This window comes from Mobula hypostoma, chromosome 24 (assembly GCF_963921235.1).
Source record: "Mobula hypostoma chromosome 24, sMobHyp1.1, whole genome shotgun sequence".
NCBI classification, from domain to species: Eukaryota; Metazoa; Chordata; class Chondrichthyes; order Myliobatiformes; family Myliobatidae; genus Mobula; species Mobula hypostoma.
In genome coordinates, this window is record NC_086120.1 from 29,152,888 (window position 1) to 29,441,245 (window position 288,358).

Consider the following 288,358-nt stretch of genomic DNA (forward strand, 5'->3'; position numbering starts at 1 on the left):
GCATTTTAAAAAAACGCAGCCTTCTCGCGCCCCCTGATTGGCTAGTAATGTCACTGAGATACTCCCGCAATGATCTGTACGGCTCTCTCATGTTTTGGCTTCACCTTTGAAGCTTTGATAATGCAGTTACTACACCCCCACACTCTTGGATTCTCCTCTGTGAGAAATCGCAGAATGCCAACCCCTATCCACCCCCACACCCCCCAACCACCTCCTCTACAAATGGACTTGAGTTTTGTGTTTGATCCCATGGAGAGACACCTCTTGTACAACACTTCATCTTCCATTGCAAGGGGGTGGGGAGGTGCTGGCAAATGATGATTTGCCATTGTTCATAATTTTTGTTCATTAGACAATAACCCAAATTTATCTGCAACTAGCTTTCAAACTTGTGTGCTATACACACTTAGTGGCCACTTTTCCACCTTCTCGTCATCTTTTCCAGATTTGACATATTGGGAGTTCACAGCTCTTCTGCACACCACAGTTGTAACATGTGGTTATTTGAGTTACTGTCGCTTTCCTGTCAGCTTCAACCAATCTGACCATTCCCCACTGAACTCACTCATTCTGTTTTCACCCACAGAACTGCTGCTCACTGGATGTGATTTTTTTTTTGTCTTTTGTACCATTCTCTGTAAATGCCAGAGACTGCCATGCGTGAAAATCCCAGGAGATCAGCAGTTCTTGAGATACTCAGTCCACCCCATCTGGCACCAATAATCATTCCAATAGTCAAAGTCACCTAGATCACATTTCTTCCCCATTCTAGTGTTTGGTCTGAACCTCTTCACCATGTCTGCATACTTTTATGCATAGAGATCCCGCCACATGATTGGCTGTTTAGATAATTGAATAAACGTAGAGGTGTACAGGTGTTCCTAAAAATGTGGCAACTGAGTGTATGTTCACATATGTGTTTAAAATTATCCAGCATTTACCTGACTACATTGGGATGTATATGGTGAAGTCAACATCAGCCTCGGCTATAGAATAAAAGACTTGCTTATTCACAGACACGGGACAGGAAGAGGTTTGCTATGACACTCTCTGCTACAATCAGCCAGATCATAACATCAAACTTCTTCAATAACTAGTGGCACTTGAGCAAGTGACAAGTTCTGAGGGATGGGTGGTGAGGTGTGTGGTTGGGAAGGGATGGTGTTGGGGAGTTGGACAGGGGTTATAAGGAGTTGTACTTTCAAAGAAGGCTTTCAGAGAGGATCCTAGAGAGAGCAGAGTGTTACACAGAGAGCTACTGTTCATACACTAGGGAGCTGGGTGGGTGAATGCTGTGATCTACTTGGGAGCACGTATTTAAAACCTATCCCTGCCAGAGATTGTGCCTTCTTAAACTGCACCAGGTCTGTAAGTACTTGTAAGTTGAGTTAACGTGTTAAATATGGAAGTAAAAGTTTACCAAGAACACATTATTTGATTCAGAGATGTATTTTCTTGGAAGTTTAGCTAAATGTACCCGTGCTTATGAAGTTTTGAGTCCCAATTTACACCAAATTACATTTTTAAAGTGATTCATACAGTAGGGGGCCACTTTGTTAGGCGACTCTGCACTGAAAAAGGTTGCCCCTGAGTGTGTACCAATTGACATTTTCAAAGCAATTCATAAATTCAGAAAAACACACCAAATAGACTTAGAGCTTATGGGAAGGTCTGCGCACCATCGCAGACTGCAAGGCTAAACGCAGTGGAGTTTCCAACATCAATACCTCTCTCCCAGACGAGCTAAATCTTTTTTACGCTCGATTCGACGTTGCCAATACTGAGCCCCTGAGGAGACCTGCGGATGACGCGACCAGCAGCCTGGTCATCTCTGAGGCCGAAGTACGCAGGTGTTTCCAACGGGTGGACAGTCGCAAGGCTGCGGGACCAGACGGCATCCCAGGGCAAGTACTCAGAGTGTGCGCGGAACAACTGAGAGGTGTGTTTACAGACATTTTTAATCTCTCCCTCTCCCAGTGTAGAGTGCCCTCCTGCTTCAAATCATCTACCATTGACCCTGTACCTAAAGGGTCTGAATGACTGGTGTCCTGTCACACTCACCTCAATAATAATCAAGTGCTTTGAGACACTGGTCAAGGACTACATCTGCAGCATGCTGCCACCCACACTAGACCCCCTACAATTCACCTACTGACACAACCAATTGACAGATGACGCAATAACCACCACTCTACACACCGTCCTTACACATCTGGAGAAGAGGGATGCTTATGTGAGAATGTTGTTCTTGGACTGCTGTTCAGCATTCAACACCATAATTCCCTCCGGGCTCGACAAGAAGCTCAGAGAACTAGGCCTTCACTCTGACTTCCTGTCAGATCGCCGGCAGGTGGTAAGAGTGGGCTCCCTCACCTCTGCCCCTCTGACCCTCAACACAGGTGCTCCTCGGGGCTGTGTACTAAACCCCCTCCTTTACTCTCTGTATACCCATGACTGTGTTGCCACCCACAGTTCCAATCTGCTAATTAAATTTGCTGATGACACTACACTGATTGGCATAATTTCAAATAATAATGAGGCAGCCTACGGAGAAGAAGTCATCACCCTGACACAGTGGTGTCAAGATAACAACCTCTCCCTCAATATTGCAAAAACAAAGGAGCTGGTTATGGACTACAGGAGGAATGGAGACAGGCTAACCTCTATAGACATCAATGGATCTGGGGTTGAGAGGGTGCACAGCTTTAAGTTCCTCGGCATAAACGTCACCGAGGATCTCACTTGGTCTGTACGTACCGGCTGTGTCGTAAAAAAGGCACAACAGCACCTCTTTCACTTCAGTTGGTTGAAGAAGTTTGGTATGGGCCCCCAAATTCTAAGAACTTTCTATAGAGGCACAACTGAGAGCATTCTGACTGGCTGCGTCACTGCTTGGTATGGGAACTGTACTCCCCTCAATTGCAGGACTCTGCAGAGAGTGGTGCAGACAGCCCAGCGCATCTGTAGATGTGAACTTCCCACTATTCAGAACATTTACTTTATTTATTTTACTTTATTGTCGCCAAACAATTGATACTAGAGTGTACAATCATCACAGTGATATTTGATTATGCGCTTCGTGCTCCCTGGAGTACAAATCGACAGTAAATATTAAAAATTTAAATTATAAATCATAAATAGAAAATAGAAAATGGAAAGTAAGGTACTGCAAAAAAACTGAGAGGCAGGTCCGGATATTTGGAGGGTACGGCCCAGATCCGGGTCAGGATCCGTTCAGCAGTCTTATCACAGTTGGAAAGAAGCTGTTCCCAAATCTGGCCGTATGAGTCTTTAAGCTCCTGAGCCTTCTCCCGGAGGGAAGAGGGACGAAAAGTGTGTTGGCTGGGTGGGTCGTGTCCTTGATTATCGTGGCAGCACTGCTCCGACAGCATGCGGTGTAAGGAGGTGTAAAAAGGGCCTGAAGAATCACTGGGGACCCGAGTCACCCCAACCACAAACTGTTCCAGCTGCTACCATCCAGGAAACGGTACCACAGCATAAAAGCCAGGACCAACAGGCTCCAGGACAGTTTCTTCCACCAGGCCATCAGACTGATTAATTCATGCTGACACAACTATTCTATGTTATATTGACTATCGTGTTGTACATAATATTTATTATACATTACTATAATTGCACATTGCACATTTGAACCGAGACGTAACGTAAAGATTTTTACTCCTCGTGTATTTGAAGGAGGTAAGTAATAAATTCAATTCAATTCAATTCATAATAAAACATACTTCCCCTTACACAGTTGACCTGAGAGGTACTATCAATGTAGAGGGCATACAGGATCCTAACCTGTGCAAATGGCAGGGTGTGGGCACAGACCAATCACGTGAACAGTATCTGATGTTTCAATGTCTTACATTTCATTTCTGTTGGGAAAGATGTGCTCGGAACCTCTTTTAAGTTCAATATTGCCACCAGCTCCTTGGAATTTCTGATCCAAAGGCAGTCCACGTGGGCAAGAGTACTGGGGATGGTACTGAGGCCATGTATCCATCTATACCTTGCTCAATCAAATATCCAACCAGCTGCTTCTTAAATATTATTACTGTTTCTGCCTCTGTCACCCTCTCTTTGAGCTCATTGCAGATACCATTTAGACCTCCTCTCTCTCAACTTAAAACTATGTGCTCTAGCTTAGACGCTCCTGCCATAGGAAATACACTCTGGCTATCTTGCCTATGTATACCTGTCATAATTTAACATATCTCTATTGCGTCAGCTTCCATCACTCCAGGGCAGGGGTTCCCAACCTTTTTTATGCCATAGACCCCATTAGCCAAGGGATCCATGAACACCAGGTTGGGAACCCCCGCTCTAGGGAAAAAGGCTGAGCCTATCCAATGTCTCCAAATAATTCAAGTGCTTCAATCCAGGCAACATCCTTGGCAACCTCTTCTGCCCCCTCTCTTAATAACTCACTCCTTCCCATAATGGTGACCACCTTCCCATAACACGGTGACCAGAACAGTATGCAATGCTCCAAGTGTGGCCTAACCAATATTTTGTACAACTTTAACATCATCTATATCTAATCGTATTCTCGCATATGTTTTTCCTTGGTATAAAGTATTTAAGCAAACCTTGGAATCATGAAAAGTGCTACATTCTCTCAGCGGCAACTTTATTAGGTACCCCTGCTCATTAATGAAAATATTTAATCAGCCAATCATGTGGCAGCAACTCAATGCATAGAAGCATGCAAACATGGTCAAGAGATTCAGTTGTTGTTCAGACTAAATAACAGAATGAGGAAGATATGTGGTCTAAGTGACTATGACTGTGGAATGATTGTTGGTGCCAGACACCCCGTTGAGTATCTCAGAAACTGCTGACATCCTGAGATTTTCGTGCACAACAATCTATGGAATTTAGAGAATTGTGAAGAAAACAGAAAAGCATCCAGTGAGTAGCAGTTCTGTGGGTGAAAACGCCTTGTTAATGAGAGAGGTCAGAGGAGAATGGGCAGACTGGTTCAAGGCGACAGCAACTCTAATAAGCACGCATTACAACAGTGGTGTATAGAAGTGCATCTCTGAACACACAACATGTCAAACCTTGAAGTTGATGGGCTACAGCAGCGGAAGACCATGAACATACACTCAGTAGTCACTTTATTTGGTACAAGAGGTATCTAATAAAGTAGCTGCTAAGTGTGTTTCCTTGGTATAAAGCCTACTCTTGACATGAAAAGAGCAAGTCATTCTTTTCTTGTGCTTAGTGCCAACTAATTATCTCTACAATTTAGCTACTGTTATCTAAATAAACATAACAGTTAATAATATGCATTCAGTTAGACCTCAAACAACAAAGTTCAATGATAGACTAATCTGCTTTCATTTTGTGCTTTTCCTAACAGGGTGACACAGAGGATGTTGGCAGAACATCCTGTTTCTCGCTGAATGGTACAGGGAGATCTCTCACTATGGACTTTGGTTTCCCATCTATCTAATAGTGCAGTGTTCTGCCATTACATACAGAGAACATGCACATCTCTTGGAGCAAGGCTTGAAAGAAAAATTGTTGGCCTGAGAAGCTGAAATGCAAGAACACAGCCACTTGCCTCCCATAATCTTTTGCAAAGGCATGAAAACATTGTGAGAATTGAGCACTTTAAGTTCCTTTTAGCTCAGAGGAAAACGCAACAAGCCATGCATTTGGCTCATTTCTAATCTATGTTGCTTTCAGATAGGGACACCCGCAGATTTCTACAGATGTACTGTGGAGAGCATCCTAACTGGCTGCATCACCATCTGGTGTGGGTGTGTGTGGGTGTGGGTGTGTCAGGGGGGGTGGTGGTGGGGTGGTATCGTACAGTAAGCTGCAGAGAGTTGCAGACCGGGCTCCATCATGGACACCCTCAAGGAATAGTGCCTCAGAAAAGTGTAGTCTACCCTCAAGGACCACCCCCCCCGCCCCCACCGCCCAGGACATGCCCTCTTTTCATTGTTACCATTGGGAAGGAAGTACAGAAGCCTGAAGGTGCTCAATCAATTCAGAAACAGCTTCTTCCCCTCTGCCATCCAATTTCTGAATGGACATTGAACCCTACAAGAACTACCTCACTACTTTCTTATTTCCCATTTTCTACACTACTTATTTCACTATTTTTTATATATATATATATATATATATATATATAGAGAGAGAGAGAGAGAGAGAGAGAGAGAGAGAGTAAAATAAAGAATATATATATATACCGTAATTCAGTATTTTTTTCTATATTACCATGTATTGCATTGTACTGCTGCTGAAAAGTTTACGAATTTCACGACATGTGCCGGTGATATTAAACCTGATTCCTTTCAAGCCTCATAAAGGTGAATGTTAAAATGGGACATTGGACAATCACAGCAAAATGCTATGTTGAATCTTGCAACACTTTTAACAGATTTGTCGCAAAAGGATGGGTGTGAGTAAACCCGTCGATGATACCCCAACCTTTTGAAACTGAGGGAAGTTCAAAAGAGGACACTGCACATATCTAAAGCATTACACCAAATCTTAGGGGAAGAAATGCATTTCTGGTTGCTGCTGCAAAGTATCAGTTGTCTCTGGTTCATCACGTCCCATTTCAATGGACACGAACGTACTGAGCTGGTCTTGGCCTGCTGCTGGAGAATGATACCCTACTGACCCAACAACATATTTCTCTTTCCAGGATCGCGAGACCTGAATCAAAAACAATTTCTTAACAAGTTCAAGCCTGTAAAAGAATATACTCCTCATTCCTGGATCCCAGACCCATAAAAAGGGATGTTTTAGTCTCACGATCACTCTGGTTGTAGGGGAAAGGGTTGTAAGTGATTTCAGATTGGAGCGGAAACGATTGTAATGTAGTGGATTATTCCTGTAATGGGAGAGTCTAGGACCAGAAGGCGCAGCCTAGGAATACAAGGCTGTCCCTTTAGAAAAGATATAGGTAGGAATTTCTTTAGCCTGAGGGTGGTAATCTGTAGAATTCATTGCTATGCTTGGCTGTGCAGGCCAAATCACTGGGTATATTGGGTTAGTGTAGCGGTTAGCGCGAAGTTATTACAGCTTGGGGTGTTTCAGAGTTCAGAGTTCAATTCTGGCATCGTTTTGTAAGGAGTCTCTGAATGTCCTCCCCATGGAACGCATGGGTTTTCCCCGGGTGCTTCAGGTAGGTTAGCTGGTCGTTGTAAAATTGTCCCGTGATTAGGTTGGGTTTCATCGGGATTGTGGGGTTGGTGGGATGGCATGGCTCGAAAAGCTGGGAAGGGCCAACCCTACACTGTATCGCTAAATAAAATTAAACGAGATATATTTAAAGCAAAGATTAATAGCGTCTTGATTAGTAAGAGTGTCAAAGGTTATTGGGAGAAGGCAGGAAAATGGGGTTGAAAGAGATAATATAACAGCCATGATGTATTGGCAGATCAGGCTTGCTAGTCTGAACAGCCTAAATCTGATCCTATGTCTTGTGGTCTTATTTAGGCCAGTCAGAATAGACCCTTTTCCAATATTCCAGGCTTTGCAAATTGAAATAGTTGAAACAGTCAAGCCTGCAATTAGTTGAACGCACAAGTGCTCATATATGAGAGTAATTTTCCAGGTCTTCACAGAGCAGATAGTCATAGTTTTCGTGGTTAATTTCGCTTGTTGGCTGATCTTAGATACCATTCTCTATACTATATTATCAGCAGCTGGTAAAAGGTCTCTGAATTAAACCCTGATGACTCATTAAAAAAAACTAATGAAACCACAGCTACTTAAATCAACTTGGATAAAATGCAATGAGATCTTAGAAAAAACTGTACAACCACAAAATACATAAACCCTTATTTGCACAGTATTCACAAAATCGTTGCACAGGAGACTATTCCATCCATGGTAACAATCTAATTAGTCCCGCTCTTTTGATCCTTGTTCCTTTCCTGCAACTGATCATTTAATTTCTATAAAAGTCAAAATTGAATGTGCTGCCCCTGCACCCAGAGCTGCACATTTCAGATACAACTTGTTACTAAAATGTTTTACCCTCATGCCAGCTCTGGTTTGAACTTCTAGCTGCAACGAATCTGACTCCTTCTGCTAATGATTCTGTCATTCACAATTCATTCTTCCTCTAGACTTCACTTTACTTGTCTTTAAGCCACCATCCTCTCTGTCCCATTCCTTGGTGCTCCCTCTCCCTCCTCTAGATCTGAATTTTCTCCCAGAACACATTCCCTACACTCAAGAAAGCTCACCAATGCTTTTGCTTTCTGAGGAGCTGGGGAGCTGGTCTACGGAATCGGTGCTCATAACCTCCTACAGGAACACAGAGGTGAGCATTACCATGTGTTACGGAAACTGCACTGCGGCAGACAGGAGGGTCTACAGCAGGTAGGTAGAACTGCCCAACGCACCGCCGACACCAGCCTACCTGCCATCAAGGATAAAGTGCAGTGTACAGAAAGGTGATGGGAAAAGGCCATAAAATGAGGGATCCCACCCACTCCGCTTATGGATTGCATGTCCCACTCCCATCAAGAAAGAGGCTACGCAGCATCCAAACCAGGACCAAACTCAGAAATAGTTACTTCCCCCAAGCTGTCAGGCTGATGAACCCCTTCAGCCATTTACCCATCCTACCACACCCCCACCCCACCACTGCGTACACATCACCGAGCATCACTTCATGTACGTATAATCAGTATATATATAACACAGTTACTTTACATTGTGTTTTAAGGGATTTTGTTAATATTTATATTTATTTCATTTTTTTATTGTGTTCTTTACACTTTGTGTTTTTTTAAATATCATTGGATCTGGAGTTACAATCATTTACACTCGCACTGAAAAATGTCAATAAACAACCTTGAATCTTGAATTTTAAAACTTCTCGAATCTCCAGATTTGTTGAGTTTGGATGAAACGCCAACACCTCGAAACATTGATTCTGTCCGCCTTTGCTGATCTTGCCTGACCGGTTGATATATTATGGATACGTTACTTCATATTTCAGATATCCACCGACTGCACCATTTGGTTTTTGTGGCAAAGGAATCGAACAAGGAGCTTACTGTAATCGCAAAGCAACATTTGTGGGGAGAGAAACCAAGTTAATACCTCGGGTCCCTGACCTTCTCATTGGAAATAATCCAGAAAAATCACCATTGAAATTTCATCCCAAGTTTGTCCATTTCTAGCTCCTCTGATGACCTGACAAGGTCAGCATGGTCAGCCCGACCCTAAATACTTTTGAGGAAGTTACAATGCTTTGATGAATGGTCAAAGTCTTGCTGTTCTCCCACAGGACTGTTGAGGAGGGAGTACCAGCATTTATACCAATGATGACGAAGGGGCAGTGATATATTTACATGTCAGGCTGGTGTGCAACTTGGAGGGGCCCTGTTCAAGCTGTATTCATGCACCCGCTGTCCTTGGCCTTTCTTGATGGGAGGGGTCATGAATTTGGGCAGTAGATCTGGAATAGCCTGGGTAATTAATGCAGTCACTGTGTACTGGAGGGAATTAATGTTTTTGGTGGCTGAATAGGCACTAGTTAATTGGGCTAATTAATCCTGGGCAGTCTATTGGTTAAAGTGATTTGAATCCAATGAAGCTAGAAAGTTCAGCAGCTAAATTACAGAACTGTGTAAAGGAACTTTACCTCCAACAGTGTGTGTGTGGGATCATATTCACCTTTCAGCTCCTATCAAGCAGAACACTTTGCTGGGTTAAAGTTCTCAAACTTCTTTCCATTTGAATTATTCGGTAGCATCCACTTCATTCTGTCTGCCTAAATTTTTCTCTGGGATAAAAGTAGAGTTATGCATTCCCCTCTGTGTGTCAGTCTGCTTGGAAGCTATCGTTGGTTTTGAGCCTTGTTCCAGAAATTAGGCCAAAACTCCTCGACAGAGCTCAGAATGTCCTGCATGGGTGGATGTCCGTCAAGTGGGCTGAGATGGTCACATGATGCTGTTGTTGGATCCTGTTGCATTTGCAATCTAAAGGTTGTTCAGAAGTCAAGAATGAGGCATAAAACTTGTTGCTTATGATTATTTTATTAAATGTTACCAGAGAAAAGAGAACAAGACAAATGAAAAATGTAGTTGTGGTCTGCTCATTCTCAGACTAAAGATAAACAAAATTTCAGTGGTAATATTTAACCTATAAAATAGCCAGATTCAAGTGGCGATACACATACTACAGAAAACTGAGAAGCTTCTAGAAAAAATACAGAAAATTCACTGAACAACTACAGGACTGTGCAAAAGTCTTAGGCACCCTAGATTTTTTATTTCATTTCAGATGGTATGGCATCCACAGAGACCCAATCTCAACATCATCGAGGTTGTCTGGGATTACCTTGAGAGACAGAAGCCAGTGAGACAGCCAAAGCCTGCCAAAGAACTGTGGCAAATTGTTCAGGATGTTTGGCACAACCCTCCAGCAGACTTTTGTAAAAAAACTGCACGACAGTGTACCTAAGAGAATTGATGCAGTTTTAAAAGCAAAGGGTGGTCACACCAAATATTGATTTGATTTAGTTTTTTTTTTACTGTTTACTGCTCTTTAAAGTAATTTTTTGATATTTAGAAACGTTTCATTATTTTTGTAAGCACCTTTGCTTTACAGATTTTTTTTTACAAGTACCTAAGACTTTTGCATAGTACTGTACACATATGTAGGTAATTATATGGAAATACAATCAAGTGTAGGGAAGTTAAATGACAAGAAACATAACAATTCTACATCCCAATCCAACAGTGTGCAAAGAGGCTTTGCTCACTCATGCAGGTTAGTCAGTCACCTGTTTGTTACACTGCCAGGGCGTCTCCATGCAGAAATCTGATGTCAGAAAATAATTAATTACCTGTATGGATCTTCTGGATATTGTAAGACTTTTAAAAAAGACAAATCCACCAATTTCTTGGTGCAAACAGACCTTGGCAAAGTTCAAAATCTGTACAGTCCAAAACAGTAAAAAATATTTGTCTTTGTCCTTACTTGTAGCATTTGCCACTAGCCACATTCAAAGCATTCAAAATAAAACTCAGAGGCCTCGATTGACTCTTTGTATTGTGGCACATACCCATCTATTGTCCTGCAGAATTGTGGAGGTTTAGTTGCCATAACAAGATGTTGCTGGCTACTCACATGGACTATAGTGGTATCTGATTCCAGTTAATCTTACCTCATAGTTACCGTAATACACTTTGCCACATCAGTATAGCTGTTCACTTCAGTGGCACCATCTTCCTCTTCCCCTACCACCTGCCCCTCTTTACTCCCCCTGCTGGTAGAGATGAACCATGGCAATCCAAGGTAGACAAGCTTTGGGTTCACGTCCGAAAAAGAGTAGGCCCTTCAGATCCTTAAGCCATTCATTACAAATCATGGGAGACCTGGTCCTCACATCCTTTTCCTACATTTCTTATGCCATTATCTAGTATAAATCTACTAACGTTGGTGTTAAAATTGTCCTTTTTCAGCATTCACATTTTTTTGAGGGGAGGAGCAAGTTCCAGAATTCCATTCCATTATGCACACAATTCCTTGCTAATTTTATTCTATCTTATCACCCACAGATTCACTATAAGATGACATTTCCCAGGAAATTTCCTTCACTGCAGTATACCCTTCTTACCTCTTCTCTACAAAGCATCTTCCAAAATCCCTTCAGTGCCATAATTCCCCTCTTAACCCAATCACATTTCAAAGGCCTATCCAACAAACCATAACTAGCACCTCTGTCATGGGACTAAATGTTTTTCTCTTACATTCCCAGTTCTGATGAAGGATCATGAATCTGAAACAGATTTAAATGGGGCATTAGAGAATAGCTTCGTCATGCAAATGGTGGAGCATACCTGGAATGAACTGCCAGTAGCAGTGGTTGAGGCAGGCACATTACCAACATTTAAACGCATCTAGGTAAATGCACAGACTGGAGAGGTTTTAAGGGCTTGGGCCACCGTGAGCAAATGGGACCAGCTTGCTGGACGACTCAGCTGGCTTAGACAAGTTGGGCTAGAGAGCCTGCCTCCATTCTATGAAATGCTCAATGTTCAGAGTAAATTTTGTTATCAGAGTACATATATGTCACCATATAGAACCTTGTGACTCCCTTTCTCAGAGGCATACTCAGCAAATCTATAGAATAGTAACTATAAACAGGATCAATGAAAGATCAACCCAAGTGCAGAAGACAACAAACTGTGCAAATGCAAATGTAAATAAATGGCAATAAGTAACGAGAACATGAGATAAAGGGTCCTTAAAGTGAGATCATTTGTTGTGGGAACACTTCAGTGGATGGGCAAGCGTATATAGTTATCCCCTTTTGTTCAAGAGCCCGATGGTTGAGGGGTAGCAACTGTTCTTGAATCTGGTGGTGCGAGTCCTGAAGCTCTTGTACCTTCTACCTGATGGCAGGAGCGAGAAGAGAGCATGGCCTTTGTGGTGGGGATCTCTAATGAGGGATGCTGCTTTCCTACGGCAGTGTTTCATGTAGATGTGCTCAATGATTGGGAGGGTTTTACCCCTGATGGACTGGGCCGAACCCACTACCATTTGTAGGATTTTCCATTCAAAGGCATTGGTATTTCCATAGTAGGCTGTGACACAGCCAGTCTGAAAGCTGAATGTTTCCAGTATTCTCAGTTTTATAAATTCAGATTTCCAGCGTCTGCAGTTTTGTTGATTTGCAGTCTCTTTGCTTCCATTGGCATTCGCTCTCTTAGCCTAAAGCAGGAGTTCCTAACCTGGGCTTTGTGGGTCCACTGCTTAATGGTGTTGGTCCATGGCATAAAAAAGTTTGGGAACCTCTGGCCTAAAGGATGACTCAGGTATTTACTCTAACCTTCCTGCATCCTGTCCACTCATTGTTGACTTAATCTATGATCAGAAGAACTTTTTTTGTAGCCAATGTATCATTTAAACAAATAGATTTAAGATCTATTAGTACATGTGCCCTGGTTCTAATTACAGAATGTGAAAGAACACTGACAGGCTTTGAATAGTGAAGAACAAATATTTATCATATTGCATGTTTGTAGACTGGACAGAAGTCCTGCTGGCAAAAAGGAATGGAATGACGTCACATCCAGGCGGGAGATCAGAACATTGTGACAGCGGGTGTGGCTGTCGGAGACCTTTGAACTCAGGCGATTGCGCTCTCTCTCTCTCTCTTTCTCGCGGTCGTGGGGGAGAGTTTGCTGCCGATTCTAGAGTTGGAGAAACTCAGACTGGAAACAACGCTGCAGACTGTAACATCATAACAGCGAGCCGTCTGTTACTGAGAGAGAGAGCCTGTGGCATGTCAAATTGTCGGGTGACAAGTTGTTTTTGTTGGACTGCAGATCATGGTCTCTCTTTGGGGGCTTGCTATTGCTTGCTTGGCGAGTGGTGAACACTGATGCTTCCTGCTGGAACAAGTGGAGGGAGGCGTGATGCTTTGCTACTGCTTGGGCATTGGAGGGTGGAGGGGGGGCTTTGAGGTTCTGACAGTTTGCTGTCATTAATTCTTTAGGGTTCTCCTGTTTGGTGGATGTCTGTGAAGAGTAAGAATTTCAGGTTGTATACTGTATACATTCTCTGATATTGAATGGAACCACTGAATCAGGTTTAATATCACCAGCACATGTCATTAAATTTGTTGTCTTTGTGGCAGCAGTGCAATGCAATATTAGGAGCAGACCACTGGAAGTTGGAATGCATGCATATCAAACAACAACTGTCACCACATCTCTCCCCACCCTCAACCTTCTCAAAAGGTTTCAGAGTGCTAAATGCGTTAGAGTTGATCAGAGAATTCCCGTGGCTTTGAGGGAAACGGATGTTTCTTGGCCAAGACTGAGGATCCCATGCTGGTGCTTACTCCTGTCGAATCCTCTGGTGCCATTTCCATTTTGTTACAGACAGACTTAATCAGCAGCCTGTTCATTCACAATCAAGTCAACCATGCCCTGTCTTCACGTTGGCTTTTGTTGGGTATCACGAGATTAAGTTTAGGGGCCCTGAAATCACATGTGGCATCTGTAACTCAAATGGAATTTCAATCAGCTCACCTAGCACTAAAGCAAGATTAAACCAAGATCTTACCATTCCAAATTCTTCCATTTCCTCATCAGATTCAATACCTGAGCAAGGTGCGCACACTTTGGAATCCATTAAGTGGACAAAGCAGCTGAGCTGAAGACATTAAGTTCCTGAGGTGTTGATCTGTTGGGACTTCATATTTATCAATACGGAGTGCGGTAATATCAGAGTGGAGGTGGACAATCGCTAACCTGTGCGCCAGGGACAGCTCCACAGTGCCAGGCTCTCCTACAGTCACCGCATCCGAGTTTCACCGGGGAAACCGGGAAGATTCACAATCTAGACAAAAGCAGGGGGTGGAAATGTTGATTTAATTAGGGGGGAAATGAGAATCAGAATCAAAATCACATGTATTATCACTGATAGATGTGGTGAAATTTGTTGGTTTGCAAAAGCGGTGTGCAATACATGAAATACTATAAATTGCAGTTAGAAAAATATATAAAATACTGTAAATAAATGCTGCAAAAAGAAAGCAAAATGTGAGGTAGTGTTCATGGATTCATGGACTGTTCAGAAATGTGATGAAAGAGTGAAGAAGCTGTTCCTAAAACGTCTAGGGTGTCTTCATGCTCCTGTACCTCCCCCCTGATGGCAGGAATGAGACGAGGGCATGTTCTAAATGGTGACAGCCCCCAGTGATGGATGCAGCCATCTTGAGTCACTGCCTTTTGAAGATGTCAACAAATATCCCTCGATATTTGAACATTAATGTTGGTGCATTTTTGGCAAAAGTAAATGGATTCTCTGTGACAAGAGGAAACATGCTTGTGTTTCCATCTTGCATTTTTAAGATTTCCACATATCCATACTTGAAATTCAAAGAATTCTCAAAGAGTTATTTAGCCCTGCGGGAGCACAGCCAAAAGCACAGGCAATCCTTATGGAATTTCCCAGCTAAAGGGTCATTCTACTAATAAAATTAGCAAGTTAATAATGATTATGAAAGAAAACTCTGGAATACCCTTCCCATCTCAAACTGTTAGACCCCCATTAATGAGTCTCTCTTTTGGCTGCCCTTTATCACTTGTACCAGCCTATAGGATTTTTTTCATACCTCACTAGCACAAGTTGTACTTAACAATTTGCATGAAGTGCTTCACAAAGCTCAGAAAATCACCGATGGTGAAACTCTTCTTCGCCTTTACAGTGTCAGCATCGACTTTAGCTGTTTGAGGAAAAGGCTGTTTGCAAATCAGGACCTGAGACTTGTCAGCAATTCATAAACACAAGAAATGTTGCAGATGCTGGAAATCCAGGGCAACACACACAAAATGCTGGAGGAACTCAGGAGGCCAGGCATGCTCTATGGAAATGAATGAACAATCAATGTTTTGGGCCGAGACCCTTCGTCAGGACGGGAAAGGAAGGATGAAGTTGTCAGAATACAAAATGTGGGGGTAGAGGGGAAGGAGGACAGCCAGAAAGTGATATGTGAAGCCAGATGGGTGGGAAAGGTAAAGTGTTGGAGAAAAGGGGAATCTGATAGGAGAGGAGAGTGGACCATAGGGAAAAGGGAAGGAGGAGAGGACACAGGGGAAAGTGATAGGCAGGTGAGAAGAAGTAAAAGGCCAGAGTGGTGAACCAAAGTGCGTCAGGGAGGGAATTTTTTTTTACCAGAAGAAGAAATCGATATTCATGCCATCAGGTAGGAGGCTACCCAGACAGAATATAAGGTTTTGCTCCTGCAGTATGCTAATGGTCTTCCGGGCAGCAGTGATCTCAGCCCTCCATGTAATGGTGAAATCTGGGCTGCCCACTGTACTGGAAAAATACTGCCAATGCTGCCTTTGCAATATTCTCCAAAGCCCCTGGAAGGATATGTGACCAGAGTCAGCGTCCTTTCTCTCAGACCACTGAGGCCTGAGTTTCACTAAATCAGCTATGATGCGTAAGCCACATCCTCTACAAGCCTGGCACCAGAGTCTCAAATAAGACAGTCTGTTCCGAGCCGAATGAGCAGGAGGAAAGATGAAATGATTCAAGTATGAACTCAAAGCCTCCTTGGAGAAGTGCAACACCCTCAGTGACTCCTGAAACATGTCCTCTCAAAATGGAGGTCATGTTCCAGGAGTCTGTGAGGATCTTGATACAATCTAAAGTGGGTGATACCAAAAAGGCTCAACACCAATCACTATGAGCTCATAGAGACCCTCCATGTGCAGGAACTTAAGACGTCCCAGCCTTTCCTGATTGAAACCACTTTGAGTCTAAATCCTGGAACTCCTTCGCCAGTAGAGAGTATCTGGAATAGAGGCACTGCAGTGGCTCAGTGTGATGACTCAGCACCACATTCTCAGGGCAGGAGTGACGGTCAGCCTGTCTGCTTCCAGAAACAAAATCATTACTGTAAATGAAAATACTGGCAGCACAAACCACAGTGTCAGAAGAGCGGGACACAAGAAAGCCGAACGTATTAAAAGATTCAGAAGTTCGCAAATTATTCCTCAATGAGCGGTATTAGTTTCCTCCTAAATTATACAGCACAGAGTCAGGCTTTAATACCGTGCAACCCATGCTTTCTGCACTCCTAGCAACAACTGTGGCATATGCTTTATTCTGCCGACAGCTAAATATAGGGATGAAAGTGAGATCTACAAAGAGAGAAGGAATTTGTAAATCAGTCGCTCAGATATCCAGTAAATTATTCATGCGTGCCATCGGCTACTTGTGGCATTCCAACACAAGTGCTGGAGGAACTGACTCCGCACAGCTTATCTTAGATGTGTTGTGTTGACGGGCATTTGAATAACTGAGGATGTCTTCTGGTCGATGGAAATTTTGGATATTGAATTGAATTGACCTTTTTACTTACATCCTCCACATACATGAGGAGTAAAAATCCTTACCTTACGTCTCTGTCTAAATGTGCAATGTGCAATTTATAGTAATTTGTAATAAAAAGTATGTACAACAGGACAGTCAATATAACATAGAAGTACAATTGTATCAGCGTGAGTTAATCAGTTTGATGGCCTGGTGGAAGAAGCTGTCCCGGAGCCTGTTGGTCCTGGCTTTTATGCTGCGGTACCGTTTCCCAGATGGTAGCAGCTGAAACAGTTTGTGGTTGGGGTGACTCAGGTCCCCAATGATCCTTCAGGCCCTTTTTACACACCTGTCTTTGTAAATGTCCTGAATAGTGGGAAGTTCACATCCACAGACGCGCTGGGCTGTTCACACCACTCTCTGTAGAGTCCTGTGATTGAGGGAAGTACAGTTCCCATACCAGGCAGTGATGCAGCCAGTCAGGATGCTCTCAATCGTGCCCCTGGCATTGTGTGGAAATGCAAACTTCATGCTGCTCAAAAACATGCTTTTTTCAAATGGTGGGTGTGCACAGACTACAACCATTCCATTCGGCCCATCTTGCTGCTTACGGCCCATGTGAGCCTCTTCCCATCCAACTTGTTTTGTGTCAGTGCATTCCCGCATAGATTTCTCCCACCAGGATTTATCCAGTGCTCCCTTAAACCTGCCGACTGCGATCATGGTTTCCTGTCTGCGAATCTTTGCGAGGCCACTGGGGAAGTCTGTGAATCCGAGTCTGAGTCCGCTGGAGGCGGGAAGCCAAAGACGCCCTGTCCTCTCCTGGGATTGGAGGACTGTGATTGTGTGTAGGGGGGTGGGAGGGAGGGACGGGGCTTGTTTGGCTGTTCTTGTTGTGCCAAGCATGGTGGGCAACTGTTTTTCTGCCGGAATGTGTGGTGACACTTGTAGGCTGCCCTCAGCTGTGATGGTTGTTAGCGGAAATGAAGCATTTTAGTGTATGTTTTGATGTACACACAACAAATAAACTTAAATCTTGAATCTTGATTTCCATGTTGTAATAAGATGGTAAGATGTAGGAGCAGAATTAGGCCATTTGACCCATCGAGTCTGTTCTGCCATTCCCTCATGGCTGATCTGTTTCCCACTCTCAGCCCCAATCTTCTTCATTCTCCACGTACCCCTTCATGCCCTGACTAATTGAGAACCTATCAACTTCTACCTTAAAAATACCCATAACTTGGCCTCCACAGTCGCCTTTGGAAACGGATTCACCACTCTCTGGCTAAAGAAATTCCTCTTCATCTTCGTTCTAAAAGGACATCACTCTATTCTGAGACCTCTGGTGTTAGACTCTCCCATCACAGGAAGCATCCTTTGCACATCCACCATTCAATAGGTTTCAGTGAGGTCATCCCTTCATTCACTGTCTAGGCAGAGAAATTTCTCAAAGGTTCCTCGTCCAGCTGATTGATGTATCCTGCTTTCGGTCTTTTTCCACCCTTTCACCAGGAATTCTACTGGATGGCTCCGAAAATGCCAGTATCAGAAATCTCCATTCAACCATCTGTTGGGAGATCTACCATCAGCATAGGGCAGTCCACTGGTACTTTGCCTTGTGGACAGGATGCATTCCCGGGAACCAGGAGAAATTCATGGAGATTATGAAATCAGCTTTATTTGTCGCATGACGTTGAAACATAGTGAAATGCATCTTGTTCCGTCAACGACCAACACAATCAGAATATGTGCTGGGGGCAGCTCGCAAGGACTGCCGTGCTTCTGGCACCAACAGTGCATGCCCACAGCTTACTAACCCTAACCTGTACATCTCTGGATGTGGGAGGAAACCCACGTGGTCATGGGGAGAACATACAAACTCCTTACAGACAGCAGAGGGAATTGAGCCCCGACCGCAGATGGCTGGCACTGTAATAGAGCAGAGATACATTACTGCTACGAGCAGCAGCCCTTCCTGCTGCTGCACACTAGCGTAGGGGAACCGGTACCATTCTCCGCCTTGGTGTGGAAAGAACCATTCTGTGAAGTCACGCTAAGCAAGATACCAGTGTTAGAATACTGTTGGCACTGGGGTTTGTCTGCCCAGATTGTTGATCACAAAAATATTGAAATGCACACGTGCAGCTGCTGTTTTTAACCCCGTTTTCTTCCCTCCCTTCCTTCCTGTCTTGAATGGGTTGGCTCCAAGCTTGGATATTTTCCACGCACCTGAGGTCAGTCAATAGGCTTTTATTCAAGTTAAAAACATAACAGCGTCCATGCACAACTTTCAGAAGATTACACAGGCCCACCCTGACTAGCTAGGGCCTGGCTGATCTCACTGGTTAGCTAACCACCCGGTGAAATAGCTAATGAGAAAATACTTGAAGTGTGTAAATGACACAGACTTGGTACCTGGAAGTGTTTTCCTCGTTTTAATGGTCAGGAAGTGTCGGCCAAGCCTCAATTCAACCATCCCAACTTTGAAATTTGAACTTTAAATTCTGGTCAGAGATTGAAGGGGCATGTCCCAGTCTAGCAACTTGAGCATATAAACTGGGCTGAGACATCATAGAAGGTGAGTCAAAATCACTTTCCGACAGATATTTAGCTCACAAGATTATGCAAAGCCCTGATAGCGTGTACCAACAGGATCAAGGACAGCTCCTATGCTACTGTTATAAGACTACTGAACGGATCTCCTGCACGATAAAATGGATCCATGACTTTACAGTCTACTTCATCACGGCCTTGCACCTTATCATCTGCCCGTGCTGCATGTTCTGTGTAACTGTAATGATACATTTTCATGTTCTGTTATTGCTTTTTCCCTGTATGACCACAATGTACTGTTGTGATGAAGTGATGACACGCAAAACAAGGTTTTTCTCTGTATATTGGTAGATTGTTTTTAGATTATGAGGACACGCAGCCCTCTTTTATTATCATTTAGTAATGCATGCATTAAGAAATGATATAATATTTCCTCTGGTGTGATATCACAGAAAAACAGGACAGACCAAGACTGAAAAAACTGACAAAACCACATAATTATAACATATAGTTAGAACTGTGCAACAATACCATAACTTGATGAAGAAGTCCATGAGCACAGTAAAGTTCAAAGTCTCTCAAATGTCCCACATCTCACGCAAATGGGAGAAGGAAGAAAAACTCTCCCTGCCATGCCGACCACAATCTGACACTGAGTCATCCGAAAACTTCGAGCTCTGATCAGCTCTCCGACACCGAGTACTGAGCGCCATCTCTGTCCAAACGATTCGACCTCAATCTCGGTCACCAACAGCAGGCAAAGCCAGGGATTTTGAGGCCTTCCCTCCAGAAGATTCCAGACTGCGCAGTAACAACAGCAGCGAACTTGCGTTTCAGAAATTTCTCCAGATGTTCCTCTGTGTTTTCACGTCTGTCTCCATCAAATCAGAATTGTCCAGGGCCCCTATTTAATGGATACGATATCATTTTTCACCGGAGGGCTGTGCACGCGTGGTGCGCTGCTCTCTCTCCTCCCTGTATTAATGCTAATACAGTAAACTAAATATCAATTACTAAGATGTTAATCTGCAGCTCTGCTGCAAAAGATCCCATGGCCCTCATTACAGCCCCATGGAGTGCACCCCTTCTCTTACATCACAGCTTCTCTGCTCATTACTGCATGTGTGACCCAAGGGTACACAAAGTGGATGTTGTGTTTCCTGTATCACAAAGCCCAATGCACTTGAAAAGGGTTTAATTATCAGTAAGGCATGTCTGGGGCATCCTATGATTGTGAAAGGTGATATTAAAGTGCAGGTTCTGATGGAAATCATTAACCTGAAACATTAATTCCTTTTCTTCCCCCCTCTACAGATGCATTTGGATCCATCAGAAAGTTTCAAAGCATGCACATCTGCAGTATTTTAGTTTAGGACAGAAATTCAAGAACTTCTGACATTATCATCAAAGTTCCCTGAGGCAAAGAAAAAGCTCTCTCCTGCAGCTCCTAAATCATAGTCATAGTCCTACTTTATTAATCCCGGGGAAATTGATTTTCATTACAGTTGTCCCAACCAAGAATAGAGTACAATTATAGCCATATAAAACCATAGTTAATTAAATAGTAATATGTAAATTATGCCAGGAAATAAGTCCAGGACCAGCCTATTGGCTCAGAGTGTCTGACCCTCCAAGGGAGGAGTTGTAAAGTTTGATGGCCACAGGCAGGAATGACTTCCTATGACGCTCTGTGTTGCGTCTCAGTGGAATGAGTCTCTGGCTGAATGTACTCCTGTGCCCACCCAGTACATTATGTAGTGGATGGGAGACATTGACCAAGATGGCATGCAACTTGGACAGCAACCTCTTTTCAGACACCACCGTGAGAGAGTCCAGTTCCATCCCCACAACATCACTGGCCTTACGAATGAGTTTGTTGATTCTGTTGGTGTCTGCTACCCTCAGCCTGCTGCCCCAACACACAACAGCAAACATGATAGCACTGGCCACCACAGACTTGTAGAACATTCTCAGCATCGTCCGGCAGATGTTAAAGGACCTCAGTCTCCTCAGGAAATAGAGACGGCTCTGACCCTTCTTGTAGACAGCCTCAGTGTTCTTTGGCCAGTCCAGTTTATTGTCAATTCGTATCCCCAGGTATTTGTAATCCTCCACCATGTCCACACTGACCCCCGGATGGAAACAGGGGTCACCTTTGAAATCCATCAAAGGAGATGACCCTTTTCCAGGATCTTTAGTGGCGCTGCCATTCCCACTGAAGTGATTGCTATCTTCATCACTTGCTGAACAGCTCACACAGTCAGTCTCGGAAGGGAAAGCGATTTTTAGAAAGATTCCAGTTGTTTTCCCCCTCCGCCCACACGGGAAGCAAGGAATTGCAGGAATAAGCTGACATGCACACACTTGTGTGAGCGCTGTTTTCTTAGCTCCTTTGAATCGTTCACAATACAGTACACACACAAAGACACAAGACTCATTCTGGCACTCCAGCCCCTGAGGCGCTATTGCTGAAACTATTTTAATTGGCTCGGGTGCAATGAGATCTTTCTCATTAATTAGTGAGTCTTCACTTGTCTCACCTCTGAATTTTGTTTTTGAGGTGTGTGCGTGAGGAAATTCAAAGTAAAATATGCCTCAAACAGCCTTAAACACTAAACAAGTTGCGAGTTAGGCTGGGACACAGTCACGCAGATTCTAGGCATACAAGGTCAGTTCCCTGATAAATAATAATAAGTACTCTTTCTGCATAAATAAGCAACTGTTGAAGACAGGTACCCTCCAAATATCCGGACCTGCCTCTCGGTTTTTTTGCACTGCCTTACTTCCCATTTTTCTATTTTCTATTTATGATTTATAATTTAAAATTTTATTATTTACTAATTTTAACTATTTTTAATATTTAATATTTGTAATCCAGGGAGTGTGAAGCGCAGAATCAAATATCGCTGTGATAATTGTACGTTCTAGTACCAATTGTTTGGCGACAATAAAGTATATCGTTTATACACACTCAGTAGTCATCTTATTAGTTACTTCCTGTACCTAATACAGTGGCCACCGAGTGCAAGTTTGTTGTCCTCACATGATTGTAACCTGTGGTTATTTGAGTTACTGTCACCTTCCCGTCAGCTTGATCCAGTCTTCCCCTCTGACCACTCTCATTAACAGGGCATTTTTGCTCACAGAACTACCACTCACTGTATGTTTTGTGTTTTCCACACAATTCTCTGTAAACTTTAAAGACTGCTGTGCATGGAAATTCCAGGAAATCGGCGGTTTCTGAGATACTCAAACCGCCCTGTCTGGCACCAACAATCACTCCACAGTCAAGGTCACTCAGATCACATTTCTTCCCCATTCTAATATTTGGTCTAAACAACAACTGAACCTCTTGACCATGTCTGCATGCTTTTAGAATTTAATTAAACCTTACATTCATCACACAACATGAGGGAGTAAAAATCTTTGTGTTATGGCTCCGTTGCAATGTACAGACGTGAATTTAAAAGTCTAATGGCTTGTAGAAAGAAGAATGCATTGAGTTGTTACCACATGATTGGCTGATTAGATATTTGTATTAATGAGCGGGAGTACAGGCGTACCTAATAAAGTGGCCACTGAGTGCCTATGAGAATAAAGGCAAACATGCTTCCCAACTGAGGCTGAATCTCACAGATTAGAAGGGCTCTGTTCTCTGAATGCTGACCTTAACTTGGACACAGTGAACATAGAACATAGAATAGTACAGCACAGTACAGTCCTTTCGGCCCAGAATGTTGTGCTGACCCTTAAACCCTGCCTCCCATATAAGACCCCACTTTAAATTCCTCCACGTACCTGTCTAGTAGTCTCTTAAACTTCACTAGTGTATCTGCCTCCACCACTGACTCAGGCAGTGCATTCCATGCACCAACTACTCTCTGAGTAAAAAACCTTCCTCTAATATCCCCCTTGAACTTCTCACCCCTTACCTTAAGGCCATGTCCTCTTGTATTGAGCAGTGGTGCCCTGGGGAAGAGGCACTGGCTGTCCACTCTATCTATTCCTCTTATTATCTTGTACACCTCTATCATGTCCCCTCTCATCCTCCTCCTCTCCAAAGAGTAAAGCCCTAGTTCCTAGTGATAAAAATAGCTAATAAAAAGCCCTCGTGAAAACAGTAAATTGAACTGTTTATCTACTTACTTTGAGGACAAATTTCTCGGGGATTCTGAAGAAATACACAGGGATGGACAACATATCACTACAATCTGTCCACTATAGGAAGATGAGGAATGCGGTAGTCACAGGGGATTCCGTAGTGAGGGGAACAGACAGGAAGTTCTGTCAGCCTGATAGAGATACCCGCATGGTGTGATACCTCCCAGGTGCCAGAGTACGGGATGTCTCGGATCGGATGCAGAGTATTCTGAAGGGAGAGGGTGAACAGCTAGGAGTCGTGGTACACCTTGGTACCAATGACATAGGTAGAAAAAGGGAGGAGGTCCTGAAGAGAGAATTTAGGGAGTTACGTAGGAAGCTGAGAAGCAGGACCTCCAGGGTAGTAATCTCAGGATTGCTGCCTGTGCCGCATGCTAGCGAGTGCAGGAATAGCATAATCAGGCATATTAATGTGTGGTTGTGTCATAAGGGGGCACTGGGAGTGGACCCAAATGCAAGACACAGACACTGAAGTACTAGGAACAGGACTCAGAGTGTAAAGAAAGCAAGGGAGGTGGGGAAGAAAGGACACTGGACATTGACACAGGCCCTGGACGAGACTAGGATGCAGGGCCTGGGCTAGGACATGGACAAGAAATGCAAAACCCAGACAAGGAACTAGGGACAAGGAGCCTGGACTAGTGACATGGAACTCCGGAACCAGAGGCCGGACAAGGACTCGGAACCTGGGTCTTGGTTGGGACTCAGAACCGGAACCCGGGTCTAGGCTAGGACCCGGGACTAGGATCTTGGCAAGGACAGGGTGTGGCTACAGAACAGCACGTGGCTACAGAACAGGACATGGAACTCCTGCACAGGACGAGGCACATGGACAGGATGAGAATGCAAAGCCTTGACTTGGACAGGATGAGGTTCTTGGATGCAGCTTGGACAGGACGAGGTTCTTGGACGCGGCTTGGACAGGATGAGGGAACCCCAGCACAGGACGAGGGAACCCCAGCATCGGGCTGGGCGAGGTACTCCTGGGCTGGGTGAGGCACATGGACAGGACGAGAACACGAAGTCTTGACTTGGTCGGGGGAGAACAGGAACACAGAGCCTTGGTCGAGGGAGAACGGGAACGCAGAGCCTTGGTCGAGGGAGAATGGGAACATGGAACACAGAGCCGGGACCCCTCCTTGGGAACAGGACGTAGGGCCGGGACTCATACACAGAATGCTGAACACGACGAGACAGTTCCAAACACTAGGTAGCGGCAAACGGCCGGACCTACCTAGCAGAGGTGTGGACACAAGCAAGGTAGCAGGCGAGGCTTCAGGGGAAGGTAGCAGGTGAGGGCTTCAGAAGGAAGGGGAAGGGAAGGGAACAGTCCAGCAACTGAAGCTGAACCCAGGAGCTTTTTATGTAACCAGCCCAAGATGAGAATCATGTGCCTCAATTAAGGCACACACAGGACAAGGGAAAACCGGAAAACCTGGAATAAGGATCGACGGACCGGACGTTAACCAAAATGCGGATTTCACGGACCGGTCCATGACAGGCTGAGAGACTGATGTAGGCTAGGGGCAGAGCTTCAGATTCCTGGATCACTGGGGCTTCTTCTGGGGGAGGTACAACCTGTACAAAAGGGATGGGTTACACCTGAACCCAAAGGGGTCCAATATCCTAGTGGGAACATTTAATCGAGATGTTAGGGAGGGTTTAAACTAATTTAGCAGGGGATGGGAACTGGAATGATAGGGTTGAGGAAGGGAAAAGCAAAAAAGATAGTGTGCAACAGAGATTATAGAAAGAACAGGCAGGAGAAGAGGCTTAAGCACAGCTAGTGGCATGAGTTACAGGGCAATAGAAGTGTGGTGCAGTTAAAACAGAAAGCAACAAATACTGGACTGAGAGTGTTGTATTTGAATGCACGCAACATAAAGAATAAAATGGACGATCTTGAAATTCAGCTACAGATTGGCAAAATGACATTGTGGCCACCTCTGAAACTTGGCTGAAGGATGGCTGCCTTGGGAGCTGAACGTCCAAGGATATACGGTGTATCGGAAAGATAGGTTAGTAGGCAGAGGGGGTGATGTGGCTTTGTGTATAAGAAATAATATTAAATCATTAGAAAGAGATGACATAGGATTGGAAGGTGTAGCGTCTCTATGGGTGAGTTAAGAAATGGCAAGGGTAAAAGGACCCTAATGGCAGTTGTATACAGGTCTGCAAACAGCAGCCGAAATGTGCATTACAAATTACAGCAGGAGATAGGAAAGGTGTGTCAGAAAGGCGATATCATGATAATTGTTGGGGATTTTAACATGAAGGTGGATTGGGAAAACCAGGTCAGTGGTGGACCTCAAGAGAGAGAACATGTAGAATGTTTAAATGTCATAAGGGGGATGCTGGGAGCAGACCCAAATGCAAGACACCGACATTGAAGAACAAGGAACAGGACTAGGACTAGAGTTAAGTAAGAGAAGTGGGGAAAAAAGGACGTTGGACATGACACAGGCCCTGGACGAGACAAGGATACAGGGCCTGGGCTAGGCTTTGACTAGGATAGCGGAACTTGGACATGGAACTTGGAACTAGGAGCCTGGGCTTGGACTCCAAGCCAGAGACTGGACAAGGACCCAGAACCTGGGCCTTGACTCGGGTTCGGACCCTGTAAGTAGGCGAGGGCATGACGTGGCTACAGGACTGGACATGGCTTGGGTTTCTTTGAGGCTTGGGTATGGGCTCTGAGCCAGAGACTGGGGAAGGACCCAGAACCTGGGACTTGACTCGGGCTCGGACTCCAGAACTAGGCGAGGACAAGACGTGACTACAGGACAAGGAGAGGCAACAGGACTGGACGTGAGACTCCTGGACAGGACAAGGGAACCCCAACATAGGACGAGGGAGCCCCAGCACCAGGCTGGGCAAGGTACTCTTGGGCTGGGCGAGACATATGGACAAGATGAGAACACAAAGCCATGGCTTGGACAGGACAAGGTTCTTGGATCGTGGCTAGGACTGGACGAGACCCCGAAGCCTTGACCTACCTAGCGAAGGCGAGGACAGAGACGGTTCCCAACACTAGGTAGCGGCATATGACCGGACCTACCTAGTGAAGGCATGGATACAGACGGTTCCCAACACTAGGTAGTGGTAAACGGCCGGACCTACCCAGCGAAGGCATGGATACAGACAGTTCTCAACACTAGGTAGCAGCAAACGGCGGGACCTACCTAGTGAAGGCGTGGACACAGAGACAGTTCAAAACAACGATAGACAGTTCCTTATCTTGCTCCACTGATTGAACTTGACAGCAGTGCAGGCGAGGCAAGGCAAGACAAGGCAAGGTGAGGCTTCAGACGAGGCAACAGAAGGCAGGGGAAGGGAAGGGATTCAGATAGCGGGTATGGATAGGAACAATCCAGCAGCCAGAGGCTGAATCCTGAAGCTATTTATGAAGGCAGCCCAAATGAGAATCAGCTGCCTCAACAGAAACTGGGGAAAACCAGAAAACCTGGAATAAGGCACATGGACCGGACCGTGAACCGGAATGCGGATATCATGGACCGGACCATGACACTAATGGATGGCTTTTTAGAACAGCTTGTTGTTGAGCCCAATAGAGGATCAGCTGTGCCGGACTGGGTGTTGTGCAATGATCTGGAGGTGATAAGAGAACTTAAGGTTAAGGAACCCTTAGGGAACAATGATCACAATATGATCGAATTCACATTGAAATTTGAGAGGGAAAAAATTAAATCCAATGTGTCGGTATCTCAGTGGAATAAAGGAAATTACAATGGCATGAGAAGGGAACTGGCCAAAGTTGACTGGAAAGGGATATTTGCAGGAAGGATAGCAGAGCAGCAATGGCTGGAGTTTCTGCGAACAATGAGGGAAGTGCAAGATAGATATACTGTATTCCAAATAAGAAAAAATTTTCAAAGGGAAGAAGGACACAACCGAAACTGACAAATGAAGTCAGAGCCAAAGTAAGAGCAAAAGAGAGGGCATACAAGGAAGCCAGAGCTAGTGGGAAGATAGAGGATTGGGAAGCTTTTAAAAACTTGCAGAAGGAAACTAAGAAGGTCATTAGGAAGGAAAAGATGAATTATGAAAGGAAGCTGGCAACTAATATCAAAGAAGATACTAAAAACTTTTTTAAGTATATAAAGGACAAAAGAGAGTCAAGAGTAGATAAACGACCAATAGAAAATGATGCTGAAGATATTGTAATGAGAGACGCAGAGATGGCAGAGGAACTGAATGTGTATTTTGCATCAGTCCTCACAGTGGAAGACATCTGCAGTACACTGGACATTCAAGAGTGTCAGTGAAGTGAAGTTTGTGCAGTGAAAATTAGGACTGAGAAGATGCTCAGGAAACTTAATGGTCTGAGGGTGGATAAATCTCCTGGACCTGATGGAATGCACCTCAGGTTCTGAAGGAAGTAGCTGGAGAGATTGCAGAGGCGTTAACAATGATCTTTCAAGAATCAATAGATTCTGGCATTGTATCAGATGACTGGAAAATTGCATTTGTTACTCTGCCATTTAGTAAGGGTGGGAGGCAGCAGAAAGGAAACTATAGACCTGTTAGCCTGACATCAGTGGTCGGGAAGTTGTTGGAATCGATTGTTAGGTATGAGATTACAGACTACCTGGAGGCACATAACAAGATAGGCCAAAGCCAGCATGGTTTCCCGAAAGGAAAATCCTGCCTGACAAACCTACTGCAATTCTTTGAGGAAATTACAAGCAGGGTAGACAAAGGAGATGCAGTAGATGTGGTGTACTTGGACTTTCAGAAGGCCTTTGACAAGGTGCCACACATGAAGCTGCTTAGCAAGATAAGAGCCCATGGGAATTACAGGGGAGTTACTAGCATGGGTGGAGAATTGGCTGATCAGCAGAAAACAGAGAGCGGGAATAAAAGGATTCTATTCTGGCCGGCTGCCGGTTACCAGTGGAATTCCACAGGGGTCGGTGTTTGGACGACTGCTTTTTACGATGTATGTCAATGATTTGGACTATGAGATTAATGGATTTGTGGCTAAATCTGCCGATGATACAAAGACAGGTGGAGGAGCAGGTTGTGTTGAGGAAACAGAGAGCCTGCAGAGAGACTTAGATAGTTTAGGGGAATGGGCAAAGAAGTGGCAAATGAAATACAATGTTGGAAAGTGTATGGTCATGCACTTTGGTGGAAGAAATAAACGGACAGATTATTATTTAGATAGGGAGGGAATTCAAAATGCAGAGATGCAAAGGGACTTGGGAGTCCTTGTGCAAGATACCCTAAAGGGTAGCCTCTACGTTGAGTTGGTTGTGAAGAAGGTGAATGCAATGTTGGCATTCATTTCTAGGGGTATAGAATATAAAAGCAAGGATGTGATGTTGAGGCTCTATAAGGCACTCGTGAGACCACACGTGATGTATTGTGTGCAGTTTTGGGCTCCTTATCTTAGAAAGAATATACTGACTTGGAGAGGGTTCAGAGAAGATTCACAAGAATGATTCCAGGAATGAAAGGGTTACTGTATGAGGAACGTCTGGCAGCTCTTGGGCTGTATTCCCTGGAGTTCAGGAGAATGAGGGGGGATCTCATAGAAACATTCCGAATGTTAAAAGGCCTGAACAGATTAGATATGGCAAAGTTATTTCCCATAGTAGGGGATTCTGGGACAAGAGGGCATGACTTCAGGATTGAAGGACGTCCATTTAGAACTGAGATGCGGAGAAATTACTTTAGTCAGAGGGTGGTAAATCTGTGGAATTTGTTTCCATGAGCGGCTGTGAAGGCCAAGTCATTGGGTGTATTTAAGGCAGAGATAGATAGGTTCTTGATTAGCCAGGACATCAAAGGGTATGAGGTGAAGGCAGGGGAGTGGGAATGACTGGAAGAATTGGATCAGTCCATGATTGAATGGTGGAGCAGCCTCGATGGGCCAAATGGCCTACTTCTGCTCCTATATCTACGGTTTTATGGTCTTATATATGCATGACTGAATACCATTTGACTCAATGTAAAAATGGGTGCTTGGTCAAGCACTGGAGGCTGCCAGGATCTAAGGAACATCATTACTAGGTTACTGTCTTCAAGAGATGGGAATAGAGCATTATATTTAAGAAACCCAAGTATCTTCTTTTGCACTATTTTTGTAACGCTGTGTCACATTATAATGTAAGGTTACCATAATTCACATCAGTAATAAGGCTGTACAAAGTATATGCTCTGGTTGGTAGTTTCAGAAAAAGGACACAAAACAAACAAAGGAATTATGTATGCATTTTGTTTCTCTTCAATGATAATGCTAAAAAAATCATGCTTATTCAACATAAATTCAGTTCGGCTGCATAGAAACAGAGGAGAAGTCTTGTTCTGAGATACAGCACAATAACAGGCCCTTCTAGTCTATGAGCCTGTGCCGTCTAATTACACCAATGTGACCAATGAACCTACCAACATCTCTTAAGGCAAAGTGTTAGCGCGGAACTATTGCAGCTCAGGGCGTACCGGAGTTCAGGGTTCAGTTCTGGCGCCGTTCTGTAAGGAGTCTCTGTGGAATACTTTGGTTTTCTCCGGGTGACCCCCGTTTCTTCCCACAGTCTAAACAAGTACTGGGCAGGCTGATCGGGCATTGTAAATTGTCCCGTGGTTAGGATAGGGTTAATCAGGGTTGCGGGGGCTGCTGGGCAATGCGGCTCGAAGTGTTGGAAGGAGCTACTCCCCGCTGTATCGCTAACTAAATAAAATAAATAACCTGCATGCCTTTGGATTGCGGGAGGAAACCAGGGCGCCCAGAGGAAACCTACATGGTCAGTGGGAGAACATACAAACTCCTTACAAACAGTGGCAGGAATTGAACCCAGTCTGGTGCTGCTGCGTTAACATTACGTTAACCACTATGTTACCGTGCCGGCCCATATAAAAGCAAGAGTGCGCCACTCGGCCCTTCAAGCCTAGTCTGCTGTTCAAAACAATCATGGCTAACCACCTATCTAAACCCATAGTCCCACTCTCTACTCATATCTCTTGATTCATTTCGACTCTAAGAATTTATCCACTTCCTTAAAAATATTCAGCAGCTCTGCCGCCACTGTTCATTGCAGTAAGGAATTCCGCAGGTTCTCTGCCTTCTGAATGAAGAGTTTCACTTTATCTATGTCCTAACTTTATTGCCCTGCAGCCTGACACTGTAATGACCCATTCTGGATTGAGGGATAAATATTGGAGATAACTTTCCGGCCCTATCTTCCATGGATCTTTAAAGCCATCTGAAAGAATCAGCTTAACATCTCATCCCTAAATAACACATTTCTTTTTCACAGTGCACAGTTCACAAAGGTCACAGGGTTTTGCTTTACTCTATTATGTATTACAATGTACAGCTGCTGCAAAGACAACAAATTTCACAACATTTGCTGGTGGTATTAAACATGATTTTGATTCTGAAGTATAGATTTGCTTCTTCGTTGAGGTTTGCTGTGGGCAAATTGGCTACTATGCTTCCAGAACCAAAAAAGCATCTGCTGTTTATTGGTTATAAAACTTTCAATGTCATTTACAGGTGATATTTGCCATACAAATGTAAGTCATTTTTTAATCATGTATATTCATAATAGTCTTTTACAGACATTCTGCTAACACACAACGATTTCAGATGACACTAGAATGGCCAATTGGAGCACACATCGGGTTGAGTTTTGAGACAAGTTAGATGAGCAGAGAAACATTTTTGAGAAATTGTTTAAAAATAAGTATCAGTTTGAGCCAGAAATGAACCACAGTACAACATGGCAGTGTAGATGGTTAGCTTGTGAGTAATGTCTAAACTAATGCACATGTTATGAGTTGAACGATGCAAACACCTGTTTAATGTTTTTTTTCTCTGATTTACTTCTGACCCACTCTGTTCTGTGAGGAGATTTTAGACCAATACACCAGTAAAAATACTTGTGACTTATTAAAAGAGGTTTTCAAATTTATGTTTTTGCTGTGAACCTCTTTTGCTTTTCTTTTTTTTTGGCATGTGCCTGCGTGCGTGTGAGTCTGTGCGTGTGCGTCTGGGTCTGCGTCTGCGTCTGCGTGTCTGTGCATGCGTCCATGTGTGCATCTGTCATGGTGTCTTTTTCATGGCTTTTACAAGGTGCGGAGGGAGACAGAGACTGTGTGGCGCACCACTCCTCACACGGACATTTCACAGTATTTTCCCTTTGTTTTACGAGGTCAAGTTGCGTTCTCGACACTCAACCCGGCACGGATGGAAAGCGTACTTGGGAGCGGACCCGACTAGTTTTCAACCCGGGAACCTCCGCTCCTGGGTCCGGCGCCGATGTCGTTGCGTCACCAGCCGGCCCCTCTTCTGCTTTTCTCCTCTCCTGAACTGACTTATGATGTCTGCTCGCGAGCCCTATGAGAATGTGCACTCATTGTTAACAAGGGAATTTGCCCCCCTGCGAAGCAATTAACAGTGCCGATTAATTGGTCAACATAGCCCGAAACAATCAAAAGTCTTTCGGGGACAGGAAGCTTATGTGCTCAAAGGCACTGAAGCTCTCTGGGAAACAACAATAAGGCTTTTTTCCCTGTTGCCCTGGGCAATAATTAATGGGTGGATGGGAGGGGTGTGGAGGACTATGGTCCAGGTGCAGGTTGATGGGACGAGGCAGAATAATAGTTCATCATGGACTAGGTAGGCCTAAAGGCCTGTTTCAGCCTGTATTGCTCTATGACTCTATGACTGCAACAGACGTCTGTGTTCCCTCCACTCTTCTCAAGTTATATTAGCTCAACTTGTTTCTTGTTTTAGTAAACTGGCGCCAAATTATAAAATTAAGGCTTGATCAGATTCCAAGGCTTTGCTGAATGCCATGTACAGCTTCCCTACCTGTCCAGAAATGTCAAGAATGTTAACAGGCTTGGTGAGAAAGTCATAAAACTGCTTTGTTATCATGCTTTATGTTGAAATCATTAATTTGTGGTTTGGAATATTGTCAATAGTCTTATGTGGTCCTACAGCAGGAGTGATAAGCTGAGAACAACATTTTAATAATGCTGGAATGTTCATCTGCATTCAGTGACAAAATAACACCAGAAAAGGACTGTCACAAAAGGAAGCTCAATACTATGATACAGCGTTCACACAAAGAATTAGCCCCATGTTATAAACTGAAGTCTGGCATTTTGAAAGGGTGAAATCATTTAAATGGTAAGAATAAACACTTCTGGAGTTTTCTTAAGGTTCAAACTTCAGGGCTAAGGGAATGAATCTGAGTTGGTTGTGTTGGAACTCACTCTCTGTACTCAGATTTAGATTAGATTAGATCATGAGGACACGCAGTCCTCTTTTATTGTCATTTAGTAATGCATGCATTAAGAAATGATACAATATTCCTCTGGCGTGATATCACAGAAACACAGGACAGCCCAAGACTGAAAAACTGATAAAAACCACATAATTATAACATATAGTTACAACAGTGCAAGCAATACCGTAACTAGATGAAGAACAGGCCATGGGCGCGGTAAAAAAAGTTCAAAGTCTCTCGAAAGTCCCACATCTCACGCAGACGGGAGAAGGAAGAAAACTCTCCCTGCCATGCCCGACCACAGTCCGACTCTGAGTCGTCTGAAAACTTCGAGCTCCGACCAGCCCTTCGACACCGAGCACCGAGCACCATCTCTGCCGAGTGCTTCGACCCCAGCCTCAGCTGCCAGCAGCAGGCAAAGTCAAGGATTTGGGTCCTTCCCTCCGGAGGTTCTCGATCGCACAGTAGTAGCGGCAGCGAACCGGGCATTTCAGAAGTTTCTCCAGATGTTCCCCCGTGCTCCTCACGGCTGTCTCCATCAAATCAGAATTGTGCAAGGTACCCTATTTAACAAATATGATATCATTTCACCGGAGAGGCTGCACGCGCTGCGTCGCGCCGCCATCTTCCCCTCCCACCATTACTTTCTCTACTTAGTGCAACTTTCTAAAGGTCAAATTCCATGCTAAGCACAGGCAGAACTGAGATGACCTGATGGTTGAGCAGGCTGATACGAGGCTGATCTGGAAAGGCTGGGTATGGGTCGAAATGTGGCGGCAGGGTCCAGGGCCCAGAGCGTATCGAAGTGACAGGGCCCGGGTCCTAGACGGGGGGACCACTCGATTTAAGCGGCAGGTCGGATTGAAAAGACAGGGTGTCGGGACCAGAGGTGAAGTTCGGGCCGGTTCTCCTCACTGATCCGCGCTGAAATGGGGCTGTGGCCTACTCCATCTGCACTGGGCTTCCGGTCCATGGGCTCACTTACATTCTTAGTTCTATTCACTGACGTCTACTGTTTGCACCATTTGTTTCTTCTCCCTCCTCTCTGCACATTGGGTGTTTGACGGTCTTTTTTTTAATGGGTCCTCTTGGGTTTCTTTGTTTTGTGCCTGTCTGTAAGGAGGCACCTCTCGGGTTTGTAGAATGTATACATACTTTGATAATAAATGTACTTCGAAAGTCACACCTGAAGCAAAACCACTGCACTCCTGTACCTCCGACACTACACACCAGCATCACTTAGCAATCTGAAGCACCACAAAGAAAGGCACGAGTTTCCGTAGATTTCAAAGGAGAGAGTCAGAGAGCTCCACAGCATAGAAACAGACCCTTCCAATTGTGCCGAACTATTACGCTGCCTATAGTCCGTGAGCCAGGACCCCAAATTTGGGCCACCGGTACCATCTGGGGGGAATAATTCTTATAATGATTTTTGGCAAGGTATACACCCCTAGTGCTAGAAAATATATGATAGCTTTGCAGCGGTGGTAGCTTTCTGTGAGGGGGACTGGGAGTTGCACCTCCATGCTATAAACCATGATTCCATGATGCTTTGCCTATGATAAGATGAATTATGCCAGGTACCTGTCCCCTTACTTTGCTCAGATGATGAACCTCCTAGAGAAGAACCCTTCTGTGTATGAGGACTTCAAGACAGGCCAATTCTCAGTGCAGCTGTCAAGTAACAACCCCTTTGGGCAGATCCCTGTGGACCAGGCTATTGAAGCCACAGTGAACAAAGACATACAGACTCCTGGAGGCACATCACGGTTCAGCCTGAATGCTGGAGCTATCGAGTGTTACTACAGAACAGCTGGGCACCGCAGTGCGTTCCTGGGACAGTTAAAGGAGATGGTTTCGCTTTCTCTTCACCATTTACACCTTGGACTTCAACTACTGCACAGAGTCTTGTCATCTTCAGAAGTTTTCTGATGAATCTGCCATAGTTGGATGCATCAGCAAGGGAGATGAGGCTGAGTACAGGGCTACGGTAGGAAACTTTGTCACATGGTGTGAGCAGAATCATCTGCAGCTTAATGTGAAAAAGACTAAGGAGCTGGTGGTAGACCTGAGGAGAGCTAAGGTACCGGTGACCCCTGTTTCCATCCAGGGGGTCAGTGTGGACATGGTGGAGGATTACAAATACCTGGGGATACGAATTGACAATAAACTGGACTGGTCAAAGAACATTGAGGCTGTCTACAAGAAGGGTCAGAGCTGTCTCTATTTCCTGAAGAGACTGAGGTCCTTTAACATCTACCGGACGATGCTGAGGATATTCTACGAGTCTGTGGTGGCCAGTGCAATCATATTTGCTGTTGTGTGCTGGGGCAGCAGGCTGAGGGTAGCAGACACCAACAGAATCAACAAACTCATTTGTAAGGCCAGTGATGTTGTGGGGATGGAACTGGACTCTCTGACGGTGGTGTCTGAAAAGAGGATGCTGTCTAAGTTGTATGCCATCTTGGACAATGTCTCCCATCCACTACATAATGGACTGGCTGGGCACAGGAGTACATCCAGCCAGAGACTCATTCCACCGAGATGCAACACAGAGCATCATAGGAAGTCATTCCTGCCTGTGGCCATCAAACTTTACAACTCCTCCCTTGGAGGGTCAGACACGCTGAGCCAATAGGCTGGTCCTGGACTTATTTCCCGGCATAATTTACATATTACTATTTAACTATTTACGGTTTTATTACTATTTAATTATTTATGGTGCAACTGTAATGAAAAGCAATTTCTCCCGGGATCAATAAAGTATGACTATGACTATGACTATGACTATGGTGCAAGGCAACAAATCAGAGCTTCGTCATGCGGAGCTACAGCGGCCAAGAATCCAGAAAGATGAGGAAGCAGTTTCAGCAGTGGTTAGCCTCATACATGAATGGGTCAACCCACTTGCAGAGAAGCAGGACCTTATTAGCATATCTAAGGCTAAGGCAGCCCCCAAGGACATTGCCTCCGACCTGATGAAGGCATATGAGATTGGTGAGCAATGCTCTGCAACTTTCAAGGATGAGACACTAGAGGAAGACCCACCAGTAAAGAAATTCCGTGACTCAGTGAAAACCAACAAGCTGAAAACATTCAGTGATACGTGTAAGAAGAGAGAAGTGAAATCAAATGGGAGGGCGATCATCTTGAAAGCAGACTGGTCTTTGTCTAGATGTTTCATAGTGTTGGCACAAGGGTGCAGTCTACATGTGAAGGATATCCTTTCTCATTCCCCTTGGACCATTGCCCTGGGCCGTGTCCACACCAGAAGGATCGCTGAAAAAGACAAATAAAGCTATTTTAGTCACAACCTTGCAGAAAAATGTAGCAGTAGAAGAGCAACTCCCAGGAAACTCTGCAACCGTGGTTGATGGAATGAACTTAGTCCAAAGAGTGAAAGGTGATCAATTTACTTTCAGTGATGTTGCCACAACAATTCTGGGTATGGCTCTGAGGGAAGGCAGTCAGAGTAGCAGAATAGATGTTGTGTTCGACACATACAAGGAGAACTCTATCAGGAATAGTGAAAGATCTCTACGGGGTGAAGAGACTGGTCATGAGTTGCAAGGTATCACAGGCACACAGATGGTGAGGCAGTGGAGGAGCTTCCTGACCAAAGTCAGTAACAAAAATAGTCTCATTAGCTTCATAGTCCATGAATGGAGGAAGGCGGAGTACAGAGCAAAGCTACAGGAGAAGATTCTGTATTCAACTGTGAATGACAAATGTTTCAGAATCACATCTCAAGACAGTGAGGAGGTGTCAGCTCTTCAGTGTCAACAAGAAGAAGCAGATGGCCGCCTACTTCTCCACGCTGCCCATGCCACAAGAGAGGGATACCAGTCTGTAGTGATCTGCTCAGAAGATACAGATGTCTTTATCATGTCTTTAGCATTTTGTGATGAGATTGAGGCCCCATTGTTCCAGAAGTGTGGCACTAGAACCCGTACAAGACTTGTAGACATCAGGAAGGTTGCTGCCACTGTTGGCATAGAGGTTTGTAGGGCTCTCATCGGGTTGCACGCATATACAGGACGTGACACTGTAAGCGCTTTTGCAGGCAAAGGGAAGACAAGTGCCCTAAAACTTCTGACCAGCAACAGGGAAACTCAGGACACATTCTTAGAGTTGGGTCAGGAGTGGGACCTCTCCCCAGAACTGATGGACAAATTGGAGGCATTTACATGTCTCCTGTATGCCCCAAAAGCATCGACCACCAAGGTCAATGAGCTCAGGTATCACCTTTTCTGTGCCAAAAAAGGTGAAATCGAAAGTCATCAACTCCCACCATGCAAGGACTGCTTAACAAAACATGCACTGTGAGCCAACTGCCAGGCTGGTATATGGAGAAGATGTTTGGAGAAGGATCCAGAGGTGCCAAGCTCTGTTGGCAGAGGATGGAAGGTGGAGAGAGAAGAGGAAGCTGAACACTTGGTGGTGCACTGGATGGAAGACCAGCCAGCACCCGATGCCATCCCGGATCTACTGGCCTGTAACTGTCCAAAAAATGTTCACTCCCAAGGTGTATGTGTGTTGCAAATGGCCTCAGGTGTACTGACATGTGTAGACTGGCAGACTGTGAGAACCAGGCATCCACCTCAGAGAGTGTGGAAAGTTCAGATGAAGATGTGGAAGACATGAAAGACTTGGAAAATTATTATGATTACTAATAGGTTATGAAAGTATGGAAAACAAATTATGGAAAGCAGTCTTTGATTAAATATATTCATTTTACAAGCAAATGGGGCCTAGGTTATGGCCGTGTGGAAGCCCACATTTGAATTATTGTTCTGTAATTCTATATGCTATAACAAAAGCTTAAGATTGCTTTGATTTGATGCAACAATATGGAAAATATCATGACATTGATAAAACTCCAGAAATCTCTCCAAATGAATTTTTTTTTAACCTTTTGGGTGGTGGGGTAACATTTTCTGCTGTACTCATGTTAATATGGAATATATACAAAAAGTGATTACTTATTTGAACTCCTGAATAAATTCTCTACAAATCCATGCGATTATATGTGTCCTAGGGTTTTTACTGACTTTTCCAAAATAAACAACAGACAAATATTTTTCTAAAAATGAAATGATTCACTCTATTGAAATTGAGCACTGTACTGCGAGTGCCACCAATGGCATAGTTTTCAATGTAGAATTTTATAACAACATTTGATGAAAAGGGCTTGAACTCAGCTATCATTGTGACAAATTTCAATGTTGGGAGATCACTGATGACAAAATACCACTAGGTTGAATATATATGTTGCACCTTGTATTGGCCACTTTTCAGAAATGCTTATTTTAGAGTAGTGTTATAAAATGCATGATAGCACACATAAAGCTACCACTGGTGCAATGCTATCACATGTTTTCTAACTCTAGAGATGTATACCTTACCAAAAATCACTATGAGCATTATTCCCCTCAGATGGTACCGACAAACCCTACTGGCTCACCCAATCCCCCTCCCATCCATGTACCTCTGGAATCTTCTCCTAAATGTTGAAATCGGAACCATATCCACCACTGTAACTCGTTCCATATTCTCACTGAGTGAAGAAGTTACCCCTCAGATTCCCCTTAAATATTTCACCTTTCACCCTTAACCTCTGACCTCTAGTTCCACTTTCACTCAAACTCAATGGGAAAAGCCTGCTTGCATTTACCCTATCTATACCCCGCATAATTTTGTATGCCTCTATCCGGTCTCACTCCAGGGAATAAAATCCAAACCTATTCAATATAACTCGAGTCCTCAAGTCCCGGCAACATCCTTATAAATTGTCTGTGTACTCTTTCAATCTTATTGATATCTTTCCTGTAGGTAAGCACACAACACTCCAAATTAGGGCTCAACACCATGAGATGGGATATTAGATACATTTTCAAAATAGTATTCTTTCAATAAGAAATTGTAAAATGATAAAGGCTCTATTGCTTTGTCTACAAAACAAGGGTATTCAGTATGAAAATATGTAACACATCCAAAGCAATAGCTCGAGACCAGACAGCGCAGATTCCTATAGTCTTGTCAAACTCCCATTTGGATAAAACAACTAAACATCCCCATTACTCAGTCTTTTCTCCTTCCCCCCATGACTATCCCCACCCCTCCTTCCAGTCTAGTGCACTGAATCAATACACATTGAGTCTCTGCTGTACAATAAAATGCTCCTTTAGTCTATTACTGGTCAAAAATATCTCCTGTCTAGTCAGCTGCAATACAAAATTTCCTCAGTCTGAAAAGTGCCTGCATGGTTTGGCCTTCTTCCCTGGAATAAATTCCCTGTCTGAGCAGCCAGAGCAGCAGACTCGACAGCCTCCCACTTTAACATGAAATAACTTCATTTCTGAGCAAGGGGATCATTACTAAGATAAAGACAGGAATTCCCAGACTGAAGAGAATAACAAATAATCTTGTCTTGTGCTGTCACTTTCAGTGCTGGTGCACAAGATGGGTTTCGTGATTGGTCTAGTCAGACCCCGAGCGTAAGTCGGCTGCCTATCGAGTCATGTTTGCAATTGCAGCAGTGTGTGAAAACAAAACAGCAGGCCCTTTCCTCATTGGCCCAGATTCCTCAGCAGAGTGAACATTCCTTGCATTTCATTCATTGCTAGTCTCTTGCTCACTCTGACTTCACCTGGCTTGAACATCTCTTGAAATTTTGTTTTCATTAACAGTTCCAGGAAATTATCTTTCCTTCCTACATTTGTGAACTCATCTGCCAAAGTCCAGATTTCCAGTCAGTGCAGATACAGATTCTAGACTTACTGGAACAGATATAAAAAACACGTTTTTTTTTTGGGAAGCAGTTTGGAAATTATTTTGTTACATTCCTGAACAAAGATTTGCATGGCTTTATTTGGACAGAAGGAGGTGGGGGGGAGGGGATCATGGCAGGACTTCCTGCAATTTTGTAAGAACCCACATTTAAAAGCAGTGCAAGCTGTAAGGATACAGAAACTCCCATTTAGTTAGACCACCTACAAGGAATAACTAATTTGCTGCAGAATTCAGTGAATGCTCCTCCTCATCATATCTCAGTGCAATAATTGGTTGCAAGTCCCTGCCTGTGACGGCAGTTCTCATGTAGTTTCTCCTTCTGACAACCCCTCCTCATTTCCTCCTACTGTCTACGTTCTTACAGTAATGCTCTCCGTGGGTGCCATCTGCTCTCCAAATTCTTTTGCACAGTCATTTTTGACAAAGCCCACAAAAAAGCACGCAATTACCCAAAACAATGTATCTGCCTTTAAATTATTATTAGAATATAGAACAGGACAGATGCGTTGGTCCACGATGTCTGCGCTGAACACGATGGTTGAATTAAACTAAACCTCTTCATGAACCATATCCTCTATTCCTTTTATTTTCATATGCTTATCTAACATCCTCTTAAAAGTGACTATCATATCATCTGCTTTCAGCACTACCCTGACAGCCTGTCGCAGGCACCCACTGTTCTCTGTGTAAAAGATTTTCTCCACACATCTTATTTAAGCTTCCCCTACCACCACCTTAAATGCACACATCTTAATTGTCCTCTACAACTCATGTTCTCAGTATTATTTATTTTTATTGCGGTACATCGTGGACTAGACACTTCCGACCCTTCCAGCTGTGTTGCCCAGCAATCTCCTCCCCCAACAGATTTAATCTGACCCCAGTGACGGGACCGTTTACAAAGATCAATGAACCTACTAACTGGTACGTCTTTGGACTGTGGGAGGAAACTGGAGCACCTGGAGGAAACCCACGTGGTCATGGGGAGAACGTACAAATTTCTTACAGGCCGCAGCGGGAATTGAACCCGGGTCACCTGTACTGTAAAGCATTGTACTAACCACTGTGCTACTTATGTATTTATCATTATTATTATTTGCTTGTTTTTGTATTTGCACTGTTTGTTTTCTTTGGTACATTGGTTGCTGTCAGTCTTTGTTCGTATGTGGTTTTTCATTGATTTTATTGTTCTACCGTGAATGCCTGAAGAAAATGAATCTCAGGGTTGTAGATGGTGACATATACGTACTTCGACTATAAATTTACTTTGAGTTCTATTTGATGTTTCTATCCTGGGAAAAGATTCAGATTGTTCACCTTTTCTATACCTCTCATAATTTTATAAACTTCTATCAATTCTCCCCTCAGACATTCCAGAGAAAAGAACCCAAATTTATCCAGCCTCTCTTATAGCTCACACCCTCTAATCCAAGCAGCCTTCAGGTAATCCTCTTCTACACACTCTCCAAATACTCTACATTCTTCCTGTAATGGAGTGTGGCCAAACCGAAGCTTTATATAGCTGCATTGCTAGTACACTCAGATCAGAATCAGGTTTATTATCACTGGCATGTGTCGTGAAATTTGTTAACCTAGCAGCAGCAGTTCAATGCAATACATAATATAGCAGGGAGAAAAAAATAAAAATAATAAATAAACAAGTAAATCAATTACGTATATTGAATAGACTTTGAAAAACAGAAATACTGTATATTAAAAAGTGAGGTAGTGTCTAAGGATTCAATGTCCATTTAGAAATTGGATGGCAGACGGGAAGAAGCTGTTCCTGAATCACTGAGTGTGTGCCTTCAGGCTTCTGTACCTCCTACCTGATGGTAACAGTGAGAAAAGGGCATGCCCTGGGTGCTGGAGGTCCTTAATAATGGACGCTGCCTTTCTGAGACACCGCTCCCTAAAGATCTCCTGGGTACTTTGTAGGCTAGTACCCAAGATTGAGCTGACTAGATTTACAAACTTCTGCAGCTTCTTTCGGTCCTATGCAGTAGCCCCTCCATACCAGACAGTGATGCAGCCTGTCAGAATGCTCTTCACAGTACAACTATGGAAGTTTTTGAGTGTATTTGTTGACATGCCAAATGCCTTTAAGCTCCTGATAAAGTATAGCCACTGCCTTGCCTTCTTTATAACTACATCGATACGTTGGGACCAGGTTAGATCCTCAGAGATCTTGACACCCAGGAACTAGAAACTGCTCACTCTCTCCACTTCTGATCCCTCTATGAGGATTGGTCTGTGTTCCTTCATCTTACCCATCCTGAAGTCCACAATCAGCTCTTTATGTTGAGTGCCAGGTTGTTACTGTGGCACCACTCTATTAGTTGGCATATCTCACTCCCGTACACCCTCTCGTCGCCACCTGAGATTCTACCAACAATGGCTGTATTGTCAGCAAATTTATAGATGGTATTTGAGCTATGCCTCGCCACACAGTCTTGTGTATATAGAGAGCAGAGCAGTGGGCTAAGCACACACCCCTGAGGTGCACTAGTGTTGATCATCAGCGAGGAGGATGTGTTATCATCAATCCGCATAGATTGAGGTCTTCTGGTTAGGAAGTCGAGGATCCAATTGCAGAGGGAGGTACAGAGGCCCAGGTTCTGCAAGTTCTCAATCAGGATTGTGGGAATGGTGGTATTAAATGCTGAGCTATAGTCAATGAACAGCATCCTGACATAGGTGCTTGTGTTGTCTAGGTGGTCTAAAGCCGTGTGGAAAGCCACTGAGATTGCGCCTGACCAATGGAGGCAAACATGCCATACCCTTCTTTACCACCCTATCTTTGCAGGGCTACTTTTGTGAGCTATGGATTTGGATGCCAAGATCCCTCTGTAAATCAAATGTTGTTGAGAGTCCTGTCATTAACCGTACACTTTCCCCTTATATTTGACCTCCCAAAATGCAACACTCTTAAAGGACCCTATTGTATCTGTTTCCATCACCACCCTGCCACTGTGTTCCATGCACATATCATTTTCTCAGTAAGTTAAAAATAAAAGTTTCCTTCTATGTCTTCTTTCAACTTTTTACCCCTCACCTTAAAGTTCTGCCCTGGGAAAGAGACTCTGACTATCTGTGAGAGGAGACATGGGAGAAGTATATAAAAATTTTGCTTCTCATGATTTTATAAACTTCTACCAAGTCTCCACTCAGCCTATGATATTCCATAAAGAAAAAGAACTGGAGTCTGTCCCACCTCACAACTCACATCCTCTAATCTTGGCAGCATCCTGGTAAACCTCCAATACAACCTCTCCAATGTCTCCACTTTCCTTCCTGTAATGGGGTGACCAGAACTGAACACTATTCAAATGCAGCCTGACTACGTTTCATATAGTTGCAATATACTGTAACATCTGATTTTTTGTTCTCAGTGCTCGGACCAATGAAACCAAGCATGCCGTGCTCAGTCTTTACCATCCTATCACTCAGAGTCCGCTGCGGTCGGGTGCTTCCAAAGGTGCAGCATCGGCAAGTTTGCGGTGCTTGGAGGTTCACGGCAGGGAGAGTTTCTCCCTTCTACCGTATGCGTGAGATGATGAGGCTATCGGAACTTTGAGACTTTTTTTTACCGTGCCCATGGTCTGTTCTTTATCAAATTACGGTATTGCTTTGCACTGTTGTAACTATATGTTATAATTATGTGGTTTTGTTAGTTTTAGTCTTGGTTTGCCTTGTGTTTCTTGTGATATCATTCTGGAGGAACATTGTATCATTTTCTAATACATGCATTTCTAAATAACAATAAACGAGGACTGAGTGTCCTCATAATCTAATCTAATCTAATCTTGTTTAGCCACTTTCTCCCTGCACATTGGTGCTCTTAAAGGCCCTATCATTTGCTGTGTTCTTTCCCCTTACATTTGACTTCCCAAAGTGCCATACATTACACTTGTTTGGATTAAATTCCATCTGCTATTACTCCACCCATAAATACAATTGATCGATATTCTGCTGTATCCTTTGGTAGTCCTCTATACTGTCCACAACTCCAGAAATGTTTGTGTCATCTGCAAACTTACTAACCACCATCTACATTTTCATCCAAATTTTATTTATTACTTATTTATCTGGAGATACAGCACAGAACAGGCCCTTCCAGCCCAGCCTAGCTGTACCGCACAGCAACCTAGCCTAATCACAGAATAATTTATAATGACCAGGTATCCTACTAACCGGTATTTCTGGGGACTGTGGGAGTTAACCCATGTACTCACAGAAAGGAGTCACAAACATATATAACTATATCTATATCTGCCTGTGCACTGCTCCCACTTCAATACCCAGCCCTTTTGTCCGTTGACGTTGAGGGAAAGGTTGTTGTCGTAACAATACGTCACTAGGTTCTCAGTCTCCTTTCTGTACTCCGCCTCATGGTTATTTGAGATTCAGCCCACTACAGCGGTATCACCTTTGAACTTGTTAGTGCAGAATCTGGCCATGAAGTCACGAATGGAGAGAGAACAGAAGAGGAGGCTGAGGACTCAGCCTTGTGGGGCACCCATGTTGAGAATAATCACGATGGCGGTGTGGCCGTCTGTCATTATGGAGTGCAGTCTGTTGGTCAGTTACAAGGGGAGAAATTGAGTCCCAGTTTTAGGAGTTTGGAGATGAGTTTACCTCGAATTATGGGATTGAAGGCAGAACCTCAATCAATCAAAAATACTCTTAACATCGGTGCTTTTACTGTCCAAAAGCTCCAGAGATGAGTGTAGAACTAGAGATGGGATCCACCTGTGGGGTATATTGCAGATACCAGGGAGGCTGGAGTTTATACATGCCAAGACCAGCCTCTTGAAGTGTTGCATGATGGTGGATGTCAAAACAACTGGACGGTAGTCATTAAAGCAAGTGACCTTATTTTTCTTAGGTACTGGGTAGATAGTGCTCTTCTTAAAGGCACTCAGAAGGAAGCATGGAGAGGTTAAAAATGTCTGCTAATACCTGTGGCAGCTAATCAGTGCAGGATCTAAGGATAAGGCAGGGACACCGTCCGGGTCAGATGCTTTCTCGCTCCAGGAGACTGATCTTACTTGCACAGCAGTGACTGTGGGTTCAGGTGTATTGGGCGCTGTCGGGGGAATGGTGACAAACGTTTCAAACGTGCGTGGAGTTAATAAAGAGTGCTCCCTTTGAACGAGGACTGTTGGCTTCTGTGAACTACCAGGATGACATTCAAAGTTCAATTTAAATTCAATGTCACCATATACAACTCTAAAATTTATTTTCTTACGGGCCTTCACATTAGAACAAAGAAGTGCAATAGAATCAATGAAAAACTACAGACAAGCAAAGCCTGACAAACAACCAATGTGCAAAAGAAGACAAACTGCGCAAATCCAAAAAAAAAATGAACAAACAATACCGAGAACATGAATTGTAGAGTCCTTGAAAGTGAGTCCACAGGTTGTGGAATCAGTTCAGGGTTGAGGTGAGTGAAGTTATCCACGCTGGTTCAGGAGCCTGATGGATGAGGGGCATTAACTGCTCGTGAAGCTGTCGGTGTGGGATCTAAGGCGCCTGTACCTCCTTCCTGGTGGCAGGAGCAAGAAGAGGGCACGGCCTTGATGGTGGGGGGAGGGGTCCTTAATGATGGATGCTGCTTTCTTGTAGCATATATGGTCTAAAGCATGGAAATAGGACTGTCAGTTCAACTAATACACTCCATCATTTGTACACCACACACGGTATTCCCAGCCCTTCCCTTCTCACCCAATCGGCAAGCCCTCCTTTTACCCTTTTGCTATCAATGCATCAGTGCAGTTACACCACATTCACTGTCGTAGGGTGTTCCAAATTCTTCAAGCGTCTCAACAAGAAACGGAGGAGGGAAGCAAAAGAACAACAAAAAACATTACACGTGTCAAAGGCCCAAACCTCTAAAGATCATTCTGAAGCAGTCTTTAGCTGTAGAATCAAAGGTTTTAAGAGGTCAAGTGGTGTCTCTGCTTTAAAGATGTCATTTGAAGAATATCTCTGCTGTTTGGTACCCTAATACCAAATGGATGAGGAAGGTTCTGTCACAAACAAGAGAAAGTCCGCAGATACTGGAAATCCAAGCAACACACACAAAATGCTGGAGGAACTCAGGAAGCATCAGTGGAAAAAAGTACAGTTGACGTTTCCGGCCAAAACCCTTCGGCAGGGCTGGAGAGAAAAAGCTGAGGAGTAGATTTGAAAGGTGGGGGGAAGGGGAGGGAGAAACACTAGGCGATAGGTGAAGCTTGGAGGGGGAGGGATGAAGCAAAGAGCTAGGAAGTTGATTGGTGAAAGAGACAGAAGGACATAGCAGAAAGAGGTGGGAGGGAGGAGAGAAGAAGCACCAGTGGAAGGCGGTGAACGGGCAATGAGATAACATGAGAGAGGGACAAGGGGATGAGAAATGGTGAAGGCAGGGGGAGATGGTGGAGGCATTACTGGAAGTTTGAGAAATTGATGTCACGTCATCAGGTTGGAGGCTCCCCAAACGGAATATAAGGTGTTGTTCCTCCAACCTCAGTGTGGCCTTATCCCGGCAGTGGAGGGGGCCGTGGATGGACATATCGGAATGGGAATGGGAAGTGGAATTAAAGTAGGTGGCCAGTGGGTGATCCCATTTGTTTTGGCAGACGCAGCGTGAATGCTCGGCAAAGGTTCTGTGTACAGTCCGAAATGGAGTGTTTGGTCAGTGATTACATTCCCTTGTCTTTCTCCAAAAGTATTTAAAAGGGTATGAAATAGAGCAGACACCCAATTTTTTAAAATATAAAGCTGAAAACAAATTAAAAACAATGTTTTTTTTCCCCAAATTGTTTATCGCAGCAATAATTTCAATATTTTACTTTGGCACACACATCTATTTTTTTCCCCTATCTGAATCATTCCATTTAGTCAGTGGAAACCCAAGGTCAAGTCCACACCCATTTCATAACAATGACTAGGGCTTCCCCATCAATTTTTTTGCATGTGGTATGCAAAGTGTTTGTTATACAAAGTCTGGATTCTTTTAAACACAGTTTCCACTCCGCCTCTCCCGACCACCATAGGCTTTCCTGGAATTTTTGGTGGAACATTTTTCTATGATGCTCGGAGGGAAGTCTAGCAACTCTAGTCATTGATTTTCTGTCTAGTAATCTTAATAGATGGAAAACTAAGCTGGTAGAATGTTCTTTTTTTTCTCCAATCCTGATGAAGGGTCTCAGCCTGAAACATCAACTATACTCTTTTCCATAGATGCTGCCTGACCTGCTGAGCTCCTCCAATATTTTGTGTGTGTTGCTGGTAGAATGTTTTCATTCAAATGGACGGCCTCAACCCTTCAGCACCTTGCTCAAGTGGCTGTTTATGTTTAAGCATGTACAATGCAGCATGAAGTTAAGTTTTACCTACAGTATATCACCTGGGATTCGATTGTTTATCTACCTTACCCCGCCTAATGTTGCTTCCCTTCCATTTTAATTCAGGAAGTGAAAAAGGCAAATTACAAGAGGAGCAGTACTTGTATCTTGTTCCCATCTGCTCAGTTTAAAATTTCCAACACAAGCTCTGCCGGCAGCTGAAAATATTTGTTATGATAAGGCCCAAATTGGAAAATTCATCCCTACAGGTTCATAAAGTCATACATATTTTGATCCCAAAGGTAGTCGTTAGGAGTAAGTTGTTCTAAACTTTTTTTTCAATAACTGTCACTTTTGCTCTTCTGAAAATTGGGTTAAAGTCTCATCAAAGAAGTATTTGGATTTATTGGCTCTGTTTATTTTTTATTGATTTAAGCCCTTCCAGCTGAATGATCGTTTGCTGCCCAGTTATGCCCATGAACCTACCGACCCCTATGTCTTTGGAACGTGGGAAGAAACCAGAACATGCAGAGGAAAACCATGTGACAGCATGGGGAGAATGTAGAAACCCCTTCCAGACAGGTCATCGGTGAACTAACCCCAACACTACCATGGCCTTAAGTTAAATCCTGTTAAACTATGAGTACAGTTCTTGATCTTAATGTGAGATACGAGCACAAGAAAATCTGCAATAACACTGCATTGCTCTAACAGTTTAAATTATTAGAAATTGGTGGATATCAGTTAGGTTCCCCAAATACTTATTTCATGCAGATATTTTCCAGTATGATGCTAATGCTTTCTAGACCAGAAAGGCGCCAGATTTGACCTTCAATCTGTTCAAGTAAAAAAATCACTCACTGCATTCAAAGGCAGAAAACGGAAGTACTCAGCAGGTTAGGCAGCATCAATGTGGAGAGAAACAAAGTTGACTCTTCAGGACAAGGACCCTACATCAGAAGTGGAAAAACGAGGAAACAAATGTGTGAATTTGCAGGAAGGGGGAAGTGAATGTCTATGACAAATTGCAGGACAAATTTGTGAAGATAAATTAAAAATATCATTTTTGGAGATTGAAAAATAATAAATTGAAACAGAGAGATACAGACACATATGTAAAGAGAAAGAAGGGTGACTATCAACTGCTGAATTAAGTCCCATGGAGTTCATGGAGAACGATATACGTTTCTCAAATTTACGTTGGGCAATTGAGGAGGTCAAAGCAAAGATGTCAGGGCAGGATAAGGTGTGGAGAATCAAAGTGATGGGAGACTGGAAACTCAGGGCTGCCCCTACAGAATGAATGAGGATATTCCTGGAAGTGGTTGCCCACTCTGCATTCTGTTTCTCCAACGTAGAGTCCAAGTCAGATTAAATTTGAAGAAGTGCATATGAATCTCTGCCTGAGTGGGGCAGCTGGATTTTGGGGAGGGAAGAAGTGAAACGGCTGCATGTTTCAGCTCCTGCAGCTGCAGGAGGAACCATCAGCAGGAGAGTGGTCGGTAGAGTAGTGGCTGACAGAGGGAACACCAATGCCCATGAATGAAGAAGCCAACAAAGAGTGGAGGATGAAGACCAGCTTATCCCCACCATTGGGCATATCTACAGGCAGCGTCCATCATCAAGGGCCCTGCCATCCAGACATGCTCTCTTCATGCTGTTGCCATCAGACAGGAATTACAGGTGCATTAGATTTCACACCACCAGGTTCAGGAACAGTATTTACCCTTCAACTATCAACCAGCATGGATATCTTCACTCACCTCAACTCTGAACTGATTCCACAACCTATGGACTCACTTTCGAGGACTCTACAACTCATTCTCAGTATTTATTTCGCAAACAACCTGTGAGTCGGCTGGGGTGATATACTGCGTCCGGTGCTCCCAATGTGGCCTTTTATATATTGGCGAGACCCAGCGCAGACTGGGAGACCGCTTTGCTGAACATCTACGCTCTGTCCGCCAGAGAAAGCAGGATCTCCCAGTGGCCACACATTTTAATTCCACATCCCATTCCCATTCTGACATGTCTATCCACGGCCTCCTCTACTGTAAAGATGAAGCCACACTCAGGTTGGAGGAATAACACCTTATATTCCGTCTGGGTAGCCTCCAACCTGATGGCATGAACATCGACTTTTCTAACTTCCGCTAATGCTCCACTTCCCCCTCGTACCCCATCCGTTATTTATTTTTATACACACATTCTTTCTCTCACTCTCCTTTTTCTCCCTCTGTCCCTCTGAATATACCTCTTGCCCATCCTCTGGGTTCCCCCCACCCCTTTGTCTTTCTTTCCGGACCTCCTGTCCCATGATCCTCTCATATCCCTTTTGCCAATCACCTGTCCAGCTCTTGGCTCTATCCCTCCCCCTCCTGTCTTCTCCTATCGTTTTGGATCCCCCCCTTCCCCTCCCACTTTCAAATCTCTTACTAACTCTTCCTTCAGTTAGTCCTGACGAAGGGTCTTGGCCTGAAACTTCGACTGTACCTCTTCCTAGAGATGCTGCCTGGCCTGCTGCATTCACCAGCAACTTTGATGTGTGTTGCTCAGTATTTATTTATTTGTTTGTTAGTTTATCTATTTATTTGCAGAGATTGTCTTCTTTTGCACATTGGTTGGTTATCACTGTTTGTTTGTGTGTAGTTTTACATAGATTCTATTGTATTTCTCTGTTCTACAGTGAATTCCTGCAAGAAAAGGAATCGCAGTGTGGTATATGGTGACCTGTACAAACATTTTGAACTTGAACTTTGTAACAATGTTAAGGAAGAGATAATAGATGTGTCCGGTGATGGAATTTTGTTGGAGGAAGTGGGGATTATAAATTATAGGTAAAGAGATTATTGGTTTGCTGAATCAAAAATCCTGGTCAACCACTTTGTAGGACACCTTTGTGCACTAGTAAGGGAAACCTTTACTAATCCTTATGTGTAGCCAACTGGAAGCCTGAGAAGAGTTTAAGCTCAACTTCTCACAAAATGCTGGAGGAACTCAGCTGGCTAGGCAGCATCTATGGAAAAGAATAAACAGTCCATGTTTTGGGCCAAGACCCTTCTTATGGAAAAGAGTAAACAGTCAACGTTTTGACCTGAGACCTTCCATGAGTCCTGATAAAGGGTCCTGGCCTGAAACATTGACTGTTTACTCTTTTCCACAGATGCTGCCTGACCTGCTGAGTTCCTCCAGCATTTTGTCTGTGTTGCTTGGATTTCCAGCATCTACAGATTTTCCCTTGATTGTGATTGCACTCAATTTCTGTTTAGACACATTTAAACCCTTAGGATTTAAAATTGAAAGTAAAAATTTCAGGAACCAATTCTAATTATTTTCCTTCCCCTACACAACATTAAGCTGGCTGGTGGTGTAGTGGCATCAGCGCCGGACTTTGGAGCAACGGCTCCCGAGTTTGAATCCAGCCGGCTCCCTTGCACGATTTCCATCCGTGCTGGGTTGAGCGTCGAGCTAGCAAATCGGCCTCATAAAAATAAGAAAGCCTGCTAAAAAAATGCCGTCATGATGGCATTCCGATGACTCCACTCGGAGCTAAGGGCTTTCTTCTTCTTCTTCACAACATTATCTGTATTGTTCTGGTTCTGTCATTTCCTTTTTTTTCCCCCCTTAATTGCTGCTTTGTAAATTGTTACCTAGATAACTTTCAAAAAACAAGACCATAAGATACAGCATTGGAGCAGAATTAGGCCATGTGGCCCATAGAGTCTGTTCTGCATAAAAACACCAAAACAACAACAAAAGATGCTGGAAGACACTCAGCAAGTCAGGCAGCATCTGTGGAAAGAGAAGCGGAGTTCATTTTCATTTCAAAGACTGTCGGTGTTAATAAAGGATCTTTGACCTGAGTGAGATTTTCCGGCATTTTTTGTTCTTGATTCTGATTTCCAGTACCTACAGGTAGCCAGCATCTGCAGATATAGAGCATAGAACAGTACAGTAGAGCGTGAACCCTTCGGCCTACATTGTTATGCTGACCCAAGTAAGCCTACTCCACAATCAATCTAACTCCTCCCTCTTACACAGCCCATAACATTCCATTTTTTTTTACATCAGTATGCCAAACTAAGATAACTTTAAATGTCCCTGTTGTATCAATCTCTACTACCACCCCCAGCAGTGCGTTCCAGGCATCCACGACTCTGTGCAAAAGTCCTGCCTCTGACACCTCCCCTAAACTTTACTCCATTTACTCTAAATGGCTGTCCCCGGCACTGGCTATTACCACCCTGGGAAAAAGGTGTTGGTTGTCCACTCTATCTATACCTCTCGTAATCTTACACACCTCAAACTTGTCACCTTTCATTCTCCATTTCTCCAAAGAGAAAAGCACTGGCTTGCACACACTTTCCTCAAAAGAGATATTCTCTAATGGGCAGCATTCTGGAAAATCTCCTCTGCATCTTCACTACAGCTTCGTATGATGAGGTACTGTAACCAGAACCAAACACAATACTTCATCAGTACTGATGAAGGGTCTCAGACCAAAATGTCAACTGTTTACTCTTTTCCATAGATGCTGTCTGGCCTGAATTCCTCCAAATGTGGTCTAACCAGATTTCAAGAGCTGCAAGCAGCTCTTGAACTCACCCTTATAACTGATGAAGGCCAGCACACCATATGCCTTCCTAATCACCCTATCAACTCATGCAGTGACTTGGAGGGATCTATGGGCTTGGACCCCAACTTCCCTCTATTCTTCTACACTGCTAGGAAGCCTGCCATTCACCCTATACTCTACCTTCAAGTATGATCTTCCGAAGTATGTCACTTCACACTTTTCCAAATTGAACTCCATCCGGCACTTCGCTGCCCAACGTTGCATCCGGTCTATATTCATGCTGTAACCTGAGACAACCTTCTACACCAGTGGTTCCCAAAGTAGATGATATCAGCCCCTCCCTCCCCCAGGGCAGTGGGAATTTCTAAGGGGGTATTGGGGGGGTTCTTGGTGGCAATGGGGCAGCTGAGGAATTACAGACATAATTATTTTATTATAAGCAGTTGATCCTCAATACCTCGCAATTGATTACAATGATCACATCTCTTGCTAACCCACCATTTTCTTAGACTTTGCTCAAAGTGCGTTATAGTTGTTGAAGGCAATGACACTTCTACATTTGGCTTATTGTGAGAAATCCGGACTGAAGAAATTATATTATTTCCAGGCATGGCCGGCGGATTATTGCTGTTCACTACCGTAGTATAGTGTTGGCTAGTATGATTCCCATACACTGATCACTCAGTGATGCAATTCCTGTATGGTGTTCAATGGGTTAAAGTTCAGAATTTGCCTTTTTGAATGGTCTTGATCTCATTCTCTAGCTCATGACCCGACTGAGATATCACTGCCCCACTTTATGTACCTTCAGGCAGAGTGTCAGGTTTTACCTAAATACAAAATGACGAAGGGTTCCGGCCCGAAACGTTGATTGATCGTTTCCATGGATGCTGCCCGTCCTGCTGAGTTCCTCCAGTGTGTTGTGAGTGTCAGGTTTTACCTGAAGTCATAACTTTCCCCTTTACTAATTGCAACACTTGAAGTTGGATTTAAACACCAGCCAATTGACCGCGGTCATTAATCCATAATGAAAATGGCAGAAACAGACCAAATGAAAAGAAAGTGTAGATATTATAGTGTGGAGTATCTGAAATACAGATATATACCCGCACCAAGCAACCAACAGCCAAGGTGTCTGTTGTTTGGAAACGTTTTTTTCAAATGAGGCAATGAAACCATCCAGGCGCCTTGAAAATTTGAAGAGAATACACTCTGATAAAACATGACTTATTTTCAGGAAAGCTTTCTGAAACTGAAAACACTTCGCTGAAGAGAAGTAATACTCTGCAGTCATCTTGGTTGCCCAGAAAACTATAAGATAACAAAAACTGAATAACATCTCTTGAATTAAATGCCAATCCTATTTGTACAATCCCAAACACGAGGAAATCTGCAGATGCTGGAATTTCAAGCAACACACATAAAAGTTGCTGGTGAATGCAGCAGGCCAGGCAGCATCTCTAGGAAGAGGTACAGTCGACGTTTCAGGCCGAGACCCTTCGTCAGGACTAACGAAGGTCTAGTCCTGATGAAGGGTCTCGGCCTGAAACGTCAACTGTACCTCTTCCTAGAGATGCTGCCTAGCCTGCTGCGCTCACCAGCAACTTTTATGCGTGTTGCTATTTGTACAATGTTGTAACTCACAAGGAAGACCATTTGGCCTATAACGTCTGTTCTGTTCATTTTATTTCACGGCCAATCAAATTAATCCCTGCTCTTTCAAGTTAACTAAATCTTTAACTATTTTTCCAGTTCTGAAGTGAATGCCCCCACTAAATCTGCTGTTGGTGTTCTTTCAGGCAGTGCATTCTAGATCATAACATGACCTCAAACTATTGCTGAGAATTTGCGGTCATCAGCTAAGCAACAGGCCTGAGCCGCTGACCTCAAAGATAACTCACCACAAAGACCTAGTGACCTTTGTGGTGGGAATACCCCCTTTGGCATCAGAGGTTGTTGAGCATCCGTGGATGGGGAATCCCTGGTGATCAGTCGCTGTGACGTCATCAAGCTGGCTGAGCAACCAATCGCACACACAAATTCTCAGTTTACTGGAAGCAAGTACATTAACTTTAATTACTATTTCAAACATCACGGATGATTTATAGATGAAGTTAGAATCTGAAGCTTCATGAGTATAGAAAAAATACATTTCTTGCATATAAGAAAGAGAATGACTTGAACATTGTGCAAAAGTTTGTAACATTTTACACTACATATTAATAACTCTAATAACTACATGTAACTATCAGTGTTTTTATAGTGGGGCAAATTTAGCAAAAATGGTCATTCACATTAGCCGTAATGGTTTCCCTTGGGGTGAAGGAGGTTGCAAATAGTACAGCTTATGGCAGAGACAATAGTTTCAGAACTTCCACATTCAAGTATACATCAATGATCCTAAAGTAGTGAATAAGCTTCTGGTCTTGACTCAAGCAATGTCAAGGAGGTTCAGTACTCAGAGCAAATTATCCCCAGCTAGCGTTAGTTTCACTTTGTCAAAAGACGGTGTGAGTGCTGAGTAATATCATGCTGTTGAATCTGGCACAAGCCTTTCCGCTTAACTGACCCCAGATGACTAGTACCGTTTTCATACTTCTTAAAGTGTGGTTCCCAGAAATGGATAAAAAAAACCATCAGTTGAAACCAAACACACCAGTTAACATGGACTTAGTTCTTTTGCATCTGGCAGATTTAACATGCTGGTTAATTGAATAAGATGGTTACTTAAGAGCTAAATTACCCAATATGTAATCAAATAATACAGGTAATGAAAATGTAGCTTCCACTTTTTCATGTCTTATTTAATTATTGTAGCACTTCCTTAAGGTCTTGCTGAATTTACTAGAGGCTGTATTCTTAACCCCAATGACAAATACCAGAAACTTAAGGATTCAGAGACTTAATTCTTGCCTTTTTTGTACAAGAATAGACCACAAATTTATATCGGCCTGACTTCCTATGCTGAATAACAAACTTTGTTTCTGAGAATTCTATTACACTAGCCTATTTTATCTTTATGAAAGTTATCTGCTTCAGAGGCCTTATCACATTCTTTCAGCTTCTTGACTTTCATTACAATTTATAATTTCTGTGGGACTTTAAAAATGCTTTCTCCATTTCAACTAACTCTTCTATATCATAAAGAGTTCTGCTAACAATTTCTGTTCTAGTTGACTTTCAGCTTTGGGAACAAAACTTTATGATGTCTTCCATGAGAAGATTGTTTTAGTGAACATTACAGTGGTGCTGTAAAGTGGCCTGAAATCTTATACGCTGTCATTATGATTTACCATTTTTCTTATACTTTTATTCCCTGCAAATGCTGTAGCTTCCTGTAGAATCAAAGGTGGAGTCCATGTATATGTGAGATAGAATAAATGGTAGGGTTACAGAGAAATAATAGGGAAAATGAGGCTATTGGAATTGCTCTATTGGTAACATTACATTGGCTCAGAGACTGGGATAGCTGCAGTGTATGAGGGCAACTTGTTTACGTAAAACACTGAAATGAGAACCAGAAATGCTGGAAATACTCTGATCAGGCAATCCCCATGGAGAGAGAGAAAAAGAGAGCTAACCCTTCAGGTAAAAGTGTTCAAAGTCCTATTTAACTTATTTATTTTAGTAGAATATGCTGGACATCTAAAAATTTACTTGCTTCTGAACTTGTATTAAAATTAGGTTTATTTTAGCTTTGATGTCACAGGAGTGTATGCTTATTTTTTTAGTCAAAATTAGATATTCTCTCTTGTCTAATTTCATGCAGAAGTTAGTCTTCTTACCATCATCTCCTCTGAAGTTTCTCACCTTTGATTTAAAATGATTTATTCATGCTTTTTTTTCGTCTGGTTTGCATAAACATTTCTTTATGAATACAATGTAAACGTGCAACTTAAGCAAGGACTACTATAAATAACTTTGTGAGTACAATACCAACCAGCAGCATTTGAAAACACTTTTGATAAGTTCACCATGAGGGTAGTATTATGTACTAGAGTGTTTGCAACATTATTGGAAAATTGTGAGATCTGATAAAAGGTTTTCAAAAGTCATTTATCAGAGTGGGATTTTACTGTATAAAAATTCAGTGTTAATTTCGGGCTTTTGTATCCTAGCAACTTCTCAACTTGTCCTGACATCTTCAAAAATTCAGACCCATAAAATCCCAGATCAATGAAAATATATTTCTCAACCCACACTTTCTGACTTTCTGCCATAAATACAAACCATCCATGACCATGTCGCCAGCCATCACATCATCTAAGTGCATTTATTTATTCCGGGTGTTGATGTTGGGATCTCTGGCAAGATAAAGCCGCACTAGCTGGACATTTAGTTACCTTACGAAGACGATGGTCGAGGGATTTTTTTTAAAAAGATTGCTTCTTTTCAAGTCATTTCCGAGAAGGCTGAGAGTTAAGTACACACTGTTAATCACTTACTGTATGCAGAGGACTAGAAAACTAGTTGAAGTGTTAATAGCAGAATAACATCTCCCATGGTTTTTCAGAGCTGCTATCAGGCATAGATTAGTTAATTTATTGCAAGTCTTTGTTGCTGCCCTCTGATAAAATTACATAATTTAATTCCTACCATCTACTAATTCTTAGGAGAATTTTTCTAATACTTCCTACAACTCCACTTTCTGAGGAGGCCGAAGAGAGCTGAACTATGCACATCTATACTCACGTCATTCTACAGATACACAGCAGAGAGCATCCCAACAAGCTGCATCACTGCATAGTATGGAAACTGCATTGCAGTGGACAGGAAGGCTCTCGATAGATGCTTTATTGGTCCCAGAGGAAATTACAGTGCCATAGTACCATTATCAGTGCACAGACATACATATATTAGAAGTACAAAAAAAAGTAATAAAAAATAAGTTACCTCAAATGGAAGGGGTCATCACTTCCCCCGCTATAGGTTGAATCATTATATAGCTTAATGGCTGAGGATAAGAATGACCTCATATAGTGCTCGTTGGAACAGTGCAGTTGTCTTAGTCTATTACTAAAAGTGTTCCTCTGTTCAGCTAAATTGGCATGCAGAGGGTGAGAAACATTGTCCAGAATTGCCAGGATTTTCTGTAGGGTTCTTTGTTCTACCACAGCCTCCAGTGTGTCCAGTTTGACTCCAATAACAGAGCCAGCCTTTCTAATCAGTTTATTGAGCCTGTTGGCATCACCCATGTTGATGCCGTTGCCCCAGCACACCACCATATAGAAGATTTTACTGGCAAAAACAGACTGGTAGAGCATGTGGAGAGGCCTGCATACTCCAAAGGATCTGTCTCCTCAGGAAGTAGAGGCGACTCTGGCCCTTCTTGTACACAGGCTCTGTGTCAGTGCTCCACTCAAGTCTGCATCCAGGTGCACCCCCAGGTACTTGTAGGTCTTCACCATCAGTAGTAACAGGGAGCAGTGCAGGCTTAGTCTTCCTAAAGTCCACCACCATCTCCTTTGTCTTACTGATGTTGAGGGGCAGATGATTCAGCTTGCACCATTTGACAAAGTCCTCCACCAGGGGCCTGTATTGATCCTCCCATTCCCCCCTCCCCTTTATACACCCCCAGCTATTGCTGAGTCCTCAGAGAATATCTGCAGAGGACATGACTCAGTGTTGTATCTAAAGTCTGAGGTATACAAAGTAAACAGGAAGGGAGCCAGTACAGTCCTCTGTGAGGCCCCAATGCTGCTTATAGCCATGTCTGACACACAACTCTGAAGCCACACATGCTGTGGTCTGCCAGTCAGGTAGTCCATTATTAAGGATGCAATGGAAATGCCAAATGGTATTGAATGGAGCTTTTCCCCAGCTCTACAGCAGGTAGTCAAAACTGCCCTATGCATCATTGGCACCAGTCTTCCCACCTTCAAGGATATATAAACAGAAAGGTACCAGGAAAGGGCCAATAACATCATGAAGGATCCCACCCACCCTGCTCATGGATTGTTTGTTCCACTCCCATCAGGGAGGAAGCTATGTAGCGTCCACACCAGGACCACCAGACTCAAAAACAATGACTTTCTCCAAGCAGTAAGGCTGATCAACAACTCCACCCACTAATCCCACCCCAACTTTATTAATTTCCTGTCATTCACCTTATGCACAGACATACAATCAATCTGTGTAAATGGCTACAGTATTTATATAGCAACACACACGCAGGAGGAACTCAGCAGGCTAGGGAGCATCTATGGGAAAGAGTACAGTCGATGTTTTGGGCTGAAACCCTCTGGCAGGACTGGAGAAAAAAGCTAGGGAGTAGATTTAAAAGGTTGGGGGGAGGGGAGATTGTTTACATATTTATATTTACCTTTTTAAAAATTACTTCGCTCATTTATCTTGTTTTTTTTTGGTACTGCATCAGATCCGTAGTGGTAATTCTTGCATTCTCCTTTGCACTAGTGTACTGGAAATAACATTGAACAATCTTGGATCTATGCACTACTCAGACATACTGAACATTGTCCCTCATGTGCTTTCCTATTTTACAATTAGCACTGAAGCAAGGGATAATTGAAGTTTGACCCCTTGCTGGTTAAAACCTTTTGGATTATTTACATTTTTATGGTGTGATATTGCATTTTCACATTCCCTGAAGGCACAGATTTCCACTGATTACAGTTCAATGAGCATCTTTGATGCATGACTTTCATGCTTAAATGTAGATGAGTGCTACCAGGCTATTTATCCAGGATGCATAACAGGGTGAGCACAACTCAGTCAGACATCTAGTACTCAGGTTATCAGATAATGATCAAGAGTGGGAACTGGCTGGCTTTTTTTTCCCCCTCTGGTTAGACTGGCACAAAGAAAACCTGCAGCACCTTGTGAGATAAGGTAAAGGTACAGGCTTGGAATTGAATTGGGCTTTGTCTGATTTGTATAGCCCACCACTACTATGTTCCAGTCAAGCTGCTCTATTCAATTTTCCAATTAAAACGCATTTTTACCCCACTTCTGCCATTCTTTCTATAGCAAATCAGCAATCAGGGGTCCAAACCTTTTTGATGCCAATGAACAAGCCTTACCATTAACCGAGGGGTCTGGGGTTCCCAGGTTGGGAACCCCTGGAATGAGCAATATGGTTTATAACTGCACCTTTTATCTATTCTTTCTTTTTAAATCTTTTTATTAATTTTTCAAAATCATATACTCAATAACAAAGTTAGTACAAAGAGATTGAAATAATGTTCATCAGCATATATAAAATGAATTTTAAGTAACATAGATATAAAAGACTTCCAAACTCATAATGAAATTAATCATTTAAAAAAAATAAAAAGAAAATATATAAACAAAAAAAAACCCAAAAGAAAAAAAGAAAAAAAAACCCCAAAAAAAGCAAAACAGGGCTAGACCAACAGCTTGCATCAGGCATGTTCAATAATGTTGTTAACTCCGCTCCTCTCATCATATAATTTAAGTTAAGAAAAAAGATTCGGAAAGGTCAGATTACATCATATGAAAGTGTTGCATAAAAGGTTTCCAAGTTGCTTCAAATTTAATCGAAGGGTCAAAAATACCACTTCTAATTTTTTCTAAATTTAAACTTAATATGGTTTGAGAAAACCATTGGAATGTAGTTGGAGGATTAGTTTCCTTCCAGTTCAACAAAATAGATCTTCTCGCCATTAAAGTAACAAAAGCTATCATTCGACAGGCTGAAGAAGACAAAGATCTATGTTCTACCATTGGCAATCCAAAGATTGCCATAATAGGATGGGGTTTTAAATCGAAGAGTAGAACTGTTGAAATAATATCAAAAATGTATTTCCAATATTTTTCCAAAAGAGGACAGGACCAAAACATATGAGTTAAAGAAGCCACTTCAGAGTGACATCTATCACAAGTAAGGTTTATATGGGAATAAAAGCGAGCTAGTTTATCTTTGGACATATGAGCTCTGTGTACTACTTTAAATTGTATTAATGTATGTTTAGCACATATAGAAGAAGTACTAACTAATTGAAAAATTTTTCCCCATTTCTCTATAGGTAGGGAAAGTTGAAGTTCCCTTTCCCATTGATTTTTAATTTTATCAGATATATCTGGCTGTAATTTCATAATTATATCATAAATTATTGCTATTAATCCCTTCTGCAAAGGATTAAAACCTAAAATTTTATCAAAAATGCCAGAAGGATTTGAAGTCAGAAAGGTAGGCAACGTAGTATTTAAAAAATTTCTTATTTGTAGGTGTCTAAAAAAAATGGGATCTAGGCAAATCAAATTTCTCAGATAACTGCTCAAAAGACATAAAGCAGTTATCCAGAAATAGATCACAAAAACATATTATACCTTTCGTTTTCCATATCAAAAAGGCTTGGTCCATTACCGAGGGTTGGAAAAAGAAATTAGATATAATAGGGCTTGATAACATAAATTCATTCAGGCAAAAAAATTTACGAAATTGAAACCATATTCGCAATGTATGTTTAACTATAGGGTTGGAAATTTGTTTATTCAATTTGGATAGTGCAAAAGGTAGTGAAGTTCCTAAAATGGAAGCTAAAGAAAACCCTTGTACAGAATGGCCTTCAAGGTTTACCCAATATGGGCTTGGAGTTGTATTCCAATCTTGTGTCCAAAATATTAAATATCGGATATTAATTGCCCAATATTAAAATCTTAGGATAGGCAATGCCAAACCACCCTCTTTCTTAGATTTCTGTAAGTATTTTTTACTTAATCTGGGATTTCTATTTTGCCATATATGAGGAAATTTTAGAGTCAATAGTATCAAAAAAAGATTTAGGAATAAAAATCGGTATCACTTGAAATAAATATAAAAACTTGGGTAAAATAATCATTTTAATAGCATTAATACGGCCAATCAGTGATAGAGACAAAGGGGACCATTTAGTAATCAGTTGTTTAACCTAATTAATTAATGATAAAAAGTTGAAATTGAATAGATCCTTATGTCTCTTAGTAATTTTAACTCCCAAATAAGTAAAATAGTCAGTAATCACTCTAAATGGAGAGTTTCTATAAATGGGAACCTGCATATTTAATAGAAAGAGTTCAGTCTTACCTAGGTTCAATTTATAACCAGAAAAACTACCTTTTATCTATTCTAAGTTTTAGATATTAGGATCCTTGGCAACAAAATATTGCACCACTGAACAACTTCACGTACCTCGAGAAGATGATGGGCTTTTCTTCTACAAACTTTTGTTCTGAAGGAGTGACCTTTCATATTATTTCAGAAGACGTGACGTTCAAACCCAATGTGCACCATTAAGGACAGATGATAGTACGCTAATAGATGTACACTCAGTAGCAGGCAAAGGAGTGATCTTTAGAATCCACATCCATTTAAAGATGGCAAGATGCCAGGACATTCAATTATGACATTCAATGTAAAATGACTAATGAGTTGCGTGATTTTCCATGTATAATAGCAATTGTATCCATATGGCTCATTTAACCAGGTACGTAAAAAGACTGAGTTCTTGATGTAATTGTAACTACAGAATCCTCTAAACATTCATCACCAGAATAACGAGGAATGTATAGTATATGTGTTATACTTTGAGAACTTTAGCATTCTATTCCTTCCCAAAAGGATTACTAGGAACAGAAGAATGCAAAGGTCTTTTAGATGTAATATTGTATTTGCTGGTAGCTTGGGCCAAAATAATTTATTGCCAATTTGAAACTGACTAAACACACAATACAAACTAGCCTTAGCTTTATTAATATTCATATAAAGGAAACAATAGGAAAAATGTAACTATTTCATGAATTATTCATTATGTTCCGTTTCTACTGAATTCTAACATTATAAACCAGCATACAACTAGTACATTTATTTTTCCAGCTCTTCATTATACATCCCTTTTCACCTTTTCCCCAAAGGGATCTAAGTAGCATTCTGTTATAGTTCCATTACCAGCATCCATGTGGATCACAGATTATTCTTCAAAACTCAGTAGGGATAGGTTATTCATGAAAAAAGGAAAGAACAATCTCTGCCACACGTATATTTCTCCCTCCCAACAGTAGCTGAATCAGAAGCAATAATTCTGATTGAGTTAGTAAAAAGTGTTCCGAAATGAAAAATTGCTCAAAGAAACCTATAGCATTTTGAGAATCAAATGTAAAACTTATCACGACTGCAATGATAACAGTATTGATTGTTCCAGAAAGCAATTTAACTCACATTAGGTACTGAGCATTGAGTCACATATTAAGCAGGTTTTTTGTAGGCAGCCCTACGAAATGGGTGGTAGCTGCCAAATTGTACCTCTGCAGGAAACAACTTGGGCGAGTGAAAAATTAAAAAACATACTGAAGCTGTTCTTTGCTATACAATCACCCATCTCAGAAGCCATGCAGTAAGGGAGTAGTAAATTTTCCTAAGGTATGGAATATTTGCTCCATTCCCATGTGAAACATCAGCTGAGCATGATTAATTATATTCATAGAAACTGTAAAATATTATAGCTTAGTTTCAACTCCTGAACTGCAAATCTGCAGGGAACAAAATGCAATGCAAATAAACCCTATATGGTTTACTAATTTTATACTTCAAAGGCATAGATCATAAGAATGTAGCTTGTCTGTTTTTCTAGATTTGCAGCACAATAGCAAAATGCACTTCTGCAGCCAGGCCTGACAGTTGTGAAACTACAGGGGATCAATGCTTTTAACAGCTTAAATAAAACTGTGCAAGCAAACTATGCTTACTAACTCACACAAAATGCTGGAGGAACTCAACAGGTCAGGCAGCATCTATGCAAAGTTTTGATGAAGGGTCTTGGCCCCAAATATCGGCTCTTTGTTCCTCTCCATAGATGCTGCCTGACCTGCTGAGTTCCTCCAACATTTTGTGTGCACTACTCTGGATTTCAGCATCTGCAGAATCTCTTATGTATATGACCAGAATGCTTACTGACTTGTTTGCATTAATCATAAACTCTGTTTTGAGAGATTAAATCAGGTTAGACTAATGCTCAAAAGTTTAGAAGAATGAAAGTTGATCTCGTCCTCGACATGTGCAAAATAGGAAGCAGGCTCGACAGTTTAGATTCAGGAATTCTAGAATCCAGGGGTCACAGTCTAGAAAGGCTCAGCCATTCAGCTCGGAGGAACTTAGAAAATTCTTGGCAGTTTCTAGAGTAGATTACATGGTTGGCACAACACTGTGGGCTGAAGGGCCTGTAATGTGCTGTAGATTTCTAGGTTCTATGTTCTATGAAAAAACTTTTTCCACTCAGAAGGTAGTAAGTCTCAGATATATTCTACACCTGAGGGCTGTGGTTGCTTGGTCACTGATAACATTTAAGAGAAAGATGGATTGTTTTTCACAGAGCGAATTAAGGGATATAGTGTTAATGTAGAAAAGAGATACTGATGTACCACTCTGTGATTTAACAGCTGTTATGTCAGATCATGCATAAGAGCTGGGATGGTCTATGCTTGCTTCTATCCTAGTTTAAAGTATGAGGAAGTCTTGGTCAGAGCAATGTAATGGACTCGAACACCATTTTAGAGTAATAACATTTATGCAACTCAATATAGCTAATTAGATGCTACATTGTTGGAGGTGTCATCAACTGAGACCTTATCAAACTGATTCAGTGTAGAAAAATGGTTCAAATTAAAGCTGCCTGCTTTTCCTCTACCAAACTTTCAAAGATCACTTTTACCAAAGCTTCGCTTCACTCCCATGACCACAATTTTGCACTCAGAGGCACATATCAGCTAGATTTCTCCCACAGTGCAGTTCTGCCCCTTCTTTAACCTTTTGCTTAAAGAGCACTACGGGCAGTGGGGGTGGAAGATCAACCTTTATCTTTTATTGTTTGAGAACTTAGTTTAAGCCAACTGCTTCCTTCTCCAGTAATTAGCATTTATAATTTGCAGAGGAAGCAAGTGATGTGTGTGTGTGTGTGTGTGTGTGTGTGTGTGTGTGGTGGGGGGGAGGAGAGAGAGGAGAGAAAGAGCATTTGATATTTGTTGTAACAGTCCACACACAAGTCACTGCAGGAGAGCCTGCTGAACCACAGCATTCTTTTAAAGAATAATCTCAAAGACATGTTTGAAAATGTAAATATTTTATTGTCATCAATTCCTTCTTTACACGTTCACAAAATAAACAAATGAACCAGGCAATGACACATTAGAAAAAAAGTTTAAGAGTATAGCTAAACTAGAAGAAAAAACAATATTACACACACTTTTTTTTATGGCAGTAAGAAATTCTGACAAGTTTGACAAGTTCAGAATCTGGCAACCAAATTTGCTACAAAACATTATTAAATAGCATTAAACTTTCATTGTTAAGCTCACTTCGCAAATCAGGTTACGTGCTGAAGCTCTAGATTATCTGCATGACGGTATCAGACAACCAAGGTGAGATTTTCTTCATTTGGCAACCATCTTTCATATAGTGTATTATAGTGCCAAGCATATTTTAAACAAAATCTTGTTAATGCACTAAAGAAAGTTATAACAAAAGAGATGAGCATTCTTGGAAAGAGCCAAGGGTAGCAAATGGGGCTTTGGACACTATCGCTATACACTAATCAAAATTATCATGCTAGTGAGAGGTGTGCTAATGCCTTGTCTGCAATTGCTAACTAAATTCACATACAAATAGTGGTATTTAATAGTAAAGTATTAATTGAACTAATCAAGATGAAACCTCTTTGTAGTCTTATCCAAACAGGGAAATACAGTGATCAAATTAATGTTTTTCAGAACTATGAGACAGAGATTTCCAACCTATGGATTACGAATAGGGAGATTCTTCCAAGAAGTCTTGGAAATACATGGATGACTTAAGGAGTTGGGGAGCAATAGCAGGATAACGGTTAAGATCATCTTAGAAGTTTGATTTTAATTTGATATGAACAAAGCACTGGGTGAGTAAGGAAAGAGCAATGTTACATTTCAAAAAGTGTTGGTGATCAAGTACATCTAATTTTAAAAATAGGATTAAATTTCTTCCTGTTCATCCACTGAAGCTTTTAAACAAGATAAATCTGTACAGAATAACCTTAGGAAATATGACATCAAGTTTATCTCATAAGGACAGGATGATTAACCTGCTCAAGGAATTTGGTCCCTTAGAAGTTGTTAAGTTGTGGAAGATGAAAACTGCTCATAGCTATTAATCACATGATTACACTAGAACAATTTAAGAAAATTCTTTCAGCATGTGTGAATTGGGATTACCAGGTACATCAAAATGGCTATTGTTCAGAATAGTGAACCTAGCCTAATGCTGTCAGGTTACATGAAGTGTTCAAATTGATGACACTGTGAATCTGCTGTCAAACATATTTCAATATGATTTATTAAGGTACATTTGCTCTCTGTGCTTGAAACTATGTTCACTGACATCGAGTGACTTAAGCTCAGTACAATCCAATTGTAGATATAATTTGCTCTCACTTACAATGTTCAATTTGTGCAAGATCTCAGAAAGAAGCTTTTGGTCTGTGATCCGGCAAGAAGTTAGAAGTCTTTACAAGAGAACCGTGCAAAGGAAAATCCAACAAAACTTCTTGTTCCATAATAGTAATAAAACCCCTGTTTTTTTTTTGTTAAAGATACTGTGACTGGGAAGTCACTTTTGCTCCCACTCCAGAATTGAGGGCATGTGAATTGCACATTCCTCCTGACTGGGAATCAAGGTATCCTTCACTCACCCTACAATACTCTTTGATTTACACTAATCAGATTACACAATGTCTGATTTTCAGTAATTACTCAAAGTCTGAAATACTCAGCCAGATGCTTACAGATCGGAAATCTGCATTTTTCTTCTTTACTCCTGACAGTGAGGTCTAAATACCATTTCACCATTCTCTAGAATTTATGCCTGGAAGGTCCATGTTATGTTGGGTCTGAAGCTCCAATTATTAATTGTCAGATATAGCAGTTATGAGGCATCATAATGGACAAAGTGCTTAGGCTGGGGACGAATAAGGTTCACGCAGAAAGGTCTCCTTCTGCCAATGTTGCCTGACCTATTGAATATTTCCAGCATATTTAACATTTTGGGTTTTGGAGTATAAAATTCAGAAGGACCCTCTGGTATTGATTCCTGACAACCCCCCTAGAAAGCTGACATATTGATACTTGGCTGGATTATATTTGGTTTAAATTTCTTCTGTAAATAAAAATGAATGCAAATGCATTGAAGGTGCACAAAGAAAAATGCAAAATGAATACCACCAGCCCAAGGGGCTCTAACATTTATTAAGACAGCTGTGCTTTTGAAAATCAGTAAAACGTGGAAAATCTAGAATTTGACAATTTCTAGATACTGCACAAAAGAAAACTTGCTTGAAGTGGAATGTGCTAACTTATCTTACTCTGATGAATGACAGACTGGCTTCACAAGGAAATGATGAAGCAGACAATGAGGCAGAAGCTCGAGAAAGGAGAGAATAAAGGTGGAATATTTCTGTGCATATTGGACCAAATCTACTGCATCAAAGAGGTTAACATCATCAAAGTGGTGATTTGAAATTAGCAAAGACTTTCCATATGTGAAATATCCTTGGACAATTAAGAACAAGGCCTGAACAACGAGACTTCATAAAATCAAAAACATTTGACAAATAACTGAGTATTTTACATTATTCTATTAATGATTAATAAGTTAAATATTTATCCATTTGTCAAATGGTATACAAACCACTAAGTCAGAGCTTCCTTTTCCAAATAGCATACTCTTAAGTCCAGAAAATTGATTTTTAACTGAAAGCCTTTAGCTCATGACAAGTCTACATCCTTCAATACAAAGAAACAGTTTATTTTTAAAAAACTAGCTGGTAGTTTCAACATTTTTTTCAGGTTTGGAGATTGGTAAGAAAGACCCTGCATTTTAGGCATGCTTTTTCCTCCCTTGTTTCCATTACTGCAAATAATACTGAAAATGATCAGGTTCTCCAAGATCTTTACTTCAAAAAATTGGAATAACTATTGTTCTTAATAAGGAAGCAAATAAACAAAATTGCATCACTAAAGGAGGAAGATGAGTAACCAATGGTCTAGGTAACAGCCAGATAACCAAAGAACAGGAAAGTTGTAATTCAACACTGCCAATATTAGCAAATTTGTTTTACAAAGCAATTCTAAACACAGCCCATAATTAAAGGCACAGAAAGAAACAAAGCAAATGAGTATTTAATATATAAATGCTAACATGAAAATAATGTCTTATAAATGTAAGTAAATATAAATTGAACTTAGAAACTGAACTCAGAATTTGTCACAGTATATTAATAGCTGTATTTTTACATTCTATTTAAATTACTTAAATTGGAATAGTACTTAAGGAGATGACACAGATGGGCATATGCACTTATGAGAAGTTCTTTTCAGTTTCAAAACAAGATGCCAATATGATCTAGCATACAGTAGATGCATCAGTTATGGTCATTTTAAAAAAAGTTCATACTTGAAACGCAGTTTTGTTCCTTGACCTTTATATTTGTTCTCCCTAATGTAAATAGAAAGAACTTGAGCTAGTGCATTAATTTGGGTCAGCGAATAACTTGTGCAATACTATAATACTACTCTCACTGAAAAATAATGAGTAGATTAGTTGAAATGCAGCTTAATTACTAATTATAATTAGTATTCTGCTTTATGGATCAGCATCAACTACATGGAAAATTAGGATGGAAAACTGAGCTCTAATTTGATAAAAGAACAGTCTTGGGACAACAAATGGATTGTACCTTCACCGATGAAATCAGCCAGACTTTTTCCCTAGGGCAGTAATGGCTAATACCGGGGGGGCATAATTTTAAGGTGACTGGAGCAAAGTATTAGGGGAGGGGATGCCAAAGGCAAGTTGTTTACATAGAGAGGGTGTGTGGAAAGCCCTACCAGGAGGGTGGTAGACAAAGATACAATAGGGACATTTAAGAAACTCTTGGATAGATACACGAATGATAGAAAAATGGAGGCCTATGTAGGAGGGAAAGTTAGATTGATCTTAGGGTAGATTAACAGGTTGGCACAACATCATGGGCTGAAGGGCCTGTACTTTCCTTTAAGGTTTTTATGTTATATTATAACATTAGCTATCACAACGGTATATACTGCACTTGGCCGTCTGTAGTCCAATTTTAATTTAAATGAATTTATAATTCTGACCAAGTCAATATGAAAGACTTTCAATTTGCTTTTAAAAATCTGCAAACCAGCTATGCACATTAAAATGCAATAAACAGTATAGTAAAATTCTAATAATCTGCTTGCCAACTATTCGGAAATCTCAACAGTTTGGTATCTGGCTCATAGTTGATGTTTCCCAGGATTTGCGTACTGCCTTGACACCAAGGCCAAGATTTCTGTGCTGCCCTGACGCTCACTGCAGCCCATATTTCCATATTCCATTTAACACTTCCAAATTCACTGGAAAATGTACAACAACACTAACAACTAAAAATAGGGAATTAAAAGTGTATTGGGTTATTAATAGGAATAGCATTCATGAGTCTGGAAAAACTAACAGAAAACAGTCTGGCACCGAAAGTCCCAATTGTATAATAGATTCAAATAACAGAATTTCTTATGGTGGTGTTGGGGAGGGATAGTTGATTGAACAAATAGAGATTTGTAATTGGAGCTTTTAACATTTTTGAAGAATGTTCATCCACTAGAAAACACAGCAGGTCATAATTTATTATGATTTAGAATTAGTCTGTAGCCAACCTGGAGACCTTCAAAGTCATAGCTAAGGTTATCACTGTTCAAGTTCAACCATGAAAGGCTGCTCTTTCATAAAATAATGCTTAAATGACTAACATTTGCAAACGAAAGGACAAGAAGAAATAAAATTAGTGAATAGACACCAAAAGCAGTGGCAAAATACTACTGTTGGGTCAATCTTTCCAAAGGAATCTGGAATGCAATCAATAAAACACATGTACAGAACATTGACAATGAGATTTCCCGTAATACCAAAATGGTAGATAGACTCAGCAACATTCGTGTACAAGGTTTGTGCTTTTAATTATTGATATACAATGCAATTTGTGTTAAACACCTTTAACATGTACAGCAATCAAGCAATAGTCTACTATACAGTAAATTATTTGGTGAATTAATGATATACCTTCATCTCTAAGAATTTCACATAAAAATATGGTAGAAAAATTTAACACTGGCAGCCTCCCTGACAACACGATGTGTGAAATATGCAGCCCAGGCAGCTCCAAAAACATATGTACAATCTACCCAATAATTACCCAGCATCAATGGAAGGAACAATTTGATGAAACACTCCTACAGTTTCTTACTGATACATTACCAAGTGAATTCACAAACAAGGGAACATTTGAACATAGGGACTTTAAATCCTTTCACATATCCAATGTTTAAAATACTTTTTCCATGCCAAGCAAGGGGGAAAATAAAACACTTAAGTACAAACCAGGGGACAATAATGGAAGGAGTATTGACGGATATTCAGCACATGCAGAATTGGAGTTGTCAAAAGCCTAGGATTCTAGCATCTGTGATTTAAACTAAGACATGGTTAGTGGCAACATTTGAAAGAAACTAGCTGGAGGGTTTGTTGGCACAAAATCTCATTTAATTGATTAGAAAGAGGCGGCAAAGTAAACAATCATTGGTAGACAAAATTAACTAGTGCAATATAAATTCTTGGTACGTTTAGCCATTTACTGGTAAAATACACTAGCCCACAATAGTAATAGCCTGAAGGATCATTGGTCAGTTCAATCAAGTGCAGGTAACATAAATATATTCATCAAAACCCAATCTATGTCTAACTATTTATTGCATTCAGAATGGCTACCAAAAGCCTGAGTGCCAACCTTATGAACAGGACTATATTTATGTTGCATAAGAACTCTGTTGCATGAATGACGAAGTATTGTGCACAAGTGTAGGTCCTTTATTTAAATTATACCACACTTTCAACCTCCAGCTCAAAAGGTTGGAACAGTGTTATAATGCAAATGTACAGGAGCTCAAATAATGCAAGTTCACATCTCCAATGTGCCACAGATCAGTCTTATTCTTGGTCATTATGATTTAGTTAGAATGTTTGGAACCTTTTCTTAGAAGTCAGATTGTTTACTGTAATATTATTGAATTGATTTTCTTGGATTAAATCCAATTTGTCCCACTGCAAGCATTTAGAGAATGTTGATCTACTCAAAATTCTTGTTTATATATAGTATAAAATACTGTTGGACTTGGCTAGAAACCTCTAATGAATTAACAGAGGTGTTTGTTTTAAGATCAAAGGGATTTGATCGCAATTGTTTGAAGACCGGGGGCCAAATGAAACCTCCAAAGGTGAAAAACTGAAGCTGTCCAATGAAATTTACCGAATTCAGAAATCTTCCAGTGTAATTACAAGTCACAATTATAATTAATTTGCATTTTTGTAACTTTTATTCTATGGTCTATAGTCCTTGTGTTTTCCTTTACCTGACAGATAATCGTCTATTATAGGCGGGGTGGTTAGCATCCTATGGAAGGAGAACAAAAGGGAAACTTGGGTGGAGAGCATTGCCTGCATTATAGAAAAATAACATTTCTAACAGCAACTTAGTAATGAAAGGAAGTTTGCGTGGGTTATTGTTATGTTTATACCATATTTGATTTTTCTCGGTGCTGAGTCAGATACTTTTCATAGAGACATAAACACAGAATTTGATGATGCAGATGATTACTTCTGGTAAACAGATCACTGAAATCCAAATCAATCTATGCAGAGTTTGGAAGATAAATACATTCATACATAGAAGATAGAGTAGTAAATACTTGTCAAAAGGGTCTCTCTGGTTTTATAAAACATTTTGCATCCTTAATGAAGTTTTGGTGCTGTATTAATGAAAGTTTTGACCAGATTACAAGGAGGAAGAAGAGGAAGATGACACTAATATCCTCAACACTTTAATCAGCCACAGTGATTGGAGATGGCACAGTTGAAGTGTACTTTCCCAGGTAGGAAAGGGCTCAGTAATTAATATAATATGTTACAAGGCACAAGTCAGAGCCTAATGGATTAGTTTGCACTTGCCTGAATCAGTGCAACTGTAACATCCAAGAGCATGACACCATATTAGACAAAGCAGCTCACTTGATTGCCAGCCCATCCATCCATTCACCATCAATGCTCTGTGGCTGCATTTACAAAATGCACCATAGTTACTCATCTACTATAATCAATATCATCTCCTAAACCCATAACATCCACCATCAAGTCTGGGGGCAGTAAATACACAGAAACACCACTAGCTGGAGATCTTTACAAGCTGCACAACATCTTGACCTAGTAAATCTCCCCAGCCCTTGATGAGAATTGGGTCTAAATTCTGGAATTATCTCCCAATATGGCAGTATCTTTACCAAGGTGGAAGCTTATCATCACCTCTCAAGGAAAAATGGATGGGCAATAAATAGTGGCTTTTTCACTAAAGCTGACACTCCAAACAATAAAAATGTTCCTCCAACTGTTCTGCTACTAAGTATGGAACCAAGCAGATATGTATGCTATGTATTTTTCAAAATATAAATAGCACCAAGTTGAAGTAATGCAATAAATTTAGGTTGGGATTTCAGAATAATATTCATCCAAGCACCTTGGTGGAATTATAATCTCTAATGCACTTAATTTGCGAAGAGTCCAGACAACTTGAGTTTTTATCTGAATATATTATGGATACTGAAATAAGAGATTAATAAATCCTAGTGCAAAATGCAGGCTGAACAGTTAGAAGACACAGCAAACTTTAAACTCAGGCAGGTTGTTTTGTTGTCTCTTGTACCCAAAAACTTAAAAGATACACAGATTTTGGATGACATTTATAATATATACAAAGACAGTGAATTTCCATTTCAATTTTCCCTTAACACTAGTCCGTTTTTTTTAAAATGTGGAAGCCTTTCAGCTTTGATAGGACAAAGGCTTTTCTCTGTTGAATGAGGTAGGACCTGAAGGTATATTAAAATCATGCAGCATTACCAGGTAGTTAATTTTATACCACAGGAAAATTCACTATCTGGGTAGATATCATTTACATTTGGCAGTTGTAATCAGAAGGAAAGCCTTTTTCAAAAGATACAGGAAAACTAACTTACAAATGTATGTTACTACTGTTGTATAAATACTTTACTTTCAAATTAGGAATTATAAAAGTTTACAGCAAGTACAGAGTAAAATCCCAGTTGGCACTAGTACTTTTCCCATTCCAGCCTGATATTGCAAGCAGAATGAAGTTGCTCTTACACTATTCAACTTGACTAACAATGAGGAGACAAGCACTGAAGTGTTGATCAGGTATTTTGCAGACTGTACCCACTTTTTTGTACAAATTCCGAAATACAGTCTGTTGAAATTGCTGAATTCATTTTAAGATTTTCTCAAATTTAATAGCTTCTTCCACAGTCCACAGAAACTGTTTTAATAACTTCTTCAAATCACAATTCATACAAATCTTAGCCAATTAAAAACTCTGATTTGCCAAAGGGCCAAAAGACAAGTTGACGTTTACTATTTATTCCTTTATCATTTACTATGCAGGATTTTAAATTACCTGAAGAAAATATACAGTATTAGGTGCAACATACATTGCTTTCCCACCCAGTTTAAGTCAGTGATGAGTTTGTTATGCCTCCTTCCACCTCTTAAAAAAAATCAAACTGCCAAATGCACTAGAGCACTATGTAATACAAATCTGAACCAATATTGATGCCATATATGTAGTGTTCTATATTAATTAGCAATTGTCAGTGTAAATCAAGACACTGAAAAATTATTCTGTACACATAACCTAAAAACAAATCTTTAACATTAAAGTTTCTATTACTTCTGATCTACCGTAAGCTACACTCTGGAAACTTTGCTGCACAATGTTCAATTTTCTAAAACAGGTTTCTGACATTGATTAAAATAGATAATGTTTGGGAAGATACAGTTTCACAAAAATCCTATCACTGAGCTAAATTAATCAAACTTACTAATAAAACTAATACACCCAGTATTGATCAACTAAGCAGAGTAACTTAAAATTGACATTATTTACAAAGCCTGATTATGTACTTAAAGGGGATAAACCACTTCATGTTTAATGTTTCAATACTTGGACATTCAAATGAGGGTCTCAATTTTGTGTTAAATATTTGAAAATTCCTTCAAATTGAAGGTCCATATATTATACAATTCCATTTAACTGGGATTTCTACCAGAAAGGTAATCTGACATTTTCCCTCCCACCCACCACAACAAATATATCTACTTATTTCAATCAAACTTTAGACAAATGAGAAAGCACACTCATGAGAAAATTCATCCCCTTCTTAATCTGGTGAACTTAATTTTCAATGGCATTGACTAATTTCTAAATCCCCTTTGTTAGATTTGCAAACACTGGTTCAACTGTAGTTTTAAGTACAATCCATATTTAAACACCTCTTCACTGGTTAGAGTATTTAATAATGTTGGCAATCACAAATTGGCTTTTAATGCGCTGTGCTTCATACATTATGGGCAAAGCTATAGGATGATGCAGGGCTTTTTCTCCTTGAAAGGATTTTCAGATGTTGGGACTCCAAGAATCAGTGGATCATTCCGGGCATGCTGTTCACAGTAATTCATAAGGTCTACAGCAGCCTTGGATACCTATAGAGGAAAAAAAAATATTTTAGGCATGCATTATGAAAACTGAATACACACCCACTTCCTCCTTTCAATTATGAAACAGTTAATATTTCAGATCACCAACCTTGCATAAAGCTGAAAATAAATATTGGGATGGAGAGAGAAAACAAAAGGTATTATCTGGTGTGCATATACATATATTTCAAATTTGTACTGAACAGTGTAGGAAGACCTACAGAAGTACTTCTGTCAGTGCTTAGGGGCATTTTTTTGTAGGCTTCAAATAATTTCCAGGCAAAATTTTGGCTAAGGATTTGGGACTGTAATGGGGGAGAGGGCAGGCAATGCAGATGTTTCTTAATAAACAAAGATAGCCTACTCCTCTCCCTGCCCTTGCCACCACATGCAAATGGAATGCCCTCACACAAAATTGGAATAATACAGTTAAATGTGAAAAATTACTATATTCTAAAACAAAGAATATCTAAATAGGCAATTCACTTTTTCCAACATTAAAACTGGCTATTCTAGTTTCTTTGGTGAGCAGAAAATTATTTAATCATTTACAGAAGGGATTGCATATTTGATATTTGCAGGGCTGCACAGTAGCGTAGTGGTTAACACGACACTTTTCAGTGCCAGCAACTAGGATTCAATTCCTGCCGCTGTTTGTAGGGAGTTTGTACGTTTTCCCTGTGACAGCACGGGTTTCCTCCAGGTGCTCCAGCTACCTTCCACAGTCCAAAATGAACTGGTTGGTATCTTAATTGGTCATTGTAAATTGACCTGTGATTAGGCTAGGGTTAAATCAGGGGTTGAAGGGTCTACACCGTGCTGTTTCTCAATAAATAATGTCCGAAGCAGAATCAGTCAGCACGAGACTGAACAGGAGTTGCAAATCACTTACTCTCAGTCAGATGGAAAGAATGTTAAAAATAGGCCTGTACTGTGCTGTACTATTCTATGTTCCATGTTAAACATGTCTACTAGACTTCAAATTTACCAGCGTCTCTGGTACATGTGTCCCCTGCATTTCGAACGTTTGCTTTACGAAACCTCACTGTTATGAAAGACCTACATTAGTACCCTATTTTTGCTTTCAGGTGTTTTCACTGTTACAAAAAAAAATTCAGTGCGCGATAAAAAATCAGCGCGCAAAAAAATCAGCACACAATAAAAGGCAGCGCGCCCCGAGCAGCCGCTCTCTCCTGGATTCTCGCCGGCATTGCTTAAGCACGAGCCTGTGAGCAGCCGTTTGCAAGATGAGTTCTATGGTATCGGAAAAGCCTGAAAGAGCTCGTAAGGGTGTTACACTTACGGTAAAACTAGACATAATTAAGCGTTTTGATCGTGGTGAACTAAGTAAAGACAACGTGAGTTTGGCTTATGGGAAGCTGATGAACATGATGTTGAAGAGGTTTTGGCATCCCATCACCAAGAACTGACAGATGAAGAGCTGATGCAATTGGAAGAAAAAAGGATAACTATTGAAACCGAATGAGTAATGATAAAGTACGACTTTAATTTTGAAAGGGTACATTGGTTTAGGGGATATTTGCAAGATGGTTTGAGTCCTTATTAAAGAACTGTGTGATAGGAAAATATGCAAGGCTCAGCAGTCAAGCAAGCCTTCCACATCAGCCACAGCAGACGACGAACCTCGACCTTCGACATCGAGGCGGGCAGTCATAGGAGAAGATAAGCTGCCTGCTCTAATGGAAACAGGCGACGAGATGACACCCCAGTGTCCCACCACCCCAACCCCCAGGCCACAGACAGATACCGATTTGCGGAGAATGCAAAGGTAGCCGGGAGGCACACAGCACATCTTTAAGAAAAAAGCCTAAGTAAACATACTAATTAATTAGGTGCCGCCGACATGTAATTGTCGGCCCAGATCAGAGACCACACAATCGGAAATCGGCACTGATCTGGGTCGACAATTACGGGCGGCACATAATTAATTTGCATGTTTGTTTTGGCTTTTTTCTTAAAGCTGTGCTGTGTACCTCCTGGCTACCGCTGGACCCCTGCGTTCTTCGCGGCAATGTATCGCTCAGCGGCCTGGAGGGTGGGGGGCCACTGCACCACCCAAACTCCGACGACTCAGTCCAACACACCATCATCAGTGTGCTCAGCGCTGTCCCGATTCCCATAAGTGATACTACACTGTACATACATTATTTCTACTTTATATCAGCTGTGTATTTTTACGTGTTATTTGGTATGATTTGGCAGCTTCATAGCTTAAAGGTTACTGGAGAGCGCTTGCGCGTTTTGCCAACAGCGCTTACGTGAGATTTTCTGCTGACGGCGCTTGCGTGAGATTTTTGCTCTGGAGAACAGTTCAGTAATGATTGTGGAAAAGTATTTCTACTTTATATAGGCTGTGCATTTATCATATCATTCCTGCTTTTACTATATGTTACTGTTATTTTAGGTTTTATGTTTTATTTGGCATGATTTAGCAGGTTATTTTTGGGTCTGCGGACGCTCACAAATTTTTCCCATATAAATAAATGGTAATTGCTTCTTTACTTTACGACATTTCGGCTTACAAACCGTTTCATAGGAACGCTCTACCTTCGGATGGCGGGGGAAACCTACTTACGATTTACATGTTAACTGTATTACTAATATAATGTCTCAATTAATATTTTGTTTGATACAAGTGTAAATGTATGGAATGTAGTGGTGTGAGTTACACTAGTGTCCGTCACACATTCTTGAATTGAATTGTATTGAATGATCTTTATTGTCATTATACATAGGTACAATGAAACTCTGTTTGGCTTCCTCTCAGGCAATTAAATAAAGCATTAGATAAAAACAAGACAGTAATAGAAAAACAGTATTAAATAGAGTAGCAGAAAATAAGTTGCGGCAGTACCAGACTATCACAGTAATGCACAAAGTAACCACAATAGATTCTATGATGACTTTTCTATCTGGAAGAATCCTCTGCAGAAAAAAAAACTGCAACATTTTCAAATCCCTCATCAAATACACATTTAGAAAAGGTAATTTGAAAATTACAGGCAGCAGTTTGCTGTGAGAAGCTTTCTGACATCTAATTATCATTCATTAGCACCCAACCTATAATAATAGATAGGGCAAGGACATGTTATACTATTGTCATGCAAAGTGTAGTTTAAAATAGGAACAGAACTGTAAAAGGTGCATTCCAACTTAACCTTCTTAATGTGGCATTGAAGTATTATTTCTAATTTTTGCTCTTCTCTTCATAGGGCACCATTTATTCCAGGGTATAGATATCAATGTGTCAGCTACCGTCAAACTGCAATGAGTATCAACAAAAAAAATGAAGGCCTGATAGCGAAATATGATCGGATCTATGTATTACACATGCAGGTGTTTTACAACATATTAACAGCAGAATTGAAATATTCATTCATTTTGTTTCATTGAAGTTGTATGTGGCTCTCAAATTGCTCCCAGAGTGTTTTAAAGATAACTAATAGATTTATTTTTTGTGGGATGCACTGATCAGTGGCTAGCATTACATGTGGAAGAAATGAATTTTTTGATGAAGAAATAATAGATAAACTTTTAAAATAATCATTGATTGGTACTGACTACAGTTGACACTTTATGGAAACTGAAAACTGACATATTAAATCTATTATTTAAATAACTGTGAACACCTGATTTTCAATTAAACACTAATTGCATATTTACTTAAGTCATAGGAGGCCATGCTAGCTCACAGACCAATCACATTCCTTCTTTATTTTGCATGGAACCTATTCATTCCCCCTGCCTCCCCATCAGTTCCCTTTGGACCCTATCACTATGGGCAATTTACAGTGGCAAGCAAATCCACCAGCTTGCCTTGGAGTACCAGGTCACAGGGAGAATGTGCAAACTCCACACCAACAGGACTTGAGGTCAAGAATGAACTCAGGTCACTGGAGCTGTGACAGAGCAGCTATATTAGGTATGCCACTGTGCCAAACTGAACCAAAAGCAAACATTCAAACCCTAAAGATCTGGAATGCATCTAGTCATAAGGTTTCTTTTCGATGAATCTTAAGTGCTATATTCCAACAAGTGCTTATTATACCTGAAATTAAAGGGGAAAAAAAATCAATTCTCAGAAGATGCAGTGCCTATAAAAAGTATTCACCCCCCCCAGAAGTTTTTATTGTTTTATAATACTGAATCACAGTGGATTTGTTTGGCTTTTTTTTTGAAACTGATAAACAGAAAAAGATTCTTTCGTGTCAAAGTGAAAACAAATCTCTACAAAGTGATCAAAATTAATTACAAATATAAAACACAAAATAATTGAACAAGTATTCAACCCCTTTGACATGACACCAAATCATCACCGGTGCAGCCAATTGGTTTTAGAAGTCACCTGTGTGCAAGTCAAAGTGTTTCAATTGATTGTAGTAAAAATACACCTGTATCTAGAAGGTCCAACCGCTGCTGAGTCAGTATCCTGGCAAAAACCACACCATGAAGACAAAGGAACATTTCAAGCAACGCTGCAAAAAGGTTATTGAAACGCACAAGTCAAGAGATGGATACAATAAAATTGTTACTGAATATCCCTTGGAGTACAGTTAAGTCAATCAAGAAATGGAAAGAATAGGGTACAGCTGTACATCTGCCTAGAGCAGGTCATCCTCAAAAACTGAGTGACCATGCAAGGAGACTAGTGAGGGAGGCCACCAGAAGACCCATGACAACTGTAGAGGAGTAACAAGCTTCAATGGCTGAAATGGCGGAGATTGCACATACAACAACCGTTGCCCAGGAGCTTCACCAGTTGCAGCTTTATGGGAGAGTGGCAAAGAGAAAGCCACTGTTGAAAAAACTCAGAAGAACTCTTGGCTGGAGTTTGCCAGAAGGCATGTGGGAGACTCTGAAGTCAACTGGAAGAAGGTTCTATGGTCTGATGAAACCTAAATTGAGCTTTTTGACATCAGACTAAATGCTGTTTGGTGTAAGCCAAACACCACATATCAAAAACACACCATTCCTACCATGAAGCATGGTGGTGGCTGCATCATGCTATGGGGATGCTGCACTGCAGCAGGCCCTGGAAGGCTTGTGAAGGTAGAGGGTAAAGTGAATACAGCAAAATACAGGGAAATCCTGGAGGAAAACCTGATGCAGTTTGCAAGAGAACTGCAACTTGGGAGATTTGTTTTCCAGCAAGATAATGACCACAAGCTTAAATCCAAAGGTACACAGGAATGTCTTAAAAACAACAAAGTTAATATCCTGGAGTGGGCAACTCAAGAGTCCAGACCTCAATCCAATTGAAAATTTGTGGCTGGACTTGAAAAGAATTGTTCACTCACGATCCCTATGCTATCTGACAGAGCTTGAGCAGTTTTGTAAAGAAGAATGGGGAAAAATTGCAGTGTCAAGTTGTTCAAAGCTGATAGAGACCTATGCACACAGACTCAAGGCTGTAATTGCTGCCAAAGGTGCATCTACTAAATACTGACTTGGAAGGCATTGTTTAAGAATTGTAATATATTTAGAGCAACTTGTAGAAATTTGTTTTCACTTTGACATGAAAGAATCTTTTCTGTTGATCAGTGTCAAAAAAGCCAAATTAAATCACTATGATGATGATGATGTCGTCGACTCAGACCTGAGAAGCCAGCGTCAGGCATTTTCATGCCTTACAAGGCACAGTCCGAAAGGCTGTGGGGGGGGGGGGCCACTCCTCGCACAGACATTTTGCAGTATTATTTTACGAGGCCGAGTTGCGAGCTCGACATCAACCTGGCACGGATGGAGAGCGCGCACGGGGGCGGACTGTCACTGGATCAAACTCGGGAACCTCCGTTCTCGAGTCCAGCGCTGATCTCACTGCGCCACCAGCCGACCTTAAATCCACTATGATTCAATGTTTTAAAACAATAAAACATGAAAACTCCCAAGGGAGGGGGTGAATACTTTTTAAAGGCACTGTATATGATAAATACTGGGTTACTGACAAACACAATAACCTTAACAAAATAAATCATTACTAGAGCCAGAGAGTACTGAGGTTTCATTTAAACTCGATCTGTAGGCTTGGGGGTTGGAAAGGAAAGGATGATACAGCAGTGAAATAGATGCTGCTGTTGCTGCTTCACAGTTCTAATAATCTGAGTTTGATCCTGAATCCCTACACTCTCTTTGTGGATTTGGTGTGTTCCCCTGTGACCATGTTTTCCATGTCCTATTAAATGCCTCGTTGGCATTTTAACTGGCTATTATAAATTACTCCTGATACTGGTGGCTGGCTGAGGGATCAGGCAGGGTGCTCTTGATGGGTTAGGTACTTGAGAGAGAATAGTAAACAAAAGGGGGACTGAGAATGTGCCATGACCAAGCATAGACTCAATTGGCTGCACAGCCCTCATTTCAAATTGTAATATGAAAAGAATTTCAGCTGGCACTCCAGCTCCTAACTTCTCAAACATTTCTTCTGAGAGTACAAATCCATACTTGAGGCACAAAACTACAGAACCTGACAGCCATCGACACATAATTAAACATTAGCACCAAATGTTACCAACTATATAGAAAGGAGAAAGCATGACGAAATTAGTAGATATTGAGGATATTAAATCTCCAAAATTGGAAACTCTTGTGTCATGAAGTCTGAAACAATACTCTATAATAATTTGATTAAAATTTTGATTTTACTCAATTTTAATCAGGATTTGACCTTCCATGATAAATAGAAAACTTAATTGAATTATAAATTAATGATGGAATACAATCCTTTTAAACTATGAAAGTTCCCACCTAATTAAAAATATCTCATTTCAACCTGTTAATCAATTTCAAACAGCAGTTGTAGTCTTTGTCTAATATTTGCATAAATGGAACACAGTTTCATTCTACTTACAGCAAATTGCTCTGAAATTTTGACAATTTCTTTCAATGGCAACCTTTCACTGCTTTTGAACATTCAAAAACAAATATCAAAAATAAAAGCAAAGCAAGATTGGACTCCGTGCATAACAGGAAACATTGTAAAATATTACAGCCCACTCAAAAAAGATCAGCTGTTTTTATTGATTATAAAGCACACCTGCCAGTATGCCCACTTAAATCCTTCTGGACAACTTTAAAGAATTCACAATAAAACCAAAACATCCTGTATGTGTCACAATGTTGTGTTAGTACTATTTTCTGTTATAAATAATAGTTAACATTTTGAAGTGAAAATACTAGCTCACTGAGACTTCCGTATTTTGCGAGTTGGTGGGGGGGGGGGGGGAGAAAGACGATTAGTGCCAAATAACAGTTTGTGTGGGAGGAATACATATTGAGCAATTCCAATGATGTGCTGCTGCTGGGAAAGGAGAAAGTAATTTTTCCCGTTCTTTATACGTTACTCAGCAATGGTCAACCCAATTTACTTGTACTCAATGGTCCAAACACTATCTCAATCATAGTTTAGTTCCAGCACAGATTAAAATTCTCCAAATTTGGATTGTGACCAATGCATTTTTCAACACAATATATTCTCATGGGAGTGAGCACAGGCAGTGCAGATTTATCAAAGAAAGAGATGATGTCCAACAATGACTCTTATAATTGTATGTACCTTTATCAGGTTACCCTTCAGTCATTTTCCTCCTGAGAAAACAAATCCAGCCTATACAACCTTTCCCCATAACTAGAGTCTTCTAATCCAGATAACATCCTGGTGAATCTCCTTTGCACTCTCTCTAGAACAACCACATTCTTTCTGCAGTATGGTGACCAGAATAGCACACAGTACTCCTAATGTTTTATAAAATTGCAACATAATGTTCCGAAGACAATTATGCCATCTATCTTCTTTTTTTAAACCACCCTATCTATGCTGCCACATTTAGGGAACTGACCTTGAACCCTCAAGTTTCCTCTGTTGATCAACATCCTTAATGCCCTACCATTTACTCTCAACATCCTACCCTTATTTGAACTCCAAAAATGCATCAATTTAAATTCCATCATGTCAATGCTCCATTAAATTTTCCTTCTTGGATTGCAAGCTCTGTCATGTCTAAAGAGATTAAAAGCAATAGTTCTGCAGGTACCTACATGCTAAGTTCCAACAACAACAGCAAAAAATCAATTTTGGTGATAGAAAAAAAGGAAGGAGATCCAGCAACTGGATGAAAACCACACCAGGTTTGGATCCTTTATCACTATCAAAACAATGTATGGTCCAAAAGCCCAATTATTATCCTCACTAAAGGCCAAGAATGAAGGAGAGCTACAAGGGGAGAGAGAGAAAGTCAGTGCTTGTTAGAAGAAGCAAAGGATTTCTGAATCAAGACCATTCATGACACATGTTCTTGTCTCCATTCTATAACACACCAGTTCAATTTCAGCACTAAAAAACCCTGACAAAAGACATCAGCTGGAAATCAAATCTTCTGGAGTAACAACATCCATGTAGGTATTGGCATAAATTCAGAGCATTATCTCTGCTACCTGGGAAGAGGATGACAGATGCCATAATCTTATTTTCTCAAGGAAGATGACAAAATTGATTGGAATAATTACAGAGGAGTCTCCCTGTTACTTGTGCAGGGGATGTCATCACCATAGTCCTTCTCAACTGCTTCCTTAAAAGTTCATTATATAGCCTTGGAAAAAGTGGATCATTTGTTGTACCTCAGGAGGTACAGCTCAACAAAGGCATCCATCAATAATTTAATTTAATTCAATACAATGCCCAGTGCAGATTTTGTCCATTTGAGGAAGAGTGCTTGAAAATCAAGAACCCAAGTTCAGCAGCAAGCATGTGGTCTACTGGACAATAGTGATCACCACCCTCCTGTATGCTTTGGAGAGAGTCTGGCTAAAATTCTTTCAAGCATTGGAGTGGTACTAACAATGCATTTCTTTGCAAGTCTTCCAATCCATTAGGGGAAGTGAATAAAAAATGAGGGTTCTTACTGCATCAATCCATTTCAAACGATCAAGCCACATTATCCACATGGCTGACAGCAGCCTCCCAAAGGATTTCCATTCCAATAAGAGATTTGCTTCCTCATTCATTATTGGAAACCACTAACCCATGACTACTCAAGGTGAAGGAAGTGTTTCCCCACTCCTGAAAGCTATCACCCAGTCTGAAAGGAACAAGAGAGACCCAAGCAATAACAACACAAGCAGTGTAGAAACTCATCCCTCAAAAAAAACCACCTCTGATAGACTCTGCATAACCTGTTCTTTAACAGATTTGACATTGTGGCCCCTGCCCATCCCCCACATGAGCCATCTGTTGTCGGCCACCAACCAACACATATTCCACTCTCCCCTCCTACCCCTCCTCACAGTCCCCTACCCTGCTCTCATGACTATACCCCTTCCCCACACAAAACCACCACGGTGGGCTTCACAGCTGAACAGGTGAGAAGACAGCTGAAACGTTTCAACCCAAGCAAGGCTGCAGGACCGGATGGTGTCAGTACCAGGGTGCTCAAAGCCTGTGCCCCTCGCTATGTGGAGTACTTTGCCACGTCTTCAACCTGAGCCTGAGGCTCCAGAGGGTTCCTGTACTGTGAAAGATGTCCGGCCTCGTCCCTGTACCGAAGATGCCACGCCCCAGTGGCCTCAATGACTACAGACCGGTGGCATTGACCTCCCACATCATGAAGACCCTGGAGAGACTTGTTCTGGAGCTGCTCCGGCCTATGGTCAGGCCACACTTAGATCCCCTCCAGATCACCTACCAGCCCCGACTAGGAGTTGAGGATGCCATCGTCTACCTGCTGAACTGTGTCTACGCCCACCTGGACAAGCCAGCGAGCACCGTGAGGGTCATGTTTTTTTGACTTCTCCCGTGTGTTCAACACCATCCGCCCTGCTCTGCTGGGGGAGAAGCTGACAGCGATGCAGGTGGATGCTTCCCTGGTATCAGGGATTCTTGATGTCCTGACAAGCAGACCACAGTACGTGTGCTTGCAACACTGTGTGTCCGACAGAGTGATCAGCAGCACTGGGGCTCCACAGGGGACTATCTTGTCTCCCTTTCTCTTCACCATTTACACCTCGGACTTCAACTACTGCACAGAGTCTTGTCGTCTTCAGAAGTTTTCAGATGACTCTGCCATAGTTGGATGAGGCCGAGTACAGGGCTACGGTAGGAAACTTTGTCACATGGTGTGAGCAGAATTATCTGTAGCTTAATGTGAAAAAGACTAAGGAGCTGGTGGTAGACCTGAGGAGAGCTAAGCTACCGGTGACCCCTGCTTCCATCCAGGGGGTCAGTGTGGACATGGTGGAGGATTACAAATACCTGGGGATACGAATTGACAATAAACTGGACTGGTCAAAGAACACAGAGGCTGTCTACAAGAAGGGTCAGAGCTGTCTCTATTTCCTGAGGAGACTGAGGTCCTTTAACATCTGCCGGACGATGCTGAGGATGTTCTACGAGTCTGTGGTGGCCAGTGCTATCATGTTTGCTGTTGTGTGCTGGGGCAGCAGGTTCAGGGTAGCAGACACCAACAGAATCAACAAACTCATTCGTAAGGCCAGTGATGTTGTGGGGATGGAACTGGACTCTCTCACAGTGGTGTCTGAAAAGAGGATGCTATCCAAGATGCATGCCATCTTGGACAATGTCTCCCATCCACTACATAATGTACTGGTTGGGCACAGCAGTATATTCAGCCAAAGACTCATTCCACCAAGATGCAACACAGAGCGTCATAGGAAGTCATTCCTGCCTGTGGTCATCAAACTTTACAACCCCTCCCTTGGAGGGTCAGACACCCTGAGCCAATAGGCTGGTCCTGGACTTATTTCATAATTTACTGGCATAATTTACATATTACTATTGAACTATTTATGGTTCTATTACTATTTATTATTTATGGTGCAACTGTAACAAAAACCAATTTCCCCCAGGATCAATAAAGTATGACTATGACTGTAAGACTTGCCAACCATCACAGGAACAGAATTAATGTAGAAATAACATTTTAACTCCAAGGGACTGCCAAAGGAGGAGCTCTGTACAAATTAGATTTTTCTCCTTGTGCAATGGTTAAATTTGCAAAATTTTGCAGCTAAAATGCTAGTAGAAATGGATGGTTGCCAGAAATCGGTTTCTTCCTCTACTCTAACCCCAAAATAAATGAAGACTATTAGGATTAGGAATAGTAGTTTACAGACACAGAAGCAGCCAAATTGAAATTAATTTGCATGATTCAATGGGTGGGTTCCACTGACTCGTTCAAAACACAGTTCAGAATTTGAGAGTCACAAGTCATTAACTGGCTCCAGACTCTAGACTGTTGTACTATGCCTTCAGGCCTTTTGACTTAAATAGAATTAAAGCACAGAGACTCAGAAGTCAGGCAGCAAGGTTTAAGCAAAAGTTAAAATGCAAGACAGAAGCCAAGTTAAAAACATTGTTCTATGATAATTAAAAATATTACTACAAAGGCCTTTTTTGGAGTCGGGTGTAAATATAAGTCACCTGCATTGTGTTTGGTTCTAACTAAAACAAATCAAAACAATGATTCCTTCATGCAACAATTACAGAAAATAGTGGTTAACATTTTAAGGAAAGCATTTCTTTATGAAAACTGGGTTCCAGCCAAGGCAGAAATAGCAAGATTTTGTTTCTGAAAATTAATTGGTTTATCACTGTTATATGCAAGCTAGCCAGTGGATAAACAGTTGATGTTTTGGGCTGAGACTCTTCAAGACTGGAAAGAAAGGGGAAAGACTAAAATAAAAAGGTGGGGGGGAGGGTAAGGACAAGCAGCTGTTAGAAGGTGACAGGAGGGGAGAGTGATCTATGGGACAAAGGGAAGAGGGGAGAGCACCAAGGGGAGGTGATAAGACAGGTGAGAAGAGTTAAGAGACTAGAGTGGGGAATAGAAGAGAGAAAGGGGAGAGGAAAATTTACTGGAAGGAGAAATTGATATTCATGCCATCGGTTGGAGGCTACTTAGAAGGAATATGAAATGTTGCTTCTCCACCCTGAAAGTGGCTTCACCGTGGCGAAAGAGGAGGCCATGTCAGAACAGGAATGGGGCTAGGAATTAAAATGGTTGGCCACTGGGAAATTCTGGTTTTGGCAGATGGAATTGAGGTCACCCAATTTAGGTCGGGTTTCACCAATGTAGAGGAAACCGCATCAGGAGCACCAGAAACAATAGACGATTCTAACACATTCATAGGTAAAGTGTTGCCTCACCTGGAAGAACTGTTTGGGGGCCCTGAATGGAGTTAAGGGAGGAAGTAAATGGGCAAGTGTAGCATATCTGTCACTTGCAGGAAAATGTGCCAGAAGGGAGATTTGTGGGGAGGAGCAAATGGACAAGGGAATCACAGAGGAAGCAATCCCTGCGGAAAGTGGAGAGTAGAAAGGGTGGTAAAGATGTGCTTGGTGGTAGCATCCCATTGAAGACGATGGAAGCAGCAGAAAATAATGTGTTGAATATGGAGGCTCATGGGGTGGAAGGTGAGGACAAGAGGAACTCTACTCCTGTTAAGGGGGGGGGGGGGGGTTGGGAAGATGGGTGAGTGCAGATGCCCAGGAAATAGAGACATGGGTGAGAGCAGAATCAATGGTAGAGGAAGTGAAATCATATTCTTTGAAGGAGGACAATATCTCTGATGACCTAGAAAGGAAAGTCTCATCATGGGAATAGAACAGAAAAGGGAATAGGATTTTTACTGCAGATGGTGAGAAGAGGGAAAGTCAAGATAACCGTGGGAATTAGTAGATTGGTAAAAGATATCGGTAGACTGTTTGTCTCCAGAGATTGAGACGGAAACATCGATAAAGGGGAGGGAGGTGTCAGAAATGGACCAAATGAATTTAAGGATAGGGTGGAAGTCAGATGCAAAGTTAAAATAGAAACATAGAAAACCTACAGCACAATACAAGCCTTTCTGCCCACAATGCTGGGCCAAACATGTACTTACTTTAGAAATTACCCAGGGTTACCCATAGCCCTCTACTTTTCAAAGCTCCACATACCCATCCAGGAGCCTCTTAAAGGATCCTATTGTATCCACCTCCACTACAGTTGCTGGCAGCCCATTCCACGTAATCACCACTCTGTGTTAAAAAAAAAACTTACCCCTGACATCTCCTTTGTACCTACTTCCAAGCACCTTAAAACGGCCCTCTCGAGTTAGCCATTTCAGCCCTGGGAAAAAGCCTCTGACCATCCACACAATCAATGCCTTTCATCATCTTATACACCTCTATCAGGTCACCTCTCATCCTCCGTCGCTCCAATGAGAAAAGGCCAAATTCACTAAACTTATTCTCATAAGGCATGCTCCCCAATCCAGGCAACATCCTTGTAAATCTCCTCTGCACCCTTTCTATAGTTTCCACATCCTTCCTGTAGTGAGGTGACCAGAACTGAGCACAGTACTCCAAGTGGGGTCTGATCAGGGTCCTATACATTACCTCTCAGCTCTTGAACTCAACCCCACATGATGAAGGCCAATGCACCGTATGTCTTCTTAACCACACAGTCAACCTGTGCAACAGCTGAGTGTCCTGTGGACTCAGACTCCAAGATCCCTATGATCCTCCACACTGCCAAGAGTCTTACCATTAATACTATATTCTGCCATCATATCTCACCTACCAAAATGAACCACCTCACACTTATCTGGGTTGAACTCCATCCGACACTTCTCAGCCCAGTTTTGCATCCTATCGATGTCCTGCTGTAACCTCTGATAGCCCTCCACACTATCCACAACACCCCAACCTTTGTGTCATCAGCAAATTTACTAACCCATCCCTCCACTTCCTCATCCAAGTCACTTATAAAAATCACGAAGAGAAGGGGTCCCAGAACAAATTCCTGAGGCACGCCACAGGTCACCAACTTCCATACAGAATATGACCCATCTACACCACTCTTTGCCTTCTGTGACAAGCCAGTTCTGGATCCACAAAGCAAGGTCCCCTTGGATTCCATGCCTCCTTACTTTCTCAATAAGCCTTGCATGGGTACCTTATCAAATATCTTGCTGAAATCAATTAATTACAGTCCCTAAGCAGCTGCAGCTCGACACACCTGGTGCAGATATGGCCGTTCACAAGGCCGGGAGTCTCCCGGACATCCCACGTTTGACACCCAGCTCAGAACACTGGCCTCACAGACATACTTCCTATCCCTATTCTTCACAAGTAACTTACCTCACCTCAACCTGTTATCGCTGAAGCCCTGTTGAGCCAAAGCACTCCTATCCTGACTCCCTGTACTATGTCACCCACTCCGACGCCCGCTCTATAAAGCTGTCTTCTTTTTAAAATCTTCCTGCTGGTCTAACTCGCTGACATCCACGCACCTGCGCAGTCGTTCCTTGATCGACTGATGAAATCGATGAGCTCAGCATGGGTGCAAGAAGCAGCCCCAATGTAGCTTGGAACATGGATTGTTCTACTTAGTCAATGGAAGGGCTCATAGCTAACCCTCGAGTCTGGGGAAAATGGGAAGAGCCAAAGGAGAACCTTGAAGTTGGAATCAATTCTGCCAGACAGAGCAGGGTGATGGTGGAGGAGAAAGAAGCAGTGAGCTTTTAAGGTCTTTATGTTGGAGAATAGAAGTGTAGAGGGACTGGACACCTATTGTGAAAATTAGGTGGTCAGGGTCATGGAATTGAAAGTTGTTGAGGAGATCAAGAGCACGTGAAGTGTTGTGAATGTGGATGGGAAGAGACTGAACCAAGGGGGATAGAATGGAGTAGAGATGTGTAGACACTAGTTCAGTGGGAGAGGAGCAGTGTACCTACCCAGATAGTCAGGCTTGTGGAATAAAGTTCAAGGCCAAGGCAAGAGCAGGGTTTTAGATTTTTTGGATCACTGGGATCTCTTCTGGGGAAGGTAGAACCTGTACAGATTGGATGGGTTGCACCTGAACTCGAGGGGGAGCAATATCCTTGCAGGTAGGTTTGCTAGCATGGTTTGGGAGGGTTTAAACTAATTTGCAAGGGGGATGGGACCCAGAGCGATAGAGCAGTGAAAGAAGTGCATGGAGTAAAGCCAGCAGAATGAAGGGTGTAAAGGTAGTAAGGTAGAAGGGCTAAAGTGTGTGTACCTGAATGCAAGAAGCATCAGGAACAAAGGTGATGAACTGAGAGCTTGGACACATACATGGAATTATGATGTAGTGGCCATTACAGAGACTTGGCTGGCACCAGGGCAGGAATGGATTCTCAATATCCCTGGATTTCAGTGCTTTAAAAGGGATGGAGAGTGGGGAAAAAGGGGAGGAGGGGTGGCATTACTGGTCAGGGATACTATTACAGCTACAGAAAGGGTGGGTAATGTAGCAGGATCCTCTTTTGAGTCAGTATGGGTGGAAGTCAGGAACATAGAAAATAGGTGCGGGAGTACGCCATTCGGCCCTTTCAAGCCTGCACCGCCATTCAGTATGATCATGGCTGATTATCCAACTCAGAACCCTGTACCAGCCTTCCCTCCATACCCCCTGATCCCTTTAGCCACAAGGGCCACATCCAACTCCCTCTTAAATATAGCCAATGAATTGGCCTCAACTGTTTCCTGTGGCAGAGAATTCCACAGATTCACCACTCTCTGTGTGAAGAAGTTTTTCCTAATCTCGGTTCTAAAAGGCTTCCCCTTTATCCTCAAACTGTGACCCCTTGTTCTGGACTTCCCCAACATCGGGAACAATCTTCCTGCATCTAGCCTGTCCAATCCCTTTAGGATTTTATATGTTTCAATAAGGTCTCCCCTCAATCTTCTAAATTCCAACAAATATAAGCCTAGTCGATCCAGTCTTTCCTCATATGAAAGTCCTGCCATCCCAGGAATCAATCTGGTGAACCTTCTTTGTACTCCCTCTATGGCAAGAATGTCTTTCCTCAGATTAGGGGACCAAAACTGCACACAATACTCTAGGTGTGGTCTCACCAAGGCCTTGTACAACTGCAGTAGTACCTCCCTGTTCCTGTACTCGAATCCTCTTGCCATGAATGCCAGCATACCATTCGCCTTTTTCACCACCTGCTGTACCTGCATGTCCACTTTCAATGACTGGTGTATAATGACACCCAGGTCTCGTTCCACTTTTCCTAATTGGCCACCATTCAGATAATAATGTTTTCCTGTTCTTGCCATCAAAGTGGATAACCTCACATTTATCCACATTAAATTGCACCTGCCATGAACTTGCCCACTCACCTAACCTATCCAAGTCACCCTGCATCCTCTTAACATCCTCCTCGCAGCCGCCCAGCTTCGTGTCATCCGCAAACTTGGAGATGCTGCATTTAATTCCCTCACCTAAGTCATTATATTGTAAACATCTGGGGTTCCAGCACTGAGCCTTGTGGTACCCCACTGGTCACTGCCTGCAATTCTGAAAAGGTCCCATTTATTCCCACTCTTTGCTTCCTGTCTGCCAACCAATTCTCTATCCACATCAATACCTTGCCCCCAATACCATGTGCTTTAAGTTTGCACACTAATCTCCTGTGTGGGACCTTGTCAAAACCCTTTTGAAAATCCAAATATACCACATGCACCGGTTCTCCCCTGTCCACTCTACTAGTTACATCCTCAAAAAAATTCTATGAGATTCGTCAGATATGATTTTCCTTTCACAAATCCATGCTGACTTTGTCCGATCATTTCACCGCTTTCCAAATGTGCTGTTATCACATCTTTGATAACTGACTATAGCATTTTCCCCACCACCGATGTTAGGCTAACCAGTCTATAACTCCCCGGTTTCTCTCCCTCCTTTTTTAAAAAGCGGGGTTACATTAGCCACCCTCCAATCCTCAGGAACTAGTCCAGAATCTAAAGAGTTTTGAAAAATTATCACTAATGCATCCACTATTTCTTGGGCTACTTCCTTAAGCACTCTGGGATGCAGACCATCTGGCCCTGCGGATTTATCTGCCTTTAATCCCTTCAATTTATCTAACACCACTTCCCTACTAACATGCATTTCCCTCAGTTCCTCCATCTCACTAGACCCTCTGTCCCCTACTATTTCCGGAAGATTATTTATGTCCTCCTTAGTGAAGACAGAACCAAAGTAGTTATTTAATTGATCTGCCATGTCCTTGCTCCCCATAATCAATTCACCTGTTTCTGTCTGTAGGGGACCTACATTTGTCTTAACCAATCTTTTTCTTTTCACTTATTTATAAAAGCTTTTACAGTCAGTTTTTATGTTCCCTGCCAGTTTTCTCTCATAATCTTTTTTTCCTTTCCTAATTAAGCCCTTTGTCCTCCTCTGATGGACTCTGAATTTCTCCCAGTCCTCAAGTGAGCCGCTTTTTCTGGCTAATTTGTATACTTCTTCTTTGGAATTGATACTATCCCTAATTTCCCTTGTCAGCCACGGGTGCTCTACCTTCCCTGATTTATTCTTTTGCCAAACTGGGATGAACAATTGTTGTAGTTCATCCATGCGATCTTTAAATGCTTCCCATTGCATTTCCACCGTCAACCCTTTAAGTATCATTTGCCAGTCTATCTTAGCTAATTCACGTCTCATATCTCCACAGTTACCCTTCTTTAAGTTCAGAACCTTTGTTTCTGAATTAACTATATCACCCTCCATCTTAACGAAGAATTCCACCATATTATGGTCACTCTTACCCAAGGGGCCTCTCACGACAAGATTGCTAATTACCCCTTCCTCATTGCTCAATACCCAGTCTAGAATAGCCTGCTCTCTAGTTGGTTCCTTGACATGCTGGTTCAAAAAGCCATCCCACATACATTCCAAGAAATCCTCTTCCTCAGCACCCTTACCAATTTGGTTCACCCAATCTATATGTAGATTGAAGTCACCCATTATAACTGCTGTTCCTTTATTGCACGCATTTCTAATTTCCTGTTTAATGCCATCCCCAACCTCACTACTACTGTTAGGTGGCCTGTACACAATTCCCACCAGCGTTTTCTGCCCCTTAGTGTTATGTAGCTCTACCCATATCAATTCCACATCCTCCCAGCTAATGTCCTTCCTTTCTATTGCATTAATCTCCTCTCTAACCAGCAATGCTACCCCACCTCCTTTTCTTTCATGTCTATCCCTCCTGAATATTGAATATCCCTGAACGTTGAGCTCCCATCCTTGGTCACCCTGAAGCCATGTCTCTGTGATCCCAACTATATCATATTCATTAATAACAATCTGCACTTTTAATTCATCCACCTTATTGCGAATGCTCCTTGCATTGACACACAAAGCCTTCAGGCTTGCTTTTACAACACACTTGGGAAGGGAGCAGTTACTCTATTGGGGGTATTCTATAGGCCCCCTGGTAGCAGCAGAGATGCAGAGGAGCAGATTGGGAGGCAGATTTTGGAAAGGTGCAAAAATAACAGGGTTGTTATCATGGGTACCTTTAACTTCCCTAATATTGATTGGCACCTGATTTGTTCAAAGGGTTTAGATGGGGCAGGGTTTGTTAGGTGTGTCCAGGTCAGATTCCTGTCACAGTATGTTGACAGGCCGACTAGAGGGAATGCCATACTAGATCTAGTACTAGGAAACGAACTGGGTCAGGTCACAGATCTCTCAGTGGGTGAGCATCTGGGGGACAGTGACCACCACTCCCTGGCCTTTGGCATTATCATGGAAAAGGACAGAATCAGAGAGGATAGGAAAATTTTTAATAGGGGAAGGGCAAATAATGAGGCTATAAGGCTAGAACTTGCGGGTGTGAATTGGGATGATGTTTTTGCAGGAAAATGTACTATGGACATGTGGTCGATGTTTAGAGATCTCTTGCAGGATGTTAGGGATAAATTTGTCCTGGTGAGGAAGATAAAGAATGGTAGGGTGAAGGAACCATGGGTGACGAGTGAGGTGGAAAATCTAGTCAGGTGGAAGAAGGCAGCATACATGAGGTTGAGGAAGCAAGGATCAGATGGGTCTATTGAGGAATATAGGGAAGCAAGAAAGAAGCTTAAGATGGGGCTGAGAAGAGCAAGAAGGGGGCATGAGAAATCCTTGGCGAGTAGGGTAAAGGAAAACCCCAAGGCATTCTTTAATTATGTGAAGAACAAAAGGATGACAGGAGTGAAGGTAGGACCGATTAGAGATAAAGGTGGGAAGATGGGCCTGGAGGCTGTGGAAGTGAGCGAGGTCCTCAATGAATACTTTTCTTCAGTATTCACCAATGAGATGGAACTTGATGATGGTGAGGACAATATGAGTGAGGTTGATGTTCTGGAGCATGTTGATATTAAGAGAGAGGAGGTGTTGGAGTTGTTAAAATACATTAGGATGGGTAAGTCCCCGGGGCCTGACGGAATATTCCCCAGGCTGCTCCAGGAGGCGAGGGAAGAGATTGCTGAGCCTCTAGCCAGGATCTTTATGTCCTCGTTGTCCTCAGGAATGGTACCGGAGGATTGGAGGGAGGCGAATGTCGTCCCCTTGTTCAAAAAAGGTAGTAGGGATAGTCTGGGTAATTATAGACCAGTGAGCCTTACGTCTGTGGTGGGAAAGCTGTTGGAAAAGGTTCTTAGAGATAGGATCTATGGGCATTTATAGAATCATAGGTCTGATCAGGGACAGTCAGCATGGCTTTGTGAAGGACAGATCGTGTCTAACAAGCCTGATAGAGTTCTTTGAGGAGGTGACCAGGCATATAGGTGAGGGTAGTGCAGTGGATGTGATCTACATGGATTTTGGTAAGGCATTTGACAAGGTTCCACACGGTAGGCTTATTCAGAAAGTCAGAAGGCATGGGATCTAGGGAAGTTAAGCCAGGTGGATTCAGAATTGGCTTGCCTGCAGAAGGCAGAGGGTCATGGTGGAAGGAGTACATTCAGATTGGAGGGTTGTGACTAGTGGTGTCCCACAAGGATTTGATCTGGGACCTTTACTTTTCGTGATTTTTATTAACGACCCGGATGTGGTGGTAGAAGGGTGGGTTGGCAAGTTTGCAGATGACACAAACGACACTGGTGGTGTTGTAGATAGTGTAGAGGATTGTCGAAGATTGCAGAGACACTGATAGGATGCAGAAGTGGGCTGAGAAGTGGCAGATGGAGTTCAACCCAGAGAAGTATGAGGTGGTACACTTTGGAAGGACAAACTCCAAGGCAGAGTACAAAGTAAATGGCAGGATACTTGGTAGTGTGGAGGAGCAGAGGGATCTGGGGGTACATGTCCACAGATCCCTGAAAGTTGCCTCAAAGGTAGATAGGGTGGTTAAGAAAGCTTATGGGGTGTTAGCTTTCATAAGTCGAGGGATGAGAGTTTAAGAGTCGTGAGGTAATGATGCAGCTCTATAAAACTCTGGTTAGGCCACACTTGGAGTACAGTGTCCAGTTCTGGTCGTCTCACTATAGGAAGGATGTGGAAGCATTGGAAAGGGTAGAGAGGAGATTTACCAGGATGCTGCCTGGTTTAGAGAGTATGCATTATGATCAGAGATTAAGGGAGCTAGGGCTTTACTCTTTGGAGAGAAGGAGGATGAGAGGAGACATGATAGAGGTGTACAAGATAATAAGAGGAATAGATAGAGTGGATAGCCAGTGCCTCTTCCCCAGGGCACCACTGCTCAATACAAGAGAACATGGCTTTAAAGGTAAGGGGTGGGAAGTTCAAGGGAGATATTAGAGGAAGGTTGTTTTTTTACTCAGAGTGGTTGGTGTGTGGAATGCACTGCCTGAGTCAGTGGAGGAGGCAGATACACTAGTGAAGTTTAAGAGACTACTAGACAGGTATATGGAGGAATTTAAGGTGGGGGGTTACATGGGAGGCAGGGTTTGAGAGTCGGCACAACATTGTGGGCCGAAGGGCCTGTAATGTGCTGTACTGTTCTATGTTCTATCTATATATCTGCAGTTTATTGAGAGATACAGCATGGTAACACACCCTTCCAGGCCAACAGCCGGTACCAACCAATTACACCCATGTGACCAACCAACCTATCCACTCCAGCTACTATCCTATCCACCTGCTCTGATTCTCAGCGTGTGCTGACATTGAGTCCTTGAAAGATGTAAAATGCACTGGAGATCAACCTACAGAAAAGTTTAAGTGTGTGGAAGCTGAAATTCAGTATCAAAAAAATTGTGTAAAAGTTGACTTCAGTTTGCAATCATAAAAGGAAATGCAAATCTCCTCAGCTGATGTGCAATAAAAATTTTGGAAGAAGACAATGCAAATGACAGATATTTAATATATAGTTACAAGAGTAAGTTTGTGAACCCTTTGCAATTACCTAGTTTTCTGCATTCATTGCTCATAAAATGTGGTCTGATCTTCATGTACATCACAATAATAGAGAAACACAATCTGCCTAAACTAATAACACACTAACAATTGTACTACTTCTCATCAATACTGAGTACACCATTTAAACAATTACAGTCTAGGTTCAAAAAAGTATGTGAACCTTTGGGGTAATGCCTTCTACAAAAGGTATTTGAAGTCAGGTGTTCCAATCCTGCCCTATAAAAAAAGACACACAAGGTCAGGTTCCTGATGGAGCTTGCTCTTCTCAAGGAAGATCTGTTTATGTGCACCATGCCTCGATCAAACCAACTTTCAGAGATGTTAGTAGAAAAATTGTAGAGATGCATGAAGCTGGAAAAGGTTACAAAAGCATTTCTGAAGACACGAGTGTTCATTAGTCCTCAGTAAGAGAAACTGTCTACAAATGGAGGCATCAGTACTGTTACTGCTTTCCCTTGGAGGGGGTATCCTGCAAAGATTACACCAAAAGCACAATGTGCTTTGCTGAAGGAGGTGAGAAAGAATCCAAGGATAACAGCAAAAGAATTACAGAAATGTCTAAAACTTGCTAAAGTCTCTATTCATGTGTCCACTATGAGAAAAATATTGAACAAGAATGTTGTTCATGAAAGGACACCATGGAGGAAACCACTGCTCTCCAAAAAAAAAAACAACATTGCTACATATCTCAAGTTTGCAAAAGACCACCTGGATGTTCCATGACACCTGTGGGACAATGTTCTGTGGACAGATGAGACAAAAGTTAAACTTTTTGGCGGAAATGCACACCGCTATGTTTGGAGGGAAAAAGGCGATGCACACCAACATCTACACTTCATCCCAACCGTGAAGCATAGTGGAAAGAGCATCACGGTTTGGGGCTACTTTGCTGCCTCAGGGACTGGACAGTTTGCAATCATTGAGGGAACAATGAATTCAAAATTGTATCAAGACATTTTACAGGAGAACGTCAGAGTAGTGGCCTGTCACCTGACACTTAATATAAGTTGGATGATCCCACAAGACAAGGTTTAAGAAGAAGAAAATTTGTGTTTTGGAATGACTGGCGGAGTCCAGACCTTAACCCAATTGAGATACTGTGGCATGACTTGAAGGGGGCTGTTCATGCAAGGTATCCCAGAAATATTGACGAACTGCAACAGTTTTTGTCTGGAGGAATGGTCTAAAATTCCTCCTCATCATTGTGCAAGTCCGATCAGCAGCTACAGGAAATGTTTGGTGGAGGTTATTGCTGCTAGAGGAGGTTCTACCAGTTATTAAATAAAAGGGTTCACATACTTTTTCCAACCTGGACTGTGAATGATTAAACAAAATGTTCAATAAAGACATGAAAAGTACAATTGTTTGTGTGTTATTAGTTCTAGCAGATTGTGGTTGTCTATTATTGTGACTTATATGAAGATCAGATCTCATTTTATGAGTAATTAATGCAGAAAACCAGGTAATTGCAAAGGGTTCACAAACTTACTCTTGTAACTGTACATTTTGAGCCTGCACTTAATAAAGGCGCTGCTACTAGCTTCTTGAGAAATAACCAAGTTATTATTTCTGATCCAGAGATTAGTCAATCTCAGTGAAATTATCAAAGAATTGGGTGAAAGAAGCGACAAAACGGATTTTTAAGATCCTAAAGACTCTTAAGATTGTTGTTATGTCTCCCTGCTTGCCAGGTAGAGACAGAGAACCTGTGGGTTGTCAAATTTCTGATGACATGCAAAGCTTTTGGGGTAACCTTGGTCCGCGTCTTTGCTATTGCTGAGCACATGCTTGGGCTTGGTAATTGTACCAACATGCGTTTTTTTTTGCTGGTGGGGGGAGGGGGGATCGTAGCTCGCTGCCGCTTACATGCGGGTGGGGGGAGCTGGGGGGACTTTGGGGTTCTCACATTTAACTGTCGTTCATTCTTTGGGGCACTTCTCTGTTTTTGTGGATGTTTTGCGAAGAAAAAGCATTTCAGGATGTATATTGTATATATTTCTCTGACATTAAACTTGATCTTTGAACCTTTGAATAATGAAGATGACATCCATGTGCTTAATAGTTGTCAAACTTAAACATAATAATACCATAGGCTCTCAATAATGTTTAAAAATAATCTTGAACCACTCTCAATTACTAATTAAATGATTTTCCTAGAAAGGACTATACATATACAAAAGGGCAAAATTGAGCCCTGGAAGCAAAATACTAGAAACGTATAATGGAAAACGCTAGAAATGCGTAGGTGGTCACATGGCATCTGTGGCAAGAGAAAACTATTTCTTTTTGCTGACCAGACATTCTGACCTGAGTTCCTCTTTCCAGATATTGCCCTTTTTTTTATATACAGTACAATTTTGATAACTAGGTAGCCTGGGAACTTTACTGGTATTGGACTCGCTAATTTTTTTTATAAACGGACTATTGTATATTATTTTTATTACTATATCAATGAACTTTTAACTTTTTTTAAAAAAAGAAAGAAAAAGATGTTACGTAAAAGTACCCCAGGCTACTGTGGGAGGCGAGGGAGGAGATTGCTGAGCGTCTGGCAATGATTTTTGAATCATCAATGGGGATGGGAGGGGATCCAGAGGATTGGAGGGTTGCAGATGTTGTTCCTTTATTCAGGAAAGGGGGTAGAGATAGCCCAGGAAATTATAGACCAGTGAGTCTTACTTCAGTGGTTGGTAAGTTGATGGAGAAGATCCTGAGAGGCAGGATTTATGAACATTTGGAGAGGTATAATATGATTAGGAATAGTCAGCATGGCTTTGTCAAGGGCAGGTCATGCCTTATGAGCCTGATTGAATTTTTTGAGGATGTGAGTAAATACATTGATGAAGGTAGAGCAGTAGATGTAGTGTATATGGATTTCAGCAAGGCATTTGATAAGGTACCCATGCAAGGCTTATTGAGAAAGTAAGGAGGCATGGGATCCAAGGGGACCTTGCTTTGTGGATCTAGAACTGGCTTGCCCACAGAAGGCAAAGAGTGGTTGTAGACAGGTCATATTCTGCATGGAGGTCGGTGACCAGTGGAATGCCTCAGGGATCTGTTCTGGGACCCTTACTCTTCGTGATTTTTATAAATGACCTGGATGAGGAAGTGGAGGGATGGGTTAGTAAGTTTGCTGATGACACAAAGTTTGGGGGTGTTGTGGATAGTGTGGAGGGCTGTCAGAGGTTACAGCGGGACATTGATAGGATGCAAAACTGGGCTGAGCAGTGGCAGATGGAGTTCAACCCAGATAAGTGTGAAGTGGTTCATTTTAGTAGGTCAAATATGATGGCAGAATATAGTATTAATGGTAAGACTCTTGGCAGTGTGGAGGATCAGAGGGATTTTGCAGTCCGAGTCCATAGGATGCTCAAAGCAGCGGCGCAGGTTGACTCTGTGGTTAAGAAGGCATTCAGTGCATTGGCCTTCATCAATCGTGGAATTGAATTTAGGAGCCAAGAGGTAATGCTGCAGCTATATAGGACCCTGGTCAGACCCCAGTTGGAGTACTGTGCTCAGTTCTGGTTGATTCAGTACAGGAAGGATGTGGAAGCCATAGGAAGGGTGCACAGGAGATTTACAAGGATGTTGCCTGGATTGGGGGGCATGCCTTATGAAAACAGGTTGAGTGAACTCGGCCTTTTCTCCTTGGAGCAACGGAGGATGAGATGTGACCTGATAAGAGGCGTCCAAGATGATGAGAGGCGTTGATCGTGTGGATAGTCAGAGGTTTTTTCCCAGGGCTGAAATATTTGCTCAAGAGGACACAGGTTTAAGGCGCTGGGGAGCAGGTACGGAAGAGATGTCGGGGACAAGTTTTTCCACTCGGAGAGTGGTGAGTATGTGGAATGGGCTGCCGGCAACGGTGGTGGAGGCGGCTAGAATAGGGTCTTTTAAGAGACTTTTTGATAGGTACATGGAGCTTAGAAAAAGAGAGGGCTATGGGGAGGTCTAGTAATTTCTAAGGTAGGGACATGTTCAGCATAACTTTGTGGGCTGAAGGGCCTGTATTATGCTGTAGGTTTTCTATGTTTCTATGAAGTAGAACTGAATTTGCAAGTGAGCTCACAGGTAATATGGGAAATTGTTCTACTGAGCTTAAAGACATTACAGGAATGAGGCCCAGGTGAATTTAAAGGGGACATGCAAAATAGGATTCCAGTATGTTTAATGTTGTGCAGGAAATAGGATACTGGTGAGCCAGATGCAGAATCATCTGGATTGCTGAACAATGAGATCTTGTATTGTAAGAATTTTAATGTGTTGAGTTCTGCTATATTCAACTGTCAGTTTGTTTGGATGGACACGCTGGCCAAAGTGCCTGTCCTTTGCTGTACAACTCCATGCATAACACGCACTTTACAAAAATAAGCAAAAAGAAGCAATGAGAAATTACCCTTTGAGGGTAGGTGGTTGAAGAAATATCGAACCTGAGCAACTTTTACTCTATAATTAATTTCATTGTGTTTTTAAAACATGCAAATACCCGAACAAGCCCATCCAAATCTTACACTTTTTTAAAACCCATCTCACCTTGATTCTCTCAATGCCTGCCTCAATCCTCAGCTGTTCTACCAGTTTCCGTGCTTGTGCTATGTTGTTAGTTGATGACATTGTTTGCCATTTATTCCAGGCCAAGGCCGAACTTAGGATACTGCAAGAAGGGGGAAAAATATAAAATCAGATTTTTAATATTAACGTCAAAAGGTCAGAATTTCCAAGTCTTAAATAAAAACAGCAGTTTTACGTTCTTTTGCTATAACTCTAATTAAACATTTGTCAAAATGTGAGAGTGCAGTAGTTTCAATATTTTTGATGCAAGTTAAATCACCCTTGTAATTATTCTTGATATCTTTCAAGTCTTTTGTCAGCCTTGGATAACTAAAAAAAAATCCATGCAATGATATATTTAAGTTGCTGTGATGTTTTTGCATATATACTGACTTCGATTAATGTTAAATGTTTTCATAACTGGGTAACCAAGCTGGACTTGGTTTCTAGCTCCTCTCTAACATGGTCAACAGAACTCAGAATAGTAAAGACAGGCAACTAAATTGCTTTCCTCCTGAGATGAATTGATAATCCCTTATTTGACCTTTTTTCTAGATCCCCAACCTTCCACTCAAGAAAACAGTGAGAACTTGTCAGCTTAAGGGCACACTGACTAAAACTAGTTGCAGCAGCATGTGCTGAACATTTGATTTAAAGGCAGAACTCTACTTTCTTAGGACAACCTAACATTTCTGACCTAAAGATGGCTTTAAGGAGTGCAGGCTTTTAATTTTAGTTACAATGGTCCAGAAGCTAATGGAAATATTTGGATTCCATCAGAAAATGACAAAACTTCACAAAACAACATATAATTTTAAAATTACAAAGAATACTCAGCAACAATAGAAGTTATTTAAATCATATTAAAGAAAATTAAGCAGGTTAAATTTCTTGGCCAGCAAAAAAACAAAGAATTAGTTAGAAAAGCACAACAATAAGAATGATCTTGAAATTAAGGCAGGAGATTGGGCTGGTGGACAGGCAGGGACAACAAGGAGGAATAGACAATTTAAAAAACTATGGAGGGTAAATCAGTCTCTTGTACATAAGCAGCTATTTAGAAGGATAATAAACAATGACCTCACCACTTCACCAAACCACCCCTTCTCTTGAAAGGTCAATGCATCAACAGTGTCATATCAGTTTGATCAGGCCATGGCCTTTAAGTGTTTATTTCAAAAGGACTTTTGAGCATTGCAAAGGTTAACTCTAAAGAAACTACAAATTTTATCTCCCAAACAATAGTTAGCCTTGACAGGTACAGAAATAAGTCTGTATGGATAGCTACCATATGACCTCTGCAGTATATCTTGTAAAATTGAATTCAGTGAACATATTGGAATTTTGGTTGGAAAGAGGAATGCAAGGACACGAGTGAAAGTACAGCACGTTTACTATTTTTCTTCTGAGCATAGATATACCTTCTTTGATAATAAATCTTAAGTATGTGTTTTTGAACTCTCTCACTTCAGAAGCAAACAAAACTGAAAAGGTTAAAAAAAAGGTACAGCTCAAGAGAAAAACCCTTTCCAAAGAAAGTTCAAGTCTTTTTGCTGGGGTAATTAGATGTCATTACAGAACTTTCTTTTGTGTGAATAATGTGGTATCAGATTTCAACAATTTACAGTCTGCTGATAGTTTGCTTAATTTTATTTATTTTTGCTCAATGTTAATAAAGCACTAAGTCATATCCCAAAATACAATTACTTGATAATCTGAAGAACTGATTTCAAATTAATAAACTGTACTTCATTGTTATCGCTTGAAAATGAACAGAAAAGCTTTTGTGGCTGCTTTCCAGAAACATTACAGCCCTTAACCTTTAACAAACTTTTCCAGAAGCAGTACAGCCCTTTGCCAAATTTTCCTCGTCTCCTGCACTGTCTGGTAACATGGGGCTATTTATCCACTTCTGGGTGCCTGACTGTTACAATGAGTGAATCACTGAGCTCTGGCCACATTTAAATCACACCAAAACACTTTCAAGGGGCACCCTACAGATTATCGACTAACGTCGGTAAAAATGCAGTAACTCAATATTACCCCACCCCTGCAGGAAGCTCTTTGTAAGGTGAAGCAAGAGGTGCCAAGCCAGCCATGATCCAGAATATTACATCGAGACAGAACTAGATCCTTTGTTTTCTACTCCTCCTGAAATATACAGTACTGTGCAAAAATCTCAGGCACATAAATATACTAGCCCAAGACTTCCGCACAGTACTGCATTTGTCAATGTGGAGCACAGAACCAGTCTGCAAATCTGACAGGAGAAAAGGATGTTGGAAAAGGCAAAGGTGGAGCTCCGCAGGAGGAATGTGGGACAGGTTGCAGAGGAGGAGTGCCGGGGGGGGGGGGGGTGACGTGGGTGCAGACACACCCAACCCTGAAACACCAGACATCATTTGACGCCAAACAATTGCTTTATTGATCATTCCAGAATGTCTTTTTGGTGCTTCCTGCTCCCTACCCTCTCCCTTCCCCTTTTCTCAACCATGAATCCCATCTCCCTGCCCTCCTTCCCACTCTCAGTCCACAATAAAGACCCATAATCAGAATCATATTCATCACTCATGTTATGCAATTTGTTCTTCCTTTGCACTTGCAGTACAGTGCAATACTTAAGACTTTTGCACAGTATGTAAAACACAGAAATATTTAGTGGATATACTGATCACTGGCTGCAAAGTCTATTTCCTAAATTGTTTACTCACAAGAGATAGTACACAAAGTGGCCACTGATAACCCAAAAGAGTTTACCATTTCTTATCCAATAGCGGTAGAACAAGATCAGTTAAAAATAGATCAAATAGTAGTAGAGCTACTAGGACTTGATGTTTCAATCCCTATGGTAAGTCGGCACTCTTGATGTTGGCAGTGGGCTTGGAGTGGTGACAAGGAGGGAGGGTAGGTATGTCATCGGGGTCATCAGGTGGGCACCCTCCTTCATTGACGTTTTGTTGATAAGCCCACAATGTCTCCAGAGGGCTCAACGGTGCTACCTGGCGTCCCAGATACACCCCCCTCAGTTCCATACCCTCCCATCTTTTCTTTTAATCCAAATCAAATTGCTGCTTTCTTCTGCTGCATCTGACAAGGACTTGATTGCTTGTTAGAGGGAGTGACCCCTCACCCCCATCTTCTTTAATAGACTGGTCGTAGATGTAGCAACGAATCCCCTGCATCACAATTCTACAGGGAAAATCTTGGTCTTCCAGCCATTCTGGGCAGCTTCAGTTGCCAGTTCAGAGTACTTGGTCTTTTTCCTCTCATAAGCTTCTTCGACACCATCTTCCCATAGTACTGTCAATTCCACAACATATGCCAGCTTGGCTGTTGTGGACCACAGGACCATGTCTGGCCAGAGTATTGTAGCCGCAATGTCTGGGGGAAACACAAGCTTTTTTTCCCCCAAGTCCACGTCATTTTCCAATCCTGAGCAACCTGCAGAATGCTTACATCTTTTGATGTTATCTGGTGCTCTGGAGGTTGGCCTACTGGTACAAATCGTGTGATGTGGATATTTCTTGCCGATGTTTGTGGGAGAGCATTTGTGGTGATTCGCCTCTGTTCCAAGATTGATGCCAGCAGTCTGAGAGGTTGGTTATGCCGCCAACTGTACCACCCCTGGGTGAGGCTCGTGGTGCATCCTGTTAAAATGTGCCTTAGTGATCCAGGTGCTTGACAAAGAAAGCAAGTGGGGTCTTCTCCCCACCACTGGTTCAGGTTCTGAGGTGTGGGTAGGAGGTTATAAGTGGCTCTGATGACAAAACTTAGCCGAGATCCCTCCATCTCCCAGATGTCACGCCAGCTAAGTTTCCTCTTTTCCAGGCTCTCCCAATTAGTCCATTGGCCCTGCTTGACCATTGAGATGGACCTGGTGTTTCGCTCTGCCTCCTCCTGTCTTCTCAAGTCCTCCACCATGAGCCATCTCTTCTGCACTGATGTTGCCTTGTGCCACTGAGGAGCTTTTGGGATGAGCCCGAGCCCGGCTCTCCCATGTTGGACTTGGCCAACCACATCCTTGAAGTGAAGAGCAGATTTAGCAGTCTGAACAGCTTCAGATGGGGTCCACTTCCTCCCTGTTGCCACACGGGGGGGGGGGGGCACTGTTCGAATAACAGTATCTTCAGATTCACTGAGGGTCATGACCAATCTTGCTTTGGTGCATTTGAATTCTACCACAAGACTTGCAATTGGTAATTCCAATTTGCCGTTCCCGTACAGTCCAACAGGACTTAAGCAGCGCGGAAGTCCAAGCCACTGTTTTACATGTGTGCTGATCATTCTTTCGAGCTTTTCAACCTTGCTGATGGGGATCTCATACACTGTTAAAGGCCACATGAGTCTTGGGAGTATGCCGAACTGGAAGCACCACAGCTTGAGTTTTCCTGGCAGCCAGGTCTTGTTGATGCGAGCTATGTACATGATGGTATCTTTTTTTAGTTGTTTAAACTGCTCAGTGTCCTTGAGCTTAGCATCATACCATTGACCCAAGCTCTTCACTGGCATTTCTGAAACAGTTGGGACAGGTGTTCCGTCAATCTGAAATCTTTTATCGGTGACTTGACCTTTGACAATGGAGATGCTTCTGCACTTGCTGGGCTTGATCTTCATCCTCGGCCATGTGACGTTTTGATGAAGCTTTTCCAGTAGTCTCTTGGTGCAGGGAACAGTTGTCGTCAGTATTGCTATATCGTCCATATAGGCTCGTATTGGTGGTAACTGTTGACCAAACTGTAGCCCTTTTCCTCCCGCAACCCATTTTGAGGCTCTGATAATGAGCTCCATTGCCATAGTAAAGGCCAATGGGGAGATGGTGCACCCTGCCATGATGTCTACTTCCAGTGGTTGCCACGCTGTGGTGAAGTGTGATGTTGTAAGACAAACTTGCAGATCCTGGAAGTAGTGTTTTACCAGATTTGTTGTTGTTGCAGGCACCTGAAAGGATTCAAAAGCAGTCCACAGTAGGGAATGAGGAAGTAGTCCGTAGGCATTGACCAGGTTGAGGAACAAGACATGCAGATCCTTTCTTTCTTAGCCATCTGGATTTGATGCCATATGACGCTGGTATGTTCAAGGCATCCCGAGAACCCTGCTATGCCAGCCTTTTGGATTGATGTATCAATGAAATGGTTTTGTTTCAGATACACTTTGTAAGTCTTTGCGCCAACACGCTGAAAAAGATCTTGCCCTCTCTGTTCAGAAGATTTATTTGGCGAAATTGCTCGATGGTGGATGAATTATTTTCTTTTGGGATCAGAACTCCCCCCCACCCCCGCTCTTCTCCAGGCTTTGGGGATAACTTGCTTTTCCCACGCAACCCTCATGTTTTTCCAAAGGAATTTCAGAACATCCTGGGTGTTCTTGTAGACACAATATGGAACACCGTTAGGGCCTGGCGCTGATGCCAATCTTGCCTTCTGCACTGCCTCTTTCACCTTGCTCAGCTTGGGAGGGCTGATGTGAAATTGCTGTTGTGGGGTTGAGATTGGTGGGATGTCAGCTGGGACAAGTATTGGTTCATCTTTTCACTTATCAGTGTGGATGATTCTGAGATGTCTTTCAACCTCCTCTTTTGATACTTTTAAGTATCCACTTTTCTCTTTTGTGAAAATGCCTTTCACATATTTAAAGGAATCTTTGCAGTTGTCTATTCTTGCTTTTTCCTTCTTTTTGCATCGTTTCGTTAAATTCACTGCTCTGCGCAGCTTCGAGAGCCTCTGTTTTAGGTCCTCTTGAAGGAGGTTGATGCTCTCCCCTTCCTTCTGCTGTTGCTTTTTTCCACAACTTCTTCAGGCCTCTTCCTTCTTTTACAAGTCATTGGATTTCCTGGAGATGACAAGATTTGGGAGGAGAAGGCACATCTTTCCTGCTGATTTGTTCCTTCACTCCAAATTTCTCTTTTCCGTAGCTGTAGATCAGCTCACCCATCCTCTCCAACTTCTTTTCTGCTGATCCCTTGAGGCCACTTAAGATCAGGCTCACATCTATACTAGAGATCTCCTTATTTGTGTGGTTTAATTATGCAGCAAATTAATTGATTAGGCATGGGTCTTGAAAGTATAAATTGCGGGATCCCAGTTTTTTGATGCTCCATCACATTGCATCACTTCATCTGTCACGACATTGAAACAGTGTATTAAAAGCTATTCAAACCCCTCTCCACAAGTTTGGATTGAATTATAGGATGAACAAATCACAGGACTACAAGGTTGCAACTGTTTTACACAGACAGCAATAATATAGTACAAACTAACAGTTGGAAAGCAGAAGTGTTCCCAGAAGCTAGAGTCAAGCAAGGTTACCTGCTCTTATGTAGCAACACACATAAAATGCTGGAGGAACTCAGCAGGCCAGGCAGCATCGATGGAAAAGAGTAAACAGTCAACATTTCAGGCAGAGACCCTTCAACAGGACTCTGTTTTGTTTATACATTGCATAGAATCTTTTGTCAAATCCATCTGGATGGATGCCGGACTGAGAAGGGACGATGCCAAGCAAGAGGAGCACTCAGATCAAAGCCTCTCTGTACATGGGTGGCATCAGTTTCTGCACAAATCTACAGTTGGCCAGTTGATTGATAAGCATCTGTGACCAGTTTGAGTTGCCACATTTAGAGCGAGAACACGTTCTTTAGCAACTGGCCTGATTGATCCTTTGCTTTTTTCACCATTAAGTCCAACTTACTGAAGGTCTGGAGAGCCAGGATGTGCAACAGGAATAGGCTGAAGAAAATAGCCAGGTTAAACAAGACTAGGACTATAGCAGCAGTACTCTTTCTTAACTGTGTCTAAGAATTCAGTAATAAGGTGGGAAGTGTTCTTGGCATTGGTGTATGTGGTGCAGATGTGGCCTATACCTGATGTCATGTTGCAACAGTCACCCCATGCCATCTTGTTTCATCTGGAAATCCACGTTGGAACGTGTCCATGGAGTTGCAATGGATATACCACATCAGAGAAGTGGTGTGGGGGTGGGGGGGGGGTGTGATGGCTATATTCAGCAATGCGTAGAACCAATATACGCAAACTATCTACTCTTAATGCTGGCCTTGCTTTTGTTCTAAGTTCCATTCACTTGTCCTTGTCACAATAACTATGTAGAAAAATCTCTATAGAAAAACACCTTTGATCACAAGACCATCAGGCCCTGGTTGGTATGAAACATTCAGCAGACCCTATGGGAGAAGAACACAATAGATCCTACAGGATGGTTTCCAATGCAGACTGTGAAGCCATTTTGCAGAATGTCTCATTGCCATAATTCACCAACATGCACGAAGACCTCACTTAGCTGGCAGCAAGAAAGACCCTTTCCTACAGATCGGAGTCTAGCTCTCAATACATGCTAACCTCAAGACAGATATAATAATGATGACATGATCATCTCCCTCTTTGTGAACTGTGCATTTGCAAAGTGTCTCTGGAAAAGGATGAAAGATCCTTATCAAGGCTCATTCTGAGCAGATAACTGATTCACAGGGTGTTCCAAGAAAGGGAAAAGAGACATATCAACTGCTTCTGAAAGATCAATTTAATGAAAGATGTACTTTAGCATACCCAAAACCTGTTGGCCTTCAACAAAATGTCTATAACTGAATGCTGCCAACCGACCAGAATGCAGGATCATATGCTAAATGATAAACTGAAGCTTGGTGAAGTCAAAGCAGAGGCTTTGCGGGGAAGGACAACAGCCTGTGATCTTGCTGCCACTAGACACTGAGGGCATGAGTTCAGAAATAACACTTAATGAGCACCTGTTGGGTATATTGCTCACAGAGGGCAAGTGAATGGCACTGGTGCTTTGTTAGTAGTGACATCAAACCAACACATTCTATGAAGATGAAGGAAGTCCTGTAGTGAAAGTACTGCATTTCCTGTACATACTTTTATGAACAAAATTTATTTTTGAAATAAAGTTTGTGGTAGTTAATTTCTGCTTTAGCTCTCCAGTGGGATGTTATCCTCTGCTGAAGAACAGTTTGCTACCATTAACCTAAAGTACTTCAAGTGACCATGATCATTTGACATGTTGAAGGATTATTTAATTCCAGATGACAATTAAGAGCAAGGGAGAAAATTGGTCCCGTGGAAGATCAGAGTGGCAATCTACACATGAAGCAGAAAGAGGGGGGAGATCTTATTGGTTTTGTCATCTGTATTTACTCGAGAGATGGACACAGTCTATTGATGTCAGACGATGTCTTCTAGCCACAAGTCAGAAGCCAGAGGATTGAAGGATAGCTAATATTGTTCCATTGTTTAAGAAAGGCCCTCAAGAATAAGCCAGGAAATTATAGGTTGGTGAGCCTGATATCAGTAGTGGGAAAGCTATCTGAAGGCATTCTAAGAGACTGTATATATAAATATTTGGATAGACAGGGACTGATTAGGGATAGTGAACATAGCTTTGTGCATGGTAAGTTGTGTCTAACCAATCTTAGAGTTTTACATGGAAGTTACCAGGAGAGTTGATGAAGGCGATGTGGTGGATATTGTCTCCATGGGCCTCGGCAAGGCATCTGACACGGTCTTACAATGGGAGGTTGGTCAAGAAGGTTCAGTCACTTGGCATTCCAGATGATATGGTAAATTGGGTGAGACATTAGCTTTGCAGAAGAAGCTAGAGAGTGGTTATAGATGGTTGTCTCTCTGACTGGAGGCTTGTAATTAGTGGTGTGCTGGGTCTGTTGTTCTTTGTCATCTATCAGTGATCTGGGTGATGATGTGGTTAAGTGGATCAGCAGATTTCCAGATGACACTAAGATTGGGGGCGGGGGGTGTACTGGAGAGCAAGGAAGACTATCAAAGCTTGCAGTGGGATCTGGACCAACTGAAAAAAAAAGAGGCTGAAAAATGGCACTGAGGAGTGCAGTAAAACTGAGGGATCTGGGAATACAGATCCATAAATCCTTGAAAGTGATGTCATGGTTAGACATGGTCATAAAGAAAGCTTCTGACACACTGGCCTTCATAGATCAATGTACTGAGTCCAGAAGTTGGGATGTTATGGTGAATTTGTATAAGACATTGGTGAGGTCTAATTTGGAGTACTGTCTCCAGTTGTGGTCACCTACCTACAGGAAAGATGTCAATAAGATTGAAACGTGCAGAGAAAGTTTACAAGGATGTTGCCAGGACTCCAGGACCTGAATTATAGGGAAAGTTGAATAGGTTAGGACTTTATCAAATCTCCCCTCAATTTTCTTTGTTCTAAGGATAGAGGTAAACAAAATTATGAGAGGTATAGACAAGGTAAATGCAAATAGGCTTTTTCCACTGAGGTTTGGTGAGGTTACAACTACAGGTGATGGGTTAAGGCTAAAAGGTGAAATGTTTAAGGGGACCACGAGGGGGAACTTCTTCAAAGGGTGGTGAAAGTGGGAGATGAGCTTCCAGCACAAGTAGAGGATGCGGGGTTGATTTCAATGTTCAAGAGAAAATTGAATACAGGTTTCCCCCGCCATCCGAAGGTAGAGCATTCCTATCAAACGGTTCGTAAGCTGGAATGTCGTAAAGCGAAGAAGCAATTACCATTTATTTATATGGGAAAATTTTGTGAGCGTTTGCAGACCCAAAAATAACCTACCAAATCATACCAAATAACACACAAAACCTAAAATAACAGTAACGTATAGTAAAAGCAGGAATGATATGATAAATACACAGCTTATATAAAGTAGAAATACTTTTCCAAAATCATTGCCTGAACGGTTCTCCGTAGCGAAAATCTCATGCAAACGCTCTCCAGTAACCTTTAAGCTATGAAACTGCCAAATCGTACCAAATAACACAAAAATACACAGCCTATATAAAGTAGAAATAATGTATGTACAGTGTAGTATCACTTACGGGAATTGGGAAGACAGCGCAGAGCACACTGATGGTGTGTTAGACTGAGTAGGAGTTTTGGTGGTGCAGTGGCCCCCACCCTCCAGGCAGTGACCCAATACCGATCCGCAAAGCATGCAGGGGTACAGCAGTAGCCGGGAGGCACACAGCACATCTTTAAGAAAAAAGCCGAAATAAACATGCTAATTAATTAGGTGCCGCCAGATCAGAGGGGATTGCCGATTGCTTCGCTTCTGATCTGGGCCGACAATTACGTGTCTGGCAGCACCTAATTAATTAGCATGTTTATCTCGGCTTTTTTCTTAAAGATGTGCTGTGTGCCTCCCGGCTACCGCTGCATTCTCCACGAATCAGTATCTGTCCGCAGCCCGGGGTTTGGGGTGGTGGGATACTGGGGTGTCATCTCGTCGTCTGTTTCCATTAGGACAGGCAGCTCATCTTCTCCTATGACTGCCTGCCTCGATGTCGAAGGTCGAGGTTCGTCGTCTGCTGTGGCTGATGTGGAAGGCTTGCTTGACTGCTGAGCCTCGCGCATTTTTAGATCATACATTCTTTGTAAGCACTCAAACCATCTTGCAAATATCCCCTAAACCTACGTACCCTTTCAAAATTAAAGTCGTACTTTATCATTACTCATTCAGTTTCGATTGTTTTCCTTTCCTCTTCCAATTGCATCAGCTCTTCATCTATCAGTTCTTGGTCATGGGATGCCAAAACCTCTTCAACATCATCTTCATCAGCTTCCACAAGCCAAACTCACTTAGTCCTTACTTCATTCACCACGATCAAAACACTTAATTATGTCTAGTTTTACGTTAAGTGTAACACCCTTACAAGCTCTTTTAGGCTTTTCCGACACCTTAGAAGTCATCTTGCAAACGGCTGCTCACAGGCACGTGTTTAAGCAATGCTGGCTAGAATGCCGTTCTGAATCCGGGGGAGAGCGGCTGCTTGGGACGCGCGCTGATTTTTTTTTGTGTGCGGCCTTTTTCATAACAGTAAAAACACCTTCTGTTAGCGAAAACAGGGAACTAATGTAGGTTTTTCGTAACAGTGAGGTTTCGTAAAGTGAACGTTCGAAAAGCGGGGACACCTGTAGGTAAATGGATGGGAGAGATATGAAGTGCTATGGCCCAGGTGCAGATTGATGGGCCTAGATAGATCAATAGGTTTGCCATGGTCTAGATGGGCCAAAGGGCCTGTTTCTGTGCTGCAGTGTTCTATAACTCTATGACAAAACCATGAATGAAAATACAGTTCTAATCTACTGTGTTTTTAACAAGAGTACCAGGAGTAACACCTGAATAAGAGAAACTTCAGCAACTTTGTAACTACAATAACGCAGCAATAATGGTACTCTCTTACATCTGTTAATCAGATCAACTGAAATACAGATCAACTAATTTGCACACTTCAATTCCATCTTAACAAAATATATTCAAGGTGTATTTAAAAGCTAGTGATCTGAGGGAAAAAAACTTTTTGAATTGATTTGATAGTTTTATTGAAGATAGATTTAGGAATTTAGTGGATAATCCTACTCTTCATCCAACTAATTCACCCAAATACCTGTTCAATGTTTTATATTTAACAAATGACATTCTGTGCAAAGACAAAATCTTAGAACATTTTCCCAAGGTAGAGAGGAATAAAAGTTAACACCCACCCCAAAAGGTAGAAGGGGAAGAGATGATGAAATCAACATTAAAAACAAAAACAGGTTGAAAGAGGAACTATCCCAATGATGAGGTAGCCACTGGAAGTATTTAGGAAAAGGGAGCTTGTTGGAGAACAAAAATGCACATTAACAAACAAGTTGGGAAAATAATTTAGATGTGTAGATTGCCTTTAAAAACTCCTGGACTTTTCTGTAGTTATAGACAGAGCAATACAGCATGGATACAAGCATTTCACTCTGAGTCCATACTGACCATAGTGTCGACCAGCCAGTCACAACTTCTGTTGTTCAGCCCATATCCCTCCAAGTTTAACTCCTGCGCACAGCAGTCCAAGTGCTACATTTGTATCTGTTTCAACCATTTCACCTGCAGTCCATTCCATACATTCACCACCCTAAATTGCTCCTCAGGTCCCTTTTAAACCTTTCTCCTCTAATTCTAAATCTATGCCACCCTAGTTCTGGACTCCCCTACCCTGTGGAAAAGACATAACCCGCCTTATCTGTACTTCTCAATATTAACCACTTCGACAAGGTCACCCTCATTCTCCTAGACCTAGACTGGCCATCTTTTTCCGCAACTCATGCTCTCTAATCTTGAGAACCTCCTCAGAATCTTCTCTGCACTCTTTCCAGTTCAATGTCTTTTCTCTAAGAAAACTAAAACTTATGAAATTGCAAAACAGAGATATGAAAAAGATATAAATTAAAAGATAAGTTATAGTTATAGTTAAAAGGAATTCAATAATCAAAGTCATTAGTTACTGACAACAACAACATTTGAAAGAGGGATGATTGCCTTGGATTTTTCCAAACCAGATTAGTAAACCAACCAACAGGTTATTACACAGAGTAGATTACATTATAGATCATGCCTCTGTTTTAGGCTTGTACTTTATACTTCCTAGCAGAATCTCCCTCAACTTACGTCATGAGAGGTCAAAATCAATTCCATCACTGACAATATTTTAACCACAGCACCATTCAACATGGAGTACATATAGAGTTTTCTACAAAAGGAAAGTGAAAATTCAGTTCAGAGATTGCACAGCAATTAAATCTCCCCTATTGCTGAAACACTGTAATATTCAAAATCTGGTATACATCTCAACACTTTGTTTCAAGAAGTTTCTTCCACAATTGCCCAGTTTAGGACAATTTCTCTCCTGGATGTGGAATGTAAGATTTTCTTTTCTGTGCTCACAAGAAGGCTGACTTCTTACATGATGCAGAACCACTATATCAACACATCCATCCAGAAAGGCTGCATTCCAGCCTTTTCGGGGTGTCTGGAACACACCTCAATGATTAGCCATTTGATCCGTGAGGCCAAGCAGAAAAAAGGCGACCTAACAGTTGTCTGGTTAGACCTCACGAACGCCTATGGGTCTATTCCACATAACCTCATCCTAGAAGGACTCGACCACTACTACATCCCAGTGGCTTTTCGAGACATGATCACTAGCTACCTAGGAAGATTCAAACTCAGATTTACATCAGCACATTTCACAACTAGTTGGCAGGACCTCCAGAAGGGGATTCCAACAGGGTGCACCATGTCCCCATCCTATTTATTATGGGAATGAACCTCCTATTATCAGCAGATGTAACCCGTGGCCCGATGCTGGAATCAAGCATTGTTCAGCCAGCTCTACGAGGGTTCATGGACAACATCACTACAACAACTGTGCCACATGTCCAAGCAAGATGAGTATTCGAAACCCTGGGTAATGTAGCCACATGGGCGAGGATGTCCTTCAAGGCCAAGAAGTCCAGGTGCATGGTGATCAGAAAGGGCAAAGTTACTAGCAAGTTTAGCCTCCAAGTTCAGGGTGAGGTCATCCCTTCCATCGAAGATAACCTGATAAAATGCTTGGGGAAGTGGTTTAATGTGTCACTGACAGATGGAGCCAATGTCACCAATGCTGTGAAGCAGACAGACAAATGGCTGAAGAAGATCGACAAATCCGGACTTCCGGGTAAATTCAAGACCTGGCTGTACCAACATGGCATTCTGCCCAGGCTTCTCTGGCTCTTCACACTTTATGAGTTCCCCATGACTGCTGTAAAGGGCATCAAGAGGAAAACCAACAAGCACCTGCAGAGATGGTTGGGAGTTCCCCCAAGCTTCTCTTCAGTGGGCCTCTACATTCGTTCTGGGCAACTGCAGCTTCCCCTGTCATCTGTTGTAGAGGCAAAATGCAGAGCCTTATTAAGCTTGAGAGATTCCAATGATGTCTTGGTAAGGCAAGCAGGCGTTACAACCAGATCTGGGCGCAAGTGGGCAGCCAATGCAGCTGTGGAGGAGGCAGTGTTCTCTGAAGCTGCGAGATATCATCGGCAACTCCTGCGTTGGGCGGAAAGGCCTCGGCTCAGTTCAATTTCAGAAGTGGGGAAATGCAAGCATAAGGAACAGGCGAAACATGATACAGGCAGAAGTACAGATCCGTGAGGAAGAGAAGTGGATTTCAAAGGCAGTGAACAAGGGTCCCAGGGTGCCTGTCTAATGGGATCTGTCTAAGTGCAAGATCTCATTGGCAGAGTTAGGAGACTGGAGCCCTTCCATATTTCCTTCCTCTTGCGATCTGTGTATGACACCCTTCCTTCACCATTACATCTGCACACATGGGGGATGAGAGAGGACCTGAACTGTAAGCTCTGTGGTCAAAAGGGGACACTGGTTCATATACTGTCCGGGTGTAAAACAGCTCTAACTCAAGGACGGTATAGGTGGCACCATGATAAGGTGCTTCTGGCTCTTGCTGACACACTAGAGCGGGACAGATGCAAGAAGAGGACGGCTGGCACAGATTTGAGGAAGGCCATCACCTTCATCAAAGAGGGAGCTAGGCCTTTTGTAACCAAACAACCAAAGCCCAATCTGCTGCGAATGGCCAGGTCCTGGGAGATGAGGGTCATGTGGGAAGGAGGTTGCAGTTCACGGATGTGGTGCACACAACCCTACGCCCGGACATTGCACTGTGGTCAACCGAAGGCAAGAAAATAATTCTGGTTGAGCTGACTGTGCTGTGGGAGGATGGATGGGAAGAGGCCCATGAGAGAAAGGCCTTGAAGTACCAGCCCTTAGTGCAGGAGTGTAAACACAAGGGATGGCAGGCATGGTTATTCCCTGTGGAGATCGGCTGCAGAGGTTTCCCAGCCAAATCAGCATGGCAGTTGTTGTCAGATCTGGGCCTGGACGAAAGGAGCAAAAAACAAGCAGCTCGTAAGATGGGGGAAGAGGCAGAACGGGCCTCTTGTTGGGTTTGGAGTAGGCGAGAGGAGGGAAGCTGGAAGCCAGGAGCAGATGGGCAGTGATTTGGCCACCACTGCTGGCCCACCAACTGGACAGTGTCGTGGTTAAGGGTCGAAACACTCGGTGAAGATTGGGAACATCTGCTCCTGGCTGAAGGCTACGAATACCTTATAAGGTAACTGGAGAATGCACCCTAACAGGTGTATGTAACAAGCTCCTGTTTCCCTATGGCCTCATCTACGAAGCTGCACTTCTACAACTTTGGAAAAGTAGGCTTACATACATCTTTGGTATTTGTATTATGAAATTGTTATTTTTGTTGCAGAGCCTTGTGACTTAATTGCCTGTAAACAGATATAAATAGCAAGCAATTATATTTCTGCTATACCATGAGTAGCAATATTTAAAAACTGTGATTGCTTTGTGAGACCTACAAGTTCCAACAACTGAAAATAAGAATAAAAACAGAGTCATACAATAAAAAAATTAAACACAATTTCAACTTCAAAACATCTGTCTATATGTTAATTTAACATAATTGCATTCAAATATTTTTGTTCATGAAGTGGTAATTACTGGTGGTTCTGCTTTGAATATAGTCGGCCCTCCGTATTCACGGGGGTTTGGTTCCGGGACCCTCCGTGGATACCCAAATTCCGTGGCTAACCTACGCACATCTTCCCATATACTTTAAATCATCTCTAGATTATTTATAATACCTAATACAATGTAAATGATATGTAAACAGTTGTTATACTATATTGTTTAGGATGTCTGTACAGGTTCAGTACAGACGCAACCATCGTAGCCCTTCTGGGAACGCTGATGCTGCCTCTGCATCAGCCAATGCCGATTCTCCCGTGATCTTTAAGTTCTTGAGGCTGTAGTGCTTTACAAAGCTAGCCAGCTCAAAACACAAGTAGCGAATGAACTGATCCGCAGTTGGTTGAATCCACGGATATGGAGGGTCAACTATAGTTATTCAGCAACTCTCCCTTTATTGTGGACAACACACAGAAACAACGCTAACATTTATCCCAAAAGGGTTCATGTACATTGTACATCATGGCTGCTTAGGCGAGACTGTAAAATCAAGTACTACTTATTGAATCATACTCTACTTTGTAGCCAATGAGCTAACAACTGCAGGGCAAAATTCACATAAAGGTTAGAGCTTTAGTTACAGATGAATAAAGTCAACCCTTCTAGCTAGAACACAATTTAAAAAGCTGCATTTGCAATTTATCTCTTGCAAAACCACAGCAGTCACTGCAACACAAAATTATTTCATAGATTGATAACTAATGTACTGGGATTAAAGAGTTCATCACAACATGGTGAATTACACATCACATTTAATTTCCCAATACAGCCACTGGATGATAATGTTACCCACGCAGGAATGGACAGGCTGAGAAAGCAGGTATATGCTGTTCAGCCCCAATTTTAATATTTTCCTGCAGTCATGCTTTGATTCCTGGAGAAAATGCTAGTGGAAAGTTCATATAGCTATCTAGGCTCATGAGTGAAGAATATGGGTAATATTAGAGAACACTAGTATAAGAAACACTCACATCTCTTGGCTGGAAGGCAAAACGTATTTTGCAGAAATACAAAGGAAAAAACCGCATCCAGATACTCAGTTAGTCTAACTTTATTATATTTAAATCTTTCAATCAACACTAAGTTACTGCGGTTTCAAGTGGACCTCAGATTCAGGGTATCATTCACATTATGATCAACAGCCTACATTTTCAGAAATACAGCAAATGGTACATGAACTAGAAATACTAACACTTTCCTTTCCTCCTTTGAACCTTCCTTTGCCTCTCATATGTGGCAGTTCTTTGTTCGTTGTAGAATATCTTACCTTTAGACAAGTCCATAAGAAAGAGGAGCAGAATTAGGCCATTTGGTCTACTATGTCTGCTCCGTCACTCAATCATGGCTGATCCTTTTCTTCACTGCCCAGCCTTCTCCCTGGAACCTTTCATGCCATGTCCATCAAGAATCTATCAATCTCTGCCTTTAATACACCCAGCGACCTGCCTCTACAGCTGCATGTGGTAACAGATTCCACAAATTCACCACCCTCTGGCTAAAGAAATTTCTTGCATCTCTGTTTTAAATGGGCGGCCCTCTATCCTGAGGCTGTGTCCTCTTGTTCTATGCTCCCGCACCATGGGAAATATCCTTTCCACATCTACTCTGTACAGTCTTTTCAACATTTAAAAGATTTCAATGAGATTCTCCCCTCATCCTTCTAAGTTCCAGTGAATATAGACCCAGAGCCATCAAACATTCCTTGTATGATAACCCTTTTGTTCCTGGAATCATCCTTGTGAACCTCCTCTGAATCCTCTCCAACGCCAGCATATCTTTTCTTAGATGAGGAGCCCAAACCTGTTCACAATACTTAAGGTGAGGCTTCACCAGTGCCTTATTAAGCCTCAGCATCACCTCCCTGCTCTTGTACTATAGACCAGTGGTCTCTAACCTTCGGGCCACAGACCAATACTGGGCCGCGAAGCATGCAGGGGTGCAGCAGTAGCCGGAGCACACCCAGCACATCTTTAAGAGAAAAGCAGAAATAAACAAACTAATTAATTAGGTGCCGCCTGGCACGTAAATGTTGGCCCAGGTCAGAGGTGATTGCCGATTTCACTTCCCCTACGCGATGTTCACTCCTCTTTCCAGGGCGCTGGAGCCTTTAGCTGTTCCATTGTTTGGTCAATTTAAACGCCAGCCCAAACAGACTGAAAAGACAGGGCTGTCAGGATCGAGGTGACATGTTGAATCTACACAAACTTCTAATAAAGTATAGGCACTGCCGTGCTTTCTTTGTAATGACAGTTACGGGCTGGTCCCAGGACAGATCCTCTGACACTTTTCAGAGAGAGAAACTCGATCCTTAATGCCGAAGAATTTAAAGTTATTGACCCTCTCCACCTCAGTTCCTCTAATGAAGACTGGCTTCTGGGCAGCACCTAATTAATTAGCTTGTTTATTTTGGCTTTTTTCTTAAAGATGTGCTGGGTGCACTCCGGCTACCGCTGCACCCCTGCATGCTTCGCGGCCCGGTATTGGTCCGCAGCCCGGAGGTTGGGGACCATTGCTCTAGACCTCTTGAAATGAATGCTAACACTGTATTTCCTTTCTTCACCACTGACACAACCTGCAAGTTAACCATTAGGGTGTCTGCACAAGGACTCCCAAGTCCCCTTGCATTTCAGATTTTTGGATTTTCTCCCCATTTAAAAAAATATTCTGCACATTTATTCCTACTATCGAAGTGCATGACCATTCATTTTCCATCATTGTATCTCATTTGCCACTTTCTTGCTCATTCTCCTACAAAGCCATCTATTCCATCACCTAAATCATTGATATACAGCATAAAAATAAGTGGTTCCAATACCGACACTGCAGAACACTAGACACTGACAGCCAACCAAAAAAGGATTCTTTTATTCCCACTCGCTACATCCTACCAATCAGCCAATGCTCTAACCACAGCAGTAACTTTCCTGTAATACCATGGGCTTTTAACTTGGTAAGCAGCCTTATGTGTGGCACCTTGTCAAAGGCCTTCTGAAAATCCAAATATACAACATCCACTGCAATCCCTTTTTCTATCCTACCTGTAACCTCCTCAAAGAATTCCAATAGGTTTGTGAAGCAAGGTTTTCCCTTAAGGAAACCATGCTGACTTTGTTCTATCTTGTCTTATGTCACCAAGTACTCCATAATCTCATCCTTAACAATTGACTCCAACATCTTCCCAACCACTGAGGTCAGGCTAACTGGTCTATAATTTCCTTTCTGCTGCCTTTCTCCTTTCTTAAAGACTGGAGTGATATTTGCAATTTTCCACTCCTCTGGCACCATGTCTGAGTCCAATGATTTTTGAAAGATTATTATTAATGACTCCACAATCTCTACCACTTGGGTTCAGGTGCAACTCAACACTTTTGTACAGGTCATACCTCCCCCCAAATCATCCTGCTTCTACCCTCACTAGAGCGTGGCACAGGCAGCAATCCAGAAATTACTACCTTGGAGGCCCTGCTTCTCAGCTTTCTAACTAGTTCTCCAAATTCTTACTTCAGGACCTCTTTGATTTTCCTATGTCATTGGTACCAATATGTATCAAGACATCTGGTTGCTCTCCCTCCCCTTTGAAAAAGCTGTGGACATCTTTGACCGTGGCACCTGGGAGGCAACTTACCACCAGGGTGTCTCGTTCACGTCCACAAAATATTCTGCCTGTTCCTCTAACTATTGAGTCCCCTTTCATTACCACTCCCTCTTTTTTAAAAAATATACATTTGCCAGCAGTCTTTCTAGGATTTGACTGTCAAGATCACCTCAATCTGATTGTGTTGCTATGTGTATATTTGGGTGAGAGTCACTACATCTATTTGGGAGCAGAAATTCTCAAATATTTTCATTCTTTCACACTAAAATATTGAGATCAACTGTAGAAGCTTTCCCTGGTACTGCCTAAACCACAATAACTTTGGATAGGCTTACTAAGATGTATTATATTAGATGAAATACATTACTTTTAACAAAATGAATGCTATCATGCAGCACATGTTCTCATACATTGCTGTTTTTTGCTAGCTTACTGTTCAGCATGGAGTCCTAAAGGTTAACTTGTAGTTTTAATTCCTTGCAAGGCAAAGCTTTCAGCCTCAATATGGTGTTTTTTTTTCAGATTTATGGTACTGGCAGTTTTTTGCCCCCAATTTTCCTTCGTCTTGTCTGGTCTGGGAGATAGCAGAGGAATACAGGTTAAATTATTCTTTATTGGAGGGATATGAAATTTTCCTTTGAAAACTGTCATTCAGTGACTCTGCCTGCCTAATAGCTCCTTAATCCAACGTTTCATTTGACTTTAAAGCTTCACACACATTATGAGACACAATCCATTTTTGTATCTGAACTACTTAAGCATAGAATTTATAAGATCATTGTGCATGTATATAATTAACATTTAGGCTAGCATATTTGTCTTTTAACTTACTTTGAAGGTCAAAGTAAAACTGATTCTACATTCTTATTTATGAAACATACTATAGTTATGATAAGCACAAGAAAACATGGCAACACACCCAATTGAGACATTTCCTTTGTTCTCTGCACCCCCTCATCTCTCTGCCATGTAAAAAGAATTTTCTAACTTTTCCCAAGTTCTGATGGAAGTTCACTAAGTTGAAATATTAACCCTGTTTCTGTTTTTTTACCCTAGATCAAAGCACAGGCACTTGAAAGATAATGTCATTTCACGATCCACATGAATCCATCTACATGGATGATCAAAATCACACACAGACTAGCTGCTAATGCCAATGACCACTGGACTGACCATTAGTTGGGTCCAGTCTGCTATTTCCATCAGTCTTACCCCAAACAGGGGTTTTCAACCTGGAGTGCACAGACACACTTGATTAATGGTATTGGCCCATGCCATAAAAAAAAGGTTGGGAACCCCCGCCCTGAAACAAGGGTAGCTGACTGAGGAATATTCAGTTATCAAGACCTTAACCTCAGCGCAGAGCTCATTGTTTACAATGCAGTAGTGAATTATACTCTCCTTAAAACTTAAGCACTTGAAAAGCACAAGTGGAGATATCACCAAAGCTCCAAAAGTCTCCAAACCCACTGGCAGGATAAGTTAGTCAAATTTCAGCATCCTTTCCAAGGACAGCAACCCTCATTTCAAAGCTGTAAATACATTCAGATGCTTCAATGCTGGGACAACATTGTTTTTATGACTAACAACAAACTCTTAAATCAGACATTCAACTTAGCCTAGGAAGAAGTTACCAGGAGGACAAAGAAAACTCGAGGATATTCTCAAAAACTTCTTGGAAACCAATCACGACCTGATCAACACATTGCAATTGCTAGCATGTAACCAATCAAAACAGAGGAGCATACCGCCTTCCCAAACCTGTTCCATCAAGCAGCTCCTGCTCTATCTGTGACAATTGCTGCAGATCCCATTAAGGACCTTCCAGTAAACCATAACTCAGAACTACACAGGATTCTGAAAGACTGCCAAAGAACAAGATCAGACCCAACTGTTTATCTTAGTTTAATGACAAAAATAAAACTGACTCTACAATCCTATTTCAGTTTGTCCCCTGCAAGTTCAAAAATTAAATTATAACATTTCTATTTAACTGTAAATGATTATTTGAGACTTCTCCACATCTACCTCTACAAACAGGGAGGCTGATCAAGATGCAGATTCATGGTCATATGGTAGATTGGATTCAAAACTGGCTTGGTCATAGAAGACAGGTTAGTGGTGGAGGGGTGCCATTTTCTTTCTTTTTAAATCTTTTTATTGAGTAAGTATACAAAAAAGGTAAGCCATATAAACATTAATACAATGTTAAAGTATAATAAAATTCCAAAAGATAACAATACCAAAAAGAAAATACTACAAACAATGTAATTTAAGCATAAGAAACCAAGATAACATAATAGTATACTAGATTTTATATATATCAATGGAAAAAAAGAAAAAAAAAACCCCCAAAAAAAACCCACCGTGCAACTAACTAAAAGCAAAGCAAAGCAATGGGCTAACTTGAAACCAAACAGAGTTAAACTTAAAATCACGTCCTCAATCCCGACCTCCATTAAAACAGTGAAAAAAAAACAAGAAGGGTAAATATTACATTAAATGAAAATATCGAATAAAAGGTCCCCAAATCTGTTCAAATTTAAATGAAGAATCATAAAGGTTACTTCTAATTTTCTCCAGATTCAAACATAAAATCGTCTGAGAAAACCAAAAAAAGGTAGTTGGAGCATTAAGCTCTTTCCAATGTTGTAAAATACATCTTTTCGCCATTAAAGTAAGAAATGCAATCATTCTACGGGCTGAAGGGGAAAGATTACTAGAAATTTTAGGTAGTCCAAAGATAGCAGTAATAGGGTGAGGAGAGATATCTATATTTAATACCTTAGAAATAATATTAAAAATATCTCTCCAAAAAGTTTCCAAAGTAGGACAAGACCAAAACATATGAGTTAAAGAGGCTATCTGCCCCGAACATCTATCACAGAAAGGATTAATATGCGAGTAAAAACGCGCTAACTTATCTTTGGACATATGTGCTCTATGAACCACTTTAAATTGAATTAGGGAATGTTTAGCACAAATAGAGGAAGTATTAACTAATTGTAAAATCTGCCCCCAATCATCCACAGAAATGGTAAGCCCCAATTCCTGTTCCCAATCTACCCTAATCTTATCAAATGGAGCTTTCCTAAGTTTCATAATAATATTATAAATCATAGCCGATGCACCTTTCTGACATGGATTAAGGTTAATTATCGAATCTAAAATATATATAGGAGGAAGCATTGGAAAGGAAGAAAGTACAGTACTTAGGAAATTTCTAACTTGTAAATATCTAAAAAAATGTATTCTTGATAAGTTATATTTATTAGATAATTGTTCAAAAGACATAAGGGAACCATCTAAAAATAAATCCAAAAACCGTAAAATACCCTTAGTCTTCCAAGTTTGAAAAGCGCGATCCGTAAAAGAGGGAGGAAAAAATATGTTACCTAAAATAGGAATCGCTAACCCGAATTGATTAAGATCAAAAAATTTTCTGAATTGAAACCAAATACGCAAAGCATATTTAACGATCGGGTTAGAGACCTGCTTAAGGCGTTTCGAATCAAAAGGAAGAGATGAACCTAAAATAGAGCCAAGTGTATAACCCTGAACAGATTGTAATTCCAATGCTACCCATTTAGGAATAGATAGTATGTCCCGGTCAAGTAACCAAAATTTCATATGTCGAATATTAATAGCCCAATAATAAAATCTAAAGTTAGGTAATGCTAAACCTCCATCTCTCTTAGCTTTCTGTAAATGTATTTTACCCAGTCTCGGATTCTTATTCTGCCAAATAAATGAAGAAATTTTAGAGTCGACTTTATCAAAAAAAGATTTAGGAACGAAAATTGGTAATGCCTGAAACACATATAAAAATTTTGGCAAAAAAAACATCTTAACTGCATTAATACGACCAATCAAAGTTAAATATAAGGGAAACCATTTAGATGAAAGTTGAGTAATATGGTCTATTAATGGTAAAAAGTTAGTCTTAAATAAATCTTTATGTTTACAAGTAATTTTAATCCCAAGATATGAAAGGTAATTATTAATCAATTTAAATGGAAATTTATAATATAAGGGAAGATGTTTATTAATCGGAAAAAGTTCACTCTTACTAAGATTTAATTTATAACCTGAGAAAAGACCAAATTGTGCTAATAACTCTAAAACAGCAGGAATAGATCTCTCAGGATTAGAAATATATAAAAGTAAATCATCAGCATAGAGTGATAATTTATGGGACTTTAATCCCCGAGTTATCCCAGTAATATTTGAAGATTCTCAAATAGCAATTGCAAGAGGTTCTAATGCAATATCAAATAATAGGGGACTAAGAGGACAGCCTTGTCGAGTACCACGAAAGAGAGGAAAAAAAGGTGAGTTTAAAGAGTTAGTACGAACCGAGGCTACAGGGGAGTGATATAACAGTTTAATCCAGGATATAAATTTCAAGCTAAAATTAAACATTTCAAGCACCTTAAATAAATAAGGCCATTCTACTCTATCAAAAGCTTTCTCGGCATCTAAAGAAATAACACACTCAGGAACATTTTGTGAGGGAGTATAAACGATATTTAACAATGTACGAATATTATAAAAAGAGTAACGACCTTTAATAAAACCCGTTTGGTCTTCCGAAATAATAGAAGGAAGTACTTTTTCTAGTCTATTTGCTAATAACTTAGAAAAAACTTTAGAATCAACATTTAATAAAGATATTGGTCTATAAGATGCACATTGAGCAGGGTCTTTATCCTTCTTTAGTATTAAAGAAATTGATGCTCTATTAAAAGATTCCGGAAGTTTACCAAGTTTCAAAGAAGCCTCAAAAACCTTATAGAGCCAAGGAATCAATAAAGAAGCAAAACATTTATAAAATTCAACGGTAAACCCATCAGGGCCAGGAGCTTTCCCCAGATTCATAGAAAAAATAACATTCTTAATCTCATCCATTGTAATGGAAGTATCTAATAAAGAAGACATATCCTGTGAAATCTGAGGGAAGTCTAACTTATCTAAAAAATCATTCATATATTTAGAATCTCGAGGAGACTCTGATTGATATAAAGAAGAATAAAAATCACAAAAGGTTTGATTAATCCCCACATGATCCAATATCAATCGATCATTTTGGTTATAAATCTGATTGATTTGAGATTTAACATAATTAGATTTCAATTGATTAGCCAGCAGCTTGCCAATTTTATCACTGTGAACATAAAAATCACTTCTTGTTTTCTTTAATTGGTTTACAATCGAGGACGAGAGTAGTAAACTGTGTTCCATTTGAAGTTCAGTTCTTTGTTTGTATAGCTCCTCAGAAGGAGCCATAACATATTTCTTATCAATTTCTTTAATCTTGTCCACAATTGCCATCTCCTCCTGCTTCTGTTTCTTCCTCAAAGCAACGGAATACGAAATAATCTGACCCCGAATATAGGCTTTAAAAGTGTCCCAAAGAGTGTTAACCGAAATATCTTCTGTATGGTTAATTGTAAAAAAAAGCTCAATCTGTTCATTCATAAAATTAACAAAGTCCGAGTCCTGAAGCAACAGCGAATTAAAATGCCATTGTCTATTGTTTGGTATATTGGCCATAATTTTAATAGAAAGCTTAAGTGGAGCATGATCCGAAATGGTTATAGAATCATAATCACATTTAATCACTGAAGGAATGAGACGAGAATCAATAAAAAAATAATCAATTCTTGAATAGGAATGATGAACATGTGAAAAAAAGGAAAAATCTTTTTCCTGAGGATGCAGAAAACGCCAAATGTCCGTCGACCCAGAATCAGAAAGGAAAAAATTAATCAAATTTGCAGATTTATTAGGTAAAGTCCGTAAAGGAGCCGAACGGTCCAAAGCTGGAGATAAACAGGTATTAAGATCTCCGCCCCAAATCAATGAAAACTCGTTCAAATTCGGAAACTGATCAAACAATGATTTATAAAATTCCGGACAATCCATATTAGGAGCATAAACATTAACCAAAACTACTTTTTTATTAAATAGTAAACCACTAACCAATAAAAATCTACCATTCGGATCAGAGATAATATCCTGTTGTATAAAAGTAACTGAGGAATCTATAAAAATAGAGACGCCTCGAATCTTAGCATTGGAGTTCGAATGAAATTGTTGTCCCTTCCAGAATTTGAAAAAACGTAGTCTGTCCCCCCTCCGTACATGGGTCTCTTGTAAAAATAAAATTTGTGCTTTAAGTCTCCGGAACACTTTAAAAACTTTTTTTCTTTTAATAGGATGATTAAGACCATTAGTATTCCAGGAGACAAAATTAATAATAGACTCCATAAATCCTAAAGTCAACCCACAACAAGGAGGATTGACAATAGGCGCGACCCACAAACCCGGAGAGGAAACAGAACATACAAAAGATACCGGGGAAAAGGACGCAACCAGTACTTCAATAATGTATATAGCCCAAAGAAAAACAAACTAAAACGTGAAGCCCCTCCCACCACCCCCCACCCCAAGACCCCAAGGCAAAATCTAAAGCAGACCCGCCAGAAAGAAGCAAGCGCTAAAACTACCCCCATGACTTCCGGTATACGCTCCCTAAAAAAAAGGTATAAATATGAAAAGGATCAGCTAATTGTAAAACAGTAAAAAAATAAGTAAAAAAAAGTTAGCTCAATTAGAATACACACAGAACAGAACAAAAGCCGGAAAATATATATTAAAAAAAACCACAATAAACCTCAAACTCATGAATAGACACAGCAACAAAAAAAAATAGGATTATTAACATAAAGTGATTATAAAAAGCAAAACAGAATAAAATTTAAAAAAAAACTACAAAATTTAAGGCCGCACAGGAAATACGTAAGATGACAAAAGGGAAGTAACCACCCAGAATCCCCTGGGAAAAGAAAGAAATGACGCAGTTAAAAAGAAAGTTTAGCAGCCATATTAAGAAATCAAAAGTAAACTTTTCTGCCCAAATAGGGCACAGAAAAGTTAAAACCAACCAATTCACAGCCTCCGATCAACGGAGAAAATTAAAAAAAAAGGCAATTAAGATGTTGAAGATGAAAGTTGATCCAGATAACTCTGGGCATCCGATGGAGAATCAAAAAAACGAAGGGCTCCATCTGACATGCGAATCCTTAGACGTGCAGGGTACAGCAGCGCTGGTCTTAAATCCATCTTATAGAATTCCGACATCACGGATCTGTAACGGACCCGTTGGTCCCAGATTGGTTTACTGAAATCTTCCACGAATCGGAACTTAAGATCCGAAAAATCAATGAAACCTTTAGATCGAGCGAATCGAAACAGTCTCTCCTTGTCTTGAAAGTAATGAAAACGTAAGATAACATGCCTAGGTCTATCTGACCTAGACGAGTATGATGGGATTCTGTGAACACGATCCAGTAGCGGTGGTTGGTCAGGAAATACAGTAGGGAATGCATCTTTTAAAAGTTGAGAGAAATATTTCATGGGGTTGTTAGCTTCAACGGCTTCCCTCACGCCAATCATTCGTAAATTCTGCCGTCGCATTCTAGATTCCAAGTCAGAGTTTTTAAAAGTCAAAAAGTCAAGTTTCTTCTTCATTACATTAATTGTTTCTTCGATTTTCCCCATCTTAAGCTCACTTTGTTGTGCGAATTTTTGAAGATCAGATATAGCCGACTGATGTTCCGCAATACATGTTTGCATCTTATCAATTAAATCGGCAATTTTCTGGAAATTAGTTGAGATTTCCGTATGAATCAGGTCTTTAACAAAGCCTGCAATTTCCGTACGAATCATCTCCCTAACAGAGGTTGAAATTTCCCTCTGAATTAACTCCGATATCGCTTTCAAAGTCACCGGTGATTCAGTCGGAGGGAGATCCGTAGCTTTCGGTTTAACCGGAAGTTTACCATCCTTGCCGTTTTTCCCGTTCTTAGACATAGCAGATCTAAGTATCATCCAGTTGTCAGAGAATTCAGTTTAATTCAAAGTATTGTAAAAATTGATGCCTTAATGGTTAATTAAAGTATAGCTGACCATAGAGAAAAAAAAACTCAGAGGTAATGGAGCGAGTCAAGAACGCGACTTCACTCCATGAGCGCTACCGGAAGTCTCGAGGGGTGCCATTTTGACGAGAGGTCTGTGACGAGAGGTCTGTGACTAGTGGTGTCCACAGTGATCAATGCTGGAACTTCTGTTGTTTGTTTATAAATGCCACAGAAAAACATAGATAAATGATTAGTAAGTGTGCAGGCACAAAAAAAAATGGTGCTGTGGATAGCAAAGGTTGTCAACTTCTCTTGACTTGATCTGGAGCAACAAGCAAGATACTGGAGGAATTCGGCAGATTAGGCAGCATCTGAGGAGCGAAATGTCAAATGTTTCAGGTTGAGACCCTTCATCTTGCCATAGCTGGAACTTGCATGGGATTTCAGCCACTCCCATTTTCTGCATAAAAATACAATGACTGAGTATGTAATAACAAAATTAAAATTACATGTCATATGCAATAATTATGGAATGAAAATAAATTGTTACTGCTACATGAAAATTGGTTTCAGACATAATTGAATTAGGTGTCCCCTGCTTTTCGAACGTTCGCTTTACGAAACCTCACTGCTACGAAAAACCTACATTAGTACCCTATTTCTGCTTTCAGAAGGTGTTTTCACTGTTACGAAAAAAAAATTCAGCACGCGATAAAAGGCAGTGTGCCCTGAGCAGCCGCTCTCTCCTGGATTCTCGCCGGCATTGCTTAAGCACGAGCCTGTGAGCAGCCGTTTGCAAGATGAGTTCTATGGTATCGGATAAGTCTGAAAGAGCTCGTAAGGGTGTTACACTTACGGTAAAACTAGACATAATTAAGCGTTTTGATCGTGGTGAACGAAGTAAGGACAACGTGAGTTTGGCTTGTGGAAGCTGACGAAGATGATGTTGAAGAGGTTTTGGCATCTCATGACCAAGAACTGACAGATGAAGAGCTGATGCAATTGGAAGAAAAAAGGATAACAATCGAAACCAAATGAAAAATGAAGTAGTACAACTTTAATTTTGAAAGGGTACGTCGGTTTAGGGGATATTTGCAGGATGGTTTGAGTCCTTATTAAAGAACTGTGTGATAGAAAAATACGTGAGGCTCAGCAGTCAAGCAAGCCTTCCACATCAGCCACAGCAGACGACGAACCTCGACCTTTGACATCCAGTTGGGCAGTCATAGGAGAAGATGAGCTGCCTGCTCTAATGGAAACAGGCGACGAGATGACACCCCAGTGTCCCACCACCCCAAACCCCAGGCCACGGACAGATACCGATTCGCGGAGAATGCAAAGGTAGCCAGGAGGCACACAGCACATCTTTAAGAAAAAAGCCTAAATAAACATGCTAATTAATTAGATGCCACCGACACGAATTGTCGGCTCAGCTCAGAGACGATGCAATCAGAAATCGGCACTGATCTGGGCCGACAATTACAGGCGGCACCTAATTAGCATGTTTCTTTCGGCTTTTTTCTTAAAGATGTACTGTGTACCTCCCGGCTACTGCTGGACCCCTGCATTCTTCGCGGCAACGTATCGTTCAGCGGCCTGGAGGGTGGGGGGGCCACTGCACCACCCAAACTCCGACGACTCAGTCTAACACACCATCATCAGTGTGCTCGGCGCTGTCCCGATTCCCATAAGTGATACTACACTGTACATACATTATTTCTATTTTATATCGGCTGTGTATTTTTACGTGTTATTTGTATGATTTGGCAGCTTCATAGCTTAAAGGTTACTGGAGAGCGCTTGCGCGTGTTTTTGCCAACAGCGCTTGCGTGAGATTTTCTGCCGACAGCACTTGCGTGAGATTTTCGCTTCGGAGAACAGTTCAGTAATGATTGTGGAAAAGTATTTCTACTTTATATAAGCTGTGTATTTATCATATCATTCCTGCTTTTTACTATATGTTACTGTTATTTTAGGTTTTATGTGTTATTTGGCATGATTTGGTAAGTTATTTTTGGGTCTGCGAACGCTCACAAAATTTTCCCATATAAATAAATGGTAATTGCTTCTTCGCTTTACGACATTTTGGCTTATGAACCGTTTCATAGGAACGCTCTACCTTCGGATGGCGGGGGAAACCTGTGTTTGTATTCTAGTTTTCAGTGTGATCAGTTTTCAGCAACTACTAGTTACTAACTTTGAGTCATTTCCAGGGTACTTGCCCACGTAAGAGAGCTTATGATTTTACGCAGTATGTGGAATTTACAAATAGATCTCTGTGGAATACACCTTTGAATATAAATACTTATTATTTTTTTCCTGGAATTATCTCCTTGGGATAAATAGGAAGCTAGGGGATGAGCACAAAACAGACATCTGTTAGCTTTCTGTATTTCCCAAATGCTTTTCTTCCACCCAAGGTGAAAACTACGCATCATGAAGAGGTTATGCACTTCCAGGTGTCTCCCACATCAAATAAATGCTGGAACCTGGAAAATATTGTTAAAATATTTAAAGATGTACCCAAGCTCTTTCCTTCTTAGTGCTTTATTTTTAATTCACCAACTGATCCATAACACCCCCATTCATAGGAATAATTATAAAGCAATGCAATTGATTCAATACCTAATGCGAAAATTTAAGTGGTCGCATTTGCACATAGTTGAGGCCTTCTGAAATGTAGTTTCCCCCCAAAACTGGGCTTTATTAACTTTTGTTGAGTTATTTTTAAACCAGAAGAAAGTGAAATCTAATACAAGTAATATTTGGATAGTTATTCCTAAAAGATAGCTACAATAAATACATATCAAAGGGGAAAAGTGCCTTTTGGTTACTAAGCTCACCTCCAAAAGATGGATTAGATGATTCTGTTTTAAATGGAAGTTCTGGATTTCACCTTTCACTGCTAATACAGTACATTAACTACTTGTGGGTGACACCTCATCTTTCTTTGATATGTATCTACTTCGAATTCATGATCTTGAATGTTATGTGCTCAGTAGAGGTCTTAGCTTCTGCCTTTACCAAACCATCTCAATGAATTTTGAGGCAGAAATACATTTTTCTAACTTCATCACCTTCACCTTTGGATTCTTTTAAAGACATGGATTACAGATTCAAAAGTAACTGAATCACTGGTCAACAAAGATCCATTAAATCTTGAAAGATGCTAGAATAGCTGAATAGATGCTTGAATCGTTAGGCTTCTGAACCAATAATCAAGCTAGAAAGGCAGAAGTTTGTGCTCAGATAGCTATCAACCAGAGGACAATTTGAAAGGTACTTCTCAAGAAAACTAACTTGGATTCCTATTCTTTCATCATTAAAGAGATATACCTAATACAATTTTTGCTGTTGAGTAAATGAAAATCAAACTCAGTTCAATTTACTATAGTGTCCCAGACTTCCAAGCAAAAAACAAAGGCTCCCTGGGAATAGTGGCCAAAATAATCAGTGTTGCTGGTGATAGGCACAAGCAAATGTTCAGAAAACTGGCAATAAAAGAAACGTAATGACAACAATCTACTGGAGGAACTCAGCGGGTTGAGCAGTTTTGGTGGGAGGAAAAAATGCCATTTGACCTGCTGAGTTCTGCCAACAGATTATTTGTCACTGAAATCTAGCATCTGCAGGCATGTCTCTCTCTAAAAAGTAATTCGTAAATGCCATTGTTGTAGCACCACAAATGTGAAGGATATTTTGATTAATAAAAATACTTCCTGTAAGAAGTGATAAATACAAAACACAGAACACAATTTACTCCATATCCTCTCTGATGCACATTAACAAGGAAAACCTCTTTTTCTCACTTATACTGTTGAAGCAATGATTCTGGTTGATCAGTAATCAATTACATGCCCAACAAAAACTGCAAAAATCTACTGAGAAATCACTGTACGAGTTGTAGAGGCTTCTAGCTTCTTTCCTTTGTACTTATGCCAGCTATTTATTCTGCACAATTTGTAAGCACTATCCAAAACTCTCAGCAGCTGAATAAATTATTCAACTCAACCACTTTTAATAGATGATCTTAACTTTACAAAACTGGGAATGAAAACTTTGGTCACTCTGATTAGTCATTATATTTGTCTGTTTGGTGACCAGAAAAAGTAGTTTAGTCATTGTTCAACACTTGACAATGAATCACTTAATGTGGAAAAACATGTTTTTTTGTGTTGTCTATGTGAAAATTAGTGACTAATTGATTATAATCCTCAGAGAGGGGAATGAACCTAAAAATACATTCATTCAATTCTGTAACATTAGTCAGCTGACCACTTCAATGGTAGCTTAAATCGCAAAACATTAACAGCTTTAAGATATGCAGACGATACCACCCTAATAGTAAGTGCTGCAGAAGACCTACAAATCCTTCAAGACAAAGCAGTACAAACAAGTGCAGATTTTGGTCTGACCATCAAATGTAAAAAAAATAAATGTATGGTAATATCAAAACAGCAGGATACTCCCAACTGCCAATTGTACATCGGTAACCAAGCGATTGAACAAAAGCCCAGCTTTAGTTACCTTGATAGCTTTATATCACAAGATGCTGGAAGTAAAGTAGAAATAAAAAGAATTGCCACTGTCAAAACCAACTTCCAAAAAGTGAAACCCATTTTTACCAACAGACACATTTCTATGACAACAAGGTTTAGGCTACTAAAACGTTAGATTTGGTCAATCTTGCTGTATGCTTCCGAAATATGGACTATAACACCAGAACACCAAAAAAACTTAGAAGCAACAGAAATGCTGAAAATATCATATAGAGATAGGGTAACTAATGAGACAGCACTCCAATGTGCCCATATAAAAAGATCTTTAATGAAAACATTAAATGAGAGGAAACTTGAATTCCTGGGCCATGTCATCAGAAAGGGAGAAATAGAATGCCTTACATTACAAAGCCGTATGCCTGGGAAACGCGGTAGAAGGCGGCAAAGAAGAAAATATCTAGACACTGTGAAAAAATTAACAGATCTAAGTGTGCGAGATATCACTGACACTGCAAGGGATCGTTTCCATGATTGCCCAAGCGTGTAACGCGCAAGGCACATAGAGAGAGAACAGCTTGAGCCACTTTAAATATTGAGTATTTGTAAAGAAGTGCAAGAGAAAGCATACAAGTTTACAGATGTTGAACTGTAAACACTAGAAAATGTGCATCAAGTTTCCAAGGATGCTACTTCAAAGTTTTTCTGGCAATTGAAGTTGTATAAGACAATGGTGTGGCCCAATTTGAGCATTGTGTGCAGTTGTGGTCAGCTACCTACAGGAAAGATGTAAATAGATTGAAAGAATACAGGGAAAATATACAAAGATGTTGCCAGGTCTGGAGGACCTGAGTTATAAGGAAAGACTAAATAGGTTAGGACTTTTTTCTTTGGAACGTAGATGACTGAGAAGAGATTTGATAGGGATATACAAAATAATGAAGAGTATAGATAGGGTAAATGCAAGCAGGTTTTTTGCACTGAGCTTGGGGGAAGGCTACAACTAGAGGTGATGGGTTAGGGTGAAAGGTGAAAAATTTAAGGGGAACATGAGGGGAAACTTCTTCATTCAGAGGGTCCATAAGACATAAAGCAGAATTAGGCCATCTGGCCCAACAAATCTGCTCCGTCATTCAATCACGGCTGATCCTTTTTTCTATCTCCTCCTCAACCCCAGTTCCTGGCCTTCTCCCCATAACTTTTGATGCCATGTCCAATAAAGAACATATCAATCTCTGCCTTAAATACACCCAACGACCTGGCCTCTACAGTTGCATGTGGCAACAAATTCCACAAATTCACCACCCTTTGGCTAAAGAAATTTCTCCACATCTTGCTTTGAAAGTGCACCCCTCTATCCTGAGGCTGTACCCTCTTGTCCTAGACTCTCCCATAAAGGGAAACAGCCTTTCCACATCTACTCTGTCTCGGCCTTTCTACATTCGAAAAGGTTTCAATGAGATCACCCCTCATCCTTCTGAATTCCAGCGAGTACAGACCCAGAGCCATCAAACGTTCCTCATATGATAACTCTTTCATTCCTGGAATCATCCTTGTGAACCTCCTCTGGACCCTCTCTAATGGCTGCACATCTTTTCTAAGATAAGGGGCTCAAAACTGTTCACAATACTCAAGGTAAGGTTTCACCAGTGCCTAATAAAGCTTCAGTATCACATCCTTGCTCTTGTATTCTAGACCTCTTGAAATCAATGCTAACATGGCACTTGCCTTCCTCACCACCGACTCAACCTACAAGTTGACCTTTAGGGTGTTCTGCACAAGGACTCCCAAGCCTCTCTACATCTCAGATTCCTGGATTTTCTCCGTTAGAAAATATTCCGCAGCATTTATTTCTACTACCAAAGTGTATGACCATGCCTTTTCCAACATTATATTTCATTTGCCACTTTCTTGCCCATTCTCCTAATCTGTCTAAGTCCTTCTACATCCTACCAGTTTCCTCAACATTACCTGCCCCTCCACCAATCCTCATATCATCTGCAAACTTGGCAACAAAGCCATCTATTCCATTATCTAAATCACTTATATACAGCACAAAAAGGAAGTGGTCCCAACACCGACTCCTGCAGAACACCACTAGTCACCGGCAGCCAACCAGAAAAGGATCCTTTTATTCCCACTCGCTGCATCCTACTAATCAGCCAATGCTCTAGCCATGTTAGTAACTTTCCTGTAATACCATGGGCTCTTAACTTGGTAAGCAGCCTCATGTGTGGCACCATGTCAAATATATAACATCTACAGCATCCCCTTCATCTATCCTACTTGTAAAATCCTCAAAGAATTCCAACAGGTTTGTCAGGCAGGATTTTCCCTGAAGGAAACAATGCTGTCTTTGCCATATCTTGTCCTGTGTCACCAAGCACTCCATCATCTCATCCTTAACAGTTGACTCTAACATCTTCCAACCACTGAGGTCAAGCTAACTGGTCTATTATTTCCTTTCTGCTGCATCACCTTTTACTTCTGATAAAGTAGAGATGTTGGTATGCTACCTTCATCCTCCAAGATGTTGACATACAAAAACTTGAAGATGCTCATTCTTTCCGCCACAAACCCTTCAATGAAGACTTGTGTGTGTTTGCCTGACTTCCCTTTCCTAAAGTCCACTATCTGATATTCGGTCTTGCTCCTATGACGAGTGATTAATATGTAATCGTTTTCTGAGTAGCCTGAGCTTGGCTTCCTTTCACCATGTTATCATTTATAACAGAACTGATTGCCACTAAACAAAATATTACTTGGCTTTCCTTTCTGCTGCTTTCTTGGAATAACATTTGCAGTTTTCTAGTCCTTGGCACCATGCCAGAGTCAATGATTTTTGAAAGATATCTAATGCCAGCACAATCTCTAATGCTACCTCTTTCAGAATCTTAGGGTGCAATTCCTCCAGTCCAGGTGACTTGTGTACCTTTAGGTCTTTCAGCTTTTTGAGCACCTTCTCTCTTGCAACAGTAACTCCACCCACTTCGCTTCCTTCACAGACTACATCAGGCATACTGCTAGCGTCTTCCACAGTGAAGACTGATGCAAAATACTCATCTAGTTCATCAGCTTTTTTTTTATTATAAAGTTGCCTTCTGTAGGTTTTTAAAAACTTCCTAATCCTCTATCTTCCCACTAATTTTTGCCTTGTTGTATGCCCTTTCTTTTGCTTTTACAATAGCTTTGACTTCCCTTGTCAGCCATGTGAGAATGTAGAACAAGTTGCCAGTGCAAACGGTGCATGCGAGCTTGACTTCAATGTTTAAGAGAAGTTTGGATAGGGACATGGATGGTAAGGGTACGTAGGGCTATGGTCCCAGTGCAGGTCAATGAGAGTAGGTAGTTTAAATGGTTCAGCACAGACTAGATGGGTCAAAGTGCCTGCTTCTGTGCTATACTTTTCTACATTTCAATTTTTGCTGTAAGATTATTGCCCTGATTAATACATGAGAGAATTAAAGGGCAATGCTGAATTCATAAGATTAATAATTCAATTATTAAAAATTGAATTTGACAGCATGGCAATGTCATTTATAAAGGCACATCTTTTCAGCAAGTGAAAAAAAATTAAGTTGAGAGAGGATGCAAAAATAAAGGAAAACAGGAAGTATGGAAGCTGCAAATGTTATCACACTATTTGATCATCCACTACCCTAGGTCTGTTTGGGAAACTTCATAGATTTTAAGTTATCCTGTGGACTCATGATAAAATGAACAATGTGATTAGGTGAACTTTCAGAATATTTATGGTGGACATCTGTGTATCAAGTGTGAAAGGCTGACACAGTTGCCAAGTAATATTTTGTTTAGTGGCAATCAGTTCTGTTATAAATGATAAAATGGTGAAAGGAAGCCAAGCTCAGGCTACTCAGAAAAAGATTACATATTAATCACTCTTCATAGGAACAAGACCGAATATCAGATAGTGGACTTTACGAAAGGGAAATCAGGCAAACACACACAAGTCTTCATTGAAGGGTTTGTGGTGGAAAGAATGAGCATCTTCAAGTTTTTGTATGTCAACATCTTGGAGCATGAAGGTAGCATACCAACATCTCTGCTTTCTTAGAAGTAAAAGGTGATGCAGCACATTATCAAAGACAAGGTTCTATGGATACTGAATGGATACCCGGTAATGGAATCTCCAATGAAGAGGATCACAAGAGGCTACAGAGTAGTGGGTTCAGTCAATTCCACTGTTGGTACAGCTTTCCCCACTATTGAGATCTACAAGAGTCAACATCTTGTAGGATTTATTCTGGACCCAACCCATGAATGCAATCATGAAGGTGGCATGCCAGCAGCTCTAATTTGCTATGAGTTAGAGGAGATTCAATATGAAAGCAAAGACACAAAGCTCTATAGATGTACAGTGGAGAACATTCTGAATGGTTGCATCACAGCCTGGTATAGAGATTCCAATGCACAAGATCACAAAATTCTGCAGAGGGTCATAGATACAGCCAATTCCATCACTGGCACAAACACCTCATCATCAGGGATATCAAGTGGTGTTTCAAGAAAGTGGCATTTATCACCAAGGACCCTTACGATTTGCAATGTGCCCTATTCTCCTTACTACTATTAGAGGAGCCTGAAGACCGACAGTCTACTATTCAGAAACCACTTCTTCCCCTCTGCCATTGGATTTCTGAACTACGAACAGTACCTCATTTCTTTTTTTGCACTAATTTTGTAATTTATAGTAATTTTTGCCTTTGCTTTGAACTGTTACCAAAAACAATAAATTTTACATCGTAAGATCATAATCTGATCTGACATCTTCACAAGGTGGCATTCATCATCACTTGCACCCACCATCCAAGGCCATGCCTTCTTTATACAGCTATCAAGGGTCAGAAACCTGAAGATCCACTCGCAAGACTCAAATAACTGCTTCTTCCCCACCGCCTACAGGTTCTTGAACTCAAATGAAAAAAACCTTAACACGACCTCTATATTTATTTTCCTCTCAATTTTGCTCTAGTGTCATTACATTTATTCTGCCATTTATTTTCACATATGTATAAATTTGGTAATATAGGTTTGTTAACTTACGTTTGACTTCCCTTTGAATTAACCTGTGGCGGCAAAAGCTAACTTTCATGGCATTCATACCCTGCCTATGACAACAAATAAACCTGAATGAAGCAGATCCCAAATTTACGGGGATAGAAACTGGTTTATGGGCAAGGGCTAGACTTGACCTGGGAGAAAAGTAATAATAATAAAAATAACTTATTTATAGAGCACTTTTCATACAATGTAATTTAAAGTACTTTACAATGGCAATGTGCAAACATGAAAAGAATGATCTTAAGCTAAAAGCAAAATTAAATCAATAGGTTTGAGCTGGTGTTTGAAAGTATCAACTGAGTCTTCATCATTATCGTTCTAGATTTTGAGTTCCACATTTTAGGAAACATAGTTCAATAAAGCTGACCTATCTTTTGAGGAAGATTGTTTAAATTTTTGAGACCAGTGAAAGACTACCAAAGAACTTGAGTAGGATTATAAAACACAATGATTTTGTGATACACTCTGGTCCCAGACCATTGAGAGCTTTAAAATCAAGTAAGAGAACTTTAACATCAATTCTAAAAGACACAAAAAGTCAAGTAGTTGGGATGGGAGTGATATGCTCCCTCATCCTGGTTTTAGTTTAAAGCAGGGGTGGCCAACCTTTCACATTTCATGCGTCAATTTTTTTCACGCACGAGTTCAGATGCGCCATACAACTCTTGTACCTCCACAATTCTTGTAAAAATGTTAATATAGAACTCGTGCGTGAAAAAATTGATGCATGGAATGTAAAAGGTTGGCCACCCCTGGTTTAAAGTCTAGCAGCAGCATTCTAAATGACTTGAAGTTTATCAGAAAGATTGCTTTGGAACTCCAGTAAAAAGTGCACTGCAGTAATCTAGGCTATTCGATATAAAGGTGTGAATTACTTCTTCAGTATCATTACATGACTAAAACAGTTGTATATTTACAATATTTCTTAAGTGTAGAAATGCTGGTCTGGTCACTTTCTTTATATGGGATTTAAAATTCTAAGCTGAATCAAGGATAACACCCAGGCTCATTACACGTGATTTTACAAGGGGGGCCAAGTTCCCAAATTAATCAAGAAGTTTATACCTTTTGGGTTTGGGAGCAACTGGATTCAGTTTTATTTTCATTTAGTTTTGGAAACTTATTGCTCATCCATAGAAACATAGAAAACCTGCAGCATAATACAGGCCCTTCAGTCCACAAAGTTGTGCTGAACATGTCCTTACCCTAGAAATTACTAGGGTTACCCATAGCCCCCTATGTTTCTAAGCTACATGAACCTATCCAGAAGTCTCTTAAAAGACCCATCGAATCTACCTCCACCACTGTTGCCGGCAGCCCATTCCACACACTTACCGCTCTCTGCATAAAATACTTACCCCTGACATCTCCTCTGTACCTACTCCCAAGCACCTTAAACCTGTGCCCTGTTGTGCTAGCCGTTTCAGCCCTGGGGAAAAGCCTCTGACTATCCACACAATCAATGCCTCTCATCACCTTATACACCTCTATCAGGTCACCTCTCATCCTCTGTCACTCCAAGGAGAAAAGGCCAAGTTCACTCAACCTGCTTTCATAAGGCATGCTCCCCAATCCAGGCAACATCCTTGTAAATCTCCTCTGCACCCTTTCTATGCCTTCCATATCCTTCCTGTAGTGAGCCGACCAGAACTGAGCATAGTACTCCAAGTGAGGTCTGATCAGGGTCCTATATAGCTGTAACATTACCTCTCGGCTCCTAAATTCAATTCCACAATTAATGAAGGCTAATACACCATATGCCTTCTTTACCACAGCGTCAACCTGCGCAGCTGCTTTGAGCATCCTATGGACTCAGACCCCAAGATCCCTCTGATCCTCCCCACTGCCAAGTCTTACTATTAATACTATATTCTGCCATCATATTTGACCTACCAATATGAACCACTTCACACTTATCTGGGTTGAACTCCATCTGCCACTTCTCAGCCCAGTTTTGCATCCTATCAATATCCACTGTAACCTCCGACAGCCCTCCACACTATCCACAGCACCTCCAACTTTTGTGTCATCAGCAAACTTACTAACCCATCCCTCCACTTCCTCATCCAGGTCATTTATAAATATCACAAACAGTGGTCCCAGAACAGATCCCTGAGGCACACCACTGGTCACCAGCCTCTATGCAGAATATGACCTGTCTACAAGTACTCTCTGCCTTCTGTGGGCAAGCCAGTTCTGGATCCAAAAAGCAATGTCCCCTTGGATCCCATGCCTCCTTATTTTCTCAATAAGCCTTGCATGGGGTACCTTATCAAATGTCTTGTTGAAATCCATATACACTACATCTACTGCTCTACCTTCATCAATGTGTTTAGTCACATCCTCAAAAGAATTCAATCAGGCTCGCAAGGCACGACCTGCCCTTGACAAAGCCATGCTGACTGTTCCTAATCATATTATACCTCTCCAAATGTTCATAAATCCTGCCTCTCAGGATCTTTTCCATCAACTTACCAACCACTGAAGTAAGACTCACTGGTCTATAATTTCCTGGGCTATCTCTACTCCCTTTCTTGAATAAAGGGACAACATCCGCAACCCTCTAATCCTCCAGAACCTCTCCCTTCCCCATTGATGATGCAAAGATCATTGCCAGAGGCTCAGCAATCTCCTCCCTCGCCTCCCACAGCAGCCTGGGGTACATCTCATCCAGCACCAGCAACTTATCCAACTTGATGCTTTCCAAAAGGTCCAGCACATCCTCTTTCTTAATATCTACATGCTCAAGCTTTTCAGTCTGCTGCAAGTCATCACTACAATCACCAAGACCCTTTTCCATAGTGAATACTCAAGAATTCATTAAGTGCCTCTGCTATTTCCTCCAATTCCATACACACTTTCCCACTGTCACACTTGATAGGTCCTATTCTTTCACGTCTTTTCCTCTTGTTCTTCACATACTTGTAGAATGCCTTGGTGTTTTCCTTAAATCCTGCCCGCCAAGGTCTTCTCATGGCCCATTCCGGCTCTCCTAATTTCCTTCTTAAGCTCCTTCCTGTTAGCCTTATAATCTTCTAGATCTTTAACATTACCTAGCTCTCTGAACCTTTTGTACGCTTTTCTTTTCTTCTTCACTAGATTTATTACAGCCTTTGTACACCATGGTTCCTGTACCCTACCATAACTTCCGTCTCATTGGAATGTACCTATGCAGAATGCCACGCAAATATCCCCTGAATATTTGCCACATTTCTTCTGTACCTTTCCCTGAGAACATCTATTCCCAATTTAAGCTTCGAAGTTCCTGCCTGATAGCTTCATAATTCCCCTTACTCCAATTAAATGCTTTTCTAACTTGTCTGTTCCTATCTCTCTCCAATGCTGTTGTAAAGGAGATAGAAGTGTGATCACTGTCTCCAAAATGCTCTCCCACTGAGAGATCTGACACCTGACCAGGTTCATTTCCCAATACCAAATCAAGTAGTCTCTCCTCTTGTGTCAAGAAACCTTCCTGAACACACCTAACAAACTCCACCCCATCTAAACCCCTTGCTCTAGGGAGACGCCAACCAATATTTGTGAAATTAAAATCTCCCATCATGACTACTGTTACAATTACACCTTTCCAGGATCTGTTTCCCTATCTGCTCCTCAATATCCTTGTTACTATTGGGTAGCCTATAAAAAACACCCAGTAAAGTTACTAACCCCTTCCTATTCCTAACCTCTACCCACAGAGACTCTGTAGACAATTCCTCCCTGACGTGCACCTTTTCTGCAGCCATGCCACACCCCTCCCCTACCTCTCTTGCCTCCCTCCCTGTCCTTTCCGAAACATTTAAAACCCGGCACTTGAAGTAACTATTCCTGTCCCTGAGCCATCCAAGTCTTTGTAATGGCCACCACATCATAGCTCCAAGTACTGATCCACGCTCTAAGCTCATCCGCTTTGTTCACAATATGCCTTGCGTTAAAATAGACACATCTCAAACCATCGGTCTGAGCGCATCCCTTCTCTATCACCTGCCTATCCTCCTTCACACACTGTCTCCAAGTTTTCTCTATTTGTGAGCCAACTGCCTCTTCCCCATTCTCTTCAGTTCAGTTCCTACCCCCCAACAATTCTAGTTTAAACTCTCCCCAGTAGCCTTAGCAAACCGCCTCCTGATATTGGTCCCCCTAGATCCATTTGTTTATTGCAGCCATACTAGAAATCAAAGAAGATGTGGTGTTATCATTATGTATCTCAGTTGAGCCTGACAATTGTATTTCTGCATAACTGTGGATATCAAGTTTATGAATAATCAATCACCACCAAATTGGACATGCCCAGGCATCATTCTGATAAAGATGGCCAAGTTTGTCATTTAATGTCATTTATAATCAATACCTGTACCCCACTGGAAGCCCAAGAAGTGTTTATTCGTCATAGATGCTGGGAAAGCACTAGGTTTTTCCATTAAGTTTACATCCCCTAATGATGTCTCCCAAGAGGAACATGTACAAGGAGAAGTGTAGGGGCCCAAGATAGCTTCCCTGAGCAATACCAAAAGGTACATTGTCTTATAAAATTGGTCTCCAAGACAGAAAATATTCTCTTCGAAGCAAAACCAATTAAGGGCAGTACCAGAGAGAGCAACCCAGTTGTCAAAGTGACCTAGGTCAATTGTGTTGAAAGCAGCATTAAGAATAAAGACCAGACACAAATCAAGGTGCAGAAATGGTTTCAAGTCCAAAATGGAGGCGGTGCAGAGGTGGTTTACCAGGTTGATTCCAGAGATGAGGGAGTTAGACTACGAGGAGAGATTGAATTGCCTGGGACTTTACTCGCTGGAATTAAGAATGAGAGGAGAAACTGCTTTTCCCCCAAAGAATAGTGAATCTGTGGAATTCTCTGCACAATGAAGCAGTTGAGACTACCTCAGCAAATATATTTAAGACAAGGTTGGATAGATTTTTACATAGTAGGGGAATTGAGGGTTATGGGGAAAAGGCAAGTAGGTGGAGGTGAGTCCATGGCTAGATCAGCCATAATCTTATTTAATGGTGGAGCAGGTGTGACGGGCCAGATGGCCTACTCCTGCTCCTATTTCTTATGTTCTTATGGAGAATTATGGCCAAGAAGATAGGAAAAAAGGGAAAACAAAAGGAAAAATCATCACTCACACAAACACGGTGGATATATAAAAAAAACAATGTGGACCAGAGGCATTTATTAGTTTCTAAAAATTTAATTTTTATTTCTATTTCAAGACTTGTGTTTCAAGCATGGAAAAGTAAGAATTTTTTGTACTGTATTTGCAACTAAAAAATTGTGCCAAAGTGAATAGAACTCTTTCTACAGTGCAATGCACAGTACTCAATGTTTTATCAAATCGTTTAATTGTTATTCAAACCATACATGGATACAGCCAAATTATAGTGTTTCTCTGGAGCCAAGGTGCAAAAACATACCTGCGCATTCAAAATAATGAGAACGGAGAGAAAAAAAAATACATAGCCACTTAAGAACCATACAGTTCTAGTTTGACCTTTTTGCTCCTGTATTCTATGTTCCAACCCTTATGCTGAATAATGGAGAAAATAATTGATTTAGAAAATAAAACAAAGAGAAGGAAATTTGATTGTGGAAGAAATTGCATTTATAATAAATTGCAGAATACCTCATTACCAAGGTGCTTTACAAGCAATCAAATTCTACTTAATCATGATCAGTGTTATTAAGACAATCTTCAAATTTCACAAGAGGCCATCAGTAGCAAATAGCATGACTAAGTAATTTGTTTTTGGTGGTCACTACTGGCTCGTGCACTGGATCTTCTTCCAAAGAGTGCTGTTGATTTAGAATGGAAGAGACAAAAGAGGACTTAACCTTTAGATTTCATCCAAATATTCTGTCACAATACCTGTCAAGTCTTTCAGGAAATTTCCAGATCAAATTTTTTTGCACAAAATTAAAAATACAAACTGAGCAAAGTAAATATACAAAATTATGCTTGAAGATACTTTTATAGGGAAAATATGATTGTGTTAAATTACATCTCTTTTCTGCAATCTTCCAGCACCTTTAGTCACACATTAGCAATTAATTATGTTTTCGAATGTTGAGTTAAGTTGGCATTTGAAATTGTATTTGATTAAATACAACCATCACCATACTGTTAACAATATACTATTGCATCGGTAATACCAGTTTCTACTTCGATCTGCTGCAGAGTGCTTACCATTTTTGAATGCTAGTCAATGACCCATCAGCATTCCTCAAAATGCTATACGTCCAAATTTTTAAAAGTTGGTTAAGTAAGGTTAGTTCACAGGTATATCCAAATATTAAAAAAAAACAGATGAACAACCTCCACACTCAGCAATGCAGTGATGACTTAGAACTGCCAATGTGTAAATGACACCCAGGCAGAGGACAGCTGCTGTTACACAATGATTCTCACTGCACCCTATAAAATGTGAGTGAATAGCAATTACATCATTCAGAATGCCACAAGAACAATGTCAGCACAAAGCTTTTGAAAATTTCTTCCTGTTATCCCACACAGAAGTAACAATGCCAAGTATGGCTGCTGGTCAAACATTATAATGAAGCCAAATCAGGGATGTTGGTTCCTGCATAAACTGCAATACTAAGCTAGTTCAAAACATGCAATGCATGCGTGAGAAAAATATTAAAAGTTTGCTGTTCACTAGGGATAGTAAAGAACACCAAACATTAAAACGTCTATAAAATGTCCAGTGGATCTGTTGTTTTCATAGATCTCTAGGTTGATCATCAGAAAAAGTGGTCCCAGCATAACCTACTTCCGTAGTACATTTTTTGTGAGACTAATATGGAATAAATTGTCAATTTACACTGATAATTCAGTTGAAATTTTCACAGCAGAGACAGCAGCTATTATTCCATTATGCCCCAAGAGGTCAAACTCTATTCTGCAACATACATCAAAGTTGCTGGTGAACGCAGCAGGCCAGGCAGCATCTATAGGAAGAGGCGCAGTCGACGTTTCAGGCCGAGACTGCCATGTCTTTCTCGTTTACAGTCTAGATTCCTCGATTTTGTACACCAGTTCATTCTTAGCCTCTTTGGGGATCTCATTGAAACCTATTGAATATTGAACGGCCTAGATAGAATGGACACGTAGAGGAAGTTTCCAATATTGGAACAGTCCAGGACCAAAGTGCACAGCCTCAGAATAGGAGGATATCCTTTTAGAAAAGAGATGAGGACGAATTTCTTTAGCCAGAGGGTGCTGAAACTGTACACTTCATATGCCATGGATGACTGTGGAGGCCAAGACATTGGATATATTTAAAGCAGAGGCTAATGGGTTCTTGATTAGTATGGATGTAAAAGGGTACGGGAGAAAGTAGGCAAATGGGTTTGAGAGGGAAAATAAATCAACCATGATCAAATGGCCGACTGGACTCAATGGGCCGAATACCCTAATTCTGCTCCTATGTTTTATGGTCCAGCCCAATCCATTTTTCAAATACACATTTTCCAGTCCCAACTCAGATTTTCTTAAATTACCTCTGCCCTCTCCGTATTACTGTTATATTTGTCTCATAATGTGATAACCAGAAATGCACACAGTAGCTCCAAGTATCTTATAGGTCCAGTTCAATCTTTCAGCTCTTAAATTCATTAGGGCAACATCTAAAACCCCAGAGGGATAAAGGCTTCTTGGATGGTTCTAAGCCACTTCTACACAAGTCAGCTCTGATGATTGAGCGAACAGAGAACCGGGTAGGTTACAACACAGGTTGACAGGGGATCTGAGTAGAAGACAATTGCACGGTTCATATGCAGATCAGCATTGACCAGAATGCCTCCACAGGAGAAGCATTGTCATGCTTTTCCTAATAGATTCTGCAAAAGTCTCGTTACAACACAGAAACAAGGCAGAGGAGAGGGGGCAGTTTTATCTAACTCCATGATGAATAAAGCTTTCCATTTCCTGCCAATTCAGATGCACTATTTTTGTCTGAGTAATCATATCCAATGCCCAATTTTCTCCCTCATGCCAAGTTAGATAGCACATCCATTCTGTACCTGTGCAATATTCTGTCAAATGCTTTCATAATCCACATACAGCAATGAGATGCTTTATCAATTTCTGATGTTTTCCATCAATAGCTATTAGGAACCAATAGTTTTATAATACTGTAGTAGTTTTGGCAGTGTTCTTATTTATTCTGTATTTCACTTAAATACACAATTTGTTGCTTAGTTAAACTGTAGTTTGTTCTTTTAAAAAAAATTTAAGAAGGTATAAAGTTAAATACGAGACAAGAATTCCAGTTATGATTTCCAGAAAGCCATCTCACATGCGAAGTGGCAATTTGGGATCAAACTTGAATCACTGAAGAATGCTCAGCTGTGGCAGGACTTGAATGCTATCACTTCCTACAAAGTGAAACCAAGTGACATAGGTGACAAGGTTTCACTCCCAGATGATGTCAATGACTTTTATGCTTGCTTTGACTAACAAAACATGGAGGCAACTTCACAAACCCTCACAGCCCCTGATGACCTTGTGATTTCAATCTCTGACCCACACAGGGTACAAAGCCAAATACTAAAGACTTGTGCTGATCAACTGGTTGGAGTGTTCACTGACATCTTTAACCTCTCACTTCCGCAGTCTGAGGTACCCAACTGCTTCAAGCAGGCTTCTAGTATAGTAGTAACTCCTGCCTCAATGACTATCATTCAGTAACACTTGCATTTACTGTCAAGTACTTTGGGAGGCTGGTGATGAAACAGATCAACTCCTGCCTGAGGAGCAACTTGGATCCACTCTAAATTGCCTACCATTACAACTGGTCAAAAGCAGAAGCCATTTCATTGATTGCTCACTCGATCTTGGAATATCAAGGTGCTCTTCATTGACTACAGCTCAGCATTCAATACTATCATCCCCTCAAAACTAATCAATAAAATTTGAGTCAGAGGCTTTAACACCCCCTTGTTATGGATTCTTGATTTCTTCATTTGCAGATCCTATCAACATCTCTTCCACAAACTCTCTCAGCAGAGGTGCACCACAGAAGCAGCATCCATCAAGAACCCCCATCACAAAATACATGCTCACTGCTGCCATCAGGAAGGTGGTACAGGAGCCTGAAGACCCACACCACTTAAGTTCAGGAACAGTCAGGTTCTTGAACCAGAGGGAGTAACTTCACTCAACTTAACTTGCCCCATCTGGGGACACACACAGAGACCAACACCAGTGCTGCTGGCAGAGCAACAACTCGGTGAAAGATGCTCTTTGGTCGGCCTGAAACTTGATGATCTACCATTACACTGAGATGTCCGTGGGAGAATGCTGCCGACGGGCACATTCTCGGCTGCAGGAGTACGTGCTGAGGGACGCGCTGAAACTTGGTGCAGCCACCGCAAGGGCCCGGTGGGGAAGGACCACAGTTTAGGTTTCTTCTCCCGCGGGAGTGGGAGGGGTCGGGTGGCCGGGAGTATACCCCTCAACAATGGTGTGGATCAGTGAACCAATGGAGTGCCACGTGGGTGGCTAAAAGTGTGGATATGTATTGACCATAATGGAAGCATCTGTAAAGGATTGACAGATATTGAACGGCTTACTGTACATAATTTTAGTTCTGAATAAAGTCTATTTTGAAATTAAAAAAACTTGCCCCATCACTGCACTGTTCCCACTGAACTGGACTCACTTTCAACAATTCTTCATTTCATGTCCTCAATATTTCTTCATTTTTCTTGTTTCTCTTTCTCTCTTTCATTTTGTACTTAGGGTGTTTGTGGTGGGTTTTTTTTGCACATTGGTATTAGCCACCCTACTGGGTGGGGTCTTTTCATTGATTCTGTTGTGTTCCTTGTATTTACTGTGATCGCCTGGAAGAAAAGGAATTTCAGGGTTGCATGTGGTGACATATGTACTTTGGTAATAAATTTACGTTGAACTACTTCAATGAAACTTCAGCTAATTGGGGAAGCAGTTTAATTGGGCCAAAATGTATTGGTCCTGATATGTCCCAATTAACTGCAATCCACTGTATTCCAAATGTGGTCTAACGAATATTTTATAAAGTATTGACATAAAGAACACTGATAAATAAAGTGGTAAGTAGCAGATCCATCACCAACCTCTGCTGAACAGAACTAATTACCAGCAGCAAATCAGAAAAGGTCACCTTTATTTTCACTCTTTGCCTTCTTGCTCTGCTGCCATTCTTCTGTCTTATGCTATTATCTTTCCTGTAATATTATAGGCTGTCTTCTGGCTTCACATCCTCATGTGTGGCATCTTGTCAAAGGCCCTCTGAAAACCCAAGTAAACAATAATCACTGACCCACCTTTGTCTAACCTACCTGGTATTTTCTTAAAGAATTCCAACAATTTTGTCAGGCAATACTTTCTCTATGCTGACTTCCATCCATTTTATCATGACCCCCAAATACCCTGAAACCTTACCCTTAATAGTGGACTCCAACATCTTGCCAACCACTGACATCAGCTAACTGGCCTATAATTTCCCTTCTGCCAGTCCTTTCTTGAAGAGTGGAGTGACACTTGCGATCTTCCAGTCCTCCAGATCTATTCCAGAATCTAGTGATTCTTGAAAGATCATTATTAATTCCTACATAATACCTCCGGTTCATTCATTCAGAAGACCAAGGTGTAGTCCATTTAGCCTAGGGAATGCATCTACCTGAAGACTTTTCAGCTTCCAAAGCATCTTCTCCTACACTGATTTCTGCCCCCAACTCTCAAATTTCTACCATGCCGTGGGTATATTCCACAGTGAAGATTGATGCAAAATACATTCAGTTTGTCCACCATTCCTTGGTTCCCCATTACTAACTCTCCAGCATCATTTTCCAGCAGTCCAATATCCACTCTTGCCCCTCTTTACATGTCTGAAAAAAACTTTTGTTATCTTATATTATTGGCTACCTTACCCTCATATTTCATATTTTCTCAGCTTATTGCTTTTTAGTCGCTTTCTGTTGATTTTTTTTAAAAAAGCTTCCCTACCCTCTAGTTTCCCACTATTTTTTTCTATATTGTATGCTGTCTCTTCTTCTGTTTGTCTTTAACGTCCCTTGTCAGCCACAGTTGCTCCATCCTCTTTAAAATGCTTCTTCTATCGGATTAACTGATTCTATGTCTTCCAAATTACTCTCAGAAATGCTCTACCATCATTCCTGCTACTATCCCCTGCCATCAAACCTTGGCCAGCTTGTCTCTCATGCTTCAACTGTAATACCGATACATCCAATTTTGGCTTCTCCCTCTCAAACTACAGGGTGAATTCCTGAATTGTGTGGTCCTTAATGGGCTCGACCACAAGCAGCTCTAAAAAGCTATCTCATACGCATTCTATTAATTCCCTTCCTTGAGATCCAGTACCAACCAGATTTCCCCAATATTCCTGCATATTGAAATCTGCAGGAACAGCATAACATTGCCCTTTTTAAAAGTATTTTCTATCTCCCATTGTAACTTGTACCCCACATCCTGGCTACTGTTCAGAGGTCTGCATACAATTCCAACTAAGGTCTTTATATCCTTGTTGTTTCTTAACCCTACTCAAGGATTCTACTCCTTCTGAGTCAATGTCACTTCTTTCTAAGGATGTTATTTCAATTATTTTTAAACCAACAAAACCATCTTAACTTGCTCTGACCACCCACCTGCCCTTTTGATATGATATACATCTTTGGATGTTAAGCTCCTAGTGTGATCCTCTTTCAACCATAACTGATGCACACATATCTGTCAATTTCTAACTGTGTGAAGATCTACCTTATTTCATATATCATATACTTTCAAATATAATACTTTCAAGTCCTATATTCACACTTTTCAATTGTTCCAATGTTGCCTGAAGTTAAATTTTATCCTTTTCTAAACTTTGTCGTATTCTTTATTCTAGACACTTCAGTAACCTCTACTGTGCTCGTTCCTTTTCCCCTTATCCATACTTTCTCAAGCTGTTGACCCACCCGGTAGTAGTTAGCTTGAAGCCCTATCCACAACCCTACTTACGCAATTCACTAGAACCCTGGCCCAGCATGGTTCAAGTGGAGCTCACTTGAAGAGAACTCCTCCTTCCTTCCCAATACTGGTGGAATTTTATATGTTTGTACAACAGATGGAGTCAGTTGAACAGCACAGAAAATGGCCTTTTAGCCCAACCAACCAAAATGCCTTCCTGAACTAGTCCCATTTGCCTACATTGGCCCATATCCATTTATTTTATCCCCCACCCCTCCTTCCACATACCTGTCCATATGTCTTTAAACGTTTTTAAAGTGACAGTCTCTACCATTTCCTCAGGCAACTTGTTTTATATACCTATATGAAACATGAAAATCTTGCCATTCACATCTCCTCTAAACTTTCCCCCTCACCCTTCACCTTTGAGTTTTGGACTTTCCTTCCTTGGGGAAAAAGCCTGTGACTATTCACTTTATTTACATCTCTTGTAATTTAATAAACTTCTAACATCACTACTCAGTCTCTCAGACAAAACAGCACCAACCTATCCAGCCTCTCCTTACAACTCAGCCCTTCTGAATCGTTTACACTCACCAGCTTAATATCCTTCCTATAGTAATTGCAATATTCTGGATATAGTCTCAATATCTTGGACAGTTGTAACATACATCCCAACTCTTGCACACACCTGATGAAGCCAAGCATATCATATCCCTTTTAACCACGTATGCAACTATTCAATATTTAACTTCAATATTTTTGCAAATATTACACTCTATACTTTCAATTTTATATCAGTTATTGCAAAAGTCAGCTGAACCGACCTCATTTATCCACTGGATTGGTCCAGGACCAGGTCCAGGTCCACAAGATTGATGTAATCAAATAAGAAACAGATAAAAAGGTTCAAGATTGTTTAAGGCAGCATCTGTAGGAAGAGGTGCAGTCGACGTTTCAGGCCGAGACCCTTAGTTAGTCCTGACGAAGGGTCTCGGCCTGAAACGTCGACTGCACCTCTTCCTACAGATGCTGCCTGGCCTGCTGCATTCACCAGCAACTTTGATGTGTGTTGCTTGAATTTCCAGCATCTGCAGAATTCCTGTTGTTCAAGATTGTTTAATATCACTTTCAGTATACAAGTGTAATGAACAAAATAATTGTTACTAAAGTCCCATTCCAGCACAAAGAAAATCCCAATAAAAACACAATACATACAAATACATAAAATATCGTGTATACATAGATTGATTCTATGCACATAAAGTTATACAAGGAACAGCAGTGTCTGTACATAAGCTGACTAATAGGAAATAAAGTAGTGGTGGGGGTGGGTTAGTGACTGGAGGTGTTGATCAGCCTTACTGCTGGGGGAAAGTAACTGTTTTTGAGTCTGGTGGTCCTGGCATTGATGTGGCCTCAACCCTGGTGGGAATGGGACAAACAGCCTTTGAGCAGGGTGGACAGGACCCTCAAATTGCCTGCCTTTTTCTGGCAGCTTTCTGAATACATATTCTTGAAGGTTGGTAGGTTGGTGCCTGTGGTGCATTGGACAATTTTAACTACCTATTATAGAACCTTCCTGTCCATCACAGTGCAAATTCCACACCATGCAGTGATGCAGCATGTTAGGATGCTGTCTACTACACATCTGTAGAAGGACTTGAGTATTCGACAGAAGTATTCTTGAGAAGGAGAGAGTGGTGCGGACAGCCAGCACACCTGTAGATGTGAACTTCCTCTATTCAGGACATTTACAAAGACAGGTGTGTAAAAAGGGCCCCAAAGAATCATTGGAGACCCAAGTCACCCCCAACCACAATCTGTTCTAGCTGCTACCATCCGGGAAATGGTACTGCAACATAAAAGCCAGGACCAACAGGTTCTGGGACAGCTTCTTCCACCAGGCCATCAGCCTGCTTAATTCATGGTGACACTAATGTACTTCTATGTTATATTGACTATCCTGTTGTAAATAATATTTATAAATTACTATAATTGCACATTGAACAGAGACGTAACAAAGATTTTTACTTCTCATGTATACGAAGGATGTAAGGAATAAAGTTAATTCAATTTAATATTGATGTGCACAGTCCTACTCTCTTCATCCTCCACAGAAAGTGGAGGCATTGCTGAGCCCTGGGACCGGCCGTGAGTGATTGTGCAGATGTGCACTCCAAGTTTCAGACTGCTCACAGTTTCCACTGCTGTGCCGCCAATGTAAAGAGTGTGAGTGGTGTGAATTCTCTTCAAATTGATAACTATCTCCATTTGTCTTGCTGACATTGAGGAAGAGGTCATTTGCTTGGCATCAGGCCTTGAGCTTTCACCTCCTCTTTAGCTCGTCTCATTGTTGATGATGAGATCAACCACTGTTGCGTCACTGGCAAACTTGACAACGTTGATTACTCGAGTGTTTGGCCACACAGTGATGTGTGAGCAGAGTGTACACCAGTGGACTCAGCACACAGCGCTGGGGACACTTGTCTGAAATGTTTTGTTCTAGTGCAGAGAGAAACTTATGATTGAAACAGACAAGAACCAGGAGTACACATACTCAAGGTAATTGGCAATCAAAAAAAAAATCAAATGATACAGAAAGTGAGCACCTAGAATTGGAATGCACTCCCAGCTAAGAGTGCATGAGTAGCAAAAGAGAGATTCAAAACTTGCAGGGTAAAATGGAAGCATGCGATGGGGAACTGGTTAGACAGCTTTCTCACAAACCTAGCATAATTTTGGTTAAATATCATGAAACTAGATCTGCATTCTGCAGAAGCAAAATGAAATAACAAACTCAAGCTAAAATTTGCACAATCTGGATTAAAATTAATTTAAATCTTTGAATTTTTGATCTCCAAAATAACATCTTCAGAAACCATTTTTAAAAAAGTAGTGTTCCACACAAGTATTTAAGACTATACCTTTCCATCAAAGGCCAATGGTTATGCCAAATAATTCTCCATCACCCCTTGCCCCACACCCTCAATTCCTTTGGAAAAGATTAACCTTCATTAGCTTAAAAGCTGGAAGCATAATCTCTTCCTTTCAGAATTTTCAGTATCTGGCAACTTCACTTCAACTCATGTGACTCAAAGTCCTTTGACAATGTACGTTGCTATTTGTAAAAGCATTACTGACCATCATGTGAATCCTCCACATAACAGAAAACTTCCAAACTTAACTTCAGAATTAATTCACTGAAAGGAAAACATGCACTTTCACTTTTGTCTCACTGACAATGAAAGCATTGTATTAAATTTTACAAATATCCAACTTTAACAGAGCAATAATTGACACATTGGAACCATATACTATAAATAGAAATTTATTTTGCTGCACTTCATATGGCAAGGGTAATGAAAATATGGTTGTGATTTGTGTTTCAACTGATCCTTTTGTGTTTCAACCACTACAGAAAAAAGGCATAACAGAAAGTGGCAGGAATATGCAGATCAGAATTTAGAAAACACTGATTACACTGTTGGTATTTGTTGAGATTCAACCTTTTCACTGGAGCAAAGCCAACTAGCTTCCTAAAGGTTTGAATGAAATCTTTAAAAACATTTACAGCTCTTCATTGATAGTGATATAGATAAAATACAAAAATCAGAAGCTTTAAAAAAAACAATGTAGGAAATGGCCTGTAGAATGACTTTTCCCTTGCAGAATACAAGCATAGCTATAGATAGAAAATTCACAATGGAACTTGGGTGGGTATGGGAGATATGGACTGCAAAAGATCTGTAAAAGGTCTGAAACAAACAAGAGGAGCTGAACTGCCATTGAAAGCAGTGGCATGCCACAAATCTCAGCTGGGTTGTCATTATTCTAAAATCTGACAGCTACAACTACATACAAATATAGACAAGCTCAGCTAGTGGGTTAAACATGGCAATTATAACAATGTGGAAAAATGAAGGTGATCAACTTTGGTGTACAGAATTAGTAATGTGTTTAGTAGTGAGAAAATGGCTAATAGTTATGTTCCAGTGATTTGTGATGTGTTTGAACACCAAGACCAGCAGCAGGTACATTCAAAAAATTAGGGTAAAACTGAAATTTGTACTAGAACAAATGGAAAGTACAGAGTTTGCCATCTGCCTCTTGTGGTGTGTGCAAACAGAATGAAAGGATTGGTCTGTGAATTTTAGCAAGACAGTTGATTTAGCAAGCTGCCCATTCACCTTCTCCCTCACCACCATTTAGGGTCCCCAAACAGTCCTTCCAAGTGAGGCACCACTTCATCTGCAAATCTGCTGGGGTCATCTATTGTCTGGTGCTCCTGATGCAGCCTCCTCTACGTTGGCAGAACATGTCATAAATTGGGGCATTGCTTCGTCAGGCATCAATGTGCCATCTGCCAAAAACAGGACCCTCCGGTGGCCAAACATTTTAATTCCCATTCTGACATGTTGGTCTCCACTTTTAAGATGAGGACACCCTCTGGGTGGAGGAGCAACACTTTGTATTCCATCTGGGTAGCCTCCAACCTGATGGCATGAATATCAATTTTCCTTTTGGTAAAAATGATTCCCTCCCATTCCTCTTTTCTACTATTACCCATATTGGCCCTTTACTTCTTACCTGCCTATTCCTGTATTCCTTCCTGCTTTCTTTTCTCCTATGGTCCACTCTTTTCTTCTCCACTCCTTAACCTTTCCCACCCACTTGGCTTCACCATTAACTTCCAGTTGGTCTCTTTGCCCTCCTCCCACCTTTTTATTCTGGCACCTTCCCACTTCTTTTTTAGTCCTGAAGGGTCTCAGTCCAAAACACTGACTGTTTATTCATTTCCGTAGATACTGCCTGACCTGCTGGTTTTAAGTACGATGGGTTTGTTATACGATAGAATATAGAACAAAGATTAAAATTATTCTTCACAGGTGTTAAATGTTAAACACTACCTCAACTATGGAAACTCAACATTAAGTTCATTCAAATCACAGATTTCTGGGTATGAAGGGAATCAGGAGATCTATGGTGGGTGCTGTATTGCACCAATAAGAAAGATCACCCACAAAATATAGTTAGTTCAAGAGGCTACTCCTACTTCTATTTCTTATGTTTATTTTTAGGAACAGTAAATGGTCTCTATTGTCCTCCACTCTAATATAACAAGTGCCTTTTAACATTGTAGAAGAGAATTTCATGAAGTCTTCTCTACAACTATAACTTCATAAAAAGTAGTTTTAATGACAGACCAATTCTCCCCTCTTGATAATGCAGTTACCCTATTAAAGTGGTTACATGTCTCTTATAATGAACCTCGCTTGCTTTCCACATATTCTATTACTTATTGTTCACATAGGATCAGCAAAAGCAGCTGCAATTTCAGAATGTAATTTGCAAGATCTATTTATGTTTCAGTTTTGTATATTGTCAGTGTCTGGCTTCCTTGTTTGAGTCACCACAAATTCATGAGTAACATGTTAACGTTCAAAATCTTGTCAAAATAAATGGCTATTCATGCCATCATTAGGACACCGAAGCACATTATTATTAAACATCCATAGATCATAAAGCTTCTCTTCTCAATTAACTGATAGAGCTAAACCACTAGCCATGTTGTTCCTTCGCTGAAAACCTAGTCTGTCCATCAGAGGAAGCAGGATCTCCCAGTGGCCACACATTTTAATTCCACGTCCCATTGCGATATGTCAATCCATGGCCTCCTCTACTGTTGAGATGAAGCCACACTCTGGTTGGAGGAACAACACCTTATATTCTGTCTGGGTAGCCCCCAACCTGATGGCACGAACATTGATTTCTCTTACTTCCGTTAATGCCCCTCCTCCCCTTCTTACTCCATCCCTAACTTTTTTTTTCCCTCTTTCCCTCACAATAACTCCTTGCCTGTTCTTCATCTTCCTCTGGTGCTCCCCTCCCCTTTTCTTTCTTCCAAGGCCTTCCACCTATGATACTCCCCCTTCTCCAGCCTTGTATCCCTTTTGCCAATCAACTTCCCAGCTCTTAGCTTCATCCCTCCCCCTCCTGTCTTCTCCTATCATTTCAGGTCTCCCTCCCTCGTTTCAAATCTCTCACTATCTCTTTTTTCCGTTAGTCCTGACAAAGGGTCTCCACCTGAAACGTCGACTGTGCTTCTTCCTATAGATGCTGCCTGGCCTGCTGCGTTCCACCAGCATTTTGTGTGTGTTGTTCCTCAGAATTTGGTTCTCAGTAAACATTGAGAGTATTCTTAACTGTTTTAATGTAAAGGGCTGGCCTTGATCTTAATTATGTATCACACATACATATTGGAACAAGCACAAACTGTATTTGGTCTTATTAATGGATCAGATTCTATTTCAGAGTAGATACACAAAGAAAATTCTGGAGGAATCAATGCACCACAAATCCACAACTACTAACAAACCATTTTCCTCTCAAGCACTTAGCACTTAATGACTCTGTAAAAAATCTACAAACGTTGTAAATGTGTATGTTTATTCTTGCTGACAATATTCATGCACCATCTATCTACAGCACATGACATTGAGATTTTGTAGATTTTAAAATACAAATTATGTATAAAGTAAAAAAAATGGACAGCTACCACAAAGTATCCAAAGATTTTTTTTGAAATACACATGTTCCTCTCAAATCATGTTGACTCTCTCATTTTAAACAAATGTAAAAAATTATTGTATTTCAGTGAATCTATGGAATAGTTGTAGTGAGAATTTAAAAACATGCACCACACTTAAGTTTAAAATATTATTTTAAAATAATTTAATGAACAAATATAAAATACATGATTTAAAATGAATGGGAGTAATGTAAATAAATGATATTTGGAACTGGGTTTTGTGTTAAAAGATTATGAAATTTTTTTGTTTTGATGTGATGATTGATGCCAAATATGCTGTACAAGAGGGGTGGACGTAATAAGCTGTAGCTTCAGCTTACACCCTTTCAGTCTGTTTTAAAGAATATCTATGTTTTTTGTTGTAATTTTGTCTGTGAAATCATCGCTGAAAATGATGCTTTTTGTCATGTCTGTACTGACTAAAATAAATTTCATTCATTCAAGGTGATGTTAGAGATTGTGGTGGTAATAGAAATTTTCTTTCAAAAATCATTGGACTCTGGCATGGTGCCAGAAGACTAGAAAACTGGAAATGTCACTCCACTCCTTAAGAAAGGAAGAAGGCAGCAGAAAGGGAATAATAGACCAGTTAGCCTGACCTCAGTGGTTGGGAAGATGTTGGAGTCAATTGTTAAGGATGAGGTGATGCGGAGGGCTTGGTGACACAGGACAAGATAGGACAAAGTCAGCATGGTTTCCTGCCTGACAAACCTGTTGGAATTCTTTGAGATTACAGGTAGGATAGGTGAAGATGCAGTGGATGTTGTATATTTGGACTTTCAGGAGGCTTTTGACAAGATGCCACACATGAGGCTGCTTACCAAGTTAAAAGCCCATGGTATTACAGGAAAGTTACTGGAATGGTTAGAGCACTGGCTGATTGGTAGAAGGCAGCGTGTGGGAATAAAAAGATCCTTTTCTGGTTAGCTACCAGTGACTAGTGATGTTCCACAGAGGTCGGTGTTGGGACCATTTTTTAAGTGCTGTATATAAATGATTTAGATAATGGAAAAGATGGCTTTGTTGCCAAGTTTGCAAATGATACAAAAATTGGTGGACAGGTAGTGTTGAGGAAACAGGTAGGCTGCAGAAGGACTTAGGCAGGTTAGGAGAATGGGCAAGAAAGTGGCAAATGAAATACAATGTTGGAAAGTGCATTGTCATGCACTTTGGTAGTAGAAATAAGCATGCCGACTGTTTTCTAAACAGGTAGAAAATCCAGGAATCTGACATGCAGAGATTAATTTACAGGTTGAGTCAGTGGTGAGGAAGGCAATTGCCATGTTAGCATTCATTTCAAGAAGTCTAGAATACAAGAGTAAGGATGTGATGCTGAGGCTTTATAAGGCACTGGTGAGGCCTCACCTTGAGTATTGTGAACAGTTTTGGGCCCCTTATCTTAGAAAAGATGTGCTGGCATTGGAGAGGGTCTAGAGGAGGTTCACAAGGATGATTCTAGAAATGAAAGGGTTATCAAACAAGGAACTTTTAAAAAGAACTTTGTTTTTTAAAAAAATTTTGAAAATGAGATCAACAAAAACATATCAGCTCAGACACGTATAAAAAAGAAACAAGCAAAAAAAGACATAACATTAGAGGGATGCCTATTGTACAAAGTGCTCAAAAATACTAAACGTTAAATCTCAAAGGAGGGCCATGAGAAATCAGCTGGGGGGAAATTGCTCATCCGCCCCCGGTCTCGTCCAGGTAGGCAAGAAATGGATCCCAGATGGCCGAAAATTTTTTAATTGAATTGGTTCTCAAGAACCTAAGTTTCTCCATCTGTATGACTGAGATCATATCAGCCATCCATCTCCGAAAGGAAGGGGGAGAAGATGATTTCCATTCTATCAGGATAAGTCTTTTGGCAACAATCATCCCCAGCATAAGAGGCTGTTGTATGGCTGCAGGGAAACAAATATAGCGAGCAGCCAAATATAGCGAGACCTGCTTCCAAGGGGAAGGATCTTTTATAAGGCCTTTCAGTACCAGTCGAATATTTTGGACCAAAATCCAGTCAGTAGAGGGCAAAACCAAAAGGTCTGTGACAACGTAGCTTCCCTCCCTTGGCATCTATCACACATTGGCGAGGCAGAAGGATAAATCCTTTGCAAACCAAGTTTAGAGTAATGGAGACAGTGGACAACTTTAAACTGGATCAGTTGGTGCCTGCTGTTAACAGAGCAAGCCTGTATCATAGACAAACACTTATCCCAGGCAGCTTCAGATAATTCAATGCCCAACTCCTCGCTCCAGGCGTCTCTAATCTTCACAGCAGACGCTACAGTGCAATTATCAAACAAACGTACAAACTTAGAAACGAGATGCCTGGAGTCAGGAGTGTTCTTTAAAATATCAAAAAGCATATGTTCTCCGGAAGGATTTCAAAATTACAAATCTTAGATTGAATGTAGTGTCTAATTTACAAATAACGAAAAAAGTGCGAATGGGGCAGCTCAAATTTCTCTTTCAGCAGACTAAATGCTGCAAACCGTCCCTCTACGTACAGGTCTTCAATAGAAACTAGACCCTTCTCCCTCCAAGCATGGTAGGTTTTATCTGACCATGAGGGTAGAAAGGAATGATTGAACAGATTGGTGTTTATACAGAGGTTTCTGGTAAATTCAGAACACTCCTAATCTGATTTAGAATTCTGACAGAATTTTTCAAAACAAAACTCAAACTTTTTGAAGTCCCAGGCCTCTCTAACTTGGAGAACAGCATGGCTGGCAAGGAGGAATTGACAACAGAGTTGGACTCCATACATAGCCACAAGGGAGCCCCAGGGGCTAGGTTATCCGGAGCCCCCTGTTGCCGAAACATTAAAGCCCCAGCATCGGCAGCCCAATAATAGTGTCTAAATACAGGCAATCCCAGCCCTCCTTCAGACTTGGGCTTTTGTAAATGAACTTTCAAAATCCTGTGATTCTTATAATTCCAGATATAAGACAATATTATGGAGTCCAACTCTTTAAAGAAAGCTGATGTAAGAAAAATGGGGAGATGTTGACAAAGGTGGAGAAACCTAGAAAGGGAAACAATTTTAATTGAATTTATACGACCAATCATGGACAGAGGTAGGGTTTTCCAACTTTCTATATTCTGTTTAAGTTTTGAAATAAACTCCGTGAAGTTTAATTTGAATATTAATTTAGGATCTTTGGGAATTGTCAAGCCGAGGTAAGTATAGTGATCTTTAACTACTTTGAACGGGACACTTTCCAAAAAACCCCGCTTGCAGTCATTGGAGAGGGGCACAAAGTCACTTTTTGTCCAATTGATTGAGTATTCCAATAGTCTGCTAAAAGAGGTGATTAAATCTAGAAGAAGAGGGACTGACTTTCCTGAGTTTTGTAAGTAGAGTAACACATCATCAGCATATAAACTATTAAGTGTTTCAATACCTCCCACTTTCAAACCCAGAATATTTGGGTGACTTCTTACTTTTAAGGTAAGGGGCTCTGCCGCGACGGCAAAAAGGGCCGGCGAGAGAGGGTATCCCTGCTGGACTGAACGATGCAGGGGAAACAGAGTTGAATTGCCATCATTAGTTATAATAGAGCACATTGGGCTGGCATATGTCAGTTTTACCCAAGATACAAATGACTCGCTGAACCCAAACCTGTACAGTGACTTAAACATGTAAGGCCACTCAATCTGGTCAAAAGCCTTTCGTGCATCAAGGGATAAAACTGCTGCCCTATTAGCTTTCCCATGATCAGTATATATAGTATTAAGGAGGCATCTGACATTGGAAAAAGAGAACCTACCCGGGACAAATCCTATTGATCAGGATGAATGATAGATGACAAATGCTTATTTAGTCCATTAGCCAGCAATTTAGTAATTACCTTTCTATTAAAATTCTGGAGTGTAATGGGCCTATAGCTGGCCGGGTCTGTTCCCTCTTTACCTTTCTTTAAAATAAGGGAAATGTTAGCCTCGTACAATGTCCTAGGCAAGGCTTTATCTCTCTGAGCAAGATATCATTCTGAGGAAAAGTGGGGCAAGGATATCACAGAATTTCTTATAAAATTCACAGCCAAATCCATTCGGCCCAGCAGCCTTCCCCGACGGAAATGACTTAATGGCAGAAGTTATTTCTTCCAATGTGAAGTCAGGTTCAAAATCCTTCCTAGCAGCGCCACTAAGTTTCAGCATTAGAAGAGAATCAAAGAAGTCATTCAAATCAGATTGAGTGGCATTGCATTTAGAGGTGTAGAGTTCGCTGTAAAATTCTTTAAAAGCATCATTTATCTTCTTGGGGTTAGTTAACAGGGTACCTGCCCTCGATCTAATGCAATGAATTGACCTTAGGGCCTGGGCGCCCCTGAGCTGCCGCGCCAGGAGCCCCTCAGGCATGTCAGCCATTTCAAGATGCTTTTGCCTTAATTTTAAGAGGAGGTTATTTACCCAAGATACAATTGTACTCATATTTCGAAGCCTGGTCTGTCGCTTCGAGGGCTGGGAGAGTATTCTCAATCTCTAATAATCGCCCTTCTCTCTCCCTCTTAGCAGCGGATTCATATGAAATTATATACCCACAAATTACAACTTTTAATGTCTCCCAGAGTGTGGAACCCGACGCCACGCCATTATCATTAAAATCTTTTAATCTGGTGGTGATATATTCTATAAATTTCTTATCAGCAAGCAGGGAGGGGTTAAAACGCCAGGAATAGATTTGTTTTGAAAGGGAGAGATTTAGGGACATTGTCAAGGGGCTATGGTCAGAAATTAATCTGTTATGATATTTTGTATTGGTAACACGAGATATTAAATGAGAATCAACCAAAAAATAGTCTATTCTACTCTAAGGTTTGTGAACATGAGAATAAGAATAATCCTTCTCGGTGGGATGTTGAACTCGCCAAATATCTACTAAATTCCTAGATCTAATCAAATTATTTAGGACCTGCACTGACACGATATTTGAGGGTGGGTGGGAGGACAATCTACCTAAATATGGGTCCAGGTAGCAATTCAAGTCACTGCCAATTATTATATTTGAATTACTGGCATCCGGAAGTAAATCAAAAACTTTCCTAAAAAAATTTGGCTCGTCTGTGTTTGGACCATAAATATTAAGGAAGGTTAGCGGAAACGAATTAATGGTGCCAGAGATCATAATAAACCTGCCGAGAGGATCTGTGATCATGGAAGTGAGTTGAAATGGAATATTTTTCCTAAAGAGGATAGCCACACCATGGGCACGAGAAGTAAATGGTGACTGGTAAACCTGTGATATCCAGCTAGACCTCAATCTGCATTGCTCAGTTACTTTGATATGGGTTTCCTGTAGAAAAATCACATCTGCAGATAGAGGTTTGAGATGTCTAAAAACTTTATTCCTCTTAACAACATGACCAAGGCCCTTAACATTCCACGAGACTATTGTAATATCTTTACCCTCCAGCTGTGTTCTACCACAAGGCCTCTGCATATGAGAATAAAAGAAGAGATTATTAGAGTTGAGTACAAACATAGTAAACAATACAAAATAACTGGCAGCCTCATAAGAACACAACATGCACAAAAAAAAGCATGTCTGAGCTATAAACAAAAACAACACACACCCTAACCCACCCCACTTCGTGTCTCCCTAAACCAGACACATAGTTCTCCATTTCCATCCCAAAAGGAGCTACTGAGCAGGTAACTAACATTACACAATTATCACAAACCCCCTCTCCGAGAAAATTTATAACACAAATTATATAATACCGTTAAACAAATGCTATTAGGGCTGGGGAGAGTTATCCAGTGTCTGGACCTGAAGCTGAACATTCATGACACCAACTCAAATTTAACCTTTATAATAACAAAAACATTTAGAACATTCTCTGCAATTATATCCCAGTGCAGCATACAGCATTGCAAAACTACATACAACAAGCAAGTCCCTCTCCATATCCCAACATGGAAACTGACACAAATATAAGCTGAATAAACAGTATCAATATATCTACTCCTCTTTTTCAAGCATTATTCCTTTCCAAGAATTGTGCTGCTTCTATCGGGTCGTCATATACTTTAGGCGCTCTTCCATCTTGATGGTAAATATAGAGCCTAGCCAGATACCGCAGGGTGTGCTTGATTCCTCCATCGGGCAGAGTTTGCAGTACATCACAAAAGGCACGACACCGAGTTTAGTCCGGGCAGATCAAGACTTTATTTCCCTTGTACTCCATGGGTTGTAGTCTGCTGCGGCGCAGGATCAGCCCTTTCACTTGAAAGTGATGGATACGTGCCAAGATGGTACGGGGTTTCTCGCCGGCAGCCAGCTAGCTTTGGATAGAGAGCAATGTGCGCAATCGACTTTAACCGGATACGGGAAATGCTCTTCCCCGAGCAACTTGGGAATCAGTCTGGAAACAAATTCAGTAGGTTTTACCATCCTCCTCGCCCTCTTGTATCCCTACAATCTTAACATTATGTCTCCGGGAACGAGCCTCTAAGTCATGCACTTTAGCTTCAAGCTGGCTATTTTGTCTCATTAGCTCTGAATACTTAACTTCAAGCTCTTGCATGCGTGTTTCAAGGTCACTGGTGGTTAGTTCTTGATTAGCCACACAGGCTTGTAACTCAGCCGAGGAGGCCACAAGCGCCTCAAACTTGGTCTCAAAAACATCAAAGTGGTCATTAATGCCGCGCAGAACTGACTGAGAAATCGCCTGACCTAATTCCTTGCACATGGCGCAAGTTTTATTCGGCGGTATCTCAGACGCGGAGAAGTTCTTTACAGACCTGTTGTTAACACTAACTTCAGTAGTTTGGCAGTCCGTGGTCTAGGCTTTATTTGCCTTCGGCATTGTCAAAGTTTTCCAGACACTTAGTTTAGACATACACTGTTGGCCTGTGAATGAATAAAACACGGTATAATAGTAATTTTAATCGAGGCTCTGGGTCTGTACTCGTTGGAATTTAGAAGGACGAGGGGGAACTCATTGAAACCTTTTGAATGTTCAAAGGTCAAGACAGAGTAGATGTGGAAAGGATGTTTCCCCACAGTGGGAGTGTCTAGGACAAGAGCGCACAGCCTCAGGATAGAGGGGCGCCCTTGCAAAACAGATGCAGAGAAATTTCCTTAGCTAAAGGGCGGTGAATTTGTGGAATTTATTGTCAGGCGCAGCTGTGGAAGACACGTCGTTGGGTGTATTTAAGGCAGAGATTGATAGGTTCTTGAATGGACATGGCATCAAAAGTTACGGGGAGAAGGCCAGGAACTGGGGTTGAGGAGGAGAAAAGGATCAGTCATGATTGAATGGCGGAGCAGACTGATAGGCCAGATGGCCTAATTCTGCTCCTATATCTTATGGACATCAGGGCTCTGGCAATTGAAGAGCACCTTTACACCACAACACTGTTTGAAATGTTGAGCTAGTATCTTAACAATTTATGCTTAAATATCTTTAAGAGTAGCACAACAATCTAATGTCATCTATTTACTATATATATATATATCAAAGTAGAGTCTCTAAAATAAAATTTGTACAGAAGAAAATGCTTATTGCTTGTGACATCATCTTAATCACCATCACCAAGAGGTCAGATTGGAGATGGGCCTTATTCATAGGAATAAAGAAACTGGTGTGCCAGATCCCCAGAGGTGCCTCAGCAGTTGACCTGAGGATTAGGATCATGACTGGATAATACTGATGTGAAAATTGTTGAAGTTCACCTCAAGGAACAGGGAGGAATTCACAACACCTCCCAAGATTTTATGAAAAGCCACAAATGGTTGAATTGATGGCAGTGACATTCCCACCTTGGAACCACTAGTAGAGCAAGTTACAACATCCATTGAGGCACAGTTTGTCTAAAGTGTTTTGAGTTTCAATTCACAATTCAGTAGAATGCAGCTGGTGAAAGACCACAAACTCTGAACCTAGAAGTGCTGCCCAACAGTTGCAAGTCTTAGTCATGGCTGGGGGCGGTGGGGGGGGGGGGTGTAGAAAACAATAATCTTGAGTATCTGGCTATGGAGACACATGGGAGAGATACTGATATCCTAAAAGAGGGCTGCCACACAGAAATTGGGCGCAAATGTGCAACACAAGCTTAAACGATTTAATGGCAATTATGATACACAGCTCTATGGTCCATCTGAGTGTTGCACTGGCACTGTGGAGGTTGAAAGTACTGCACCCCCCAACTAAGCCAAAATATTTGGTATATTAACGATTTTACTGGTTGTATTTCTAGAATAATGCAACACATTGAATTTGGCTGAAATGCATTCCAGTTCTGCATACAAAACTTCAAATTGAACAATAAATGGTCCTTCATCCCCAAATACATCCAATGTTATTCCCAAGTACACCACATTTAATCATTGCAACTCAATACAACAGAATTCCAGTTTATTAGCTAGTATCACACTGTGTGGCACTGAGACTATTATATCTGGGTGCAGCATCACTAGGTTTAAAGAGGGAAAATACTGAAGTTTCCCCTTTCCCTATTGTTATCCAGTGGCACTAGTTGGCAAGAACTGGCAATGCTGTAATTATACTTAGGATGCAACATCTTCATGCACTTGACAAAAACAGCAGAGTATCATAGATTCAAGGCTTCAATTTTTATGGCACAAGCCATAAATTCACATTTTAACCTTTCTGGAAAAAAAAACTGAAATGTTCACAGAAGCCATCCTTAACATGTTTAGAATTCTGATAAATACTGGAAATAAACAGGCATCTTTTGTCATTTGTAGCTAAACTAAATGTATTCCTGATGCACACAATATTGAAATGGCACAGCAACTGTGCACTTTCCTAAGGTACAGCAAGCAATGAATACCGCAGCTTTTTTTTTTATAAAAAGTGCTCAAATACTAGATTTCCCCCACAAGATTTATTCCTTTGATTACTTTGTAAATACATCAACAGTATACTACAGCTGATATTTTAAATGTTTCCAATGGACATTAATGTGCGCACCGTCATGCTACCTCCCATGACGAGTACGTTATGCAAATAAGATGACGCAGCGGCTGCATCAGAGATGCAGCCTTTGACAGAGGAATCCCTCCTACACTGCTTTATACCACCCACACAAATGAGGAGTGTTAATCAACCCACAAATAAGCCCCACTTCTTTGGAACATGATGTATAATAGCTGTCTGATGTACAAACCAAGTTAAAAGACACCAGTGAATCACACAAACACATCATTTATGAGACATCCGGTCTCTGCACGAGAAAGGTTAAGGCCTGGGATTTCTTTACATTTCAGGGGAAGTTTGCACACCATCTCAGATGTAGGAGTAGTAGAGGTTGTAGTGATCTGATTAACCCATTGCAGGCTGCAAGTTTTTTTCCCCCCCTCAAATATATTTAGTCTTTCTTTGCAAAAAAAATGCATGAAGTGGTGTGGCCTTGTTTAAATTCACAGCAAGTTTACCAAATAAAGTCAGCTGATATTTACTGCTACATTGAAATCAACAACTATGTACGGATCCACAGCCAAATCCAGTACCTTCCTAGGCAGAGATATTTGTTTACATTGAATAACATGTATTGTCTTGGGTGCAAATTCTTGGTGTTAAGAATAGTGTGAAAAACATACTATATGGGCTACATTCAAGTACTTATTAAATAGCTTAACTGCTATTACTAATTCTGCATCTACCAATTCCTGGAAGCATATTCCAGATGACAAAGCCTTTTGCTAAAGTACTGAGAATTTAAAAAAAAATCAGCTTCTCCAGCTCCTTTCTATAAATGGTGCAAATATGTGCATCCAATTGCAAAACATGGTCAGCTTACACAATGAACTCGAAGTTTGAAAAGCCTGGAAACATTCATCTTTACTTCAGTGAAAACATGAAACCAATCTCTTTGCATGAGCTGATAATGCCAACAGAACATTGTTTTTATAGAAATTCACAGAAAAGGTACAACCTGAATGCAACAAAATAATTAATGGAGCAGGGCTTAACTGCCACAGTTTGTGGATTTAGACTCTGGTTCAGGCTTATGTGTTCTAGTTCTGGTGGCTCATCTTTTTGTTACATTTGGGTGACTGTTGAATTAGTGAACACAGAGCCGAACTGAAATATGCCTTTTGATTTTGTGTTTTATACTTCGTTTTCGCTTGTGTTTTCTGTTGCTGTTTGCGCTTTTTTTGCGTGTGGGGGAGAGTGGGCTGATAATTTTCTTTGAGCAACTGGTTCCATGGTTCTCTGTTTCGTGGCTGTCTGTGGGGAAGATAAATTTCAGGGTTGGATGTTGCATACCTATTTTATTAATAAATGTACTTTGAATGGAGAAAACAATGATATCATAAATTACAAACTGGCATTTTTACTACTTGGTTAAAATGTTATGAAATAAATTCAAAACAGATGTGCTGGTTAAAAATGATCTATACTGGTACAGTTTCACAAATCAGTTTCGTCAAAATTATAAGTGTGTTTAAACAATACGTAACGTCTTCAATAAGGGTCGGACCAATTAACAATAGATTCTTTGATTCTTAAAGCCCAACAGAGAATTTAAAGATACAAGTACAAACAGATGAATATTGGGTTGTTGCAAGTAATAACACACAAGATATTTTTGATGACCCCACAAATGGGGATCTTTACCCCTAAAACCATATATTGTTCATAAAATGTCTAAAGTAATGCAACACAGCATTACATTGTCTTTTATTGCACCAAGCATATTGCAAGTGAACATTATACATCAAATTCATAAACTTCTCAGTCCCAAACATTCCCTCAGCAATAAATTGAAAAAATTATTTCAGGCTTAGTCCTTTAACTTCAGATACCAAGATACCACACTACAGCCTTTCCCCATAGAACCATTATTGAGGCTCAAACATGTCTTTTAGCACATTGCCCAACACCTTAAAAATTGCTCATCTGCAGCATTCACATCAACAACTCCAAGTCATGACATTGTTTTACATTCAAAGAAAGTGCACATATTACATACAGCGTGCATGCCCAAACAGGAGATTCCCTCTCACATACTTGCCTCGATTGCGTACACAAACTTCACAACAAACCTCACCACATTTCAGTGAACACAAACCACATTTTTTGTTGTTCCATTGCTCATTTAACCTGGTGACAGAACTGCTGACATCAACATTGTCTTTTAACATACAGCAGTAGAAATGAAGTGGCACTGAAGATTAGCAGCTTTAGAAGCCAAAGAATTAGACTTTAAATGTTTTCATGCAACTTCCCCAATCTCATGCAGTCTTTGCTCAAGGTTGGGTAAATAAGTTATAGCCTGGCAGGCTAACTTATAGTCCTTAATCAAGACATTTATAGCTTTGACAATGATATTCAGATGACTGTTACTCATCAAATCAGACGATCTGACTGCTGTTAATATTGAATATATGCTAGTAATAACACCAACATTACACAAATCATAACTGCAAAAATAGACCAAATTTCAATCTCACTACATCTTTCCATGGACAAGGCCAGATCTCTGCAACCATTATTAGGGTTAATAAATACTGAAAAGAGAGATGATGTCAACGTAATCAAATACTGTAAGAGTCATGTGGAAGGGGATAAACTAATGATAGTTATCGAAGGTTCGCCCTTCCAATTTAGAAACAAATGCAATTTTTTTATTGCTTTCCTAACATTTCTCCTTCAAGAACAAATCTGACACAATCTTGCTTCTGCATACAATATTTGTGTACATACACAACTCAAAATAATTCTAAAATGGCATGTAGAGTTCCTATTTATAGCATAATTATCAGCTTCAAAAACAGGACGTCAGCATTTTTAGACGATTTTCAACTACTTGACTTCATAAGTTACTTTACTTTATACTTCATTGTCACCAAACAATTGATACTAGAACGTACAATCATCACAGCAATATTTGATTCTGCGCTTCCTGCTCCCTGGAGTACAAATCGATAGTAAATATTAAAAATTTAAATAAATCATAAATAGGAAAAAGAAAAGTGGAAAGTAAGGTAGTGCAAAAAAATCCGAGAGGCAGGTCCAGATATTTGGAGGGTACGGCCCAGATCCGGGTCAGGATCCGTTCAGCGGTCTTATCACAGTTGGAAAGAAGCTGTTCCCAAATCTGGCCGTACGAGTCTTCAAGCTCCTGAGCCTTGTCCCGGAGAGAAGAGGGACGAAAAGTGTGTTGGCTGGGTGGGTCATTACACTAACAAAGGGTATTCAGAATAATTTCCTTCTCCACATGTGATAACTACTTTGTTTACCTCTATCAGAAGAATTAGCCCCTCCGGGGCAGATTCCAACAATCAGTCCTTTGCACTTTCTCATGTATGTATTCTTGTACGCAAGTGACAGCTCGTTTTATAACTAAGGAGAAGGATATTGAATTGTAAGGTAAGGGAAACAAGTAGGGTAGTTATAGAAAGTATGATGATTAAAGAGGAAGTACTGGCGCTTTTAAGGAATATAAAAGTGGATAAGTCTCTGGGTCCTGACAGAATATTCCCTAGGACCTTGAGGGAAGTTAGTGTGGAAATAGCAGGGGCTCTGACAGAAATATTTCAAATGTCATTAGAAACGGGGATGGTGCTGGAGGATTGGCATATTGCTCATATTGTTCCATTGTTTAAAAAGGGTTCCAAGAGTAAACCTAGCAACTATCGGCCTGTGAGTTTGACGCCAGTGGTGGGTAAATTGATGGAAAGTATTCTTAGAGATGGTATATATAATTATCTGGATAAACAGGGTCTGATTAGGAACCGTCAACATGGATTTGTGCATGGAAGGTCATGTTTGACAAATCTTCTAAATTTTTTTTGAAGAGGTTACTAGGAAAATTGATGAGGGTAAAGCAGTGGATGTTGTCTATGTGGACTTCAGTAAGGCCTTTGACAAGGTTCCACACAGAAGGTTAATTAGGAAGGTTCAATCGTTAGGTATTAATATTGAAGTAATAAAATGCATTCAACAGTGGCTGAATGGGAGACGCCAGAGAGTACTGGTGGATAACTGTCAAGTTGGAGGCTGGTGACTAGAGGTGTGCCTCAGGAATCTGTACTGGGTTCCATGTTGTTTGTCATATACATTAATGATCTGGATAATGGGGTGGTAAATTGGATTAGTAAGTGTGCAGATGATACTAAGATAGGTGGAGTTGTGGATAATGAAGTAGGTTTTCAAAGCTTGCAGAGAGATTTAGGCCAGTTAGAAGAGTGGGCTGAAAGATGGCAGATGGAGTTTAATGCTGATAAGTGTGAGGTGCTACATTTTGGTACGACTAATCAAAATAGGACATATATGGTAAACGGTAGGGCATTGAGGAGTGCAGTAGAACAGAGTGATCTAGGAATAATGGTGCAAAGTTCCCTGAAGGTGGAATCTCATGTGGATCGAGTGGTGAAGAAAGCTTTTGGTATGCTGGCCTTTATAAATCAGAGCATTGAGTATAGGAGTTGGGATATAATGTTAAATTAATGTAATGTAATTGGTGAGGCCAAATTTGGAGTATTGTGTACAGTTCTGGTCAGCGAATCATAGGGAAGATGTCAACAAAATAGAGAGTACAGAGATTTACTAGAATGTTACCTGGGTTTTAGCACCTAAGTTACAGAGAAAGGTTCAACAAGTTAGGTCTTTATTCTTTGGAGCGTAGAAGGTTGAGGGGGGACTTGATAGAGGTATGTAAAATTATGAGGGGGATAGATAGAGTTGACATGGATAGGCTTTTTCCATTGAGTATAGGGGAGATTCAAACAAGAGGACGCAAGTTGAGAATTAAGGGGCAAAGGTTTAGGGGTAACACGAGGGGGAACTTCTTTACTCAGTGGTAGCTGTGTGGAATGAACTTCCAGCAGAAGTGGTAGAGGCAGGTTCGATTTTGTCATTTAAAAATAATTGGATAGGTATATGGACAGGAAAGGAATGGAGGGTTATGGGCTGAGTGCAGGTAGATGGGACTAGGTGAGAGTAAGCATTTGGCACGGACTAGAAGGGCCAAGATGGCCTGTTTCCGTGCTGTAATTGTTATATGGTCATAACAGAGAGACAGCATGTGCAGGAAAAAGCATAGCAGAACCTGCTCCTAATTTCACACCACTTTCCAACCAGTGCTCCCTCTAAATTGTGATGACCAGTGCACCCAAAAATCTTGTGCTGAGCATGCACACACTGAATAACTTCAATAAAAACAGTACAAGACAGTTCTAAAAATCTGCAGACAAATCATTGCAAAAACCCCATGTTGTCAACACCATCCACATACAGACATCCCACCTCTCCCAGAAGTTCCGGGAGTCTCCCGCATAATAATAGTGGCTCCCTGATGCCCGCAAATTATATACAATGTCCCGGAAATTGATTTTGTTTTTTGAGAGCGAGCGTGAGAGAGAGAGCAAGTGCAAGAGCAAGAAAGCGAGCGCGAGGGAGAGCGACCATGAGCGAGAGAACGCACGCGCAAGAGAGAGCAAGAGCGAGAGGGTTCCAAAAAAAAGTCAGAGTGGCAGAGTGTTCCAAAAAAATAAAACATACGTCACCCCAGACTAAGGTGTACCCTTGCCTAATAGGGGTCAACATAATGACAGTGTTGCTCGCTGCACTGTTTGCAACAGTGACTTTTCTATTACCCATGGTGGGTTAAGACTGTAAAAGACATGTTGAAGTGAGTTTAACAGGTGTCATTCATTTATTAGCATAGCGAACGTTATTTAAACTAGCTGGCTAGCTGCTAAGGAGCTACTGCATTGCAGACATCCCACCTCTCCCAGAAGTCTCCCGCAAATTGATGGTGCTACCTCCCCGAAATGAGTTTTTGCAGGGTAGGATGTCTGCAGATAAGAAACTGGGAAAGGAAATGGGATTGTATATGATTGTGAAATACACTTAACATGCCAATAAGGTAGAAAGTGACAACCTTCTGTGCAGAGTTCAAATTCCTTTGTGCGCTAGTTGCAAAAGATATGTGCGCACGCACACCTTTGAGGGAATATTGTTTCCAACAAGTGCTAGATTAGACTTGTAACTCATGCAGTCAAGCTCATGAGTACAGTTGTTTCTCATTCAACCCTGGAAGACCAATTGTACTATTTCATAACAGTTGAATTTTGTGTTGCAAATGGTACCATTTTAGTATCTGTCCTTAAGAATCAAATTAAAATCAATTATAGTCTCCATCAACCAACCGCCCTTTTCCATCTCCATGGCCTTATTAGTTAGGCCCCAACATCTCTACTGGGGCACAGGCTGCCAATAGTAGATCGCCAGAGTCCTCTGTCCTGAGCCAGTCTTTCACATTGTCTCCAGGTGTAGCTCATCTTCTAGGCGTATCCTTCCTCTCCCAGGGATGTGGTCTTTAGAGCTTTTGTTCACATTTCTGTAGCATTGGGTTTTAACGAGATGGCGTGTTAGCCCTAGGCCCAACACTCCTTTCGCAGCTGGGCTTGGGACTTTCAATGGCAGAGTTCCATTGCCTTGTACATTATAGTAAATGTTTCAAAATTTATCACATTACAAGTAAGAATAGCCTAATGACCAGAGACTGCATTTATCTCAACCAGTATAAGAACAGTGTGCGACAATCACCTTAATGCTGGGCCAGAGAAGATGGTAAATTGTTTCAGCTATGCTGCTTTCTATTGAAAACATGACTGGGGTCAACAATGATCTCGTTATAAGGAAGTTTGTGCAAAAGGAAGAAATAAATTCAACTTCCCACTTTGACTTATTGATAGTTCTCACATCAAAAAGCTCGGCCTGAAACGTCGACTGCGCCTCTTCCTATAGATGCTGCTTGGCCTGCTGCGTTCACCAGCAACTTTGATGTATGTTGCTTGAATTTCCAGCATCTGCAGAATTCCTGTTGTTTACAATACAATTAGAATGATATTGAGAAAACTATGGGCAAGCAATTTATAACATGACAGTAGAATGACACAGAACTATTCAGAGACTGTAGGAAATAGTAAGTGGGCCAGCACTGCTGTGCATCACATTTGGTTTACGGGAAGGATTTATAAGGAACTACAGATAACAAAAAAAAACAATTAAATGAAAAGAAAATTGTATATTGGGCTAATCAGCATCTCAGTTGCTTGTGGAGTTTAAATGCCAGATTTAAAAGGCAAGCCAGGCTTTCCAGGACTTCTGTGGAGATTGAGATTGCCTGGGTTCAGACACTTGGCAAGGGCCAATAAAAAGTTAGGTTTAAGCACAGTGGCCAATGAGGGAGTGCAAACACGAGGAAATCTGCAGATGCCGGAAATTCAAGCAACACACATAAAAGTTGCTGGTGAACGCAGCAGGCCAGGCAGCATCTCTAGGAAGAGGTACAGTTGACGTTTCGGGCCAAGACCCTTTGTCAGGAGTGCAACAGGTTTAGAAAGCGGAAAGGCTTTGACTCAGGAGGTTTCAGTGAGGAGAGGGAGGCTAGGTTCAGGGCTCTTTGTCTATTGGTGCCTAGCTAGAGTAGTGAGAATGGATCCCTGGTCAGTAGTGTGTTCTTCATGCAAGATGTGGGATCAATCTCTCTGATTGCCATCTCTGTGAGAAGTGCATCTGGGTGCAGTTCCTAACAGACCGTGTTTGGGAACTGGAGCTGGATGGCCTTTGGCTCATTCAAAATGAAGAGGTGATAGATAAGAGCTACAGAGAGGTATTCACAGTAAAATTTGGGGGAGGGTGGGTAGACTGGGTGAACAACAGGGGAGAGAAAGGGACTAGACAGATAGTGCCATGCACCTGTCTCCGTAACAAGTATACTGCTGGAGGGAGGGAGAGGGGTTAACCTTCCAGGGGAAGACACAGCAACCAGATCTCTGGTTCTGTGGATCAGAAGAGGTGAAGAGGGAGAACAGAACAGCATTGGTGATGGGGAATTCAATAGTTCAGGGAATACAGGAGATTTTGTGATGTGAGAGATTATAGATGGTATGTTGCCTCCTAGACGCCAGGGTCAGGAATGTCTTAGATCAGGTCCACAGCATTTTTAAGGGGAAGAGTGATCAGTCAGAAGTCATGATAAATATTGGTACCAATGACATAGTAGGAAAAGGGATGAGGTCTAGAGAATATAGGGAGATGGGTAGTAAGCTGAAAAGCAAGACCAAGGTAGGAAGCTCTGCACTACTGCCTGTGTCACATGCCAGTGAGGGTAACAATAGGATTATTTGGCAGATGAATGTATGGCTGCAGAATTGGTGCAGGGGGCAAGGTTTCAGATTTCTGGATCATTGAAATCTCTTCTGGGGAAGGTATTACCTGTACAAAATGGACAGGTTACTCCTGAACTCAAGGGAGACAAATATCCTTATAGGCAGGTTTGTTAGAGCCATTGGGGAGAGTTTAAACCAGTTTAACAGGCAGATGAGAATTGGAGTGATAGGTCAGAGGGTAGAGCAGTTGGTGTAAAGGTAGATGCAGCATGCAGAGAGACTGAGGAAGGATAGACCGTGGAAAAGACAGAATTGCAGTCAGTTAGATGGGTTTAAACACATCCATTTTAGTGAGAGAAATATCAGGAACAAGGATGATGAACATACAGTACGAGTCAGCACATGGAACTATGTTGTGGCTGTTACAGACAATTAGCTGTCCTAAGGGCAGGAATAGCTGCTGGATGTTCCAGGGTTCAGATACTTCAAAGGGGACAGGGAGAGATGCGGGGGAGTGGCATTACTAATCAGGGATAGTATCAGAGCTGCAGAAAGGGGTCAACTGAGTCAGTGTGGATTGAAAGTCAGAAACAATGGAAGCAATTACTATTTGGAGTACTGTATTCTATAAAAGACCCCCCCCCCAAAGTAACAGATTGAGGAAATCGGTAGGCAGAATGAGTTCAAGACCCACAGTGTAACGTTGCATCTCTATAAAACTCTGGTTAGACATACTTGGAGTATTATTTTCAGTTCTGGTTGCCTCATTATTAGGATATGGGAGCTTTGGAGAGGGTGCAAAGTACATATATCAGGACACTGTTGTACAGAGAGCGTGTTTTCTGAGGATAGGTTGAGTGAGAGAAGGCTTTTCTATTTGGACAAAAGGAAGATAAAGGTGACTTGATGATAGAGGTATACAAGATAAGAAGCATAAAGTGGACAGCCAGAGACTTAACAGGGTGAAAACAGCTAATTCAAGGGGCATAACTTTAAGGTGTTTAGAGGATAGTATAAGGAGGGGTATCATAGGTAGGCGGTTTTTTAAAAAACTACACAGAAAGTGGTGGGTGCGTGGAACATGTCGCTGGGGTGGCAGTGGAGGCAGACACATTTTCGACATTTACAGACTCTTAAATAAGCACATGGATGAAGAAAGCTGGATGGCTCTATGGAAGGGATGGGCAAGATTTGATCTTGGAGCAGGTTAAAGATTCAGCAAAACATCATGGGCCAAACAGCCTGTATTGTGTGTAATATGCTCATCTCAATTCTGCTAATCTGGAATAAAACAAACAAACTAGAATATATAGGTCTGCTGCTGAGAAAAGGAGCCAGATTTAAACTTAAACATTAGTGCTGCAATTCAAATTAAAGATCTAATTTAAGACCATTTCCAAGAAGCATACTTGACACTTTCATGCAAATACACAGGCTTAATATCAAGATTTGATTGCAAAGCAACATGCACCTTACATATAGTCAAGGCAATAGATGCTTGGTGTGTCTTGGTTTGGTTCTAACCAAGATGCCCCATTTCATCCATAGGATTTTGGAATTTTGATAGAAAACATCAGATTCCACTACACTGATGCAATTAGCTGATTATATTTTATGTTTATTACTGCATTGAGATGCCCATTTAGAGCAGCACATGGAAAAATCAAGTAGAATCCATTTCAGCTGTTGATGAAAAACATGTTGCCGTTCAAAGACCAAAACTTAAAAGCACAGCCAAATAATAGGGACGATTCATTGGAAATGCAGACCTTAAACATTCTGTTATAGACTGTGCAGCACTCAGAAACCAGAGCAATGAGTTCAATTGGTAGTAAAACGAATTTTTAATAAAAAGGTGTGAAGACAAAGTGGTTATAAACTGCGCAAATCTGCTACACGGCCGAGTACCGTAATATGATACAGGTTTACCCTGCCAGCCGAAGGTAGAGCATTCATAGAAACAGAAAATAGGTGGAGTAGGCCGTTCGGCCCTTTGAGCCTGCACCACCATTCAGTATGATCATGGCTGATCCTATGAAACGGTTCGTAAGCTGAAATGTCGTAAAGCGAAGAAGCAATTACCATTTATTTATATGGGAAAATTTTGTGAGCGTTCGCAGACCCAAAAATAACCTACCAAATCGTGCCATATAACACACAAAACCTAAAATAACAGTAACATATAGTAAAAGCAGGAACGATATGATAGATACACAGCCTATATAAAGTAGAAATACTTTTCCACAATCATTACCGAACTGTTCTCCGGAGCGAAAATCTCACGCAAGCACTGCTGGCAAAAACACGCGCAAGCGCTCTCCAGTAACCTTTAAACTATGAAGCTGCCAAATCATACCAAATAACACGTAAAAATACACAGCCGATATAAAGTAGAAATAGTGTATGTACAGTGTAGTATCATTTACGGGAATTGGGACAGCGCCGAGCACACTGATGATGGTGTGTTAGACTGAGTCGTCAGAGTTTGGGTGGTGCAGTGGCCCCCCACCCTCCAGGCCACTGAGTGATACATTGCCACAAAGAACGCAGGGGTCCAGCGGTAGCCGGGAGGTACACAGCACATCTTTAAAAGCCAAAACAAACATGCTAATTAATTAGGTGCCGCCCGTAATTGTCAGCCCAGATCAGTGCCGATTTCCGATTGCATCGTCTCTGATCTGGGCCGACAATTACGTGTTGGCGGCACCTAATTAATTAGCATGCTTATTTCGGCTTTTTTCTTAAAGATGTGCTGTGTGCCTCCTGGTTACCTTTGCATTCTCCGCGAATCGGTATCTGTCCATGGCCTGGGGGTTGGAGTGGTGGGACACTGGGGTGTCAACTCGTCGCCTGTTTCCATTAGAGCAGGCAGCTCATCTTCTCCTATGACTGCCCAACTGGATGTCGAAGGTCGAGGTTCGTCGTCTGCTGTGGAAGGCTTGCTTGACTGCTGAGCCTCACGTATTTTTCTATCACACAGTTCTTTAATAAGGACTGAAACCATCCTGCAAATATCCCCTAAACCGACGTACCCTTTCAAAATTAAAGTTGTACTTTATCATTACTCGTTTGGTTTCGATTGTTATCCTTTTTTATTCCAATTACATCAGCTCTTCATCTATCAGTTCTTGGTCATGAGATGCCAAAACCTCTTCAACATCATCTTCGTCAACTTCCACAAGCCAAACTCACGTTGTCCTTACTTCGTTCACCATGCTCAAAACGCTTAATTATGTCTAGTTTTACCGCAAGTGTAACACCCTTACAAGCTCTTTCAGGTTTTTCCGATACCACAGAACTCATCTTGCAAACGACTGCTCACAGGCTCGTGCTTAAGCAATGCCGGCGAGAATCCAGGGGAGAGCGGCTGCTCGGGGCGCGCTGCCTTTTATCGCGCACTGATTTTTTAATTGCGTGCTGAATTCTTTTTCGTAACAGTGAAAACACCTTCTGAAAGTGAAAATAGGGTACTAATGTAGCTCTTTCGTAACAGTGAGGTTTCGTAAAGCGAACGTTTGAAAAGTGGGAGACACCTGTACTGGGGATTGCTGAGGGGATCAACATGGTCTCTCTTCCAAAGATATTTATCAGTAACATACCATATGCAATGGCCTTAGCACTGTCAAGGATCCCTCCCATCCATCCCACAATCTTTGTGAAGTACCATAACATTAGGACAAAACTGTTTGGATGGGATACAGTTTTGTCCCCAGGCCACAAGACTACTGAACTTCCTACCACCATCCAGCTCTCAACACATATGAAATGCTCATAACACTACTGTATACTGTTTACTTTTTAAACTGATGCTGTAAATGCACCTTATGCTAAATGTCAGTTTTCTAAAATATTTTATTGGTAGTATTATTTTATGTGGTGTGTGAGTTACATGTACTGTGTTGTGCACCTTGATGTGGAGGAACTGTTTAATTATTTTATGTGGTGTGTGAGTTACATGTACTGTGTTGTGCACCTTGATGTGGAGGAACTGTTTAATTTGGCTGTATACATGTATACAATTGAATGACAATAAATTTGAACTTGAAAACTACCCGAGGGTCGTTTATGCAAAATTGAAACGTTTGAATAAACTGGATGCAATTGACTTTAAAAACAGTGATAGGAGTAGGAGTGGGTTGGACAGTCTGAGCTTGCTGTTATGTTTAAATTACTACCCACTTTCCTTTGCTACTAAAACCTCATGTCTTGATCCCTTTCATGTAAGCAGCAAAACAATTTCAGCCTTAAATGTTTAAAACAGGGGTCCTTCTGCTAGAGAATTACTAAGTTACAACTTGCATGAATAAATAACTTCAGATCAGATTTGTAAATATTTAGACTACTAGGTTTTCTGGACTATCGGATGTTACTCCAACTTATTCTTCTGTTTTAAATATTGCATAAACTGGCAAATTTAAAGGAAGCAAGATGTATACAAGCACTCCGCAAACTTGCCCATTTTACTGACCTCTCGTTCTAGATCCCAGCCCTGGCTACGCTCTGGATATGTGGTTCTGGTTACACAATCTGCCTGCAGTTTGGCACTCCTGGCTGGATTCTGACAAATGCCAGTCAGATGCCCTTCTATCAGGATTTCCGAACAATCAGATGTCAGTTTATTAAAATTTTATTGTGTACATCATTCACAGAAGAATGTTAAAGACATTTTTAAAAGAGCACATTTACTGTGCTTTTCACAGAAGTATTCCAAATTGTTGAAACACACAAAATGCTGGAGGAACTCAGCAGGCCAGGCTCAGCTATGGGAAAAACTAAACCATCATCTTTTCAGGCTGAGACCCTTCATTTGGACCAAATTGTTGCACATTTCTGAAATGTGATCCCTTGTTCATAATGCAAGATAAAAAGTTTCTGGATCACTAATGAAATACGTGACATGCTTAATGTGTGTTAGAGAATGAATATTGACAAAGATAAATTGCAGGTGGAACTCTTACAGGAAAACAGGACAGTGTGGAAAGTACAAGCTACAAAGTGATCAGCACAAGGAGACCGTGAAACTAGAAAAGGTTAAATTTATTTCTATTTATTTACTGAGATACAGTGGGGGGGGGGGTGGAGAAAATAAAACAGCCTTCTGACCTTTGAGCCACACCACCCAGCAAACCTCATTTAACCCTAGCCTAATCACGGGACAATTTACAATGACCAATTAACAGTTACATTTTTGGAATGGAGGAGGAAACTGGAGCAGTGGAGAAAACCCAAGCATTCTACAGGGAGGACATACAGTGATCTCCGATCTTCGACACCCCGATCAATGGAGTTTCAAAAGATAAATTAACATCTAGTACTTGCTACATTTTTAAATAAAGAAAGCAGCATTAATCATTAAGGACCTTCACCATCCAGGCCATTCCCTCCATTTGTTGTTGCACCTGAGGTGATGGTACAGGAGCCTTGGATCCCACATCACCAGGTTCAAGAACAGTTATTATCCTTCAATCATCAGGCTCCTGAACTAGTGTGGATAACTTCACTCAACTCACTGAACTGATAGCACATTTTCCTTGACTAGTCTTGACAAAACAATGTACACAAACCACATCTTACATTTATGTTTAATATTCAAACTATACAGCAAGACCTGTTTGAGGAAGTCAAAAAGTATTAGAGACTAATATGGAGCCATTTGCCTCATTAATTTTAAGTTGCTAATATTCAGTGCAAAAAAATTAAACACATTTTTAGACATTACTGTTAATCAAAGGGAAGCAAACAATGACTAATTAGTCTTTCTGTTAAACTGAAAGCCAGGGTAATTGAAGTACTTTCTTTTTCAGCTCATTCCACACAAAAAAATCCCCCAAAATTTGACAAATTATACTATCACCTTGTGATATCACAATAGACTACACAACGTGTTAAAAAGAAAACAAATTTCAATCCTAAAAGAGCAATAAAACTACTACTTGATTTGATTGCAAGTTTGACTGCAGCATTCGCCTAGGCTGCAGTGGTTTTTACTACAAATAGCAATGGTGTTTAGATTTAGCAAGATTCAATTACAATTCCTTCTGTTGTGCTGGAAGGTCCTGGTAATTTCACCCAACTAATATTTGCACTTTATTTAATATGCCACTTTACTCTATCCCCACCCCCCTCATCCGACAAAGTTCAAACCACAAGCATGTTTACTTTTGATCATTTCCCCATTACAAATAACTTACTTAAAGGTCCTTTTTTAAAAAAAATTGCAGGGCATCCACCTCTTTCACAGCTAGCAAATGAGCAACATACACTTGGCTTTAATGAAAGTTGTAAGTCATGAAGATTTCCCCACCTACACTCCATTACATACAAGCCTCACCCAATTAGACTGCCCACTCAAACCACCCCTATACAAATGCAAAACTGAATGCAAGAAACCACAATTTAGAAGAAAACAGCATAACTAAAGATTTTTCTTCTCTTCCCATGGAGATGGGTAGTTTGGATGACTTTTCTTGGCATCAGCATTTGGATATACGACACTCATGCCTAGTGCAGACAAACATTTATAAAAGATAAGGAGGGATTACAGGGGAGGTGTGGTGTTACCAGTCAGGGAAAATGTCACAACAATGGTCAGTCGGGACGGACTGGAGAACTCATCTAGAGAGGCTTTATGGGTGGAACTGAGGAATAAGAAAGGTATGATCATGTTTATGGATCTATATTACAGACCACCAAACAGTCCGTGAGATTTAGAGGAACAAATTTCTAGAGAGATCACAGACTGTTGCAAGAAACACAAGGTTGTGTTAGAAGGTGATTTTAACTTTCCATATATTGGCATAATGATAGTTTGTCAAATGTGTTCAGGAAAGTTGTTGATCAGTACATAAAAGTCCCAATGAGACAGTCCATGATATTTGGTCTTCTATTAAGGAATGAGATAGGGCAGATGACATAAGTTTGTGTAGGAGTATTTTGCATCTAGTGATCATAATGCCATTAGTTAATTATGGAAAAGAACAGATCTGGCTCTCTGGTTGAGATTCTAAATTTGAGGGGCCAATTTTGATGGCATCAGAAGGAATCTGGCAGGTGTGGATTAGGACATATTGCTTTCTGGCAAAGGTGTACTTGGTAAGTGGGAAGCCTTCAAAAGTCAAATTATTGAGTGTACAAAGCTTGTACGTGCCTGTCAGAATAAAAGGCAAGAATAACAGGTTCAGGGAATCTTGGTTTGAGATATAGTGAAGCCCTGGTTAAGAAAAAAGGTTTAGGCAGGCAGGAACAAATAAGGTACTTCAGTAGAAGAAATACAAGAGGACATTGAAGAAATGAGGATGACCAAAAGGCAGAGTGAGGTTACTTTAGCAGACAAGGTGAAGGAGAATCCCAAGCAAATCTACAGATATATTGAGAGCTAAAGGATTGTTAGAGACAAATTTGGCCCTCTGGAAGATTACAATGGTAATCCATGGGAGAGATCTTAAATGGATTTTTTTTGCATCTGTATTTACTCAGGAGACAGACACAGAGTCCACAGAAGTAAGGCAAAGTAGCAGTAAGGTCATGGACTCTATACGTATTACACAGAAGTGTTTGCTGTCTTCAGGCAAATTAGGGTGGACAAATCCCAGGGGCTGACAAGGTGTTCACTCAGAACCTGTGGGGGGCAAGTGCAGAAATTGTGGTAGGTAGTATCTAAGTAATCTTAAGAGTTTTAAGGAAGCTGCCAGGAAAGTTGATGAAGGCAAGGCAGTAGATGTCATCTACATGAATTTCAGCATTGGATAAGGTCCCGCATGAGAAGTTTGTCAATAAAGTTTAGTCGCTTGTCATTCAAAATGAGATAGTAAATTGGATTAGACATTGGTTTTATGGGAGAAACCAGCAAGTGGTAGTAGATGGTTGCCTCTCTGACTGGAGACCACAGGGATTGGTGTTGGGCTTGTTGTTTGTCATCTATATCAACAATCAGGATTGCAGGGTGTAGTGGACAGAAGGTGGGATCTGACCCAGCTGGAAAAATGGCAGATGGAATTTAATGCAAAGTTAAGGAGTTGCACTTTGGGAGGACCAACTTGGGTAGGTCTTACACAGTGAGCAATAGGGCACTGAGGAGTTCAGTAGAATAAAGGAATTTTGGGAATACAAGTCCACAATTCATTGAAAGTGGCATCACAGAGAAACAGGATCATAAAGAAAGCTTTTGGCATATTGACCTTCACAGATCAATGTATTGAGCTTAGTTTGGATTTTATGTTGAATTTGTCTAAGGTGTTGGTGAGCCTTACTTTGGAGCATTATGTGCAGCTATGGTCACATATCTACAGGAAAGACAAATAATTGAAAGAGTACAGAGAAAGATTACAAGGATGTTGCCAGTACTGGAGGATCTGGGTTATAAGGAAAGATTGAATAGGTTAGAATTTTATTCCCTAGAATGTAGAAGATAAAGGGGAGATTTGATCGAGGTATTCAAAATTATGAAGGGTATAGAGAGGATAAATGTAAGCAGGCTCCCCCCCCCCGCCCCCCACAGAGGTTGCTAGGACTACAACTAGAGATCATAGGTTAAGGGTGAAAGGTGAAATATCTAAGGGGAACATGAGGGGAAACTTTTTCCGCTAAGAGGGTAGTGAGAGTGTGGAATAAGCTGCCAGTAGAATTGGTGGATGCAATTTTGATTTCAATGTTTACGAGAAGTTTGGATAGGTACGTGGATGGGAGGGGTATGGAGGGCTATGGCTCACGTGCAGGTTGATTGGACTAGGCAGTTTAAAATAGTTCAGCACAGACCAGGTGGGCCAAAGAGTATGTTTCTGTGCTGTAGTTTTCTATGACTATAAAAATTATTTGTGAAATGTCTGATCACACTGAAGATATTGCAAGTAAACAAAGCAAATTTTTGCATAAACACAACAAAATGAAGACTTGCTAGGTCATTCATTGACGCAAGTCATGGAATGTCAATTTTGGCATCAAACCCCTCTTGTTTTAATACATTGTATGTAACTTTGCCGCTTGGTTAATCCAGTAAATCCAATATTTTAATAGGAGGAAAGATGTGCAAATAAAGCAATAATCAATTGAAATAATGCATAAAACTAGAATCTTAAAGAGTAAGTGGTGTGGCTTGTTATATAAAAAAAACAGATCTGTATTACTATTTCAAAAGACCAAAGTTAGAAACATTTGAGAAAACAACAATGCTTCTGAACAAATGCTCCTTCAGAATAGAGGCGTAAATACCATCAATTATGCTTCTCTGAAATGTCTTTAGTACTTTCAGAATGAAAGGCAATTTCATTTCCATACAGAGCTGGGAAACAAGCCAGTTAAAGATCCAGAATCAAGCTGTTTTAAACTTAGTTTTTAAAACATCATTCAAGCATACATGAATACAACAAACAAGTGTTCCCTCTGGGGCAAGGTGCAAAACACAGTACCAATGGCAAAAAGGACATATAGATAGAAGTAAAAAAAAATACAGCACAACTCCAAGTGGCATGGCCTGTGGATTGATCTCTCTCTACTGCCTATTATGCCACTGGCATTTAGGGCAGCAGTGATGGTCCTCCATCTCTGGCAGTGCTCAGGGCTTCCTTCATTATGTCAATAGCTCAATCTTCGCTGTTGTCAGTCACGCAAGTTCCAGGTGGAAACTCAGGAATAAAGCCGCACTCACACGTAGAAGGTTTCTTCATTGCCGTTTCTGTAACAATTTTGTTTTACTAGTCAGGGTTGTTTGCCCTGAGCTGAATACCTGAATCTGCAGGACTGGTAGACCACCTAGTCTGGCCTCTACCCTTCGACCTGTCCAGCATGGGTGACTCTACCAACAGCCAAATAATAAAGTACCGACTCCAGCCAACATAGCTCTGAGTCACTGAGGCATGCAAGCCTCCAAACACTACAACAAGGTTGTGGTCCTCTAGGAGGATGTAGATTAATAGTGCATGGGATATTCTCCTGGTCCAGTTTGTCTTCCACCAAGTGAGTGTGGAGGGCAGCACCGAGTGAACATTGATGAAAGGGGCCAGCCCTGAACCCAGTACGGACTCCAGCGCACCAACAGAGGTCTCTGCTCTTTCCCACACCATCTTAGCATCTCCTATCCTGGGTGACTGCACATGGCTTGAGAGCCTGGTCCACTCAATAACCAAGGTAACACAGCTCTCCCAGTGTTGGTCTCACTAATGAACCAGTGAATCAAACTTGCAGTATTCTACATTACCAATGTCGAACAGCGTCTTGCAATCACAATAAAAGTGTTCAAGATGATCATTTGCATCATTTGCTGGTCTGTATGCCACTACCACACAACAAAGGTGTGCAACAAGTCCAGGCGACAACACAGTACACAGCTCCATCGCTATCGAGCAATTCGCTAAAAGGGTAAATCTCCAGCAGTGTCTTACAATCATAAAAATGGAAAGGATGAAGAATTACTCCTTTTAGTTGGACCCAGAGAGACTGCTGCAATCATGCACACCATCAGGCAAGATTTAGACCCATTGAGAGAACAATGAAATATTTTCAAGTTAGGAAGGCAAAAGTACATCCCAAACATACTCTTAGAGAAAAAAAACATGCAGGTGGTGATATTCTGTCACAAGTGCTGTCCTTACCCTTATTGGGTGCAGAAGCTGGTTTTGGAAGGAGCTGTGGGGAGTCATATGAATAATTGATGTATTTTATAGATCATCCACACTACAGCCACTATTGCATATTTACTTTTCAACCAATGATACAATCAAGTAGATTATTTTGACCTGGATCACACCAAACAATTTTAAATGAAAAGTTATATTCATCCAACCAAGTGTTGTATATTCAAACATTCTTGAGAAGACCATTCATTTCAAGCTCACTCATATTCAACAAGGATGAACCAACCTCAAACATCTTGTTTGACCTGATACCATGAGGTCTCAAGTGTCTGAAATCAATGTTGAGAACTCCAAAGCTTTATCTCCTACTGCACTAGGAGGCTCAAAGCTAGAATGCTGCTGCCAGGACAGGATACACGCATGCAGTGCGATGGAGTATTTTGGCATGTAGTTGCTCTTGCAGATTTAGACTAGTGTCTCAATCGGTTGCCTGATCTATGGGGCAGCTCTGTTCAGACACCAATCTCTTGATGCTTGTGAGTACAACTTTGCAAAAACAACTCAGCAGATCATCATGAAGATGTAGCTGCCTTGTGACTAAAACAGTGAATCATATTCTCAAGATGCTTCACAATAATTAGGCAAGACAACCTTGGCAATAAAGGATAGGATAATGGTAGAAAAGAAGATCTGAGCTTGGAAAAAAATCAATTGTCAAATTTTGGTTAACTAAACATCTATCAGCTGTCAAACAAATGGTTGTATAGGTCATAAGAATCTATAGAGTGCATAATATGAGAGACAGAGAGACAGAGAGACAGAGAGACAGAGAGACAGAGAGACAGAGAGACAGAGAGACAGAGAGACAGAGAGACAGAGAGACAGAGAGACAGAGAGACAGAGAGACAGAGAGACAGAGAGACAGAGAGACAGAGAGACAGAGAGACAGAGAGACAGAGAGACAGAGAGACAGAGAGACAGAGAGACAGAGAGACAGAGAGACAGAGAGACAGAGAGACAGAGAGACAGAGAGACAGAGAGACATGTAGTCTTGGCAAAACAAATTTCCAGTATTGAAGGGTTTGAGGTGACTTCAAGGTAAGTATTTTGAAAACACAAGAGGGAATGGGTCATTTTTAATCCAAGCATTAGAATGAGAAAGAGTTAATGGATGATCTAGTCATTAAGCCGCCTTTAGGAAAGATCAATAATAATAATGATTATATTAAATTTAAGAGATTTATTTTAACATTGAACCGGGCTCTTAAATATCAATAAAGTATTCAGAAGATTGGCTCTTGAATTTTGGGGAGGAGGGTGGATTAAAAAAAAAATTGCACCAACTTGGGCATTCAACCAGTGCACCAAAAGCAAACCCTGCAAATACAAAAAAAATAAGCAATACATATTGAGAACATGAGATGAGGAGCCCTTGCAAGCAAGTCCATACATTGTGGGAACAGTTCAGTGATGGCGCAAGTGAAGTTATATTCTTTGGTTCAAGAGTCTGTTGGGTGAGGGGTAATAACTATTCTTGTACCAGGTGGTGAGAGTCTTAAGGATCCTGTACCTTCCTTCTGATGGCAGCAGTAAGAGAACATGGTCTGGATGGTGGGGTCCTTGATGATGGATGCTTTCCTGCAATTACAGTCTGTGTAGAAGTGCTCAACGGTGCGGAGAGATTTACCCGTGATGGACTGGGCCATATCCACTACTTTTGGTTGGATTTTCCTTTCAAGAGCATTGATGTTTCTACACAAAGCTGTGATGCAGCCAGTCAATATAGTCTCCACCACACATTCATAGAAGTTTCTCAAACTTTTAGATGTGATGCTGAATCTTTGCAAGGAAGTAGAGGCACTGCTGTCATCCCGTAATTGCACTTGTGTGCTGAAGTGAGGACACTGAGGAATTTAAAGTTGGAAGGGAAAGGGGCAGAAGTAAGAGTGGGGGGGTGGGAAGAGAGAGAGAGTAGGAGCAAAGACAGGAGGCAAACCCCAGAGAGAGAGGGGCAAGGGGAATAATGTGAGGTTAGAAGGGTATAAGCAGGGAAGCAAAGGGCTGAAAGAATCTGATTGGAGAGGGCAATAGACCATAGAATAAGGGAAGGAGGCAGGGAATGAGGAGGAAGTGTTAATTGATGCATAGGTGAAGTGTGACAGAAGGACGGTACTTCAAGCTACCATTGAATCAATAACTGAATCAAGTTGGCCTGATTTTAGCTTCTGGAGTTTCAGACATTGCCACTGCTTCTACAGAAACACGCTACAACACTACAGATGACAAAAAAATTGATTTTTTTTTTGCCCATAGGCAACATTTGGAAGTTTATTCAAGTAGGTTTCATGTCTAACCTTCAAGAACAGTAATACTATTCAGATCCTCAGTTAACACTGAGATCCACAGCTCAACCCAACAATATACAAAAATAGTAATTTGATATTTAGTTAAGATAAATGTTGCCTTACCTGATAGCAAGAACCTTGAGGAAATAAAAAGTTGAAATATTACAGAAGCAAAAATCTTTTAAAATTGTGAACACCAAAAAACAACAAATAATTGTTTGGGTATTTTCTTCACAGGTGAAAGTTGTTTATAGTTTACATGCTGCCAGCTCACACAACTATTCAAATGACAAGAAACAGTTGTTTCAGTGGTGCACTGGCGGCAGTGGAGGCAGGAAGGGAGATTGAATGCAATTAAAACAGCTAGCCATAAACAATAGCCTTGTGATATTACTGGATAATATATTAACTGTGTTCACTTCCCACGTTGTAGCAATCTCCCCAAAATTTTTTCCACATTTATCTCTGCGACACGTGCTCCTTTGAAGGGGAGCAGTTCTTGGTTCAATATACAAAGATTTTTATCCTATTAACTGATGCTAACTCATGTTAGAAGCAGCAGGTTCCTAAACAAAGTACTATACCAAAGGTCATAATTGGCTTAACCCAATTTATAAAAGACTGCACAAACATAGCAACACACATAAAAGTAGCTGGTGAACGCAGCAGGCCAGGCAGCATCTCTAGGAAGAGGTGCAGTCGACGTTTCAGGCCGAGACCCTTCGTCAGGACACAGCAGGGTCCCGATGAAGGGTCTCGGCCTGAAACGTCGACTGCACCTCTTCCTAGAGATGCTGCCTGGCCTGCTGCGTTCACCAGCAACTTTTATGTGTGTTGCTTGAATTTCCAGCATCTGCAGAATTCCTGTTTGCACAAACATAGGCTACTTGATCCACTGTTCATACTCCACACAACTTTATTCCAAAATTTTTGGATTTAGGGTTTTTATAAACATCTCTTCCCTTTTTGTTTTCTGTCTATTTTGCTTCATCTGAAATATCTCAGCTATATTTACAGACTGAGTTTTCTATGCTCTTATCTGCAATGATAGTAATAGTTTCTTTAGAATTTCATTAGATTTCTTGATGTCTTATATTAAGATCATAAGACAGCAACAGTATTAGGCCATTTGGCCCATCAAATCTCTCCAGTGTTCTATCATGGCTGATTTATTATCACTCTCTATCCCACTCTCCTGCCTTCTCCCTGTAATATTTTGCTTTTCTGAAATAAACATGCAATTAATAGAAACAATATTCATATTTTTAAAATCCATTAATTACTAGTTATGTGGATAGACTGAAGTTAGGGCTGTTCTCCATGGAACAGAAGTGGTTGAGGAATTTGACAGCGGTGTTTAAGATCAAGATAGCCAGAGACCTTAATGGAACTAGCTCCCATTGTGTCAGAATCAAGAACCAGGTCCATGGAGTGAAATTGACCGGCAAAATGACAGAACGGCATGAGAATTATTTTTAAATTGAGGTTATGCAATGCTACAGGTTGTGAAGGTAGATTAATTCTTGTGTTCAAAGGATCTGGATAAGTTTCTTAAGGCAAAGAATGGGGGAGTGGGACAATTTGGGCTGTTTTTATGAAGAGCTGGTACAGAGTTGAAAGGCAAATAGACCACATCCATCCTATTACCATTCTGCAATTAAAGATAAAACAAATTGAGATTTTTGTTCCCCAAGTACACAATATCCTCAAAAGAGAATAGAAATTCAGAATCTTTAAGGATTCCAGGTTTCCTAGTCCCCATCATCTTATTTTTACGATGGATGTCTAGTCCCTATACACCTCCATCCCCCACCAGGAAGGCCTCAAAGCTACTTCTTTCTGGACACCAGACCCAACCAATTCCCCTCCACCACCACTCTGCTCCACCTACTGGAACTTGTCCTCACTCTAAATTTCTCCTTCGGTTCCTCTACTTCCTTCAAACAAAAGGGGTAGCCATAGGCACTCGCATGGGTCCCAACTATGCCTGCCTGTTTCTTGGCTACATGGAACCATCCATGTTGCAAGCCTACACTGGTGACTGTCCCACACTTTTCCTATGCATCAACAACTGCACTGGTGCTGCTTCCTGCACCAGTGCAGAACTTGTCTATTTCATCCACTTTGCCTCCAACTTCCACCCAGCTCTCAAATTCACCTGGTCCATTTCTGACACTTCCCTTCCCCAATCTCACCATCTCCGGAGGCAACTTATCCACTGATGTCTATTATAAACCAATGGTCTCTCACAGCTACCTAGATTATATTTCGTACCACCCTGCTGGTTGTAAAAACACCATCCTCTTCTCTCAATTCCTCTGTCTCCACCGCATCTGCTCTCAGGATGAGGCTTTTCATTCTGGAACAAAGGAGATGTCCTCCTTTTTCAAAGAAAGGCTTCCCGCAACAGCATCTCTTCCACTTCAAGCACTTCTGATCTTACCCCATCCTCCCTCCATGCTACCAGGGACAGGGTTCCTCTTGTCCTCACCTATCGTCCCACCAGCTTCCTCATCCAGCACATAATTCTCCAAAACTTCCACCACTTCCAACTGGATCTTCCTCCCTCCCCCACCCCACACTTTTTGCTTTCCACAGGGATCACTCCCTAAGCAACTCCCTTTGTTCATTCGTCCCTTCCCACTGATCCCCCTCCTGGCACTTATCCTTGCAAGTGGAACAAGTGCTTCACCTGCTCCTGCTCCTGCACCTCCTCCCTCACCACCATTCAGGGCCCAAACAGTCCTTACAGGTGAGGAGCACTTCACCTGTGAGTCTGTTGGGGACATATACTACGTTCAATGCTCCCATTGTGGCCTCTTGTATAATCGGTGAGGTCTGACGTAGATTGGGAGACTGCCTTGCCGATCATCTGGCGGACGGAGCGTAGAACAAGCGGGATCTCCCAGTGGCCACCCATTTTAATTCCGCTTCCCATTCCAATATGTCCATCCAGGGCTTCCTCCTAAGCAGGAAAAGGCCACACTTTGGTTGGAGGAACACCACCTTATATTCTGCTTGGGTAGCTTTCAACCTGATGGCATGAACATCGATTTCTCAAGCTTCCAGTAATGCCTCCACCCCCCCCTTCATTTCCTATCCTCTTGTTCCTCTCCCATGTTATCTCCTTGCAGCCCATCACCTCCCTCTGGTGCTTCAACCCTCCCCCTCCAAGTTTCACCTATTGCCTGGCATTTCTCTCCTACCCCCACCTATCAAATATCCCCCTCAACTTTTTTCCTCTAGTCCTGCTGTAGGGTTTCGGCCCAAAATGTTGACTGTACTTTTCTACCGCGCCCCCCCCGCCCCCCAACCATTGATCCTGTCTGGCCTGCTGAGTTCCTCCAGCATTTTGTGTGTTTCATAAAAAATGCAGGATATAATTTTCAAAAAGAAATTTGTATGAAATGGCTTCCATGTTTCACTATCTAATAATTGTCAACACTTACAAAATTGACTAATAAATGCTTCTGTAAATTATTTGTAAGTAATTTATAAAAAGTTATCTTGTTCCCAAAACAAAATCCAAAGTTCTTGGAATTGGGTAATCATTTATACCAATGCACAAGATTTACTTTTTTTAAAAAAAAAGTCACATCTTTTCAAGGTATAAACTTCTGACAGCAGTTCCCGAGAGGTGCCAGGAAGCATCCACTACAGAGGTGGCTGGTTTCAAAAGCATTTGTTGGATTACAAAATAGCAGCCTCCTGTTAACAATAGCCACAGTCCAACAGAGCTCACTAATCTTGAGGTGACAAAGAATTTGAACAAGGACAGAATGCTGAAATTGAGATAAATATACAGCATTTGTTGCAAATAAAATACAGGAAATAACTTGCAAATAAGACTGCAAGACCACAAGACATAGGAACAGAATTAGGCTATTCAACCCAGTCTACTCCACTTTTCCATCATGGCTGAGTTATCACCTCCTCAACCTCACTCTCCTGTCTTTTCCCCATAATCTTTGATGACCTTACTAATCAAGAACTTATCAACCTCTACTTTAAATATACCCAAGAACTTGACCTCCACAGTCATCTGTGGCAATGAATTCCAGATTCACTACCCCCAACTAAAGAAATTCCTTCTCTATTCTAAATGGAGATCATATCATGTAGCATCTGTGAATAGAGAAAAATCTGTTCATGTTATAGGTTAATAATTTAATTAGATTAAAAAATAAAATAAATCAAACCTCAAGCTAAAGTTAATTTGTGCAGAGGTTCAAGTCTGGAAGAAAACAGTTCACTGAGTCAATAGTGATCAGTTCCATGTTTACCTGACATTGAGGACTTTGATATTACTGATTTATTATCTGGAGAAGCACTAACAGGATTTTTAGCAGGCTGCAAGATGACAAATACTTACCGATTTAAGATTTGATTGACACTTTTACCAGCATCCTTGACTAGTTTTGTGTTCTCTGGAAATTTCATTTTAAAGTATGCACGAATTTGATTCAACCTCATCCCACAACTAAAACCTGGAAACTTTTAAATTAAGAATGCTACATGGGAGGAGAAGGTGGCAGTGCGCCTGCATGTGCGCAGCTCTCCAGTGAAAAATGATATCGTATCTGTTAAATAGGGGCTGTGGACAATTCTGATTTGATGGAGATTGGACATGAAATCACAGAGGAACATCGAGAAATTTCTGAAACGCCCGTCTGCTGCTGTCGTTACTGTGTGGTCGGGAATCTTTCGGAGGGTAGGCCTCAAAATCCCTGGCCTTGCCTGCTTTTGGCGACCGAGAAGGAAGTTGAATCTTTCGGCAGAGATGTCACTCAGTACTCGGTGTTGGAGAGCTGATCAGAGCTTGAAGTTTTCGGATGACTCAGAGTCGGATTGTGGTCGGCACGGCAGGGAGAGTTTCTCAAATGTGGGACATTTGAGAAACTTTGAACTTTACTGTGCTCATGGACTTTCTGCATCAAGTTATGGTATTGTGCACTGTTGTAACTATATGTATAATTATGTGGTTTTGTCAGTTTTTTCAACCTTGGTTTGTCCTGTGTTTTGTGATATCACACTGGAGGAAATAATGTATCATTTCTTAATGCATACATTACTAAATGACAATAAAAGGGGACTACGTGTCTTCATAATCTACACTGCAACCATAATATAACAAAATGGGCTTAATATACAAGGAACCAAGATAGACTGCTTTTTTTTTAAAAAAAACATTCCACACAGAATAAGTTGTTATAGTGCACCAACCACAGAAGCCATAAGTCAGTTAAGAAACATACATTTCCAAGCAACTAGCTAAAGCTTCACTTGAGGCAAATCACCCGTATTTCAGTTATAAATTGCATACATATTAAGGGAATAAAAATTAAAAAAACATCTAAACCATAATGCTAACACACGATACAAGTAGATAATTATACTGCTTTGTTTTGCTTCCCACCCCCAGTTCCCATTACAAATGGCAATGATCAATTCTAATCAAAACTTTGTAAAGTGTGCATTACAGTTGAACAGTAACAAACAGCATTTGCAACTATCAGAATGAAATAAAATGGATAGCCTCCCCCAAAATAGGCAAAGTTCAGCAAATTCCTGGTTGTGCAAATGTTCTCATTTAAAATTGAAACAGAAGTCAAAAATTTGTGATATAATATTTTCACAAGATAACTGCGAAGTGGCATTAGGGAGGCTATGATTCCCAGAATGTGACTTTGATCATACAAGTCACCAAAAAATCTCCAAAGCCGCCGATGACATAACTCTAGCAAGAGTACAAATTGTGCAACTTATTTAGGAATTGGTGATGCCCTCCCTACTGCTGAATTTGTACAAACATCTGACAAACAGAACTGGAAAGAAAGTGGGAAGATGCCAGAATAAGAAGTGTGGGGGGAGGGGGAGTGGAGGAGGATGACTAGCTAGCAGATTCATAAATTCTTGATACTGTATAGATAGGATTCTATCAAACTTACAAATTCCTGTTCCTTACAAAAGCCAACAGTGCCCTCTGGAGGATATAGGTAAAACAGTTAAAAAAAACAACAGCCCTTTTATAAAACAAAGCTGGCAACATTTAAGATCAGGTAACAATTATGACAGCAAACATTCCAAACCACTGGCTTATATATACAAAAAATATGCACAATTCTGTTGTATATAGTGGCTGTACATATTATCTGTTTTCACACTATTTTATACGTATATACCTAACATATGTATTAGGTATATATTAGGTATCAATTTTTATAGATGCATCATAGAAAGCATTCTTCTGGGTGCATCACAACCTGGTATGGAAGCAGCCCTGTCCAAGACCGGAAGAAGCTGCAGAAGATCGTGAACACAGCCCAGCACATCACACAAACCAATCTTCCATCCTTGGACTCACTTTACACTGCACGCTGTCGAAGCAGTGCTGCCAGGATAATCAAGGGCATGACCCACTCAACACACTTTTTGTCCCTCTTTCCTCCGGGAGAAGGCTCAGAAGCTTGAAGACTCGTACGGCCAGATTTGGGAACAGCTTCTTTCCAACTGTGATGAGACTGCTGAGCGGATCCTGACCCAGATCTGGGCCATACCCTCCAACTATCCGGACCTGCCTTGTTTTTGTTTTGCACTACCTTACTTTCCCTTTTCTATTTATGATTTATAATTTAAATTTTTAATATTTACTATCGATTTGTACTCCAGGGAGCACAAAGAGCAGAAACAAATATCTCTGATGATATACACTCTAGTATCAATTGTTTGGTGACAATAAAGTAGAAAGTATAATATAGAAAGAAAAGTAAATTTATTACATTATCATGCACTGCACTGTGCTGCTAAGTTAACAAATTTCATGACATCTGCCAGTGATAATAAACCCGATTCTGAAATATGCAAAGCCTTTAATTACAAACTAAAAACTGTTGCTTAGAAATTTTCTTCACTTCAGAGTTAATCATGTCAATGGGAAACAAGTGGGAATTTGGGATTGATTTCATTAGAATAAAGGAACTCTGAAAAGGGAAAATCACCTGAAGCATTAATTGTCTCTCCATAGAATGTTGCTTCTCTCCATAGAAATAAAATTTTTCATTCAATCTTTCATAGCCACCCATTATTTACAACTATATAGGGAAAAAAAACAGCAGCAACTTTATCCATCAATTCCCATGATCAGCAAGAGGATAATGATTTCTTATCTTGGGGATTTGATTGACCAGGGCAATAGCAGGAATCTACCACTGCTACTATGTGAAATACTGTGGGGAAGATGAATTTCTGGGTTGTATACTGCATACATAGTTTGATAATAAATGTACTTTGAATCTTTGAAATAGTACCATGGGATTTTTAACAATGCAATTAAAAGAGCTGACCTGACCCCAGTTTAACATTTCAGCTGCTAAACACTACTATTAACACCACAGTTCTTTCTCCCATAATTTCTCCAGAACACAACCTATGCAGTATACTTGTGCTTGAGACTCCAGTGTTAGACTTGAACCTGCAAACTTCCAACTCAATGCAAAAATGCAACCAAACAGGAGGAATGAAAACCAAGATTTTCACAAGCATTGGTTTCCTCATAGATCCTATAGAACAATCATTTTAGCTCAGTAGCAGTACCATGACAAATATCCTACGTCTGAACCATTTATTTATTGAGATGAGGTGTAGAATAGGCCCTTCAGGCCATTCTGCCAGTAACCCTCGATGTATCCCTAGCCTAATCATGGGACAATTTACAATGACCAATTAACCTACCAATCAGTACGTCTTTGGAATGTGGGAGGAAACAAGCACCCAGACGAAACCCACACAGTCATGGGGAGAATGTATAAGCTCTTTACAGACAGCGGTGGGAATTGAACCCAGGTTGCTGGTATTGTAAAGTGTTATACTAACCACTATGCTACTCAGGAAATTAGTGTTTAAGTGATCTTTGCTAGCAATAATCAACTACTTGAATGCAAACTTCAATTAACAGTGGGAGAGAAAACCTAAGACACCAATAATATAACTTAGAATTGAAAAACAGTAATTTAATAAACTATTCAATGTTAATATACAAGCAAGGCAATGATTGCTAACAGCAGGATTTCTTTTAAATGGAAGATGCATATATACATGTAGAACACCTAGTCCCTCTCCTACCAAATCTTACACTAATTGCTTTCTGATAGAAATCCGTTGAATTACTAGAGTCCTTAGCAATTACATGGATTCCAGTCAATCACTTATGTTGGTGAAATCATTAGCACTTTCAAGAGCAGACTCAACAGGTATTTACCAGAACAATGATAATGAGAATGCTGCCAGGAAGGTGCTAGCTCTTTCAGAGCTGGCATGAAATACTGGAAAGGATGGAAATTCCTGGCAACAGTCTGATTTTCCAGTATTAACAGTGATGCTTTAAGAATACCAAGAATTTAATTCTAATGCACATGTTCCAGAACACTGATGGCCATTTCAAAACCTACAAATATCATTTGTTATAAAGATTTGACTGCATCAATAGTTCTTCCTCAAATGAATGTCATTCTTGGCAGAAAATTTTCCACATTCTAGTATCCTATAAACCAGATTGCTGGTCATTTCTATTTTTAGCCCTTGGGTTGCATTCAGAGTTTTCCAAGTACTTCAATAATCCAAGCAAAAATGAAAGTGATATTAAATATGACAGTACAAGGAGATCAAAACTAAATCACTAAACCTTAAATATGAAACTAGAGATGTAAACTGTAGGAAAATAATTCATTTAAACTTCCTTAAAGCCACCAAGTTAGTATTGACAGAGAAAGCAACAACTTTATGGAAAGACAAATCAGGCTTAAACTACCAAATTGTGCATTCCTGTTCTTTATTGTCAGCATTTCGTTGCTTCAAGCCCCCAATGCTAAGCTATGGCATGCATGTATAAACATTGTTGACATGTGGCATGCAGTGCCTCCCCTCAATTATTTAAACCCCACCCATAATAAAAAGATACATAATGATCATCTTCACTGCCAAATGACACAGCAACATTTTAAAAATATATACACCCTGTGAACGGAAATCCTTGCAGACCACAAGACATAGGAGCAGAATTAGGCCATTCTGCCCTTCCAGTCTGTTCCACCATTCCATCATGGCTGATCCCGGATTCCACTCAACCCCATACACCTGCCTTCGTGCCACGTCTTTTAATGCCCTGACTGATCAGGAAACTATCAATTTCACCTTAAATATACCCACTGACTTGACCTCCACCGCAATCTGCGGCAGAGCATTCCACAGATTCACTACTCTGGCCAAAAAAGATTCCTCCTTACCTCTGTTCTAAAAGGTCGCCCCTCAGCTTTGAGGCTGTGCCCTCTAGTTCTGGAAAAATCCTCCATAGGAAAAATCCTCCACATCCAGCTTATTTAGTCCTTTCAACATTCAGTAGGTTTCAATGAGATCCCCCGCCCCCCCCCCCACATTCTTCTAAATTGCAGTGAGTACAGGCCCAAAGCTGCCAAGCACCCCTCATATGTTAACCCCTTCATTCCCGGAATCATCCTTGTGAACCTCCTCTGGACTCTCACCAATGACCACATATCCTTTGAGATATGGGGCCATAACTTTTGAGAATACTCCAAATGCAGCCTGACTAGCATCTTATAAAGACTCAGCATCATCTCCTTGCTTTTATATTTTATTCCCTTTTGGGAGTCTTGCATGAGGACTCCCAAGTCCCTCTGCAATCCTGATATTTGAACTTCTCCCCATTTAGATAATAGTGTGCACTATTGTTCATTTTACCAAAATGCATCATACATACTGTACCTGGTGTACACATCAGTATTTAGATAGTAAATGGTTACAACAAAACTATATAGAAATGTTTTTATTCTTTATAAGATTAATATTAAAGTATTTTACAAAACTTATTCATCCATATCTTATCCCTTTATTAATAGTAAAACAATAAATATATGCAAATAAGCAACAGGGCTCCATTTTTCCAAAAAATCCATAACTATTGTTACCAATTCATTAATTAATGATAATCACAATTCAAAATTATCATGGCACATGAGAACATTTTTAAAAGATTGCCAATTTAGTCAAAAGCTCAAAAATTTTTGCCAACCTTGCTCTGTTTAGAGAATCTAGTATCATGAAGTAGTTTTGTTCTATCATAGATGAAACTGTGACAGGATCCTGCATTATCCCTTATGAACTGTGCTGTTAAAAAGAGAGCGAGCTGTACAGCACAAACACCTTGTTATTAAGAGAGAGAGGCGAAGACTGCTCTACAGTTTGGAATTTCTGCAAGGACACTGTCAGCTTCTGAGTTCCTACAGAGAGAGAAGGGAGAAGCTACTTGATGGACAGCTGGTGTTCAGCACAACAGTATTTAAACTAGCGTAATTGCTTGTTTCACAGGACACACAGACACACTAAGGTGTGGTGAAGTTACCACTATCCTGTTCAGGTGCCCACGAGTGTGGGACTGAGGATTGATTGTGAGGGGTCGATCTGTGATTATTAGTGCGTGAAAGAGCGACCTTGTGGAGTCTACCAGTGTGTCCAACCCTCACCTGGGTTGGTAGACTATCACTTGAAGACGGTGCTCTTAAGTTGGTCAAGTCTGGCTAACTTGGAAGTTTCGGAGGACAACGGGAAGATTGATAGCATCAGCTCACTTGAAGAACGACACCCCTCTCTCTCTCTCCCCTCCCATCACTACTCAACTGAATACCGCAAACTGAACTGATTCCCTTTACCCAACACCATAAGATTGTATCCATTCATCCCCTAGGCTTGAAGCTTGTTTTTTTTTATTTCCACACTTATATAAAATCATTGCTAACCTGTTTGATTCATCTGAATTTATATTACTGTATTGCATAGTTACTAATAAATAGCATTAGTTAACAGCAATACCAGACTCCAAAGTGTTTTCCATTTCTGCTGGTTCTTTAACCAGACACAGGGTATGTGACAAAATCAATGCACTATCTGAAAGATTACATGTCCCATCTGGGTGGATAAAAAGTATCTTTTGGCACTACTTTACAGCACAGGCAAGTTAACCTCAATAATGGTTAACATTAAAAATAAATCCTGAAAATTAGCAGAGTTTGTGGGAACTTGTTGAATGCAAATTGGTTGCTCCCATCTTTCCACGATGACAAAGGGCTACATGTTGAAATTACACACCAAAGGAGTGTATTATTCAAATGGTCTACTCATATTCAAATATAATGAATGTCTGCTTGTGAGTAGGTTAAAGGCTACTTTTTGATCAGATGCATTTAATTAAAATTTTCTTCACTTTCCACTCCAAGGTTAAAGCAAGGTTTCATGCATTCTAGCTGCTCTTGAAAATCACTATTCTTCAATTCTAACGACTTCTTAAAGGAACTTGCAACAAGTTATCACTGACTCACCTTGAATAATCTAGTTCAATACGAAGACCAACTGGAACAACTGTGAGATCAGATGAAATACTCCCAAACTCAAATATCTAGCAATTTAATAAAATGTTGAAATTTTAATTGCTGATAACACAAAGACACAAAAGCTTTTTCCAAAATCAGAAGCAGCTTAAAAAGGGAACTACACAGCATTTTACTGATTGATCTCACAAATCAGTCAGATAAATGATATTTTACAAATGCACCATTACCCCCATATGCAATTGAGGCACCACATTCCTACAATGAATTTAGGTATTCCACACCACTATAATTTTTTTTAAATCAATGTTAAAATATTTTAAAATACTGTATATTACCCAATGTATCCAATGATACTGTAATTTATTGTCTTCTGATATGATGTATTTCAAGTTCATTGGATTTGTATATAAAGTTGTATATTACCTTTTCTACAGAGCAGAAAAAACTATTTCCTGGTCCACCCTATTGCAGCCTGTCTTCCAAAAGGTGAAGATTCTGAAAACTGGGAGATGTAAGTGAAGGATAATCTTCAAACTTTATAAAGTTGAATGTTGCTTACCCCCCATTCCCACAGTCCTCATTCTCCTAACCCTCACACACAAAAGCAGTCATGTATACAAGTGGAGTATTGTTACCTTCTCCATTTTTTAAACAATAGAACATGGACACTGACAATTCCATCAAAGACAACAATTGCAGCTTTAGAAAAGATTCCGAATACTGTAACTTATTAGCTTTGTTACAAGGATATATACAAAAATCATACATTAGTCACTAACTGATAAATAAATTTAAAACATTTTTAAAATAACAAACTTTATTAAAAAACTTTAAATAACAAAACATCCGTAAACTATTTGCTGGACTTCCACAAGGCATGGATGGATTTGCTCTTTCACTGACAAGGACACCACCTACTGGCAGATGTAAAATACTTAAGTTCAATCAATGTTATAGTCAATTACTAAACCAATAACAAAAAACAACTCACTGGATTTGCAATTATTTTTAAGATTAAAAAGACCAATTCTGCTCTAGCAACTTATCAAGGTTGGTGTACTTGCCCCAAAAGTAAAGTGATGCCTACTTCTCATTACCACCACCAGAGAGATGACAGGATCCACAACATTTTAGGTATAGTAATAAACAAAATGCTGGAGAACTCAGCAGGGCCAGGCAACATCGATGAAAGTGAGTAAACAATTGATGTTTCCGGCCAAGACTCATCAAGACTGGAAGAAAGATTGAAAGATGTCAGTAATGAGGTGGGGGGGTGGGGGGGAGGGGAGGTAGAAGCACAAGGTGATAGGCAAAACAGGGGGGTGGGGAGGGGTTGAAGAGTGAAGTAAAGAGCTAAAGAGCTGGGAAGTCGACTGGTGAAAGAGATAAAGGGCTGGAGAAAGGGGAATCTGATAAGAGAGGACAGAAGACCATGGAAGAAAGGGAAGGGGAGGGGCATGAGAGGGAGACGTTGGGGTGATGGGCAAGTAATATGAGAGGGGGAAAATGGAAGTGGGGGATGGCAAAGGGGGGCAATTACCAGAAGTTCAAGAAATCAATGTTCATGTCATCAGACTGGAGGCTGCACAGTTGGAATCTGAGGTGTTGCTCCTCCAACCCAAGTGTGGCCTCACCGCAACAACAGAGGTGGTCATGGACTGGCATGTCAGAATGGAAACAGGAAGTGGAATTAAAATAGGTGGCTACTGGGAGATCCCACTTTGTCAGACAGACAGAGCACAGGTGTTTGGCAGGCTCATCAATATACAGGAGGCTATGCCCTAAAGACTCACAGGTGAAGCGTCACCTCAACTGGAAGGACTGCTTGGGCCTCTGAAATGGCAGAGAGGGAGGAGGTGTAGGGGCAGGTGTGACGGTTGTTTTACTTGCAAGGGTAAGTACCAGGAAGGAGATCAGTGGGGAGGAATGGACAAGGGAGTCATGTATGAAGGGATCCCTGTGGAAAGATGCAGGGGGTGGTGGTGAGGTAAAAGAGAAGATGTGCTTGGCAGTGGGGTCCTGTTGGAGATGTTGGAAGTTACAGAGAATTATGTGCCGAACGTGGAGGCTGGTGGGGTGGTAGGTGGATAGAGCAAGGGCAGATGTGCATGAAATGGAAGAGATATGGGTGAGTGCAGAGTTGATGGTGGAGGAAGTAAAGTCCCTTTCTTTGAAGGAAGACATCATTAGCTCTGGAATGTAAAATTTCATCTTGAGAGAAGTGCTGGAAACACAGGAACTGAGAGAAAGGAATGGCATTTTTACAAGTGACAGGGTGGGAACAGGTATAGTCCAGGTAGCTGTGAGAACCAGCAAGTTTATAAAAGAAATCAGTGGATAAACTATCTCCAGAGATAGAGACACAGTTAGTGACACAAATCAAGAAAGGGGAGGGATGTGTCAGAAATGGATCAGGTAAATTTGAGGGCAGGGTGGAAGTTGGAGGCAAAGTTGAAGTAGTTGACGAGCTTGGCACGAGTGCAGAAAGCAGCACCAAAGCAGTTGTTGATGTGGCATAGGAAAAGTAGGGGACTGATACTGGTGTAGGCTTGGAACACTGTTCCATGTAGCTGACAAAAAGGCAGGCACAGCTAGGGCCCATGCACATGGTTCACCTTTTGTTCGAAGAAAGTGGAAGGAGCCAAAGGAGAAATTATTCAGGGCGAGGATCAGTCCCACCAGATGGAGGAGAGTGGTAGTGGAAGGTAACTGGTTGAGTCTGGTGTCCAGGAAGAAGTTGGGGGCTTTGAGGCCTTCCTGATGGGGTATGGAAGTTTATGGGCATCCATAGTGAAAATGAGATGACCAGGTCCAGGGAACTTGAAGTCATTGAAAGAATTAAGAGCGTGTGAAGTGTCATATATATATATAGGTAGGAATGGACTGAAGCAGGGGGATAAGACAAGGTGTGCAGATACATGTTCAGTGGGGCAGAAACAGCAGAAACAATGGATCTGCCTGGACAGGCAGGTTTATGGATCTTGGGAAGGAGGTAGAAATGGGAGGTGCAGGGTAAGGGAACTTTGAGGTCAGTGTCAATGGATGGGAGATCCCCAGAGTTAGTAGGGTCAGTGATGGTGCGGGTGACAATTGCCTGGGTGCTCTTTAGTGGGGTCCTGTTCAAGGGGTATGTAAGAAGTGGTGTCAAAATTGCTGCCTGGCCTCAGCAAGGTAGAGGTCAGTCCATCAGCCGCCCCTTATCTGCGGGTTTGATGTGAAGTTAGGACTAGTGCAGAGAGAGTGGAGAACAGTGTGCTTGGAAGGAGTGAGGTTAGAAGAGGAAAGAAAAGTTGAAATGGTTGATGTCTCATTGGCAGTTAGCAATGAAAAGATTCAGGGCAGGCAGAAGGCCAGAGCAAGATATAGCTTCTACCCCTGCCAAATTTCTGAACAACCCATGAACAGTACCTCACTATTCTGCCTTAAAACAGCTTAATTATTACTGATGTCAAAATTTGTTGATTCCATCTATAAATAGTAGGTTTCTGCTCTCTACATTATGTTGTAGCAAACCACTGTTCCCTCTAAGCTGCTCATTAACTGAAATGCTCTCAAGCACTTAGCCATTGCTGTCGTGCAGCTATAATTGGACGCAGCTAGAAAGTTTATGAAACAAAATGTTGTACTGTATTTCATTATCCCTTTCAATAAATAAAATCAAAAGAAACAAAATGCCGGAGGAACTCAACAGGCCAGGCAGCATCTATGGAAAATAGTAAACAGTTGACATTTCTCCATAGATGCTGCCTGGCCTGCTGAGCTCCTCTAGCATTTTGTGTGTTTTGCTTGGATTTCCAGCATCTGCAGGTTTCTTATCTTTGTACTAAAATAAAAAGTATGTGACATTTCAATTTTTATTCTAAATATTCATAGTGTGCTTATTACCAAAAAGACATTTAAAGTTCAGTGCAGTTCGCAAGCCAGGTAAAATTTTCCTGCAAGACAATGGTTTGTCCATGCAACCGTAAAAAACAGAAGGAATGTTGCATTAATCCCATGCCAGTTTGACACCCACAGATACATGTTACCAATTGTAAGAATTAGGACAGGAATTAGGAGCCTGATCAATTTTCTCCCCAAAGGGCACCAAGTTCATTTATAGCACTTCATCTACAAACAAAAATCAGTTTACTCAAAATAGACCATTGGTTGATCTTGGAATCTGCCTCATCCCTCAAAACGTAGCTATGCTGAGATGTCAAGATGATGTTTGATATTGAATCAATCAGGGAGGAGAAGGGGGAAGAAAAAGCAAGAAATACAACAGTACTGAACATTCCTGCTTCTGACAGTTGGAAGACATCAATACTTCCTTGCTTAGTCTTTTATGGTATCCAGGAAAAGAACCATGCTCTAGGCTGGGACAAATATCACTGGCAAAAATAAGCATAGCAAGTTGCATTAAACTGGAATCAAATTACATCAGTAACTTTTCCTCAATTAAATAAATTAACTGAACCATTTATGTATTTACATAAAGCACCAACCTTAGTTGATCAAAGTGGAAGTGTTGATGTTTCACGTGATGTCCCAACAGAAATGAAGTGTTTCTGGAAATAACAAAAAAAAATTAGTTTCCACAGCTAAAATTTGAATTTTATTATGTACAAAGACTAATTTAACAAACACCAAAAGCATTTCCAATACTGCTGACATTAGTCAAACAATATAAAAAACTAACGTGTTGAACCACGTTTAAGAGAAAATACAGGGACAGTGGGTCCTCTGATTACTGTTAAACAGGGATCAATATCCTAAGCTCTTGATTATGGCTATTGCCAATGGCATCAATCATACCAAACCAAGTAAAGCAACAACTGTCTCAACCAGTACAGGGCTGAGATTAACTAAAGCATTGGGAATTTGTTATAGTAATAGTATCATGCTATTCTAGTTGAAACATAATTCAGAGTCATTGGAATGTACTCATTTAATATCGTAACAACATATAAGCTGTTTTGATTCAGAATCAGGTTTATAAAGTGATACTTATTTTAGAGCAGCAGTACATTTTTGCTAATGATTTTTGATGATTGTCTCTTCAATGCTTAATAAGCCTTTAGTAATTTCCCCACCTTCCAGCCTAGTCTTTGCTTTGTTGTCATTCATGTAATTAAGCATACTAGCCACTCATAGGCCAAGAACGGCTGTAATCGGTAGCTCAATTTTTTTGATGTAACACTTTCCATTTTTCCAAAGTTTAGTATTTGGACCACAAGAACCAGGCTATCACTGAACATTAACTGTAATACTAATATATGTATCACTTGATATACCATTTTTCAATCAATTAAAAACACCAACACAACTTCAATATCCTGACTTGTTGCAAAATGTCTTCAATGAACACCCAAGAACTTTGACAAGGATCATTTCAGACATTGAAGCACAAACAATCTCCAAGAAGCATGGAAAAAAGGTGTTTCCCTGCATCCTCTGCCAATTATTGATCTCATACTGACTCCCTTCTGTGCTGCAAAATCTTACGAATATGCAAACTGACCTACCCTGCTGAACCTGTTGGCATCATATGCAGTCAGACCCATTGTTCCCGCTGAAGACCAGTGCAGCCAGATACCTACAACTGCAACCTCTGGCAGCACTGGTCTTCAGAAGGCATAATAAACCTATTTGTATATGATGCCAACAGGGTCAGCAGAATAGGTCACAATTTCCAGCTTTGCATTTTGCCAAATCTGCCCAAGGAGCATTTAAACTAGTAGTTCTAGGTTCATCTAGAATTAGAAACATAGTAAACCTACAGCACAATACAGGCCCTTTGGCCCACAACGCTGTGCCGAACATGTACTTTAGAATTTACCCAGGATTACCCATAGCCCTCTACTTTTCTAAGCTACATGTACCTATCCAGGAGTCTCTTAAAAGACCCCACTGTATCCACCATCGCCGGCAGTCCATTTCACGCACTCACCGCTCTCTGCGTAAAAAAAAACTTACCCCTGACATCTGCTCTGTATCTACTTCTAAGCACCTTAAAACTGTCCTCTCGCGTTAGCCATTTCAGCCCTGGGAAAAAGCCTCTGACTGTTCACACGATCAATGACTCTCATCATCTTATGCACCTCTATCAGGTCACCTCTCATCCTCCGTCGCTTCAAGGAGAAAAGACCGAGTTCACTCAACCTGTTCTCATAAGGCATGCTCCCCAATCCAGGCAACATCCATATAAATCTCCTCTGCACTCTTTCTATAGTTTCCACATCCTTCCTGTAGTGACATGACCAGAACTGAGCACAGTATTCCAGGTGGGGTCTGACCAGGGTCCTATATAGCGGCAACAATTCCTCTCGGCTCTTGAGGAGAAGATGGCGGCGCGACGGCAGCACGCACGGCCACTTCAGTGGTGATGTCCGTTATGTGTCAAGTAGGGGACCGTGCACAATCCTGATTTGATGGAGACAGATGTGAGAGTGCGGAGGAACACCTGGAAAACTTCTGAAATGTCCAGCTTCGCTGCCGCTGCTACTGTGTGGTAACTGGAATCTCCGGAGCCGAAGGCCACAAAATCCTTGGCTTTGCATGTTTCAGCGGCCGGGGAGAGGTCGAAGACGCTTGGCAGAGGATGGTGCTCAGGAAGCTGTATCTGAGAGGCTAGTCGGAAGCTTGAAATTTTCAGACAGATGGACTCAGTGTCCGCTGTGGTCTGCTGCTTCCATGGCATCGGCAAGTTGATGGTGTCTGGAGGTTTATGGCAGGGAGTTTCTCCCTTTTGCCACCGCTATCGGGGACTCGGGAGCCGATCGACTCAGGGACTTTTGAGATTTTATTTACCATGCCCATGGGTTGTTCTTCATCAAATTATGGTATTGCTTTTCACTGCTGTAACTATATGTTATAATTGTGTGGCTCTGTCAGTGTTAGTCTTTGGTTTGTCCTGCTTTCTGTGATATCACTCCAGAGAAACATTGTATCATTTCTTAATGCATGTATGCTTTTCCAAATGACAATAAAAGAGGACTGAGTGTTCTCATAATCTTAAAAAAAAAACAGCTCAATCACAGGGTTGTTGAAGGCCAATACACCAGATGCCTTCTTAACCACAGTCAACCTGCGCAGCAGCTTTGAGTGGCCTATGGACTCAGACCCCAAGATCCCTCTGATCCTCCACACTGCCAAGAGTCTTACCATTAATACTATATTTTGCCATCATATTTGACCACCTCACACTTACCTGGGTTGAACTCCATCAGCCCAGTTTTGCATCCTATCGATGTCCCACTGTAACCTCTGACAGCCTTCCACACTATCCACAACACCCCCAACCTTTGTCATCAACAAATTTACTAACCCATCCCTCCACTTCCTCATCCAGGTCATTTATAAAAAAAATTACAAAGAGAAGAGGTCCCAGAACAGATCCCCGAGGCACACCACTGGTCACCAACCTCCATGCTGAATATGACCCATCTACAACCACACTTTGCCTTCTGCGGGCAAGCCAATTCTGGATACACAAAGCAAGGTCCCCTTGAATCCCATGCCTCCTTACTTTCTCAATAAGCCTTGCATGGGGTATCTTGTCAAATGCCTTACTGAAACCCATAACACTACATCTACTGCTCTACCTTCAATGTGTTTAATCATATCCTCAAAAAATTCAATCAGGTTCGTAAGGCACAACTGCTTTTGACAAAGACATGCTGACTATTCCTAATCATATTATGCCTCTACAAATGTTCATAAATCATGCCTCTTAGGATCTTCTCCATCAGCTTACCAGCCACTGAAGTCAGACTCATTGGTCTATAATTTTCTGGGCTATCTCTACTCCCTTTCTTGAATAAGGGAACAACATCTGCAAACCTCAAATCCTCCAGAACCTCTCCTGTACCCATTGATGATGCAAAGATCATTGCCAGAGGCTCAGCAATCTCCTTCCTCGCCTCCCGCAGTAGTCTGGAGTATATCTTGTCTGGTTCTGGTGACTTATCCAATTTAATGCTTTCCAAAAGCTCCGGCACATACTCTTTCTTGATGTCTATATGATCAAGCTTTCCAGTCCACTGCAAGTCATCCCTACAATTGCCAAGGTCCTTTTCCCTACTGAATAATGAAGCAAAGTATTCATTAAGTACCTCCGCTATCTCCTCCGGTTCTATACACACTTTTCCACTGTCACACCTATTCTCTCACGTCTTATCCTCTTGCTCTTCATATACTTGTAGAATGCCTTGGGGTTTTCCTTAATCCTGCTTGCCAAGGCCTTCTCATGGCCCCTTCTGGCTCTCCTAATTTCATTCTTAAGCTCCTATTTAGGAGAGCTAGCATTTCAATTTCAACATTAGATAACTAAGAAACCAAAAATACTCTGCAAACAATCACAGTAAATACAACCTTTGATCAAACTTACAACTATTTATAACTTCTACCTTTAATGCTAAAAAGATCATTGTAGGACTAAAAAAATGTACTGACATGATTTTCAGATTTTACAAGTTTCCTTTCAAAATAGATTTCTACACAAAACATACACATGAACTTCATAACAAATAAGACTAATTACAAAAGTATTCAAGATTTGACAGACCTGAATCAGTAGATCTGACAACATTCCAACTTTAAGTACTGTGACAATGCTAGGCAAAAGCTCAGTTAAGGAATCCTACACACACTGACAAGAATAAGAAATTGGATCATGAAAGACTTGGTCTACCATCCAGAATTTCCACCTAAAGTTCCTGCACTTAGCTGGGATGAGCAACAACAGGTAATCTCACTGCAAGGTCAAGACAATAATTAAAACTCAGGTGAGGACATTTCTATCCTTTGCTCTTACCATTCAGCTTATCATTTATTTGTGTCATTTTTCTGCACTAAAATCAAATATTTTGGTTCCCTAATATGCAAAACATCCACCATATCTTTCTTGAATATACTCAATGACTCTCCATAGCCCTCAAGGATCCACTATACAATAAGCAATTTTCTCACTTCCAGAATTCCTCCTGCACAAGCTCTTGAGATGTAGAAAGAAATGTACAGCATCTAGAATTAAACAGCAATTATACAACTGAAATATACTGCAATCACTTTAACTACAAATGTTAAAAATTGCACTCCCAATGCGACCCTCCATCATGTCAATTTAACCACATACACAATTTTCAAAATTTTTCAAGAGTTGTTAAATTGCATACAAAGCATTCTAAAGTCTCCTTCTTCAACATTCCAAGGACTCTACATTCTGTTAACGGCTTGTTTTTGTCAGTATATGAATTCTACAGATCCAAGGACTGCAGGTGGAATTGAAACGGGATCCAAAAAGGCCATATCCAAGCACAGGAGTCCTTTCCACCTAATGCATTTTCTTTCCTCCTCCAATGCTCATTAATTCCCTCCATACATGTTTCCTCCAAATTATTTTGGTCACTGATGGAGTTTGAACCAGATTACTGTTGAAGGCTTTCAACAGTAATAGGAATCAGCCTCCACTCAGAGTCAGAAGACCAATGCAAGCCTCATTCCAGAGGGCACAATTGGAGGCCAACACTTCAGTGGAGTACTGAGTAAATGCTATGATATCATAGGTGTGATTTTTTTGGACTAAAATACTCCACCGAACACCCTTTAGATGATCACAAGTGAATTCTTTGTTGATTGAACATGAGAAGTTTCCTGTACAATATTTATGCAACTAAATATCCATAGAAATTTCTTTTGGAAACCTTTGTGCAAAATTTAGCTGCAGGCTCCTTTAGATAATGAAGAATCCAAAGATCAAGTCTGCAAGCTCATTAATTTGAAAAATGTTTAGTTATACAAAATTCTCTGATGGACCTCATTCCTCAAAGCTTTTGGGTCAGGTTCCATTATTGAGTTGAGCAACTTGCTGCAAGAACTAGCTTATCTTGATTTGTCATGGGTATGTTAGTACTTTTACCATCTTGAGAATTGCTACAGTACTGCCAAGGTTTAGAAATACCTAAAACACTTCCCCCAAAATAACAAATTTCATGATCACTCCTCATGGAACGAGAACTTTAACTCTTTGCCCACCAACGTTTCCTGACATGCTGGGGATTTATTTTATTTCAAGGCTTCAGCAATGTGCAACTACTTTTGCTTTTCACATTTTAGTTACATGTTAGTACCTCTTTTCCCCTCACTTTTCCCAAACAGATAACATGAAATAACAAAATTGGAATCACAATCATACCTGCCCATCAGTTGCTCATTACGGCTGCATGCACAATCCAGGCCAGTAGAATAAAATGGTGGGGTGATTGAAGTGCAAGGAACAAAGATGTTCATGTAAGATGGCAAATCCAAGAAAAAACTTCCACACAAAAAAAAATCACCTTCCAGAGCAGACAAGAAACTGAAGATGCTGGAATCTGGAGCAAAATGCAGACATTCCACCCTGCGAAAACTCATTTCAGGGAGGTAGCACCCCATATCCACCGCCCGCCCCCAGTCGACCTCCAAGGGTGCACATAATACTTTGTTTAGTGATTTTGTGATTTTGTCTAATTTGTAAACCAAGTTGGGTATATGCAGAAAATGTGACATTAAAATATGTACTTATATTATCATGTTTATTCTATTACGACTTTAAGCAAGTCTACAGGGAGTTTGGCCTCATCACGTAGCACATCAATAGAGTAGCTCCTTAGCAGCCAGCCAGCTAGTTTAAATAACGTTAGCTATGCTAATGAACGAATGACACCTGTTAAAAACTCACCTCAACATGTCTTTTACATTTTAACCCACCATGAGCAACAGAAAAGTCACTGTTGCAAACAGTGCAGCTAGCAACACTGTAATTATTTTTGAGATCGACTGTAAAGCCCGCCCACAGAGAAAACTGATAGGTCTACTTAGCAGGGGTCCCCAACCTTTTTTGCACCGCGGACCGGTTTAATATTGACAACACAAACACGAGGAAATTTGCAGATGCTGGAATTTCAAGCAACACACAAAGTTGCTGGTGAATGCAGCAGGCCAGGCAGCATCTCTAGGAAGAGGTACAGTCGATGTTTCGGGCTAAGACCCTTCGTCAGGATATTGACAATATTCTTGCAGACCGGCTGTCCGGGGGCGGTGGTGTTAATCACTACCAGAATATAGGTGATAAGTCAACTATAAGTCAGTTATAAGTGGCTAATACACTCAATTTTGTTTCTAAAAGGGTTATCTAAAGAATTTAATATTAAACACAGCGCATATTTTCCTCTCATGAATATAGTGACAAGTCAATTACAAGTCAATAGCATCATAACATTTTAAGTAACGTTTGGATATTAAACACAGCACACCTTTTCCTTGTATGAACATACAAAATCACTGCAACACACCAATGTCACTGAATCAGTGGGAGCCCTGGGCTTGTTTTCCTGCAACAAGACGGTGCCATTGAGGGGTGATGGGAGACAGCGATACTCGAAGGGAATTCCTTGTGTCCAGTCTGTTCCACAATTGAGTTTTCGTTGCATTCATTGCAGAAAATTCCACTTCACAGAGATATGGTGGAAATGGAAGCAATGTTTTCAGTGCTTCCATAGCTATCTCAGGATATTCAGCCTTGATTTTGATCCAGAACGCCGGCAGAGATATTATGTCAAACACACTTTTCAGCCCGTCGTCATTTGCAAGCTCAAGGAGTTAATCTTCCTCCTGCGCTGACATGGATGACTCGTGCGTAATGACCTCGCGGGCTTTCAAGTTCAACAGTGGGCTTGACAGGGAATGAGGAAAGGTGCAGCTGACTCATATCGTTTTCTTGTGGCCCGGTGGTTGGGGACCACTCTTAACACGAAGAGAGACCAATCAGGATGCTCGCTCTCCCTCTCCAAAAAAAAATCATCAATTTCTGGGATACTTCGTATATAATTTCCGGGTGTCAGGGAGCCACTATCAATATGCGGAAGACTCCCAGAACTTCTGGGAGAGGTGGGAGATCTGAAAATGCTGGAAGAACTCAGCAGATCGAGCAGTATCAGTGGGAGGAAATAAATTGACAACAGTTCAGAGCAAAACCTTGCATCGGGACTGAGTGGAGAAGTGTGATGGCTAGCATGGGAAGAAGGAAGTGGCAGCAGAGGATACCAAGGCAATTGGTGGACTCCCAAAAAGTGCAAGATGGCAGGCAGGTGGCGTTGCCCGAGTATCTTCAAAGAGAGTGCTTTCACAATAGAGCTGAACCATGGTTTGAAACAGGGTTTCAACCCAAAATACCAACAATTCCACTGTGCCCACATTCCCCCCCCCACCAACCTAAACACATATAGCAATGCTGCTTGACTACTAAGCTCAAGCAACAGATTTCTATTCCAGGCACCAATATCTGCATTGTCTTCGTGTTTTCCCATCTTCAGAACCATGGATTTCATTTTGGACAAATTTTAACTTTAAGGTTAACACATAACACAATATTACATCCCAATAGAAGACTGTAATGATGGCTATAGGAGAAATAAGACTAACTCCATAAAACACCAGTAACACGGAGGAATTCAGTCGGTCAAGCAACAGCAATATTTCAGATCAAAGCCATACATCAGGACTGAGTGGAGAGCAACATACACAAAATGCTAGGGGAACTCAGATCAGGCAGTATTTATGGAAAAGAGTAAACAGTCAGCATTTCAGACCAAGTTCGTACGACTGAGAGTGGAGAGGTGAGATAGTCAGCAGACAGAAGGGAGTAGCAAGAAAGTACACGGAGACAATTAGTGGATTGAGCAGTGTAAGACAGGCAGATAGCGGCAGGTAGGGTAGCAGCGTGCAGTTGGGAGGATGTGGCAAGTAGAGAAAAGATAAAGGAATAGAAAAGATGGTGCAAGGTGGGGGCGGGGGGGAGAGCGGGAGAGAAGAAAGACAGCTATTAGTGAGAGAAAAGCAAGAACACAAAACAATTCCAGAGTCAGATTCCAGCAAGTAAGGAGGTGAGAATGGAAAGCATTACAGAAGGGCAAGGTAAATTAACAGTTGAAACTGGATTTTTTTTTTCGGGGGTGGGGGGAGAAAAAGAGGGAAAGGATATCTGTGTGTGGAGTAAATAGATGGAACCGGGACCAAAAAAGGGGCAAAGACAAGTGAAAGAGGGTTGTGGGGGGGGGGGGAGGGGAGGGAAATTGAGGGTGGTTGGGAAGGGAACAAAAATGCAGGAAAAGCATCAGAAGGGAATGGGGGGGGGGAAAGGAGGAGGAGGGAGGATGAAGGTTTATCAAAGATTGGTTAAATCAATTTTCATGCCATTGGACTACCCGAGCAGAATACCTCCAGCATTGCTCCTCCAATTTGCGTTGGGCTTCATCCTAGCAGTAGAAAAAGCCAATAAGAAATAGGAGCAGGAGTAGGTCATCTGGTCTGTTGATCCTGCTCCACCATTGAATAAGATCATGGTGATCTGGCCAAGGAATCATCTCCACCTACCTGCCTTTTTCCCCATAACCCACAATTGCCCTACTATACAAAATTCTATCTAACCTTGTCTTAAATTCACTGTGGCAGTCTCCACTGCTTCATTAGGCAGAGAATTCCACAGATTCATCACTCTCTGGGAAAAGCAATTCCTCATCTCCATCCAAAATGTACTCCCCCAAACCTTGAGGCCATGTCCCCTAGTTCTAGTCTCACCTACCAGTAGAAACAACTTTCCTGCCTCTGTCTTATCTATCCCTTTCACAATGTTATGTCTGTGTAAGATCTCCTCTCATCCTTCTGAATTCCGGCAAGTACAGATCACAGACAGAAAAATTTGCAGATGCTGGAGGAACTCAGCAGTCCAGGGAGCATCTATGGAAGAAAGTAGTTGATGTTTCAGGCCAAAACATTGACTGTGCTTTTGTTCCATAGATGCTGCCCTGGCCTGCTGAGTAGCTCCAGCATTTTCTGTTGTCCAGCAAGCATGGTCCAGGCAACTCAATCTCTCATAGTCTAACCCCCTCATCTCTGGAACCAGCCTGGTGAACCTCCTCTGCACTGCCTCCAAATCCTTTAAGTAGGGAGACCAGAACTGCATGCAGTACTCCAGGTGTGGCCTCACCAGTACCTTGTACAATTGCAGCATAACCTCCCTGCTCATAAATTCAATCCCTCTTTCAATGGAGGTCAACACCTCACATGCCTTCTTGATAGCCTGCTGTACCTGCAAACCAACCTTTTGGGATTCATGCACAAGCACTTGTTGCAATTTTTTACCATTTAAATAATAATCTGATCTTCCATTTTTCCTTCCAAGGTGGATGACCTCACATTTACCAACATTGTACTCCCATCTGCCAGACCCTTGCCCACTTACTTAACCTATCTATCTCTCTCTGCAGCCTCTCCGTATCTTCTGCACACTTTGCTTTTCCACTCATTTTATTGTCATCAGCAAACTTAGATACACTACACTTGGTCCCCTCTTCCAGATCATTAATGTATATAGTGAACAGTTGGGGCCCATCATTGACCCATAGGACACCGTTCACCACTGACTACCAACCAGAGAAACACCCATGTATCCCAACTCTCTGCTTTCTATTTTCTATCAATCCTCTATCCATGCTAATACATCACCCCTCAACTCTATGCATACTTACCTTATGGACAAGTCTTTTATGCAGCACCTTATCAAACGCCTTCTGGAAATACAAGTAAATAACATCCATCTGTTCCCCTCTATCCACTGTGCCCATTATATCCTAAAGGAACCCCAGTAAGTTTGTCAGACAGGACTGGCCTTTGCTAGATCCATTTCTTTCCAGATGCCTTGTCATTTCTTGTTTAATGATAATTTCAAGCATTACCCTTAACTACAGATGTTAAACTAACTGGCCTATAGCTACCTACCTTTTGCCTACATCCTTTTTTTGAATGGTGGCATGATATTTGCCATCTTTCATTCTGCCAGGACCTGACCAGAGTCCAGAGAATTTAGGTAAATTTTCACCAAAGCCTCTACTACAACTTCTGCCATTTCTTTCAGAACACTGAGATGCATTCCATTAGGACCAGGGGACTTATCTATCTTTAGGCCCACAAGTTTGCTCAGCACTACCTCTGTAGTAATAATTATTGTATCAAGGCCCTTACCTCCCATCACATCCATAGCATCTCACTTTGGCATGTTAGAAGTATCCTCTACCATGAAGACTGACTCAAAACAGTCATTCAAAGCCTCAGCTATGTCCTCATTACCCAATATCAATTCCCCTTTCTCATCCTCCAATGGACTTCTGTTCACTTTAGCCACCCTTTTCAGCTTTATATAATTATAAAAACTTACTATCCATTTTTTATTTTGTGGTAGCTTATTTTCATAACCTATCTTCCTTTTCTTTACTGCTCACTTAGTGGTTCTTTATTGCTTTTTGAAGTTTTCCCAATCCTCTTGGCGACTTTGTATACACGAATGGAAAGGGGAGTTGAAATAGTCTACAACTGGGAATGGTCATCCAGACTGAGTGTAGGTGTTATATGAAACAGTCAGCAAGTCTCTGCTTGGTTTTGGTGATCGAGGTCACAATCAGTGAGGACTACTGAATGCAGAAGACCAATGAAAAAATGAGCAAACTTACAGCATCTGCTGAATCAGTTCTGTTAATGAAAACGTGCATTTTACGGGCAAAGTCAAATACAAGAGCTGCAATACTCAGATTTCACCTATATGGGGAGCTAGTTATAAACAAGTGGAGGTCAGAATAACCTATAACATATTAAGGCATTAGTGCAGTATACTTGCAGGGCTGAATGCCACAATTCACAGCAAGACATTACTAGATACATACTAAAACCTAAGAGATTCTACCATAATATCAAAATTGCAGAAAAAAGTACATGTAAAATCAACTTACATATACAAATTCAGCAGCAGAACTGGAAATCTGAAAAGTACAAAATGCTGAAGAATCTCAGCTGGTAAAGGATTACCTAACTAAAAGATTAATAGCAGAGACTTCAACTTGGCCAATTTTCTACATGCCATTTCCAGGTTTTTAAAAATTACAGCCACAGTTCAAATTTTATTAAGAATAATTTTTTAAAAAGAGTGCTATATTGAAATATTCCTAAGGTAGTAGTTAGCATTATGCTATCACAGTGCCAATGACCCAAATTCAATTCTGCCACTATCAGTAAGGAGTTTGTATGTTCTCCCTGCGACTGTGCAGCTTTCCTCTCACATTGCAAAGTCATGTTAGTAGGTTAATTGGTTACATGAGTATATTTGGGTGGCGTGGACTTGTTGGACTGAAAGGGCTGTTACTATCCTGCATCACTAAATCATAAAAATAAATAAACTTAAAATTAATATAGCCAAATCATTTCATAAAGCTTGATATGTTGTTGCCAGAACACATACACAGACTACACTCAACCATAATCACAGCTAGACTGATGATATGTCAGTTAAAAATTGTTCAAAAAGTGGAAAGGTAGCACATTGCCATGTCTGGACGGACGCGGACGGACACACACACACACACACACACACACACACACACACACACACACACACACACACACACACACACACACACACACACGTTAGCAAGTCAAGAGCATCTATGAGGGGAATTCCAACATTTGTAGAACCTTATGAAAAGGAAGGATGTGGAAGCTCTAGGGAGGGTGCAAAGATTTACCAGAAAGCTGTCTGGATTAAAGAACATGTTTTATGAGGAAGGGTTGAGTAAGCTGGGGCTTGTCCCTTTCAAGCAGAAGAGGAGAAGAAAAGGCGACTTAGAGGTGGACAAGATAATAACAGGCATTGATAGAGTGGACAGACACAGAGACACGCACACACGCAATGGCTAATTCAAGGAGGCATTTTAAACTGTTTGGAAAAACCATAGGGGTGATGTCAGAGGTACACACACACACACACCTGGGATTATGGTGGAGGCAGATACACTTGGGACATTTAAGCAATTCATAGACACATGGATGACAGAAAAAAGGAGGGCTATGTGAGATTGAAGATTAAATTGATTTTGGAGAAATTTTAAAGGGTTGGCACAACATCATAGACCAAAGGGTTCTAGGTTCTAAAACTTGGACCACAAAGGCCAGTAAAATTAAAATCTATACTGAATCAGATAAATCATCTTTGATCATGAACAGATGGAATGGAACAGGTCATCATGAACTCAGTTAAGTGCTTATCAATTCAATGTAGCCAATGGTCAATTTTGTCATTCTTTTGTCGTCTACATGGCACAGGTACAGGAACACTATATTACCCCCAAACAATTTAAAATAAAATATTTTCACCTGTGATTTTACTAAAAAGGAACTTATATTCTGAAGGTGAAAGAATTTCACAAATCACAGGCACCAAGAAGGAAGCAATTAAGCTCTTTGATCCAGTATTAATAACTCAATGCAGGAACATTAAGCATCGAGCTTCATCTGGAAGTGCATAGAGGACGCTGTCCCCTAAAGGAGGGAAAAATATAAATCAGATCGGTCAGGGTCTATCCAAACCAGAAACCCCGGATCAACAGTTCTGTGCACTGCACTCACCACATGAGACAGTGCTTTCGCCGCTAGTAACCACCAGGAACTCAAGAAATGCAGTTACCATCACACAAAGTCATCAAGGCAGTGAAATGACAATACAGGGACAAGATCCAGACAGAACTCTCCACCAACACGTGCAGCTTATGGCAAGGTCTGCACACCATCGCAGACTTCAAAGCCAAACAGTGGTGCTACCAACATCACTGTCTCTCTCCCAGATGAGTCAAATCTTTAATTTATTTTATTTTTTTTTTTAAAAACACGCTTGGTTTGATGTTGCCAAGACTAAGCCCCCCTCCAGGAGAGCTGCTGAAGTAACCTGTACCTTGATCATCTGAGGCTGAAATATGCAGGTATTTCCAACAAGTGAACAGCCACAAGGCTGCAGGACTGGACGGCATCCCCGAGCGGGTACTCAGAATGCGTGTGGCACAACTGGCTGGTGTGTTTGCAGACATTTTAAATCTCTCCCTCACCCAGTGTGGAGTCCCCACTTGCTTCAAAGCATCCACCATTGTCCCTGTACCTAAAAAGACCAAGGTAACATGTCTGAATGGCTGGCATTCTATCACATGCACCTTAACAATAAGCAAATGGTTTGAGAGACTGGTCAAGGACTACATCTGCAACATGCCACCACCCACACTGGACCCCCTACAATTCACCTACTGACACAACTGATCGACAGATGACACAATAACTACAGGTCTACACACCGTCCTGACACACCTGGAGAGGAGGGATGCTTATGTGAGAATGCTGCTCTTGGACTACAGTTCAGCATTCAACACCATAATACCCTTCAGGCTCAACAACAAACTCAGAGACCTTGGCCTTCACTCTGCCTTGTGCAGATGGATCCTGGAATTCCTGCCAGATCACCAGCAGGTAGTAAGAGTGGGCTCCCTCACCTCTGCCCCTCAACACAGGTGCCCCCTAGGGCTGAGTCCTAAGCCCCCTCCTTTACTCTCTGTACACCCATGACTGTGTCGCTACCCACAGCTCCAATCTGCAAATTAAATTTGCTGATGACATTACACTGATTGGCCCAATCTCAAATAATAATGAGGCAGTCTACAGAGAAGAAGTCATCACCCTGACAGTGGTGTCAAGAAAACAACCTCTCCCTCAATGTCACAACAAAAGGAGCTAGTTGTGCTCTACAGGAGGAACGGAGACAGGCTCACCCCTATTGACATCAATGGATCTGGGGCTGAGAGGGTGAACAGCTTTAAGTTCCTCAGTATACACATCACCAAGGATCTCACATGGTCTGTACATACCAGCTGTACGGTGAAAATAGCACAACAGCGCCTCTTACATCTCAAGCAGTTGAAGTTTGGCATGAGTCCCCAAATCCCAAGGACTTTCTACAGGGATACAAATGAGAGCATCCTGACTGACTGCATCACTGCCTGGTACAGGAACTATACTTCCCTCAATCGCAGGGCTCTGCAGAGTGCTGCAGACAGCCCAGTGCATCTGTGGATGTGAACTTCCCACTTCTCAGGACATTTACAGAGACAGGTGCGTAAAAAGGGCCTGAAGGATCATCAGGGACCTGAGTCACCCCAACCACAAACTGTTCTAGCTGCTACCACCCAGGAAACTGTACCGCAGCATTAAAGTCCAAGACAGCTTCTCCCACCAGGCCATCAGACTGATTAATTCACACTGATACAATTGTATTACTATACTATATTGACTGTCCTGTTGTACATGCTATTACAAGTTACAGTAAATTGTACAGAGACATAACAAAGATTTTTATTCCTCACGTATGTGAAGCATGCAAGTCATTCAATTCAATTCATTCCAGCCCAGCCACACCATCACCCAAAAGACTATATGCATTCTTTTTCCACAATTATTGCAGAGGGGAAATTGATGAAGGCAAAAGACGACAAACCAATTCTTCATTCTCAAGTTCACCATACGAAAAATGAAAACATTCCAAAAGTTAATCAAGAATTAAAATAATTTAAATCAAAACTGCTATACCTTTGTACCCATTTTATAACTATGCATTAAATAGACTGCCATGGCAAATCATTCAGTACAGGGATTCCCCACATTACCACTGTTCCGATTACAGAAATTTGCACTCATTATTCACATATCACTAGGCTAAAAACCTGAAATATTGTATTAAATATGGAATCTGTGGAAAAGTTAAAAAAATTAAACAAGATGTGAAACTGGTTAATTTTTTAAAAAACTCATTCCTTGATACATGTGCAGATGTTTCTCTCTGAGCCATGTAGGTTCATTTTGCCATCTAGCAATTCTCTCCTACATACTTAGCATATTATTTACGCTCAAGATATCTGAAACAGGGCCAGAAAATTTAAAAGCACGTTGTAAGCCTAACAGGACTGTGTGAAGCAATTTCACTATGAGAAACTTCATATTTTACTAAGATTTGATCCTGGAGATAAACTGTGATTGTGCCCCACAGTTCCTGAAGAGACAGTGAATTGCATAGAATAGTTGTTCCCAAACTTTTTTTTTTAAACGCTATGGAACCCTTCCATTAAGTTGGGCGGGGGTGGGTGGGGGGGTTCTGTGGACCTCTGGTTGGAAACCTCTGGTATCGAGCGAGGAAGTTTGAAGTGAGCAGGAGCAGTCAGCATATTTTGCACACCACAGTTCTCAAACAAACATTGGATTTTGCCAAGTGGTGGAGTCCAATAACAAGTTAGGTTTAAGCGGAAGAGCCACTGTAAGAGTGGGAGTTGAGGCTTAGCTCATCAAGGCTTTGGCAAAAAGAGGCAAAGGCCATAGGTGGGTTGTTTTTTCATTATTTATTCTTTCTTATTGCACATTTAGGGCAGTGGGGATGCCAGACAGGATAGTGGAATGCTCCTTTTATTGGATGTGGGAAGTGGGAAGGCAGCGAGATCTCCAGTGCCTCTGATGACTACACCTGCAAGAAGTGCATCCAGTTGCAGATTCTAACAGACTGTGTTAAGGAGTTGAGCGGGAACTGAATGAAATCCAGATCATTCAGGCACTGAGGGGAGACAAAGTGAAAGAGAATCCCAAGAACTTCAACAGAAGACTTTAAGACCAAAGGATAGCAAGAGACAAATTGGTCCGCTGGAAGATTAGAATGGTAATCAATGCGTGAAGCTGAAAGAGATGAAGATCTTAAATCGATTTTTTGCATCTGTATTTACTCAGGAGACATAGTGTTTATATAAGTGAGGCAAAGCAGCAGTAATATAATGGACAGAGGTGCTTGTTGTCTTTAGGCACAGTAGGGTGGATAAATCCCCAGGGTCTGACAAGCTGTTTCCTTGGACCTTGTGAGTGGCTAGTGCAGAAATTGCAGGGGCTCTAGCAGAGATATTTAAAACATCCTTTACCACAGGAGAGGTGCCACAGATAGCTCGTATTCCATTGTTTAAGAAAAGCTCCAAGAATAAGCCAGGAAATTATAGGCCAGTGAGCCTGACACCAGTAGCAGCAAAGTTATTGAAGGTATTCTAAGGGACTGGATATACAAGTATTGGACAGAAAGGGACTGATTAGGGAAAGTCAACTTGGCTTTGTGCATGGTAAGTCATGTCTAACCAAAGAGGTTTTTTTATTGAGGAAGTTACCAGGAAAGTTGATAAAGGCAAGGCAGTAGATGTTGTCTACATGGAATTGAGCAAGGCCTTTGACAAGGTACTGCACAGGAGGTTGGTCAAGAAGGTTCAATCTCTTGGCATTAAAGAGAGATAGTAAACTGGATTAAACATTGGCTTCATTGGAGAAGCCACAGAGTGGTACAATATGGTTGCCTCTGGAGGCCTGTGACAAGTAGTGTGCCACAGGGATCAATATCAAGTCCATTGCTGCTTGTCATCTACATCAATGATCTGGATGATAATATGGCAAAATGGTTCAGCAAATTTGTGGATGACATCAAGACTAGAGGTGTAGCAGACAGCAAGGAAAACTATCAAAGCTTGCAGTGGGATCTGGAGCAGCTGGAAAAAAAAATAAAGATGGAATTTAATGTATACAAGTGCTCGGTGTTGCACTTCAACAGAACCATCCAGGGTACGTCTTACACAGTAAACAGTAAGACATTGTGGAGTGTATTAGAACAAAGAGACCTGGGAATAAAGATCCACAATTCCTTCAAAGTACCCAGGTACCCAACAGCTTCAAGCAGACTTTGCTTATACTTGTGCCAAAGAAGAACGTGGTAACCTGCCTCATTAACTATTGTCCAGTAGCACTTACCTCCACAGCGATGAAGTGTTTTGAGAGGTTGGTGATGAAACACATCAATTCCTGCTTGAGAAGTGACTTGAATCTAAGCTATTTGCCTACCAGAGCAACAGATCCAAAATAGATGGCAACCCATTGGTTCTTTATTCAATTCTGGAACATCTGGACAGCAAAGATGCATAAAATCAGGATACTCTTGATCAACTACAGCTCAGCATTCAATACCATCATCCCCTCAAAACTAGTCAATGAGCTTCAATACCTTGGCCTCAATACCTCCTATGCAATTGAATCCTGGATTTCCTCACTTACATACCCCAGTCAGTTTGGATTGGCAACATCTTTTCCATGATCTCCATCAGCACAGGTGCACCAGCTCTAATCAATTTATACTTATGACTGGCTAAGCACAGCTCCAATGCCATGTTCAAGTTTGCTGATGACACTACTATTGTAGGGCAAATCAAAGGTGGTGATTTTGAATCAGTATATATGATGGAGATTAAAAATCTGACTGAGTGGTACCACAACAATCTCTTACTCAATGTCCGCAAGACAACGGAGCTGATTATTGACTTCAGGAGGAGGAAACCAGAAGTCTATGAACCAGTTCTGAGGAATCAGCAGCTTTAAATTCCTTGATGTTATTATTTTGGAGGATCTGTCCTGGGCCCAGCACGCAAGTCAGCACCTTTACTTCCCAAGTGTTTACAAAGATTTGGCATGACATCTAAAAGTTCAAAGTTCACTAGATATGCGATGGAGAGGATATTAACAGGTTGCATCTCAGCCTGGTATGGAAACATCAATGCTCTTGAACAGAAAACCTGATAAAAAGTAGTGATACAGCCCAGTCCATCATTGATAAAGCCCTTCTCACTAGTGAGCACATCTACACAAAGCTCTATCGCAGGAAAGCAGCATCTATCATCAGCAAACCGCCTCCCAGTCGTGCTCTCTTCTCACTGCTACCTTCAGGAAAGTGGCCCAGGAGCCTCAGGACTCTCACCACCAGATTCAGGAACAGTTATTACCCCTCAACCATCAGGCTTTTGAACCAAAGGGGATAACTTCACTGAACTTCACTTGCCCCAGTACTGAAATATTCCCACAACCTATGGACTTACTTTCAAGGACTCTTCATCTCATGTTCTCAATATTTATTGTTTATTTATTATTATTACTCCTTTTTGTATTTGTCATCTTTTTCCACACTGGTTGTCCACCCTGTTGTTGTCTTTTATTGACTCTATTACAGTTATTATTCTATTACCGACTTATGGTAATATTTGTACTTTGATAATAAGCTGAACTTTGAAAGTGGCACCAGAAGTACAGGGTTTAAAGGAAGCTTTTGGCACACTGACTTTCACAGATCAATATATTGAGTACAGGAGTTGGGATGTTATGTTGAAGTGGTATAAGACATCGGTAAGACCTAACTTGGAGTATTGTGCATAGTTTTGGTCACCTACAGGCAAAATGCAAATAAGGCTAAAAGAATACAGAGAAAATTTAAAGAATGTTGCTGGGACTTAAGGACCTTGAAAGGTTGAATAGATCAGAACTTTATTCTCTAGACCAGAGAAGATTGAGAAATTTGATGGAGTATACAAAATTATGAGGGGTATGGATTGGGTAAATGCAAACAGGCTTTTTCCACTGAGGTTGGGTGAGACAACAACTAGAGGGAGGGGAACATCGACTCAGACCGTGAGAGGCCTGCGTCGGGCATTTTCATGCCTTACGTTTTTCATTTTCACACCTGTGGGGCGCCACTCCTCGCACAGACTAGAGCAATGTGTGATTAAGTGCCTTGCTCAAGGGCACAAACATGCTGCCACAGCGGAGGCTCGAACAAGTGACCTTGAGGTAACTAGACAAACACCATCAACAAGAAGTCAAGGGTTAAGAGTGAAAAGTATCAGAGGATCATGAGGGGGATTTTTTTTTAAATTTAAAAAAAGGGTGGTGAGACTGTGGATGAGCTGCCAGCATGAGTGTTGGATGTATGTTCAATTTCAACATTGACAAATTTGGATAGTTACATAGTTCAGAGGGGCAAGAACAGTTATGGCCCAGGTGCATATCAATGGGACTAGGCAGATTAATGGTTTGGCATGGATGAAATGGGCCTGTTTCTGTGCTGTAGTGTTCTATGATCCTATAAAGCAGAGGGGCATGCTACAGCATCTGTAGTCACTTTTCTCTAAACACAGCTGCTAGCCACTAAGAAATTTGCCCCAGTTTCCAAAGCTAGTCTCTATGTGCCCCACCAAACACCTCCTTCCGATGATCATAAATTAGCAGCTGCAGTATATACCATTGTTACTGTTAAGAAAAAAATCTATCAGAACAAATCTCAACTTTTAATGTGGGGTTTATTGGGACTTGGGTTGATTACTAGTTAAAGATAGGCTTTATTTGTACCAGAAATCATGACCCTTCTGTAACCAAGATAGGGTGCCAGTTGTATATCTTTTCCAGTTAAGCCAAAACTTAGAAGCATTTTTCAGTCACTAGAAATTGAATTTACTGATATCATTCCAATCACTTTAAGCAAAACACTTTCAACAATTCCAGGATATTCTAATGACCAAACCCAGTAACAAACAGGTCAAACTTAACAGTTGTCCTCCAGACAAAAAACAATAATTTGGTTTTAACATAACATTTACATCTATATTCACTTCTATGTCAAATATCTGAAGTGACATCTGTTTAGCAGAAGCTTCTGTACTTGTATTATCACTTGGGGCTTGCTCATAAAGTAGCTGCTAAGCAACAATGAAGTCATCTATTATTATAGTAATAAGAATCTAGGAGGAGGTCACCTTCTCTTGAGTTCAATTCTTTGGGAAGAGGCAGGGAAAAATTAAGAGCATAGATTAACAATGCTGAAGAGTTCAAAATGTTAGACTCCTATAAAAGACTTGAAAAAAAATCTCCATTGAGACCAAACATATTGTTCATCTTTAAATAGTACTGCATTCAGTGTTTTACACAACTTAAAAACATACTATACTATCGATACACACCAGTACTGCACTCAATTTAGCTTGTATGTAAACATCTACTGTAGGGAAGATGGCAGAAAAATGGGACAATTGCTTGTCAACAGGAGAAATTGTGCAGGTGCTGGAAATTCAAACACACAAAATGCTAGAGGAATTCAGCAGGCCAGACAGCATCTACAGAAAAGAGTACAGTCAATGTTTCGGCCAAGACACTTCATCAGGACAATTAGTTCTGCCCTAGAAAATGTAAAAGTGTTAAACAACTAATCAAATGATCCTATTAATCTTTCTCATAACAGCAATTGATACCTTTTAAGTTGTGTTTTAAATTTGTTTCTTGGAACAAAAGGCACAAAAGAAAATAATTGTACAAATGTAATCAAAGTTCACTATATTGGATTTCTAGACATGAAAACAGATGGCTTAACTTTAACAATGTCACAAATTCTTAAAGGCAGAATGACAAGATTGCTAGGACCTACACCTACACCTACCTCTGATCAGTCTAATTAACATACCACACATTAACTGCTAATTTATTTGGAAGCAACAGAACTGCAGAACAATGATCCTCTGATCATAGCTGTTTGCTCTTATATGAACAAGCTGTTACTATCTTCTCTACAAACTTGCAATTTTCTCCTTTCCACACACTTAACCATTTCCCTTTTGAATTCACCAAGTGAATACACCACATTTATTACCCTGGAAGCAACATTTCAGACCCCAAGAACACAAGAAACTTTAGGTGGTAGTGGCAGTTGCAGCCAGTTTCTGAAGCTGCTTGGCCACATGATACGACCAGGCCTCAAAATACTTTCCCTACTCTTCCTGTGTACTTCAACTCTTGGGACTCATGTCTGTCAACTTCTGCTCAAGTATATCCACAGTCCTCCGGAGTAGAAGAAGAATTCCAAAGATTCAGCAACTTCTGAGGCAGAAAATTCTAGTCTACAAATGAAATTGGCGACTTCTTATCCTTGTACAATGACTTCGCACCCAGATAATCTAGACTCACTCTACCAGAGGGAAACATCTTCCATCACTTGCCTTTTAAGCCCTCTCAATATGTTTCATCATCTATGGTTTTCTTTAAAAGAAAAATCTAATGACTATAGCCTAATCATTACTGATATCCTGTTCATCCTAGGAATCAACTTGGTGAACCTTCTCTGCATGGACTCTAACGGAAGTCTTTCCTTCTTGACAAAAAGTGGGATGACCAGAATTTTTAAATACCCCAAATGTGTCCTAACAAAAGTTTTATACATCTTCAACATGATATCCGGCTTTGGTACGCAATGCCTCAATGAAAGCAGGTTCGTCAATAAGGTTCAGTCACTTGGCATTCAAAACGAGGCAGTAAATTGGATTTGACATTAGCTTTGTGGGAAAAGCCAGAGAATGGTAGTAGATGGCCATCTTTCTGACTGGAAGCCTGTGGCTAATAGAGTGCTACAGGGAGTGGCACTGGGCCCATTGTTGTTTGTCATCTATATCAATGATCTGGATGATAATGTGGTTAACTGAAGAAACAAATTCACAGATGACACCAAGATTTGGGATGTAGTGGACAGCAAGGAAGAATATCAGAGCTTGCAGTGGGGACTGGACCAACTGAAAGTGGGCTGAAAAATGGCAGGTAGAATTTAATGCAGATAAGTGTGTGGTATTGCACTTTGGGAGGACTATCCCTGGTAGGTCTTAAATAGTAGGGCACTGAGGAGGGCGGCAGAACAAAGGGATCTGGGACTACAGGTCCATAATTCATTGGAAGTGGTATCATAAGTAGAGAGGGTTGTAAAGAAAGTTTTTGTCACATTAGCTGTCAATAAATCAAAGTATTGAGTACAGAAGATAGGATGTTATGTTGAAGTTGTACAAGACATTGGTAAGCGCCAATTTGTAAAGATACAAATAAGGTTGAATAGAAAAAACTTACAAGGATGTTGCCAGAACTGGAGGACTGAGTTAAAAGGAAAGATTGAATAGGTCAGGACTTTATTCCTGAGAACGTACAAAAGGTTGAGGGGAGATTTGATAGGTATACAAAATTATTGTGTATTGAAATACAGTGTGGACTAGGCCCTTTAAGTCATGCCTCCCACCAACCCCAGCTTAATCACAGGATATTTACAATAACCAATTAACTTACCAACTGGAACATCTTTGGACTGTGGGAGGAAACCCGAGCACCTGGAAAAAACCCATACAGTCATGGGGAGAACGTACAAACTCCTTAGAGAACAGCAAGGTAGACATCTCTAAATGAATGAACAAGCTGGAATGAGGGTTATACATAGGGCAAATGCAAGTAGGCTTTTCCAACTGAGGTTGGGTGGGACTACAACTAGAGGTCATTTCTTTAGGGTGAAAGGTAGAATGTTAAAGGGAAACATGAGAGAAATTTCTTCAGAGGGTCATGAGTGTGGAATGAGCTGGCAGTGCAAGTAGTGCATGCAAGCTCGATTTCAACGTTTAATGAGAAGTTTGGATAGATGCAAAGGTGACAGGGTTATGGAGGGAGATGGTCCGGATGCAAGTCAATGGGACAAGGCAGTTTAAGTAATTCTTCACAGACTAGATTGCCCAAAGGACACATTTCTGTGCAGTACTTTTCTACAACAATGAAAACAAGCATACTGTAGCTTCTTTTCCACAACGACCATCTGTGTTGCAACTTTCAGGGACTTATGGACATGCAACCCAAGATCCCTGTACTCTTAAAGGTTCTGCCACTTAGTATACTTTTCCCTTGCAGCTGACCTCCCAGAATATATGCACAAGACTTCAGCCATTTCTCCAACTGACCTATACCCTGCCAAATCCTGTTACAACCTTCTTCACCACACACACACACCTGCCCCCCCCTCCCTTGGAGGATCAGAGACACCCTGAGCCAATGGGCTGGTCCTGGACTTATTTCCTGGCATAATTTACATATTACTATTTCATTATTTATGGTGCAACTGTAACGAACACCAATTTCCCCTGGGATCAATAAAGTATGACTATACACACACACACCCCAGAATTGACCCTTGCACTTCAGATGTCACAGAAAAATGAAATGCTCCTAATGCTCCTCCACTGTGCCTGCTGTCTAAGCCAATTTTCTATCAAATTTACCATCTCACCATGGATCCTTTGTAAATTAATCTCCTAGAACAGCCTACCATGCAGGATCTTGTCAAATACTTTCAAGGTATCCACTGCCTTATCTTTCTCATCTTTGTTGCTTCAAAAAGGACAAATGAGAGAGGACTTCCCCCACACAGAAGCATGCTGACCATCCCCAATAGGTCCACATTTGTCAAAGTGTGGGAAAAAAACCCACATTCAACGAATTTCCCCAGCATTGATGTAAAACTCATCTACCCATCACTTCCTAGATTATCTATGTTGCCCTCAAATAAACAACACTCGCTAGTCTCTGGTCTTCTCACCGTGGCTGAAGGAAATAAAGATCTCTGTCAAGGCCCTAGAAATCTCCTCCATTGTTTCCCTCAATATACGATAGATTCCCAGAGACCACTATACCGTTTTTCATGAGGCCCAATACCACCTTCTTTCCAGTATGTCCTAGAATGTGAACATCCTTCTCCTTGGTGATGTTGATGCTCACTTCCACTGACCTCCAGTGGACCTATCCTTTCCTAGACTTCCCAATGAACATACAAAATGCCTCAGGATTCTCCTTAATCTGACTTTAAGGACATTAAGGCCCCCTCCACTTCAGCTCTTATAATTCTGGTTTCTTTTCATATTCCTTTATATTCCTCACAGCTGTCTGATTTCAGCTTCCTAAACCTTATCCAAACTCCACTCCACCCCCCACTTTTTGACTCAATTTACAATGTCTATGCCACCCAAGTTTTCCAAATCTTGTCTTCTTCAGAAAATGCTGGCACTGAACTCTAACAGGCTAGCCTTTGAAACTTCAACATTAGATGTGGATTTACAACACCCCCCCCAAAAAACTAATCTACTTTCCCCAGTTACTACCTAGAACTGTTGCAATTAGCCTTTGCCAATTTAGCATTTTATCATGAGAACCAATCTTATAAAGATCTTAGAATTTAAGGAATTAAGATCACGGTTCCAAAATTACTCCCTTACTGAAGCCTGAATTACCTGGCTTGACTCACTTCCTAGTACAAGGTCTCCTACAGCAGCTTTCCTGGTTGGACCATTGTTTCAAGAGACCCTCAAGACGCATCTAACATATTCTGAGCTATTTATTCACCTGTAACTAATTCAATGTTGGGAAAATCAAAATTAAACTTACCTGGAACAACCCTGTTTTTAATATCCATCATCTCCCACATAGCTGTTCCATCACCTCCCAATGGCTATGACGAAGCCTATACTATAACTATCGTACTTACATCATTCTTCCCAAACTCTACCCATGATTGTTCCAAGACAAATCTCTATATCCTACAATTAATAATTTTCAGTAACACATCAGGCCCTCCCTAATGAACGGGATATTTGTGCTCAAGTCTCTGTAGCAGGACTAGAATATTTAGTCAAAATATGATAAAGTATTATCCACTAGCATGCTTCTAATTGCATGTTAATTTTCCTGATCACTGCCCAAAAGTTTGTTCTAGTCATTAAGCACAACGCTGAAGTTCATTCCCACATTCTGGATCCTCAAAAACTTAACCTATATCCAGTTTTATCACTAGAATATGGAGTAGCCAGATGAATGGGATTGAAACTTCTTTAACTCACATGTTTCGATCATGTCCTTCGTTGGAAAAATATTGGAAAGATATTTTTGACATTATTTCAACGGTTTTGAATACAGACTTATAACCTCACCCAATTACTGCTATTTTTGGATTACCAATGATAGACTCAAATCATTTAACCTCTTCAGCTCGTCGGATGATTGCATTTCTTACTTTAATGGCTAGAAGATCCATTTTGCTGAATTGGAAAGAGATTAACCCTCCTACTGTATTTCACAGGTTTTCACAAACTATGTTGTGTTTAAATTTGGAAAAAAAATTAGAAGTGTGGTTTATGACCCTTCCATTAAATTTGAAAAAAACTTGGAGGCCATTTATTCAGCATTTTCATATGATGTAATTTGGCCATTTCCAAACTTATTTTACTTCTCTGTAGTGTTAGTTGAGAGGAACGGAGTCGTCAACACCAAGGTTTTCTTTTCTTCCATTTTTACGTTGTTAAAATTGCCCAAGTCTTTTTAGTTTAGTTGATTAATTCTGTTTAGATTAGTTTTTTTTTGGGGGGGGGGTGTTTTTTAAAATTTTTTTCTTTTTTCATGATTTTTCTCTAGTTATTTTCTTTTTGTCCTGTATTATTCATTGGCATCCTACATGATTGGGAGTTTTGTCAATTAATACCATTTGGTTTTATAATTACTTAAGTATAACAATGTATTCCCAACAATTTTGTATTATTGCTTTGTTTATACTTTATGAAACTAATAAAGATTGAAAAAGAAAAGAAAGAAACTTCGTACAAGATGTTGCCCGAGATTATTGCAAGGTAGCACAGTGGTACGGCTAGTTGACTGCTGCCTCACAGCTTCAGCAATCTGAGCTCAATCCCCACTTTAGTGTTGCGTTTGCATGGGTTTCTGCTGCGACTACGAGTTGCCTCCCACATTTCAATCACATGCTTGTTGATAGGTTAAAAGGCCATCAAATTGCTTCTACAGTAACCAAACAGAATCTGGTGGAAGCCGATACAAATGTGCAGAAAATGACTTTTAAAAAAAAAAGCACAAGTGGGTATCTTATGGCTGGTAGAAACTCAATGGGTTTGCTTCTGTGCTGTATAACTCAGTGATCAAGTTAGGGCATCTTGGAAAGGAAATGCACACATAAGCACCTGTCTCAAACCAAATATCAAATGACCTAAACACAGATTGAGATACTTAATGATTGCTGAGGGGATGCTTTCCTCAAATCTAGAAATCAGTGGAACATCTTTAAAATGAGGCACCTATTGAGAGAAGCAAGGAAGAACTTCTCCCTGCCCTCCCCCAGGCAAGTCCCAAATCTTTGGAATTTCCCATCTAGAGAAATATGGATACTGAATTACTGAATAAATGTATGGTCTATACAGTAATTGAGAATTATAGGAAATAATGAGAACAGTGTAACCAAGGGAAAGACCAAATCAGCAATCTAATTGAAGATTCAAAAGGGAATATGCCTATTCCTTCTGTTCTAGTGCTAGCCATTTGGGGGGAAAATGCCTAGTAATGTAGGCTAGTCTCATGTTCCTTGGCTATAGGGGATATAAATGCAATGAATTTCTAAAATATCTATAGTCATTATTTATCCTCCCCACAATTCATTTAAGCACAATTGTGTCATTTATCCCCAATTCACTTCAGCACAATTGTTTCATTCAATTTTTTTTTAAAAATGCTAAATGAAGAGCCAGAAGTTAAATACATCAAGTAGTATTTGTTACTAACAGATTTTAGAATGTTATTAAAATATAGCAAATTCTGGTAACTATTCTGTGGATAACCAAAAGAGATAAACCAACTTGAGCAAGATAAAGACAAACATTTTGATCTTGTCCAGGTAATGTTCTAAGAGGGCATGCATGTGTTCTTAAAATGAAAGAACCAGAGAGTGTTCTTTTCCATAGCTTGTCAAAGGACATAAGTGTAAAAGAACTCCTTACTTTGTAACTAAGCATATAAATGCATTAGCAAATTTTAGTTTGTTACCTTTATCAAAGTAAATACACAAAAATCTTACTCTATAGCCACTGTTCTCTATAATCTTAAAAGTTTAGTCTAAAACAGATTCTTGATTATCTTCACTAAGTATCAAGAATAACAAAGTAGGTTCAAAGGTAAAGTCGATTGAATTTTCATACTTATCCAAGATTTAAAAAAAAAAGTTAACAATTATTGCCTCTACAAGACATTCTGCAGATGCTTGAATAATACACACAAAATGCTGGAGGAACTCACCAAGTCAGGCAATATCTACGCAAGGAAATAAACAGTTAATATTTCAGGCCAAGACCCTTTATCAGGACAGGAAAGGAAGGGGTCAGAAGCAATAGGGTAGGGAAAGGGAAGGAGTACAAGTTGGCAGATGATAGGTGCAACCAGGTGCAGTGGGTGAAGAAGGCAGAGAGGGAAAACAAAGCAAAAGTCTGGAGGGAATTGGTGGAAGAGGTAAAGGACTAAAGAAGAAATCTAAAAGGAGAGAACAGCGGATCATAGAAGAAAGGGATTGAGGGGACCAAGAGGGAGTTAATGGGCAAGTGAAGAGAAGGGAAACTTTTTTTAAAAAACTGACTCCATGTTTTAATTTCAATACTTTCATTCTGGTTATGAAACTGTACCATGACCTTCCATCCAAGTTGCCTCCAATAACATTATAACCCAGTATTTCATGCTTCTATAATGTGACCTGTTGTACATCAGACGCTTGAAAAAGACTCATTCCAGCACTGTGGTCAATCCCCTCAGCTGACTAGGTGCTACTGTCTAAAACTGCCTTCCCCAAACTTTTAAGAAATTTACTGCAACTATGCCTGGGTCTTCACTTATTGCAATTACTGAAACACATGAAGTTCTCATTAATTGCTAGCTATTTGCTCTTTCAGCTTGGCATAATACCCCTTCCTTCAGTTAACTCTATTTTCTAGTCATTCATTTTGTCCAACCATATTTTAAAGTTTACATTTTAACTGAACCTAAACTGTAAAAAGTAATTTCAATGCTGCAAAATGTTACCATGCAGATTAGAGGGAAATAGGGAAATACTGGATTAAGAATCAAAACATTGATTGCTGTATGGAATTGTTCTACAGTTCACCAACACACAAAATGAAGATAACTTAAGAAATCAGCAGTTGTTATTTCAAGTTAATCTAAATTTTAGTTGATTTAGGGTGGAGTACAGAGAATGAGGGAAAAAAATCCATGCAGTAATCAATAAAAGCAAGAGTAGAGAAAATGATTCAAGGTACAATACACGCAACTTGCACTATAATTTATGTTGTACAAGTTCCACCTATTGTTTCACTAGAACATGAAAGAACCAACTGGAGGTAAAATGTGCAACTATGAAGTGAAAATACTGGAACATTCATCATTTAATTTGCTAGAAAAATCACTGAAATAATCCAAAACTCGTACTATAAACTTGCCCAAATCACATTTGCCAAAGATCGGCCTGTTCTAAAGACATGGGGCACCAAAAACTTCAATCAAATCTAATTGTTAGTGAAACAAGCAAGTTTTCTTTTAATCAACTTCAGAATGTAGATGTTTGTATCTGTGAAGGCACAGTTGTTACCTCTGTTCCAAAAAAAGAGCAACTTTAAACATATCGGTGTTCCCTTTACCCGAAGAATTAAACAGAATTTAAGTGCCTTCAACATGATAAATAACTTGTGCAGGGAATGTTGCCTATTTCAACACATTTAACAAACTGGAGATTTTTTTCCTCTCCCCTCTCCACCTAATATGATAGAGAAATTCAACTCAATATCATCTACCACCCACCTCACCTTCTTCCAAAAGGCATCCTTTTGCCGGGGGGGGGGGGTCCATAAAAGACAACAGATGCTCAAAAATCTGGGGATTCAACTGCCTAACTATAATGAATTTCTACAAACATAATCCAATTAGGTCTGCGGAGTGGAAGAGAAAGGAAGGGAGGGAAAATAACATTTTGTTCCTTGTTCAAGTCACTTGGACAGCAATAAAGACTTAAATAGATACAAGTACAACGACTGTTACTTAAATGAATCAAAACTTACAGCATTTTAAATTTTAGTCATAGCCACTATTAGAAATTAGTACCAAGTTAAAGCAAGAATGGAGGTGCCCAGCGATAAAAATCAAAAACATCAATACAATTAGTAAGACTTTAAATGATTGTATATGCAATTTCAATTATGAAAATACTTGCAGCACTATTGAACACACTTCCAAGTTAAGACTGTATTTTCAAATAAATATTACTACATTAGCAAGACAGATAGCAAACACTTGACAAATACTATGTCAGTGTGAGCAATACAAGAAAATACTTTTATACATAGTATGCACAATGGGGAATAAACTGCAAGTTGAAGGAAACTATAGAGTTTCATCTAACAAGCTTGACTAGGACAGCAAAGTTTATACAAGGCGTTTGACTCAATTGCAAAACAGTTCCAATACTTGTTAGAATTTCTTCAGTCCTAAAGTAACTCAGTCCAGTAGACTTCCGTTACTTCACCCAAAAAGTTACTATATACATACACACACAGGTTATTATTCCTTGATGTACAGTCACACATACATTTTGCAACAAAAAGGACACCCAACAGCAATGCAAAACAGGAGCAACACACAAAATGCTGGAGGGCTTCAGCAGGCTAAGCAGCATCTACGGAAAAAAAGTACAGTCGACGTTTTGGGCCGAAACCCTCCATCATGCCGAAACATCTCAGCCCAAATGTCGACTATACTCTCTCCCCCACCATATAGATGCTGCCTGGCCTGCTGAGTTCCTCCAACATTTTGTGTGTGTTGCTCAGATTTCCAGCATCTGCAGATTTTCTCTTGTTTATGCAAAGCAGGAGAGTGTCTTTACTTTCCTTCTCCTGTCCCAACCACACCTAGGTAGAAGCATTCATTTCAAATACAAGTTAAATGTACCAGATTTAAAATTTTGTAAAATATCCCCAATTAATTCACAAGCAAGTAAACAACATTTGATAGCAAGCCACATTAGAAGATAAGGACTGAACAGCTATACCAGTTCAGAGGCATTAACTTGTAACAGACAACACACATAAAAGTTGCTGGTGAACGCAGCAGGCCAGGCAGCATCTCTAGGAAGAGGTACAGTCGACGTTTCGGGCCGAGACCCTTCGTCGGGACGAGACCCTTCGTCAGGACTTGTAACAGACTTGGTCTAATGGTCTAAGTGGCATTTTTGTTGTTTTCGAAATCACAATACAGACACATTTTGTGGAACTAATGTTGCAAGCTTTTTGCATAGCTATAATCTTGCTCAAAAAATTGCTTGACACAGATGCTTCAATTTCCATTCTTCTATAATGTTACTTACACAAAAGTCTACTTCATTCCTGAAAACCACTGACAAAATTATCAGGAGATAATGCTTCTTATGACAGAGGGAATTCTTCATTCTTCAATGAACGTGCACAGAACAGTACACAAAATGTTTTTAACTTAACTATGTGCTTATGACAATGTCAATATCCATCTCAGATACAATAGATCAACTTCGGGATTTCACTGCTGTCAAGCAGTTTTCTGCATCATGCAGAAAAAAACATTAGTGGGATCAGCATCCAAATCACTCACAGAACAAACACACTATATACGAAGTTTTATCAAAATGGCTAATACACTTAGTTTTAATTATCCTTGCGATTTTAATGCACTCCTGTTAGCAGCAACGTAGCAGTCGATTGTCTTTACTTCCAAAAACAAATCACATGCTTATTTAATCACGTAGTTACAATTTTTAGTTTTGTCGGCAAATCCATTATTTTCTATTTTAACTAAAAAGACAATGCTGACAGACTCATCCAGCATCTTAATAAGCATCCCTTAACATTGCAATAGATTCTGTTTGCTAACACCTCCATGCAATTCATGGAGAACCCGTTCGACACCCATGACATCCAGGATGCGGTTCAATAAATCTGTGATTAAAAAAAGTAAATTGCTGCAATTTCACAACGAAAATAATGCAATCTGAACAAGCACATCAGAAAGGATCGGTTAAAACGAAATGCACCAGCCAGTAGCTTGCTTGCGAGCTCAGCCCGCCTCTGCCTTCACACAGACGCACGGGAGTTGGAGGACCCTCAGCCCTAAGAGAAGACACCAAGTTGAAGCCCACCAACCATCACTGGGCCCTGAGGCGTAGGCTGCAAATGGCGCTCTCACTTCACCCCACGCCCCCTCATTTCGCACCTCAAGAGTTATAAACGGGGAAGAATACCGTTGAAAATAGCTAGCCCCAGCGTGAGCTTCGTGCCACACCCCCCTCCGTCTCGCTCAACGACTCCTCTCGCACAGAGAGCCCTCTTCGGCACTAAGATCGCCCCATCCGGAGGGGCTGCCCATGAGAACCGGCAACAACCACCCCTCCCTCGGCCCCCCAACAAACCACCACTGGCCTCGCGCGCCCTTACCCCTTGAGTTTAAAGGCCCGCACGAGACCAAGCCAGAACCAACCAATCTTCACACCGGAAAACTCGCCGCCCCAACTTGATGGACATTCTTATTAACGAATCACAAGAGTAGATGATCCAGCGTCCACCCAATCACCGGGAACATTGAAGGCGGGGCTACCTAGGTGGCAGCAAGTTAGGCTGAGTGGGACTACTTGACGTCACACATGAAGTAGCCCATAGCTACCGTCTTAGATTGATTGATAAAACACGTAGCCAATCAAAACCTAAATATCGGAGAAGCTTTATTTGGAAGAGACAATAACAGTAGGAGCAAGGCGGGACCTTGATACTATATTGTGCCCAAATATATGCAAGCAATGCTAATAAAATACACAGATATATAATTTGAGAAAAAAACTTTTTCGTAAAAATAATTTTCGGGACTTTTTCTATTACTTATTTGCAAATCTAATATTTATTGTCCATTCTTAATTTCCTTTATTTTTAAAGTTCTGAAAAGCTTCACCAACCTGAAATGTCAAACTGTTTCTCTATCCACAAATGTTGCCTAACTTTTTGTGTGTTTCTGGAGTTTCTCTTTTTTTAAATTTTATAATTGTACTTGAACTGAAAGAGGACAGTTAAGTGTCAACTGATTTTTGCGAGGTGAATTTAAATATAGGCGGGGATGACAGATCAAGGATAGCAGAATTTCCGTTTTAAATCGTGGCTGACAATTCAGTACGACTGAGGAAAGCTTGAAATGATGGACGTGCGATCTTTTGGATGAGATGTTAAACGGAGATCCTTGTCTTTTCTTTTGGCTGGAGATGAAAGATTTTATACAACATGTCGTTGAATATCAACTGTTGCCCCTGATCTGAAACCAGAAAATGCAGCAAACTAGGCAGCATCTGTGGAGAGAGAAACAGCGCTGTAAGTTGATAACCTTTCTACAGAAATTCTATAAATTTTATAAATTCCGAATTATAGGAAAGATGTCAACAAAATAGAGAGAGTACAGAGAAGATTTACTAGAATGTTACCTGGGTTTCATCACCTATGTTACAGAGAGAGGTTGAACAAGTTGGGTCTTTATTCTTTGGAACGTAGAAGGTTGAGGGGGGACTTGATAGAGGTATTTAAAATTATGAGGGGGATAGATAGAGTTGACGTGGATAGGCTTTTTCCATTGAGAGTGGGGAAGATTCAAACAAGAGGACATGAGTTGAGAGTTAAAGGGCAAAAATTCAGGGGTAACATGAGGGGGAACTTCTTTACTCAGAGAGCGGAGCTGTGTGGAACGAGCTTCCAGCAGAAGTGGTTGAGGCGGGTTCGATGTTGTCATTTAAAGTTAAATTGGACAGCTATATGGACAGGAAAGGAATGGAGGGTTATGGGCTGAGTAGGGGTTGGTGGGACTAGGTGAGAGTAAGAGTTCGGCACAGACTAGAAGGGCCAAGATGGCCTGTTTCCGTGCTGTAATTGTTATATGGTTATATGGTTATGGTTAAACTGCAATATGCCAACTCAGCAGATGAGATAATTTTTCTTCAGCTTAAGTTGGACTTTGTAAAAACAGTACAAGAGGCCAATGACAGATGTTAGTGTGGGAGGGCATGTGGTATTCTGCCTCCACAAATGCTTCTTAAGAACTGAGAAATTCCAGACCTTTCTGTATTTGCCTTAGATTTCCATCACTTACTACCATTCCTGTCCTCGTCATTCCACAGTCATCAACAACCACTCTCCCTCCCACCCTTTCTAGGCTCAATACCTTCACACTTCTCACCAATCCCCCATATGCATCAATATTCCCCACACTTATCAACAACCCCAAATTATCACCCTCCCAAACGCTCATCGCCCCACATCACACACCTTCCTACTCAACGCACGCGCACACATCAACAACCGCACACTCACCACTTCCAGACACTCACTAACATCCCCCACGCCATCAATTCCTCCAAATGGTGCCGTTATCCTGAAGTTGTCTCTTTATGATTGCATTCCGGCAAGTGCTTTAGTACCCCCCCCACCCCCGCAGCCAAAAATGTGCGAGTTGGTAGGTTAGTTGGCCTGTATAAATTTCCTCTAATGTGTAGGTGAGAGTTAAAATTGAAAGGGGGTGAGAATAGGTTATCTGGAAGATTGATAGAAGTATAAAGTTGGTCTGTGAGCCAGCATAGATGATGATGCTGTATTCATCCAGGCATGATAACTGTACTGTTCTGTATGTGGCCACAAGAGACTGCGGAGCGTTGTGGACACAGCTCAGCACGTCACGGAAACCAGCCTCCCCTCCATGGACTCTGTCTATACTCCTCGCTGCCTCAGTAAAGCAGCCAACATAATCGAAGACCCAACCCATCCTTAACATTTTCTCTTCTCCCCCTTCCATCAGGGAGAAGATACGAAAGCCTGAAAGCACCGACCACTAGCTCAAGTACTGTTAATTGCCAATTAACTGCTAGCCATTTGGTCTGCCAGCTTGGCGTAACACCCATCCTTCAGTTAACGATTTTCTAGTCTTTCAATTTGCCCAACCATATTTAAAGCTTTCATTTTAATTCAACTGTTTTTTTAAAAAGTAATTTCAACACTGCTAGAAGTTACCATGCTGGTTTGAGGGAAATATATTTGGATAAAGAATCAAAAATGTGATTGCTATGTGGAATTGCTCTATATTTCACCAACACACAAAATGAAGGTCGCTTAAGAAATCAGCAGTTATTATTCAGACTTTTGAATAGTTCACTAATATGATCAGATGGACCCTTGGCCTCTTAATTTACCTCATTATGATCTTTCACTTTACTGTTTACCTGCACTGCACTCTGGTCAGGTCACTGGTCTGAGTGCTACTGGTACCATGTAACCCAGTACTACCTGTCGCATGGTCGGGTGGTCGGCGACTAAACCGGCTCCCCCACCAGGCTTGCCTGGTGAGGAGGGTGGCGAAACACCCACAGGACGAAAGACAAGACCTGTCAAAGGGCGGATGAACCCTCTCGTAGGGTCACGGTCATCTAGCAAACACGTGTCGTGAAGCGCGGAAAGGGCATCCCTTGCGTCGAAGCTCGGTCTGGCCATTCACTGCAACAGAACTTCCCCCAGCCGTCTTGGACCCCACCATGCCGCTGGATCTGGGAGGGGATGTCGAGAGGGTGGGTCTGGACCTGTGCAACCCCCCACTCACGCACACGCTGTTCCTTTCTGGGGGGTGGGGTACCACCCCACTAACTGACTGAAAGGAACCATCATCATCCCATGGGATGGATAGCCAGAGAGAGACCTGCACTGCACATTTTCGGTAGCTGTTGCACTTTATTCCGCATTTTGTTATTGTTTTGCCTTGTTCTACCTCGATGCACCGTGTAATGAATTGATCTGTATGAACAATATACATAACAAGCTTTTCACTGTTTCTCAATGCATGTGAGAACAATAAACCAATTCCAATTCCATTGGAGGTTGTTCCATCATGTTCCTGCCTTGTGACTTGGAAAGGCCTTTGGGTGTCAGGAAGGAAAGAAAATTTTACAGGACACGCTGATGTGCTCTTGTGGCCATGTCATTTACATTGGTGGCACAGATGAATTTCTAGCCAATATTATCTCCCAGGATTGTGTTGGTGGAGAACTGAACAATTGAAATATCACTTGACAGTCTATGGCTGAATATTGTGTGGATCTCATGGCTCATTCATTTGATGAGGAGCAGTCAATGGAACTGAGAAGCTCTTTGATGAAGCAGCTGGGCCAATGACCCTGCTTTGAAGAAATCCTGCAGTGATATGCTGTGGATGACTGACCCCCAAAAATCACACCCATTTTCTTTTGTGTGAGGTATGACTCCATCCGCTGGAGTTTTTCCCTTTTATGCCCACTAAATTCATTATAACAAGCCACAGCCAAATGCTGCCTTGTGGGCAAGGAAAGCTCGCCCCACCATTGAGCACATCAATATGAAGCGTTGTTGCAGGAACGTTATCATCCATCATCGGGGACCTCCATTACTCAGGCCATGCCCTCTTCCCGCTGCTGCCATCAGAAAGAAGGTACAGGAGCCTCAGGGCTCACACCACCAGATTCAGGTATGGTTACTACCCCTCAACCATCAGGCTCTTGAACCAAAAGGGAATAACTTCCCTCAACGTTACTTGCCCCAACATTGAAACTTATGCACTCACTTTCAAAGATTCTTCATCTCATGTTCTCAATATTTATTGCTTATTTATTTATTATCATTATTACTGTTTATTTGTATTTGCACTGTTTGTTGACTTTTGCACATTGGTTAAACACTCAAATCGGTGTGGTCTTTCATCGATTCTATTATTGAGTATGCTCACAAGAGAATGAGTCATGTGGTTGTTAACAGTGAGATATATGTACTTTGATAATAAATTTTACTTTTAACTTTGAATGACAGTCATTCTCACTTCACCTCTGGAATTCTGGTCGCTCCCATGTTTGGACCAACACTGTGATGAGGTCCAGGACTGAGCGGCCCCGTTAAAACTCAAACTTGGCTGGAGTGAGTTGCTTATTGGGGAGTAAGTGCCACGATCAATGGCAACTCCCAATACTTAGTTGGTGTAGTGTAGTGCTGGGATGTTGTTAAGTTCCATTGCTTTTGCAGCATTCAACACCGCCAACCATTTCTTGATATTGCATTGAGCAAAGGAAAGTGACTGAAAACTCACTCCTGTGATGGTGGGGTTCTTGGGAGAAAGATGAGAATATTTTTATGTCAAAATAAACATTTTTCGTAATAATAAAAAGATTATTTACATGAATAAATCATGCAATGCCTCTTCATTCTTACCTTCATGGTGAACTCTTTAAGTAGTGCTGTCGCTGTCTGTAAGGAGTTTGTATGTTCTCCCTGTGATGGTGTGGGTTTCCTCTGGGTGCTCTGGTTTCCTCCCACAGTCCAAGTTAATTGGTCATTGTAAATTGTCCTAGGCTTAAATCAGGGGATTGCTGGGCAGCACGGCCAAAGGGCCGGAAGGGCCTATTCTGTGCTGTATCTCAATACCTAATAAAACAAACGAACAAACATAATCCTACACCCCAGAATGTGCCAGTTGGCAGCATTCCTCCATGGACATCTCAATAGGTTGACATAAACGATTTATTTGATACTCCTGGCTGAACGTGGCTGTGCATGTTTCAGCTTTTTATTTACCACTCATATGCCGGTCTTGTCACTGCTGACTGTAAGGTTGTTCCAGGCACCTCCTCTTCCTGTAGCTAATAAACCATCCACAGCCATGTACAATGAGATGTGTCAGGACCACATCTTCACTCTGATCCGTTGCTTGCGAGATCAACTAACTCTGTCTTGCTAAAACTGACAGCCCAATCCTTTCATTCTGTTTGCACACTCCAAAAGAAGCAGGCGGCAAATCTCTGCATTTTCTTTTTGTTCTGACTAGTACATATTTCAGTCGTCTATGTGAGGTGGTCTGATTGCAATTTGGTAAGCTTGTGCTTATTTCATCCATTACCTCACTGGTATATTGGAGGACAGCAGGGGCCACAGAGAGGGCGCTAAATGGCGTCAGTTGTAGCGAGGGCTAGACCTCAAGGCGCATGCCCAGGGGAGAGGCTTTGCAGTCAGAGCACTCTGCCCGAGGCGGTGTGGTGTGGCTTCCAGGCTGGAGTTGGTACTGAGCCCCAGTGTTTGCTTGGCAGAAGAGAAGCTGTATTGTGTCCGACTGCAGACTGCTGCAACATTCATGGACTCAGGGTCTTGAACTATATATGTTTTTCATGTGACTGGATTTTAACGATATCTTATATGTGCTATATCTGCCTTGTTTTGTGTATGACTTCTGGTACTGTGTTTTGCACCTTGGCCCAAGAGTCACGCTGTTTTGTTTGGCTGCATTCATGGTTATTTATGTGTGTTTGAATGACAAATAAACTTGAACTTGTACTTCCATGTTAAGAAAGCAGTACACATGCAACCTGTACCGCAGTCAACTCTAAAGGCAGGAAAAGGAAAAGTGTCTCGTTGCATTTCCAATATTTTTATTGGATAACATCAGTTATATAATATTGCTAGTTTTGGCCAAAAACAGTTTGCATTGTGTAAAAACATGTGTTGTGAAAATTCAGACCATTAAATAATCAATCAGTTTGAAGTACTGTGCCTCCTCTGCCAGACTCTCTGCACAGCTGAGTCATCACAACTGATGGAGACCAGCTAACGGAAAGCAGGCCAAGGATCAGAGCTGTCCCTTTCCTGGTTTGTCAGCGGCTTAGCTAACTAGTTGTTTTCTTCACTTATGATTCCTACTGTGTGGGAGAGAATTAATGTAACTGCTTCATGGAGCCTATTGTGCCTGTACCAGCCATTGGCAATTCCATTCGATCACCCATTCTTACGCCTTGGGCCCTACAAGTTTTAATCTGTAATTTATTCAAAAATAATCATGTATTTTCTGATTATGTATTGAAGGTGTATTATGGTTCATGCCCTTACCTCTCTGCTGAAGAAATATATAATGGAATGATCCAAAATATTGACTGTATTCTCCTTCCACAGATGCTGCTTGACTCACTGAGTTCTTCCAGCATTTCTTTTTCTGTCCTATGGCATTGATCCTGAGTCTAGTTTTCCTTCAATGAGAAGGGACACAGACAACTGAAGGTTAACAGTTCTCAAATTGCTTGTTGCGTTTCTCAAAAGCAAGTTTCGTAATACCACTGATATCAATCACCTCTGTATCTCTTTTAGCTTGTTTTGCCCTGTGATCAAATAAGAGCAGTGAGAAGAAAAATCAAATGCATTAGATATTAGATATACACTCAGTAGTCTGTTAGGTACCTCCAGTAAATCTGATTTCACAATTGATAAAGTACTCCAGAAGAGTAGTCAATGCGTAATATAGAGGAATGTTGAACTCAAACAGCAGCAAGGAAAGCTCCACAATTATAAATAAATAAATGCTCAGAAAATTTGTTTCAGTGATGTGGTTGAGAGATAAACCTGGGTCAGGATACAAGGTACACTGCCCATACACTTCTTCAAATAATGCAGAGGGATCTTTCCTCTGCACCTAGAATGCACAGTGAGCTTTGGACAACCTCATCTGTATTCTGCATTCATCTACGCATCAGATTAAATATTCAGAGTCCTAAAATGTAGCTTTAATCTACACTCATCTGACTGAGGAGTAAGAGTGCCGTTAGTTAGACATTGCTGGCAATATTAGAACTCAATATTACTTCGGTACGTTTCAAAGCTCTTCAGCACCCATCTTGCAGACACTTCTGTTCAAACAACATAATTCAATTGTGGAAAGTTGGTGTTTCATCTTCTCTGACAGAGTGCTCTGCTCTTTAAAAAAAAATCAAAAACAAGATAAAATTGGTGCTCAGAGACTCCAGTTGTATGCAATGTTCTCGACTCAACAGAGACAGGAGTCTATTTTAGGAACATAGACGCATTCGTGAAATCCTCAAAAATATTTGAATTTAATTCTTCTAATTTATAACTCTGCTCTGATCCGTCAAGGGGCTGATGCCCACCAGACTCTCAAGTTCAAGTGGTACTCTGTTATGTTGTGGAATCAAAAAAGAGCAACGATGTCACAAATTATATCACATGTCTCAAAAACAAGAAAGCACACTATTCAAAAAAAAATGACAGTTTGCCTTTGGTTAGGATGCCAACTTTGAATTCTTAGAGAAGTAATCATATCCCAGCTGCCCTACCAGGGGCTTACTTTCCCTCCCACCTGGCTCTCGATAGCTTTATAATTAGTAGAAGTGTCCAAAAAAACGAGAAAAACACATTGCCTAGGGATTGAGATATGTGATGCTACATTTTTTTCGTGCTCCGTGTGATTAAAATTTCTGTAGAAAATAAAATGTAATTGAAAACCTGGAGGTAATAAATAAATCACAAGGCACGTTCCTTTCTGCCTGTGTTCTTCGTCCGTCTGATACATGGAGGAGCCTGGAGAGGCACAGTGGCTTCTATTGACATCTGGATGCCTACAATAATTTTTCATTAGTACAGACCCGATCTGCATCATTCGTGGCCTGCTGAAGTAAACATGAGCTTGGAAGTCTGCTTTGTCATTACTTATGGAGGCCTCTCTGAGTAGATCACAGCCTGGCCTTGAGAACCAACCTTGGGTAGGTACCTTTAAAATAATTTCCCCAACCAGTGCTCCTTACCAGCTCCTCAATAGTGTGGAGTTGGACATAAATCTCTAATAGCTGTAAATTTATTTTAAAAAATGCATCACTAAATAAGGATTCTCAAACTAGAAGTGCTTTCAGTAATCTAAGTTCCTTTATGAAGAGAGTAAATGCTAATGCGAACTTATGCCTGTTGTCGAGGAGAGGCACACTTGGGGCTCCAGATGACGTTCGGTAACTTTGTTGCACTTCCTTAATGTAAGGTTAATAGAAAAGGTTTTATGACATTTCCCCAAACATTATTTCAAAGTTCAAAGTAAAGTTTATTATCGAAGTACTTATATCCACCCTGAGATTTGAGTTCTTGCGGGCATACTCAGTAAATCCAACAAACATAATAGAATTGACGAAAGACCGCACCCAACAGGGCGGACAAGCATCCAATGTGCAAACGACAGCAAACTGTGCAAATGCAAAATAAATAAATAATAAACAAATATCGAGAACATGAGATGAAGAGTCCTTGAAAGTGAGTCCATAGGTTGTGGGAACAGCTTAGTGATGGGACAAGTGAAGTTATCCCCACTGGTTTAAGAGCTGGTTGATGGGTAATAACTGTTCCTGAACCTAGTGGTGTAGGTTCTGAGGCTCCTGTAGCTTCTTCCTGATGGCAGCTGTGAGAAGAGAGCATGACCTGGGTGGTGGGGGTAATTGATAACGGATTACTTTATCTGCAAGTAACAATAGAACAGGAAGTGAAGGACTGGATGTGGCTTTTAAGATGAAATATTAGCTTTATTTGTCACATGTACATCAAAAGATCAAAGCATATAGCGAAATGCGTTATCTGAGTTATTGTTTTGTGATATGCTGGGGGCGCCAACATAGCATGCCCACAACTTGCTAATCCTAACTATGTTTCTTTGGAATGTGGGAGGGAACTGGAGCAGCCGCAGGGAACCATCGAGAGAACAAGCAAACTCCTTACAGACAGCAGTGGGAATCGAACCCCTATCCATGATCGCTGGCACTGTAAAATGATTACGGTAACCACTATGCTGCTGTGCCATCCCCGTTTAAGAAGAGGTCTGCAAAAATATCAAACAGCCAAATTCCCATTGAAAAGGAAATTTATATTTTATGCAAATACCATTTCACTACAAACGTAGGAAAAATTACAGGTAGCATACTGTACATCGCTAGCATCCTCCATGTATCAGACGCACAAAGGATACAAGGAGAGAATCTCTGACCACAAGACCCACAGCTTTTCAGTCGTAATTTTTTTCCAGAAATTGCTAGTGTAATAGGACAGAAGTATAAAGCTGCCCACAAGAAAGAGAATTTAGCACTGGGGCTCTCTTAAACTTAGATCACTGACTGCAATTTGACCATCCTGATCCTGTACACTGGTCCTGAGACCAAACCAATAAATAAACCTCAGGCTCTGAAATGAGGGGGATCAGGCAATCAAGGCCAAGTTCATGTAGTTTGTCTGGAGCCAGAGTAGAATGAACATTTATTCTGGTGGTCCACAGAAATATAACTTTCAAAATGTCTTCTATTTATTTTTGAAGAGCCTTCAATGGCCACCTGTGCAGTAATCGGGACGTTGAACAGATACCAAATGCCACATATTTCACACTTTTGAGGACAGAATTTACTTACAACCGATATTGATGCAAGAGATGAACACTTACTCCAAATGCATGTCCCACAACCTGAAAAACTAATGGCTTCTAAATTAGCAGATGAACTCTCTTCTGGGTAGTTCCTAGTACAGTGATCCACAACCATAAATATGACCCCATCTATTGCGCCAATTAAATCAAGAAAAAATGTTGAATTTCTCATTCAATATGGGTTAGGTTTGGAATAAAGAAAAATATGGATACTGTACATAATATGTCCATTAAGGTTATTGGCCTTGAACTAAATGTAGCAAATCTGATAAAAGTGGCAAAAAAATTAACTGGTGTTATATTACCTTATTTATTATACATTATACTGTGTTATCTTTGTAACAATAGTGTCATTTTTATTACCCAAGAGAGAGAAAAAGAGTACCTTAACAGATGGCTTTGCTTTAAGGAGAGCTTGATACTTTTTTCCTCTTGATTAGAATCGCAACTTAACCATGCTGTTGCTTGTTGCCTGGGGCTGTCTCTTTAAAGAAAATGATAAGGCTAATTATACCAGCCTGAAAGTTGCAAATCTGAGTGCAGCAAACTCACATCAGACTGCCAATTCAAAGTGGCACCACCCTGGTCTGCATGGCAAATTAACTAAGTGTGCCGAACTAATGAGTATTAGGGTTTGTTTCAATTTGGACTGCTTGCATGAGCAAATCACATCAAGAGTAGATACTGCACAGACTGATCCTATTTGTGTGGTAAGTTGAAACCACGGAGAGCATTGAAAATAGTGCCCTGGTGAATTTCAAATGAGCATCGGGAATGAAACGTCTGTGAGTTTCATGGGAGCGCGGGAAGCAGTGTCCCGGTGAGCTCCAGTGGAGCATGGGAAATGGACCCCAGTGGTTTGGCATCTGGCTCACCTTTGAGGGAATTCTGCATTTTGGGGGAAGGAAGGAAATTTGCCTTTGATGAGTTTAAGGGAGCATGGGAAATGTTAGCTGATGAGCCAGATGACAAATCACTGGGGTTTCCTATTAATAGGGTAGTGGATTATTAGAATTTTACTGCATAAAAATGCAAGTTATTCTTTCCTTATCTATATATAGAGCATTTTAAATGTATCAAAGTTAAAATCCAATGAGGAGAAAGAGGTGAAGCAACGGTTGACAATAGTATTGAAGAAGTTTTTTTTTGGAAGCATTGGAACAATGTGGAAAAACATAGAAAGACAGTTGCTTGAAGGAGAGACGTACAGTGCAGGAGCATGACGGTTTTCACTGAAGACTGAGCTAGAGGGACACACAGTAAATTGAATGCAAACAAGAACACAATCTTGTGGATTCTGGAAATCTGAAATTAAAATGCTAAATGCTAGGAATAGTAAGATAGCATTAGTGGAAATAGATCACATTCCACATCTAGATTCTTTGCTCTGTTGCCATTTACAAACACATCTTCCCTTTCCTTTTCAGCATTCTGAGAAAACTATTCTCTCTCACTGATCCATTACCACCTACATCTCAGGCACGGTGATTGCCTGTACAAGAACGGGAGATACAATTCCTTTCATGATGCCAAGGGCTTCAGAGTCTCTTTCCTGGTGAATCTTTGATTTACCTTTCTCAATGTATTCACTGCTTATGATGAAGTATGTTTTACACGGGCGGAGACCAAAAGCAGGCTGAGTGGTGACTTTGGAAAGCACGTCCTTTCAGTCTGCAAGTACAGATGTCCCTAGACTGGGCCTCTAAAGTTTTGTAATTTAAACCCAACAGAAGCTTAAATTTCTAAGTCAAGGATTCAGGCACCTTGATCAGGTTTCATCTGACTCATCGCAAGTCAAGAATGAATAGGCAACATGACAAGTCAGCACGATCGCTTTACAGCACCAGCGATTGCTGGTTGGGGTATGATCCCTGCCACTGGAATTCATGCGTTCTGATGACCGTGTGGGCTTTCTCCTGGTGCTCCAGTTACCTCCTGTATTTCAAAGATTAAGGTTAGGGTTAGTGAGTTGAGGACAAGTCATGTCGCCCCTGAAGCGGACTGCCGGAAGCATGTCACAAAACAATGATGCAAATGATGCATTTCACTATATGTTTCGCTGTTTTGATAAAGCTAACCTGTGACAAGTAAAGCTAATCTTTAGGATCGTGTTATAATGGAGCTCTGACAATCATTTCATGGCCTTTAATATAGTCAGACCCTCAACAACTGAATCTGTTCTAAAACAGAAACTTTGATGATAAATGGAGGCTGACCAACAAGAAGCAACTCTAGCTATGCATTTCACAGACTAATGTGAGCTGTCATAGTATTGAAATCTGGAAAATGCCAGAAATCTGAAATAAAAACACAAACTGCTGTAAATAGTGAACACATATGATAGACTCTGTTCAAAGATGAAACCATTTGGATTAATTACTTTTAATTAGAGCTTGTGAAAGGCCATAGATCTGAAATGTTAACCTTCTCTCCCACATAAAAGCTGCCTATCTGACTAAGTACTTACAGCATTTGTACTCTGAATGACAATGACATTAGCTTGAAGATTCCTTGCAATTAGATTTCCAGACTTGAGATTGTTTTGAATCATTTTAAAAAATAAGTTTGCTCTGTATCCAACTTTTAGTTTTCCTCCTGCCCTATTTCCATCCCATTTCCCTTGCACCGTGATCTCTTTCATCAGTTAATCTCTCCTCCCTTCCAATTCCCTTTATTCCCACTGTTTTTTATGCATGTTCAAATTATTTTATATCTAACCGATTTCCAGTTAAAATAAAAGATCTCCAGGCTGAAATGGTAACTGTGGAATTTTTCATATGTTGTCTAAGTTTGGCACTTTCTCCAACTCAGCAATGGCTTATTTTATGGTAGCCTGAAAAGAAGTCACAATGGCAACTTGCATCAATGTATCTCATCCCCAAAAATGTTGCAGAGAAGAACAACCAACCAAAAATGAATGCTGTGCCAATGAAAGCAAATTTAAGAAGGATGACAAATATTGGTCTTGAATATTGAGATGGAGGAACTGGAAAAACTTAAGTCATTCCACTGCTTGAACATGTGAAGGCAACACTGACAGGTAAGGCCAGATCTCAGCTGAGCTCAACCCCGCTGTAGTGCTCCTGCATCTCTCACCTGGTCTGCAGCAGCAGGCAAGCCCGAGGCTTGAGGCCTAATTCTCACTACAACTGAGGCTATAGTTCCCATGCCAACTGTTCCTCCTCTAGACAAGGGTAATAGGCCTGCAAAACCTACATTATCACTGTCCAACAGAGTCTCGCGATCGCAAGTGTAATGTCCGAGACAGTCTCCCATGGTTATACCGCACCAACTCCACTGCTTCTGAGTAGCGGGCAGCAAAACGGTCTGAAGCCAAGTCAGCTTCTCCGATATCCTGATGGGCTCCTCCGATATCCCGACCAGGTCCTTCGATACATCAGCCGACCCCTTCGCCATCTTGGCTAACCCCTTGACACCTTTACTGGCTCTGCCACGAACACCAGTTCGATGGGCTGCTGCCTTGCAGTATCCGATGTTCTTGGAGTAGAATTGTCTTTGGATTGTAAACAACAAATTTCACCAAGAGGAAAGATCCTGCTCATCCTAAATCCCATTGACAGTAACAGAAGAAAGATTCAATGCACTAGTAAAAGTAATACATGTCTGGGCAATAAAGACCAGCAAATTCCAGAATGAATTCCCAATTTTTGTCCAACTATCTAATCTAGTATGCAGTTGCCTGAATGGAGATTAAGTTGAAAGATTAGTTTTTGTTGTGACTATGATCTAAGTCACCGGAGAGACATTGAAGCAGGGGATATAAATCATGACAAGCAGGCATTCATCTGGTATTCTCCTGTATCTAATAAAGTGGCCACTGAGAGTGTATTCATGGTCTTCTGCTGCTGTAGCCCAGCCATTTCAGGGTTCAACATGTTGTGTGTTCAGAGATGCTCTTCTGCACACCACTGTTGTAATGTGTGGTTATTTGAGTTACTGTCACCTTCCTGCCAGCTTGAACCAGTCTGGCCATTCTCCACTGACCTCTCTCATTAACAAGGCATTTTCGCCCATAGAAACATAGAAACATAGAAAATAGGTGCAGGAGTAGGCCATTCGGCCCTTCGAGCCTGCACCGCCATTTATTATGATCATGGCTGATCATCCAACTCAGAACCCAGCCTTCCCTCCATACCCCCTGACCCCTGTAGCCACAAGGGCCATATCTAACTTCCTTTTAAACATAGCTAATGAACTGGCCTCAACAGTTTGCTGTGGCAGAGAATTCCACAGATTCACCACTCTCTGTGTGAAGAAGTTTTTCCTAACCTCGGTCCTAAAAGGCTTCCCCTCTATCCTCAAACTGTGACCCCTCGTTCTAGACCTCCCCAACATCGGGAACAATCTTCCTGCATCTAGCCTGTCCAATCCCTTTAGGATCTTATACGTTTCAATCAGATCCCCCCTCAATCTTCTAAATTCCAACGAGTACAAGCCCAGTTCATCCAGTCTTTCTTCATATGAAAGACCTGCCATCCCAGGAATCAATCTGGTGAACCTTCTTTGTACTCCCTCTATGGCAAAGATGTCTTTCCTCAGATTAGGGGACCAAAACTGCACACAATACTCCAGGTGTGGTCTCACCAAGGCCTTGTACAACTGCAGTAGTACCTCCCTGCTCCTGTACTCGAATCCTCTCGCTATAAATGCCAGCATACCGTTCGCCTTTTTCACCGCCTGCTGTACCTGCATGCCCACTTTCAATGACTGGTGTATAATGACACCCAGGTCTCGTTGCACCTCCCCTTTTCCTAATCGGCCACCATTCAGATAATAATCTGTTTTCCTATTTTTGCCACCAAAGTGGATAACTTCACATTTATCCACATTAAATTGCATCTGCCATGAGTTTGCCCACTCACCCAACCTATCCAAGTCACCCTGCATCCTCTTAGCATCCTCCTCACTGCTAACACTGCCACCCAGCTTCGTGTCATCCGCAAACTTGGAGATGCTGCATTTAATTCCCTCATCCAAGTCATTAATATATATTGTAAACAACTGGGGTCCCAGCACTGAGCCTTGCGGTACCCCACTAGTCACCGCCTGCCATTCTGAAAAGGTCCCGTTTATTCCCACTCTTTGCTTCCTGTCTGCTAACCAATTCTCCACCCACACCAATACCTTACCCCCAATACCGTGTGCTTTAAGTTTGCACACTAATCTCCTATGTGGGACCTTGTCAAAAGCCTTTTGAAAATCCAAATATACCACATCCACTGGTTCTCCCCTATCCACTCTACTAGTTACATCCTCAAAAAATTCTATGAGATTCGTCAGACATGATTTTCCTTTCACAAATCCATGCTGACTTTGTCCGATCATTTCACCGCTTTCCAAATGTGCTGTTATCACATCCTTGATAACTGACTCCAGCAGTTTCCCCACCACCGACGTTAGGCTAACCGGCCTATAATTCCCCGGTTTCTCTCTCCCTCCTTTTTTAAAAAGTGGGGTTACATTAGCCACCCTCCAATCCTCAGGAACTAGTCCAGAATCTAACGAGTTTTGAAAAATTATCACTAATGCATCCACTATTTCTTGGGCCACTTCCTTAAGCACTCTGGGATGCAGACCATCTGGCCCTGGGGATTTATCTGCCTTCAATCCCTTCAATTTACCTAACACCACTTCCCTACTAACATGTATTTCGCTCAGTTCCTCCATCTCACTGGACCCTCTGTCCCTTACTATTTCTGGAAGATTATTTATGTCCTCCTTAGTGAAGACAGAACCAAAGTAATTATTCAATTGGTCTGCCATGTCCTTGCTCCCCATAATCAATTCACCTGTTTCTGTTTGCAGGGGACCTACATTTGTCTTTATCAGTCTTTTCCTTTTTACATATCTATAAAAGCTTTTACAGTCCGTTTTTATGTTCTCTGCCAGTTTTCTCTCATAATCTTTTTTCCCCTTCCTAATTAAGCCCTTTGTCCTCCTCTGCTGAACTCTGAATTTCTCCCAGTCCTCAGGTGAGCCACTTTCTCTGGCTAATTTGTATGCTACTTCTTTGGAATTGATACTATCCCTAATTTCTCTTGTCAGCCACGGGTGCACTACCTTCCTTGATTTATTCTTTTGCCAAACTGGGATGAACAATTGTTGTAGTTCATCCATGCAACCTTTAAATGCCTGCCATTGCATATCCACCGTCAATCCTTGAAGTGTCATTTGCCAGTCTATCTTAGCTAATTCATGTCTCATACCTTCAAAGTTACCCCTCTTTAAGTTCAGAACCTTTGTTTCTGAATTAACTACGTCACTCTCCATGTTAATGAAGAATTCCACCATATTATGGTCACTCTTACCCAAGGGGCCTCTCACGACAAGATCGCTAATTAACCCTTCCTCATTGCTCAAAACCCAGTCCAGAATAGCCTGCTCTCTAGTCGGTTCCTCGACATGTTGGTTCAAAAAACCATCCCGCATACATTCCAAGAAATCCTCTTCCTCAGCACCTTTACCAATTTGGTTCACCCAGTCTACATGTAGATTGAAGTCACCCATTATAACTGCTGTTCCTTTATTGCACACATTTCTAATTTCCTGTTTAATACCATCTCCGACCTCACTACTACTGTTAGGTGGCCTGTACACAACTCCCACCAGCGTCTTCTGCCCCTTAGTGTTACGCAGCTCTACCCATATCGATTCCACATCTTCCCGGCTTATGTCCTTCCTTTCTATTGCGTTAATCTCTTTTTTAACCAGCAACGCCACCCCACCTCCCCTTCCTTCGTGTCTATCCCTCCTGAATATTGAATATCCCTGAACGTTGAGCTCCCATCCCTGGTCACCCTGGAGCCATGTCTCTGTGATCCCAACTATATCATAATCATTAATAACAATCTGCACTTTCAATTCATCCACCTTATTACGAATGCTCCTTGCATTGACACATAAAGCCTTCAGGCACTCTTTTACAACTCTCTTAGCCCTTTTTAATGCTTGCCCTGGATTTGTCGGCCTGCCACTTTTACTTTTCCCCTAGAACTGCCGCTCACTGGGATTTTTTTTGGTTTTTTGCACCATTTTCTGTAAACTCTAGAGACTGTTTAATGTGAAAATCCCATGATTAAGTGACTTAATCTGTTGATAATGATACAAAATGAAATCAAGATTGCAGATGCTGAAAATCTGACATCAAAACAGAAAAAGCTGGAAATATTTAGCAGACTAGCATCAGTGGAAAGAGAAACAGTAACACGTCAGGTATAAAACCTTTCAGCCAATCTAACTTGCTTTCTCCATTTCCAGGAAAGGACCTGAAATATTTACTCTGTTTCTCTTTCCACATTTGCTGAGTGCTTTCAGCATTTTCTGTGTCTTTATCATAAATGTTCAGAAGATTGATATTGATAGTTCAACAGAGTCAGAATCAGAATCAGGTTTATGATGACTGGCATGTGACGTGAAATTTGTCAACTTAGCAGTTCAATGCAATACATAATCTAGCAGAGAGAAAAAGTAATAAATAAAATAACAAAATAATAATAAATAAACAAGTAAATCAATTACGTATATTGAGGAGATTATTAAAAATGTGCAAAAACAGAAATACTGTATATTAAAAAAAGTGAGGTAGTGTCCAAAGCTTCAAAGTCCATTCAGGAATCAGATGGCAGAGGGGAAGAAGCTGTTCCTGAATCGCTGAGTGTGTGCCTTCAGGCTTCTGTATCTCCTACCTGATGGTAACAGTGAGAAAAGGGCATGTCCTGAGTGCTGGAGGTCTTTAATAATGGACGCTGCCTTTCTGAGACACCACTCCCTAAAGGTGTCCTGCGAACTTTGTAGGCTAGTGCCCAAGATGGAGCTGACTAGATTTACAACCTTCTGCAGTTTCTTTCAGTACTGTGCAGTAGCCCCTCCATACCAGACAGTGATGCGATGCAGCCTGTCAGAATGTTCTTCACAGTACAACTATAGAAGTTTGTTGACGTGCCAAGTCTCTTCAATCTCCTAATAAAGTATAGCCGCTGTCTTGCCTCCTTTATGACTACATCAATGTGTTGGGACCAGGTTAGATCCTCAGAGACGCAAACACGAGGAATTCTGCAGATGCTGGAAACTCAAGCAGCACACAGCAAAGTTGCTGGTGAACGCAGCAGGCCAGGCAGCATCTCGAGGAAGAGGTACAGTCGACGTTTCAGGCCAAGACCCTTTGTCAGGACTAACTGAAGGAAGAGTTAGTAAAAGATTTGAAGGTGGGAGGGGGAGGGGAAGATCCAAAATGATAGGAGAAGACAGGAGCGGGAGGGATGGAGCCAAGAGCTGGACAGTTGATTGGCAAAAGGGAGATGAGAGGATCATGGGACAGGAGGCCCAGGGAGAAGGAAAAGGGGGAGGGGGGAAAACCCAGAGGATGGGCAAGGGGTATAGTCAGAGGGACAGAGAGAGAAAAAGGAGAGTGAGAGAAAGAATGTGTATATATAAATAAATAACGGATGGGGTACGACGGGGAGGTGGGGCATTAGTGGAAGTTAGAGAAGTCAATGTTCATGCCATCAGGTTGGAGGCTACCCAGATGGAATATAAGGTGTTGTTCCTCCAACCTGAGTGTGGCTTCATCTTTACAGTAGAGGAGGCCATGGATAGACATGTCAGAATGGGAATGGGATGTGGAATTAAAATGTGTGGCCACTGGGAGATCCTGCTTTCTCTGGCGGACAGAGCGTAGGTGTTCAGCAAAGCGGTCTCCCAGTCTGCGTCGGGTCTCGCCAATATATAGAAGGCTACATCGGGAGCACCAGATGCAGTATATCACTCCAGCCGACTCACAGGTGAAGTGTCGCCTCACCTGGAAGGACTGTCTGGGGCCCTGAATGGTGGTAAGGGAGGAAGTGTAAGGGCATGTGTAGCACTTGTTCCGCTTACAAGAATAAGTGCCGGGAGGGAGATCGGTGGGAAGGGATGGGGGAGGGGCGGAATGAATGGACAAGGGAGTCACGTAGGGAGCGATCCCTGCAGAAAGCAGAGCGGGGGGAGGGAAAGATGCGCTTAGTGATGGGATCCCGTTGGAGGTGACGGAAGTTACGGAGAATAATATGTTGGACCTGGAGGCTGGTGGGGTGGTAGGTGAGGACCAGGGGAACCCTATTCCTAGTGGGGTGGCGGGAGGATGGAGTGAGAGCAGATGTGCGTGAAATGGGGGAGATGCGTTTGAGAGCAGAGTTGATGGTGGAGGAAGGGAAGCCCCTTTCTTTAAAAAAGGTGGACATCTCTCTCATCCTGGAATGAAAAGCCTCATCCTGAGAGCAGATGCGGTGGAGATGGAGGAATTGCAAGAAGGGGATGGCATTTTTGCAAGAGACAGGGTGAGAAGAGGAATAATCCAGATAGCTGTGAGAGTCAGTAGGCTTATAGTAGACATCAGTGGATAAGCTGTCTCCAGAGATAGAGACAGAAAGATCTAGAAAGGGGAGGGAGGTGTCGGAAATAGACCAGGTAAACTTGAGGGCAGGGTGAAAGTTGGAGGCAAAGTTAATAAAGTCAACGAGCTCAGCATGCGTGCATGAAGCAGCGCCAATGCAGTCGTCAATGTAGCGAAGGAAAAGTGGGGGACAGATACCAGAATAGGTTCGGAACATAGATCGTTCCACAAAGCCAACAAAAAGGCAGGCATAGCTAGGACCCATGCGGGTGCCCATAGCTACACCTTTAGTTTGGAGGAAGTGGGAGGAGCCAAAGGAGAAATTATTAAGAGTAAGGACTAATTCCACTAGACGGAGCAGAGTGGTGGTAGAGGGGAACTGATTAGGTCTGGAATCCAAAAAGAAGCGGAGAGCTTTGAGACCATCCTGATGGGGGATGGAAGTATATAGGGACTGGACATCCATGGTGAAAATAAAGCGGTGGGAGCCAGGGAACTTAAAATCATCGAAAAGTTTAAAAGTGTGAGAAGTGTCACAAACATAGGTAGGAAGGGATTGAACAAGGGGGGATAAAACCGTGTCGAGGTATGCAGAAATGAGTTCGGTGGGGCAGGAGCAAGTTGAGACAATAGGTCTGCCAGGACAGGCAGGTTTGTGGATCTTGGGTAGGAGGTAGAAACGGGAAGTGTGAGGTGTGGGAACTATAAGGTTGGTAGCAGTGGATGGGAGATCCCCTGAGCGGATAAAGTCGGTGATGGTGTGGGAGACAATGGCCTGGTGCTCTTTAGTGGGGTCACGATCGAGGGGTAAATAAGAGGAGGTATCCACAGAGATCTTGACACCCAGGAACTTGGAACTGCTCACTCACTTCACTTCTGATCCCTCCATGAGGATTAGTATGTGTTCCTTCATCTCACCCTTCCTGAAGTCCACAATCAGCTCTTTTGTCTTACTGGCATTGAGTGTCAGGTTGTTGCTGTGGCACCATTCCACTAGTTGGCATATCTCACTCCTGTACTCACTCTCGTCACCACCTGAGATTCTACCAATAATGGTTGTATCGTCAGCAAATCTGTAGATGGTATTTGAGCTATGCCTAGCCACACAGTCATGTGTATATAGAGAGTAGGGCAGTGGGTTAAGCACACACCCCTGAGGTCCGCCAGTGTTGATCGTCAGCGAAGAGGATATATTATCACCAATACACAGATTGTGGCCTTCTGGTTAGGAAGTCGAGGATCCAATTACAGAGGGATGTACAGAGGCCCAGGTTGTGCAACTTCTCATCAGGATTGTGGGAATGGTGGTATTAAATGCTGAGCAATAGTCGACGAACAGCATCCTGACGTAGATGTTTGTGTTGTCTAGGTAGTCTAAAGCCATGTGAAGAGCCAAGGAGTTTGCGTCTGCCGTTGACCTATTGTGACGATAGGCAAATTGCAATGGGCCCAGGTCCTTGCTGAGGCAGGAGTTCAGTCTACATAGAACATAGACATAGAACATAGAATAGTACAGCACAGTACAGGCCCTTCGGCCCACAATGTTGTGCCGACCCTCAAACACTGCCTCCCATATAAGCCCCCACCTTAGATTCCTCCATATACCTGTCTAGTAGTCTCTTAAACTTCACTAGTGTATCTGCCTCCACCACTGACTCAGGCAGTGCATTCCACGCACCAACCACTCTCTGAGTAAAAAACCTTCCTCTAATATCCCCCTTGAACTTCCCACCCCTTACCTTAAAGCCATGTCCTCTCGTATTGAGCAGTGGTGCCCTGGGGAAGAGGCACTGGCTATCCACTCTATCTATTCCTCTTATTATCTTGTACACCTCTATCATGTCTCCTCTCATCCTCCTTCTCTCCAAAGAGTAAAGCCTTAGCTCCCTTAATCTCTGATCATAATGCATACTTTCTAAACCAGGCAGCATCCTGGTAAATCTCCTCTGTACCCTTTCCAATGCTTCTACATCCTTCCTATAGTGAGGTGACCAGAACTGGACACAATACTCCAAGTGTGGCCTAACCAAAGTTTTATAGAGCTGCATCATTACATCACGACTCTTAAACTCTATCCCTCGACTTATGAAAGCTAACACCCCATAAGCTTTCTTAACTACCCTATCCACGTGTGAGGCAACTTTCAGGGATCTGTGGGCACGTACCCCGAGATCCCTCTGCTCCTCCACACTACCAAGTATCCTGCCATTTACTTTGTACTCTGCCTTGGAGTTTGTCCTTCCAAAGTGTACCACCTCACACTCCTCCGGGTTGAACTCCATCTGCCACTTCTCAGCCCACTTCTGCATCCTATCAATGTCTCTCTGCAATCTTTGACAATCCTCTACACTATCTACAACATCATCAACCTTTGTGTCGTCTGCAAACTTGCCAACCCACCCTTCTACCCCCACATCCAGGTCGTTAATAAAAATCACGAAAAGTAGAGGTCCCAAAACAGATCCTTGTGGGACACCATTAGTCACAATCCTTCAATCTGAATGTACACCCTCCACCACCACCCTCTGCCTTCTGCAGGCAAGCCAATTCTGAATCCACCTGGCCAAACTTCCCTGGATCCCATGCCTTCTAACTTTCTGAATAAGCCTACCATGTGGAACCTTGTCAAATGCCTTACTAAAATCCATATAGATCACATCCACTGCACTACCCTCATGTATATGCCTGGTCACCTCCTCAAAGAACTCTATCAGGCTTGTTAGACACGATCTGCCCTTCACAAAGCCATGCTGACTGTCCCTGATCAGACCATGATTCTCTAAATGCCTATAGATCCTATCTCTAAGAATCTTTTCCAACAGCTTTCCCACCACAGACGTAAGGCTCACTGGTCTATAATTACCCGGACTATCCCTACTACCTTTTTTGAACAAGGGAACAACATTCGCCTCCCTCCAATCCTCCGGTACCATTCCCGTGGACAACAAGGACATAAAGATCCTAGCCAGAGGCTCAGCAATCTCTTCTCTCGCCTCGTGGAGCAGCCTGGGGAATATTCCGTCAGGCCCCGGGAACTTATCTGTCCTAATGTATTTTAACAACCCCAACACCTCCTCTCCCTTAATATCAACATGCTCCAGAACATCAACCTCACTCGTATTGTCCTCACTATCATCAAGTTTCCTCTCATTGGTGAATACCAAAGAGAAGTATTCATTGAGGACCTCGCTCACTTCCACAGCCTCCAGGCACATCTTCCCACCTTTATCTCTAATCGGTCCTACCTTCACTCCTGTCATCCTTTTTTTCTTCACATAATTGAAGAATGCCTTGGGGTTTTCCTTTACCCTACTCGCCAAGGCCTAGTCATAACCAACCTCTCAAAGCATTTCATCACTATCGATGTGAGTGCTACTGGATGATAGCATTAAGGCAGCCCACATTATTCTTCTTTGGCACTGGTATAATTGTTGCCTTTTTGAAGCAAGTGGGAACTTCTGCCCATAGCAGTGAGAGGTTGAAAATGTTCTTGAATACTCCCGCTAGTTGGTTGGCGCAAGTTTCACTGGACAACAAAGATTTTGCTTCCTGAATATTTCTGGATGTATCTTGTGGATTTTGTGCTGCTGATCATGAAAATCACCATGGAATTTCTCTGTCACGTGCCATCTTTTTGAAATGGCCTATAGTTGTTATTTCAATTCATAATTCAAGTCAATTAAAATGTTGCCTACAATGTAAGCTGAAAGATTTTCTGTCTTGTCCAGGCATGCCTGTGCATGCTTAAACAGGGCAGATGTCGCGTGGCAGGACAGGTTTTAGAAAGGTTATATAAGCATCTTTATTTATCATACTTATCACTCTTCCTAAGAAATCTGGAGCAATAGAATGTGAATTACATAGGACCATAAGTTTAATGAGTCATATCACTAAGATACTTCTAAGAATTTTGATGACAAGGGCTAAAAATAAGATAGAAACTGAAATAGGTAAAGAACAATATGGTTTTGTGAAAGACAAAGGTACAAGAAACGCAATATTGATGTTAAGGGTACTATCAGAACAAGCTATTCAAGTGCAAAAAGATTTGTTTGTTGTTTTATTGACTACGCAGAAGCATTTGATAAAGTGAAGCACAATAAATTATTTGAAATATTACAGGAAACTCTAGATCTAGATTCAAAAGATCTCCGCCTAATCAGAAATCTTTACTGGGAACAAACTGCCGCTGTAAGAATAAATGGAGAAGTAAGTCAACTTATGAAAATCAAGAGAGGCGTTAGACAAGGGTGTGTTTTCTCCCCTGATTTGTTTAATGTGTACAGTGAAACAATATTACAAAAAATAAGAGACATCTTGTTGGTGTTGAGACCACCTAGAATCAAAGTTGGCGTTGAAAACATCAATAACTTCAGATATGCGGATGACACTGTGTTAATTGCAAGTACGGAGGAAGAACTACAAAACTTAGTTGATATAGTTGTTGAAGAAAGTGCAAAAATGGGTCTATCTATCAATTGCAAAAAGACAGAACGTATGGTGATATCCAAAAAGAAGGAGAATCCTATCTGCAGGCTGAAAATAAACAGAGAAGACATAAAACAAGTACAGAACATTTGCTACTTAGGAAGCTGGGTGACATCAAATGGCAGGTGCGACATGGACATCAAAAGAAGAATAGGGATGGCAAAAGACACCTTTATGAGAATGAAGAGTATACTGACCAATACTAAACTAGGCATGAACAGAGCAAGCACAAAAAGAGAAATAACGTATGGGATCATGAAAAGGCAAAGTAACTTCATTGGACATGTGATTAAGAAAGGGGAGTTAGAATGCACGGTAATTATAGGAAAGATTGAAGGGAAGAAAGCAAAAGGAAGGCAAAGACAAATGATGATGGAGACAGCAGCCAGAGAACTGGAAATGAATACCAATGAGTTGATCCACTTGACCTGAAACAGGAGTGTGTGGGCCATGGCAGTCAAAGCTCAACCTGGGCATGGTATCTGATGATGATGATGATAAAAGCATCACGCACACTCTGTTCTCTGCATTGTGTTTACATGTATATCAGTTTGCGTTCATATTGATGTGCATGTTCTACGCACATTGCATATTGTGTGTACTTGTTATAATACAGTAATTGTATTCTCAGGAGTACTTGTGATAGCAAAATGTCTTGCCAATTTTGTAACAGCTGCGGTACTTCCTGTTACATTTGTGGTGAGTACGCTTAAATCTCAAAGACAGAGCATGACTCCCCTTGTTAAGAACTCCTGTGAGCTCTACCTTGGGTGTAAAATTGTCGACCAGGGAAAATACTGGGCTCCTCAACATTAGCTGTCAATCTTAGAGATCGGCTCAGAGGTACTCAGAAGTCAATGCTGTTCGCTGTCCCAATGATATGGCGAGAGCAGAGGGATCGTGTAACAGACTGCTACTTCTGTCCGGACAGTGTGTCTGGTTTCTCTGCTAAAAGCAAGAAATCCTTTGGATACCCCAATCTCCCTTCAGCTTATGAGACCTGTGCCGCATGACAATAGCCTTCCAGTGCTGAAACACCAGGGATATGAAGTCTAGAGGAGGCAGATGAAGATGATATGATGTTCAAGCCAGAAATGGGTAATGACACTGATACTGATACAGATTTTAAACCCTTTAAGTCGAGTGAGCCTCATCTGATAACTCAATTTCGGTTAAATGACCTGGTCGGAGACTTGGTTTCAAAGGCAAAAGCAGAATTACTGGGTTCAAGACTGCAAGGATGGAATCTGCTGTCACCAGGCACAAAAATTTCCGTTAAGGATTTCAATATTTGAGACAGATATTTCCCAGAATAACTGATGCCAAGATTAAGCGAGAAGCCTCAGAAACTGAGCACAAGTGAAAATCTTCAGCAAAACTTTTTTAGCTTAATTGAGCTATTGCAAAGCGTCAGCACTTATGCAATTAAATGCATTATATTCAGTAAAAGTTAATTTCTTGTTTCTCTAAATTCCTACGTGATACAAGTTGTCTGAAATTATATTTGTGTTCACCTTTAAGTGGTCTATCATAACCAAAAAAAAAATTCCGAGGAAGCAAGATTTCCGAAAAAAATTGCTGTCCAGTGTTCAGAGCCTTACCAGGTACTCCATCGGGACCTTCTGCCTTGTGAGGATTCACTCTCTTTAAAGACAGTCTAACATCGGCCTCTGAGACAGAGATCACAGGGTCATCAGGTGCAGCAGGGATCTTTACAGCTGTACTTGTGTTCTCCCTTTCAAAGCGTGCTTAGGAGGCATTAAATTCATCTGGTAGTGAAGCATCACTGCCATTCATACTACTGGGTTTCGCTCTGTAGAATGTCCCTGCCAGAACTGCCTGCACCTGATATCACCTCCAACCTCATTCAAAATTCTCCCTTTGCCCTTGAAATAGCCCTCTGCAAATGATACCTGGTTTTCTGGTACAGGCCTGAGTTGCCAGACTTGAATTCCACAGATGTAGCCTTCAGCAGACGATATTCCAAGTACGTGATATTCCAAGGGGAGAGGGTGTGGAATTCCTGTTCTTTCCAATATCCGGTGTTTATAGGTGCACCGTTGAGAGTGTTCTGACTGGATGTATCACCGTCTAGTATGAGAATAGCAAGGCACTTGACTGCAAGGCCCTCCTGCAAAGGATTGCAAGGACTACTGAGAGGTTCATTGGAGTCTCTCTTCCACCCATCAGAGATTTTTATCAAGAGTGCTGTGTACGCAGGGTTCTTAGCATTGTCAATGAATCCCCCCCCCCCACCTTTTGTCCAACAATCTCCTTGAATCCCACCACCCTTCTATCAGGGCAGGAAGTACCGTAGCATTAGCACAGGGACCACTGGAATGGGCAACAGCTTCTTCTCTCAGGCAGTGGAACTACTGAGTTCCCTGCCACTACACAGGTCTCATCATGGATGAAACACCGGTAGCTTATTTTTTGACTTGAGTTGTAAATGCACCTCATTATTTGTTAATTTATTTGTGGTAATATTACCTTTGTGTTGTGTGTGAATTACATGTACCGTGTTGTGCACATGGGTCCGGAGGAACGCTGTTTCATTTGGCAGTATATGTGTCTATGTTTGAATGACAATAAACCTGAACTTGAACATAAACTTTCTATCCTGTACTGACAACTTCGATGAAGTATTACAACTGTAGCATCATCTCCTTGTATACCTACAACAATAACTACCCCATGAGACTTAAGTGGAAAGAATGCAATCTACACAAAAAATATTGTAAAAATGACCCTCTCTCTGGCTGTTAAGGAGTTAATGAAACTTAAAAATAATGGACGAAATTAAGCCAATGATAGCCTACTCTGGCAAAACCAAAAGTGTGAAGAGTTGAATTTCTTTTTAGCAAACCCTGCGGAGATTGAAATGAGTTTGTTGTAGTTGCTACATCTGTCAGCAAATTATTGCATTTTTCATGCAACAATCACTCAGAAAATTCCATTAGGGACACGACATCTTTCCACATCAGCAAAATAAAAGGAACAATTTAACACTGCAAAACGAAAACATACTGCATTTGTTAACCATCTCATCTTTTGTTCCATTCCATATGCTAATTAACCATCCCATTATTCCCCCTTCCTTTAGGGCAGGGGGTCCCAACCTTTTTTATGCCATGGACCCTTACCATTAACGAAGGTGGACCCCAAGTTGGGAAGCTCTGCTTGGGGGGCAGAATTTAACCCTGGCCAGCACCTATTGTGATAGTGGAAGGGGCCCCGGCCATTTTTGAGACTTGATCCCAACTTAAGTAGTAATGGTGAGCTGCCAGAAACATATAGATATCTGAAAGCAACTAACTCTGATTCTAGCTTTAATCTGGTATATACCCAAGTTCCTTCTTTTCATGGATGAACTAACATAGTAGCAATGGCTATTGTAGGACTTCACGGGCATGCATCTTCTAGTATATGGTCATCAGTGATGAATTTTCTGATTGAATTTCTTCTGTCTAGTCAAAAGGTATTTGTAGAACCTTATTGGTTTCCACCTAACTCAATACATTTAGGTCATATTCATAAACAGAAATGATCCTGCTGATGCTGGTAATCCAGAGTAACACACAAGTCCCAATGAAGGGTCTTGGCCCAAAATGTCAACATTTTATTCCTTTCCATAAATGCTGACTGACCTGTTGAGTTCCTCTAGCACTTTGTGTGTATTTGTCTAGGTCCTCTTCAGATAACTTTTTATCTGAAGGAGAGAATCTCATTAAGAGATTAAAAAGGAGGAAGGAGGTACAGGAGCCTGAAGGCACACTTAATGATTCAGGAACAACTTCTTCCCATCTGTCATTTGATTTCTGAATGGACATTGAAGCCATGAACACTACTTCATTTTTTAAAATTTTCTATTTTTGCATTATTTATTTCATTTAACTATTTATAAATTGAAAAAAAAAACAAATTTACTGTAATTCACAGTTATTTTCTCCATTATTATTGATAATTGTACGTTTTAGTACCAATTGTTTGGCAACAGTAAAGTATAAAGTATATATAAAGTATTATGTATTGCATTGTACTGCTGCAGCAAAATAAACAAATTTCACGACATTAATCCTGATTCCGATTCTGAAAAGCGATACAAAATCCTAATCTCTCCAGAAAGTCCCACACCTGTTTCAAGGAATAAAACATCATCTGTACAAAAGAAAGTTATTCAGTATATTGTGTGTATCAAAAACACGAGAAAGTCTGCAGATGCTGGAAATCCAAAGCACCACACACAAAATTCTGCAGGAACTCAGCAAGTCAGGCAGCATCTATGGAAATGAATAAACAGTCGATGTTTCAGGCTGGAAAGGAAGAGGGAAGACAGCAGAATAAATTGGTGGGGGGTGGGGAAGGAGGATAGCTGGAAGGTGATAGATGAAGCCGAGTGGGTAGGAAAGATAGAGGGCTGGAGAGGAAGGAATCTGATTGGTGAAGAGATTGCTGGTTCTTTGATGCCATTCATCCCTCAGTCCTCGCTCATGCAAATCAATCCTTGTCCAATTGCCTTTATTTGGTCTGTCATTACTGAAGCTGCTTCTACCATACTTTCAGGCAGCTCATCAACAAGTAATGATATTTGCATCACTGCTGTTACCATTCAATCAGCATGAGTGAGTGGAATGGATGGACAAGCTACATTTGGTAACACACTCCATGCTCCAGCTCCACTCATCACGTATCCTCAAAGTAAAATCTATAAAATAAAATAACTTGAACTGCCACAGAGGTGCAGCACTTCATGAAACAAATTTCATAGCTAGAACAGTTGTAATCAATCATATGTGTGGTGTTATTGAGAGACTGGAGGGAAACAGGATGCATTACAGGAATTGTGCAAGCTCAATAATCAGATCATCAAGTGAAAAGTAATCATCGGAAAAATAATCTTGTGGGAAGAAAACCGATCCGCTGCTGCAGGCTTTTCTGTGTAATTTTAATTTGTAAAAAGTTCTCCTACCTTGCTTAGTTGTGTTGGAGTTACCAGCTGTCCAACAGTCCAAAGTCCTGGGGTACATTGCTCTGTGTTCTTGAATCTAGACCGCAGAGTCGGGGTGATGGAAGTTTTCACCCAATGTGCTGAATCAAACTGGCTGTTTGCTCCCACACACACGCTCAGTGACCACTTTATTAGATACACCTGCTTATTAATCTAAATATTGAATCAGCCAATCATGTGACCGCAACTCAATGCATAAAAGCATGTAAACACCTAGAGGTTCAGTTGTTGTTCAGACCAAACATCAGAATGGGGGAAGAAATGTGAGCTAAGTGACTTTGATTGTTGGTGCCAGATGGGGTGGTTTGAGTAGCTCAGAAACTGCTGATCTCTTGGGATTTTCACACAAGGCAGCCTCTAGAGTTTACAGAGAATGGTGCGAGAAACAAAAAAAAGTGAGAGTTTGTCCTATGGGCAAAAACACCATGTTAACAAGAGAGGTCAGAGGAGAATTGGCAGACTTGTTCAAGCTGACAGTAACTCAAATGACCAGGCGTTACAACAGTGAAGAAGAGCATATCTGAATGCAAAACACATTGAACCTTGGAGTGGATGGGTTACAGCAGAATACCATGAACATGCACTAAGTGTCCACCTTATTAGATACAGGAGATACCAGATAAATTGGCTATTGAATGTAAATCCTGAGGCCTGAAAGACGCGAAAGGGGTTGGATATCATGATGAATGTGGCTGATATGGGAGTACATGGAAATTTGACTTACAATATGCACAAAGTTAATTTATTACCTTGAATAAATCATTTAGTTTTGCTCCATGATACAACTGCTGTGTCCAAACAACTCTTCACTCGTTCCACGCCGAGCTGAAACTCTAAATTAGTATATAGCCTGGTGACGCACCCACCTCACCACCACATATTCAGTCTCAGTCACATTCTGTTTTCCCTGTCATCTATCTATTTCTCTTCCCTCTGCCCTGCTCATCTCCTGATGGGCAAAACAGAACTTCAAGGGTTAACGAGAATTTGATTTGTATTCCCTGAGTATTGAAAAGCATAAGAAAAAGGCAATGTGATCAAGGCTTTTAAAAGATCAAAAGATTTCAGTCAAATTGACAACAGGAAATTATTTCCTGTTGGGAAGGAATCAAAAGTGAGGGAGATAATTAGAGATGGATCATTTAGCAATGAAGTCAGGAGGCACTTTTTTTTCCCACAAGAATAAGAAAAAAAGTTCTTCATTATGATGACGAAGGAATAACCTAAGTTTTGAAGTCTGAAATTGATAAGTTTTCTTCGATTTGGAGTCAAGGAGCTTCCAAGGGGAAATCATACTTGGTAAATTTCTCCAATTTAAAGAGAACAAAATACCTGTTTTTCTATGTAAGTCCCTTCCCTGATTTGCTCTGTCTCATATCTGAGAGCCAGGAATTGAAAGTTTATTCCCATCCAAGACTTTCATTTTCTTAGCTTCCTTTTCTGCAATACCAAAAAAAAAGTTTTTGAAGTGGAATGAGCTTTGCACACTCATTCAACCCGTTTCTCATTGTGATTGGGTCCCCCTTCTTTGGAGAAAAAGGAAGGGGAATAAAGCATATTTAACTGCAGATAACCTTGTCAACTGGAGCCATCAGTAAAAGAAATACCACTTTGGTACTCAAAGCTTAAAATATAAAGAAAGAATCAAATCAGAGAGAACAAAAGAAAAGGGAAACAAATAGAACCATTTGTACCTCTAGACCTGCAAGGACTGCATTCATTGCACATTAGGGTGAGCAGAATTGACAGGATCCTCCCTGGGGTTATAGTGAGGCTGGCCTGTGATGTTCAGTTGATGCATTATGTGTTGGTAAATTTCTAGCCTGTCACATGCACTCATTGTTCCTCTCCTGTGTCTGTCAACAGTGACATTAGAGAAAGGGGTAATAAAGGTTTGAAGACGTCTTGCTTTCAACAGCGCTGTCTGAGGTTTAATCCGAGATACAGTTCCAGTAAGTAACACTACACCACCTGTATCTGACCACGCCATGTAAGTCATTGCATAAACGCGTACAATTATGACCAATCAGTCCAACTTGTTCATTATTTCACGGACATCCACCCCACTGCTGTCTGTAAGGAGGTTGTACATTCTCTCTGTCACCATGTGGATTTCCTCTGGGTGTTCTGGTTTCCTCTCACAGTCCAAAGGGAGATTAATTGGTTATTGTAAATTGTGCTGTGATTAGGTTTGAATCGGGAGATTGCTGGGCAGTGTGCTCGAAGGACCTGAAGGGCCTAATCTGTGCTGTATCTCAATAAATGAATGAATTTATTTAGAATTAATTACACGCTCCTTGCCACCTTGGCATATTATTAATACCATACCCTCTCCGACATCAGAAGCAGCAATGTGTATTTCAGGTTTATCCCCTACCTCCGCCTCTTCATCTTGTCAATTTGTTGCTAAATCTCTCATTCATACTGATGGTGAGGGTACATCATCCTCTGCTGCCTTTGCCCACATATGCCATCCTGTTCATTGATCACCTCTGTGGTGACCTCCTTACAATGGCACCCAGTTCAAATATGCCTCAAATTAAAATGATCATCTTTGTGGTCAAAACCCTCCACAGACTCATCGCACTCTCTGTAACATTTTCTGGAAATGTATTAACAATCTTTGTGTTGTACAGATTCAGAGCTTCCACAAGTCCCCATTTACCATTACCTATTCAGTGACTGCATAGATTCAAGAGATCTTAAATCTTGATTTACCCCCCTAGATATTTCTAATTATACCTCTCCAAGTTGCTTAAAAGCTAATTCTTTGACCAGACTTTTGGTCACCTATGGAATATTGTCAGATAAACTTTTTTGTCTGGTAGGGAGATGATGAGCTGAATTCTTTCTTTTTGTGCCTTTGTTTTCTTTTAATTTATTAACTCTATAACATCACTGGGAAACACCTGGGCACATTATACATGCAAGTTGTTGTTATTTTGCTTCAATGATTCCGCCCTGAAGTTTTTTTCTATGTGTCAGTGGTCTTTCAGCAAGAACTTGTCAAGAACATCTTTATGTTTGTACTTTCTTAGACTTTGTCCTTGGTCATCATCGTCATTATGTGTCATGTCTTGTCCTCAGTAACATGTGCTAAATCAGGGATCTGATCACAGTTGGACTTAGAGCACCGCTTCAACCTCTGGCTCCATTAATGGATCTCCAACCCTGTTTAAATTTCTTAGTTTCATCATTTGTTCTTAACATTAAAGATTTCGATGAGATTATGTGGAGATTTGTGGCAAATATGATTATATGATATATATGTACAATATCTGAAATGCATCTTATGGAAATGTTTGACGATGAACTTCAATAAAAAATAAATTACAAAAAATAAGATTTGGATGAGAATGTAACTATTAAAGTTATAAAGTTTGTAGATGACCCCAAAATTGGTGGTATGGTGCCAGTGAGGAGGGTTATCAGAGATTACAGTGGGATCTAATCAAATGGGGAAGTGGGCCAAAAGGTGTCAGATGGAATTGAACTCTGACAAGTACAAGGTGTTGCACTTTGATAAATTAAACCAAAGCAGAGCCTACACGTAAATGATAGGACTCTAGAGAGTTTTGTAGAACAGGAAGACCTAGGAGATCAGATACATATTTCTGATGTTACGTTATAACTGTACAAATCATTGGTGAGACCCCACTCAGAGTATTGTGTTATTTCTGGTCACCCAGCTATCAGAAGGGTGTCATTAATCTCTGAATGGTGCAGGAAGCATTAATGAGGATGTTACTGGGACTGGAAGGTTTAATTTATAAGGAGAGACAGGATAAGGTGGGATTTTTTCCCCTAGAGTGAAGAAGAGGTGGCCTTATAGATATATATAGAAACATAAAAGGCATAGATAAAGTGAAGGGTTGCAGCTTTTCTCCCAGGAGAGAGGAATCTAAAACTGGAGGCTTAAGGGTGATAGGGGAAAGGTTTAAAAGGGACTCGATGGGCAACATTTTCATACAGAGGGTGTTGTATATATGGAACAAGCTGCCAGATGAAGCTGTAGAGCCAGGTACAGTTTGAATGTTTAAAAATTATTTGGAGATGTACATGGATAGAAAAGGTTTGGAGATATAAAGGTCAAATACAGGTAAATGAGACTAAGCTAGGGTATCGAAGTTGTTTATCATGGAAGGGTTGGGCCAAAGGGCTTTTTTCATGCATAAGACTATTACTCTATGTCGTTACAACTATTTATTTCATCTGCTTTTTCATATTACTTTTCACACTGAGCTGTGTCAGTTGGCTAAAAGGGCAAAAGAAGAAGACTGTGCACTGATCTGCAATACAAACCAACCCATGGTAGTACCTAGGAGACAGAAAGAAGAGAACAAATTTACACAAAGGTGCATTGGTAAACAGAGGATAGGGAGGGTGCTGAGGGAGGAACTTAAGAAAATAAAATCACAGATAGAAAAAGCTACAGTCCACAAATCAGTGAATTCATATAAATCAAGGACGGTGGAAGTGGACAAACCCATTGTCTTTGTTCTTGCCATGAGATCGAAGGAAAGGAGGCTGCCATTTTGTGAAGCTGCTCTGGATCCTCCATTTTGTGAATTGGTTTTGCTCGGTTGAATCAGTGTCTTAAAGTAGACACAATGATGCTCCAGGTAATCTGCTTGACAAGAGATAATTTCCAAACAAAAAGTTATTTCTGAGGTATTCTTTGGTATGATATGACATGCATGTTTGTGAATGGTGAGGTCTGAGTCTGCCCTGAGTGATTCAAGCTGGTTACTGGTTTGGCAACTGATTTAGAACAAAGAGCCATAAATTACCAATTTTCACTTGCAGAAAAGGACAATAAATGGATGCTGGCTTGGACCAGGGCCAATAAGAAGGTGACACAGATCAGTCAGATGATCTTGGGCAAATGAGATTGAAACACAACATTTGAACTGATATAAAAGTCAGGAGCTTTGAATGCAAAGCAGCAATAACTCTCCAGAGGTGAACCATAGCAGATCACTAAAGTAAATAACCACACGTTGGATACGTGGAGATTAGATCAGGAGCACCTGGCTAGTGTAGACTCCTCTGCAGAGTATTACCTTTTCTATTCTTTGTCTTTCCATGGAGGGGCAGGGAAACTTAGTAGGTATGCATACTGGTATTCAGTTGTGTAAATTCACGTACTTTTCCTTTGAGACAATAAAGGTACTAGTCAGTAAATACAGATTCTCTCTGTGCCTAACTGATCATTATTAATAAGGGGTAATCCTTGTAACAAAGGGATTGAGAAGGACACAGTGAGTAAATGAGATTGAGAAATGATAAATGGAACACTAAGGAAAGGGAAAGAGTTAAAGAAAGAGAAGATAGTAAGTCAGAGAGTTAAGGGATTGGCAGCTGATGGCTTCCTCTGGGCTATCCATTTGTGGCCACTTCAATAATGTGAGCTGAAGCATCTGGAAAACAGACAGAATGGAAAGTATTTGATGTGGTGCCAGAGGTGGAACAATGCAGCCGGATTTCAAACTCTCTGACAAGACTTCCATCTACTCTCCTTACCATTGAAATGTTTATCAGTAACAATGAACTATGAGGCCATGTTCTCTTCTCACTGCGGCCATCGGGAAAAGGATGTACAGAAGCCTTAGGGCCCACACCACCAGGTTCAGGAACAGTTATTACCTTTTATATCAGGCCCCTGAACAGGTGAGCTCGCCTCACCACTGAACTGATTCCACAACTTTGGGGTTCACTTTCAAGGACTCCCCAACTCATAAGACCCTATGACCATAATACATAGGAGGAGCAGAATTAGGCCATTTGGCCCATTTGAGTCTGTTCTGCCATTCCATCACGGCTGATTTATTATCCCTCTCAGCCCCATTCTCATGCCTGCTCTCTGTAGCCTTTGACACCCTGACTAATCAAGAACCTATCAACCTCAACTTTAAATATACCAAATGACTTAGCCTCTACAGCTGTCTGTGGCAATGAATTCCACAGGTTCACTACCCACTGGCTAAAGAAATTCCTGCTTATCTTTGTTCTAAATGGATGACCCTCTATTCTGAGTCTATACCCTCTGGTCCTAGATTCTTCTTCTATAAGAACATCCTCTCCACATCCACCTTACCTAGGCCTTTCAATATTCAGTGGGTTTCAATAAGATCCCCCTTCGTTCTTCTAAATTGTAATGAGTGCAGACCCAGAGCCATCAAACACTCCTCATTCATTAACCCTTTCATTCCCAGAATCATTCTCCTGAACCTTCTCTGGACCCACTCTCATGCCAGTATCTCTTTTTTTTTTACATTTCTGGTCCAAAACTGCTCACAATACTCCATGTGGTCTGACCAACACCTTACAAAGCCTCAGCATTACATCCTTGCTTTTGTATTCTAGTCCTCTCAAAATGAATGCTTAACATTGCGTTTGCCTTCCTTACCACCGATTCGACCTACAAGTTAACACTTAGGGAATCCTGTACAAGGACCCACAATTCTTTTTGCCCCTCTGATTTTAAAATTTTCTCCTCATTTAGAAAATAGTCTCTGCCTTTCTTCCTTCTACCAAAGTGCATGACCATACACTTCCCTACACTACATTCCATTTGTCACTTCTTGCCCATTCTCCCAATCAGTCCAAATTCTGCAGCTGATTCCCTGATCCCTCAACATTACCTGCCCTTCCACCTATCTTCATATTGTCCACAAACTTGGCCACAAACCCGTCAATTCTATCATCCAAGTCACTGACAATGTAATGCGAAAATAAGTGGTCCCAACTCCGACCCCTGTGGAACACCAGTAGTCACCAGCAGCCAGCCAGAAAAAGCTTCCCTTATTTCCGAGACCTGGAAGGGTCTCGGCCCGAAATGTCGACTGTACCTCTTCCTAGAGATGCTGCCTGGCCTGCTGCGTTCACCAGCAACTTTGATGTGTGTAGCTTGAATTTCCAGCATCTGCAGAATTCCTCGTGCCTCCTTTATTCCCTTGCTTTGCCTCCTGCCAGTCAGTTGATGCTAGTATCTGTTCTCCGTGTTGTTTATTTATTATTATTTCTTTTTTTCTGTATTTGCACAGTTTGTATTCTTTTGCACATTGGCTTCGGCAGTCTTTGTGTGTTGTTTATTAATTGATTTTATTGTATTTCTTGAATCTCAGGGTAGTATATGGTGACATATACATTCTTCAACAATAACTTTACTCTGAATTTGGAATTTTTAACTTTGAAATAAAAGCACTTCAAACAAAATCCAGAGTGGGTTTCAACCTTTGCCACTGGGGCTGATTCCGTCTCATGTTCATGAAGACGCCCAAGTGACTATTCAGCGAGCCTGAGAGCAGTAGCAAGTCTTTGCAGCTCAGGACGGGCTGGCCTCGTCAGACTGCCACTTCTTGAGCATTGGGTCCAGGAAGTCAATAGATATTAATGCTGACATGATATATTTGAATATGTATGAACAGGATGCTAGACAAGATTTTCACTGTACCTTGGTACATGTGACAATAATAAACCCATTCCAATTCCAGTGTGGGTGTACCTGAAGGTCATGTAAATCCGGGGTGGGCATTTGTGGGATGTTTTAAATATATTTACATTAGATGCTTACGTGGGTGTGCTCAAGTATAAGGCTGCAGATAATTTCTGAGCGTATGTTAGTATAATTCTGTTTTTGATCTCAGTTGTAGGTAAAAACATACGAGATTCTGCAGATGCTTGAAATCTGGAGCAACGCATACAAAATACTGAGGGTCCTCAGCCGGTCAGTCAGCATTTATAGGAAGGAATAAACTGTTGACATTTTGGGCTGAGTCTGTTTATTTGGACTGAGAGCAGATTGATGTCATTGAAGGGCAATTCCAGCAGTCTGGGTTGTGATTATGACCATGATTGTTCTTATGGACGAATACAATGATAGGAATGTACTTATGAACATACATATCAATGGAAGTTTATTTTTGTTCATATTCATCATTGGGGATACGTACATGGGCAGTTCTTTCACAGTTGCTGTATCTGATATATACTTTGTGAAAATAAAATGTATTTGAAGGTCAGGTGAACCTGAAGAGAAAACAAACAAGACAAAATCTGCAGATGCTGGAAAAAAAAAAGCAACGCTCACAAAATGCTGCAGGAAATGAGCAGGCTAGGCAGCATCTATGGAAAAGAGTAAACAGTCGACGTTTTGGGCCGAGACCCATCAGCAGGACCGTTTGCTCTTTTCCGTAGATGCTGCCTGGCCTGCTGAGTTCTTCCAGCATTTTGTGTGTCTATTGTATCTGAAGAGAAATACAATATTTAGAAGGGCATATACTGTACATTAGTATTATTATTATTATTATATTATCTTGTATTATATAGTTTTGCTTCAGTATTAGCATTGGAGTAGTTGGACTGAAATCAAAACCAGAAAATAAGTTTAGACTTATTTCTAGATTATCCAGAATTATATTATGAGTTCAGGCATTAATGTGGTTTATACTTCTTTGAGAAACATAGAATCTGAGCTGATAGAACTAATGGAAACAGTAAGTGGAGTCTACCAAGCAGAAACAAAGAAATTCTTTCCTCGGTGGCTGGCAGAACAGGAGAAGAGAATCAGGGGAAAGTCCTTTTGAAATTGAAATAAAACATGTACAAGTTTCAGGGAAAATTACAACATAAGTTGACTTGCCAGTCTGTAGTCCTTCCCCTCCTCGCACCCTCCTATTCAGCCTTCTACCCCCTTCCCTTGTAGTCCTGATGAAGGGTCTCGAAACATCAGCTGTTTATTCCTCTCCATAGATTCTGCCTGAGCTGCTGAGTTCCTCCGGCATTTTGTATTTGCTGCCCAGGATTTTCAGCATCTGCAGGATCTCTTGTATTTAGTATTAGTAATATCGTAGCAATATACTCTAGTAGTAATATTACTATGGGACAGTGGGAATGCACATCAGTTAGGACATGTTTGTGGGAAAGTATATCAGTGCAAATGTGGCTGTGAGATTATATCAGTAGGGATGTGTTTGTGGGAATGCATGTCAGTAAAATTGTGTCTGTGAGATTGTACATCAGCAGTGATATGTTTATGTGAATGTATATCAGTGGGCATGTTCTTATGGGAATATATAAGAGCAGGAATGTATGCACAAAAATACTTATGTAGTGTGTGTACACTGCACAGTATTGTACTCACCAGCTGAGAAATACAAAGTCTGGAAATAATCAGACATCTCACACAATCTGATGGACGACTGAGTAACCCAGGCCTCTGGGATTGATAAAATTGACTGCTACCCATAAGTTATCTTGAAAAGGGAATGCAAGTATAACATTCGAAAAAGAAAAAAAAAGCTTCCTACTCCACCACTGTTTCCACTTCCACTCCCAGCGGTGCCAAAGAGCCTGGAATTCAGAGGAAGTTTATGTGACCGCTTTCCAGTAAGAGCAGCAGCCAGAACAAGACACTGCCAAGACCAAAGTTTCCATCCATAAACTCAGATGTGATTTATTAAATGATCTGTTCCTAGCCACTCTTCTGTGAATCTTCCTTTCTCCTCCCACATTGGACACTCCCAAAACTTCTGCTCGAGTACATTCTGATTAGCATTGTTCTTATTTTAAAGCACAACATTTTAAAACAACTGTAATTCCACATTGGAACAATGTTCAAACATTTGAATTAGTGCATCTAGAAAAGCAGCGAAGTACTATATTTGTTATAAATATTTGGATAAATTATTTGTATAAATTAATCTTTTAACTCATCCGAAGTGCAGATTAAAAAAAACTAAAGACAGTTGCTTACAGGGGAGCAGGTTGTAGCCTTAAAGTAGTAGTCTGAAATCCCACAAATTAAAAATAGAAAATATGGCCCTATGTTTATACCTACAGAATATGTAAGTTAACTAGAATTAAAGCTTGACATTATGAGTACAGGATGTACTAATGTTGTTTATATTTCTTTGACAACTGTAGAATCAGAGCTGATAGAACTCAAGTTGATAGAAATGATAAATGGATTCTGTTACGTACCCCGTAACTGGGTTGCCAAACCAGCAGAAATGGACCACTTAGTTGGAGTCTGGATTACTGAAACTAAGAAATTTTTATTAAAGAAATAAGTAACACAGTACTCTAATCGTAAGGATATGAATGCAACAGATTAGCAATGATAAAACGCACATGTACACAGAACTAGGGTAATAGGAATCAATCAAGCTCTATCGCAGTCTAGGGGTAAAATGATCAGTCTCAAGTGACGCAGAGTTCAGTTCAACTTAGTACAGTTCGCAGCAATGGCTGTTGTGCCATTGGAGAGAGAGAGAGATAATAATGCAAATCTGATTCAGACAGACCTTTGTTCTTTGCAGTTAGCTTTCAGGCGAACCCTTTTAATGTCTTCTGTGGTCACCGACTGTGACCCCTCCGTTCCGGATACGACCGTTCTTCCGCGGTGAACCCGGCACCCAGGCAAGGGCAGACACACACACACCAGGTTCCCGCCGATCATACTTTTTCACCCTGTGCGTCTATGGTTGGTTCCTTCGACCAAACCTCCAAACTCCCACCAACTTGTGGGGGAACACCACTCTTCCAGGGTCTCGTTATCTCGTGATCTCGTGGTGTGTCGTGCCTTAGCGAACCTGTTCTTTTTATCCCCCTGCTGGGGTATCGTCTGTCCATCAAACTTCAAACAGTTCAGGTTCAAAGCAACCGGTCTGTCAATACTCGGAACTGTGTCTCTTTTCGTTAATCTCTTTCCTCTCTCATTAACATTTTGAACGTTTCTCCATTTGTCTCTCTTATCTCTCTCATCAGCATCAATCTTCTGATAACTTGGTTTGTCGTCACAATTCCACCAAGCAGAAAGAGAGAAACTTTTTCCTTGGTGGGGGACAATTCAGATGAAGAATTAGACTGACTAAAGACTCTACACCTCATGTTCTCAGCATTATCTATCTATCTATCTATCTATCTATATACTGTAGATGTGTGTGTGTGTGTGTGTGTGTGTGTGTGTGTGTGTTGTACCTAGTTATCTAATTGTTTAGGTATGTATTTATTTATTAACCTATCTATTTATGTGTGTATTTATTAATGATGATGATAATAATAATTATTATTATTGCTATTGTATATGCACAGATTGCCTTCTTTTACATATTGGTTGTTTCTCACTGTGTGTGTGTGTGTGTGTGTGTGTGTGTGTGTGTGCGTGTGCGTGCGCGTGTGGAGTTTTTTCCCATTGATTCTATTGTATTCCTTTGTTCAGCTGTGAAGGCCCAAAGAAAATGAATCCAGAGTAGTATTTGGTGACATATGTGTACTTTGATAATAAATTTACTTTGACTTTTGCCTTTGAGAGCATAAAATCATAGAAGTCCTTTTGGGGTAAAATTGAAATAAAAGCTTCGACCAGTGTCGGGGACAATTACAACATAAGAAGCCGAAGCAAGAGTAGGCTATACAATCCCTCCAGCCTGCTCAAAGGTGACCTGATATTAGCTTCAGCTCCATCTTCCTGTCAGGCCATTCCTTTCTGGCAAGTATCCACTTAATGGAGCTGCTGAAAATTCAATGAGCCATCTTCCTCAGTTCCTTCAGATAAAGAATGCCAAAAATTCCCAATCCTTTGAAAATAGAAATTTCTCCTCAAATCAGTACTAAGTGACAACAGTTCTTTAGTTCTAAACTGCCGCACCAGGGTAAATATCCTCTTTACATCTACCCTCACAAACCTTCTCAAAATCTACCACAAAAATGCCAGGTCGGTGGATATTTTCCAGTATGGTTTAATAGATATGTATGGAGTTATGGGTGTTGAGGGAACAAAATTGGCTAGATAACTAGCCAGAATTAGCTAGTTGTGGCCAGAATTGGCTTGTGGGAAGAACGTGAGTATAGTTAGATATGCAAACAGTTGCACATTGCAGCTGTTTTCAAAACTTGATTTAATTGGCTTTACTACAACGAACCAAGAATAAGTTTCCATCCGTTGGCTTTTCAGATAGAAGCACACTCTCAAATTCCTTTATTCTTTTGTTTGGATATCAGCCAGAAGAGGGTTAATGAGGCCTGTCTTCTTAATTAGCTGGTCCTCTTGTTTGGCCTGGTCACCTACTGTTTCATATTCTTGCCCAGGAGTTAAAATCAAACTTAGTTATTCTTAAACTACAGGCCAGTATCTGGATCATTGCAGACGTTTCAGCGAAAGGATGTTAATGAGACCTTACTGTAATAAAAATAGATTTTGACGATCTATTAAACTAAGAAGATTGACAGCAGCTTTAAAAGCAAAAGGATAAGATTTATGGATTGTTTTATTCACCTTGAGGTATTCAATTGTATTCATGCACTGACCGCTCCTCAGAGAAACGAAATTCAACAAAATGGAGTTCAGTGAATGTATCAGTCCATTTTAATCTGAACGTTCAGTCAACTGTAAACTACAGCGCAGCAGTTATTAATCATCCATTTTTAGAATGAAAAGCTATTACACAAGTGGTAATAAAATTGCAGGCAAGCACTCTGTGCCATGAAGTGGTTGTCAAAGGATTGATAACACTGTGCAGAGAGACAGACATGGAAAGAGACTGAGAGATTAACAACTAAAAGAAACAACGTAATAGGGAAAACAGACCAAGACGGAGGCAGATAATTTGATAATCAGAGTGTAAAGATAATAAGCAGTTACCAAAAATATATTTTCCAGAAGTCAATTATAGTTTATCATTTTGATGAACTGGCATTTATAATATCAGAATTTTAAAACAATGAATAACAGGGAAGAAAAGGCGATAGCATCAGCCTATCTGAGTAATAAAATGAAATTAAGGACTAAAGTCATAAAACCCACTGACAGCAAAAAAAAATTGGCTGAAGTTCACTTCATTTAGTTGAAAAGTGTTGTACATTATTCCAAAGGGTATGGCGGCTTTGCGGCTGCGTTGTTGGACAAGAGTGTGGAGAATTTATCCAGCAATACATACAGCTGAAGTCAGAAATTTACATACACCTTAGCCAAATACATTTAAACTTAGTTTTTCACAATTCCTGACACTTAATCCAAGAAAACATTCCCTATCTTTCATCACTTTCCCAGTGTGCGAGCAAGGAGGCCTACAAACCTGACTCAGTTACACCAGTTCTGTCTGGAGGAATGGAACAAAATTCCAGCAACTTGCTGTGACAAGCTTGTGGAAGGCTACCCACAATCTGGGAGGGAGGAGAAGATGGCGGCGCAATGCAGCGCGCGTGGCCTCTCTGGTGAAATGATATCGTATTTGTTAAATAGGGGCCGTGCACAATCCTGATTTGATGGAGACAGCCGTGGGAAGCACAGAGGAACATCTGGAGAAGCTTCTGAAATGCCCGGTTCGCTGCCGCTGCTACTGTGCGATCGAGAATTTCTGGAGGGAAGGCCCCAAATCATCGGCTTTGCCTGTTGCTGGCGGCCAGGGCTGGGGTCGGAGCGCTCGGCAGAGATGGTGCTCGGTGCTCGGTGTCGGAGGGTTGGTCAGAGGCTTGAAGTTTTCGGACGGACTGAGAGTCAGACTGTGGTCAGGTGCTTCCAGAATGCTGCATTGGCAAGTTTGCGGCGCTGGAAGCTCATGGCAGGGAGAGTTTTCTTCCTTCTACCGTCTGCATGAGATGTTGGGACTTTCGAGAGACTTTGCGACTATTTTTTACCGTGCCCATGGTCTGTTCTCCTATCTAATTATGGTATTGCTTGCACTGTTGTAACTATATGTTATAATTATGTGGTTTTTCTCAGTTTTTCAGTCTTGGTCTGTCCTGTGTTTCTGTGGTATCACACTGGAGGAACATTGTATCATTTCTTAATGCATGCATTACTAAATGACAATAGAAGAGGACTGCGTGTCCTCATAACCTAAATCTAAAAAAATGTTTGACCCAAGTTAAACAATTTAAAGGCAATGCTACCAAATACTAACAAAGTGTATGTAAACTTCTGACCCACTGGGAAAGTGATGAAAGAAATAAAAGCTGAAATAAACCGTTCTCTCTACTACTATTCTGACATTTCACATTCTTAAAATAAAGTAGTGATCCTAACTGACCTAAGACAGGGAATGTTTTCTAGGATTAAATGTCAGGAATTGTGAAAAACCGAGTTTAAATGTAATTGGCTAAGGTGTATGTAAACTTCTGACTTCAACTTTATACAAGTAATTAAATACATTTATTAATATTTTAAAACAACTGGGATCTATGACCATAAGCTACAAGATTGTACTTTCAAACTCAGCTGGTTCACTCAAGTCTTTCAGGGATTGCAATCTGCCACGCTTACCCATCTGAAGTGATTCCAATCCTACATGCGGTTGGTTCTTGGCTATTGTCTGAAAAGGACCAGTGAGCCATATGGACTAAGTAGAGATAGGCAGTAAATACTGGACCTCTGACCACATCCACAGCGTTAAAAATATTGAATAGAGAATAATTTCAGAGTCGGGGAACACACTTCAGGTTATGGCTGATAGGATAAAACTTTGCTGAGAGGCCATGGGGGGGGGGGGTAATTCTCCCCTTCAGTAGGGCTTGAAGAGCTGTAAGGAATGACCATGCACAAAGTGCCAAGAAACATTTTAGTCCTTGGGACACGGCAATGCAGATTCCTTTGTGTATTTTTGAAAACACACGAAAATACAACATCTCAGAGCCAATCTGGGTCCAATAAGAGATGCCCTGGGTTCGGAGGGGGAGTCTGGTCAGAGATTGACAAGTTGTTGAAGACAGAATAGTGAAGATTGGGATTACTAATTTGGGGGTGTGGGGGGTGAGGATGGAGGTTAAAATTTGGAGGGGTGGTGTCAGGCTGAACCATTGAGACCAGAGGTAAAAGTAAGCTGGGACAAGCCAGTGAAGCCTTCTGGTGAGAAAATGGCAAAGATTATCAGGACAAATGTGCTAAATTGGCAGCATTAGTGACATAACTGCTCTGTGAAGAAAGTTAAGTTGCTTCCATCCATCTCAGGCACACTAGATTTCTGTTTCTATTTCCTTGTCCTGTGTAGTCACAGTTCATCTGCTGCAGAAAATATTCTCCCCTTTGTTAGCAGGTAACTTGACTATCCCAATGGATTCTATCAGCTTATCCTCTACAAAGTCAACCAAAACTCTGCTACAAGTGTCCTAAGTTACAATAAATCCCAGTCACCCACCCACTCTGTGCTTATGTTGGCTTCCAGTTAAGCAAAGCCACATTTTAATCTTGTTTTAAATTTACTTCCTGACTTTTCCCTTCTTTTTTGCATTTGGCTACAACGGTTCCAAATTTTCTGTGATAACTCCTCTCTCTCCTCCAATACAGGACTCCATGAATTCCACGAGTGATTTGGGAAGGTTTGCTGTATCAAGTGTGTTATATAAATAAAAGTTGGCGTGTCAGATTTAGCCTTGCACTGCACCTTTGTTCCATAACCTTGAAATCATTCTTGTATAGGTGCATATCCAGTCATTTTTCAATACGCTTGTGGAATCTGATCCCACCGCTCTTTCAGACAGTACATTCCAAATCTCAACAACCTCAGCCACAGGAGGAAACTACTTCTCATTCTGTTGCTGGAGATGTCGCAGATGAGATTTAAGAGGATGTTGCTGCGACAGGAAAATTGCAGCTACAGTAACGTGCAAAAGTATTAGGGACATGTAAAAAAATCTGTAAAGCAAAGATGCTTTCAAAAATAATGAAATGAAAAGTTTCTCGATATTGAAAAAATTACAATAGAGATCAGTATGCAGTAAAAAACTAAACCAAATCAATATTTTGTGTGCCCACCCATTGCCTTTAAAACTCCATCAATTCTCTCAGGTGCACTGTTGTGCAGCTTTATAAGAAAATCAAGCATCTTGGAGAACTTGCCACAGTTCTTCCGCAGACTTTGGCTACCTCACTTGTTTCTGTCTCTCCAGACAGTCTCGATGATGTTGAGATCAGGATCTGTGGAGGCCACACCATCCGAAATCATACAAGAAATCTAGGGTGCCTAAGTACTGTATGAGGAGAGAATGTACAGGTTGGAGTTATTTTCATTGCAACAGAGAGATTTTTCCAATTGCATCCGGGGGTCTGTGGTTCTTACCCAACACATCCGTTTTGCTACCTCTCTTTCCAATACAGAAATGATCTCAGAATCTACTAATTTCAATACAGTTCCAGGCCTTTTCCTGTAACATATTTCTTAGGGTGAATCCTAACAACTGAACATAGACAAATTGGCCATTTTATTTGGTACTGAGTGGAACCCGGTGTGGTCTTCTGCAGCTGTAGCCCATCCACTACAAGATTTGATGTGTTGTGTATTCAGAGATGCTCTTTCGCACATCACTCTTGTGTGGTTATTTGAGTTACGATCACTTTCCAGTCTGGTCATTCTCTTCCAACTTCTCTCGTTAACGAGACATTTTCAGAAACAGAACTGCAGCTTACTGGTGTTTTTTTGCTTTTCACATCATTCTCCGTAAACACTATAGAGACTGTTGTGTGTGAAAGTCCCAAGGGATCAGCAGTTTCTGAGATGCTCAAACCACCCTGTCTGATCCCAACAATCTTTCTACAGTTAAGATCACATTCCTTCTCTATCTGATGTTTGGTCTGAACAACGACTGAACCTCTTGACCATGTCTGCATGCATTGAGTTGCTAGCACATGATTGGCTGTTTTGACATTTGCATCGTCAAGTAGTTGTACCTAATAAAGTGGACACAGTGTAGGCTCAAGCTAATAAAAGCCAAACTTCTAAAAACATATATTCACTTTGCATTTCCCACTAAGGTAAAACTTTAAAAAAAAGCCTTGGAATTATTTATAAGTTTGTTGAATAATAGTGGAAACTCCAGACTTTACTTTCATTCTCAATGGGTTTACATAGGCTGGATGGTTTGTATTTAATACTGTGACCTGTGAAGAAGTTTCACACTCTTAATCGATAAAGGAACAAATGAAACTTTGATTTTCAGGGAAAGGAAGGTCCTCCTGCAGCAGCCGAAGATCAGGGTTGAATGCTGAACTCCTGGTGCGTGTCACAGAATAAGGCAACACAGAATAAAGAGTGAAGCAGGTCTGTCCTATTGTACCCAAACATGATAAAAAATTACTGTGGGACTTTACCTCTCCTCAACATGACTTTTCTTTTCCACCGATAAAGCAAAAAATTACAATTGCAGTGTTTTGTTCTGCTTGCACTGTTCTTTTCCTTTATTTTGCCATAATGCTTCAATCTCCATTGCCCCCAACACCCCCTTCCTGCTGCATCAACAACAATGTCCTTTACTGCTGATCTACTGTCTGCAGTATGTATACAGGCAGCATACACTACTGTAGCTCTACAAGGTACATTAACCATCTACCACCTTGATGCAGTGCGGGGATTATTAGAGTGCCTGCAAGATGCTCTCCTCATCAACTTCATTTTGATCTGGATGTATACCCTATTCTGTGGAATATTTTGGAAATCTCCAGCTGACAATGTTGTAAGATATCTTCTCCACATTATCTTCTTAAGAACCGTTGATGATAAAAGATTAGTTATATACATCACAAATATAAAACATCAGACCATACAGTGAAGTGTGTTGTTTGCGTCAATGGCCAACATGGTCCATGGATTGTGCTAATATAACATGCCCACAAATTACTGACCCTAAACATATGACTTTGAAATGTGGGAGGAAACTGGAGCACCTGGAGGAGACCCACACAGTTACAAACTCCTTACAGACAATGGCAGGAATCGAATCCTGATCAGTGATTGCACTTGCTGTAAAACGATTGTGCTAACCACTATGCTACCGTGCCATCCTGACAACAGTGCAATCTAGTCAGAGCCCCTAATATCCTCTGAAGGAAATCTTTAAAGGGCAACAGCTGGGACAGTACAGAGACAAATGTTATCCAGATCCACAGAACCCCCTGTCTCCCTCATTACCTGACCTAAGAGAAGCCACTGATGAAGCCAACCAGCATCAGTGGCTCTGAGTCTGCAAGAGATTATTGGGTAATGTTCCTTCTCCTACTGGAGAGACAAAATGATTCTGGGTTGGGGAGAGCTATCTCTATCGGATTCCTGCTCTCGATTGTTACCTATTGATTTCTGTTGGAAGGACATGTTACCCTGGGTTAGAAATGAGTTGGGGTCTGGGTGCTTGCCCTTGATTATCCTATTGATTCCAATTGAAGCTGATTCTGGATTATTGAGGGGTGAGCTGCTCAGGGTTCCTATCCCTATTAATGATGTTGCAACATCTACTAGAATCATGCACATGAGTGCTGTTCAAGGCCAGGCTATGTTAGCCTCTGCACTTATTGCTTGGGCTCAAGTCATGAAATGGTTAACGGCAGACCTAGCAAGAATTTAATGCCATCAAAAGGAACAAGATAATCAAAATAAAAATATTAGAATAAAAAGAAGAAACTGAACTGCTAAAATAAACTTCAGGTATTCATAACACATCTGAGTCTTAACTCTATGTCATAATAATGCGACTCAGAGTTGCAACAATCTGTCCTGCAGGTTCCCACTGGGTACAATAAAATCATATATCCAGAGTGCATCAGAGTGTCATCCATGTCTAGTTAACCTCAGCACTGGCTTCCAGCAGGCAGAGACAGCTGCTAACAATGAGAAATATGTTGAGATTTCTGCTCACTTTGATCTAACAGTGATGAATAATTCACAACCAACATAAGTCGCCCGCAGATACGTATTATTTTTAAATATACATTTATTTGCAAACCAATGTTTTTTGTAACGTTGGAAATGAAATTTTTAAAATCCAATAATGATTGGGATTAGATTTTAGAAATGTAACAGCATCTCGTATAATTAAAAATCCACTGCTTCATTATATTTAGCTGTCATTAATGTCACTTCATAATAAATAACCATGCCAAAATGTTATCATAAAGAAGTCGGTGCTTTTATTTTTGTCTGGGATAAGCCCTCCTGTCTGGTCTTCACAAGCACATTCCCTTCGGTAAACATTTGTCATAGTGAATTTGGTATAGGCTGAAATGATGAGAGAATTCAAGATATGAATATGGTCCAACACTGATTGAATGTAATCCTTCCACCACCAAATACTCTATCCAACTTAGGCTATAAATTGGTCACCACCTGTAAAAGCACTAAACTTCCTGGTTCATAGCAGATCAATGGATCACAAGTGCCTGTGGCTGGGAGTCTTAGCAGAATATGAAGCTTTAGATGATGTACACTATTGACGGGACTTACATATTCAAAGACTTCTTATAAGAGTTGAGATGCTATGTTATAAGATGTTGGTGAGGCCGCATATGGTCCAATTCTGGGCACCTACCTATATTAGAAAGATATCAAAAAGCTTGAAAGAGTGCAGAGAAAATTTACAAGAGTGTTACTGGAACTTGAGGACGAGTTATGGGATAAGTTGCAAGGGCTAGGATTTTTTTAATTTATATACAGCACAGAATAGACCTTACGAGCTGTGCCCCCCAGCAATCCCCCAATTTAATCCTAGCCTAATCACAACTGTACAATTTATAATGACCAGTTAACCTGCCAACCAGTACATCTTTGGACTGTCAGAAAAAACCAGAGCACACAGAAGAAACTCATGCTGTCACAGGGAGAATGTACAAACTCCTTACAGGTAGCAAAGGGAGTTGAACCCTGGTCGCCTGCACTTTAAAGCATTATGCCAACCACTATGCTATCGTGCCACCCTATAAAATAAATTTGCTTCTTAATAAGGCTGCGGCTTGTATTAACTCTTTTTTATTGGAATACGGTTTGGTTGAATCTGGAGATTTATATATCCTAAAGATAGGGATTTTTCTTTCTTTTTGCATGTATATCATAAATACTCAAGAATTGATTATTTTTTGCTGGACACGCAATTGGTGCCTTTTGTTGCTGATTGCACGTAGGATGTCATCATGTTGTTGGACCATGCACCTATGAAATTAACATTTAGGTTTCCTGATAACATTTTAAAATCTTCTCAGTGGAGATTTAATACTACATTATTACAGGACTTAGCTTTTGTAAATTTTATTAAAGAACAAATTTCTTTATTTTTTGAATTAAATACAACTGAGGGAATGTCAAATTTGGTTATTTGGGATACGATGAAATCTTTTCTCAGGGGACAGATAATTTCATATTCAGTAGGTTTAAGAAGGAAAACCGAAGTGGAACTTTTAGTGATTACTAATAGGATTAAAGAAATAGATAAAGTTTATTCAGTTCCACCTAATGAAGATCTTTATAAGGAAAGGGTGGAACTTCAAACAGAGCATGATTTGCTTTTGACCTATCCCATCTAGCAGCAGCTTCTCAAATCTAAAAGTCAATTTTACATACATGGGGATAAGTCAGGTAAGTTGTTGGCTGGTCAATTAAAAGCAGATATGGCTAGAAGACAGATTTTGAAAATACGAAGAGCTGATAGAATTGAAACGTCAGATGGTCAGGAAATTAAAAAGGAATTTCTGGATTTCTACTCTAACCTTTATAAATCTGACTTTTCAGACAATACTACTTCTATAAATAGATTTTTGCAGAAGCTGAATATACCTAAAATTTCTACTCAAGATATGAATACATTAGATGTGCCTATTAAACAAGAGAAAATAACAAGGGCTATATCCTCTCTTCAATCAGGTAAGGTTCCGGGACCAGATGGATATAAAGTGGAATTTTTTAAGACTTTCACTGAGATACTTAAACCTCATTTATGTCAAGTTTTCACTGATTCTATATCCTCTGGGACTCTCCCAAAAACTTTTTATGAGGCATTAATTTCACTAATTCCTAAAAAAGAAAAAAGATTTATCTGAATGTGCCTCTTATAGACCAATTTCTTTACTAAATGTGGATTCTAAAATTCTTTCTAAAATTTTGGCTAGTAGGATCGAGAATATTTTACCTAAAGTTATTTCTAACGATCAAACTGGATTTACTAATAGATATTCACACTTTAATATTCGGAGACTATTGAAAATTATTTATTCCTCTTCATCCAAAGAACCTGAATGTGTCATTTCCCTTGATGCAGAGAAAGCCTTTGATAGGGTGGAGAAGTTTTATTTATTTGAAATTTTAGAAAGATTTAATTTTGGTACGAGTTTCTTTTCCTGGATCAAATTGATCTATCAAGCTCCTATGGCTGCGGTTATAACTAACAATCAAAAATCTCCCTATTTTAGACTATACAGAGGTACCCGGCAGGGCTGTCCTCTTAGTCCTTTGTTATTTAACTTGGCTCTAGAACCTCTTGCTATTGGTCTTTGGAATTCCAATAGTATTCAGGGTATTAAGAGAGGGGATAAAATGCATAAGGTTTCATTGATGGCAGACGACTTGTTAGTCTACATTTCAGGTCCTAAGAAATCTATTCCTTCTATATTATTCATATTCTCCGAATTTAGTAGTTTTTCTGGATATAAGTTAAATTTATACAAAAGTGAGTTATTTCCCATTGATAATCATTTGGATTAGTATGAGCAATTACCTTTTAATACTGCTAAAAATCAATTTACTTATCTTGGTATTAAAGTTAGTAAAAATTTTAAAGATCTGTATAAATATAATTTTCTCCCATCAATTGATTATACCCAACAAATACTTTCTAAATGGTCTCCTATGATGTTATCATTAACTGGTCGAATTAATGCTAATAAAATGATAGTTCTACCGAAATTCTTATATGTATTTCAAGCAGTTCCTTCATTTGTTTCCAAACAGTTTTTTGACAGAATAGACTCTAAAATTTTATCCTATATTTGGATCAATAAAAATCCTAGATTGAGTAAACTTTTATTGCAGAAATTAAAAAAAGGACGGTGGTATGGCTTTGCCAAATCTTAGTCTGTACCTCTGGGCAATTAATATTCGATATATTACCTGTTGGATTCATTATTCAGACATATATGACTGTCCTTTATGGGTGGATTTGGAGAAAAACTCAGTGAAGGGGTATTCTTTGACCTCTTTACTGCAAGCTCCTCTTCCTTTTCTGCTCTCTAAGATTGGTAGACAAGATCTTAATCCTATTATTAAACATACATTAAGAATTTGGTTTCAGTTTCGCAGATTTTTTTGAATTAAATAATTTTGTCCTTTCTAGTAAAATATATCATAACTTTTTTTAAACCATCAATTTTAGATCAGGCTTTTTTAATTTGGAAAACCAAAGGAATAATAACTTTTTTGGATTTGTATTTAGGGGATTGTTTAATGTCTTTTACTCAGCTAGCAGATAAATTTGATTTATCCAATGTACACTTTTTTAGATATTTACAAATTAGGAATTTTTTACATACTTTGCTTTCAAGTTATCCCTCTGCTTATCCATCTAATACAATAGATACCCTCTTCCAGGTTAAACCACTCCAAAAAGGATTAATAGCGACAATTTATAAATGGTTATTGAATTTACAAATAATATCTAACGCTAAAATTAAAACTGCCTGGGAATTGGAATTTCAAGAGTTACTTTCAGATAATCAATGGAGTAAAATTTTTCATCTGGTAAATACCTCATCTATTTGTGCCTGTCATTCCTTGATACAGTTCAGGGTAGTGCATTGGGCACATATGTCAAAGAATAAATTAGCCCGTATTTTTCCCAATATTAATCCTATTTGTGATAGATGTAATACTCAGGTGGCTACTTTAACTCACATGTTTTGGTCTTGCATAAAGTTGGAGAAATTTTGGAAAGTTGTTTTTAAAACCTTATCAAAACTGCTGGGTCTGAATTTACAACCAAACTTATTTACAGCTATTTTTGGGATTATTCATCGGAAGCAGGGTACTGTATACTCCTGCTTCCGCTCAGCAGATGATAGCCTTTTCAACCTTATTGGCTAGGAAAGCCATTTTACTCAAATGGAAGGACCCTAACCCTCCTACTGCCTTTTATTGGCTTTCCTCTATCATGTCCTGTTTAAGTCTAGAGAAAATAAGAAGTCAGACATTGGATACATCCTTTAAATTTGAAGAAATCTGGCGACCTTTTATTCAATATTTTCAAATGATCTGATTTTTGTACTGATTCTCTTCCAGCTATTTTTTCAGAACCTTGGATTTGTTCAGAGAGTCTCTATTCTCTTGGTTTTTCTCCCAGGATGGACTGTCCAGTCCTTTTTTTTTCTATTTAGAGCAGTGGGATTTTTTTTTCTTTTTTTATATAAAAATTTCTAATAGTCTTTCCTTTCTTCATACATTGATAAGAGAATGAATTACATTTTTTTTCTGTTTTATACATTCTATATCAAATTTATACTTTGTAGATCAACACTATGTGTGATCTTGATATTGTTTATTTTACCTTCTGTATGTACTGCTATTGACATATATACCAAAGATATTCTCCTCCTGTTTGTATACACACTTTTTAAAAAAATCAATAAAAAGATTGAAAAAAGAAAGAAAAAGAAAATAAATTTTATTCCCTGGAACACAGGAGAATAAGGGGAGATCCTATACAAAGTAGATAGGATGAACGCTTGCAGGCATTTACCCTTCAAGTTGGGTAAAACTAGTATTAGAAGTCATGGATTTAGGGTGGAAGGTGCAATATTTAAGGGGAGTCTGAGGGAGAAAATCTTCACTCAGAGGGTAGCTCCAGTGTGGAATGAGCTGCTAGCGGAAGTGGTACTTGTGGGTTCAATTGTAACATTTAAGAGAAATTTGGATAGGTAGATGGATGGGAGTAATATGGAGAGCTATGTTCCGGGTACAGGGAGATAGGATTAGGTAGGCTGGCAGGGACCAGATGGGCCAAAAGGTCTTTTTATGTGTTGTAATACTCTATGACACTATGAGTATAGACTCGCATAATTGTACCGTTGACAAAAGAAAATGGATATGGGTATTACAAACACAAGAGATTCTGCAGAACTGGAAATCTTCAGCAACACACACAAACTGCTGGAGCTCAGCAAGTAAGCAGCATCTACAGAGGGGAATAAAAAGTTGACTGTTTATTCCCTCTCCACTGATGCTGCCTGATTTGCTGAGTTAAACCAGCATTTGGATATGTGCATTGTCCAAGTCAGATACTGGGAGATAGGTCACAGAGTGCAAAATGGACTTGTGGATTGGAAAGGTTATTGGAATTAATCAGTAAGTCGAGAGTTCATGGCTGTGGAAGGCTGGTGGAGATCTATGAGGAACAAGAAAAATAGTTGTGGAGTTGGATTGGTAGTTGGAAGGAGATGTCAGTGGCCAGGAATGGTCAATTGACAGGATGGAGGTCAACAGTGGGAAGAGCACCGAGTGTGGTGGGACATTTCAGTAAGAGATATGGGCTTAATTGGATTTGAAGTGAGAGGGTGGGTTTGGGATTAAGTGGAGAAGGACAGGCAAGTACATACTGTAAGAGGGACAAACTTGAGGTGGGTCCCTAGTACTGACCAGGTATCAATTTTGTGCAGGAAGCTCAGGCATTCTGGAAACACACTTGTGCGTTGAAGACTCACTTTGTGCAGGTGGCTCTGGCATGCTGAAAATTCACCTGAGTGGTATGTATTACATGGTGTTGGACCCATGGTTGTACTTCCCTGTGATTAATGTATGATGGTATGATTAACGATGTGATTCATCACACCAGGAGCTACAAATGCCATCTGCGCCTCTCTCATGACGACACTAATTTTTAAATACATTTGATTTTTTATTGAATTGGAACCACAAAAAAGCAATGCAGTTCCATTTCTTGGAAATCATTGCCCCCGCCCCCCCAGCTCCTATTTTCAATATAATTAAATGAAAAAAAATGAACGGAACAAAAAATGCTTTACAAACTCCTATGATTTTTGCCTTGCGGCTTTTACTGAAGAAGGATGGGAGGAATTGCCTTCTGAAATCATCCTGGTCCATGTAATAAACTTCTTTTTATTCTTTGATGCAAATTCTGTGCAACTGGGTGGCCTTCTTTGCCTTTTCAGAGATCAGTTACAAATCAACCACATTGTATTGTGTTTGGTCTTGGAGACCAGCAAGACATAAGTCTGATCAATGACGAAGTCCAAGTTAAATGGGCATCCTGAAACTTGAAAGCGGCATTCAGCCTACATTCTGCATACTAAATCTAGTTGCTTTGCTGAATGGGTAAGGTGAAGGCAGAATTGGGTTTGGTGTTGTTATCCAATGTGGACAAAGCATTTATCAGCTCTTAATGTCCCACTTTACGTATTCGATTCTATATTCCCCAGTAAGTGGTTGTTTTAATGTTTCAACCTTCTACTCATCAATGAACTGTGAGTGAGTGAGGCCTCTGTCAGTCAGGGTTAACCATGGATGTTGTGTCCTAGCTGTCTAGACATGCAAGACAGGTCAGTATGATATGGAGAGCCCATGCAGCAGGTTCCCCCTTTCTATACAGCTGATGAATCCAAAGGAACGGCAGAGACTGATATAGTTTGGCGCAGTGGAATCGCTGGAGTTGCCAGTCAATATTGAACTCAACGTAGGATTGCATTAGAGACTCCAGCTCCGGAGTTTACTCCCAAAGCCTTCCCTGTGAGTGGGTATAGCCGCAAGGCAATGGAGATTTGAGATCAGAGTTTCCCTCTCCTAAATGAACTGCCAACCACGGCTGATGAGACCATCTACCTGAAGCGACTGGTTTTAAGGTGCCAGTAATCCGTGCTTGCCCCTCCTCCTGTCAGTAGAAACGGTTCTGCCAGGCTTTGTAGCTAAGCTACACATAAAGGCCAGGAGATGGACTTGGTTGTCGGAGGCGATCTGGGGCACACGCTTGTCCCCATTACCACCCCCAGCTGTAACAACCTTAAGGAACCACTCATTGATGAAATAATGGCTACAGATCAGAGATTTACCCCAAAGAAGAGATTAGTCACACAGCTCTTCTTGGGGAACTTAGTGATGAAGTCCAGCTCACACAGGAACAGGAGGAGGTCATTTACTCCCTTAAACAAATTCTGACATTTAATTAGACATCATGAGTTTTTCCCTTCTATCTATTCATGCCTTTATTTATTTCAATGGATACTCTCAGCCATTAAAAACCTATTGATTCCAGCCAAAGATGATTTAATTGATCCCTAGAGTTCTCATTCCTTACTGAAAACATGATCATATTTCAGCATTTTATGTTCTGAAATCCTGTATCAAAGGGTATATTCTCTATATTGATACCAAATCCACCTATCATTGTAAACCTCTTAAATATCCTCCCCTTATATTTCTAAATACACCATGAATGTATTTTCAATTAAATCTGTAAGTACCACCCTCATTTCTGCTCAGACTGATGACCCCATTTGTCCATTAACTGAAAATATCCTGCAGGAAAATAGCTAGGAAACTTTCAAGCTCTGCTAACTCCTTGAGTTAGAAAAGTTCAAGTTCAAAGCTCAGTCCAGGGACTTGAGCACAATATTATAGCCTGACACTGGCAGGGTGGAGATACATCTCTACCAAAGGAGGTGTAAGGCGTTCCTCCCTCCTGCTAGCCTGCAGGTTACCCATGAGCAAGGTTTAGCACTCGCTTAGCACCCCCCCCCCCCCCGATCTGGGTCATGTGAAGCCATGGGAGCAGGAGGTGGACGGGCCGTATGAGCAGCTGGTGCATATCGCAAGTCCTGAGTATGCAACCACTGACACCAGATGGACAGACTCTGAAGAGTATTGATAATGGCTGGGGTTACCTGTCTTGTAAAGATACTGCCCAGAAGAAGGCAATGGCAAACCACTTCTGTAGAAAAATTTACCAAGACCAATCATGGTCAAGATCATGATCACCTACATCATGAATTTCTGTACTGAGGGTGGGCTGTATTGTAGGTGGTATAACCTTTCAGATGAGATATTAGACCAAGGTTCTGCCTGTTCTTTTGTATGGGCATTGAAAATCCCATTGCAGTACCTGGAAGAAGACGACAAGAGTTATTCCCAGTGTCCTGGCCAAAACCTACTGCTTCTTATCATACGGCTATCAGCTTGTTTTAAACAAATGGCTGCCATATTTTCTCCACTACAACAGCATCTACACCACAACAGCTTCACTGCTGTGTACTGAAGGAGGTGCGAAATGACCGTCAGCAATGCAAGGCTTTACTTTAGGGAGCTGTTACTCTAAATGGCAATCATCACGCTGTTAAACTTGAATGGCTTTTCCAATAGTGTTACAAAATCTGGAAAAAATTAACCACTTTATATTTGCATGAAATTAACAGTTCAGTTGGAATGGCCTTTAATGCAAATTGAGTATCTGTCCATCACAATGTTAGAAATCAAATATCAGAATACACTTGTCCCTTTCCATTCCCATTTAGAGTACTAAAACTCTTGGCCGGTTGCCAGCCCTTGATGCAGAGTCCGGGCCAAGAGAAGCACTGACAGTTCTGACTGATTTCATGTGTAGCCAGGGAATATGTCATGATTGCTTCATTCAGTGGATTGGCAGAGCTGGGATTCAGTGCATGCTCTTTCCCTTGTTGTCTTTTCTCTTGGGCTCTCTTCCTTTCATCTGCTTTTTCTCTGGTAGAAAACCCCAGCAAGCTCTTGTATGCAGACAGTGGGATTCGCTGTCCAGGCTGAAAAAGGCCATTGTATTGCTGCCCCTGCTTTGGGTGCCTGAGCTGACTTTGATGTGATTGATGTATTCCCTGTTTATAGCTGTAAATACCAAGAGCATCTGCCCTTGGTTACTGCAGAGTGTAAGGTACTTGTATAACAGGGTTAACTGAAAAGACGTTATTGGTAGTTTCAAAAGAAAACAAGAATATCTGATATCTGAGAGTCTGAGAGTCCGGAACTAAGGACTGGAGGCTTAAAGGTGGCCTGTCCCGAGGGTGGAGGCCTCTTGTTTGTGTGACAGGGTGGGTGGGTGCACAGGTGCACGGCCATGCAATAACTAAAGTGCTCCCACGCACATAGCCTTTGTCACATAGCTAGAATTAGATGCGGCTGGAAAGAGTTTATGAAATGTACAAGATTTTCTTTGTTGAACAGCATTTTATTTCATTGTACCCTTCAATTAATAAATAAAAACAAAAGTATGTGATTTCAATTTTTTTCTAAATTCATATTACACATATTCAAAAAAAAACCTTTTAAAATGTTGCGCAGTTTTCAGGCCGTGTAAAAATTTCCGGCTCAGAGCAATGGTTGGGCCATAGAACTGAAAAAAAATTAGAGGGAACATTGAGTGGGTGGGAAGGTGGGAAAGGGGCTTATTTTGCTGTTGTTCTCTAGCTTTGTTCTGCTTTTACCTTGTTTGGTTCTATTGTTGCTGTTGCTTGTGTTGTCCTACTGAACATTGTGGGCGTGCTATGTTGGTGCTGGAATGTATAGACTGCCCCCAGCACATCTTTGGGGGCATGTTAGTTGTTAACACAAATGTTGCATTTCATTGTCTGTTTCGATGTACGCCTGACAGGTCAATCTGAATGGGTGGTCAACATGGACCCAGAGGGCCAAATGGGCTTTTTCCCTTCT

General features: G+C 41.0%; 1 protein-coding gene across 6 annotated transcripts; it reads right to left on the bottom strand.

Annotated features, from left to right (window-relative positions):
• Positions 1–71,274: 71,274 nt before the first annotated feature.
• Positions 71,275–231,280, bottom strand: LOC134337501 (guanine nucleotide-binding protein G(I)/G(S)/G(O) subunit gamma-7). 6 transcript variants are annotated; one of them, XM_063032580.1, is made up of 6 exons: positions 231,023–231,169; positions 199,815–199,877; positions 195,751–195,829; positions 195,316–195,392; positions 98,874–98,994; positions 71,275–73,152 (listed from the first exon to the last, which is right to left on the bottom strand). In XM_063032580.1, exons 5-6 carry the CDS (start codon positions 98,952–98,954, stop codon positions 73,027–73,029), a joined length of 207 nt encoding a protein of 68 aa, XP_062888650.1. In that variant the 5' UTR covers positions 98,955–98,994; positions 195,316–195,392; positions 195,751–195,829; positions 199,815–199,877; positions 231,023–231,169; the 3' UTR covers positions 71,275–73,026. The 6 variants fall into 6 exon arrangements, with proteins under 6 accessions (XP_062888650.1, XP_062888651.1, XP_062888647.1 ...); XM_063032581.1 differs by lacking the exon at positions 195,316–195,392; XM_063032577.1 differs by lacking the exons at positions 195,316–195,392; positions 195,751–195,829; positions 231,023–231,169 and adding an exon at positions 231,216–231,280.
• Between the last annotated feature and the right edge of the window lie 57,078 nt (positions 231,281–288,358).

Coding starts and splice junctions, on each gene's coding strand:
- LOC134337501 (XM_063032577.1), bottom strand. CDS start 98,954: ATGTCATCAACTAACAACATAGCACAAGCACGGAAACTGGTAGAACAG. Junction 73,153..98,873: donor CAGGCATTGAGAGAATCAAG/GTGAGATGGGTT, acceptor TTTCCTCTATAG/GTATCCAAGGCTGCTGTAGA.